At 57.0% G+C, this 282011-nt stretch overlaps 1 protein-coding gene and 1 long non-coding RNA gene across 12 annotated transcripts in view; one reads left to right on the top strand and one right to left on the bottom strand.

Annotated features, from left to right (window-relative positions):
* Positions 1-7790: 7790 nt before the first annotated feature.
* On the bottom strand, positions 7791-242049 carry ZMIZ1 (zinc finger MIZ-type containing 1). Of its 10 annotated transcripts, none has more exons than XM_078434460.2 (25): positions 241665-242045; positions 194889-195012; positions 156246-156322; positions 118008-118116; positions 111417-111530; positions 103321-103426; positions 43629-43773; positions 33290-33404; positions 32073-32290; positions 31191-31389; positions 29985-30275; positions 27059-27241; positions 25557-25634; positions 24708-24882; positions 23659-23800; positions 22225-22435; positions 21314-21419; positions 20218-20378; positions 19130-19197; positions 18752-18820; positions 17988-18232; positions 16689-16855; positions 13197-13454; positions 11797-11961; positions 7791-11646 (listed from the first exon to the last, which is right to left on the bottom strand). In XM_078434460.2, exons 4-25 carry the CDS (start codon positions 118065-118067, stop codon positions 11539-11541), a joined length of 3384 nt encoding a protein of 1127 aa, XP_078290586.2. In that variant the 5' UTR covers positions 118068-118116; positions 156246-156322; positions 194889-195012; positions 241665-242045; the 3' UTR covers positions 7791-11538. The 10 variants fall into 10 exon arrangements, with proteins under 10 accessions (XP_078290586.2, XP_078290585.2, XP_078290590.2 ...); XM_078434459.2 differs by having other exon boundaries at positions 156246-156325; XM_078434464.2 differs by having other exon boundaries at positions 29985-30257; positions 156246-156325; positions 241665-242044.
* Positions 242050-280581: 38532 nt separating this feature from the next.
* Positions 280582-282011, top strand: part of LOC132685257 (uncharacterized) — a 5445-nt gene continuing 4015 nt past the window's right edge. For both annotated transcript variants that reach the window (XR_009613021.3, XR_013550481.2), the window contains exon 1: positions 280582-282011. This exon is cut by the window's right edge. This is a non-coding gene — a long non-coding RNA (uncharacterized LOC132685257).

The following is a 282011-nucleotide window of genomic DNA, read 5'->3' on the forward strand; positions in this document are numbered from 1 at the left end:
CACATTGTGCCTCAGCAGCAACTTTCACTATTTCTTTCTTACAGTAGAGAAATAATTCTCTGTATCCATGTGTAGGCAGAGCAATGGCATCCAAAGATGTCCATGCTCTAATGCCTGCAATCTGTGAATATGTCACAGTACACGGCAAAGGGCAATTAAAGTTACAGATGTAATTAAGGTTGCTTATCACCTGACCTTGAGAAGGCAGAATGATCCCGGCTGGTTCTTAAATGTGGAATATGGGGCAGAAGAGTCAGTGTCAGAGGGACGAGAAGTGACAAAGACTTCACTGGCCGTGGAAGGAAGGGGCCATGAGCCAGGGAACATGGGCGGCCTCTGAAAACTGGAAAAGGCAAGAAAATGGATTCTTCCCTAGGGTCTCCCTAAGGAAGCCCTAGAGGCTTTTACCCTCGTGAGAACCTTCTGGGACTTCTGGCCTTCAGGAATGGAATATAATACATTGGTGTTGTTTTAAGTCACTAAGTTTGGGGTGACTGTGTACAGAAACATTAGAAGACTACTACGCCATGTCTCATATCAAAATGAACATTAAGCCAGGAGGGTGCTGTCTTGGGGGAACAAGGGGAGAGAGCATATGTCTTAATGAAAGTGAGGAATATTTCCGTGTATTTGTACTTTACACCTGACCTTTCCCTGTCTGGTGCTATAGACATTAGGGTTTGGAACATCCTCTCCCAGTAAGTTACTTGTCTGTTCCTCACTTCTCTCTTCTATGAAATGGCGTGGCCTTGTGGTTGTGCTGCAGTGAAAAAACAGAATTAAACAACGCAATTAGTATAGTACCGGACAGGTAGCAAATGTTCAGTAAATGGCTGTACGATTAGCAGTAGCTAGTCATGTAAGGGTGGATGTACGAGGCAGAAAAGGTTAGTTTTTTGCTGCAGTAGGAAATGAACACTCGGGGCACCCAGGTGACTCAGTCAGTTAAGCGTCTGACTCTTGATTTTGGCTCAGGTCTTGATCTCACTGTTCATGAGATAGAGCCCCGGGTCGGGGTCTGCACTGACAGTGAGGAACCTGCTTGGGATTCTCTCTCCCTCCCTCTCTCTCTCTCTCTCTCCCTCTCTGCCCCTCCACGAGTGCGTTCTTTCTCTCAAAATAAATACATAATCTTATGAAAAAAAGAAATTAAAAAAAAAATTAAAAAAAAGGAAAGTAACACTTAAATGTCACTAGCTTAATAAAGATTTTTTTTTTTCTTTTTAACTCAAGCTACATTGCCACCATAGATCAGTGGGATGCTTGGCTCCCTCCAGAAACCATTCAGGGACTCAGGCTCATAGAGGCTCTGCCATCCTGCAAGCGTACTCTTTATAACACGTAGCCTCCTTGTCACATGGCAGCGACAGGCGTATTAGGGATCCTCTCAATGGTAACTAAATGCTGTGGCCTAGAGGCGACCCACACTATGTAGGCTCATAACCCATCTCCCAGAATTGTTCACATGGGCCCCGCCTATAAGGAATGGGGATGTGTAATCATTCCAGGTGCCTAGAAGCTTAGGGGAACCAAATTTGAGTGAGTGACAGAAGTCTGTATCACAATGGATCTGAAGAGAACAACACTGGGGGCAAAGAGACAGGGGAGAGAGTGGCGAATTGTCCAGATGGGAACTGACAGTGGTCTTGAATGACAGTAACAGCATTAGGGATGGAAATAAGACGTCGGACTGGATAGATATTTAAGAAGGCAAGTCATTAGTGCTTTAAAACTTAGGAAGATACATGAATATAATATCTGAATGAGAAAATAAAAAAGAAAGAAATTGGAAATGTATAAATCAGTGGATGCAGGTGTCAGTTTTCATACATTAAAAAAAAAAACCACCATCATGTTTTTTCTTCTAAAACTGAGTCACAAATTTTGCCTAGTGTAATCTTACCCAAATTTAGAAGTGGTCTTGATAGTCTCTTTAATAATAATAGACACAGTGGGGTCCTGCGAATGAGGTTTTAGTAACCTGCTATCACTTTGAAATTATTTAAACTTGTCACTAGATTATGAGAAATGATAAAATACGGCAAATCTCAGTTGAAAAGCAGATAGGTAACATGTATATTTTTAAGATATTATTGATGCGTTTGCTTCCACTGAAGACAGGAAAGTAAAATGATAATAGATTCTGCTTGGGGTATAAATGAAATATTTAAGTTTAAAATAATGTAAGTATTATGATACCTATTTGTCAGGTTTTCAATATTTTTCGACTACTTCAACGTTGTTGGAAAAATGAACTATTAAAAATTAATAAAAGCATGCACGAACTGGAAAAAAGCTTGGTTATTAAGGTCATAGGAGAGGTTGAGATGCACACAGAGAAATTGCAGACTAAGACAACTAAGACAAGGGGGCAAGACCAATATTTAGAGAATGCGAGAACAAAGAGCTGTTGCCTTGAATGGGGCTCTCCGGAAGCAGAGCCTGAGACCCGGATTCTTGTGAAGTTGATGGATTGTGGGCTGGCTCTTCTGAAACCACCTGTAAGAGGGGGGTGGGGCAGGGAGAGGACCCTCTTGGCTTGATCCCAGAGCGAGGGCTTCAGAGCATGAGCGCATCACAGAATAGTCTCTCCTGAAGGAAGGGAGCTGGCATTCATTTCATACTCTGCGTTGGTCATTGTGGGCTGCCAGCTGCCCCCAAGAGGGTGCAACTTCCCAGATGACACAGCTCCTGTCTCCTCAGGGCCATTCTCTAGAGAAAGGGTCAATACTCCCGCAGCTGGGGGAGGGGTGCCTGGGCCCAGCAGAGGGGATCTGGGTGGAGCATTGGTGTTCGTACAGTCCTCCCCTTGCCCCGCTCAGATCCGCTTGCTTCTCACATTGAGTTTAATCTGTCTGCCTGTTGGCAGACACGGGGTGGTCATTGCTTTGCCATGTGCAGTGTGACCTGGAGAGTAGCAGCCCATTCTCCCAGGATGCCACCCCTTTGGTACCTCAGCTGCATCTTGAAGAGGCCATTCTACCATCCATGAGATCGGCATGGTGCACCCTGTGGTAGGGCCAGTGGAACCTATCAGAATGTATCCACGGGCACACCGCCTTTCTGTAAGTAGGCTCTCTCGGTCTGTAGTGATGTTGTATGGGAGCCCATGTCCGTGAGCTTTCAGACAGTGGTGGCGACCTAAGGCTCCATAAGAAAGAGAGGCAGACCCATTCTCAGACTAGGCATCGATCCTGGACAGAGTGGACCACTGCCTTTCTAGGGTGGAAGAGGTCCTAGGTGATAAACTTGCCACCGAGGGGCTAGCTGGTCTCCTCATGGGGTGTTCACGTCTCAGAGGGTCGGCACGGTCTCTGTTGATGACAGGTTGGAATTCAGCCAGGGCAGCAGCTGGATCAGCCTTCAAGAGAGGACACCCAAGCTGGTGGGCTCACGTGTAACTTGATCTCTGTCTCCACGACACTCTGGTCCTGAGCCCAGATTGTGCCAGCCTAGATGGGGGGAGAGTGGTTAGAACAGAGACTGGCTGACGTCCGCTGGCCCAGTTGTCTCGCCTCCATGGTTGTCTGCTGTTACCTGCGGCGGATGCTCTCTGGTGCACGTAAAAATGTGTTACGTGGATCCTCATGCTTCTTGCCCGCTTCCATAGACCTAACCTCCTGCCTCCTTCCCCGAGCTCCCTGTCCCTGGTAGTCCAATCTTGCTCTTTCCACACCCTTAACCAACTGGTTAAGCCACTTGCCACTGCCCAGGAGTATGTATCTGCCCCCCTTTTCAGGTCGCTTCTCTCTCCATGCAAAATAGATGGCCAGGTGTCCTGCCCAGGTCCCTGCCTAGTGGAAGGATTCCCTTCCGCCTCGGTCTTTCCATCTCGAGTGGGGCTCCACTTGTGGCTGTCACCCACACCCCAAGTTGTCTCATCTGTGAACCAAGTTCAGCAATTTTCCTTCTCTGCCAGCTGGTTATAATAGGCCCTCCAAGTGGCAATAGACATTTGGCACGGTTGGTACGACTGTCCCCGTCCCAAGTCTTGAGGTCTCACTCCTCCCCTGTGAGGGGCCTGATTTTGGCATAGGACGCCTGGCCAAAGCACGGAGTGCTTTCTGAACTTCTCGGACCCCTATGGTGAAGTCCTCACCTGATTTGCACTCCAGCTGCAGGAGATACGTGCTTCGATGCTTCCTTCCTTCAGTGCTTTCCTCGGACTCTCACACTTTGTTTTAAATGGCCGAGTAAGACATCTGAGAATGCAATTTCCTTTCTTGAGTGAGTCGATGGCACTTAACAATGGCCGCTCCATTCCATGGGCTTAATGCTTACTCTTTCCTCTTAACTCCCAAATGCCAGATTGCCCCAGATGGTGCAGCCCCCTTACCAGTTTTCTGCAGGTGGAAGTCATAGCGAATCATGGCTGTCCCATGCCCGTGCTATCCCCAGGGATGGGGCACCGTTGCCGTCCGGTCAGTGACTATCCCTAGCATCCTGTCCTCAGAGGCTGGCTCCCAGGCCCGCTCCCAGCACCCGCTGCCTTAGGTCTGGTTGCCTAGGAGCAGAGCCCGAGACAGGCCTTCAGATTCTTGTGATTCATTGAGGGATGTCTCTCGGGAGAAACCTACAAGGGAGGTCGTGAGGCAGAAGAGGGAAGGGGACAGAGTCAAGCAAGCATATGACTTCAGGTAAAGTCTGGCCTGATCCACAAAGAAGACTCTGGAACACGAACCACACCGCAGCAAAGAGGCTGTGCTGTTAGCACTCAGTCTTTGCTGCGGGCTTCCTGGCAGGGGTGTGTGTGGGAGTGGGGGAGTGGGTAACCTCCCAGGCAAGGAGGTCCCGTCTGCTGAGGGCAATTCCCTGGTGAAGAGAAGTTGTGAACTGTAGGCAGTCAATGCCCTTAGCTGTGGAGGGATGGGTGCCAGATACAGAGCTGGAAGGAGCTCCACAGCACCTAGTTACTACAGGAACCCATGAAGACGACAGAAAAGGCATGGTCAGAAGCACTCAAGGAGAACTGAAGACCCACCGTGGGGTGTTGTCATGGGATCCAAGAGAAGAGTCTCAAAGGAGGATGGCAACTATCAAATGTAGTCGTGAGGGCCGATCTCCAAGAGCAGCAGGGGCTCTAGCAACCAAGAGGTCACAGGTGAGCTTGCTAGAGAAGTTTCAGGGAACTTCCGAGATGTGTGCCGTAGGGCGTCGAGGATGACGAGTGAGCAAGGAAAGACGGTGAGCGTGGGCAGTTTCCTCGGCCCAGGAGTCCGCATGAGAAGGAATGGGGAGAGGTGGCCAGCAAACGGTGGGATGCGGGCTGTTAGACCTCACAACCCTAGGGCCCAAAGCTCCACACTCGGGGAAGATACAGGAAGGTACAGGTACAGAAGGTACAGGGGCCAACTGATGAAGTCCCACCCAGAAGAGAAGGAGGTAGGGGTGTCAGGGGCTGGGGGAGGGGCTGGCCCTGACTGGAGAAAGGACGCCACATCCTCTGGGCCTGGACAGAAGAAGATAAGCCCGGGGGAGGGTGGAGGTAGGGTTGTGGGTGGGGGAGCAGGTGGGGGTTCTGGGTGATAGTTGGGTAATTTGCTTAGAGTGGGATGGGCGTGGTTGAGCAGGTGGCTGGAGCACAGGACGGGACAAGGGACGTGGGTGGACGGGGGCGGGGGAGGAGACCATGTTCTGAGGTCTCGGTGAGACTAGAGACACTGCTTTGTCCTGGCATCGACCTGTGGGACTGAGTGACTTTCCCCAACAGCACCCTATGGCCTTATTCGGAGGGACAGTCATCGGATTCAGGGTGGGGCTTTGAGGGGTGGGTTTCAAAGAACAGAAACCCAAGATGACGCAGGAGCTGGAGGATGTGATGCGTGGCCCCACACCCGGGGGCTGCGACCTGCACGCAGCCCTGAGCCAGGCCCTCCTCGGGCTTTTCCCGTGGACTTCTTATTCTGGGCCAGTCCCCGGGGAATCTAGTGGGGCGGGGCGGGCCTCCACGCAGCCTGGCCAGGCCCCCCCCCAGGCCTGTGTTTAGCTGCACTACCGGTTTCAGGCTCTGCAGCTGGAATGCCTGGACGGTTTGCTTTTTATGTAAAGTTAGAGGAGCATACCGCCCTGCCTCTCCCTCCCCACCCCCTGCCCACTTCCTGCCTTCAAGGCCATGGCATTCAAACTTTTTGTTTTCAACCACAGCCCACAAGTAAGAATTAATTTCACATCATGATTCAGCGCGCACACACACACACACACACACACACAAACTGCAACGCATGTTTCATGATCAATCTCCACCCTTGCTCTGTAACCCTACAAAGTGCTCTTGGTGTTCTACTTAGTCCTCATCTAAATGCTGGTCACAGCCCAACTGGGATTTCATGGGTCCCTCCACTTGTGGGGAAGCACTGCCCTAGAGTCGACAGGAGGCTGGGGTGGGCCCTTCTCACTCATGCTACCCACTGGGGTGTCTGCTCTCAGAGAAAATGCTCCCGGCCCTTGTGATGCTGGCAGAAGGCAGTCAGTGCTCACGGCTTAGCAGTGACCAGGATTCCATTTTGTTTTTTTAAGTTTACTTATTTATTTTGAGAGAGAGAGAGAGAATGCAAGCAGGGGAGGGGCAGAGAGAGAGGGACAGAGAGAATCCCAAGCAGGCTCTGCACTGTCAGCACAGAGCCCGATGCAGGGCTCGAACTCACGAATCGTGAGATCATGACCCAGGTGGACACTAAGTTGGACACTTAACCGACTGAGCCACCCTGGCGCCCCAACAGGATTCCATTTTTAAAATTGTTTTAAGGTTCATTCATTTTTCAGAGACAGAGCGTGAGCAGGGGAGGGGCAGAGAGAGACGGAGACAGAATCTGAAGCAGGCTCCAGGCTCTGAGCTGTCAGCACAGAGCCCGACGCGGGGCTTGGACTCACAGATGGTGAGATCGTGACCTGAGCTGAAGTCGGCGCCACCCAGGATTCCATTTTTAATGTAAGTTTTTCCTTCCCCCCTCCCCTTCCATCTCCCACTGAAAAGAGAAACTGGCCACCCTGGAGAAGCCCCAGAAGCACCCATATCCCCCCCCTGCATATCCCCCCCCCCCACACACACACTTAAGGGACCTGCACACTCTCCTGACACACATTCCCACACACACTCCAGGGGATATATTTTGGGGTGCCTGCTAGCCCCTACTTCTTTCTTTGAGGATAGTTAGGACAGTGGCCCAGGTAGGTAGTTCTAGAACCCCATGTAAAGCGCAGTCACAGGGAAGAGAAAACCCAAGGTCCCCTTACAGGGTCGGGGGCAGTGGTGCTGGGGAGTAGGGTGGCCAGAGGGAGACGGTGAGACAGCCAACGAGGAGCGTGGCTGAGTCAGTGGTCCAGCTCTTCATTCTGGCTGCTTTTGCACAGCACCCTCTGGAGCTTGGCACGAATAGGTTCCCGGTCTGTAAAGCCGGAAAATCCGCAAGGGGCTTGCTCTCAGAGCCCCGGCCAGCATCGCACACGTTTCCTGAGTCCCCAGCAGCCCGTACAGGGCCTGGCCCTGCTCAGGGTCCCCTCCCCACCTGGTTGTCCCACTGTCAGGAGCGGGGCCTGCCGCAGATCAGGGTCCTGCCGGAAGAAGGTTCTGGGCTCTGAACATGCTCACCTGGCCACTCCAGTGTCTCCTCCAGGGACACCGAGGTAGGGGCTCCTCCAGATCAACACCAAACCACCTGCCTGCTTGCCTGCTTGCCGTTTCTGTTTTGTTTTGGTTTTGCCAGGTGATCAGGCAGGGGTGGTGGTTTAGAAGCAGAAACAAACACCCAAACCGCTCCTTAAAGTTCACAAAATAGCTAATTCGCCAAACCTTCGTTTTTTGTCAATTTATTTAGAAAACAATTAACATGGGCAAATGAGATACCTCAGTGTTACAACAGAGTATAGAAATGTCTAGCAATAGTCAAATAATTTGATCTTTAAATACAAAATAACCACATGAACACCTAATATACAGGTTTCATCTGAATACATATTTATTAGATAAATATTAGAGGTTGTCACATCATCTAACTACATACAGCTTTGCAAGACTAGAAATCACAATTAGGTTTCTGACCAGTTTAAAGTTTGAAATGGTTGCATTGTACAGAGATGTACAAAGACAATGACAATTTCTGTGGGGGTTACTTCAGGCTGTGCTGTGGGTGTGTTTATGTGTGGACATGTGAATCACCTGCAATCATGATATCAAAAATTATACAAAGTATGAATTTGGTTACAATTTTCGTCTGAAATCCCCATTTCTTTTCATTATTTCCATAGCACCCTAAAAATACACAGGTGGCAGGACCAGTACACCGGAAGCTAAATAGTACATGGAGGTAAAATAAAAAACAAAACAGAACAAAAATTCCTTTCCACACAGGGGCAGAGTATATTACATAAGACAAAGGTGGAGAGAGACCTCACAAACGCTAACAGGATCTAGTTTTTCACGTTAAGATGGAGTTTCAAGCCTTTTTTTTTTGTTTGTTTGTTTTGTTTTGTTTTGTTCCGTAAAATAAAAACAATACACATTCCAAGGGAAATGAATGCATCTGTTAACGTGTCTCTATTTCTCATTTACATATGTACACACGTCCCTTGAGTCGCTGCTGCTGACGTCATCCTGTCTAGATGGTCAGGTCGAGGGAGCAGACGTGTAGCTCTCTGGGGTGGGGGTGTGGGGGGGGGGTGGTGGTTAGGGCTTTCATTAGGGAGAAAGGATTAGAAGTGTCTTCAAAAATAAAATGGCTACAGGGAACATGATACACGGGTAAAGCTTCGAACCAAGGAGATGGGGTGATTGCCTGTACTGGGGCCTTCCCGCCTGCCCGCTGGCGCCCTGTCCGTCTTGTGGAGTGGCAGCAGAAACGTGTCTATGGCCTGGGTGGATGCTTGTCACAGAGAAGTGGCTTGCTGAGGCCTCGTTTTTGCTGAGGTTACTTATGGCTCCAAGTAGTCGTCCAAAAGGATGAGGGAAGCATCCCCACCCCGGAGTTCAGAAGCGCCCTTGCTTGGGGAGGCTGTCGTCACCCGAATCTGTCACCAACCGGGGGTCTCTCCAGCCCCGGGCACCTTTCTGCCTCCCTCACCCCCCTGGCCTGGCTCCAAAATCACTCCGGGAGAGGACGTTCCCAGAGCATGGGCTTCAGGCACCACGGTTCGGGAAAGCTCTTTGTCCAACTTGCTGGTGGAGGTTCGCTTGGGATGGGCCCCAGGAAACCTGCCTCAGGTGCCGAGCCCTGGCTTCCTCAGAGATGGTTGAGGGAGGTGCCCAGAGCCCGGGCTGTGGGGAGCAGATCGACCCTCTGTACTAGAAAGCTGTGGGTAGGTTGGTGAGCGGAGTAGGAACACCCGATAAGAACCAGAATGGACCCCAGGCCTTTCTGGGGAAAAGTAGCACAGCAGGAAGCAGGAACTTCTAAGGAAGGCATTTGGAAGTCTGTCTGGGGCAGAACATTCCCAGATGGCCGAACACAGGAGCGTGGCCACCTGCCAGGGCTATCGGCCACTGGGCAAGGATGGCCACGTGCTACCTGGCATCGTCTTGTCCCCACCAGCTGACTGGGGATGGCTCTGAACAGTGGGCGACCTGCTCGAACTCACGGCACAGCCACCCACGTACTTTGTCCCTTCATCTGTACAAATAGGCCCTGGTTGCTTTTTTGTTTTTGTTTGTTGTTTTTTAAAAAAAAGGACTCGGTCTTGTTGTTGAGTCAAGGTATTTTAAAAACACCAGCAAAGGCTATAACCAGGTCATGAAAATGTTGAATATTATCAAAGACAATACTAAAATATTCACAAAGATATTTACAAAAGCAATTCTCAAAATAATTGATTTGCATACTGAACACCACGCTGTTTGAAAAAACCTCGACAACGGGACAAAGGAAAAGGGGGCGGGGACAATGGCAGCTTTCCTACAGAAAACCTTGTGCCGGCTGTCTGGTACAGTGACTGGAAGTCAACAGCTGGGGCCACCGTTCCGGTCAAATCCAGAGGAGTGCTGGGGACCACCCGCCACAGGGGGAGACGGAGCTCGAGAACACGGACAGTGGACGGGAAGCAGGAGACCCCAGGCAGCAGCAGGGAGGGGCGCAACGAATTCACAGACGTGACCCAAGTGACGGCCCAGCAGCATCACAGGCCATGCGGCTTAGGGGGACAGAGGACCCCCAGACGAAACGGACGCCCCACAAGCTACCCGGGAGACTCCGAGAGCAGTAAGCCGGATGGAGCGAGGCAGTGGAGGGAAAGACCAGAGGCTGCTTCTGCTCCGGTGAGCAGGAGTGTGGGCAGCTTTGCAGGGCAGGGGGACACAGAGGGAAGGAGAGGCCGGCAGCCAAGTGCGGCACAGAGACACCACGTGACGCTGGCGGGCACATCCCGGCACGTGTGGTGACGGACTGGGGTGCAGCTGGGGCAGCCTTGAGCACAGGGACAGCCGGGACGGGGGGGCCGGAGAGGTGCCTGCGCCATGCCCGCACAGGCGCCTGAGCCTCCCCCGCCCCTCCACCGGCCCACCCGGCTGTCGGGGCGGACACAGCAGAAGTGGGACAGAGGGAAGCAGGTGTCCCCCGTAACAGTCTGGGAGACGTGGGTGGGGGCAGGAGGGAGGAAACAGGACGCGTGGAGAGAAATGGGTTGCTTGCCGTCCAAGTCTACCGTCCCCTTTCTCAGATGACTCCGTAGCTTAATTAATCATCATTGAAAAACAGGGAGTGGCTCGGAGCAAAGTTGTAAGTTGCCGTTCCTATCAGACTCCGGCTGGCGGCATCCCCCTGCCCCCCAACTAAGGGCACAGTAATTTTGGCTGGGGACTCTCTCCCTCTGCTCCCCGAGGCCGGGCCCCGGACTGAGTCCAGAGGTCATGGGGCCAGCTGCACTGTCCTGGCTCTGAGGAGGCCCTGACCCCCTTTCCCACCGGTCCCCAAGCAGGAATGGCACACCCTCTCTCGAACACAGAATCTTGTCCTTTTTTCTCTGCTTTCTGAGAGAGAGTGTTTACAGGGTATCTTGGCTTAGAGGTCAGGGGTCAAAGCGACGACCTTGGCCCCTGAGAGAGTTCTCTTTCCCAGAGGTTTGTGCTTTTCTGTGGTGGTGGTGGTGGTGGTGGTGGTGGGTGGGCCATTCTCACTGCCGCCAACCGTCACTGCTCCTCCAAGGCTCGGGGCCTGCCTGGGTCTCGGGGCGCCTTCTCTCAGGCTCAGTCACTTGAAGGAGGCTCTGGGCCAGGAAGCAGGGAGGCAGGGTTACAGTTTAGAAACCGGAAGAACCTCGGGGGGCACTGGAGGGTCGTTTGGAATCAGCACACACAGAGGGACCAGGAAGGCTTTGTCAGCGTGTGCCCTCTCGCCGGGCCGGTTCCCCACCTCGAGGCTCATCTTCAGGGCCTGCTCTGGGCACGGGCACCAGACCCACACAGCCTTCACAGTGCACCCTCCCGCCCCTCCGCTCTGAGAAGGCCGCAGCAGGGGCGGTCTGAGGGCATGGGCTCCCAGTGGTAAAGTGTGTGTGGGACAGACGGGGAAGGAGGCAGAGTGGGGGGGGATGGCCCCAGTGGAGGGGTGGGCTTCAGTTGTTCTCAAAGAGAGACAGGAGGTCATCGTTACTATTGCTCGGCAGGTCGGGGGGATCCAGGTACGAGAGGAGCTCATCGGGATTTGTGAGTTCTGGAAGGAGCTGGAAAAGAAGTACAGAAGCCCAGATGAGGTGTCAGCTGAGGGGCTGGGCTGGCCCAGGGTGAGGACTGCAGGGGTGCCCCCAAGGACTGCCGGGGTGCGTGCTTCTCTACCTGCTTCCCGGGGTCCTGGCGGGACAGGGGACACTAACCGTGCTGGCTGGCCTCAAACGCGCCCAGGCCACTGTGCTAGCCTGGGGCACACCCGCGCTTATTTCCAGTGTGGGGGAGACAGGCCCTCGGCCCGCCGGCCGGGAAGGCTCGTGGCAGGTCAGGGGGCTTTCTCTTGATTCCGGGCTTCCTCTGGCCCCAAGACCCTGCCAAGAGGAAGCCTGGGTCACGAAGGCCTCCCAGTAGAAACCACATGACTTTGCACGTAAGGCCGGTGGTCCCTGTAGCTCTCGGCACCCTGGACCTCCCCCCAGGAGCTCACTGCTCCCTGGTGAGCCTATGACCAGAGGGCGGCACGGAACCATCCTTCCCTGCGGCCCCTGGGCTGTGGCTGCAGACTCTCCCTACCCTCTACTGTGAGGTCCTCGGACTCCTTTTGTCACACCGGGGAACCTCATGAACCTAAGAGCACCCTCACTGGACGGGTCTGGGGAGGAGAGCTGGGGGAGAACCCTAGATGGCCGCACAGCCGAGTAAACCCCATTCACCATAAAGACTGCCGCTGCCTGCCGGGGCCGAGGGCGACCACAGTGGGGCTGAGGCGTGGAGAGGGCAGAGCAGGCCTCCTCTCTGGGAATCTAGAGCCTAGGGGCGTGGGATGGGAGGGGCAAGTGCCACATGTCCCTTCCCGGCCCACCCTAGCCGGCTACCCGGCCCCCATCACTCGAGGGCTCCTCCCACCCCGCTTTCCAGACCGGTCGGGCCTCAAGGTGGGAGACCCCTGAATCTCAGCCACCCACTTCTGCCCCAGTAGTCCTGGCACGACCCGAGGCTGGTCCTACTGTCACCCCTCACCGGGGCCTCTCTGAGTGAGCGATGGAGCAAAGCGGCAACACAGGGCGTGGACAACACACGGACAGGAAACTGGACACAGACACATACCAGCGAGACAGACAGAGGGACCCTGTCACTCCAGCCCTTCCCCTGCCTCAGGCCAGAGAGTGTGGCGAACACTGAGATGGCAAGCTTGATGTGGGGGTGGGGGCGGGGAGGGGGTCAGAAGGAAGAAGGGCAGGGGGCCTTCCTGTGCTTCCTCCAGGACCGTGGCCCAGAGGGACTCTGTGAGGGCCTGTGGGGGAAGGTGGGGTGGGGCAGGGAGGGGCTGCAGGACTGTGGCCGAGGGGACCGAAGGGCAGGTGCCGGCAAGGTGGGGAAGGGGGCGGGGGAGGGATGCTGGGACCCTTGGTGAGGCTTCCCCACTGTGGGGTTTCCTGGTTCTGGAGCCAGGGGAGGCAGGCTGGCTAGGCCCACCCACCACCCACCCACCCCCTCATAGCTGCACCTCCTCCACCCTGGGCCTTGAGCCCTCGACACCCACCCCTGCTCTCGGGCAGGTCCCAGCGCCAGGCCTAGCCCCAGGCCGGTGGTGACCCCAACTTACATCCAGCGAAGGCTCCGGCATGTCGGATGCTCCCTGTGCTCCGGCCTGACCCTCTAAGGCTGAGGAGGGGTTAAAGGTCAGGTCGCTGTGTGGATGGTTGCTGGGAGCGGCCTGTGGCGGTTGCCGGGGAGGCTGGGAAGGAGGAGGAGGAGCCCCACTGTGATGTAATGGAGGCCCTGACTGGCTGCTGGGGTGTGGGACGTGCAAACCTTGTTGTATGGAGGGATGGGGCTGGTCAGAACTGCCAGCGTGTGGCATCTGTGGAGGAGGAGAGAGCAGGAGAAAAGAAATGTGAGGTGACGAGGTACAGCAACGAGATGCCTGGAGAAATGAAAACCAAACAAAACCAGGAAAATAACAAACCCCCAAAACAAAGCTACCCCCTTACAAAGCTCAATGCTTTTTGTTGTTGTTGTCGTTTTGCAGAGAAACAAACAAAAAAAGTCCTCCCCCGAGGCTGCCAGTCAGGGAGGCTGTGGAGAGGGAGGCGGGGCCAGGGCCTCTGAGGCCATGTGGGGGCCGGGAGGGAGGTGGCCCGGAGCTCTGGGACAAGCAGACACTGAGAGCATGGTCCAGGCCCCCCGCAAGCCCCTCTGCCTCTGTAGCCCGGACACCATCACCACAATGAACAGGAAGGGCAGAATGGAGAAGCAAATGGGCATGTTTCCAAGGAGTGGGGAGGCGGGGAGGGTGACGCTGGCAGCGTGGTACGGCACACCCCTTCCCCCCACCCCTGCCCGCTGCCCCGGGGCAGCGGAGAGCAGACACGGACAGACAGCATGGGCAGGCGTGCAGCTCAGGAAGGGGCCTGCGTCCCCCAACGGGCCCTGGCCGGGGGGGAGGGGGGGCGATGCTGGACACAGAGGCACCTTCCAAGGGCCCGAGGTGGCAGCGGCTGGCCCCTTGGGACCAGCCCCGCCTGCTGCCCAGGGTAGGGCAGAAGAGAGCCCCGAGTCAAAGGGGCAGAGCAGGGCTTCTCCCCATTGCCGGACCCTTCCTGTTGGCCACCCACCTAGGCAGCTGTAGGCCGCGTCCCCGGGTGCCGAGGAAGGCAGGCACCTCTGTGCCTCGCTGGGTGCTAGGGCTCACAGAGGGGGTGCCCCGGTGAGGCAGGAAGTGCTTCTCTAACAGATCCACTAGAGGCCCGTGCCCTCCTGTGTGCACGTGGACTGAAACACCAGGGCTGTGGCCGGGCAGGGGGCCTTATGGTGTATGACATCGAAACTTCCCTGCTGGTCTGGGTGCTATCCCAAGCAGCCTCCCTTCAGAGCTCAGATCTTGGAGCACAAGTCCACACTCTCAGCCCACGGCCAGTGCCCCAACAAGTCCCCCAACCGCACTCACACGATGCTAGCCAAGGGGAGCCTGACCCGCCAGGCTGCCGGTGAGCAAATGTCTCCTTGGTCTTTTTGTACCTTCCTACCCACCCCATCTTCCAGGCCATGCACACATTTCGTTTTTCCTTCGTGGGTTTCGAAACAGCAGCCTGATCTCCAGACCCTAGTACCTCTTCCTGTTTCTCCTAAAGCTGCTCCCAGGCCTTGCTGGGAGCCTCTGCTCAGTCCAGCCAGCCCCAGGCAGCACAGGGCCCCCTCTGTCCCGGGACTGACTGTACGACTGTGGGACGGTGTGGGGGGGATGCACACGAGGTGGGAAGGACCAGGAGAGGCTGGAAGGATGGCCACCATGACTGTCAGTAAGAGGCCAGCTTGTGACTCCCACCCATGCCCGTGGGTGCCCCACAGTGCCCATTCTGGGGGGCAGGGAGTGGCTCCACACTCCTGGAGCAGCCCAGCCCAGCCCAGCCCAGGCAGACAGTCTCTAGATCTGCTGACAACGGCTGTCCCCCTCAGGCCCAGAGGGACGCTCTGAGACCTGCTGATACACCTGTCACCTCTCTTGCAAGGAAGAGTCCTTCAGTGACCCAGCACCTGACGGGAGCCTCTCTGCCAGTGTCCACGCACGTGGGCATCCAGCTGGTGCTCAGCCAGGGCCAGGCTGCCCTGGCGCGGGGCAGTTTATCCGTGACTGTACTATCCCTCTTCGCAGCTTTACTTCTGGGTCGCCGTCTAGCGAAAGCCCAGAAATAGGGAGGGACGGTGCATATCTAGGGAGCACCCCTGGGCGGCGTGGGTGGTGGTGGGGGGGCAGGCTGTGAAGTCAACTCACAGGCTTAGGGCCCTCTGAAAAGACCCCAGGTGGCAGGGCTCAGAAAGTAAGCAACATCCTGCTGCCATTGTCCAGTGCTGGGACCTCTGTGTGTGACAGGTGAGGGTGTGTGGGGTGTGATCTGGGTGACTCCTGGGCATGGACTGCTGAGGAAACGGGAGGAGCTGGGAGAGAGGCTCCCAGAAGTCAGAAGCGCCATGAGGCAGAAAGGAACTTGCGAAAATGTGGCTGAAGCCCTGTGACAGCAGCTATGTCTGACTTGGCATTCTGGAGTTCCGTAGGAAAGATGCTGCAGTGTCCCTCTCCCAGAAGCCTTCCGGTTAACAGCCACTCTTGCTGAGAATCGGGTGGCTCGGGACGGGACAGCTTCTGGCAGAGCCAACCCCGTGTGGATCACGGTGCGATCCCAAGGCCCTTCCTCCCAGGCCACATGGGGGAAGATGGGAGGCCTGCAGCCCCGCCTTCCGGTGCAGGCCCGTCCAACCCCACTGCCGGGCCCTCTGTGACTGTCCCTCCTCCTGAGGGGAGAGACCAGGGACAGACAGAACGACTGAGGCCTGACTTCAGCCCTCAGGCCCCAGTTTCCCCAAACACCCCAACCGTGCTGTCTCCATCCGAGCGCTGCCAGAACCTTCGCTCCGTGGGCACAAGGCCTGTGTCTGTCTTGCTCACACTGGGTACAAAACCTGGCCTGGAGCAAAGGCTCAGGAAATGTGTGCTAAGTCAAACAGAGCCACGCAGTACTCACTGGAAGAGGACCTGGGGGTGGCCAGGCCTCTTACCACTGTTGGGTGTGTTAATATGTGACACGGGACCGGGCGTGAATATTCCGAGGCTGAGCAGACGGTGGCGATATGCAGAAGACTCAGACCCCTGGGGAGCAGGTGCCTAGGTGTGAGACAAAATTCTAGACAGCTGGGGCTATGGTAGGTCAGCATCTGAGTGTGCGTGTCAGGGAGAGAGGCTGGTGGCGGTGGTGTGTGTGGGGGTGTGGGGGTGTGGTGGGCACGTGTGGGAGGTGGGCGTGTGTACGTGCAGTGTGTGTGCAGACAGGAGCCTGCAGCTTCCCCCATCTGAGAATCCAACGTCCTAGGTGAAACCAACGTCCTTGGCCAAGTCCAAGGACACCGACTCAGCCTCGGTCAGGCCTCTCACTTCCTTCTGAGCCCCCAGACCCAATTGGCAGTCTTCCCCTTTGCCTGGGAGGGAGCTAGGCAAACATCAGAAAGGTCCTTGGGGGAGCCCTCTGCTCCCAGCCGCCCCACGCGGAGGACGGGGGTGAAGGGGGAGGTAGGGAGGTCAGGACGATGAAGAGGTACTCACAGTTTCCTGCATGGGGTGACTGAGGGGTTTCTCGAGGGCGGCCATGTTGTTGGGCATGTCCGGGGGGTGGGAGAGCTGGGGCGGCCCGTGCATGAAGTCGTTCATGGACGTCCCGCCAGGGTTTCCGTGGGGGAAGTCAAAGTTGCCATGGCCCTGGTAGTTGTTGCCTGGGGAGAAAACAAGATGGCACCGGGGCAGTGTCACCCAGAGGGAAGGCAGCCACGGGGCGGGGGGAGTGGGGGGACACGGAGTATGTAAGTTAAGATGTGACTCCTGTCCTGGCTCCTGTGGCCTTAGACGGAGCAGCAATATAGCCTCCTCTGGTGGGCCTCGGCACCCCAGGACCTGAGCTGTTTTATAGTTATGAGGAGGAACAGAGTGTGAGCAGGAGGTAGGCCAGGTTCCTGAGGGCAGGGGAAGATGAGGCCCCAGCCTGAGCCTTCCTCAGGATCTGCTGCACTAGACCCCAAGACCTGTTTCCTCACTGTCCCCCACGTGGCTGCACCCCTTCAGTGGGAAGACCGCAGCCCAGAGTGGGAGATCAAGATTTCAAGTCCACAAAGAGAGTTGCACCAGCCTCGAGGTGACACCATTAGAAGCCAGCTGTCTGGCCTCCCTGGCCCTTGCTCCCTCCCCAACATGGCCACGGAGAAGGATCAGAGGACCAGCACACTGGAAGGCTGTGGGATCCTGCTATGTGGGTTAACCTCTCCGGGCCTCTAATCATCCAGGAGCCTGGATCCTGCAGGGAGCTGCCATTGCCAGTGTTTAAGGGGGCTGGGTACTTTCTAGGAACCCAGGGCAGTACAGCATAGCTTGGTCTGGACAGCAGGGAGAGTGAGAGGGCAGGGATGGTGAATTTGGTGGCCAGAGACCCCTGGAACTCTGTGCCTGGAAGGATGGGAGCATTTCAGGGACCGGGACAATACAGATCTCACAGAGAAACACGGAAGGGCTGGGGGAAGGGCCAAGAACTCCAAGTGGGAGTGTTCTGTTAGTGCCCCAGGCAAAGCAGGTTCCAAAGAAGGCAAGGAGCTGTCCCCTGCAGCTCCAGGAGGCAGAGCCCACTTCTCAGCAGGGTGCTGACCCACAGGGCGGGACGGAACCAGCTGGCGAAGGAGAGAGGATGGTGTTGAATGGGCCACCATACCCCCAAGTCCAGTGACATGGGTTGTGTTTTGGGGTGTATGTTGCCTCTACCTCTTCACACCACAATCCCCCCTGCACTTGTCACGTGAGCCCAGAGACCTTGTACCCCTGCTGGGACTCCTCTCTCCCACCTCATCCAACGGCACCCACCTTGGTTGCTGTAATCGTTGGAGTTGGCGCCCCCCGGTGGAGGCGGGAGTGGGTAGGGGGATGGGCCAGGGCCCAGGGCTGCGATCATTTCCATGACGTTGGGCATGATCATCTGGCTGGGACTCATGGTCTTGAACCGCTTGGAGGGGATGCCATCTGGGTCATCTTTAATGTGCAGGTCTGACTTGATGGGGACTGGCCGCCAGCTGCACGTGGGGTCGATGGTGACCTCTTCAAACTCGGAGCTGGTGGGGAGCAAGGGGGCAGAGCTGAGGTCACGCGGTACCAGGCCTGGGATACAAGGGCTTCTAGCCCAGGCAGACACTGAACTGTCCCTGCCTAGGCCCCTGTCCCCATCCTTGCCACGCTCTGCCATATGACAGGGGTGTGAGGGAGTTTTACATCTGTTTGAGGGATGGGGAGGGTGAGGTGAGGAAAAGCAAGTGGCTGGACACAGGACAGCCGGCCCCAAGGCCTCCCGCCCAGGAAGTGGCTGTCCGGGGCACTGTCTTGTTCTGGCTGAGCTTAGTCCTTTCTAGAAAGTTCATTCGCCCCCAGATAGAAAAGTTCCTGAGGCAGAGTCACCAGAGGTGACTGGAACACCAGGTAGAGTTCCAGAGGTGAGAGCTTGGGTTGGCGAATGGTCTGCAGCTGGGGACAGGGTGGGGTATCAGGAATGTCCCCGTCTCGCCTCCTCCAATCCAGGCGGGCATTCCCCCGCCCCCTCCACGTGCCCCGAGCTGGGGGGGGGGGGGCCCACTTACTGTTGGATGGCGTTCAGGATGCCCCACATGTACTGATCCACCTCCAGGCCCTCAAGCAGAGCCGTTTTACTAGAAAAAAAGAGAAGGGGGCTTGGCCTTTGCTCTTGGAGCCTAGAGACTAGCGCGTAGTGCACCCCTCCCCGCCGCGTCAAAGACTCTGCTTCTGCCACGGGTTACTACTGGAGGCAGTGACAGGAGAGCACGGCCTTGTGACAACTTGACACAAGAAGACGGCACGCGGCCCCTGTGCGCCGAGCTCCTCTGCCGTGTCTGGGTTCTCGGTTTGGCTCCTAGGGCAGGAGGAGGTGGCTAGACCCCAGACGGCAGGCCCAGATGGAGGCCAGTGAGGAAGGTCCCGCTGGGGTAGGTGTTACTTACTTGCACACAGGACACCGCCAGGTCCCTCTCTCACAATTCAGCTGCAGGTACGACTCCAGGTCAAAGCACTGCAGAGGCCGGGAGGCAGACAGACAGACAGACAGATGAGAGGACGCGTGGGTGCGAGTGCCACCGCCTCTGGGACCCTTGTGAAGATCTCCCAGCAGGGAGGGAGCGGGGGGCGGGGAGACAGGGGCTGGGTTGTGGGGGCCGGCGATCATGAGGCCTTTCCCCTGCTCACATGGCTAGCCGGCCATGTTGAGTCCCTGCATGGCTCACTTCTCACACCACCTTTGTGCCCGATGGCCCCTCGCCTGTGTCCTCTCAGAAGGCTTCCTGGATCACCCAAGAGTGTGTCTCCACAGACCCTGACCCATGACGGCCTGGCCTCCCTGTCAGCCCAGCCCCGGCTCCGAGAACACATCCAGTCGAGTTCATCAGTACGTGTTGGTGCCCACAACGTTCTCCCCGAGGGAAGCTCCTGCCCCACCACGAAGCCCTCCAGACCTGCTGTGTGGAGGGAGGGGCCGAGGCTTCACCTGGCTTGGCCCCCCAGCCTCTGCAGGAATGGCCGCTCCGCCTCTTCTGGGACTTCTTCCTGAGCAGCCCCCACCCAGGGAATCCCACCCATCCAGGCTGCCCACATTTGCACAGTGCTCTATTAGAGCAACCCAGGCCACGACAGTCACTCATTCTACGGCCACTTTCTGAACACCTGCTTGGGGCCAGGCCCCAGGACACAGCAGCGATCAGGCAGAGGTGTCCCTGCCCTGGGGCTCCAGGCCAGCTGTGGCCGTATGTGCAGGACTTGCAGCTGGCTTCTGACATCTGTCAGGACTGGGACTGTCCAAATCGGTTCTGGGGCCCCCTGGGAACCTAGCCCTGAGCATGCAGAGAAGATGCTCGCTCAAAGGATGGACGGAGGCCGGAGGGAGTGAATACAACCGGCTGCTGATGGCCGCCGAGTCCTCTGGGGACCAGAAGCAGGCCCTGCTGCCCGCCCTCCCGCCCCCGCCTGCCCCTCACCATCCCAGCCAGACGCCAGCCATCCTGCTCCCGCTCGAGCTGCACCTGCCAGGACCACTCACCTGGACGTGCTTGCAGTCGTGACCTCGAGCAGGCAGCTGGATGCGCCGGAATGTGATGGGGCACTTCAGAGACACCTTGATGGCTGTCTGCTCCACGCCATCCTCTCCGTTGAGGGTCGTGTTGCCTGACGAGGCAGCCACGCTGCTGAAATTCCGCTTGACTGTGGGGCAGGAGGCACAGGTGGCTGAGGAGGACGGGGCCACCCTGCACACATCACACTCCCTCGTGTGGCTAAAACACACCCTGCTTCTCCACCGCCCCCCGGACACTGGGAGGTCCTGGGAAAAACTAGCGCACCCAGGCCTGGTCGCAGGGGAGCTCGGCCCGCCGGGTGCCCTGGGCCACCCAGCTCTCTGGGACGGCAGCCCCCACGTGCGACGTGCGGAACACATGTGTCCCCGGAGCAGCCGCGTCAGCTCCCCAGTCTCTGCCGAACAGACCCCGCCTTCACCAGCACGGGGGACTTTCTACGGCACTTACAGAAACACGGTCTGGCCCTTCCCACTGATTTTCTGGGTCAGTGGAGAGCCCTTCAGGCGCTCCCATGCTCACTTCTACAAGGGTGGAGATGGGAACGGACAAGCGCCGGGCGGGAACGGAGGGCTCAGGAGGTGATGTGGAGAAGCAAGTCGAGCGGAGAGGCAGCGGTGCACCGCCCTGCATACTGCCCCCGAGTCATCACCTGGGTGCCTCCTCCAAAGGAGGGGACTCTGAGCCAAGTCCCTGTCTCTAGTTTACACATGAGCTGTTGGGGTGGGGAGGCCGGTCCAGAATCCACCCCTGGGTGAAGATCCCCTTTGTCCAGTTCCTAGAAGTGATCTTCTAGGTGATCACCTCCTCCAGGAAGCTTGCCTGGCCTGTCTACACCACGGTGTGTGGTTTTAATTTGCCTCACATCCTGTGCTGCGAGCCAGCTCTTCCTTGCGAGGCAGGCCTCACAGCCCATGCTCATCTGATCACCCCCACGGCTCCAGAAGGAGGGACATGAGCTGGGGGGGCGGTGGGGATTGGTGCCAAGGAACGCTCGGGCCCCGGGGTGTGTGCATGGAGCCAAAGGCCGGTCCCGGTTCTCATTCCCTGCGCCCCCGCACTCACTTTTCGTGATACAGTGCTCCGCGGGCAGGAGGCGTTTCTTGAGGAGGCCTTGCAGCACGGAGCGCACGGAGGGCCGGTGGACCAGCTGCAGCACGAAGAGGTGGGACTGCCGAGGAAAAGCGTAATCAGTTCCCACCCCAAGGCCCCAAGGCCCCCACGGCCAGCCCCACTTGTGCCCAGAGGCCCCTGGAGGCCAAGCACAGGAAAGGGCCCATGATCCACAGTGATGCCACTCTAGAAGAGGGTCTCCTGAGGCCTGGGATGTGTCCTGGGACTTGTGAGCCTGGGGACCCAGGCAACGGTCACCACTTGGGGGACCGTTACCTGGGCTCTAGGCTGACTCAGATGTTGAAAACCTCCTGGCATGAGTTATGGGACACCAGGCATGAGGACTGGAGTGGGCCTCACTTCCTAACCTTGCCTGGCACGGCTCCATGTCATGTGTTCTCCACCTTTCCTGCCAGAGGGGGTCACCCCTGTCTTCACTCCTCCAGGAAGCCTTCCAGGACTGCACACCCCCACAAGCCCCTACAGGTTCCTCATTCTGACAGCATTCCCCATCCTGTGACTTCTCAGGATCAGTCATTTTCCTTCCCTTATGTCCCCCACAGAGGCCAGCAGAGCAGGACAGGCAGGCAATCTATTTCCCCACAGGTCCCTGGGCAAGCCCTGTGTGCCAGGCCCAGATCTCTGGGAGGACAGGAGTGTGGCTCCGATGTGGATCCAGAGCAGGTCACGGATCGGGGGGACGCACACAGTTATTCCACGGCCCCGGGGCAACGTCTGTGAAGACGTGTTTCCGCAAGACCACTGCCGTGGCTGCGGGGATGAGGACAGAGACCCGCAGTCAAGGCTGCTGCAGGCCAGAGGGGGACTCAGCCCCCCCACGCCAGTCCCACCCGCACACTCACGCAGCAGCAGGCCGTGACGGTGATCTGGATGGTGTTGCGGCCCGGCTGGCACACGTGCTTGAGGTGCAGGGGCTTGTGGGAGGTCTTGTTGTCCCCGCGTTCGATGGTGAGGGGCGTGGCGTTCACGCTGACCTGCACCGAGGCCGGCCAGTTGGTGTTCATCTGCCGGTCCTCGTGGTGGTAGCACTTGAACTGCAGCTCCAGGTCGGACCTGAGGGGGTGCGGTGAGGCTCAGCTGGCTCTGCCCGGGGCCTCGGTGACGCCTGGCCACCTCGCCACAGCCCGAGTCCCTCAGGGCCACGCGTCCTCCGCTGGCACCACCGCCTTCGCCTCCCCGGGCTCTCCTCTCCCACCTTGGATGATCCCCCTGCCCACATCCCCAGTCCAAACCCACCGCCACAGCCCAGAGTCCCCTGCACTGTTCACTCCAGCCACACCCCACAGCTCTGCTGGTCTCCTCCTGACCGCTCCCCGCAGCCCCTCTATCCTGTGCCCCAAGGATGGAGACAGAGGAAAGAAACGGACAGACAGTAATGTGACAAGACCAGCTAGGGGACCGATTATGTCCAAACCAGACTCTAGTTGGGAGCAGCACCCAGGTCAGCCGGCTCAGTGTGGTCAAGGCACCGAGTGAGCTGTGCGTGTGCACGTATGTGCCCAGGGCAGACCCGTCTCGTGCCTTTTAGGTGCTCACTGGGCAACTAAAGGTTGCAAGTGTGAGTCCTGCGTGAGGAGGAAGGGCCGAGGGTGGAGACACCAGTGGGTCCCGGCATTCAAGAGAACTGGGTCTGAGTCCCAGCTCTGCCGCTTGCTGTGAGAAGCCCTGCAAGCTAATCAGCTTCTCTGGTCTCACTGCCAACGGCACAAGCATCGCCCACTGGCAAGATCAAGGTAGTGACGTCATGTGTGGAAGGCACAGAACACAGGGTCTGGCCTGGCCAGCCACCTCCAGACCTTGTACTCGAGTGTGTCTGGACGTGTGAGCAGCTGCGTGGCTCGGCGGCAGCCCCTTGCAACCTGTCGGACTTGCTGGTCCCGCCCAAGCCAGCCCCATCCCTCTGTGTCCCCGCTCTAGTCACAGCAAACCACGTTCAAGTTCCTCTTGCCAACTCAGGGCCTCTGCGTTGAATACTGCCTTATTGGCCTTTGGGTCTGAGCTAGCCACCTTTTCCTCTGGGAGGTCGTCCCCGATCAGTCTCTCAGGACCAGGGTGAGTGACAGCTGCTTCCCTGCTCTTAGGCCACCATACCTGCCAAGGCCTGTGACATCCTCCAAACCTTGCAGAGAGCAGGGCCCAATCAATGATGCTGAACGGGTGAAGTTGGCAGGCAGAAGCTGCCGTGATCTGTTCACGGCAATGCCTGGGCTAGGGAGGTCACCACCGGGGGCTTCCTCCCCCTCGCTTGAGCCTGTGCCCCCCGCCATGACACTCACCTCCACATCAGCGTCTGGTGGACTGTGGGCCGCAGGTGAAAGACGTGGTTGCTGACAGCCAGGTTGTGCTCCAGGCGGAAGGGCTCCAGCACCACGCCGTCCCGCACGGGGAACGTGAGCCGCAGCTCGTCATTGTGGTTGGCTGGGTGGGGAAGGAGCTGGATGAGCCCCGTGCCTGTGGCCACACGGGCACACAGAAGCACGGGCTCCAGGGCTGTGGGTGGAGCTCGCTCGCCCACACAACACGCACCCTTAACTGCACGCTCACGGGGCCACACAGGCGTGTGTGTAAACAGGGCCACAGAAGCTGGGCTCTTTGCCCGCGTGCACACCAGGGAGCCTGTTGTTTCTGTCAGTCCACCCGACCCTATCCTGACCACCCCTGAGTCCCGTGTCCCACTCACCCTGGCTCTACTTCCCCTCTTATGCCCATCTACTCCCCACTCTGGAAGCACCAGGCTTCTCCGCCCAGCCCCTCTCCACAGCTGGGAGCCGCTTTTCCTTCCAGACTCCAGCTACTCAGGAAGGTGATGAGGAGGACTGTTGGCAGCACAGCCCTTCCCCAAATTTTTTGTAGCATCCTGGGCAACTGGCACCCCAGGAGCCCCTCACCCTTCTGGTCCCAGTCCTTATGCATCCCTGGCCCACCTGCCTGGACCTGTGGATTCCGTCTGGGCATTACTGTGTCCTAGAGCTGACGACCCGTGAATGCACCCTGATCCATGGGCCCGGGGACGGCATGGCCCCTTAGACACACAGGTGCACGGGGCTTAGAGCTAGGATGAAAACTGGAACATACCCTATTGACATTCCCCTTCTGGGTGGGGCTTATCTGCTTTCAAGCCCTCCTGCCCTTGCCACACACCCAGCCCCCACAGGCAGTCCAACTTCCAAGCCCCCTGGCTCCTGGCCCACTGCAGGGCCCTGGATGAAGCTGGCCAGACAGAGGAAAGAGGTGGGGCTGGCCAGACAGAGGGAGGAGGTGGGGCTGGCCAGACAGAGGGAGGAGGTGGGGCTGGCCAGACAGAGGGAGGAGGTGGGGCACTCACCTGGGGGTGGTGGCAGAGCGCTCATATTTGGCTTGATGTCAGGTGGGAAGGGTGGTTTAACGTCTTGGCTGGGGGACAGGTACGGGGGGATGCTGCTCCCGGGGGTCATGGGGGGCGTGGGGTTCCCTGGAACAGGTGAGTGGGGGTAATTTGCCACAGGAACTGGCCTAGGAGGCTGGGGGGAAAGAGAAACCACACATAGGTTATGGGGTCACAGGGATAGGAGGGACTATGTCTGTGGACATACACCCCACCCACCCCACAGTCCTGGGACTATGGTTCCTGGTCCCTCAAGGGAAGGGAGCCCTCCCCCACCCCTCGGGACATACGTCTATCCTGGTCAGCACTAAGGCCTCTGTCTCAATTGGAAGACAGGTGGGCCTAGGAAGGGCCTTCCCACCCTTCACTTGGGTCACGGCACTGCAGTGCTAGGCAGGTGCAGGGTCCCCTGCCCACTTGACAAACAGGGACACAGACTCAGGGTAGGGGGGACTAGTCTAATGCAATCTCAGGAGGAGAGGAGAGCTGGGGTGAAGCCCAGGTCTCTGGTTGCCTACATAATGACTCTAGGCCATACCCTCCAACCCCCCCAGCTCAGGGGGTCCCCAGATGGAGTTGGGCCTGTAGCATCCTGGGCAACTGGCACCCCAGGAGCCCCTCACCCTTCTGGTCCCAGTCCTTATGCATCCCTGGCCCACCTGCCTGGACCTGTGGATTCCGTCTGGGCATTACTGTGTCCCAGAGCTGACGACCCGTGAATGCACCCTGATCCATGGGCCCGGGGATGGCATGGCCCCTTAGACACACAGGTGCACGGGGCTTAGAGCTAGGATGAAAACTGGAACATACCCTATTGACATTCCCCTGGCTGTAGTTACTGTAGCTGCTTCCCGAGAAGGTGTTGTTTTGTCCATTAAATTGCTCTGGCTGTTAAAACAAGATAAACAATGTGATGAATGTGGAAGGCAGAAAAGCTACCAGAAGCCTGCTTTCTTTCCTGATGTGAAAATTGGCCAGCGGTACCATACAGGGGATGCTGGTGAGGCCCATCCAGTGCTGCGGTGCAGAGCGGGACAGGGGTGGAGCAGGTCACCCGCGGGGACAGCATTTCCTCTCTCTTTCCATAGCTAGTGATACAGCATGAGTTTACAAAAAAACCAGAAACACCTAGTGTGTTAAAGCTGGAGCAGTGAAGGTGGTCATGTAAGTCAGCATGAATTCTCGCCAAATATACGTAAAAGTGTTTCTAGAGCAGGCTTCACTCCTGAAATGTACTTTACAACAATCCCGAAGAAGGAAAAAGCGAGGGACATTTGGGTGGCTCAGTCGGTTAAGCGTCCGGCTCTTGATTTTGGCTCACGTCATGACCTCACAGTTGAGTTCAAGCCCCCGTTTGGGCTCTAAGCTGATAGCACGGGGCCTGCTTGGGGTTCTCTGGCTCCTTCTCTCTGTGCCCTGCTTCTGTTCCCTCCCTCTTTCTCAAAATAAATAAACATTAAAAAAAAAAAAAAAGAGGCAGGAAAAAGCTATGTACCTGAAAACATCTGTGATAGTGTTACTTCCAAAGTGAAAAATCAGAAACAACCAAATATCCAATAAAAAGTGAACAATAAAATAGGGTGTGGTTATGTATCCGTAGAATGTTAAACATCCTTAAAAGAATAAAAACCATGGAGGGGCGCCTGGGTGGCTCAGTCGGTTAAGCGGCCGACTTCGGCTCAGGTCACGATCTCGCGGTCCGTGAGTTCGAGCCCCGCATCGGGCTCTGGGCTGATGGCTCAGAGCCTGGAGCCTGCTTCCGGTTCTGTGTCTCCCTCTCTCTCTGCCCCTCCCCCGTTCATGCTCTGTCTCTCTCTGTCTCAAAAATAAATAAAACGTTAAAAAAAAAATTTAAAAAAAAAAAAAAAGAATAAAAACCATGGAGACTTTGTAGCAATAAGTGACACGCTTGTGATTTCACATCAAGTGAAAGAAACAGATTCAAAATTACAGCCTTAGTAACAGTCTCAGAACAGGCTGATGCCCATGTGCGTGTAGCGAAACAAGGTTTAGAACTAATATTAATATATCTAGGTGGACGCTTTTTCCTTTAAAAAAATGCATTTTTTAAATTATTATCTCGTGTGCTGTAAATAGTGAAAGGAGAGGAGAAAACCCTTGTCTGAGCCCGTGGGAACAGGAAAGGACATTTTGGTCGCTGCACGCATGGCTCTGAGGACAAGATGACACATCCTGGAAGTCTCTGCCTGCCCCCTGGTGCCTCAGGGGAACACAGAGCCAAGAGGACACGGGTGGGGGTGGGGATGGGAGGTGGGGAGGGAGGAAGGGGCCTGTGGGGTGGTAGAACTCACCTTGTAATACTGCCCCATGTTGACCGTGGGGGGTGGGTACTGCCCCGTGCTCGGCTGGCTGGGCATCCTTTGCCCGGGGTAGTTGGGAGAGGTGAGCGGCCGTGGGGGATTGGGGGTAGGGTACTGGCCTGGCTGGGTGGGGAACTGGCTGTTTGGTCCATATTGCTGGTTTCCATAGTTGGGCTGTGGCGGCAAAGGAGAGGAGAAGGTGTGTCAGTGTCGTGGGGCCAAGCTACTCACCAGACGGCCACCTCACCTCTGTCCTTGCTGTTTTCCTCTGGCAAACTGCCCCCTCCCCCACCCGGAGAGAGGAGGCTGAACCAGATGATGTCTGAGGCCCTTGCTGCTCTGAGACACTAGGTTCTGGCTGTGCGGCTGGAGGCCCTCTCACCGTGAAGATGTCTTCTCCAAGTACCCTGCTCTCCGAACCGAGGGCACTTTCAGAGCCTCTCATTCCTGCCATCGTGAGGGGGCCCTATTCCAAAGCCCCCTTTGTGCCTCTCCTAGTACTTGGTACGTGACGGGGGAAGGCAGACAACAGGATGTGCTTCCAGAGAGGGGACTCCCTCGACCCCTGCAATCTGAGGCTGAATCTGGGAGGCACCATCCCCAGAGCCCACACTCCATTCCAAGAGAACGCACAGCCACTCCATTCTGGGCCATGTTGCAGGGGTGGGAAGAAGCCGCCTTGTGGAGGTTCCAGACAACCCTTCTCAAGACAGGCAACTGAGAGAGAAGACAGCTCCAGGGAGGGGCAGGACCACTGTCCTCGGAGATCTACAACGTGACACATGACACACCGATGTCCACCTCGTAGCTGCCTTCCCCCTCTGTAAGATTAAGTGACCCTCAGGGGCCACCTGCCGCCCAGACACTCCAGGCCATCACGTCTTGTGGAGTCGCTGGTTCCCTCTCCCTTGTCTGTTGAAACTCCTGGTTTAGTAACTGTCTCTCTATGGAGGCCCAGTGGACCCTCCATAAATCCTCGCTCAACAAATGAAAGCAGGATCTGAAGGTAAGCGGTGGAGGAGGGAGGTGTCCACGCCAGTGTCAGAGAATCTGCCACTCATACTGCTGTGATACGGTGGCCGCTCTGTGTGACAGTGGGGTTCCTGTCATGTCACCGGAGGAGGAACGCGGGTGGGGGCTGGGGCCTTCCCACCAGACTGCAGAGGAGGAGTCCTGTGTGGCACGGGGCAGTCTGGCACCTGCCCCTGGCCCAACGTGCCAACAGCTCAAAGGTTCTAGAAGCACACCGCTGCGAGGGAAGGCCTGCCTTCCCAGGCAGCGTCAGGCCACGTGACCACCCGGCGTCACAGCCCGGAGCCAGGTGTTTTGTAGCCGGGGAGCATCAGCATTCTACGAAGAGGATGATTTAGTAAACATAAATGAAGGCCTCTGGCGGGCCCTGGGCAGCGCAGCACAGAGGCAGGTACAGACGGATGTCAGAGCAACGACTAGGAATTCCTTTCCCAATCTCCCTTCCTGCCATCACCTCCTTGGGGGCCCGCAGCCCTGAGTCTGGGTCTGCACATGCATCTCTAGCCCGGCCAGCAGGGAGGCTGGGAGTGTGAGCACAGAAGGGGCGAGAGAGGGCCCAGAGCTCATGTGGGGGGCTGTATGTGGGAGACAGAGGCCCGCGGCTTGAGCCCCCAGCACAAGGACAGCCAGGGCCTTGACAGCCACGGTCCTTCTCTGGCTGGTACCTCCCTGCACCCGTGCCCACCCAGGAGTGTCTGGGTGTTTGAGGAGGTCCCTGACCTCTCCCTTAACTGGATTCAGGACGCCTCCAACAATGGCCAAGCCCGAGCTAGGGTGAATACTGAGGGAATCACAGAGACCTTCGAGGAACTTAAGGTTGGACTCTAAACCCACTTGCAAGCCCAAGCTGAAGGCCACAGTTCTGAGACAGGCAGGGGGAAGCGGGTCTGAGAATAGGCAGCAAACAGACAGCTGCCGGGAAATTGCTCAGCAGGGAGCCTCGCCTAGGTAAGGAATCGAGGCAGGCTCCCTGAGGAGCGTGGGCGTTGGGCTAGGATTCTAGGGGCCCTGTGTCTTTTGCTACTGAACTAAATCCTTACCCAGATAGGCCACTTGCTGCCAACTTGTTTTCCCGTTGCTCACTGAAGGCCCTATGACACCCCCTCCAGGAAGTCCTCCTTCTCTGACCTCAAGCTGAATTCCATACACCCCACCGTGCATCACTGCCTTATGGGTTCTCGCTTAGACCTTCTCTTTCCTGCTGAGGTCTCGGTTCCCAGAGGACAGGTGTGGGTTTTACTTCCCTAAATCTTCACCGCCCCCTTGGCTGAGCTGGCTGGGCAGCCAATTAGGCAACGTTCCTCCCGAAAGAGCAGCTGACAGTTGATGGAGAAGAGCCCTAAGAAGCACGCTGCCTGCCTTCCAATCACTTCTCTGACGTGCACAGACATTAGATATGTACAGGGTTTTGTCTCCTCTCTTGCTCTTGGAAGTGAGAAGCCCTCATGCGGATGTGAGGAATGTGGACTCGAGGAGGTTTCGCTCCTTACTCAAGTCACCCAGTAGCCAGTCGGCAGCTACAGCTGTCCGTGCCCGCCCGGGGCCAAGCGCCCTGGGTACAGCCCCTCATTCAAATCTTCCAAGCAGCCCCAGGAGGTGGGCTGGACCGTCACCATCTTTTATAGGTGAAAAACCAAGACTCAAGAAGGGACACGGCTTGATCAAGGACTTCCAGCTGGGAAATGGCAGAGCTGGTCTTAAAGCCTGGAGCCCGATTCCTCAGTCCTTAGGCTTGGCCTTTTGGTCCAGGTTTTGTCCAGGTCAGTTCGTACCCTTTCCAAAGTACTGCCCACAGTCCCTGTGTTTTCAAGCCCCAGGTTTCCCCCCTCCCCCTCCCCGCCCCCAGCTCCCACTGTGAACGCCACCTGCTTGCTGTCACACTCACCTCTCCCGGGTATGGCCTCTTTATGCTTTGAATAGGCAGGGACTGGGGCCGGGGCCCCGGGTAGGTCTGCTGGGGCATCCGCTGCCCATGGGTGCCAAAGGGGCTGATGCCGGGCGGCCGGGGCTGGTTCATCCCCATGGGAGGGCCGCTCATCCCCGAGGGTGTCATGCCAGCCGCCATGCTTGCGGGGTTCATGCTGCCCCCCATGGAGGCAGGCCCCCGCGGCCCGGGCTGGTTCATGAATTGGCTGTTATACGCCTGGGTGGGACCCATCTGGAAAGAGGAACAGACCTTCAACGGGAGAAGAAGAAAAAAAAAAAGAATAAAATGCCACATGCATTGAAAGTGCAGGGAGGGAAGGGTGGGGGAGGTGGGAGGCTCTGGGTTGGGGGGCACTTTCCTGTGTGGCTGCAGCTGGTGACCAGGCCCCAAGGGAATCTCTGGCCCCCTGGGCTCACCGCTGCCCTCTGCAGGCCACACGGGAAAGATGCAGCCCAAGGGTGTTATGGGGTGGGGGCGCAGTCACTCCAGAGAGCAGGCAGCATTTCCAGGGAGGCAGGCAGGGAACGGGAAGAAGGTGCAGAGGTGGGGAGGGGCGTGGAAGGATGGGGGGGGGGGATGAGGATGGAGGCAGGAGCCCCTTTCCTGGAAGCCCTGGCCTCGCCCTTGGCCAATGGAGACACACCCTCCATCGGCAGTCTGAGGCAGTCCCAGCTGTGCCCATCCTACGGTCCCCACCTCCTGTCCCCTGTCCTGCACTCCTGCGGGGAACCCCCTCGCCTCACATGCCATCCGTCCTGAAGGTCAGGGGAGCAGAACTGGGACCAGGGCTCAACCCCCAGATGGGATGACAAGGAGTATATGGTCTTCAGAGGCCACCACGGGGACAGACTGGTGACAAGACATTTTAGACATGGAGTCCACTCTTGGGCGAGCAGCAGCCCAGAGGGCACTGAGGAACCTCCTTCCCCATTCTCAGACACGCACGAGCCACAAACCCACGCGGAACAAACACAAACCCCCCCACCCCCGCCACACCCACGTCCTGACACACACCTTTCCACGTGCCTCCAAGAAAGCCCAAACACACCCCGACCCCATCAGCTTTCCCAGCACCCAGGGCACTGACACCCCAGGCCTGACTCCCCGGGGCTGCCTGCCTTGCTGAGTGGGCCGAGGCTCGACTGGGACTGGCGGGGCCCTTACCGGTCCGTACTGGTTTATATCCTTGTTCTGCGTCTCCTGCAAGGCTGCCACAGTGGCCGTGGCCGTGGCCGTGGCCGTGGCCGCCGCCGCCGCCACTGCAGCTGCTGCGGCAGCAGCCGCCGGCTGAGTGAAGTCAGCGGGCGGCCTGGTGTGCGGAGGGATGCCCATGCCTGCGGGGGCGTTAGGACCCCCGGGGTAGCTGCAAGCGAGAAGAAGGGAAGACTTAGATACCTTCTGAATCTACAGATGAACCGCGGTAAGCCCTGGGCTGGGAGGGAGAAGACGGGTCATTCCCAGCCCTCCCGCCCCCAGCTCAGAGACAGGGGAGGTGTTTAGACTCAGAACCCAAAGGGGCGCGGGGCCTCCTGTGGGCTGGCAGCCCTTCGTGTCACTTGGTGACCAGCAAGCCGCCGTGTTGGGTGCTGGGCGGCACGGACTCTCGCGGCCGCTAGAGGGCCGCGGAGAGGGGTGAAGCCCGAGAGGTGGTCTTGAGGAGGAATGGGCTGCCTCTGCCTGCCCCCCACATCCCTGCAGCATCTTCCTGGGGTTCTGTGCCCCTTCCTCCCTTCCTCTTGACCCTGGTGATTCTTGACCTCGTGCATCTCTGCCTCCACAACCGGCAGGGCGGTGACCTGCCTGACCTGCGTGGAGCAGCTCTCCCCCCGCTGCTGGGGCCGCCCTCTCCGTGGGTCCCAGCATATACAGACACCAGGCACAAGGGTCACTCTGAGGCCCGAGCACACGGTCCCATCACCACGGGCCTGACGGCAGCTGCTGTAGTGTCTGACTCACAGATCGGCCTCAAAGTGGGGAATGATGTGCCAGGAAGCACGGTGCTGGCATTTAAACTGGAATCTTCCTCCTGGGTGGAAGGCTGCTCACCTGGCCCCGAAGCCCCCGCTGCCGGGGTAGTTGGGCCGGCCGTACATGCTCTGCTGGATGTAGGGCTGAGCGGGCCCGGCCTTGGCCGAGAACTGTTGCTGCTGCCCAGCAAACTGGGGGGAGTTGAGGCCGGGGTTGCTGGTGGTCATGCCCGATGCCATAGGGTTGCCGCCTGGATTCATGGGGTTGTTGGCATTGGCCATAGGGTTCCCGAGGACCTGTGGGCAGAGAGCGGTTGTCACTCAAGCGGCACCCCAGGTGGCATGGGGAGGAAGAAGGAGACATGGGGAGGGGGCGGTTGCGATGGTGAAAGAGGGAGAACAGAGAGAAAGGAGGAGAAAAGTGGAGGCATGAATTGTTCCCAGAGCATATGAATGCTTCGAAGGGGTAATGCAGCCCGGAAGCGGGCAGCACAGAAGAGGAGAGCCTCAGCCTGTGATCGAGTGAGGCAGGGCTGGTCCTGCCCCTGGTGCCAGGTGGAAGGCACTGGACTTCTCAGCCCTCCCCCTGCCAAGGGTCCTGGATGCCCGGAGGGTCGGGCCACACAGAGGCCCTGGGATGCTGCTCCGTGAGGGCGAAGAGAAGCCCATCTGCCAGCTCCGGAGGGTGGCGGGATGCTGGCCGAGGGGCCCCTGTGCCCCGAGACTGCAGGGAGGCCCAGTGGTGCCCTCCCAGGTGGCAAACAGCCCAGAGCCTTCCGCATGGCCATGGCAGAGGCTGGGCAGGCGGGAGAGGAAGGAGTGGAGGAAAGAGGAAGGGGCGAGAGCAGGAGGCAGGTTTGGCCAGGCGTGTGGGGAGGGGTTTGTCACAAGCTGAAAGCTCACCGTTTTGCTAAAATCTAACCCAGGTTACCCAGTGTCAAAGACCCCAGACACTGGGGCCCTGAGGCCAGTAACAGCCAGGAAGTTCTCCCATTTATCCAACCAAAGTAAACGTGGGCTGGGGAAGAACTGGCTCTCCGTCAGAGGAGACTCATTCCCCAGGAAGGGCCCCAGACCGGGGACGGTGTGTAGGGGCCAGCTGCCACCTTCCTGAGGCAGGTGTGGAGGGTAGAGGCGTGCCCACAGCTGAGTGTGCCCTGAGAGCCGGTCTTTCCAGCTGGGCAGAGCCCGGGAGAGTCAGGAGGGCTGGCACGGGACGGGGACCCAAAGGCCCCGGGGCTCAGGGGATGGTCCTGCCTGGGAGGGGCCGGGGCTGGGGGCAGGAAAGGCTCTTACCTGGCTCTGGGATGTGTTGGTCACTCCCCAAACCGTGGTGACCACGGAGAGGGAGCCGGGAGGCTGGTTGGTGTTCTGCTGCCAAGGGACAGAGTCATAGGGGAACGACCCATCACTGCAGAGGGAGACAGAGGGGGGTTCTCAGGGGCCGCGTACACAGGAGGGCCCCGCCACTCCACCATGCTCCGCAGCTCCCAGCCCAGCCCAGGTGACCCCCGTCTCAGCCAGCTCTAGACCCCCAGCCCTGACAGGCTGTCCGACGCCGAACAGGTGACATCGCATGGTGACAGACTGTGCCAAGCGACCACCTCTCCCCGCATCGCTGGGGACACCCCCATGGCTGTCTGTCTCACCTTAGGCCACCGAAGTCCACAGGCCGCGCTGCGAGGAAGAAGAGAGAGCCGCAGGCCCAACCTGAGCTCCTCCTCCAACCACGCTCTGACATGAAGTGGTCCCTCCAGAAAGCTCTGGTTCCCCCACACCCGCTTCCCCTTGGAACTTCCCGGTCCCTTCTCAGAAAAGGCCGGAAGGGCCCCAGTCTTGAATTTCACCTCTTCCCCCTTCCTCCTGACCCTTCAGAGCAGGTTGGCCACACAGCCCTGCGGATCTGGACTTTGGCAGGAGTTTCCTTGCGTCAGTCTCCTTCCCGACTCTGCATCACAGGTACAGGCCTGCCTGCCATGCTCCCTCCCCTGCTCCCAACCCCAGTCTCTCCTGCACATCCCTGCCAAGCTAATCTCCCTCCAACCCCCAAGACGCTCTGCGTGATCAAAGACCTTCCTTGGCTCTCAGTGTTTACAAGGCAAAGTCCAAATTCACACACTTCAGAGCGATTTACCCTGTCGGCTCATCAGCATGCCCTGCCTCCCAGCTTGGCTCCCAGCTCTCCTGGAGCAGCCGTCCCCACGTCTCCCCAGTCTCGTCGCTAGGCCCAGATGTACCCACTGTGTTTGGTGACATCTCCTGGGAAGCCCCTAAACACCAGAAGCAAGGACTTAACCTTAGGCCCAACACCCCATCCTATACACAGTAAGTGCTCATTAATGGCCTCCTGTTAGTTGCTGCAAAGAGTGACTCCAGGGAGAGGGAGAGGGCTGTTGGGGTTACAGCATCGAGAACACGCCCGAGGCCCAGCCTTTATGAGTGCTGAGCCAGGGCTGTCTCTCCTCTGGAGCCTGTTCCGCTTGGACTCTGGCACCTCTCACGAGGAGAACATCCCGGACACGGCCCCAGAAGGAGCAGAGAAACAGAGCACCCACATCTGCTTTAGTGGCCCCGCACAGCACCCCGACGGGCAGCAGTGAGGCCTGCCAGGCAGCACTGCTGGGTACCAGGATGGGGGAAGGAGGCCTGGAGGAGGGTGGCGTGGTAGAAAGTGCCTCGTGCCTCTGCTGGGCTCGTGCCTTCATCACAGGAAGTCGGCAGGAGGCAAAAGCTCTCACTCACTCCTGGAGAGCTTCTACCCCAGCTTAGCAGGCCCTGGGGGTGCTGGGAGCCAGCCCAGAGGTCAGGACTTATAGGAAGGAGACATAGTCCTGCATGACAAGCAGCCAGAGAGGAGCTGGGGGTCTGAGTTTCACGCCTGTTTCTTGCCAGGCCGAACCCTCGGCAGTCAACACAGTCAAGGCACGCGGGGCCCTGCAGGGGCGGTCGGACTGGAGGGCAGGACCAGGGCACTGTCTGCCCAGGCTTGCTCTTCCCCGGCCTCACACCCTCTTGCCCGGCCAGCCCCTGGCTTCCTTCCTATCTCTGCTCAGAAGTCACCTCACTGGAGTGGCCTGCCCCGACCTCCTGGTCTCAGAGAAATCCTACCGCTCCCTTTGCCTCCTATCCTGGCTTTTTTTTTTTTTTTTTGGGGGGGGGGGTACCCTGGATATAAGTCCTGTCCCTCCCTGGCTCAGGGGACAAGTTCCTCCTGCCAAATGGGCCTAAGAATGGTACTCCCCCACTTTCCAGAGTTTTTAAGCTGTAGGTCATGAAACCCGAGCGGGTCAAGACATCAAACCAGCATGAGGGGAAAAAAAGAGGGAATAAAACAGAAAGTAGTTAAGCATGAACACGTGGTGAGAATACATATTATTCCCTGAACTTAACATCTTGATTTTATATACACGTATGAGCAGGTCCTGGGTCACAGCCGTTAATACGTGCATTTACTCTGGGTCTCAGTCAAGGAAGATTGAGCAACACAGGCCTCGGTCGTGTCAGTCTGATGTGGCTCAGAGAGACGAACGCAGACAAAAGGGCTTTCTAAACTAGAAAGGGACACAGGCTGGAGCATTACTCGTGATTTCCAGGGGCAAACAGCAGGCCAAGAACCTGAAGGGGAGGAAATGTCCTCGGGAACCAGCTCTCCTGCCTGCTCCCTGCTCCTGCTGGGAGCATCGTGTCTGCATCATGTTTGATGATGGGGGGTGAGGCCGGGATGCACAGGCCAAAGGTGACAGACACCTCAAACTCTGCATCTGGGATGGCCGATGGGGACCTGGGTGCCCAGAGAGCTGGGGGGGGGGGGGGGGCGCAGCAGCAGCACAGGCAAGTAAGCAACGAGCCTGCTCGTCAGCACAGTTGGGCTAGACCCACCTCTCTGGCACAAGTCACAGAGGGCTGGGGTACCATCTGGTCGCGGGCCTGGCACACCACAGTCTCGAAGGGAGGCCCTGCAGGCGACAGTTTTAAACAACGGAGAGGAGACCCCTAGACACCAGCTGTCCTGTGAGGCTCATTCTAGGTGTGCAGGATTAAACACGGGACTCCCATCAGCTTAACAGAACACAAGGGTGAGTCTGTCTTCTCTCCCCAGTCCGCCTGCCCCACAAGCTCCCATCAACCCTCCAGGCTGATGGCCCATTCTGCCCGAGGTTCATGTCCTTTTAGCACGCACTCGGCAGGCTCGGGAAGAAAAGTCCTCCGGGAGCCCCTGTAGCCCGGCAGGGCCCCGCCTGAAGCCTGGGCGGGGAGCCGGCAGCTGCTGTCTCACCGCCTCGGGTGGGGAGGCCCCGGCTCACCAGGATACTGCACAGGCCCACAAACAGGCTCCCAACTGCCCTGCAGCTCCGTGGGTGGGCCTTGTGGGCGGAAACCAGCTCCTTCCTGTTTCGTCCCCTCCACCCCAAAGCCGGTGAGAAGCGACTGGAACCATCGTTCCCAAACTGGGCATCCCACCGCCCGGCTGCAAGGTTCACCCCAGAGCCCAGGCACATACCAGGAGCGCACGCGTGTGGATGGGGACACGTATGTGTGCGTGCACATGAGCCCCGCTGACATGCTGCTGTGCACACGCGGGGGAAGAGACAGGCACACGCATGGAGGGGCGGTCTCGGGGACTTGCTCGCCCCCACTCGCACCTGCTGCAGAAGCAGAAGTGGCAGCCGCACCAACACGGCTGTGACTCATCTCCTGGGGAGACGGCTCCTGCTGTCGCAGTGAAGGCTCTCGCCCCCACAGGCCCATGGCAGTCAGCCCTGCCGACGCCTCTGCCCGGACTCAGACACCACCGCCAGGGGGGCTGCCCGGCTCCGGCTCCCTGTGCCCAAGGAGCAAGGACAAGCCAGGTTCCTGGGCCCTTCCAGTGTGGGAGGGGGCCCAGGGTGATGAAGAAGAGGCCTAGAAGGCCTGTGTAGGGCTGTGTAGTTCTGAGACTCTTCCTTCCTCCGGCAAATACTATTTAACCTGCAGATAAGTTCAGCCCAGGTCGGGAACCACTCTCTCCTCTTACCCATACCTGGTTGCAATTCAAAGGGAGGCCAGGGCCCCTGGAGCTGAGAGAATCCCACTCTTAGGAATCCTGCCTCCTTCTGTGCGCCCTTAATCCAGCACGGCCTGGTTTCATGCCACAGCTCCCCCCAGCTGCAGTCTAGCCCAGCCAAAACTGCCCTAAGAATCCAATCCACCCAGAGAGACAGCAGTCCCAGAAGCCACTTGGAATCTCAGCAGGGCTCTGCCTGCCAAAAGCTCCCTAATACGGGGACAGGCGCTTTCCCATCTCTGTGCCTCTTCCCGGTCTGGGATGCTGTATCCTCACCCTGAAAAAAATGCCACTCGTCCTTCCCAGGCTCCTCTTCCAAAAGCTACCTCCTTCAGGAAGCCCTTGCCGCATCCACTGGCCTGAGCTCTACTTGTTCCTCGCATTCCTAGGGCCCGACTGGGGGCCCAAATGAGAGCCCTCCTGCCTTTTTCCTTCTGCCCCAGGAGTCCTGAGTTAGGCTACCTGTGCCTGGCATGATGTCTTCAAACCTATAGGGCTCAGAAAGCCTTTGCTAACCAGAGAGAAAGCCCACCTCTCCACACTCTCCTCAGAGGGATGCCTGAGAAGGGAAAACGGCGCCCATTCCTTAATTCCGATTGCTGACCACTCACAGTGCGTTTGTGACCCCACGGGCACCGGCACCCAGGAAGTGAGAGGTCCTGCCCTCTGGGGAGAGGGACAGAGGGAAGCTAATGAAGCAGCTCCTTACTCTCTTTATGCCTCAGTGTCCTTGTCTGTAAAATGGGGATACTAGTACTTCTCTCAGAAGGCTGTCACGAGGATTACATGAGCTCACACGTCTAAGGCACAATGGCCACATCTGGCATAACGCAGGCACCTAAAAACTGCTGGCTGTTGCTGTCGTTGTTATGATTTATCGTGTGGCTTCTAGAAGCAAGGAACTGTGTGAAGGGACTTTCACCCGAGAACACATTCCCTTTAACGTGGGCTCGACAGATGCATCTCTTAGGAGCTGAGGCTCACAGGGTCCCAGAGTTTGTCCAGGGCAAGACTGCCAGATGGGTCTGACCACGCCCCACTGTCTCGGGGAGCTAAGGATCGGGGAAGATGGCTCCTCCCTGCTGGAAGATGGGGATAATGTGAGGGCAGCACACGCTATGAGGGACATCTCGCAGTCCCTGAGAATTCCAAGGGGCACAGCTTCCTGAGGATTCTCAGGGAAGCTGCCCAGCATGAAGGGACAGAGGGCCTGTAAAGTTTGGTCTGAGAGACAGGCTGCAGAGAAAACCCAAACAGTGACCCAGGAAAAAACACTCTATCCATCAAATCATTAGCTTTGGCCCGCACCAAGTATCCTGGCAGATATTCAGGGACTCCAACCAAACATTTCTGAGGCTAATACGCAAATGGCAGAGGGAGGCCCTGTGGTACAGAGGCTAAGTTTCTGGGCTCTAAACCTAGACTCTTTATAGGGTCAAACCTGGGTTCTGCTACCGACAATTTGCATCAACTTGAACTTAAGGCAGCTCACCTTCCTCATCTGTAAAATGGGATGAACGCTCTCCTAAGATGAAACATACGAATACAAGTTCGGCACAGTGCCTGGCACAGAGTCCCTGCTAAATTGTACATACGCTCTCCTCTCTGTTTCTCCAGCCTGACTGCATGTAGGTAGGCACCCATGCTTACTTGCTCATACAATGATGGTGCTTAGAAGTTCTGCAGAAATGCTATCGATGAGAGGGAGTGTTATCATCATTCCTGTTCGTTTTCTGAGCCTCTGAGGCTTTGCTTCAGTGTCCCTCTGCCTTCCTGTTTCTAGTGAACTCCTACCTATACTTCAAAGCCCAGCCTGGATACTCCCTTTTGTGATTCTCTTAAGCAGAAGCAAGGACGTTTTCCTCTATTCCCTCAGCTCTTTTTGTCACATGAAAAAGCTTTTCACGCTGCAGTTATAGTAGACGATTTACATGTCTGTTTGGCAGCTCCATGGGCACTGACTGATGTTTGCTAAATGTGAGAAAATGAGTAAAGCCCAGCAAGAGGGAGTGATGATTCCTGGCTCCCGGGTACCTCCTGTGGCAGTGTCTACACAGACATTCATGGAGGGAAGAGGAGGGGAGGGCTGAGTTATTTCTTCCCTTGCATTTCTAACAGCCACTTTATTTGGGAGAAATAACGAATTCCTATTAAGGGTATTGTCAGACCCTAATTAATTTCCCTGATCTGGCTATATTGGTCCCGTCTCCATGCAAGGCTGTAGAGTTACCATTAATGAAACACCAAGCCAGTGAGGAGCTGAAGCTCCCACCCTCTTTAATTTAGGGGGACCATTAACACTGCTCTCTATCATCACAACGACTTGGGCCGCTTCCTTTCCTCCCTGTGGTGAAACATAGAGGGAAATGCGTCGCTAACTGCATATTACAGGGTTTTAAATTTTATCAATAGGAAGGGGGAAAGGAAAAGATCCTGTATCTTAGCAATCTGGAACCGATGGAGCAGGATTTATGGGTCCTTCAATCCCCCTTTCATTTCTTTCTTTCTTTCTTTCTTTCTTTCTTTCTTTCTTTCTTTCTTTCTTTCTTTTTCTTTTTTCCTTCTTTTCTTTCTTTCTTTCTTTCCTTGCTTTTCTTTCTTCCTTTCTTTCTTTCTTTCTTTCTTTCTTTCTTTCTTTCTTTCTTTCTCTTCCTTTCTTTCCTTGCTTGCTTTTCTTGCTTTCTTGCTTTCTTCCTCGCTTTCTCTGTCTTTTTTTAATTTTCTGGGGGCAAGAAGGGCCTGTTACCCTCTGAGCTTTGGGTACGGCTACACAAAAGCAGCTAACAATGAAGGCGGTGAAGGTAGTGTGATGTGACCAAGGAAAGGAGAACACCAGGGGTCAGCTCTGAATGATTCCTTCTTCGTCAGCTGACAAGAGTGAGAGCGCCAGAGTCTGCCGGCACCGAGCGGAGGGCTGGGGGAATAATGACTGGCCTGTGGGACATCTTGTGTGCCAGGCCCGGCGGCAAGCACATTCCAAGTCCTGCACTGCTGTTATTCTAGTGCTACAGATGAGGAAACTGAGGCACAGAGAGGTTACAGAGCTGCCCAAAGTTCCCCAGCTGGAAGATGCCAGGGCAGCAGCTCGCCTCCCGCAGGCTGGCTCAGGGCCTGTGCCCCAACCTGCCGCACCGAGGGGAGCACCGGGGCCGCACCCAGGCACCTCTCTTCTGGGGGTGCCGCAAACCCCTCTCCTGGAAGAAGGGCAGCACCCCTTGATTCCGGAGTGTTCCCCAGCTCTAGCGGGCTCTGGCTGTAATTAAACGAAGAGTGTAAACAAGATGTATTAGGCTTTTAATTACTTCTGCAGCACTGATTTGCATATGGACAATGTGCTAATCACAAATGGCTTTTTTAACCACTCATGAGCAAGAAGAAGGCAGAAACGTCTGCCGGCAACAAGTCTGGGCCGCTGCGGGGACTGTGAAGGGGTCTAGCTGCAGGACCGTGGGCCCGAGGCCCCATGCCGCCCTGGGCTGGCCTCTCCCGGCCCTCCTTCTCCCGCCCGAAGCTCTGCACATCCCTGTAAAGTGGAGAGCACACACCTACCTACAGCTCGCTCATCAAGACCAGACTCTAAGACGGCCCATTGACTGCTCCACAGACCACAAAGCCCTCCCCAAACGTGCGGGCACCCGACACTCCTCCTGACACCGTCACCCTCAGCAACTGCCACGGGGCTGCCGTCGGCTGGCCCTTTCTGATGCCTGGGGCCTGCGTGGCAACGAGTGCCACCATGTGCCTATCGGCTCGAGGGGTCACGGGCCCCAACTCCCAGCCTGGTGCTATGGCACCAACCTCCATGTAACCTTTCCTCTGAATGTCCACGACGGGGCGCCTGGCTGGCTCAGTCGGTCAAGCGTCCGACTTCGGCTCAGGTCATGATCTCACGGTTTGTGGGTCTGAGTTCTACGTCAGGCTCTGCGCTGACAGCTCGGAGCCTGCAGTCTGCTTTGGGTTCTGTGTCTCCTTCTCTCTCTGCCCCTCTCCCACGTCAAAAATAAACAAACATTAGAACAAAAATGTAAATGGCTGTGACCATGCGACAGTCACACAGTTCCCCAGAGAGAGCCTGGGGCTTCAGGCTTCCAAGGCTCCCTCACCCTTTTATTTACTTGTCCTCAGAGCCTACAGACAAGGACCCCTGAGTTTTCAAACAGCCACACATCTCAAACACCAAATCCTGGACATCACAGGGTCCTCAAGCTCACCTGGGTTAGGGTCTCCTTAATTATAAGGCAAGAGGGGCTTCTGTCTCCACGTCACTCAATACACTTGTGGAGGAGGATGGTCAGAAAAGTTTCCTTTCTGTGAAAATACTTGACTTTCTCTTCAACTTTCTTTCCTTCTGGTTTTGGAAATTACATGAGAACTTAAAAGGTGATGCCCCTCATGGGAATTTCCTGGGAAATTCATGAAGCTACGAGTAGAGACCAACCAGTCTCAGAAAGAAGTGTTATGTTAAGGAGGCCACATTCCACGGAAGCAGCTGGTCATCCATCACTTCTCCGTGAAACCTTCCAGGGCACAGGGCTCTCCCATCTCTGAGAGGCTGCTGTTTTGCATTCTCCATCATTCTGTGAGCACATACAGGGAGCTGAACCAGTGGTACAGGTGGCAGGGCACTGGGTAACCAGCCAGTGGCTCTTCGGCCCACTGAGGGAAAGCCAGTTCAAACTCCTAGAAGGCACCTGGCCAGCTCTCAGATCAAACCCTTGAAGACCAAGGCCCATGTCGTCTGGGCAGCCTCTTGACAGCCATTTTCCTCCTTTGGAACCCCAAGGCCAGGCCGACCTGTCACCGAACCCTAACCCTGCCTGGATCTGGCAGTTCCCAAGTCGCCTCACTGGTCTTACTTCCCCAACTAGCGAGATGCAGCCCCTGGAGCACAGACATCCCTCATCTGGTGAACTCCAGGACGGGACATTCTCATGCTGGCAGCTCAGCTCAGCAACAGCCTGGCAAAGGCCTGGCCGGGGTCCAGATCCATGGCGCCCCGTGGCCTGAACGGTCATGGCCAAGCAGGTCTGAGGCAGGCCTCTAAGCGGGGCTGCAGGGCCCTGGCCCAATTGGAGGGGGACAGGCTGGAAGGACAGGACGTGTGAGGCAACAAGAGGCAGGATGAGTCTGGCGGGGCAGAGTGGGAACAGACTAAAAGAAGGGTAAATGTGAGCTGGGTAGTTTAGGCTGCATTCAGCCCCACCTAGTGCACAGTGGCTGGCAGCTGCTCAGATGGACAAGACCTGTGGCTTTTTGCTGAGCCAGGGTGAGGGGAGGAAGGCGGCCAGAGGTGGGTTTTGTCTCTCTAGAGCAGTGCTTCTTAGCCACAGGTGATACCCTTGGCCCCAAGACTGTGTGAAGGTACTTAAGCACCGTGGGGGCGGGAGAGGCGGCAGTAGAAGAACCGAGTGGGCAGGGACCGAGATGTTAAATGCCCTGCAAAGTCCCGCACCATGAAAAAATGCCCTGGCCCAAATGCCAACAGGGTACCACCCACCAGGAAACACGCACAGAAGGGGGGCTGTCCTGAGTCTGAGTGGTCACAGGTCGGGCTGAGGGTGCGGTGAGGCAGTGGTGACGGGCTTGCCGTCCTATAAAGTGCTTCTGGCAGAGGTAGGGAACCACGTGTTGGGGCCGTCCTGTCTGGGCAGGGTGCTGGACCTAAGGAGCTCCCCTGGGGCTCTGAGAATCAACAGTCTCCAATTCAATTTGTGGAGTGTGGCCAGTGCCTGCGTCTGTGGCAGCGCCTCAACGGCGTGAGCCAGGTCTCCTGCGGGGTGCTCTGGGTCGGGGGTGCCTCGGTCGGGCTGGGTCACGAACGGGAGCCTAGCTCTGACTGCAAATGCACCTCACCCCGAAACGCGCTCGTTGGCGGGACCCGCAGAGGAAAAGCAGACAGCGTGGCGGGTCTGTTGCTCGGCCGGCAGAGCACTGGGCGAGGGCGTGCCCAGCTCAGCAAGGCACCTGCGGAACACTTAGCCACAGGACTTGCTGGGCCCGAGCCCACAAGCCTTCTGAGGCCGGTGCAGGGCAGACCGGCCAGTTCCTCAGTGCCTGATGGCCTCCACCACGCCGTTCCCACCTGTGTCCCTGGGCTTCTGGTGGCCCCACCCCTGCGCTAACAGCCCAGCCTCACTCAGCTCCTGCATGGTCGGCCTGGGCTCGCTCTGTCCCCATCCATCTGCCGGTGGGACCATCAGCTCTGTGACGTTCTCGAGCCCCTTCTGGGCCCCGGGTGTCTCCGGGTTTGCCCAACATCTCGCTCAGGAAAAGGGGGAAGACCCTGGGCTCAGGATGGTTACCTTTCAGCCCAGAGTCTAGAACCTCAAGAAGAGACGGCCCTCCACTGAAGGGACAAAGCAGTCAGGCTGGGTAAGACCAGCGCTTGCAGCCTCCGTTGTCACGCTGGAGAAACGGCGCTCACCCACACGGATTTAAAGAACAGCGGCATTTGAGAAAACAGGGAATGTCCTCACGGCTGCTCAGAGGCCCCCACCCCAGTCCTGCCACCTGAGGGGCTCTTCCAAGGGCACGTCGGGGCCTGAGGGCTGGCTGCCCAGCGCCCACCCCTGGAGGCACGTGCCCACTCACCTGTGCGACAGAGTGGGTTTCATGGAGCTCATGGAGTTGAGGGGAGGCTGCATGGGGAGTTTCCCGGGGGCGTCGCTCTGGCGGCTCTTCTGATGTCGGAGAAGCAGCAGGCGGCCGAGCTCCTCACACCAGGAGGACAGCAGGGCTACGAGGAAGGACAGGATGGTCAGCGGGCCCCGCGGCCACCTCCTCCTGCCACGCCCACACCCCCGTCGCGGGCCCACACTGGGTGCTCCCACCTTCGTGTGACACGGGGAGAGCCACTAAGCCTCCTCACCTGTACAGCGGGACTAACACCCCGAAGGAAGGGCTAAAAGGCTCCTGATGCTGGAGGAGGGCAGCAGAGGGGGGCGCATTTCAACGACTACCTCTTTGAGAAGGACAAGCCCAGAGGCGGCAAAGAGGAGAGACCGGACATGACGGAGGAGACGTCAGGGGTCACACCCCCGAAGCAAGGGAGGGAGCCACGCACAGACCCTGTGTGGGGCGAGCTTAGGAAGGGCCTGCCGGCCTACCCCCAGACTTCTCAGCGAAGCCTCTGGACAAGCAGCCCGACATGGCTTCTCCCCCTCCCCAGAGGTAGGGCAGGCGGGGAAAACTTCACAAGGAATCCAGAGCCTTCCTGGAGCCTAGTGAGGATCCCAGCAGTGCCTGCAGGGTCCTCCCCGGAAGAACTCCCCACAGAAGTGCCCATCCTTCCAGTCAGCCCAGCGGCTGGCCCCTGTGTGCTGGGCACCCATGCTTTGGAGAATGAAGGATTTCCAGGGCAGAGGGCGGCCCACGGGTGGGGGCTAAGCTAGAGCGTGTGAGGGGGCAGCAAGGGCAGAAGCACAGGAGGACCCTCCACGCCCAGGCTTAGAGACATTAAACACCGAGAGAAAAGCAGCTGAAGTTAACGGGGTGCTGGGGGATCATCTTCCACCGGCCTGAGGTAACCACCAGGGGCCAAAAGCAGCTTAGGCTCAGTCTGTCTGGCCAGGCCTTCCAAAGAGCATGAGGGAGTCCGGAAGGCCGGGCTGTCACCACCTTGCCGTGTGAACCCACGGAGCTCGGAGACCCTCTCTGGGCCTCCATTTGCTTGCAGAGGAAGAGGGATAACAACTCCTGCCCTGCCTTCCTCCCAGGGCTGTGGTGAGGGGTCCCCTCCTGCCATGAGTACTTCAGCCGGACTGGTCTGTCTGATGGCTACGGAAGTAGCCCCGCCAGGCAGCCGGGGGCCTTTGGAACCAGGACGGCTCAGCTCAGCCACTTGGCTGGGTGCAGAGCCCGCTCCCTCATTTCCAGGCTCTCCCATCTAGATGCTGTACAACATGCTTCCGCGCCCTTCTGTTCAAACCTGCCCTGCATGATCCAGAATGCCAGCTGTTATCCCCATTCTACAGATGAGCAGACTGAGCTCAGGCAGGTGAAGGCCCTCGCTCACAGTAACCACGCCTAGACGGGCAGAGGCACAGATGGTGTGTCCCCTGCCCCACACCCCCGTGGGGAAGCCCAAGCCTGAACCAAAATGTGGGGGAGCGGATGAAACCCTTCAGGAGGCAGACACCAAGTGGCTGTGGTCTCCAGCCCTGCCAGTTCAGTGAGGAACCCCTCAGGCCACGTGCAAATCATGCCCGTTGCCACGTTCAGCTGGCACTGGGGGAAAAAAAAAAACAAAACCTTGAGGCACAAAGCCCTGCCTGGAGGGGTTGCACAGGGCTGTCGCCTCAAACTGCCCAGACCCCGGGGAGAGTGCCCCATTAGCCCAAAAACCCGAAAGGCAGGGCCAGGGACCCCCTGAAGTCATGTCACACTCTGCCCCTTCTCATGGCCCGCGTAAGCTTGATCAGTAGTGGGGGGCTAGGGGTTCTTTCCCGCTCCTCCCCAGGCGGGCAGGGGCCAGGGGCCAGCCACTAGGACCAGCCGGAGAACCCTGCACATGCCGTCCTGCTGAGGCTGCCCGGGAGCAAGGTCCACCGGTTACCAGGGACCTGCTGGGGGCTCAAGGACAAGAGAAGGGCAGCGGTTCTTGCAGGGAACAGGGCGGGGCGGTGACGGGCCCTCCCGGCTTGCTGGGTTTGTCTGCTCTGCTGGTGCAGGGCCCGAAGACATCCGGTCAAGGAGGAAAGTGTGGGCTGAAAAGCAGCCTGTGCCCTCGGCCAGGAGAGCACCTGTTTCTGCCTCCAGGAGGGGCTGCTGGGGGGGGGCGGGGGGCAGCTAGGTCTTAAGAGATATGTCCTGGCCCTCTTTGTGAGGCTCATCTTGCCACCACCTGCACAGGGAGGCCCCTACCCTGGCGTGTGTCTGCCCAGAACCAGGGCAAAGCGCCCCTAAAGCGGGCATTCAGCACACATCTGCCGCAGCTGGAGGGGGAGGCAGCCTATTCAGAGAGGTTGGAACAAACAGAAATGAATTTCCAGATTGCTCCATTCTTCTCCTAAGCCCCTAGTTACTGCTTCTTGTGTGTGTGTGTGGTGGGGGGGAGGGGGCGGGCACTGGGCATCTGGAAACTCATTTGCACGCCAAGCACGAGGCCTGCAGGATCGCAGCGACGGAGGGACTGCTCGGCTGCCAGCACAAAGGATGGCCACAGATGGTGCTGCCCGCTGCCCGTGGCCGCGCCTCCCAGCCCTCACCCTTCCCGGGGGGCACCACGCCACGCAGGAGCTCTCCTGCAATGTCACGGCCCCCCCCCCCCTCCCCGCTTGCTCAAGGACAGCCCTTGTCTCGTGGAGTGGTTTTCCGTTACGGGAATAAAAGGGAGCCGGTGGCATAGCAGAGCCTGGCTGTGAAGAGTCTGGAACGCTGTGAGCAGATGTGACATGTGCATTAGGCAGTCACGGTATCACACAGATGCCAGGACAGCCACGTTCCTACAATCAGGAGGCAAAGGGCAGGGAGCGAGGGAGGCAGCACCCTTCACCCCCTCGGCCTGAGCAGCCGGTGAGCACAGAGGCCACACTGGCAGACACATGGTGGCGGCTGCACGGGCACAGTGTGTGCTCTCTCATGGTGCAAGCCAACGCAAGCTGTTCTGGGGCAAATGCCGGTTCACGACGACGTGTGGGAATGTGCAGCCAAAGAGGGAGTCTGGGCACCGTCAGAGACCCTGGAGGACTGACGGACAGAGGCAGGTAGGGGATCACACAGGGACAGAGAGACAGCCCAGCAGGGTGGGGTGTGTCTGGATGTGCACTGCCTGTGTGCGTGCATCTGGGCCGAGCTGAGTGCGTGTGCTCTGACGGGCCAGCCCCGCCTGCATGTCTCTCTGGCCCTGTGTCTCTCCTCTGGGCACTCTCTGCGGTGGGAAAGGAAAAGGGACCACTGAGCACAGGCTCTGGGACTCGGGAGGGATGCCAGGCATGAAGAGTCCCCGCATGGGGTGGGAGGGACCGGAAGGTGTGGTGCAGAGTGCATGAGGGTGCCCGCAATGGGAAGAGTTTCGGGAGGGGATACCAGCCTTCCACATCTCAGGGGCCCCTCCTACTGTGTAGACAGCCACCGCGGCCAGCCCTCTGGCCGGTCCTGGGAGGACCACTCACCCGGACAGTCTGGGTTCCACCCCTTAGAGCTACATGACCTTGGGCAAATCATACGAGCTCTCTGGGCCTCAGTTTCCTTACCTGTTAAGTAGGCATTGATGGCAATGCTCACTCCTTGGAGGGCTGTTGTGACATGTAAATGACACTAACCCCTACAAAGTGCTGAAAACAGTGTCTGGTGTAATAAGCATGGAGGCCCAGAAGGCACCGTGTGTGGTCTCTGGAGAGCAGGTGAGGGTCTGCAGATGTTCCCTGTTCCCACTGGCAGGAAAGCACCTTGCGAATGGGAGGAGGCCATCCCAGCCCCCTCCAGGAGGTGTCAAAGCAGCCCCAATGGGCACCAGTGCCCCTGCTGCCCCAAGAGAGGGCAGGGACAATGGTAGGCAGGCCACGGGAAGTGGGGGCTAGGTGCCCTGGCCCTGTAGTCCCACAGGTGACAGTACTTGGCTCATGTCCTGCCACCGTGAGATTTCACACAGGCTGCTTCGTGGCTCGGAGACCCAGTTTCCCGATCTGTGAAATGGGCTTAACGGGGGCTGCCTGCCTCAGAGAATGGATGTGAGCTATGATTAGTGTTGCCAACCAACTATAAGGCTGTCCGAGCAGAAGCCAGAAAGGGAGGGAGGGTGGAGAAGGGAACAAAGGAACCCTGTAACCCACAGTAGTCCCAGAAGAGCAGCCCCTGCATCCCACACCCACCACATAGCCCTGGGGGAGCTGGTGAGGCACTGACTTTGGAACCAGTCCACAAAACCTGATCCCAGCTCAGTCTTTACCACCCACGTGACACCTTGAGCAAGTTGCCTAATCTTCCTGTGCCTCAGTTTTCCCATCTCTAAAATGGGGTGGTGGTATTCTACTCCCCACCTCATAGGGTAGTTGTAAGGATGAGCTGAGTTACCATCAGGCCCTAGTAGGTACTATCCACGTGTTTGCGACGATGACAATGCGCATCACTGACCCATTGGTAGATGAGTGACCAACAGGATGGGGGCCTCGGTGTCTCCGGCCACTTGGGGCCATACAACAGAGTCAAATGAACCGAAGAGGAATGCGGTTCCAGAAGTGCACAGGGGCTGGGGTGGCTGCAGGGCATCTGTAAGTCCCAGGCCCTGGAGCAGATGATGCCTAGCTGGCTGCAGGCTCTGTGGAGTGGCCCCTTCCTCCTGCCTCCCTCCTGAGCCGCTGAGGTGGGTGCCAAGGGGCAAAGTGAGGACAATATCATGTGCCCTGCTTCGCCGGAGACACAGGATGCAAAAATCAAGTCCTCCCTTAGAGGCGGCTCTGCCTTTGCTTCAGCCACTGGAAAGGTGCCTTTAGCCCTGAAAGGGAGGAATTTGGGCTTCCCTGGGATCCACCACGGGACCCCTAGCCCAACAGCAGCCATCTGAGGGGTTCCTTGGGGTCCAGAGCAACCCAACACCCAGACTCGGACACCTCACCTGGCCCTATCTTAGGCCCTAGTCTTCAGCAGCCAAGTTCCTGATGGCCACACCATAGGGGAAGCAGCAGCCCTGAGGGTCAGTGGACAGGAGAGGGGACTCCAGCCAGGGGATGACGTGACAGCTGAGTTCTCGGTCCCACTGCCTGCACTCAACTCTCTGCAACTTACCCAGGGAGCCACAGGGACACCAGATTCCCACTCCAGACCTGCCATGGACCTAAACTAGGCCCATCTGCCACAGCATGTGTCTTACAGTCGATGTCATATTGTGCTGTGATTAGTGGTAGGACTTCCTTCCTAGTGGGACATAAATATTGGTGTGCATGACAATGGGAGGCACCTTCTATTACTGGGATGCAGTAGATGTGTCTAGGGACCCCTGTGCCAGAAGATGCTATGGCTAAAGCAGCATGCACTCTTCTGAAAGAGAAATGGAAATGAACTCCAGGTCTGAGCATCAGGAGGACACAGGATGCACATCTAGGAGGGTAGGGTGGGAAAATGGCCGACATTTGCGCCCCAAGATCTTCCTGGCTATGCCCTCTGCAGCCACCACAGGATGCTTGAGGGACAAGCAAAAGGAAACCAGATACAAAAGTGAGGGCAGGTCGGGAGTGGCGCCCAGGGCATGTTAGTCCTGGCTTGTCTCAGATGTGTCCTCCTTGGGGGCAGTGACAGGACCTGCATGTCTCTGTACCTGCAGCTGCTGGCAGAGGGACATGCAGGAGGGGCTGGCCAGATGGACTAGTGGGATGGGCTGGTCTCACCAGAGAGATGGCGGGGTGGGGGTGGGAAGAGGCTGTGTGGCAGGATTTGGGAATTGCCTGGGTTCCAGGTGTGGGGAGGGGGGTGTGGGTGAAGCTGCATTCTCCAGACAAGCCCAGCAGCCAGCAGACAATGAGCCGGTGCGTGTGGAGGAGAGGCAGAGGCTGGGGTCGGGGAGTTAGAGCATCAAAGGGGTGATCGAGCTCACCCGGGCACAGGAGAAGGGCTGCCTGCCCCTTGCCAGGCTGCTCTCCAGCTTGAAAAGCAGCCAGGCACCAGAGGCAGCCAAGTGGCCACAGGAAACAAGGCATTTGTTCTTTATGGAGGCGAGCAGGGGACGTTCAGACAGTGAGAGGCCTGGGCTGCTCATTCTGGGGAAGGTCTGCAGACTGGGAAGGGATGGGAGCAGCCATGGGTGGGGAGGGGGGCGTCAGGGGGAAGGTATAGAGACCTGGATGTAAGGGCCAAGCCAGACAATTATCAAATGCACTGCAGCCTGGGGAAGCTACATGCAAAATGAAACAAAGGCATATTAAGTATCAAAGAGCATCTTAGCGACTAAAAGGCTGCTGGAGAACAGAGGAACTCTGGGTGTATATGAGTGAGTGTGTGTGTGTGTGTGTGTGTGTGTGTGTGTGTGTGTATGTTTGAGAGAGAGAGAGGAACAGAGAGAGAGACAGAAGGGGGGAGGGAGGAGGAAAGGGAAGAAGGGAGAAAGGAGGGGCTTCTGAGACCCAGGCTTGGGGCAGGACTCAGAGGTGCCCAGGAGGCTGTGGCCACCCCCTGGGGAAGGGGGTGAGGAAGATTCTTGCAGGGCGAGGCACAAAGATCCCTTGGGAGAATGCCAGTGGAGTTCACTGCTCAACGAGGAATATTAAGGACCCACACTCTCAAATGTTTCCATGCCATCAGCTCACTGCCATCAGGACCGTGCCATCGGGACCCTCTGAAGTGGCAGCAGGAGCGGGAAAGTCTGGCCTGGGCAGCTGGAGGGCCCTGCCTGGTGAGTTGGGAGCAAGTATGGGCCTCCACGCTGGGCTCCTCCCAGCTCCCCACCCCGCATCTGAGGTCGTGTTCCCCGATCCACCCAAATTCCCCGGGAGCACCTCAAGCCACCTCAGGGAGACATCCCCGCCTCTGCCCCCCACAGAGACCAGTGCAGCCTGATCATCTCTGCAGTGTGTCCCCTTTGCTTCTTGCCTCTTGCAATCACCTTCTGCAGGCCTTGTCCCTTCGCCCCTGAATTACGACAAGCCCGGCCCATCATTTATCTCCGTCTCCAAACCTGCCTCCTGCCAACCCACACTATGCAAGGCGGCCAGAGGAATTTTTCCACAAATGTATTCTGATCACCTCTCTCCAGTCTGTGTCCCCGGAGGCTGTACGCTGCTTGGTAGGGATGGGAGATGTTCAATGGATGCGGAAATGAGTCAGAGAGAGCCGGGCTATCCGGGGGAAGGTGTGCTTTTGTGTTGTCACAGCAACCCACGGGCCATGAGGGGGGCCAAGGGGTTCGCTTCTGCAACCCTGGCACCCAGCACGGCCCTTGGCACAGGCCATGCACCAACACAACCGATGCACTGAAGAGAATCGCAGCTGATAACCCAATACAGGTAAGGCGGGAGGGACGGACAGACTGCACTTGCTGCATCCGAGAGCCAGACAATCGGGGTCAACCTGTGACCGGTGCCCTGTGGCTTTTAAACCTGTCAGCAGCTCCCCATTCCCCAGGGGCTGGGACCTGGCCTCAGGAACATCAGCCCCGAAAGGAATCTTATCCGGACGAGTCTAGAGATTGGCGCTGTCATCAAATAACACCTGTAACTGAGTCAATTGAGACCTGTTTTGTGACACGCACACCCACTGGCGGGCCACGCCAAAATGGAGTAGGAAAGGTAAGCAGATTACAGAAACCACCTCAGTTCCTATACCTTGGGAGGCTGGCTGCCGCCCTGGGTTCTCTCTGCTCTTGGGTTGACACTGCTGTTCATGTGGACAGTGGCCGCCTCACAGGGGATCCCAGAGCACCTCGCCCAGGGCTCCCTGGCCATGCTCTTTCCCCCTCCAGCCTCCAGACCCAGGCCACGCCTTCCCAGCTTCTGACCTTCCTTTCATCCCCCACCCATGGGGCCTTGGGACCACTGCCCAGGGAAGCTTGGGAGTAAGAGACCACGGGGACTTCTGCCTGTGTCCGGAGACCAGGATCCCACTCTCCAGAGCCGAGCAGGGAAAAGGAGTAGTGAGGGGCCAGGAGGGGAGGAGGTCAGGCGGGGACTGGTCTCTCCCTGTCATCTATAAAGTGGGAAGACAAGAAGAGGAACCTCTGTTCACAGGCCTGGTGTGAGGAGTCCCAGGATGAAGGAAGGGCCCAAGCTCTAAACCCCACGTAAGAAATGGCAAGTCTTGTGCCAGAGTCTTTGCTGTAAAACGCTGCCTACCTCCTGCCTCCAGAAGGCAGAGTGGTGGAGAACACACGCTGGAGCCAGTCAGCTCGGGTTCAAATCCCAGCTCAGCCACTTGGCAGCTGTGTGACCTGGGGTGAGTTACTTAACCTCTCTGTGCTTTGGTCTTCCCTTTAGTAAAATGGGGATAGTAAATATTACCTACCCCCTAGGGTAGGGTAATAATAATCGGGAGGATTAAACCAGCTAATGTACATCACATGTTAGTACAGTGCCTGGCATATACAAAGGACTATAGGCAAATGAACCGTTTGTGTTGTTACTGAGCGCGTGGCTCCTTTAAGGATAGAGAGGCTGCTCTGTCTCCCCATCTACATGCTGTTGTTCAAATAAAACACAATTTCTTTCACTCATCTGTAAGAGCGTCACAAAAATGCTTATATACCACGGGCCCTAGCTTGTAGCACCTCTTTCATGCTGGGTGTTCCCTGGGCAGGCAGCGCTGTCCCCTAGTTCCCAGCTATGCCCGTTTTCCCTGCCCGACTCTCTGAAGCGGGCAAGACGATAGGCCCCCCACATATCTGAGCCCAGAAGCTGCTCACTTCCAACCCTGCTCTCGGGCCATGCGGTGCAGGTGGCCAGTTTGGGCAGATTCCTTCCCCGAGAGTGCCTGGGAGTGGGGACTGACTTTGCAGCCCCCCTCTCTAACCGGGCTGACAGAGCAGCTGACAAAGGGTCTCTCCTCTGGCCCCACACGAGGGGTGGTTAGCTGGGAGGCCCGGGCAGACCCTCGGCCCCTCCTCAGTCCACATGCCTCTGTGTATCTAGCAGGAGTGGGATGAGCGACAGGAGCCAAGGGCAGGATTCCTGCTCTGACCCATGACCCCCAAGCTGTCCGTGGAATTGTTCTTCTGCCTGTCCTCCTCTGTGGGCCCACTTCTGTCGGGTCCCCTGGAGATGGAAAAAGGGCCCCTCCCTGCCAGTTCTCCAAGGTCATCTCCTCCCAGAAAACAGCACAGGATGCACATGACCACAGACAGGCAGAGCCGGGGTCAGTGGCTGCTTGGGCTCAGGAGACCCAGCGTCAGCCCTAATGTGGCCACTGACCCAGTGGGCCGGCCTGGGGTCTATGTGCATGCCTCTGAAATGGGGTGACGTCGCCCCAGCATGGACAAGGAGGGTCTGATGGGATCACGAGCGTGCAGAGACAGCCCTTTGCTCGCCTGCCCGGCGCCCCCTGCTTCACTGAGCCTCACAAACCCCCAGCGGGGGCGGCCAAGGATGAGGCGGTCCGTATTTTAGGAAGCAGAAACGGAGGCCCAAGAGCAGGTGATTCAAACACAATAGTGACCCGGGGGTTGGTCCAGGATGGCTTCTCTTTCATCTCCCTGCGTCTGTGGTGTCACAGATCTGAGAACAGGCACGTCCCCAGGAGGCAGCTCTGTGCCTCCTGCCCACCTCTCATCCCGTGAGTTGGCGCCATCCCAGCTTCTTGTCCCACAGTCTGCACCAACTTCCTGTGTGACCTCTGGCAACTTCCTCCTGTCTCAGGGCCATATGTGAGAGGGGGGTAGGTGCTGTGCTCTCTGAGGTCTGTGGCCCCACGAATCAGCCCTGGTCTCATAAGGGGGTCACATCTCTCAGGGCTGAGGGCAGCCTCCACCCTTCTTAATCCTGCAGGTGCTGTGGGATTGTGGGATGAGCTACCTGTCCTCATGTCTGGCCTGGATGCTTCCCTCCCCGGGTTATAGAAGGAAAGGGCTCCAGAGATCTCACCTTGCCCAGGTACCCCATTTAATAAATCCAGGAGCCCAGAGCAGGGAGTGGGAGTGCTGAGGTCTGAGAGCAGGACCCGGGGGTAATGGGGGTTGGGGAGGGGGTAGGACTTCCCTCTGGTTACAAAAAACATCGTTCCTGGGGGGTTGTGGCCTGGACTTTGGCTGGCCCTGACAGCTGACCCCTGGACCATAAAACAAGAGGTACTTTCCTTGTGAGAAAATCTTACTCTCCTGCAAAAACAGCTGTATCATTGTACCACCACCACCGGCAGGAGCACGCTGTCCTCAGTTTCAACTGCTGGTTTTTCTAGATCAATCCCACACTCTGCTCCCTGCTCTGTCACCTGCCATCACTGTGGGGGTAGGAAAGTCAAGACAAGGAGGAATCATCTGCTGGCCCTCTGGCCGCCAGTGGCCCTGCCCCTCTCCTTGTCTGCCTGCCCTTTGTATCTGCGCACACACTCAGGCCCCACACGTGGGGAGGACAGACCAGGCTGGCGGTGTGGCTGGCCCCGGATGAGCACGGAGGCTCCTGGCCTGCCTTGCCCGGCCCTACCTGCATCGTTGTGCTCAGCATCCTGCCATCTCAGGTCCTTGCGTGGCCAGAGAGGGCCTCTGGGCTGTGTCCTTCCTCCCAGAAGGCTCTACACATGCTCCCACCCCTCTCCCCTTGGGTTGTCTAGGTTGGCAGGAGCTAGGAGGCTCAAGGCATGTGAACTCACCCTGGGAACTGAACTCCAGGGGACCTCAGAGCCTGAGCTGTAGGGATGATTCCCAACCCAAACCGGTTTGGCTGTCCTTCATCCTGCTGGGCAGGTCCTCAGACCCCAGAGGAGATGTCAGACAGGTTGAGCCTGTCCGTGGGCTTTAGGAAAATCCCAGCCTGGAAAATTCCCTGCCTACTTCACTCCACCACCTAGAGCCTTCCAGGATAACTGGTTCAGTTGAAAAGACAACCGAAACAAGCTCAAGGGGCCATTTTCATCAGAAAGAGAATGCCCCCTTTTCCTTAGTGGTGCCCCTCGGTCCTGCCAGCCTGTGGGATGGGCCTGGGCAGAGGCCATGGGCCGAACTGCTGCTGTCGCTAAGACCAGCTGGCAGGGAGCCATCACTGTGTCCTGTGCCCCTGCGAGGGGCGTGTGAGCTGGCTGTGGACCCTCATAAGCTACCTGGTCGTGGAGTGGCCACAGCCCCCATCATAGAGATAAAGGGCAGGCACAGAGAAGCTGGGGAACCTGGCTCAGGGCACACCTGAGCATGTGACAGGCTAGGACCAAGGCAGGAGTTTCTCCTCTTACCCCAGGGACATCTGCTGCTAATAGGGTAAGGGTAGGGGTCTAGACCACCTCAGCTGAAAGTTATACAGCATTAATAGCAAAGCAGGCATGCTGGGGAGGGGATGACCCCAGACACCCCACAACAGACTGAAGCCAGGTGGCCTCTGTGCATCTGTCCCCCCCCATTCTGGGGGGACATGGGTTCCAAAAGGACAGGTCCTTTGGCTACTCAAGGATTGACCAGAATATCCACTGGGAGGAGGGTCCTGAGAGTCAAGAAGTCTCCCTAGCTCCATTTTGCTCCAAGGTGCCACCCAAGCAAGATGGAGGAGAGCTCTCCCCATACTGTTGGCCCTGGCATGGCACGCCCACTGGGTCTGCAAGACCAGACCTGGGCCACATGGGCACACAGTGTGCCCCCAGGAGCCATGGAAGCTGTATGCCCCTCATTCCAGCAGGTGCCACCCGGAGAGCCAGTTTCTGTCCTGTATGTATAGTTTCTCCCGGGGCCTGAACACTCACTCTCAGGTAATGGGGGGGCGGGGGCAGTGACAGGAATCTGGTTCTTCCCTGGGTAGCTGACTTTGCTGAGGCTTCCTAGTTCAGTACTTGGCAGTGGGTCTATGTCCTCCTTCCTCCCACCCCTAGCATAAGGAGAGGTCGGAGTGGAGCCAGGCCCTTCCCAGGCTCGACCAGAAGCCAAGTCTAACCATCATGCTTGTTCATCTTCAAGGAAGGCAAGGGGACTGTGAGTCTGGGGGGTGGGGGTGAGAGGCCTGGCTGTGCACTCCCATCATTAGCTCTGGCCCCGGTGGCCAAACCCAGGCTCTTGGCCCTCATGGGAGCTGGAGCCGACAGCAAACCCCAAGATCCTCAAATGGAGGTTCCCTTTCACCTAGCCTAGGCTCACGAAGCCAGAGTAGACCATCCTGGGGTCTCGAGACCAGGCCTTGAGAAAGGTGCTGATCCCAGGGCGCCTTTGTTTCTATAAAGGAACCACCTGGAAAGCATCCCGGCCCCAGAGTGACTGAAGGTGTGTGTGCCACGGGGACAAGGACAAGAGAGAGACTTGGGGTGGGTGGCGCTTGGCCTGGTGATCCAGGTACTTGACTACTGAGAACTGACTTTAGGTCACTCACTGCTCTTTGAGAAAGAGCAAGTTGAGAAAAGACCCGCTGGCCAGAGCCCCAGCTCTTTTGCCTCCAAGTATTTGGACCACCCCCAATCCTTCTCCGCCTCCCCTGGCTCAGGGACCTCCTTAACCTGCAACGGTCTCAGGTTCACAGTACAAGAGAGGCAGACGATGCTTCCTTCCTCCCCAGCCTGGGCTCGCGAAGGGAAGACTAAACGATACAAAGGCTTGAGCGGCACAAGTGGCTTAAGGGTGGGGACAGAATTCCTGCTCTGGCGGCAGGCACTCTGCAAATCAGGCCCGTGTTTTAGCTCGGGGGCAGGTGACCTGGCCCCACGCTGTGGGAGAGGACAGCCTTCCAGTGCGTTCTCTACCCAAAACCGTGTTGCAGGGTTCTTTTCTCTTATCCATGCACCCAGCAAGAGTAGCCCACCGCCCGCACATTTCATGTTTCTGCCTTGGCTTTCTAGTGGATCGCTTCTTTCCTGAGAAGCCCTGAGTGTGGATATTTGACGGGACCCCGGTAGCCACCCGTGGCTGGCTGTTGCCACGTCTCCAGGTGCCTAGCCGGGGGTTGGCAGTGGGTAACCTGGCTGCCTGAAACACCAGAACGGTCCCACTGTGCTTCCCTAAACTTCCCGGTTTAGTTTCGGGGCTTCCGGACTAGCAGTTTAGCACTGCTTCCCGGTGCAGTTTGGCGACTATCTCGTATTGTCGACTTGTTTTAGTTATGGATAGGTGGACACCACTCGAAGAAAAGATGACTTAGAGACTGAATTTATAGAACACGGGGGAGGGGCGGTGGGCAGGAAATGGGAGAGGAGTTTTCTCTTTGCAGAAGCTCCTTTATGAGATGAAATGATTCTCTGCGAGGTTTCTTTAAATATCCAGCTGCCTTGTTGCAATGAAAATAATCATTTATAAGAATTCCATTGACATACAGTACTTCCTGGCTGCACCTGTTTCTTAGAGAGTAACACATCTGGGTGATGTCTGCGTGAATCGGTGTCCTGGATGGTGAGGTCCCGGGGCAGGACCGAACCACCTGGGTCTCCAGGCCAGGGGGGTTCCAATTTTGCCTGTGCATCAGAATCATCTGGAAGGCTTGTTGAAACACAGAGTGCTGGCCACCAGTGGGGTGTCTGATTCAGCGGGGGTGGGAAGGAACCCGAGAATTTGCATCTCTAGCCAGTTCCGAGGCGATGTTGATGCTGCTGGTCTGAGAACCCCGCTTTGGAGAACCACTGCTCTGGACCAAGGGGAGAGCTCAATTGCCATTTGTTGCGTGATTGGAGAAAGGAGGAAAAATTCCTCCCTTTCCCTCTTTGGGTTCAGAAGGCACACAGGCTCTCAGGTCAAGGGGAACTGTGTGCTTGGCACATGATCTCTAACATTGTCGGCTGACTTCCCTGATTGTTACGTTCAAGGCCCTGGCGGTCTGACCCTGGCCTCTCTTCCTGGCCCCGGGTATAGGAGAAAGAACACTGGGTAGGGAGTCCAAAGTGGGTGAGTCCAGGTTTTATCTACTAGCTGTGGGCTGTGTGGTCTTGGGCAAGGTCCTGGCCGGTGTGTACACCTCTTTCTTCACCTGCAGGTAAAACAATCTCACCTACACGCTCTGAAGGTGTTAATAGGGCAACCTTGACAGTGGCTCCTGTGGATGGAGAACTGGACTCAGGCCAGGCCCTGTTCTGAGCCCTTTGCACACACTGTCTCACGCAAGCCTGCACTCTGTGAGGTAACTACTATCGTCTCCCCAGAACTTGCTAGTGTGTTAGCTGTCTGGTCCTGAGCCCTCTCTGCCCTGGTACCTGCCTCCCGGAGTGGCTGGGAGCACTGAGTGAGGTCCTGCGGGGCTCAGCATGGCTGTAGCTCTCAGCATGGCTGTAGCTCTGGAGGCAGCCCCAGGTAAGGCAGGCAGCAGGGGCGGGGGGGAGGGGGGGGGGTCGTGCAGACAGCAGCCTGGGCCACCTTCATTCAGGCCTGGCTCCCTGTTTCTCTTCCAGAGCAGCTGGGGGAGGGAGCCGTCATTTGTTTAGGCCTCTGCAGTGTTTAATCACCATGCAGCTCTGCCTCCCTCCTCCCCACCCCAGCACTTGCTCTCTCCCTGCAGGAAACGGCTCTCTGCCTTCTGCCTCCGATGGAAGCCATGAAAAATGAACACAGCACCCAGAGAGAAGGAAACACCGGGGCAGGGAGGGGCGTCGGAGCCAGATGACCGGCTGGTCCTAGCCCAGCAGGCACCTTCTAGTTGGGCCAGTTGGATCCTGAGGAGGCTTCTCAAGGGTCTGCTGGTCACATAACTGACCACCGAGCAGGGCCTCAGGGTCTGGACGGCCATCAGCCTGGGCGTCCGGAGCAAACCCAGCTGCCCCTGAGGGAGCTGCAGTGCAGGGCCTTCCTGGGATCTCAAACCCCTGGAGGATCTGAGGACCAGGCTGATCTCCCTGCCTCTGTCCTGAAGACAGCCAGGCCATGCCGGGACATGCCCTCGTGAAGGTCAACTGCGAGCCAGGCAGAAACTCGACACATCCCTTCTCTCCGTTCATTTTCCTGACAGTCCTGTGATGTCAGGATCACTACCCCCGTTTTCCAGGAGGAAACTGGCACGCAGAGAGGTTAAGGAATCTGTCCAAGGACAATCAGCCAGAACAACCGGCAGAACGGGACTGTCCATTTTTAATTAACACGATTACTTTCTACGTACACAACAGACAAATCCATTCTCCTTGTGAAGCTAACAGTTCCGACAGAGATGCGAAGAGGGATTGGGGTCCACATATGCTAGCCTCCAAACGCCTGATTCTTCCATGACATCTGACGGTTCCACCTGTTACACTTCACCACCCCCCCTTCTTAACTTCCCAAACGTTACTTTGAAGAAGTAATGTGTGCCCGTGATTAAAAACATACAGAAGCAGGAAAAGGGCATGAACCGAAACCAGCCTCCTCTCTTCCCCAGTCTTGTTGCCCAGCTCGTCTCAATCAGGGTGAATCATGCCAGAAGCTTTAGGTTTTATTTCCAGAGCTATTTTGTCATTTACATACGTCATGGCCTTTGCTACGTCCAGCTGGAAGGTTCTCACCCCGGATATCCACACGGTTCATCCCCTCACCCAGTTGTCCTCACTCGGTGAGGGCTCTCCTGACCCTTTCCAGTTTATAGATTGTAATATCTCTCCTGCCACCAGATTCCCTCTGTTTCCCTCCCCTGAGCGATCCTTCTCCACAGCTATTACTTTTTATCCTGATGCCCCACTCCCTGAACCAGAGCAAAAGCTCGTCCTAGGCAGGGGTTTCTTTCTTTTTTCTTTTCCTTCCTTCCTTCCTTCCTTCCTTCCTTCCTTCCTTCCTTCCTCCCTCCCTTCCTTCTTTTAACGTTTTATTTGAGAGACAGAGAGAGAAAGACAGAGTGCGAGTGGGGGAGGGGCAGAGAGAGAAGGAGACACAGAATCCGAAGCAGGCTCCAGGCTCTGAGCTGTCAACACAGAGCCTGACGCCGGCCTCAAACTCACAAACTGTGAGATCGTGACCTGAGCTGCACAAGGACACTTACCCGACGGAGCCACCAGGCGCCCCCCTAAGCAGGGGTTTCTATGTACTACGTTCACTGCCACATTCTCAGTGCCTAGAACAATGCCCAGCACACGGGTAGCAACATGAATGGAAGAGCTGGGTGTGGACACAGCACTAGTGGGCAGACCCCGCCCTGATACAAAGGGTGGCATGATCTATGTGCTATTCTCAGCCTTCTTAAGAACACATGTTGCAGCTCAAAGAGACCGTCACTCCCGGAAGACAGGATGGAGCCTTTTCTATCTCTTGTCTCTCCAAAGATCCAGCCTGGTCTGGGGCACACAGGAGATGCTCAGAGCACAGAACGACCAGAGTGGAAACCTGACCTTTACTTCACATGACCCCCCCCCCCCGCCCCGAAAAAGGCAAAACAACACATGGTCTAGAAGATGATATAGGAGAATAGCTCCATGACCTTGGGAATGAGGAAGATTCTCAAAGAAGACTGCAAGCCATAAGGGAAAGTTGATAAATTATCCAACATGAGAGCAAAGAACTTCTGCTATACCAAAATATCCCATTAAGAGAATGAAAAAGCTCGGGGTGGTGGGAGAGTCTAGAAGATATAGGAGACACACAGTGCATTGTGAGGCCCAGGTTCAAGGGCTCTGGGGAGTAGGGCTCCCCAAGACTGTCTGCGGCGACCCAGGGAGCTTCTCAGAAGAGGCGGAAGGTGACCCCCATCTCCCTCCTCCCCCAGCTCTGGCCTCTTCCTCCTTCTTTCTGAAAAACCAGAGACTTAAGACAGACAGAAGAACCCCAGCCCCCCTTCTCTGCCCCATGCAGAGATAACCAAGCAAGAAAAAACAAATTAAAGAGCCCAGGAGCCTGGCGGGGCCTTGGGAAGTTTGGTTTGACAGGGCAACAGCATTTAACAGAGCTCAGATCATCCATCACTGGGGCCCAGTCATTTAGATACTGGGCATTTGATTAAACTAATATGGGCGGCTGGGGCAAGGCATGGCTGGGCGCTTCCTACCCTCGCCTACAAATTAGACCGTCACACACAATCCGATTACCTTGACTGCCACATTTATCTCTGGAGAGGGGCCATCCATCACTCCTCAGCAGCTGGCTCTGTGCCTCCTGCAGGAGGGGAGGTAAGTGCGCCCCCAAGTTTCAGCAGGCGGTGCCCCCTCCGTTGTTCATTCCACCACCCACTCAGCAGACACTGTCCCAAATGCCCACCCTGGGGCTGGCCTCAGGCTGGGCATGGGGTATAAGCAGACACAGTCCTTGCCAATAAGGAGCTCACGGAGGGCTCATGACAGGGCACGTCTCTGAGCTGGCACAAGGAGGGCCCAGCTTTGCCCCCAGTTCCCTCTCCTCCATCCGGGACTCCGGGTGTGTCGTGCCACTGATCTGGTCCTCAGCTTTGCACCTGTGAAGTGGGGTGACCACACAGTGCAGCACCGTCCGGAAGAACTTCCGCGGTGACGGACGTGTCCTGTATCCGTAATGCCCACACTGCAGCCGCAGGCCCCGTGCGACGACCGAGCGCTGGAAACGTGGCCACGGTGAGGAGTGAGTGTGCCCAACTGTATTTAACTCTTTCTACTGCATGAAACGTAAACAGCCACACGGGGCTCTGGCTCTGGTGCCAGACATCGCGAATACAATGGTACCAGACAGCCTTAAAATGGCCAGTGCAAAGCTCTGCACGGGACGAGTGCTCCCCGAAGGCCAGGCCCCTTCCTTCTTGAAGGGAGGACGCGATTCGGAGGCCGAGGATCACAGCAGCTGTTACCTGAAGACCCTGAACTGATAACAGGGTCGCCTCTGTCATTTCCTAGTCCAGCGGGGTGGGTACGCTCCCACTTGAAAGAAAAAGCAGATTTACAGACCATAAAGTGGCCAGGGCAGGACTCACGTCCAGGTCTTTATGGCCTCGAACCCCTGTTTTCCCAAGGGACGCTGGAACTTAGGAGTCCAGTCTTTAGACATCCGGCTGGCTGCAGACATCTCATAAAACCGGAGTCTGGAAAGGGGCAGGCTACCCAGGCGGCGCACGGGAGGGAGCAGAGGCTCGGGGTGGGGCCTGCGAGGGCAGGTCAGCGGGGCAGGCAGGGGGTAGCAGCCTCTCCCCCAACCACCACCAGTCTGCGGATGCCATCGGTCTCTTCTCAGTGCCAGAGCTGAGGAGGTGGGTGCCGGGCGGGGAGGCGCCCCAGAGTCACTCGGCCAAGCCCACGGTGGCCCCGAGGCCCCGCCTAGCATGGAGCAGAGCTGAGGCAGCCAACAGAATTCGTGGTTCTAAATATACCACATCTAGATGGGGCCCCGTCCTGAGGCTTTTGCAGAGTGACCAGGGCAACCAGGCATGGAGCCTCGGTGGCACCGGGACCAGGAAGCAAGAAAGATCAGGGACATCAGGCTTCCTCCCGCTTTACAGGATGCCAGTCAGCACAGGCCGGAAGGCTGGCAGCGGTGCGGGAACCAGCTTCTGGCACCAGGCACCTAAGGGCCCTGGGTGAGTTGCGTCCCCTTCCAGGGCTGCAGTGGGGGCGAGAGGCGCTAACAAGCAGGTGCAGCACCCCACAAGTGCTCTCTCACTGGGACCTGTTCCAGTGACTGGTACCACCTGATGTCTCAGGGCAAGTCAGAGGCCAGCTGAGCCCCTCAGCCTGTGTACGGGGCTGGGAAGGCTGGAGAGACAGCACCTAGGACGGAGCACTCCAATAGGGGCCCGAAGACCTCCATCCCTCACTGACTGGCTGCGTGACCTGGCAGAGGCTGCATCACCCTCGGGGGCTCCTTTCTTTATCAAAAACAAGAATAAAATCCCAAGCCCACGCAACCCCCTCTGTGAGGATCAGAAGGAACATGCAAACGCATTTGTAACCTGGAAATGGACAAATCTGATAGAATCTAAGTGTGCCAGGCGGGGGAGGGGGGAGGGCTTTCCCAATAATTTCAGAACAGTCTGACCCTAGAGAGAAATCGCTTCCCCGGGAGAAGACAGGCCCCCTGCAGAAACAGCCAGAGCTTTGGAGCAGTCTTCAGACACTCAAGAGATGTCCAGCTGGCAGTGAACTTCTCATAGAACCAGAGGCTGGAAAGGGACAGGCACCGGTCAGTGGAGGCCCACCTTGTGAGCCTCTCCTCAAATTTGCTGCGGTGGTGGCCAGCAGGCTCTTCCAGGAGCAGGCTGGCCTGGGCAGCTGGGTAGGATGCAGGGGACACACTGTAGCTGTAGGAGGGAACAGGTTGCCCTGGATGGAATGTAGGAGGTTCCTGGTGGGAGATGCCCATCGGACTGGGAGATGAGAAGGGAAGGCTGTGAGGTGGGAGCCAGACCAGAAGAGTCCAGAGAGATGGGGTGGCCTGGAAGAACCATATAGGAGATGGGAGTGGGGAGCAGGCCATAGCAGGGGAGCTGAGGAGGCCTCTTGGAACACCCCCTCCCCCCAGAGTCACCCTTCTCCGCTGTCCCAGTTGTTGGTACACTTAGCCACTCACACATTAGTATAAATGAATTTGTAACAAACTGTGCCAAGACGGGCAAGGAGCAGTAATTGCAGGAGAAAGAATGAGGTGGGGGAAGGTGGCAGGCAGCCCTCCCTAGTAAGCCACCTGCTCAAAGGCAAGGGAGACACCCCCAAGAGTTCCCCAATGGGGACCTTCTGCTGCCAGGACCACCAGTCCTCCCCTCACCCCTCTCCACAATGCCAAAATGCCAACACTCTTTTGTTGCCACTTAAACCAATTTGGGGGTAATTCTGCAGGCAATTGTCTTCCGATTTACAATGCGGCTCAGTGATTGCATCGAGGCTGATGGTTCAGGCTGTAATTGTATGGTAATCACTTCTGTTTATGATCGATGCGGAAATCACTATTGTTTTCCAGCAGGCTTGTTAAATCAAAAAAGTGCAGGGGTGGGAAGGGAGGGTTTATTTCTGTGAGTTGGAGCCCCGGGAAAATGAAATTAAGCAGAGCAACCCAGCGTTGGGGCGGCGGGGGGAGGTAGCTCTGACGGCAAAGGAACCCTCATCAGCTCAGAACTGAGACAGAGACAGGCGGGGACACAGAGATGCAGAGACAGCGAGAGATGTGGAAGATGCAGGTGGAGAGACACAGGGAGGAAGCAGGAAAGCCCAGGGAATGACCAGGCTTGGGATAGACATGGTCGGATACTCAGATACACAGATGCCCACAGACTCCACTGCTCATACACGCAGAGACACCAAGACAGAGGTACTAAAAAATCCCTGTGCTACACACGCCCAACACTTCACCAGACTTGCTCTCGCCCAGTCCCGGAGAGGTGGGACAGCCCAGGGGCCAGCTGGCTGGCCTCACACTACCTGCCCCTCAGGGTTGGGGCACCCTGCCTGCCCCATCTGGGATCTGCCTGCCTTCCCCTAGCCCCTGCCCCAAGGCCACCTACCTGCTGCCTGGAAACAGGGTGGCAGATGGCACCTGGGGGGCTCAGGTGGCAGGAGCAGGGCAGTGTTGTGAGCTGAGCCACTGCTGCAGGGAACAGGGGGAGCTGCCCACCTGGTGGGCAGAAATCCGAACCTCCCAGAGGCTGTAGGGAACAGGCCCGGGCCAGGGGAGAGGCAACGCCCCCCAGGGCGGCCACGGGCACTCCATGGCACCACAGGACTGAGCCAGCCCAGGCTGGAGGCCAAGACCCACGGGGAGCGAGCAGGCACCAGCTGCAGCAGCTCAGACAAACCTGTAGGTTGCAGGCCGCGCTTGGCTACAAGGCGTGTGTTTTTTTCAACCACATGCCCTTCTTCCCCAGCCAAAGTGCACGGAGACCATGGGGCAACGTACTGAAAAGCACGTCCACGGTGAAAATATCAGGTGTTTGCTTCCCCGTCAGCTCTCCTCGCACCGCCTGCCCCCTTGTACCTGTCTAACCGTCCTCCGCACCGTTCACCTCGCCAGGGAAGCCCTTCCCCACCCGAGTGGATCCTCCTCTCCTGGGCCCCATGGCACCCAGCTTCGGCGTGGGCTTGAAGGCCACCCTGACCTACCGGTGTGGCTTTCCTTAAACCCCGGGCGGCCGCCTCTGCTGTCATGTCCCGCATGTCGCCCTTACAGCCAGTCAAGGCTGTGGATGGCAAGTAGGAGGATCAGCTCTCCTCGAATGGAGGAGAGGGCCATGTCCTGTCCCTTGCAGGCCCTCCTCGGCCTGCGTTCGGACTCTGAACTTGCCCCGGCCTGGCCCTCAAACGGGCCACCCCCAGCCGGGCTGGGCCCTGAACCGGGGCGCCCTGGCTGCCTAATTAGGGGCTCCGTAGGGTATGCCAGGCGGCCGCTGGAAAACCTTAGAAGTGGAACGATCACTCCCTAATTGGACTTCCAGGATTCTGCCTAAGAAAACAGACTGCTTCTCCCCCAGGGACTTTGCCGCTGAAGTATATACAAACAAGGGATAGTTGTTCAACATTAAAAACAAAGTTGGCTAAAACGAGAATTGAAACTACAGTCGAGTTGTCTAGATGGAGAGGGATCCCCCAAGGGTGGGGAGTATCTGTGTGCGTGGCCGTGTGCATGTGTGCGCGGGCCCGCGTGTCCACCAGGCAGGCTCCACGTCCGGCAGGTGGCCCTCTTTTGGGGTCATTGTCTCATCCTTTCTCTGCTCAGGCTACCGTAACCAAGGTTCCCATCCTATGGTCTGGACCCCACACCCCCTTAGGCGCTGTCACTGGTGGGCACTGAGGTAAAAGACCAGAGAGCCTCAACTCTAGCCTGACCCTGCCTGACTCCTACCCTCAGTCTCCCTATCTGCCCAGGGTTGGTAATGACAGTAGCTCCCCTCCCAGGGGAGAGAAGGTACCACCTGGGTAGAAGCACATTTTTAGACTCTGACAAGCTCTGGAAACATCTGATATCTGTACTCCCTGCTCCAACTTGTAACCTCAAATCTGGGGGCATGGGGGCAGCCAATGACCCCTGGCTTCTGTTTATTTAGCACCCTAAAGTCAGGTCCTTGGGTGGGAAGTTTAAGGTAAGGCCACCAATCCAGGGTGTTTTCTCTCCCCACACCAACCCCTTAAAGGGGAGCTAACAGAACTGGCAACAGGATGCTGAGGCTCGCAGAAGGCTGGGACCAGCTCGAGTGGGAGCCGCTCCCTGCGTAGGTGTCTGTGGTCAGGGGACAGGGCTGTGAGGTCACAGAGACCCAGACTGCCCTGGGTCGGTCAACCCTAGTGCTAAGGAGGACAGGAATTAATGGCCCCATTTTTCAGATGGGGAAAGTGGGGGCCCTGAGAGGCAAGTGACTTCTCGTGAGGGGTGGAACACAGCAGTCTATGACTCTACAGAGCTCTGATATCCCAACAATCTGCAAGTCTCTTTCTCTCTCTCTCTCTCTCTCTCTCTCTCTCTCTCTCTCTCCAAGTAGCTCTGACAGCATTCACAGAATTCCTCTGCCATCCCCAAAACAGGCAGAGAGGAAGCTGTGGCTAGTCAGGGCTCATTTCCCCGGGAAGCCATGGAACACCCTTTCCTGAGGGCTGGGAGGGTCCAGAGTCCTCTTCCTGAGGACGACACAGGCCTTCTGGGGTCAGCTCCAGCAAGCCTTCCCAGGCCCTCCCCTAGTCCCTGGAGTGATGCACAGAGAAGGCCACTGGGCTATATGCCCTTGGGCCATCTCTCAGGGGGAAGAATATCCCTAGAAACATCCAGGCCTCGGGGTGAGCCCCTCTCTCAGAGCTCCAAGTCTGTCTTCCAGTTTGAGAGGGACAGGGGCATGCCTGCACTGGGGAAGGGACAGCACAGGGCCAGACACATTGACTGCCTTTATCTTGGGACACCTTCTACTTGTGGGCCCCAGTGTAGTCGAGAACCATCCTCCTATCCTAGCATAACGATAACAACGGATATTTATGAAGCGTGTCCTTGTGCCAGGCACATGGACCCGGTGGGTGCTCCCAGCAATCTCAAGGTCGCTGCTATCGTCATCCCCGTTTCTAGATGCGGAGGCTGAGGGGTCACAGAGCCTCAGTACTTGCCTGAGGTCACACAACTGGTAAGACGAGGGGCTGGCCACACACGGCCCGGCCCTGCCTCTCCCTTGCACCGCCCTGCATGGCGAGAGGGCTGATGTGGACACCTGTGTGCCCCACAGGGACGAGAACATGTCACACACACCACCCGGCTCCTACAGCACAGACATGCTCCCAACACCCCTGTGCTCGCAAATCTATGCAAACCCACAAAAGCACTGCTGTAATACATTCATCCAACAACCATTCAACTTATAAATGTCCCCCGCATGTCCACAACCACGTTCAACTGCATGGGTACGAGGTACCTGCACACAAATGCAAAACCCACAGAGGTTTTCAAACATTCTATCATATACTTCTGTTCTCCAGCACGCCCCCCCCCCCCGCCCCCCAATGAGGCTCACCCTCGTCTCATGCCCAGGCACACATACGGCCCTGCACACCAGTGCCTCCCGGCTCTGACATTTTCATTAGGTCATTAAGGGACTTTTGTTGTTGTTGTTGTTGTTCTTTCCACATTCCCCACCCAGAGCCAACCCTTCATTTATTTATTCATTCATTCAAAACATATTAGTGTGTACTTTTTTGCCCGTTTGGATGTGGATCATAAAAACTCGAATGAGCTCCAGCCATGAACTTGAAGAAATCCAATATTCCCGCACAAACGCGGGGCCATGCTGAGTGCTGTAATTATCGCGCAGTGAACTGGGAGAGGGTCACAGGCGAGCATATTAGTAAGCATACAGGCACGGAGGGCATGCATCCAGTGCCCTCAGCAGCCTGCATGCACTCTATAGCTCCTGTTACAACAGGCCTGTGAGGGGAGGGTGCCCCCATTTTAGGGAGGAGGCAGCTCAAGTGGCAGAGAAATGTCAAGCTCAGATCACCCGGGTGGAGGCCAATAAGGCTGCAGGTAACAGGTATCTAAGACCAGGGAGGTGTCCTGGGAAGCCAGCCCAGGCCAGGACTGGCCAGAGGCTGGGTTCCTTCTGGGCAGGGGCCCAAGAGCACTGCGGGGGGCACCCCACGCTCCTGGGAGAACGGAGGGAGCAATCAGGAAGCCACAACCTGGGAAGAAATCTCCATGGAAGAGACTGTAACCTGAGGACAAAGAGCTTATCCAGGTCAGCAAACGCCTGTCTTGGAGAAGGTACAACTCCATGCAAAGCTGACAGGATTATCAGCCCCTGACAGGCCTGATGCTGGGGAGGCTTAATTCTGGGGGGGCGGGGGCGGGCACGGGCTGTGGGAGCCTGGCTCGCAGTGAGGCAGTGCAGGGTAAGGAGGGTGACCTGACCGCGCAGTGATGCTCCCTGCTCCCCGGCAGGGGCAGGCCCACCCCACCAGGGCTGCCCACTACTCAGAGTGCCTTCAGGCAGGGGCACAGGGAGGGTGGAGGATCCCTCCTTGTTTCAAGGGTCAAAGTGGCCCGGACAGAAGAAGTTGGAGCCTGTGCTCACAAAGAGAAGCAAATGCTTGGCCCCTGCCCCTTCTCCTAGCCCAATGCGGACCTCTGGGCACCCCCCTCCCTGGTGCCACCATATGGTGGGGAGGGGTCACAGAAGTGGAGACCCAGGGGTAAAGGCCACCCTGGGTCCAGTGAGGTTGGGGGGAGGGTGTTCTCTGCTTCGAGGGCCACTGCCCTGAGCCCCTAGGACGGTTCCTGCTTAGGCTCCCTCCAGGGCACCTCCAGGAGGTGCCCGAGAAAGGTGCTCGGAAAGGCCCGAGAGCTTTCAGGGGCCTGTTGCTGGCAAGTGAAAAGCACACACACCACAGGGTTACACAAGCTGTCCCAAAGCCCTGCAGAGAAGCCACAAGCTTCTCTCAGCAAATGCTGAGGGAGTCCTGAGCTCCTGGCCAAGAGCTCTGGGAGGCCCCAGTGGGGAGCCAGTGCGCGGGGGGTTGGCTCCAGGATTTCTTGGGCTCACGGGGGAGGTGGGCAACTGCATGTTCACCAGTTCGGGGCTTGTGCTGCAGGAAAAGGGCCCCCACGCAGGCGCATGGGTGGGTGGAGGTCGGGGGAGCGTTCTGAGAGGCTTGGGCTGTGGTGGAGGGTTACGAGGCAGCGAAGCAGGAGGATGTGTCCCTAGAGAAACGGGCCTTGCACAAATGCAAGGACACCCATGACTGGGCAGCAAGGATAGCTAATGTTCACTCAGGCCTGACTGGGTCCTAGCACTGTGTTTAAAGCTGTAGCTGGAATATACTCTTTGATCCTCCTACAATCCTAGGAGATGGGTACTATTCCATTTCCCAGATGAGAAAACTGAGGCTCAGAGAGGATTAGAGCATGTCCCTTCTAGTCCCAGTGTGTGGAAGGGACAGAAGAGGGGGTGGGGGAGATGCTGGTAGGCAAGGCGCAGGAGGGGGGACCTCTGAGAACTTGAGGGCTTCCAGCCCACAATAGGTAAAGCCATAGGAGGGCCATACCCCTTGCACCTGACCACACCCCCCCAACACCCCACGACCACCCCCATGCTGTGGAACCTTCTCTATGAACGCCTAGCCCTCACCTCCTCCACCTCTCCCCATGGAGACAACCCCCAGGAAGCCCCTGGTTCCCCCCCTCCACCCCGGTTGTCCCTGCACCCACACACCATCTGTCCCCTGAATTTGTTGCTGCCTCACTCACTTCCCAAGGCTGGGCCTGAGTGCTGTTCTGCTGCCCAGAGCCCCACACCAAGTACAAAAGTTCCTGGGACCTCCTCCCAGCTTCCTTTCACTGAGTGTCTTTCCTGAAGCCCTCTGAAACCCTGGAAGCCAGGCCTGGACCCACAAGCCTTACCTTCTCCAGGGCCGCTGTGACCCCAAGAGCGACATCAACATGGCATAGCTCATGGGACCCTCTGCCCAGAAAACACACCCCACACAACTTGGGGCTCACAGACCCCAGCAAACGGTCCGTGGACCTCAAAAGGGAGAGGTTTTTGCGCACGTCATCCAGAAGGCTTTAGGAGTCCAAGGCAGGGGTTTACAGCGCCTTCCCCAAGAGGGAAATGAAAAGTGGGTGCGGGTGCTGGCCCATGCACACTTCCTGCGGAGCTAGGACACATGGGGACCTTCTGAAGGCTGCCAGCAGGGGACAGCGCCACAGCTTTCCATGGGGACAGACAAGTGGCAGGCACACTCACACACTCCCGACCCCCCCACCCCACCGGCCTTCTCAAGATCTCCTGCTACAGTGGTCACGCAGGAGCGGGGACCAGCCAATTGCAGAGCAAGGTCTCTCTGGTCATTACACACAGTGGAAGGGGCATCTCACGGACAAGGACACTGAGGCCTGAGGAGGAGCTGGGACAAGAACCCAGCCTCTCAGACTCAGGAACTCAGGAGAAACCAAAAGCCCAGCTGGCTTAGGAGCTAAACGTACAGCGTGAGGGAATGAAGTCAACCCAACAGTAATGAAAACTGCTACTTACTGAGCAATTATTATGTGCCATACATCGAGCTAAATGCCTTCCACCCCATCCCATCTACTCCCCAGTGCAACCCTGCCAGGCAGAGGCAAGTACGGGCAGCCTTATTTGCTGACCAGGAAATAGGCTTAGAGGAGTTAAGCGACTTGCCCAAAGCCACCCAGCAAATGACAGATGTGGGTTTCATAATTACTCCCCGACACTGTCTTTGGAAGGATGCCTCATTTTAACACCCCCAGTGGGGACGGGGCAAGGGAGGTCCTTTGGGACCCCATGGTTCATAGAAAAGACGGGGGTGGGGGTGGGGGTGGGGTGGGGAAGTCCAGGGTCCTGGGCAAGGGGAGGCAGGGTAGGAGCAGTCACTGGGGCTGCTGACAGGGAGGCAGGCCTCGGCGGGACCCCGCCTCCCCACAGCACCGTGATGGCAGAGCTACAAGCCCCTGTGAGACTCCCAGGTGCAGCTCTGTCCAACAGAGATGTGACGATGGAAAAGTCCCACTACTACCCTGTCCGACACGGGGGCCACTAACCCCACGGGGCTACTGAGAACCCAAAATGCGTCTAGTGTGACTGAGGAACTGAAAATCCATTTCCACTTAATTTTTGCTAAAATGCATCTAAATAGCCACATATAACACAGCACAGCAAGTCCAGTGGTCTTCCTACAGGTGGGTTCCCCAAAAAGGACAAGGGCTCTGGCAGCTCACGCGGTCAACTTGGGAACAGCCAGAGCTGGGCCAGGAACTCAGGCCTCTCCATCTCTTCCTGGGTGACTGCCTTTGCTGTGACCCAGTTACGCCCTGGGCTGCTCATTTAAGAGACATTTATCAAGCACCCAGCCCTGACAGAAGTCATGGATGTCCTGTCCTGCAACAACTCACAACCTAGTGGGGCGGACACCTGGGTGGGCAAGTGACCCCATAAAACAGGCTGGTGTAAGGTTATGGGTCCGGGACATCCAAAGGGTGAAAAGGGCTGCCAGGGGACAGGGTCCCATGTCTACAGGTAGGCTGGGGGTGGGAGACCAGGGAAGGCCTCCTGGGTGGGTGACACTTGAGCTGGGCCTAGAAGCCACGGGATGGAGAGGAGATAGAAAGAAGGCCTCCACGGGCTTCCCGCCCCCCTGCCTCCCCCCGCCAAGTTTTCAGAGTCCACCTTCCCACACGTAGGAGCTGAACCAGACCCTGTTATGTCTTCTGTGCACACTGTGAATCTGCCAACCAGATTACACTCTTGGGAGGTGGAGAGGGTGTCTATAAATCTCTAGCTGCCTCAGGCTCTGACCGAGGAGACCACGGACATGATATGAGATCAAATTCGGCAAGCCCAGAGGCTATCCCCTGTCACCCGTCTCCTCTAGTCCCAGGGAACTGCCCACATTGATTTAAAACCTCTGGGGCCTGGCTGTAACCCCCAGGGGACTGGAGACACAAACACATCTCCCCTTTTTCCAGGACAGAGCTGAGGGCGCTGAGGGGAGGTCTGGACAAGTTCCCCCAAGTTCCCGGAGCTCCTCAGAAGAAGAGCTGACTGCCCTCGCCCCCCACCATGGGCAACCACAAAACAGGAACCCTGCAACAAGGAGACTTTCCATTGCGTCAGCAGAGGCAGGGATATTCCTGCAGCAGAACTGTGACCTCGCACCGAGGCCTCTCGCTGCTCCCCACTTCCCCGCGTGGATTCCTGCCTGCGGCTCAGCAGCATCCCTGCTCCTGGAAGCCCTGGGAGTCCCAGGGGCATGTGTGGATCCAAAACCTTCCCATTGCCCCCAGGATAAAATCTGTGCTCCCCACGGAGCTTCAGCAACAGCTCCACTTCCCATGCTCACCTCTGGTGCTTCGTCTGGAGGGACACCCTCCCTTCCCCGAGGGTGCCACACCCCTCCTGGTTTCCAAACCTTTGCGTGGTCGTTCTACCCTCCTGCCTAAGATTCCCTGCCCTTTGCGCCCGAGACCCAAATTCTCCCGTTTCCAAAATCAAGTCCTGCCTGGGGGGAGTTTCTGGCTACTCCAGCCCCAAAGTCACCATTTCCCCCTCTTCCTTCCACAGCTCTTACGGTACGAGTCACGGGCCTCTGTTCATTCAACTCTCCTTGCCTTGCCGCACCTTAATATCTCCCCCAGCACGCACACCAGCCCCCTCTAGCACGAGCCTCCCAGAGTGGAGTTTACCTTTTAGAGATGAGACAGCGAGCACTGTTCTCGGTACAGAGATGAGAACAGAGGCTCCCAGAAGGGAAGTGACTGGCCAAAGGTCGCACCCCAATTTGGTACCAGATCACAGATATTGTCATTTGAGGACTGGGCCCTGGAAGCCACGTTTCCATGAACAGTATCACAATTATCTGGAGGAACTTTACAAAACCAAAGCCAAATCACAGAGGCTGGGCCCTACCTCGGAACTACGGACTCTCCCAAGAGGGAGCTGTGGCCTCCAGGAATGTGGGCATCCTGGCGAAAGCCCCTGTTCATTCACCAAACGCGCACGGAGCACCCACTACTGCCGGGAGTGGGGCACTCACAAGGCCAGGCCCTACCCACAGGTGGATGGGGCCAGTAGGAGGACCTGGCAGGGGTCACGGGGGCTCAGAGAAGGCCCTAGAGCTGGCTCCAAGCAGAGGTCAGTGCCAAGGCCTGGGCTACTGACAGGGAAGAAAAGGGCCCACTTTCTCATCTGCTTGGGGACTGTCTGGCAACCCAGCCTAATTCTCTGGGCAGTGGGGTGAGGGCCTGGCCCTGTCAGTCTGTTTTGAAGAACACATAGCACGTCAGACTCTGGGGAGCAAGAGTGCTGTGGGCATTCCCAGGGCGGCCCACCCTGACCCCAGGGAAAGGCACAGGGGCCTTGAACACCACCCTCCGTCATTCAAGGGGACTGGGAACCTGGGCGTGTGGCCAAAGGTCCCCTCATCTCTTAAAGGCCCCCTGGATGGGCCTTGAAGACCCCCTTCCGGGTGTGTGGAGGTCCCTGGCGGAGAGCCACCCCCCTTTTCAGACCTTGTCCTTCCGTCAGCTCAGGGCCATTTAAGAGCTGGAGGCTGCAGTAAGGCTTGATGCTGGGGTGAGGTGGGGACCTCAGGACATAGGGCCTAAGCCAGAGACAAAATGACCTCATCTCAGGGCTGGAACAGGAAACCGAAGCAAGGCACAATTAAATCTTATAGAAACCTCAAGTTCAAAAATGACAGACTGGGATTTGCAGTGGACCATGAGAGAAGAGGGCATTAACTCCATTCAGGCTCACCTGCCGCGTAACCTTGGGAGCAGGGAGTCCCTGCACCGGCCTGGGCAGTGGGCTGACTGTCCTTCCCTGCCTGTGGTTAGCGGCCGGGGAGCTCCCTGAGAAGCCAGCTGGGCGTGCTTGGAGGGCAGGGGCTTGTTTTTCCCTGAGCAGGCTCCCCTGTGAGGCTGCTGCCTCCCTGCCAGGCCCTGGGAGAGTTTCCTCCTGCAGCTGAGGCTTCTGGGGGGAAGTGAGGCCAAGTGCGCCAAACGAATGCCCCATGGCACGAGGGGCAGCAGGCCCTGGCAGGGTGGGAGCAAAGGGTATCTTGGGCCAGCCATATGTCCCCAGCCGATTCTTCCCCTTGGGCTGGGGTCCGCACACGTCTCTCTCTGGGGTGGTGCTAACGAACCTGGCCACGGGCCCACTGCCGGGGTCCTTCCCTGCGGAGAAGAGCCAGCCTCTCCCTGGGGACCAAAGCTGCATCGATCAAGGTAAACACCTCCCTCACCCAGAGTCTCTCTCTCCCTCTCCCAGCTCTGCCAGCACAGAACTCTCTGTTCCTGGGGACCCGAGGCTGAGCTGGCTCTCCCGCCCGATCGATGGATGACTTCACAAAGACTGACGCCTACCAGGCACCACGACGGTCCTCAGGGAGGTCTAACGCTGCTCTTGGGACCGCTGCCCACCCTTGCCCCCTGGCTGACCTCTGCTGGGTGGCAGAGCACTCGTAGGGGAGGGGCACATGCCACTGGCTGGGTGACCTTGGGCCAGACTGAACCTCAGCTTTCTCCCGCACGAAATGGGAGTACCTGGCTAGCCCATGCTCCCCTCACAGGGAAGCGGTCAGGAAATAAAGTGCTAAGAAGACAGAAGGTGGCTTTATTGAACAAACTCGCACCTGCGGGCCCTGGATCAGGCCCTCACCTCTGCTTTACGTCTCCATCCCTTTAGGCCGGTGCGGCCAATGGCACTTTCTGCCATGGTGGAAATGTTCCACAATCTGCCCAGCCACGTGTGGCTGTTGAGCACTTGAAATGCGGCTGTTACAAAGGAGAAAGCTGAACTTTTGCTTTTAATTCACTGAAATTTGTAAACAGCCCCCCCCCCCCCCCCCCGCCCCGGGGCTGGTGGCTATCAGTTCCAGATACACTCTGCCATCCTCACTCCCTGGGATGTGACCCAGAAAGAGCCACCAGGAAACTCCCAGGCAGGACTGTGGCTGAGTGTCTGCAGGGGCACCTCTCTCAGTCTGACTGGCTGACACCAGAATGGGGACTCATTTGAGAGTTCCCAGGGACTGGAGCAGGGCCTCGTTGCTCTGTGTTCAACCAACACTAACTTACATCCAGAAGTGCTCTTTAACTGCTTTGTCCCCTCCCCACCCTAGCAGAGAACACAGCAGCCCATTCGCTTTCTGCTCACGCACTCAGCCATCACCGAGGGTCTCCCACCTGCCGGGCGCTGTGGTGGGCGCTGGGTTACACTGTGACAAGGACCACTATGACCCCTGCCTTTAAGGGGCTCACGGTCAAGGCCTCCTTCCAGGGGGAGCTAAGACTGGCTTCCTCGGTCCCCTGCCGGGTGGTCTCAGGGCTTCACACATGTTCTCCCATCTGAAGCTGGGTCTCCTAAGTTTCTGAGTGCACAGGCTGTGGTGAGAACCGAGAGGCAAGAGAGCGAGGTGGAGGGGTTGGGAGGCTGTGCAGGGGAGAGGAGACAGCGTTGTGAAGCAAGTCAAACTCAGTGCAGGCTGCTGCTTCCGGTTCAGACCCAGATTCTCACCAAAGCATCGCTGTTTGGTGGTTTCTCACTAAGGAAGTTCAGGGTAAAAATAGCTCAGGAGGGGACTTGAATCCCGCTAGTTGGGGGGGGGGGGTAGTCACTGCTCAGCTAATACACAAAAAAGGGGAACAGGCTTATGAGTAGCCACGTGGACCCCCAGGCTCACAGCCCCACCCCCTAGCCTCTGCCATGTGACAGAACCTTTTGCTCTGTAGTGGATGGGAAAGGAGCATCCTGCCCCAGAACTGGGACCCTATACACCATCAGGGCCATCCTGGAATTCAGGGGGGCACCACCTTGCCCACTCTCACTCCCCAGCAGGATTTCTGGCCCAGATTGCACCCACTCTCAAGGATGGGCCATTAACTCATTGCCAGCTGCCTCTCAAAATCTTCCTGCTGGAGGAGCCACCAGCCATGCCCAGTGCCCACCTGGCAGTCTGGCCTGACGGTCAAGGGCAGGGTACCTGGACCCCCCCACCCTGAGAATGACAGTTACCTGAACCCCATCTGAGGAGGTGCCGCCTCCCTCCACTGGTACAAAGGATTAGGGCAAGTAAAGTCACAGCTCTGAACTCTCCCAGTCTCCCCGGAGCTGGCTTTCAGCTGGACCCGGGAACTGGGACCTATCTAGTTAGTGGCTTGGGCACCAAGGCTAGAAAGACCCCAACAACAAAACCATGTGCTCAGGACCAGGAAACAACCAGTTAGCCCCAGCAGTCTTCTGAGAACCCCTCTCTCCAAGGCCTTAAACAAGATCCTCACAGCCTGGTGTCAGGCAGCCCCAGAAAGGCGCCTTCCTGCCGGCCAGTGCAAATCCTCTCCTCCAGCAGGCTTCCCAGCAAACACTTGTCAGAAGTCCCCGTTCCGCACCCATCAGCTCTCCGAAGGGCGCCCTGCCGCAATGGTGGCATCACCAGCGCCTGTGGGGGTCTCTGGGCTCTTTCAACATTAGGGCTGCAAAGCTGACAAAGGAGCAGCTTGAAGTTAAAGACCCTCGGCCACTGCCTCCCCGGAAGGCTTCCTGGCCCATCCTCATTTTTGTAAAAGGAACCGATTGAGGACGGAGCCTTGTAAGATGTCTGCTAGAGAGCCAACACTTCACCTTCGAGAAGAGTACGGGGGAGCACCCCGGCCCCGGGCCCCGAGAAAAAACGGGGGCCCCTTCTGTGGGCGCACAAAACGGGCCCGGTGCACGCCTGTGCCACTCTCGCGGCCAAGCCTCGGGCTGACACCATGCAGCACACGGCGCTACCCACAATGCACCGGCCCTCCTCTGTCACACACAGGCAGGCACACTCACCCCCGCGCCCGGAGGGAGCCCGGCCCGGCCCGCGGGCGCCCCGGCGCCGACCCCTCCAGCCCCGCACTCACCTAGAAGTTGCGTCGGCCGCGGTCCCACCCTGGCGCCCGCGGGGGGCTGGGGCCCGGCCGTGAGCGGCCGAGGCGAGCGTCTCCGGGCAGGGTTCAGCCGGCGCCGAACAAAGGCTGCGCGCAGGCAGCGGGCGCCGCCTGCATCCCCGCTCCGCGCCCGGGCGGCGGCGGCGGCGGCGCGGGGGCCCGGGCGGCTCCGGCGCCCGCTCGCTCCGCGCTGCCCGCTCCGAGGGCGCTCCGGCTCCCGCGCTCCCGCTTGCTGCTGCCCGCCACCGCCGCCGCCGTCCGGCTACCGCACCGCACACATCAATTATTCATCGCCCGTCTCCAGCTTCCCGGGCGAAGCCAATCACAGGCGGAGGCTCCGCTAATGGGGCCGCCGCCGCCGAGGAGGCAGCCAGCCGCGCGCCCGGGCGCAAGCGACAGCCCTCCGGGGACGGGGATGGGCCGGGGGCGCGCGGGGGGCGGGGGCGCACGGGGCGCGCCAGCGAAACTTCCCACGGCCCGCGCCCTGCGCTGCGCGCCGGGACCCCGCCGGCGCGACCACCCACCCTGCGTGCGCCCGCGTGGGGCTGGGGGCTCCAGGGAGGCCGGGCGCGCCGCGGCGGGGGGAGGGGAGGGAGGAGGAGGAGCGCGCGAGGAAGATGAAAGGCTAGCAGACCTGCCTCGGCGTCTCCAGGGAGCCCCGGCTCGCGCGCGCCCTCCCCGCCCCAAGAGCCTCGCCGTCCGCACCCCCGCCCCCCAGCCCGCCGCCCGCACTCACTCGCGCGCGCAGACCGTCGGCCCAGCCACTTTGCTGCGAGGGAGCGCGAGCGAGTATGAATCGGAGGCAGCTCACATTTCAAACTTGCACGCAGGGGTGGTGCTGGTGCACGCCGCCGCCGAGCGAACGCACGACCCGACGAGCGGCGCTCCAGCCTCCGGGCGGGGGCGGCGACCAGGGTCCCCTCCCCCCACCCCCTGCCGCCTGGGCAATTAATTGGAAGCAACACTTGTGAGAGTGGGTTTCCCGGAGCGCTGTCGCCCGAGGGGGCCGCCGAGAAGGCGCTGGCGGTGGTTGACTTGGGGGTGTCTCCCGCCCCCCACGGCCTCCCTGCGACTCCTCCCGAGTGGTCATGCTAATGAGGGTCCCGGGGGGGGGCGGGGGGCTGTGGGGGCGGAGGAGGGAGCTGGCCTGGAGGCGGTCTTGGCCGGGGTGGGGGTGGGGGAAGGGGAGGGGCGGGGCGGGACTGGGTCAACCGGATTGCGACCTCGGTTTGAAGGATTTTCGGAACCGGTTAGGGGGCGGAGAAAGCAGGCGACCTGGCATCCAACCTGGCACAGAGGCCCCTGCTACCTTCGGGATTCCCCGAGCGCGGAGCCGGGGGCAGGGTGAGCTGGCTCACATAACGCTCGACCTCCCCGACTTAGGGGAGTTCCTGTGCCCTGGGCCAGCGGCTGTAGGGAAGCCGGGGGCGGCTGCGGTGCGCGGCTGGGCCCTGCCCCGCCCCGGGAGCTACTGCCTTCCTGACACTGCATCCTGTGGTGGCCGAGGCCTCTTCCTTCCAGCCTGTCTTTCGCAAGGGCTCCTGGCGCTGAGCTGAGCTTGCTCCCTCTCCACCCCTCCGCCCCGAGACACCGCTGGAAGCCCACCCCCTCTCTTGCCCAAAGGGCTCTACGCCCCTCCCTCTTCGCATTACCGTCACCCCCTTGGGAGAAACGTGTTATAGCCCCCTCCCCCAGCCCTACCCACCAGCCAGTGTATCTTGGTGATCTAGCTAACTCAAACGACAAGGAAGGTAAGTGGGGTCCCACCATTCATCCTAAAGGAAGGTAGCCAGAACTGTCTTGAAAATCTCCTCTATGTTGTCTGCTGTTCACTGCTCTCTGAGACATGACTGGGAACTGACCAGGTCCACTAGCCTTTGTTGCTTCTGGAGACTTCATTCTCAGATACGCCCCTCCTTTTTCAGGCTGAGCCTCTGGCTGGCCCCTAAACCTTACTGTCTGTCCTCCTGCTCGCCCTGGAAGTGGCTGAGACAAATCACTTATCTAGAAATTATGTTCTTGCTCCTTGTTTGACATAAATCGTTAGCAGGCTCTAATCCCACCCACTGCCACTTGAAATATCACTTTCGGGGATGGCATTTGGAAATGCAGTTGTCATGGGCTTTCCCTCCGAGGAGCTGGTTAAATGGATTAATTCATACTTCATAACTTGCTGCCTTTTGGACAAGAACTGGCTTCCTGCAAAAGAGATTAATTGGCATCCCCTTCCTGCAGGGCCAACCCCAGGAGTAGCCAGGGAAAGAGGGTCTCCTCCACTCAGCACAGATTCTAGGCTCTGCTCAATCTCACCTCCTCTAAGGAGTCTTCCTTATTCTGGGTTAGAATGGTTTCTTTGGGGGACAATCATTCAGTGAGACATTCATTGGGGCCCTGCCCACGTAAGCAGCCCCATAGGGGTTTGGGATCCCAAGAGGGAAGAGCCCTGTGGCCCTATAAAGACTCTCCTATCTTTCTCACTTTGGCTGGCCCAGTCCCCACTGCAGATCCCCTAGAAAATGTTCTCCAAAGCCCAATGCCCAGCCACTGACACCCAGAAACAGATGGGGCCTGACAACTTGACCTACTTTTCAGAAGAAAACACTGAGATGGATAACCCCCCAAACCAGGTTTCTAACATTAATCTGGTTTTAACATAATGTCAGATTATCCAGAATTCAAATAGCCAAAACCTCAGATAACCAGAATACACTTCTCCTGGATCCTCCCCTTCCAGAAATTCTGTGCAATGATAGTTTACAGTACTAGTCTGATTTTTAGTGCCTTCTGAGCTACCAAAGACCTAAATGTTTGGAACTTCCAGGTTCATTCTTGAAATGCCTTGTGTGAGTTGGTACCATGGAGCCAGCCCCCAGGCGCTGAGTTCAGAAAAACCACTTCCTGTAGGTTGAGCCATAATCTGGACTGGACCTGAAGTTTACACCAGAGGGACACAGACCTGGCATCACTGCCTGGAAAACCATCAAGACACCCCACCGACCCACCTCCCCAGCCTCCCAGTCCTGCAAGGTTGGAGTGGGAGAAAAGTATTAACATGCCTATTTAAATTCCACATGCCTGGGACCCACCATTTTTTACTTTCCCCAGGTAAGACAAAAAAAAAAAAAAAAAAAAAAAAAGTAAATACTGTTCACCAGCAGATTTACGTAATTAGAAAAACAAATTGTTTTTAAGCATCCATTCATCAGCCGGCCCACAAGTCCCCCCCGGCCGCAGCTAGGGTTTTCACATGCTAATTTCAAGGCTTGCGCGGCCCTATTCAAGCCCCCCAGGGCCCACTAGGTTAGCGAGCTCTTGTGAATACTACAAGCCCCAAGTCTACAGAAATACGGGTACTCGAACCAGTTCCTGCCCCAGAAGGGCTTCTCCTCACTTCTCGTTCCAACTCCATTTCTCCAACTTCCAAAGATTTGCTGGAAAGCCTGGAGCCCCAAGTGGCCTGCTCCGCCCTCCGGGCGCAAGCCTCGATAAGGATCTGCAGGAAAGGGCTGCAGACAAAGCCACCCTCCACCTCTGCCGGCAGTCTCTCGGCCAGCTCTCCGAGTGACCTCGGAGAGGGGGGGACAGCCCGGGAGGGGGGGGGGGATGACTTGGGAGGCAGAAGAAAGGAGGAAGAAAGGGAGAGCTGTGGCCCCGGCACTCGGGCTCCTTGATGAATGCCTGCGAGCGCTCGGAAAGCCTGATGTGGGGATCAATAGCGGGTGGCTTTTCTTGCGGGTGTTTGAACTCCTCCTGCCATGGGCCCCGGCGAGGAAGAGCCGCCAATAAATCACATCGCTGCAGCCAGGAAGGCAGCAGCGGCTCGTTCCGGAGGGCGCGGGCGGGAGGATTCTTCACCCAGCCGGGGGAACCTCTCATGTGGAACCCACTTCTGCGGGTCCATGGGGGGAGGGGACCACAGTTGAGCCTGGGGGTGCAGGACAAGCCTCGTCCAGGGCTCCCCTGCTAACCTGCAGAGGGCTGGGCCTCCTGGATCCCATCCCAGCCCAGGCCAGTGAGCGGAAAAGAGCAAAGCCACCTAGGATGTAGATCACCCAGGGGTCGAAAGTGGCTCCGCCCAGGGCTTCCAGGCTCAAGGCTGGGTCACCACCGTGCCAGGCTTTGTTTGGGAGACCTGGGGACAGACAAAAGCCAAGCTTGCTCTGACTGGGGCTGAGGAGAGGCATAACAATGAACCCAAGGGGTGGCTCTTCTGGGCCTTCAGTTCTGAAGAGCTGGGTCTTCCACAAGCAGGGCTTGCTGATTCAGCAGGTCTCAGCAAGGATCCCAATGACTCACAAATGTCACCCAGGCAGGCTGGAGCACTCGGAAGGAGAATGAAAGAGACAGGGAGGCCCTGGGCGGATCTCCACGTGAGTGTGACAGGCATGAGCATTGGTCCTGGGAGCTTCCTGGCTTATCCATTTTCATACAACTGGGTCCCTCCCAGGACCCACGAAGGAAGTGCAGGGTCCAGAGTACATTCAATAAAGGAATGCACTGGGTGCGGGGCGGGGGGAGGGGTCACCGGTCGTGGGAGTATCTGTCTCACTGCCAGCGTGGCGGGTCCAGGAAGGCTCAAGCTACTGCAGTGAGGGCAGGGGTCAACTCAGGGGCTTTGTCTCCGGAGACCTTCTCCTGGGGCTTCTCCTGCCCATCTCCGAGGGGGCCAGGACAGGAACTCCTATGGCTTTTGATAATGCTGTTCCCTCCGTCCCTTTTCCCTTCTCCCTTCGCCCTAGGCAATCCCCTCTATTCTATGTGTACACTCTTGAAGAGGAAAGGCAGTGATGAGGTCCAGGAGCACCCAGCCAATGGAGGTGTCTCTGTCAGGCCTCAGAACCCTACCCACGCATGGGGGCAGCAGGAGGGTGCACTCCTACTTGGGAAACAGAGCTGGGACCCCCAGGCTGGATCCAGGCCTCTCCTGTTTCCTAATCATACAGGACTCACAGTGACTGAGGGGCTGCTCTTTGCCAGGCACGCTTCCAGACACTTTCCAAGTATCAACATGTGATCCTTACCCTCTCTGGCGACCTGTGATTATCATTCCCAGTCTACAGGGAATAACATCGAGGCACAGAGAGGTTTGGACAACTTGCCAGAAGGATTTAAACTACTTGGCAATCTGATTGTGAGGTCTGCACTGGACCATCATGCTATATTGCTAAGATGGGACTCAAAGGTCCAGAGGAGAGGGACCACCGAGGTCATGCAGCGAGCTGAAGTGATGATAGCTATGTCCCCCGACCCTTGTTTTACATTGTTTCCAGCATACCACATTACATACACCGAAATATTTTGTGTTTCTTTTTCCTATTTACCTTCTGTGCGATTGAAAGCATCCACCTGACATTTTCGTTGCCCTGGCTCCACCTGAGGGGGACTGGGGACATGGTGGGGAACGAGAGCTCCCTGGCTCAGAACGTCCTATCACAGCACCCCGCGCCCCTTCCTGGATTTCTCCCCCAGCAGGGCCCTCGTCCCATACTCAGACTGCATTCCCAGAAGTCTGCATTTGGCTTCTGCCCAAATCTTATCATCATTTCATTCAGAAAACAAAGCTACCCCCCTGCCCCACACCTCCACTCAGCACCTCTGAGAAGCCCTATGATTGCAAGGTTATTGGGGACCCAGGAAAGCCCCCTGTCAGGCTGAAGGAGGGAGGAGGTGGGTGGGAACCCAGGAGCCAGGCACAAAATGGGTACTCTGGTGGCTTCAGTCTTCAAGAGCTGTCTGCCCTTTAACTGTTCAGCTGGGAAGGTGCACTCCCCCCTGCCTGAGGCTGGCCTGCAGGTGCCACTGGGACAGAGAGGCTGGCAGGCGGGGCAGGCAGCTGGGAGGGAACTGGCCATGTCCCTGCTAGCTGAGGAGCTGTTGGAGGGAGGGGATGTGCCTGGATTTGGAGGCTGAGGCTCAGGAAAAAAGGGCTGACGAGCTGGTGGCCCTGGACAAGTCACCTAGGCTTCCTCGGCCTGTACCTCCTCTTTTGTACAACGGAAGTGAAACCACCTAACTCCAGGTCCTCAGGGGCCCAAAGGAGATAAGGGTGATCATTCTGGAGAGGCGGAGAGGCTGTGCTGGGATGGTGTGGGTTGAACTGTGTCCCTGTGTCCCCCACAAAGAGTGTGAAGTCCTGTTCTCCAGTACCTGTGTATATGACCTTATTTGGAAACAGGCCTTTGCAGATGACCAAGTTAAGATGAGGTCACTGGGGTGGGCCGTACTCCCATATGACTGACGTCCGCTTAAAAAGCAGAAATCTGGGCACGGAGACAGACATGCACGGGGGAAGTAGGCCTAGTGACAATGGCGTCATGGTGCCACGAGCTGGGAGAGAGAGGCCTGGAACAGATCCTTCCCTAGTGTCTTCCGAGGAGCGTGGCCCTGCCGACCCGACACCTTGGTCTCACATCCCAGGCTTCTGGCCCCCAGTACTCATGCGACAGTGCAGTTCTGTAGCTCAAGCCGCCTAATTGGTGGCGGTACGTCAGTGATGGCATTCCTAGCGAAACAATACCCCTGGTGAGATGCTGTTAAAGCTGGAGTCACAGCGCATCCCTCCTCTCCTCAAATCCCTTCCTGCAGTGGCTCTGGCTCAGTCAGCATAATGTCCCAAAGCCATTATTATTACCCACAAGACCCCGCGTGACCCGGTCCCCATCACCTCGCTGACCTCATTTCCTTTTAGTCTGCCTTTGGTTTACTCTGCCCCAGCCAGCCTCACTGCCATTCTGGCCGCAAGTGGCCCAGATGCACTCTCAGAGGTGCGCCAGCCGTGGTCTTCTCTAGGTAGCCGGGTTCTCGTCCCTCCCACCTCCCACAGGCCTCCTGCACTCCGGTGACCCCTTCTCGGGGAGCCTTCCTCAGCCACGCTGCCCCAAACGGCAGCCTCACCCCACACTTCCTCCCACTCTTTCCTGACTTAGCTCTCTCCTCAGCATTTATGACTGCTTATTTCTCTTGTGAACGCTGTCTCCTGACTAGAAGGCGAGCTCCATGTCAACAGTGACTTTTGTCTGTTTTGTACCTGTTGCGTTGACAGGCTCTAAAGGATGCCAGGCAGATGCGGGATCTCTGCTGTATGAATGAAACAAGAACCCAATGCCTGAATGAATTAGTGACTCAAGGAATGAATGAGTGAACAGGAGGGTCTGTGGTGCCCCGTTCCCCCGGCCTGCCTGGCCCAGAGATGAGGCCCCCGACCCACTGTCTGAGAGAGCACGGGCCAGCGGAGGCAGCCTGTTCAGACAGGAAGCTCAGGCCAGCTAAACAAAGGGGCTGCCGGAGGTGGTGGGGAGCTCGCCACCCAGGCCTCTAATGAATCTCCTTCCATTGATTTCTGGAGTCGCCTTTGAAGGCAAGGGACGGCCAAGGCAGCTCGAATGTCCGTGCCTCAGCAATCCTGGGGTTTTATTGCCTCTCCCAGGACACAGCTTTGACAGGGGGCTTCCGGAAGGCCCCCGGGTTGGACTGACACAAGCTCCCTGCAGTTGCAAAGGCAATTTCCCTTCCTGCTGGAGCTGTCTGTCTGTCTGCCTGTGCAGCATACCTCCCTGTCTGGGCCCGGGGCAGCTGAATTCCACTTCCGACACACCCCAGACAAAGGCTCAAGCAGGCCCCGGGAGGATGCCCTCCATTTTTCTCTGAGCAGAAATGAGGCTCAGACAGAGAAAGAGTTAAGGCAACGCACACATTCTGGCCCAAGGCTGGGGGGCGGGGGGGCCGGTGGAGCCGAATGCAGGCTGCCCCAGCAACTGTTGACGCCACTATGCACCCCCCCCCCCCCCCACCACTCCAGCCTGCATGGCCTGTTACCACCGACCCTTTTCCCTACAGACCCCTACAGAGTCTCTTCTTGACCACTGGGGATCATGAACTCATGCAGCATTGGAGTGAAGAGCCCCCTAGCTTCACTTCAAATGGGGAAACCGAAGCTCAGAGAGGGGCCTGGCCTTCCTCCAATCACACAGCAAGTCGGTGGGAGAGCCAGGACCAGCCTACGACTTCTGGCTTATTCCAGAGCCCCAAGCCGTGTCTCCCAATGCTGTGTTCCCACCAAGTGTAGCGTTAAGAACTTGTTCTCCAAACGTGGAGTGCTACACGGATACGAGGGCCTGCTGTCCTAAAGGGCTCCTGTCCATCAGCTGCCTCTTTTTATGAGCCGACGGGATTCGGATATGGAGGGTCTGCCCCACTCTGTCCTCCCTCTCCTCACAGAGAGGCTGGAGGCCAGACTCTGGACCTCTCGGCTCCTTTTCTCATCCACAGTGGGTCACACACATCAGGAAGGTGGGTGGAGGCATTCAATTTGGGCTCAAACGATGGATAGTCGGGGCTGCCTGGGGGGGTTGGTGACCACCCTGTCACCTGAGGTGTGTGAGCTAAGGATGCGGAAATGCAGAGGGGAGCTCAGACTGGTAGGCTATGACTTCTGTGGCCTTTTCTGCCTTGGGGTGCTCTCATAGGTAAGAGGAGAGAAGCATGCCCAAGCACCTCAGTGTGTTTGGGGCAGCAACAGAGCAGCCCTATGAACCTTCCAGGCCCATTAGAGTTCACCAGGGAACCCTTCATCTCCTGGTGGGCTCCTTCCCTCCTCCTGACAGTCCTGAGTGTGAGGACCCTCTCAGTGGCGCCTACCCCTTCTAGCCTCTTGCTGCCAGCCCGCAGCAGCCCAGGGAATCTGGTGGCTTTCTTCGCTCCCCAGTGTGGTCCCAGGTGTCCCCCTGCTCTGGCGGCCAGGGTGGGGGAGCAGTTGGACGTGAGCAGACAGGCCACATAGGAATGTCTGTCTGAGGAAAATCCAAAGTGGCCGCCAAGGCAGGGCAATGAGTGGGAGGCCTGATGTTGAAATCGGGATCTGTAGAGCTGAGCTTGGCAGGTGAGAACAGCACACCCCTCCACCGGAGGCCAAGTCCCCAACCGAAAGATGCTGCCTGGGAAAGAGGCTGGGGCATTGCTGTGTGACCAAGAGCAGGTCACGACCGCTTCCCCATCGAGTGTGGACATCTAGTGCAGATTAGGGGCACCGGACTCCCTAAATCTGAACGGAAGGCCCCTAAAAGAACTACCACAATTGAGCTGACCTCCACGGACCACCTATAAAGGACAAGATGGCTACGGCACACATAATCCTCTCATGGCAAGCCAGTCCCAAGGTGGTGAGCCCACTAAGCCCATTCTTATAAATCTATGTGCTCTGGACCTGTAAACATATCCTTTTTGGTAGACTATGAGCTCCACGAGAGCAGGGGTTTTGTCTATTTTGGTCACTGCTGTATCCCTGGTGGCTCTGTACCTGGCACATAGTAGGTGTTCAACAAGTATCTGTTGAATGACAGCTATTCACCAAGGTGTTACCCTATGTTGGCAGGATTTCAGCTATACTTTCGTTATAATTTCCCGTATGCCGTAAGTGTTTGTAAAGGGTGTGTATTATTTTTGGGATTAGGAAAAGAACCCCATAAACCACTTTCTTTTTAGAATTAAATGAATCAATCTAAAGTTAAGACTTTTCACCCCAAAAGCTGCTGTGCACAGTCTTGAGAACCAGTAACTCCAGAATCAAGGATAACACAACTTCACGTCACCAGTGGAGCTTCCGAGGCCCGGCTGTGGGTGGCCAGGGGCTGGCCGTGGGCAAAAGGCATTGCCGGAGTCACCATCTGTCCCTTTCTCTCTACACATGGCACCATGCCACCCCAGCAGTCTCTTTTCTGGACACCCAGAATAGCATCCACATTGCTTTCTCTGCCTCTGGCCCCTTGGTCCCTCCTCTACCTGCTAAGGTATAATAAAAGGCAAATCTGACCACGTCGCTACCTTACCTAAAACCTTCCCTGGCTCTCCAGCGTTGCCAGGGTCAGGTTCAAGGTTCAAGTTAGAGCTTCCTAGACTGATATTCAAAGCCCTGGAAGTCTCATGCACGGTCTCTGGGAAGGCCCTTTTGTTACCCTCAACCTGGGTTGCTCTTGTCGAGATGCCTGCAGCAAGTCTCTTATAGGCATTTATAAACCCTGGCTTGCCCAGCTTTACTGGAGGTAGGCAGGCTCACTGCAAAAACCCACATGCCAAACAAAGTGTTGCGCAATGACTGGGTGCCAGCCTGTAGCTGGGCGGGGAAACTGCCACAAATCCGGGAGTGACAGAGAAGCTGAACCCTACCCTCCCACCAATCTGGGAGCCGGTCCAGGGGGATGAGGAGCCTGGATCCCTGATGAATCTGAAAGGCGGGGAAAGCCACGGGCCAGCAGCCTGAGTTGGGGTGCTCAAGGCGGGAAAAGAAGTCAGCGCAGGGATCTCAGCCTTGGGGATGCTACGGTTTGAGGCCAAACAGCACTGCCTCTCCCCTGACTCAGTTTCCCCATTTGGGATGTAGGCAGTGTTCTGGGATACATGGCAGGAAGGTACAGTCCTGGGAACCAAGCCAGTGTTTCCACTGCTCCCCCTCAGCAAGGGGAGCCCACGCCTCCCTCGGGCCCCAGACAGACCTGGGAGTGTGGTGTGTAATTGAATTTGGCCTAATTACCTAATTGCGCTGAGGAACAACCAGTACTGACAGAGGCCTCGGGTGTCGGGGGGTAGTTGGAAACCAGGAGCCAAGTGGCAGCCTCCGGATTCCTTAGGCATTCAGGGAAGCCGTGTTAGACACCAGCACCTTCATTTTCCTTAATCTCTCAGTTGCTCGGAACCTTGGGAGGCAGGTGGCATTGTTCCCATTCGACAGGTGAGAAACTGAGGCTCAGAAGCATCTTGTGCAGGGAACACCAAATCCGAAAAAGTAGAGAGGGGATGTGAACCCACATTCCTTCGGAACCCGAGGCCTTCACAAATGCTGTTCCCTCTGTCTGAAACGCCCTTCTCTGCCCTCCTCTCTGGGACGATCTTCGAAGTCCTTATTGCTAGGGTCATTTCCTCAAGAAAGCCTCTAAGCTGTTCTCTGTAGAACTGATCACAGTGACATCATCACTGGGGGGTGTTTATTCCAAGTCTGTCCTCTCTACCAAGCCTTGAGTTCCTAGAGGGCAGGGACCACATCCGCCTCACTCGCACGGTGTCCAGGCATCCAGCACGGGGCCTGGGATGCTGCGGTGCTCAATAAATATTTGCTGAATGAATGGCTGAAAAATCTCTAAATTCCAGGTCTTTTCCAGACATAGTGTGTCGGTTTCCTGCCATCACTGGCCTGGGCCTTTGGAATGGTGGGGGGTGGCGGGGGGGTAGGGTCTCAGCTGCAAAATGTATCGCACCTGGGGCTGTGCCAGGTGTCCCTGAGTCACAGGGAGCTTCACTGATTCCTGCTGGGCAGACACACCCTCCGGGATGGAAGGACAGGACACTCGGTGAGGCCTTGTAGTGAAGGGACAGGCCTAGGGCCACCCAGCTTGCAAACAGAGCCAGAACTGGAAGCCAGGCCTGCTCGAGTGTGGGACCTGGCCTCAACGCCCCTCACCGTGGTCCTCAAATGACAGAGAGAATGAACAAGGCTAACCTACGGAGGACAAGTGCTCAGATCCAAAGGAAAGCAGTTGGATTTCAGGTTTCGTGAAACAAGGCAAGAGACAAGTTATTAGACTTTTCCACAAAGGCATCTCCCACTGGGCTCATTCGCAAGGCAGCCCTGCTCCAGAGACGCGCCAGGCCTCCATTCATCCGGGACCCTGCGCTTGTCAAGCGTCCTTCCTCCTCCTCCTGGAAGGCATCTGCCCCGGAACCCGAGGGTGCAGGTCTGGAGTGGGACTGCCTGAGTCCAAACTCTAGCCCCATCACTTGCTGGCTACATGGCCTTGAGCAAGTCATTAGCAACTCTGAGTCTCAGTTTCCTCCCGATATTTTTGTGGAGGCGAAAGAATGTGTGTGCAGTGTTGTGTTCCGTGTCTGGAACATGTAAGGACTCAGTACAAGTGAACTCTTTGGTTGGTTAGGAGGAGAAAATGATAGCATTAGAGGTTTGGCATGGGATTATCGATAATGGTAGTATTAGCAGTGATAGGAGCTGTTGTGGGAATAATAGTAACGAAACACAGACACTTAACTACACCTATTCCTTATTACTGCATACCTCCTGTTCTCCAAAAGGGCACTGTCTGCCTGCTTCTCCTTCCCTGTCCAACTTACAGTGTCCTCCTCCCTGACCCAGCTTTCCTCCTCTCATGGCTGAGTTTTGGGTGGGAAGGGTGCTATCCTATCCACCCACCTGTTTCGTCTGTTACTGGGAGATGGCAAACGGATACAGGGTTTTCACTACACGCAGGCACAGCTTCCCCCGCATCGTCCCCTCTAATCCTCAACACCTCAACACAAACGACTCTAGCAGGGAGGTATATGGTTAGCTCCGTGTCCTGACGCCACAGCTGAGGCTCAGAGAGGTCATGCCAGTTACCTAAAGTGACCCAGCTTGAAAGCAAGGAGAGCAGGATGTAAGCCCAGGGTGGCCTACCTCCATGTTGGATACTTAACCACACGGGTGATTTCTATGCCACACGGTGGCCCGTCTTCTCACCCCCAGCCCCACTCAGGAGCTCCTCAGAAGCACCCTTCCCTGCTGACATGGCCTGAGCCCTCTTTCTGTACTCAGGGAAGGTGATCCAGTCCCACAAACTCTGCAGACTGATTCTTTCCCCTCCCACGAGTCATGGGTCCATCTGTCCCAGTCCTGGTCCCCAACGATTTAAGTCCCATGCCTCCACTGGCCACCCGAGAGCCAGCCGTCAGTCACAGCCAGACTGGCCAGCACTGCGTCTTCAATAAGGGGTGGCTCCATATTAAAAACCTCAGGAGATTTCTCACAGGACTGGAGAAGGCTGCGGTTCTGGGCTTGTGTCTCACACGGCCTCAGGCGGCCCCCCATGCAGCAGCTGCCCCACTGGGGGCGCTGGGTTCTCTGGTCCCCAGACCCACCCTGTATCGTGCATCTGGATGCCAATGCTTTTTGTACGACTCCTGGCTGTGTGGACATGTGAGTGTGATATGGAGCCGAGGCAGCCTTTTCCGCACAAGGAGGAGGCCTAGGACCAGACCCTGAAGCCCAGCCTTGGCCAAACAAAGGGCACAAGTGCCTCAGGGGAAACAGACCCGATCTGTGGGGTCACCTGCCCACTCCCTGACCTTTACAGGGGGCAGTACCTTTCTCCTCCTCTTTCTTTTTCTTATGAGGGAGAAGAACCAGACAGGGGAGGCCTGTCCCCAGGGGCTGGGCACAAGAGGATCTTCCCCTGGAGACTGACAAGGGGCCAAGGGGCTGGTGCTTCCACAGCCGCTGGGCCGGCGGCCAACTGCAGGGGCATCTGGCCGCACTTCCCAGACGCTCGGCTTCCCCATGGACCCCAACAGCAGGCCAGTTCCCATCTGTCCCTGGGGGAGGGGGGGACGGGTTCCATTTTCTCCCTTCCAAGCCCTTTCGCATGCACACACGCAGCCCCTTGCCTCCTTGCCTCCCGGCCTCCCAGCAGACGCTTAATTGGGAGGAAGTGAGTCTAAACATCTGGGGCACACATCTGAGAGTGGGGAGCCTGGTGGAAATGGGAATACAGGCAATTATGTCACTTCCTTGGCGGAGGGTACGTAGGAGGGGGGGCAACCCTACACAGCAGCGGACGTTTCTGGGGGCGCAGCACAGGGCTGGGCTGGGGCAGGACCTGGGGGGTGCACTTGTGGGTGGTGAGCCTGGGGCCTACAAGCAAACGTTGCTGGTGACTCCTGGGCAGGGCTGAGCTGCAGCCCTCGGGCCCAGTGGAGCTGCGGTCCCAAAGGGGAAAGGGGAGACAAAGGAAATGAAGGAGAGAGGGAGAGGGAGGGACAGGGAGGAAAGGAGAGGGGAGAAAGACAGGGAGAGTGGGAGAAAGGAGGGAGGGAGGGAAGTGGAAGGGAGGTGGGGGAGACAAAGGGAGAGGGAGAGAGGGGAAGAGGGGGAGAAAGGACAGAGGCAGAGGACTGTTTTGCTCAGCTTAGAGGGAGGCCTCAGGCATCCGGGAAATGGAGCCTCCCCAAAGGGTGCTCCGAGGAGGCAGGGAGCCCCAGTTCTGATCTCTTCCCAGCCACTGCCCATCCGTGTGACCCTGGGCATGAATTTCACAGTCTGAGCCTCAGTTTCCCCAACTGGAAAAGAGGACAGAATGCCTCCTCACGGGCTGTTTTAAGAGCCAAGGTGCTCAGCTATGTGAAGCGATGGCAGAGCACAGTCTATCTCTGAACCGTCCGATCCCATCTGGGTTGGGAGCTGCCTGCCTGCCTGCCGGAAGTGGCTGGCCCCAGTGGGTTCCACATCACCCCATTTCAGCTTCACCCTCTGCTGATGCGGGTCTATTGACCTTGTCTTTTTCCTGAGCACGGAGGGTCTGTAAACTCCTCGAGGGTACAATTTCCAGGGTTACTCAAGTGCTAATCACACAGTCTGCATATAATAGGGGCCCATGCCCTTTGTTGAAGGGGTGAATTTCGTTTTATCGTTTGCACTGAGTTTCTGTTGTCATAATTATGTGCCTGTTTGAAAGGCAGACTCCTAATTTCACTCCTCCCTCCCAATAACTTCTGTTTCCTGCCAGAAGACAATAGTAGTCTTCATCCCAAACAGGTGAGACTGGGTCCTTTGGAATTCCCTACAGGAGTCCAGCCCCAGGCAGTGTTTCCCACCTGGCCAGCCTCAACAAGCCAGAAAATGTACCCAGGAATATAAAGAAGCAACTGTTAACAGCTCTTCAAGGAAAGTCATTGGCCAGAGTTTCCAAGCTCTGAGGTGCGTTCCTCTCTGGATGCAGGAAGAGCGAGGGCGGCAGGTCTGGCCAAGGTGCCCATGCTTCCTTCCAGCCACTGCCCCGCCACTACCTTGTCCCCCGTGAGGTGGGAATTACCACCTTGCAGAGTCTCCCACTGCAAGACACAAACACCTGGTTGCCTGGGCAGCACCTTGCCAGGGTGATGTGATCCAGATGGTCCCCCGAGAGGCAGCTGGGTTGCCATGGAAACAGAACTGCTGCCGCTCCAGCCAGGAGACCCGGATTCTAGATCTGCTGGACCCCAGGCTTGGAGAAGTGAAGCGATTTGCATAAAGTCACATAGCAAGCAGGGTTCGGAGCCTGTGCTGCAATGCGAGACTTAATCTGAATGATTATGTACAGAGCCCTTCTGAGATGCCGGCTTCTGTTAAGTAGTTTGTGCTGAACATTTCATGAGAGGCTAGGAGATGTGGCCACGGCAGGGGGGGTCACATGTGGCATGGGAGTGATGGAGCTGGGCTGAGCCTCGGTCAGCCTGATCCTGATGCCTAAGCTTAAACCCCTGCCCCATGCCGCCCCTACTCTGGTGTCCAGATCTCGGTTCTGCACGTCCTGAGACCTGTCCTATCCCAGCAGCTAGCTGGCCCCGACTTGAGGGTGGCTGAAAATGCGGAGGCAAGGAGAACTAGGGGCTTACAAGGCCAAGACTCACAGTTTTTAAGGTCTGGCCTCTCCCGAGCCCTAGCTTTGCTGTGCACGCTTACCTGGCCAGCTGATGAGGGGCAGGAGGGCAGGGTCTGTTGGCCAAGAACTTCCTCCCTGAGTTTGCTTGCCAGATACGCCCTGGGGACCAGCCAAGGGGTCACTCACAAAGAACCCGATCCCTAGACAAAAGGCGAGACCAGGGAAGGGCAGAGGGGCAAGTACTTGGAGTTGCGGCAGGGCCCTGGTCCACCCTTCCTCCCTTTCTCTTGCTTCTTTCCTTCGTCTCTTCAGTCTCAACGAATCAAACATCCATCCACTCAGAGCCATCTATCTAATCGTCCCTCGCTTTGTTAGAAAAGATTTAGGTGACTTTGGGCAAGTGGATACATCTCTTTGTGCCTCAGGTTTCCAGTCTACAAAATGGGTTGGTTCCTTGTGAGGATCAGTGCGGATATTCATAACATACCCAGCACGGTGGCTGACACGAAGCAGACACTCAACAACCAGTACTCCAAAGGTTGCTTTCTCTCTTGAGAGAATTTTGGGAGGGGCTGCTGGGAAAAAAGAGGCTCTCAAACTTCCCCAGCCCAAGGTACAGACCAAGCTCTGCTGGTAGTGCCTGGCCTCCCTCAGCCAGCCCTCTACGCTCCACTCCTGCAGGCAGCCTGCCTTCCCCTCTGGGGCTCAGCCTCCTCTCCCTGGGGGGGGGGGAAGGAAGACATGCTCTTGACCCCACGTGAACCTCTCCTGGAGCCTCAGGAAGGAACTGTCACCCTACTCACCTCTCACCCCTTCAGAGGTGGGTATGGTTTGCATTTACCTCGGCCCTCTCTACACACACAGGTTCTGTATCTCCAGACACAGCGTCAGGCACAGGCTTTTGCGTTTACCTCCAGGTAGAAGAGGCCTCCTAAGACCATCTGAATGCCACCATGTTGGAATAAAATTGCTAACGTGCATACAGCACTCACGGTATACCAGGTCCTGTTCTGAGCACCGTACGGATGGTCGCTCACTTAATGCCTACGACGGAGGCATTATTATCATCAACTGAGACAACCATGGCATGGAGCAGCCAAGTGACTTCTTCCCAGGTCACAGAGCTGGTGAATGGGAAGGCTGGGTGGGACTCACATCCAGGCAGGTTGCTCTGGAGTCCATGCTTTTAGTCACTACTCCTCCCTGGGAATGGTTTTTGGGAACAATGTTTGAAATCGGGGCTGACCAGGACATTTCGATTAAAACAGCTGACAGGTACCGAATGCTGACTGTGTGCTGGGGACTCGGAGTGTTGAATAAGCTCAAAGATAGGAGGGTGCTCAACCTACCGACAAGGACAGGTCATCGTCATATACTTAATACCTCTCCCTGCAAGCAATTCAGGTGATCTTGACACGTTCTTGTGAGTCATTAACATGATCTCATTTCAACCTGTTCATAGAGAGTACGGGGCAGCCTGTGGCTTCAGGATCAGATATTCTTGTTTGAGCCACAATTCTGGCTCTTTCGAGCCAAAGGGCCTTGATCACATTACGCAATCTCCCCCCCAGCCCCGGTTTCCTCGTCTGTAAAATGGGTAGACGTGGGTCTGGGATCATCATGCGGGGTAAGTGGGTTCGCGGCTGCTACACACAGTGAGTGTTCCAGTACCAGGAAGATGCTGACCATGTGCTGGCCATCATCGTGACTGAAAGGGGCTGTAAATCAGATTTTTTTGGCCAATCCAGATGCCCTGCCCTGTAAATCTAAAAAGGCAAGGCAGACAGTCCCGGCACCGGCACCATTGTTAATTCCCACCTGTCTGTCTGTCTAACAGAAGGTATTTATAAGGCTGTGGCTGGCAAAGCTTGCTTCAGAAGTCCCACTACCACCATCACCACCTCGCCTGCTTTCTGCCAAGCTCCCGCTCCATTTCACTCTCACGCCCGCGGATCCCTTGAAATCCCTCCTCTGTTAGTGGGAATGCTAAGCTCCATCTTAAAACTAAAGCTCTGGCTTCCTTAATCCTCTTACCTGGCTCTTTCCTCTGCAGAATTAATTGCTGCCGATGGCTTTATTAACTTCTCGGGCAGCCATGGCATCCTCGGGGCACCCTGGGGCAGTGGGGGTTGTTTTGGCAGGATCCCTGTCCCGAACGTGCCTTTGGGCTGGGGCGGCATGTGGCTGCGGGGTGACAGCCTTGGTGCCTGGAGGGTGGTAACTGTGTTCCTGCATCTCCCAAGAGGCTGTGCCCACCCCTCGGGGGGCACACGCAGAGAAGCAGGGATGCGCTGGCCAGAGCACTGGTCCCACTTCTCCTGCTGAGGCCACCTCCCCCCCGCCCACCTCCTCAGAGCTGCAGTCCCCTCCTCTTTAAATGGAGATAAGCCCACCCTGAGGATCTCACGGGGCTGGACAAGGGAGGCTGTGTAAAGGGCTGTGTTTGTGTGTAGGATTACTGTCATTTCTCACCCACAGAATGGGAGCATTCATTGATTTCAAATCTCGAGAGCAGAGACTTTGTGTGGTGCATTTATATATGTTTGTAGCCCCCGTGCTTGGCACAGAGTGGGACTGGACAAGATGATCATCATTCCCTGCCCTGAAGATTCCAGTTTAGTATTTTTTCTTTCGAGACGTGTTCTCATGCCCACGACTCCATCATTCATCCTGTAGTCACGAAGGTAGAGAAAAGAAGAGAACTCTTTGGACTATGGAGGAAACGGACTTGGGAGGGGCCCAGAGGTGGGGGGGGGCGTGCCCAGGCCCCCTGTGGCCTCGGGCAGCAGGACTATCCTCTTCGACAGGAGCACCCTCAGTGTGGACTAGGACATGTGGCCTCTGCGATGCCTTAGGTGGCCACGGGACCCAATGAGAAAACCACCTACCACGTCAGATCTCTTCCCACTTTTGGGGTGTTGCTATTACAAGGAAGGGACTCCCAATTTCCTAAACCCCCACCTGTCTTTTTAACTGGCAGAGAGCTGGCCCAGGCTGTAGCCATGGACAGGACACCTGCGGCTCCACCCGGACAAGGGGCAGGGGCTCTATCGTCCTGACTTTGACAGTTTCTAAATGTGGCGAGGAGGAAGGCCAGTCTGCCAGTCAGGGCGGCATAGGGGATGTAAAGTTTCCTCTTGCCATCTTCAACTCGAAGTCAAAATAAGTGAGCAACCATACGAAGGATGCGATTGTCTTAGGAACAGGACTGGAATATGGCAGGGATGTGGCGGACGGGATGCAAACGATGGAAAGGGGGAAAGTGCCCTGCTCCGGCCCTGTGGGTGCCTCGTCACACACCCTCTGCTTACTGTGTGCCCCGACTCTGCCGGGCGTCATCGCCACGGCGAGGGCTGGAGGGTGTCCCCTGACCCCGACCCCACACAGCCCTCCACCAATAATGGCTGCCGGAGGCAGAGTAAATACTTCCTCGTCCTTGCCTCTCAGGCTGAGGGGCGCATTCTCCTGTCTCCCAGAGCTCCCTGGCAGGTGGTCACAGCAGGAACCGTGCTTCACGACACCTTGTCACTGAACGCCTTCCCCTCCCTCTCTTTCCCTGCTTCTCCACCGGTGTTTTCTGGGATTCTCTTTTGAGCCAGAATGTTCGATTTGCAGTTTGCATCAGGGAGAACCCAAACTCAGACACACATCATTTGGTTGAGGAACCTCCGGCAGCCTTGCCTTCTCCTTGGAGGAGCCTCATCCTTCCCTCCCTTCCCCTCCCAGACCCCTGCCCCAGTCATGTGGCCTGAGGGTGTGCAGTCCCAGCTGGGGCTCTGGACTGGGGCCGTGAGGGTCCAGGTAGAAGCAGCCCCCTCCTGAGAGGGCTCCGTACGCTGCCTGTCAGGGTCCTGGCCCCCAACCCCCCACTCCGCCCCCTCCGCCTCCCCGCCCTGCATGAGTTGATGCCCTCAGCCTTCTGCCCCCCTCTCATGCTGGACAGGCCTGTTAAGCAGATCAGCACCAGCTGGGCCTCAGGCAGCTGTGTCCTTGCACACCCAGGCTCGGTCGGGGAGCCAGCAATGAGCTAATCCCGCAGAAGAGAGGGAGACAGGAAGAATAGCCTCCCGACAGACAAGCAGAGGCCTGCCCCCCGGGGCTCCTGGGGAACCAGAGAGGGCTGTGCTGGGAAAACTGCTGAGCCAGCCTGGAGACAAGGGCACTCTCATCTCGCTCCATCCCTGCCAACGCCAGCCAAACGCCAAAGGAACCAACAATGCCCATCGCTGCTTCTGCTTCCAAACAGAAATCTGTGCTCCCCGCAGAAAATGTGGGAAATCAAGTGTCACCCGCCCCTCCCCACCCCTCCAGACAGATCCATTATTTATAAGTTGACATTTTGGTATCTTCTTTTCTGTTTTCTGTTTCACGTGCACCTGGCTGAGGTCACACTGAACTTACCATTTTGTGTTACCCTTCTAAAAATTAATGTTCTATCCACAAGCATTTCCACATAGTAATTCTTGGGAGACCTGGTTTTTAATGACCGTGGAGTGGCCATCGAAATACCCAGATCTCTTTTCCAGGGCATTGGAGCTGTTTCCAAATCTGTCCTCTCCCATTCTTCCATGGCACTGCCCCGCTCCTCACTGTTCACTCGGGACACCCCAGGGACCATCGTGCTACCCCTCCCCCCCATTCCTTAGCCTGGGAACGCTGTGTCCACAAACTCTGTCACGTGGACTCCTCCCCACTGTTCTCTTTCTCCAAGAGCAGAGTGAGGCCACCCGATCCCAGGCCCCAGCCCTCAGGGAGCTGGGGGAGGGGAGGAGAGCCAGGGGCCACTGGCCCAGGACGACCTACCCCACCTGCTCCCTCAGGGTCACTCGGAAGGGGGACAGCTCCCTGTGCTCCAGATCTGACCATCTGGAGGTCCGATCCCTGCTTCCAGCACCACAAGTCATGCGGCCTGGGTCTGTTTCTCCCCTGTCAGAGCCTTCGTTTCCTCCTCTATAAAGTGGACACGCTGATAAGGGCCCCAGTGGCCTCTCCTACGGCAGTGAATCAGCAGGAGGTGAGCGAGCCTTGTGAACAGGTTTCATCCATTAAACAGGGCTGACCATGAGTCGGTTCCCAGGGGCCTGGTGATGAAATCCAGAGCCCTTTCCTGAGCGGGACCTGCCCTGGAGTGCAGGAGGAAGGAAGCCAAAGCCCTCCCCCACACCCCAGCTCTGCTGAGCTCAGATGTGGGGGTGGGGCTGGTGTCCAGGAGGAAGTCTGTCCCCAGCCTTGACAAGGCGCCCAGCCTGGCAGCCTGGCATTTCAAGGGCAAGGGCCCGCCTGCCCTGCTGTTTCTGGGGAAGCCGGCAAGCGTTAACAAATCCCCTGCAATTTGCACCCACCAATCCCGCCTGCTCACTGGGCGGCCGCAAGCCATTTTTCACACAGAGCTGCGCACAGCTTTGTCTTAGAGAGACAGATCTGGCAGGGTGTCCCTGAATGAGGCCATTTGTCCTCCCTGGTGACGGTGATGGGAAGGTGGCTGCGTGCTCTGGGGTGGGCAGAGGCAGAGGGGGGTGGAGACAGGTCCTGGGGGAGGTGTGAAGGTAGAGACAGAAGCAGAGCCTCTAAGAGAGACCAGGAATGTCCCCACCCCCAGGAGGTCTGAGAGCCCCCATTCAGCCAGGTGGGAGCAAGAAGGATTGTTTTCAAAGACAGAGGGAAATAGTTTACGAGCCTCCTTCTCCTGCTTAAGAGTCCTGGATACAAGTGGTGAAATGACCTGGCTGGCCTCTGATGCCTGTCCCATCCCAACCCTGTGATGGGGGTACGGCGTGCCATGGCTGGGGCCCCCCGGTCGGGGTCTGTGTCTGAGTCCCAGGGCTGCTATACAAGTCGCTACAGAAGGTCTCTTGGGATTGAGAGCTCCAGAGAAGGACCGAGTCCCTCCTGCATGGACCACAGATTCTTCACCTTTCAGGCTGGCTGGGGGCCCGGGGCATGTCTCAGTCCCCTTCCCATGAATGTCTCCTCTGGGGACTGTCAGCACATCAGAGAAGTGGGACCAAGTGGGTGTTTGTCGACACCCCCTCTGCTTGGGTCTCCACGCCAGGACCCGGGCTCAGGCTGCTGTGTTGGGGTGTGAGGGTGTGCTTAGAACAGAGGTCAGAAACACATATGTCCACAGGGCCTGGTGGGTTTCCAAATTCGGGAGATGCTTTGGGCATAAGACAATGGGGGAAACACAGAACCCATCTGGGGGGTCAGCCACCACCCAGACTGTCGTGGGTTGTGGGCCCAAGGTTCCCATTCAAAGGAAGACAGGCATTTGACTTGATGGTACAATCTCCCCAAGAGCAAATGTTGGCAACTAATAAGCATTTTTAAAAACCACCAAACATCGGAGCTCAGAAGTCTGCGGGCCACATCCAGCCCACAGGCGGGTGATTGGCAACCGCCCTCTGCTGTCCCTAAGGAAGGCTGGCCTCTTCCTTGGAGTTGTCAGGGGCGGCCTCTTCCGGCCCTCTCCTGAGTTCTCGGGTCTTTTCTCCAAAGCCTTTTGGTCACCTCTCCCAGGACGCCCATACCTGCTGTTCTCTGTGGGTTTCCCCTCTGCCAGCAGCCCAGAGCCTCTCATCTCCCAGACAAGAGCCCAGAGCCATCACCCACCCTCTGCGGGCGACAGGAGGGGCGTGAGGCCAGGCAGAGGGCACCGCAGGCAGGGGCAGGTCCCCCTCCATTCTCTGGGCCCTGGCTTCCCCCCCCGCCCCTTCCCTTGGGTTCTGGGGTCAGCTGAGGGGACACAGAGTCACTGAGGCCGGGGACAGCGGCCGAGGCACGCAGAGGGCTCTCGGGGACCTTGAGACATGGCGACCGCCTGCTGCTCGGTGCCGACACAGCCAGCAGGCGTGGGCCCGCTCGGTGCCGCCCGAGGAGGCTGACATTTCCGCGCCGCCTGCCAAGTTGCTGAGGGCTGGCACGCGGCGGCGGGTGGGGGCAGGGGGGGCCGCTGCGGCCTCTCGGGGGGCCGAGGGGAGGCACGAGGCAGGTGACCTTCCGCACGGAGGCAGAGGAGGGGCGGGGAGCCCCCCCCCACCCCGAGGAGGGGCGGGGAGCCCCCCCCCGGGGAGCCCCCCCCCCCCCCCCCCCCCCCGCTCCACGACCTTCCCCCACGAGGAGGCTCTGGGCCGTCGTGCCCGCGTGCGCGTGCTCCGGCGTGCGAGCGCACAGGCTAAAGGCTGCACCAGAACAAAGAGCTGGGGGCTGGGTATCTGAGGGGCCCACGTGGAGACGCCTGACTTGGCGGTTTGCTGCAGTGTCTGCTCTGCGCTCACGCTCCGTCTCTGTCTCTCCCACACACACACACACACACACACACACACACACACATGCGCGCACACGCACACGCACCCGCCGTGCGGCGCTGCCCCCGGGCCCCAGCTCCTGCTCCCGAGCCCGGCAACGCCGGCGCGCACAGCCCAGCCCAGCCCAGCCCAGCCCAGCGCACCGCCATCCCTCCTGACAAAGCAGCGCTCCTCGCGGCATGATCTCATCCCCACCAGCCCTCGGCCGGCCCCAGCTTGGCCTCCTGACAAGAGAGACAGACACGGAGATGGGGCGGGAGGGGGGCGGGAGGGGGGAGAGGGGAGGCGCACACAGACAGGCACCCAGCCCCCCTGACTCACACACACGCGCGCACACACAGGCATGTGCCCCCACAGACCCCCCCCCCCCCGCATTCACCACCACACGTACACGCTCACCACCCCACACAGGCACACAGACACATATCCCCGACACACACACACACACACACACACACACACACTCACTACCACAGACACATACATACACAGACATGCACAGACATACACACATCACATAGGGAGAAAGTCTGAGGGGCACCAGGAAAGGGAGGCAGAGACAGATACAGGACGGCAGAGACCCTCAGAAAGAAAGGGGAGGGAGGGACTAGGAGGGTGAAAACCGCGAGAGCAGGTCAGACACAATGGGAGCTTGGACAGAGTCAGGGAGGAGGGCCAGAGGTAGCGTGGGCTGGCTGTCGGAGCTCTATGGACAGAGCATGTTCTAGAACTGCGGCTGCCGGCTGGAAGAGGCCTGGGCGCGCCCGGCTGTGGCCAGTGTGGCCACCGCACCCACACCTGAGGCCCCAGAGACCCTCAGCGCTGCACCCAGAGGTGGGATTACAACAGGTCACACGCAGCCCCCGGAACCTCAGGGAAATGGAGCAGTGAGAAACAACCTTGCTGGGGCAGAAAAAAGCCTTGGAGAGGTAGGGAGCCATGTCAGGGGGAAAAAGGCAGACAGGAGCAGAGGAGGAGGACTGGAAAGTAATATTTATTTGGCACAGGGGTGCCAGGTGTCGGCGGGGCCCTCGCTTAATCCTCATAGGCATCCTGACAGACAAGGCCACAGCTCTGGGAGGTGGGCAACACGGTGAAGACGGGGGCCAGTGTCGGAGCCGCCCCTGGAACTCGGGGTCACTGCTCAGCTCCCCATGGCTTCCGTCCCTCCCATGGTCCTGCCCCTGCCCCTGGCCGACCCTGCATTCTACCGATGAGACCACAGCTTGAAGCCTTCGCCCTCACACTGGTGGCCTGCTTTCCCAGAGGAAGGGCCAAGCAGGGGCATGGCTGGGAACCCGAGTCCTGAGGGCCACATTTCTCGAGGAGGTGGGGGTGAGCTGTGAGAGTGGTTAGTCATGGCTGTCGGTGCCGACAGGGGTTTGCCTCCCAAGAAGGGAATTCGAGTGGTAGCAAAGCTACAGGGACTGCCGGGCCTCCGTGTTCTCAGTTGCAGAATGGGTATGTGCTGAGGCCTCGCCTCACGGGCCTACGGTATATCATACGACTTAGCAGACACAGGGCCTGGGAAAAGGCTCAATACACTGTGAAGAGCTGTGCACAGCCGGGAGTGCAAACAGAGGGCAGAACAAAGCCCTTGTTTCAGGAGAAGCGAGGCTGGAAGATACCACTTAGCAAGGGCAGGGCCACGCTAGAGAGACGTGAACAAAGGAAAGGCCTCTCCCAGATGGAGTAGCCTCCCAGATCCTGCCCAGGAGCACAGGGGCCTCCAAAGTCTAGGTCCAGAGTCAGCTGTGGCGGAGTGGGCAGAGACTGGGCCTGGAGTCAGGAGGCCGCGGGTTGAAGTCCCAGCTCTATCACTGACGAGCTGTGGGACAACAGGTAAGTCACAAACCTCTCTGAGCCCCATTTCCTCATCCATAAATACAAAGCTGAGCATTGCAGCAAAGTATAAGAGAGCACCCAGCACGTACCAGCAGGGCCATGAGAGACCCCCCGAGGGAAGGGCTGCACGGGGACCTGGGCCTCTCCTCCCCAAGGAGGGAGCAGCTGGGGCTTCTGGGAAAGCCCGCTCTCTTGTTTTCCTCCTACCCCTCTGTCCATGCTATCCTTGACTTGGTTTTGCCACTTACACACCCTCTGGGTTTATCCCCTTCTCTCTACTCCACAGGAAGTGGAACCTTCCTGGTCCAGCCACCATCATCCTGATGTCCCCAGCAATCTGCCAACCGGCTCCCTGCATCTACACTGTCCCCCTCCCCTGTGCAATCTGTTCTTCCTTGGTAGCCGGAGCCATCTTTGCAAAAGGAGAATTTAGCCATGTTCTCATCACTCTTAGTACAAAAACCACAACCCTTCAAGACAGGCCCCGTGTGTCTACCTGCTGCTGACTCCTGCCTCTGGGCTCTGGAACCACTGCCCTTGTTTTAGTTCTGCCAAAAAGCCGTGCTTCCTTCTACCTCAGGACCTTTCCTCAGGCTGTCCCCTTTACCTGGGAAGAAGCTCTTCCTCTTTTTCTTTACCTATTCAACACTTCTCAATCTTCAGGTCCCAGGGAAGCCTCCCCCCACCCCCGAGTGGTCTCATAGCATCCCTGACTTTTCCTTGATGGAATTTAGCTCAGCTGGAATTTACATACATGCCTATGCACACCCACCCACATACACCTATGGTTATATGATGTTTTTTCTTTTCTCATAGGCAACGGGTCAGGAAAACCAGAGCCAACCACCTGATTTCATAAATGAGGTTTTATTGGAACTAGCCATACCCACTTGTTTAAATATTGTCTACACTTGCTTTTGTATAGCCCGCAAGGCCGGAGCTCCTTACTGTCCGGCTCTTTACGGAAGTCTGCTGATCTCTGCTCTAAACTGTAAGTTTCCCGAGGTGGGACCATGTCTGTTGCGTTCCTCGTCGGAACCCATACCTGGCCAGGTGCCCGCACAGAGCAGGAGCTTCATAGAGATATGGATATAAATGTTTCTTGGATAAGGAGCAATTTTTACGTTGTCAAAATTGTATTGACTTGAGTTATTATTAAAACTGCAGAGTCCATCAGGAATAGACGTCACTTATGAGATTCCAAGACCATTTTCTGGCAAGCAGTTCAATACAACAGCGATATCCCAGCACAGGCTGGCACGTCAAGGATCTTAGAGTAGCGACTGGCTAACCATAATTTCACACACCCTGTAAAAGACCTATCGTCCGTGTGCACGGTCTGCAAACATACATGGGGAGGAGCACGAACCCGCATCCGAGAGAGGATAGGTTGAGCAGACTTACGAAAATACATCGTGAGAAGTCTTTTAAACGTTTTCGTTAAGGCTGTTTCTATATATACTCCAAAGAACTGATTGACGAATTCAGAGAAAACGTCTGTTTTATTGTCATACAAAGGAAATAATGGATTTTTTTTTTTCTTTTCCAATGAATTGCTCCAACATAAAAAAGGTTAACAACATCTAGACGCTGTTTGTCGATGCACACGTGTTTCTAGAACTTACGACGACCCCTGCAGGGTAAGTCTCATTATCATTCCTGCCTTCCCCAGGAGATAAACTGAGGCTCGGAGGCCACACACTCAGCAAGTGACAGGGCTGGGTTGTCCCAGTTCTGTCGGGTGTTAAAGCTTACACAGCACCCCCAACCTTACGCAAGATGCTGCGGATGGTGGGAGGTATAAAACTGTATCTTTGGTGTGGTTAAAGCCCTCGCACAGAATGCTGCTAGCACCTTCTGTGGCCTCTGTTTAATATAGGGGCAGAAGGTCCCAAGCAATGACAAAGTTGCAGTGGCTAATACTATGCGGAGCAGGCTTTAGAACCCTGTATGCACTGACTCACTTTCATTTTGTGTTTTAAGTACAAATGTTCTGAATGAATACGGTGGAGTGTCAGGGTTAAGAATGCTGACTCGAGTATAGGTGTAGGCCTAAGCCCCAGCTCTGCCACTTTCCAGCTGTGTGACCTGAGGAACCTCTCCAGCTTCTCTGAGCCTCAGTTTACTGCTCTGTAAAATGGGGATGATCCCAGTGCTTATGCCAAGGGGTCATCGTGGTGATGAAATGAGATGGTGCATGTCTCCCTTTGGCCTGTTGGGGTGTGGTGTGCCTTGGGACCCTCGCGGGCCCCGACGCACCCCCACAGGTAAGCATACTGCCTGAGAGGAGGGGCGGAGCCTCAGCCATGGGCTGCCCAGCCTGGTGGACAAGCTGCTGGTCCCTGGAGGCTCACGCCACATCTGGACGAACCAAGGCACCCGCTGACAGGGGTGGCGTGCAGCCCTGAGTTAGAATCTGGTTATACTCCCACCGCCCAGTGACGTCCGTGGAACCCCCAGCGGTCACCTACCCGCAGACTTCGGAGTGAACTTGTCTCGATTCGCAGCGCACACTGCCAGCAGTCTGTAACCGAGGTCCAGGTCGAACCCTTGCTGTGCTGCCACCCGACTGACCACCTGCGAGCAAGAGGGAGAGGAAGGGCAGAGTGAGTCCCTGCCGGCGCCCGGCTTCCGAGCCCAGAGTGGCACGTGTGTCCGTTTAACAGGTGAGGCAGGTGAGGTGCGCGGGCTAAGGCAGGTCCCCAAGATCAGGCAGAGCTGGGACTCAGATTGTGCCTTGCTCACTCAGCAAACACTGATGAGCACCTCCTCCGTGCCAGGCCCAGGGATCCTGGCCCCTGCCCTCAGGGGTTTCCGGTCGGCTGGTGGGCCTGACCCCAAAGCCCAGGCCCTACAGCTTTCAAGGACTCGATTCGGCCACATTCCAGAAGGCGGCTGGGGGTACTGTACCACCGTGTTTTGGGTGGCTGCAGGCCGGGCCTCTCTTCCCCCACGGCAGTTCCCCAAACTCCCTTCTGAGTCCAGGCCCTCGGGAAGTCTCCTGGCACCTCTTCCCATCCCCTCCCTGAGCGCCTGCACCACCCCCCCCCCCCCCCCCACCATCATGGATGCTCACTGCCCTCACTACTCTAGGCATGGCCCTCACCCAGCAGCTTTGGTTCAGCCCGAGTCAAGATCTGTGCTCGAGGATAAGCACTGGACACGCTGCTCACGGAGCTTCAGCTTCGACAGACCGCTAAGGCTTTTCCAGATGCACACGCCTATGCTCCCCAGTGCTCCGCTCTGGGCCAGGTGACCTGCAGCCTCTCAGACCCCAGCCCAGAGGCTGCAGGACCCTCATGCTCAGCCTGGGGTCTGTACCCGGCGCCATGCACCTGCTCAGCACACGGGAGGCTCCCATAAGCATGTTGATGGAAGCTTGCTAACGGCTGTGTATTTGAAGCCCGGAGGTCCCTTCTTTCTCCTTGAGAACCTCCAAAGTACGGGTCGGAAGGGGGACAGGTGAGGGGCTAGGAGGGCTGACAGTCCCCGGGGGCAGTGTGGGATGGGGTGCTCCTGGGGGACCCACGGACGGCTCTGCAGGCTCACACCTGTCAGGCTTCGCGCCTTCCCCACCCGTTCCCAGGTGTCCTGCCATTGCCAGACCGGCTCCCTCTTGCCCGCCTTCCTCATTAACAGCAGCAAAATTAGGTTTACTTATTAAGAAGGAAGGACCTTGGAAGATGGGAGTCGGTGCAGGCTAAGCAGCTGGGGCGGTTATGGCTGAGTGGGAAAGGAGTGCTCCCAGATGTGGGAGCTTGTTCTTTTGAGAAAGAGAAGACTCCGGCAGCGACAGCAAGCCGTTAGAGACCACCTGCCCCGGAGGCAGGTGCTCAGAGGGCCTCCGGCTGCCATGGGTTTTGGCCCAGCCTCTGTAACCACTGGGATAGCTCTTCATTATCTGTTTTATATTTAAGGGTTCGTTACAAGGGGTCTAGGGCTAAAAAGGTTGGGAAAACAGCTAATCTAGGCCAACCCTCTCATTTAAAAACTATGGATACTTGGGGCGCCTGGGTGGCGCAGTCGGTTAAGCGTCCGACTTCAGCCAGGTCACGATCTCGCGGTCCGTGAGTTCGAGCCCCGCGTCAGGCTCTGGGCTGATGGCTCGGACCCTGGAGCCTGTTTCCGATTCTGTGTCTCCCTCTCTCTCTGCCCCTCCCCCGTTCATGCTCTGTCTCTCTCTGTCCCAAAAATAAATAAAAAACGTTGAAAAAAAAATTAAAAAAAAAAAAACAAAAAAAAAAAACTATGGATACTTAAGGCCTGGACAGACTGCCCATGGTGAACCAGGGAGGAGCCAGCGGACTCCCCCTTCCCAGGATACCCACAGCCTCTTGGAATGGGGCCCTGTCTCCCTGCACCCCCCCACCTCCTGGGAAGTCCCAGGGCAAGGAGGCAAAAGGACTTCTCAGGTTTGAATGTTTGCTCAGCTTCTCTGCTGCAAACAGAAGTCCCTGACACAGAAGCCTTCTGTTCCCCCGGGCCTCTTTTCCACAGGCTCTATTTGCCCCTGACTGTGGTTCTTGCCGCACCTCCTGTCCCTACACACACCCCATGATCCAGAGGCTCTGGGCCACCTCTGGGCAGGGCATCCTCACTGTTAGGCTCACCGTCCACTCAGCAAAACCAAGGCCACTTATTCTCTGTGGCCTGTTGAACATTTCAGGTCTGGAGACAGGCACTCTCTACAGTGGGTCGGGAAGGGTCACTTCAGCTTAGATGTTGACTATGGTGCCCTTTTCTTTGGTGGAACCTTGGAGTGGATGTGAGTGAGCAGTTTGTTTGGACGAGTGCATCAGTGAGGCTGCTGTTTGTGGGAAATGTTGACAAGGGCAAATAGTGTAATGAGCATATGGTCTCCCCGGTAAGAGGGGCCAAGTAAAAGCTTTGTACGCAGCAAAGTGCCAAATTCTGACGATAGCTCCAGGAGGAGGAATTCTTATCTCTGTTTCACAGATGAGGAAACTGAGTGTGAAGAACAGCCAAAGGTTTCATATCTTGTCCACGATAGAGCCAGGATGCAATCCCAGGCAGTCAGCCTGTGGAGCCTGGGCTCTTTCCACGAGAGGCCCTCTTTTTCAGCCCCAAAAGGGTTAAGGCCATAACTGCAGGGAGAACCCTCAGCCCTTGTGTTGAGGGCAGGAAGGCAAAGGCAAAGGTCCCTCTGTTTGGCCAATACTGGCTAATCCTGTTGCTCTGGTTTAAACAACAACAAAAACCAACCAAAAAACCAAAAAACAAACTAGCTAAATTGAGCAAGAGAGGCCTGGTGCTGGTATAAGGGCTGTTCTGCAGGCCTGGGAAGGTCAGCTTGTCGCCAAATCCCCTGAGCCCCAGCGTTCAGCAGGGTCACTGGCAACAGCCTCCTTTCACCAAGGCCCAGAGAGGGTAGGGCCTTGCTGAAGGGCAGCACAGCACAGGCGTGGCTAAGCTGGACCCTGAGGCCCTAGAGTGTCTTATGTGCACCCCCTGGCTTCCTCTGGCCCAGCCTGCAGACCCCAGGAAAGTCCTGTGAGGCGGGTCTGACTGACGGGGCAGGGCGGGGGTGGACTTGGCTGTGTATCCTGTTGTGTTTCACCTCAGCGGCGGGGGTGGGGTGGGGGGGGTTGGGGGTGGGGGCATGGAATCCTTCCCGAAGGTGGGCCAGGGGAAGACCCCTCCTCCACAAAGGCCTCTGCAGAGGTGCTGCTGCCCTCTGCTGGCTGCCCAGGCCCAGCCAGCTCCGGGAGGCCTGAGACGGAGACCCGGGGTCCCAGAGGGACCTAGGGGTCAGGGAGTCCAGCCCCTCGTGCCACAGAGAGGGAGACTGAAGCCCAGAGATGACAGAGGGCGTGTGCTCGAGGTCCCGCAGCCAGTTACGTTAGTCCCATAAAGAGAGAGTGTTGCCTTGAAAAGTGGTGAGCCTCTTGGCTCCGAAGCAGGACAAGCTGTCTGGGGGATGCTAGGGAAAGGACTTCTGTTCCTGGCGTGGGGCTGGATTCTGACGCCCTCTGAGGGAGTCGGGGGGGAACTGGAGGCACGCCAGGCCTGCACTCCAATTCTGCTCCACCGTATCCTGTGCAGCCTAAGGCAGGTTACTTAACCTCTCTGAGCCTCAGGTTTCTCCTTGGTAAAAGTGCAAGGACGTCCTCTATAGTCAAGGTTGTGTGCTGGGGGGCTCTGACAGTTCTGTGTGTCCCAGTTCTGTCTCATGGTCATAACACAAGCCCCTCAGGGCACAGCCCTCATTTCCCTCTCTGCCCCCCTTCCCCATCTCAGTGCAGGGGTCGGCAGGTGTCTGTGGCTGATGCCGCTGCTGCTCTGGAGTCAGGCACGAGATGGGGCTCTGGTTCCGCCACCTGCTAGCTGTCCTACCTCACCCAAGTGACTCAGCTCTCTGGGCCTCAGTCGGCTCCCCTGTGCAGTGCCCTCCTTGAGAGGATGGGAGCCAGGACTAGGCACACAGCTCAATGAATGCTATTTACGGACATACCCCGACGGCTTCAGCAGCGAGTTCTCTGAGGCTAAGGGGAGGCTGCCACTGGAGAGATGGGGAGGGCACTGCTCTCAGCTAGCTGGCGCCTGTTTCCCTCATGCCACCTCCTCTCCTTCCGGTCTCCCCTCTCCTGTTCTCTGGCCTCCTTCTTTCTGTTCCTAGAGCATATCAAGTGTGTTCATATCAAGTGTGTTCTACCTTCGGGGAGGAAGGATGACTGAGTCCAGAGAGGCCTGATGTTAAGGGAAGGGCCAGGAAGGGAGCCCCTGGCACGGTTAGGATAAACGTGGTCTGAAGCGGTGACCACGGCTCACACCCCTTGCCCCTTGGGAGGGGCCACAGGGCTCCTGCACTTCTGCATCCTGGGGTCAGAGGGCCTGAAGGGGAAGGTGGGGCAAGGGGGCTGCTGGCTGCTTTCGCCCCAGGGCCCAGCCCCAGTATGACAAAGATGCGCCCGTTTACTGACTGAGGCAAAGTGGTTTTTAATTTCTGTCCTCCAAGTAAGCCGGATCCAGAGGAATTTGTTCCCAGGGGTCACCCAGGGGATCGTGGCAACCTGGAGTGCCCGGCCTGCCACTGGATGGGGAGGGGTGCGTGCGGGGGAGCTCAGCAGCTTTGCCCTGTTTAGGCCCCCTGGGATCTCTGACCTCCCCCATCCTGTCCCTCCCGCACGACATGGCTGGGGCTGAGGATGTGCAGGGGAACGGGAGGACCAGCAGCGGGGCCCTGGGGGGGCAGTAGAACCAGCCTGGGACGGTAGGACGCTGTCCCCTCGCCGCCTGAGTTGCCTTGTTTGTAAAACAGAAGCGGTGATCCTTCCCCTGCTTGCCATACAGGGTCTTCATAAGGACCGAGGAGCCAGGAAAACGCCTTGGGTACTGAGATTGTCTTCTGTGACTCCCCATTCCCCACACTTCCCTGCTGCTGGTTCTGTTGAGCTCCAAGGGACAGTCAAACTCCCGTCTCTGCAACTGAGGCAGGTGAACCAAAGGCCCCTTTCTGGCTAGGCAGCAGGCCAGAGAGGTGGGGGTCAAAGCCCACACTGAACAAGTGCGTGCCTTAGGCTGTCGTGTGATGAGGGGAGGCCCAGGAGAGCTGGTGCTGTGCCTCTGTCCACACAGCTGCCCCTGCCCAGGAAGCCACAGCCTCCCCACTGGCTAGTCAGAGCCTACGGGCTCCTCCCTGGGCTCCCTCCTCCGGGAAGACCTCCAGAATCCTTCCAGCCTATCCTCCAAGGACGCTCCCCTTAGTGCTTCTGTCCTCACCCAAATCATATCACATCACTAACCTGCTTAAGATCCTTCAAGGCCCTCCATCACCCTTCAAATAATATCCAAGCTCTTCTCCCTCAGCTGCAGGCCCTGTCTTGGCTTGTTGCTGCTTCCCTTTTTGACCTTTTCTTGTATCCTTCTCCCTCTTCTGTGCTCCAGCCATCTGAGACTTCCTTCTGTTCCTTGAACAAATCAAGCCTCAGGGCCTTTGCACTAGCAGTGCCCTCTGCCCGGAGCACCCTCCCCTCTCATGGATGACTCCTTCTTGCCATTCAGGTCTCGGCTGGGGGTCACCTCCTCAGGAGACTTTTCCCAGCCAGCACTCTACCCCTCTCCCAGGGCACTGATGTATGTCCTTATTTACTCTTTTATGAGTTCAGTGCCTCCCTTCCTCACTGGAACATACGCTGCTTGAGAGAGGTCCGCTGTGCTTGTGCACTCCTCCAGTGCCCGGCATAAGGCCTCAGTGAATGTCTGTTCAGTGAATAAATGGCAGAGCTGGGGCGGGGCCAGCTACTGGTCACCTCACACCCCATGCCATTGTCTGATTCAGCTCTGAATCCCTATATCCCAGGCAGGGCCAGGCTCGGGGTGGGGTGCTGGGGGATTGTGGCAGCCAGTCTGGCCACACCTTGTGCACGGTCCCCCACCTCCTGCTTGACTTATGGCTGCTGGCAGCTGGGATGGGAATGAGGGGGCCTCTAGTAACATCTGTCCCTGCCTGTGGGGCTTAGCCTGAACCAGGATCCCCGCAAAGAGGATTAAGGGAGCTGGTAGAGGGAGGGGAGCCCAGCGGGCTGGAGGATGAGGAGGGCTGGGCGGCGCCTGATTTGGCCTCGTGGTCCCAAGGAAACCAGACAGCATCGGCCTCGGACAAATGGAGGAGCCCTGAGGAGCTGCCCCCCACCCCGGCTGGCATCCCCACTGGCCAGGAGCATTCCCTCTAGAGGGGTCTCGCCTTGAATCCCACACCCACTTCTAGCTGGCTGTGTGACCTTGGGAAGCCATCACAGCAAGCCTCAGTTTCCTCCTCTATAAAACGGGGACAATGGCAGGGCCGGCTTCATGGAATGTAAGGATTCAGTGAGAAGGTCTATGCAGCGGACCACGCTCAGTGGCAGGCACAGAAGGGCACAGAAGGTCATCATTTTATAATGATGACCCATGAGAATGTCACTCTTCCTTTTGCTCCAGGCCAGGGCCATGCTGGGCCTTTTGCCTCCCTCCCATCTGGAGCTTTTCAGGGAACATGGTGCCCCTGAACTTCACCAAAGATTCCTACCTGTCCAGGCATCTGCCTTGGCTCCTCCTCTCCAAGCCTTGGGGTAGCTGGGCTCTCCAGAAATCTGTTTACCCATGTTCCCTTCAAAGCTGACTCAGGGCTGGGGCACCTGGGTGGCTCAGTCGGTTGAGCGTCCGACTTCGGCTCAGGTCATGATCTCACGGCTTGTGAGTTCAAGCCCCGCATCGGGCTCTGTGCTGACGGCTCGGAGCCTGGAGCCTGCTTCGGATTCTGTGTCTCCCTCTCTCTCTGCCCCTCCCCTGCTCATGCTCTGTCTCTCTCTCTCTCTCTCAAAAATAAATAAACATTCAAAAAAATTAAAAAAAAAAAAAGCTGACTCAGGGCCTTTTGAGAAGCTGCCCTCACTGGTCCCCAAGGCTCCCTCGAGCTTATGGATGCACGTCATGTGGCTGGGGTCATTCACAAGCAGCAAGCTCCTTCCCCATGGCTGTCAGCCGGTGAGCTCCGAGACTTGGAAAATCATGCCACAAGTTCTGGGCCTGGCATCTGCTCAGCCTGCAACCCAGGCCCTTATCAAGCTGAGTGAATTTCGGCTCTCTGGGTTCTGTGGTCTCTCTGGGCCTTTGCACATGCTGTCCAAGATACCCGCAGGGGTATCTGCAGCTCCTTGCCCCAGTTTTCCACAAGCCGCCCCACCTCCCAGGCAGTTCACGCTTCCCTTCTCTGGGCCGCTTCACCTCGTACACAATTCTCTCGACCATCTCTTTCCACACCGGTCTCCCTGCTAAAGAGGGAATCGTGCTTGGCAAAGTCTTACTCTGTGGTTTCGCAGGGCTTCGCAGAGGGGATCATATGTGATAAACGAGGGCTCAATCGATGTTTATTTGGACAGATGGATGGATGTAGTAGGAGCTCATTAAATGCTTAAATGAATGGGTAGAAGAATGGATGACTACAAAAAGAGCTCGATAGACGTTTGCCCAAATGGACGAATGAACCACCGGATAAAAGAATGACTCAGGGCGCCTGGGTGGTTCATTCGGTTAAGAGTCTGACTCTTGGTTTCAGCTCAGGTCATGATCTCATGGTTTGTGAGTTCGAGCCCTGCATCAGGCTCTGTGTTGATAGTGTGGAGCCCGCTTGGGAGTCTCTCTCTCTCTCTCTCTCTCTCTCTCTGCCCCTCCTCCTGTGTGTGCACACTCTCTCTCTCCCTCTCTCAAAACAAACTTTTTTTTTTTCTTTTTAAAGAATGGCTAGAAATTCTGCTTTGCTGAGGGTGGAACATTTACCCTCACCAGACCTGGAGCTTCCCCACCTCCTCCAACCCAGCGAGGCGCTGTGCTTTCCCATCAGGTGTGGGGAGCCCGTATCACTCTGACAGCCGCGTCTCCCCATCAGACTGGTTTCCCGGAGGCTGTATGTTGGGGGGTGGTGCACACAGACGGGCTGTGCCCTCCAGCACTGCTGTCTTTCTATCTCTCATCCTCTGTTATCTGCGGCCTCTCCGACAGCTGGACAGGCACACGGGTCCCCAGGCATCCGCCCTGGGTGCAGGTGGGGGAGGGGGTGCAGACTCACCGTCAAACAGCCCATCAGGCTCTGCTCGAAGGGGCGCTGGAAGGCTCGCGGGTCCCCACACCAGTCCAGCAGCTCTGTGGCGGCATTGTGGAAGTTAGCAGGGTTCTGTAAGTGCTGTGGGAGAGGGAAGGAGGCAGCATGAAGCTCCAGGAACAAGGCCGGCAGGGCAACGTGCAGGTCTGGGGTGGTGAACACCCTGGGTCCCACTGGGGAGGAGACTCGAAGAAAGGGGCGGGCCAGGAATAAGGAACCTTCTCAAACTCCCTCTCTCTCGCTTTCCCTTTGCATCCACCCCACCTCATCCCTGGCAGGATGGGGGTTAGTAGCCCCATTGCAAAGATGGGAAAACCAAGGTCTGGAGAAAGATGATAGTATTAAAGTGTTTCCTGGATGCTGGCAGTAGGGGCGGGTGAGCTCTGCAGGGTTCAGGAGGGTAGCCCGTGACCCCCAAGTTGGGGACTGGCTCTCCCTAAGCCAGGGCAGTCTTGCGCTGGAGATTCCTTCTTGGTGAAGCCCACTCCTGCTAACCATCACCACCCAGGTCTGGACGCCCACCAGCTCTGGCTTCAGAGCAAGTGCGGCCATGGCCCACCAAGGGCAGGGGTCAGGTGGATCAGAAAGAGACGCCCAGGCCAAACTCAGCCAGGGAGTCAACTATAAGCACACTGCGCCCAGGCTATTCTCACACCGGGGTCTGGTGTGTGTGACTTAGCTCCCCAAAGCCAGATTTCCCCGGGCCCAGTCTGGCTAGGCTCGGAAGCTGCTGGCATTGTCGGGAGGGGTCCCTGCCCGAACTCAAGCCCCTCCCGGTCAGCGGGTCTGAGTCAACAGAGACTGAATTTTGACACCAAGGCCTCTAGATTCTGCTTGGGACCCAGGCCACCGGGCCGACTGGGTGGGTGGTGGGTGCTTCACTCTCTAACCCCCGCCCAGGTCTCCCCAGGCCCCGGGGGGCTGGGCCTTAGCCCAGCGGGTGGGTGACTCGCCCAGGGTCACACAGCAGGCTAGGTGCAGAGCTGGGATCCCAGCGATGGGTGTCACAGACTGTGGGTCCTCCAGAGGGACACCTAGGGCGTATCCACAAGGGTCGGAGGTGAGGCCAGCTGCAAAAGGGTTGGTGGGAACTTCTGAGGCCCCTGTTGCCTTGGTGCTGGGAGAGACAGGGAACAGTGGCTTCCCCTGCGGTTGCGGGGGAGGGGGGGCACTCTATTCCCTCCTGCAGCTCAAGTCTGCCCTGGAGCCGAAGCAGGGAGGGGTCTCAGCAGTGGCCAGATCCCAGAATTGGGAAGGAATGGAAAGTGCGGGGCGCCGGGGCTCCCTCTGCCTTCACCTCCCGCTTGCTGCTGACCCAGGGCAGTCCCTCACCTTCCCCAACCTCCCTCCGTTGGCCCTTCTGTAAAAGGGGGATGACAGATCACGGCTTAGCGGCGGGAAACTTTTGTTTCTTTCGCTTAGGGTTTTGTGACTATCGTTACAACATGGTCTGTGCAAGAAAAATTTTAAAATGGACGGAAGAGAGTGAAATGACTTAGAACAAGGTGCCTCTAGGGGAGAAAAGGGAGAGAGAGCAGCGAAGGAGAGAGAGAGAGAGGGCAGGCAAACAGCAGCAGGCCCTCCGTCACGGGGCCGGGGAGGGCTGGACAAGATGAGACTCGTGCGGCCCCTGGCGAGGCGCCTGGCGTGTGGGGTGCTCCCACGCGGGGCTGCCCTTGGCCCTGACTCTGCCTCCCGGAGTCTCCCTGGGAAGCACAGCTGTTCCGTGCAGCTCTCAGCCCTGGCTCACACGGGCTCCTTCTGCAGAGGCAGAGCTGGGAGGAACCTCCACATGGAGAAAAGGGCCCTTGGAGAGGGCAGGGGTGGGTCCTCACCTCCGCCTCCTGTGCTCTCTCTTTAAACCGTGCCCCCTCCGAGGCCACGGGTGGCCTGGCCGTCTGGGCTCCGAGTGGAAAGCCATGCAAATCGGCTAATTCCCTGCCCAGCAGCCTCTCTCTGCTAACCGAGTTATTCCGTTTATTTATGTGATGTCACACCCAATTAGCAGGGTCAGCAGTCACCACATGCTGCTCTCAGAGCTGCCTGCCCATAGCACCCTCACCCTGCAGGGCTCTTGGGCTCACAAGTGGCCTCTGAGGCCAGTCCCAGGGGCCCAGTTTTGTTCTGGCCCCTGAGCACGCAGCCGTCCGTATCTTGGCCAGCCCACCTCCAAGCTTCTCCACCTTTGTGCCGGCCAGCTCATGTGGCCTTCAGCTTGGGCTCTGGGTGGTCACTGGTGGGACCGACACACTGGGCACAGGGCATCCCGTTCAGTGACTGTTGCTCTGTGGCTCTGTGGCCTTGGCCCAAGACCCATCCCCTCTCTGCGCTTTTGTTTCCTGTTTCGTCTATGAGGTCACTGGACTGCACAGGAACGGGTGACCTGGGTCAGACTTATTTATCTCAGTCACTGAGCCCCAGACCCCTCATCGGTAAAATGGGGTCACACATTGGTAAAAAGCTGTCACACAGCTTACAGGACTGCTACAAAGTTTAGGAGTGATTCAAATAATGACCTCCCTATTACCAAGTAGGTGCCAGGTAAAGGCTGCTATTGTTCTGAACTTGGTACAGTTTCTTCTCTCCTATGAGCATCTTGAGAGGAGAAATAGGGCCCTGTTCACCTGTGGAACTCTCAAGACTGGCACGAGGCCAGGCCCACGCAGAAATGGTTGGTGAGCAGTTAACTGTCCAAAGGATGGTCCATCTGTGTTGTCGGTCGGCGACCTGGCCACTTCAGAACAGGTCCCTAGCACCATGTGGAGTGGCCAGCCTTTGATGGTCAGTGGATGACAGCACAGATGTGAATCAATGGCAGAGGCCTCCCTGGCTGTGGCTGTTACTGGGTTCTAATAGCTCACCTCCCACCAGAAAGTCCGCCTGTCTCCACAATTCCTCAGAAGATCTGGGCTATATCCACTGGCCACTGAGTCTGCTGGGGCAGGAGCAGGGGACAACAAAGCCTAGACCAAGTTGGATTGACTACCCAGACCATGTGATGAATGCATCTTCTTATTAGTTCATCTGTGAATCAAACAACCTGCCCATCCATCCAAAAATGAATCACTCCATCCATCCATCCATCCATCCATCCATCCATCCATCCATCCCCTTGCCCCCTTACCCATTCAACCATTCACTACTATATTCATTTCCCATCTATCATTCATTCACCTACCTATCTATCCATCCAGAATTTCTCCAACCTCCTGTCTATCCATTCATTCATCCATTTATCCATCCATCATCTATATCCACCTGCCTAACTGCCCATCCCTATGTCCATCCATCCACCCACCCACTCATTCCCTTAGCTCTCCTCTCCATCCATCAGTTCACCCCTCCCCTGCTTCCCCTCAACTTTCGTGGGCCCTGCCCCAGCCTGGGCACCGTGCTAGGCTCTGCTGACTGTGATGAGTGCGACACGTCCTCTGCCCCCAAGGAACTCAGCCTGGAGGGAGGCCTGACACATGCCCCACAGGGCCTCTAGCTCAAGGGAGAAAGCAGGGTTGGTGGGGTGGCTGGTGCCCGGGAAGCAGTGGGGCTCAGAGCTGGAGGGTGTAGACGATCAGAAGGGCCCACGCGATGGGGGAGGCTGCTGTGCAAGAATTTGCTGATTGGTGTGGCTTTGCACGTGCAGCCCAGATGTGCCTGTGACCTCTGAGTGGGGCACACTGTGGAGAGGGCACTGGTTCTTCCCGTCCCGGGGGCTGAGAGGGGGGGAAAGGCAGCCGAGCCAGCGGCCCGGAGGAAAGAGGGGCAGCAGGCTGCTTGGGGGATGGTGAGTGTGAGCAACGCTAGAACCAGGGTGGGGTGGGGGTGGGGGGTTGCTGTGCTGTAGAAGTGAGGCAGGGCAGGGAGTCCGAGGCTGCAAAGCCCCCTCTGGGAGCCACAGACCCACCCGCCAGAGCCAGGCACAGCCAACACATCTGTCATCCTCAGAGCACGCAGACCTGCTTGCTTTTCTCTTCTGATTAGGCTAGAGGACGTCTGAGAATCAACAGTCTTCAGCCAGACACGCCGCCCTCTGGGGCAGCTGTGGAGCAGACAGACGTTAAGTGCTGAGCTGTGTCTGACCGGAGGTGTGGAGGGGGCTGTGGGAGGGTAGGGAGCTCTGGATGGCCCAGGGAGGCCTCTGGACGGCCCGCTCGCCCTCGCAAACGTGTCGGGATCTGGCCCCAGCGCACAGCTCTGCGTGCCCCGTGTGTGCACATGCGCAGGTCGGGCAGGCTGGGGGAGGGCAGCCGAGGAGATCCCTGGCCTTCCAGCTGCCCGGGCATACACTGGCTGGGCATCCATCACGATGCATCATTCTGCAGACCAAGCAGGGTGGAGTGGCAGCTTAAGCAGGGTTAGGTGGCTAGCAAGTGGCGGAGTGGGGGCTCGGCCTCGCTGGCTGGTAAATCTGAGCCCCGTGTGCCATGCTTCAAAGGGGTAAAGGGCACCCTGATCTCTGGGGACGCAGAGCCAGGCACGGGAGAAAGGTCAGGGTGTGAGCAGGTGTCAGAAGGAACACCGTGCCTGGCGCTAGGAGGGGCTCATGCACCTGACTGTACTGTTGGGGGTGGAGGCCACTGATGGCCCATCCCTCAGGGCTGGGAGAAGTGGGGCCACAGGCTGAGCCGGGAGACAGCCCTGCAGAGCCTCCAGGAGGAGGTAAGAGCAGGGCTGGAGGGAGGGCACCGTCTGGCTTCTATTCTGTGACTGTGAGCAGAGGCGTAATTGGCGTTTGGGGGAGCTGTTTGGGCTGAGTTCAATCTGTAACCAGTCTTCTTCAATTTCCTCTCCTCAGACCCTGCCCGGGCTTCCGAGAGAGAGCTGCGCTCGATGCTTACGAGAAGACACACGCTTTCGTTCCCAAGGACCAGCCTCAGCTCCACCGGGCCCTGGCGCTCAGGGAGGGCAGGCTGGAGGGGGGGTGGGGCCGCGAGCTCTGCCCTCATCCCCCCCCCCCCCCCCCCGGGGTCCTGAGGCCAGTGGCCCATGCTGGTGACCTGAGTGTGCTGCTAAGCCACCTAAGCCAGAGGGCTCACCCCAGCGCTTGCTTCCCTGCCCCTGAGACGCTGAGGACAACAGCCCCTGCCACCATGCGACAGCCCGGACCCATGTGACGGGTGGGGAAACTGAGGCTCAGAGGAACAAAGCGACAGGTCTGAGATCAGGGACTGTGGGCACATGGAGGAGTGAGGATTTGGGCCCAGGTCTCTTTGATGTCAAAGCGCTTTCTGGAGGAAAGTAACACTTAAGAGTCTGCACAGGCACTCAGGGCCGCAAGGAGGCTGCGCCCGGAGGGCAGTGCGCCGCTCCCGGCCAACACTGGGGGGCGCCCACCAACCCTGGTTCAGCCAGACTTCTTAAAGTGGGGGGGAGGTGGGGGGGCTCTGAGCCCACCTGGAATGTGCCCCGACTATGAACAATCCGGAGAGGAGGCTGGCAGGCAGAGCACCCCCTCAGCGCAGTGTGATCGTCAACAGGACGGGGAGCTGGCTGCCCTCAGGGATGAGGCCCACCTCACACAAGTGAAGCTGGGCTGTGTGACTTCAGCTGACTCCCCTCTCTTCTCTGTGCCTCAGTTACCTTTCCTGTAAGATGATCAAATTCCCCAGAACCTTCTCTTTTTCTGTTTCTTTATAGGAAACCACTGGAGCAGAAGGGCACTTCCCTGCATCTTCACAGCGGCCCAGGTGGCACAGCAGAGCCCAGAAAAGCATGGCACTGGCCCCAAATCACACAGCTAGGAAGGGGAGGGGAAGGGAGGGGGAGGGGAGATGGAAGGGGAAAAGAAGGGAGGGGTGGGGAGGGAAGGGAAGGGGAAAGGAAGGGAGAAGAGGAGAGGGGAGGGAAAGGAAGGGGAGGGAAGGGGAAGGAAGGGGAGGGGAAGGGAGGAGAGAGGAGGTGAGGGGAAGGGAAGGGAGGGGAGGGGAAGGGAGGAGAGAGGAGGGGAGGGGAAGGGAAGGGAGGGGAGGGGAGGAGAGAGAAGGGAAGGGGAGGGAAAGGGAAGGAAGGGGAGGGGAGGGGAGGGGAAGAGAGAGAAGCAAAGGGGAAGGGGAGGGGAGGGGAGGGGAAGAGAGAGAAGCAAAGGGGAAGGGAAGGGAGGGGAGGGGAGGAAAGGGAAGGGGAGGGGAGGGGAGGGGGGAGGGAATGGGAGAAGGGGGAGGAGGGGGGAAGGGAAGGAGAGGGAGAGAGGGGAGGGAAAGGAGAGGAGGGAGGAGGGGAGGGGAGGAGGGGAGGGAGGGGAGGAGAGTGAAGGGAGGCGAAGGGGAGAAAGGGGAGGGGAGGGAGGGGAGGGAAGGGACAGGACAGGGCGGAGCCGGCAGGTGAGCCCTGCTGTGCAATGCAGGAGTTAGGCTGATCTCTGCCAGGAATGTTCTCACGAGGGGGTCAGGGAGACCCAGGCAGTGAGCCCTTGCCTGCCGTCACCTCCACCCAGCGCCCAAGAGGCCCGGCTACGTAGGGCAGGCCAGCACCTCTCCTGCTCTGCTGCCTTGGCGGCCCGGCCCTCGCCAGCTGGGCCAGGCTGGGCAGGGGAGGAGGAGTGGGCCCAGGCCGCACACCCACCTGCTTGATGCACTGTAGTCGGTCATTGGTCTGTTGGATGTGCCTGTCCATAGAATTCATTCTGGCCGTTTCACTGGGTTCTACCCGAGAGCCATGAACGTTGTCCAGCCTGTGAAGACAGAGGAGAGCGGGTGTCACTGGGGTCGTGCCGGGCCCGACGGCCTCACGGCCGCTCCCCAGCCTCAACGCGGACGTGCCGGCCCAGTGGCTCCTGGCAGGTTCCAGGGCCCTTTCTGAGCTGCGGCGGCCTCTGTCCCAGCCGGTCCTGCAATGGAGGGAGGAACTTCGGCCACAGCTGCCCAGCCCCCGGGGAAGCCCACCTGGGCTGGGAGCAGGAGTTGCCCCTGGGTGATCTCTGGGGATGACTCACGTGAGCACTGTGCAGGCACGGCCACGTGGGACACGATGTGAACTGCACATTTGGCACACACGTTACCACACGCGCGTGCGTGTTAGGGGGCGGTGGGGACGGCGACCCCACCTTCCGATTCCCAGTTCAGGGCTCAGCCTACGTGACGTGGCTCTGTGTGCGCGTGCACACGCGCAGGGGTCTTCCCACGTGACCCTCACTGCGTGTGTGGCGTAAGTGCAGCATCCTGTCGTGGCACCAGGATCCCCCCCCCCCCCCAACCCCCCATGCTTCAGAGTTCTCCACAGTACGGACCACAATTCCATTTCCCCCTTTGCCTTCCTGGGAAAGGAGAAGGGCGGGACTTAGCGCCACCCCTCCTTTCAAGACGAGGAAACTGAGGCTCAGAGGGGGAAGCGAGTCACCCATGGTGGCACAGGGAGCCAGTGTCAAAGCCCATACCAGGAACTAGGGCTCCGACTATCAGCTCACGGCTCAGTGGGCAGGGTACATGAATGTCATGGTCACCGGGCTCACTCCCTGAATGGCTGTGGGCCTTGGGAACTTTAACAGGAGTGTGACTTCCTTCCGGGTGGGGAAGCTGAGTAAATGAAGGCAACCCTGTCACCTTCAGAAAGGCCCTGGGGTCCTCAGGCCACTGGGGGGGGGGGGGACAATGGCAAAGGCAGAGATGGAGAGAGAGAGACAGAGACAGACAAAGAAAGAAAGAGAGAGAGAAAGAGAAAGAAAGAAAGAGAAAGAAAGAAAGAAAGAAAAGAAAGAAAAGAAAAGGAAAGAAAGAAAGAAAGAAAGAAAGAAAGAAAGAAAGAAAGAGAAAAAACTGGAGAGAGAGGAGATAGTCTACCCACTGTTCAGGGGTCCAGGTCCCTGGGGCAAAGCAGAAGTCGGCCCATGGCTTCTGGGTTTGCTTTCGGTAACCCAGTGGGCATTTCAGGCTGCAGACACATGGTTCAGACACAGAGTGCTGAACAGAGGCCCATGGCCCTTGGTTTCTTCTGCTATCCTGTGACACTGCCCTCCCAGAAGGCCCCTCATCTCCTGCTGTGTCACCAAAGGTCCCATTTACCAGGCACTTCGGGTATGCTGGGCCCCTGCATTCTCTCCTTTACTCTTTGTGCCCACTCTGTAAGACTAAAATTATCCTCCTTTTACAGATGAGGAAACTGAGGTCTGAGATCTGCCAAGTCCCCATGGTTAGTAGGAGACTGGACTGTGTCTGTCTGTGCCTGTCTGCTTCCATGTCCTGGCTCTCTGCCCCCAGCACGAGCACCCTGGGCTTGAGTGAACTACCAGCATGGCGTGTCCAGGCCCAGTCTTGGGAAGAAAGGCCTGGTTGTTTTCCAAGGAGCTCTTTGCTACACAGTTCCTTCAAAGCACTTCTCACCGTTCCATTTGTACTTGAAAAGGCAACTCATTTGCGTGGTTCCAAAATCAAAGCCCACGAGGGTATCCAGCGAAGTGCTGACCCTGTCCCCAGCCCCCAGATGGCCTTCCTGGGAGGACCAGTGTCACCAGTCTCCTGAGGGTCTCATCTTAGAGAAGCAAAGAACTATGGGTACTGTCCCCTGCCACCCCTTAAGAAACACATAAAACGATAACGTTCTATACACACTACTTGGACCTTGCTTTTTCCCTCTTGATAACATTTCAAAGTTTATTCCACATCAAGACATAAAGAGCCTTTTCATTTTTTAATGGCTGCACCGTATTCCAAGGTACTAATGAATCCAACGAAATTCTGAAATTTATCCAACTAAATTCTGAATGTCCACCCCTGCCAGGCACTGCTCTAAGGCCTGAGGCCCCAAACGAGGCCCTTCCGCTCAGAAGGCTCACGCTGCAGACCGAGTGATGAGGCCCGAAGCCGTCTCCAGATTCATTATTGCCAACAGTGTTGCAGGGTCACCTTTTGTATTGGTCACATCGCCCACGTGTGAATTAATCTAGAGAACATACTCTTAGGAGTGGGGTGTGTGGGTCCTTTGGGCATTTGTACTTCTGATACATGCTTTCTGGGTTCACTCTGCCTTGGAACTCTCCCACAAAAAGGTAAAAGTGGGGGTATAGCGCCCAACATTTATTTTTTCTACCCTCGCCCACCAATATCCTTCCATCCACCCCACCTATCACACATTTATAGTCCCAGATAGCCAACTTCTCTATACATCGTTGTCCGTCTAAATGCCCGTCCGCCCATCTGTCTACCCATCCACTTACCCACGCATCCATCCCAACACCTTCAGTCTACACGTACCCATCCAGGCACGCTTCCAACTCACCCAGTATATGCTTTTCAATATCTGTCTGTCCTGTGCCGGGTCTTCTTGCTAGATCTCTCGGCCACGGAGAGATTAAGATAATTCTTTTATGTTCATGGCACTCTTGGTCAAGTCAGCCGTCACTCTGTCTTACCCACTAGGCGACTATTTGTTGAGCTCCTTCTAAGTGAGGAAACTGAGGCTCAGAAGTTTAAGGAGTCGCAGCCAGCTCCAGCATCCTGGCTTTCCCATTACAACCTAAACTTTGGTGCAACGAGTAGGGAGGGGCTGGGGGTCCCCCCTGGAGACTGCTGCGGTGTGGCAGGTGTGTGTCATGGGAGAAGTGTTGCTCTCCTTGCTACTCCTGTCGGTTCCCCAGGCAGGGGCTGAGTTTCTCCTTCTGAGTTGACTCCTACAGAGCCCCAGCCAGCGCTCACTCCCAGAGGGCTCCTGGGGCCAGGGACGAGTCATGGTGCCCAGTCGGCCAGCAGGGGGCGCTGTTGGTGAAGCTAAGTGCCCAGAGGGCTAGAAACCTGCACTGTGGGGCTCTCTCTTTAGGGCCCTCTTCCTCCGCAGTGAGCACCCAAGTGCCCCCAAATGGGCGGGCGGTTTCGAGCAGACTTCTCTGGCTTTCTAGGTCTTGGATTCCCCTTTTGTAGAGCAGGATGGTGAGTGGGGATTAGGTGGCCTCACAAGACTCTGTCTCTAGGTAGACTTTTCCCAGGATGCACACAGTATTTTATGTAGGGTCAGGGACCTAGTGGGGCCTTGCTAATGATTATTGAATGACCGATATGTTGTTCCTGGAAACTGAGGGGCACTCAGCCCACCCAGGGAAGCCCTAAGCAGGCATCAGGAGCCCAGACCCACCTAGGCAGCCACCTTGGGGCCCAGAGGCTTTTCTCCTTGCTGAGTGCCCCCCGGTCCTGGCCTGGAACACTGGTGAGACTCAGGGTGGGTGGCAGGCAGCAGGAGAGATAGCAAAGATCATGGGGACAACTGCATGTCCTATGTGTCTTAATCTATAGAACAGAATGTCCAGCTGATGAAGGAGACGCTCACAGGTGAGGTGACATTGGAGATCAATGGACAATTGGGGTTATTGGCCCCAGGAATGGATGGGGCCGGCAGCTCCAGCCCCCACAGAAAAAGGATGAAGGCGTGGAAGGCTAAGAGTCTTGGGTGTGGAGAGGCGAAGGAGTTATGACAGGCAGCTCACTGAGGAGCAGTCTGGAATCCTCCATTTGTCCTGGACCTGCCATGTTTAGGCACCAGGCCTGACCCTGTGCATTGGTAATTTACTTAATCCTAAAAGGCTAAGAGAGGGGAAGCAACATGACCAGGGTCACACAGCCAGGAAGGCGTTGGGCTGAGAGTCAAACACTTTCTATCCGTTAATACGGTTTTTTCCCACTCCTCCAAGACTGGAGTCAGAGCCTCCTGGAAGTCCCCACTCAAGCTGTGTCTGGGCCCAAAGAGATGTCCCCTTTTTCTACCCAATCTGTCCAAACTCATCCACTTGCTAGCCGCCCCCTCCCCCCCCCCCCCCCCCCAGCAACGAGTTGCCTACAAACAGGCAGCGCGGGGGCAGTGGCCATGTGCTCACTGGCCAGCAGAGGTCGCCCTCCGCCGTGGGAGTGTTGCTCCGCTGGGCTGCAGCCTCCCTCCTCAGAGCTTGGGCTCTTTTAAGCCTTTACAAGTAGCTACAAATCCTCCGTGGCTGCAGCTCCAGTGCCCTCGGTGGCCGGGCTCCCTCCCAACTAGAGATCCCTGGCGTGTACTGGCCCTGGGTGCATCCACAGCCCCAGCCCGTCCCCGGCCTCCTGCCTATCTCTGAACGGGCAGTGGGCTCAAGCAGTCAAGCCCCCCAACCCGCTCTGGCCCCAAGCCCTCTCCCTCCTGGTCTGAACAGCCACGTGCCTGTAGGAGTTGCAAAACGAGTCAGCTTGGGGAGGGGTCTCAGTGGGAGGGGGGACCCTGCTCTGCCTCCTTCCTCCAGGCCTCCGTTTTCCCAACTGTAAAACAAAGGGTAGCCAGCCTTTAAGAGCCCCTTCCACTTGAACATTTTAGGATTTGTGTGTCAGAAGCTCCAGCTAGTTGGGAAACTCTATCTCAACAAGTGTAGAATGTTCGACGTTAACAACTACGTAAGCCCGTCCCAGGGCAGCCCCAGAAATCCCGGGAGGGAGAGCCGCTGTTTCCGGGGACGTTGCCCCCTCGGCCACCCACTCTTCCTTGCACCCTGTGCTCAGCCTGGCTTAACACGGCGGATATGTTCTCTGCCGGTGACACGTGAGCCGGTGTGGTCTTCTGATTCCCAGGTAAGTCTTGGAGGGCCAGGCTTCTATGCCACTCCTCACCACCTAGCACAGCGCTGGCCCCGTTGCCCCTCGGTTGGTGCCTAGCACAGAGGGCTGCTTGGAAGTAGGGGGCCGAGAGATGCAGGAGGCCCTCGTGTGGCAGGACAGGGGTGGGGTGGGGGCGGTAGAGGGGGCGCAGAGGGAGACAAGGGCAGAGTGGGACTGGAGCCCATCTGGCTGGCTCCCTGAAAACATCATGGCCCTTGGGGCCCCATGGCCCTTGGCCCTTTTGTCCCTGGAAACAGGGAGTGGGGTGCTCTTCGCTGCCCCGTGGAAATGTGGGGTGCTGAGGCCCTGGAGGCAGCTCCGGAGGGTAGTGGGCCAACATCAGCTCCGCTGACATCGGGATGTTTTATTTTTCACTTTTGCGGCCAAACAAGTCAACTGGTACCCTTGACTCACAGGCACCCAGGGGAGGCGCATTTGCAGATGTGTGTGCGCGCTCGCATACATATGCACCCTTTTTGCACGCTCAGGTGTAGGTGCGCGCGCGCACGCACGCACGCACGCACACACACACACACACACACACTCAAGTGCTAGCGCAGATGCACTTGAGCACACACATCTCCTGACAGCTTGCACAGGCAAGTGGCGGGGTCCCCAGGGGAGCTGTGTGAGCAGTGGTGTGCAGAAATGATTCAATCACCATGCACATCTGCAGCTCAGATCCCCTGGGGCGAGCGGTGCTGGCAGCAGGGACGGGGGTTGGGGCGGGGGGGAGCTGTACCTACAGCCTGCAGAGCAGAGGCTGCGTTCCCAGACATCGCCAAGGCCAGCGAGTTTGGGACAGCCTGGAGGGAGAGCCTGGGGCGGGGGGCGGGGCTAGGGGACCCATCCCAGCCAGCTCCTTCGCCAGCTCTCAAGACTCCAAGAGGAGCAGGTGTCACGGATCCTGGCTTCAGCAGGGACTTGCCAACCTCGCACATGCGTGTCAGTCTAGGTCCTCCTTGGTGGGCCACCATCTCCCACTACTTCAGCCACGTCCTGTGTCCTCCCCCTGTACCCTCGACTGTGCTCTGAAGATCACACCTCCACGTCTTTGCCTCTGTCCCTCAGCCCAGAATTCCTGGTCCCCTTCATCTATCAAATCACCGTCTTTGTTTTCTACCAGTATAGCTACTCACTTCCATTCGTATGCCCCCGGTGTACCTGTCACGCACCATCTTGGTGGTACCAGACCAGACCAGTGGAATGTCTTTGTATTCGTCTGCCCCATCAGCTGGGATGTTTTCCGGTTACAGATTCCCAGACCCTAGCCCGGGGCCTGGTACCCAGCAGGTGCTCAGCAATGCTCATTAGACGGATGGATGGCCATTGCTGGCATATACATGACCCAGAGTAGCACGAGCTGAAAACCCAAAGACCCAGCCCTCATCAGAGGGATTCTGCACCAGGAGAGGCTCCATGAACCCGGGCCACGCTTCCCGAAGAGTGGCGGACCCTGGTGGAACAAGGAGGATCTCCAGTGGTCTGCCATTTTTGCAGGGACGTGTTTGGACTAGGACGATGATCACTGCTGAGTCTGTGGGTATTATTATTTCGGATAAGGTTACATTGGGAAGCAACGGCAACGTGCGTGGATTAAAGAAACATTTTAAACATAGCATACGTGGGATGAAAGTGACTCGGGTTAGGGAAGCACTAATGTAATCTGACACTTCGAGGCGTTGAAGGAGTAGAAGCTCAGAGAGGTGCAGGAACTGCCTGTGGTCACACAGCGGGTGTCTCCTCCACTCCTTGCAGCATGCACTAGGCACACTGCTTGCTGGTAGGGGAAGAGAGGAGTGGTGAAGCAGAGGCAGTCAGAGGAGACTGACTTTGTGCCCCAGCCCAGGGAAGTCGGGGAAGGGCAGAGGGACAGGAGATGGGAAAGGGAGAGGGAGGGAAGAGGCAGCCCCAGGCAGCTGACCGGGACCAGCTGCTTCCCATTCTTGGCCAGGCAGCTGGAGCAGGCCCCTGCACAGGGTGAGACCCCCCGGGTAGGGGGGGGGGCCCTGAGAGCCAGACCTTCCTGGCTGTGAGGTTGTGGGAGGCCCTGTTATCTCCTCGAGCCTGGCTTCTCAGCTGTCCAACAGAAAGGCGCAGCCCTCTCCGCCCCGCTGGGCTGAGGAGCTGAGAAAGGGGACAGTGTTCTGGAAAGGGAAGTTCTCATTTGGACCACAGCTCCTCCAAATCCAGTCGGTCCCTCCTCAGCTCAGGGAGTGCCCCCTTGCCAAGGCTTGACAAAGCTCCGGCCTCCTGGCCACACAGGCCAGGTGCTTTGGCTTGGCACTCGAGGCTCCTGGAAGGGTGGACCCACTTCTCTCCATGACCCAATCTCCTAGCACCGCACCCCGTCCCCCCGTGTCTACAGGAACACCCGTGGTCAGTGGTGGTTAATGGGACAACATGATGTACCCTCGGCGTGCCAGAGTAGGGGCTTCCTGAGGGACAGCCTGTTCTGGAACCCAAAGGTTAATCCAGAGGGAGGGATAACTCACTTGCCCTGACCAAAGTGCCAGTCCCCTGTCCCAACCCGCACCGTGCTGGGAATCCCAGCTGCATTTGGGTGTGCCTCATCCCTCCGGAGCATGTGATGACGCCCAAACCCTCCTGCCACCCCCCTGCCCCCCATCACACTCCAAATCCATGACCTCATAGTGAACTTTTGACAGCTTCTCTACCCAACAGGCAAAGGAGGACCAGATTCAATCCTGGACAAGGTCACTGGGTTTTCTCTCATCCCCAAGGCCACGCTGCCTCTGCTTTTCGTTTCCTAAAACAAAGAGCCTCTAAACAAGTATTGAATCTGTATGTGCCATTCAATTCTCTTCCTGCCCTACCGTATGCCTCGGAATTCCACACCCGCTGTGGTGTTCCGATTGTCCGCACTGTCCTACAGATGAAGGAACCGAGGCTCAGAGAGGTCCAATGGCTTGCCCCAGGTCATGCTACTGAGAAGTGCCAGGACTCGAACCCTGGTCTGAATACAAACCCCGTGTTGTTTTACCGCATCATGCTCTCCAGGGGAACGTGGCGGGCCTTCCTCAACTAGACACTTCCTTCCCTGGCCCCGACTGCCAGGGCAGACAGGTGACTGTCTGCCGTGGAGAGCCGAGGACAGTGCAGAGACAGAGTCATGCACGTTGCTGCCTGGTGCCAGGCCCGGACCGCAGACTTTCCCCGGGACAGTGGTGCTCATGCAGCGGCCTTGACCTGGCTCTGTCTTGAGGCTCTTGCCTGCAAATGCAAAGGCTCAGGTGCCATCGGGTAGAGAAGAGAGGCATGGCAACGGTTCTCTGAGGGCCCCTGGAGGACAGGGGGCGGGATGAAGCTGGAGATGGTGCCAGGACCCCCTGATCACCAGCTGGAGCCTTCTAGAAGGTTGTGAATACCATGCAGATGTTCTTATAGCTCTGGCTCTAGAAGACACAGAGGTGTTCTCCACTGCCCTCTCTCCCCCCAGCTCCTCAAGGCTCCAAATCTACCTCCCTGGCATATTCTGCCTGAGCTCCAGACAGGGGCACGGCCAAGGCAGAGCCAGATAGAACCAGATGAGCCACTTAGGACCACTTAGGACCGTGAGTTCAAGCCCCGCATTGGGCTCTGGGCTGACTGCGCAGAGCCTGCTTGGGGTTCTCCGTCTCTGTCTGCCCCTCCTCTGCTCATTCTCTCTCTCTCTCTCTCTCTCTCAAAAATAAACAAACAGAAAAACAAACAAAACGGTCCTCATGTCTTAGATCTAGAAGGGATCTGGGCATCTGCTCAGGCCTATCCTAATATTTACAGATGAGGAAACTGAGGCCCAGGGCAGGGGTAGGGGAGGCGGTGGAGCAAAGCCTTGAAGGCCCAGTCTGGGTCAGAGGTGGGGTCAGGGCTCCTACCCAGGCCTCAGGAGCCCTAGATGCCCTGAACTCGACTCTCTCTGCCCCCCACCACGTCTAGACACTCCCTGCAGAGAGCCGGGGCCAGGCCTGTGGATGCAGAAGGCTCAAACAGGGGCCTGCCCGGGAAGCAGGGGCTCCGCTCCCGCTGGCCAGCACCTGTGGTTTCCGTGCAGAGATTTTCAGCATCCCGGCTGGGCTGAGGCCGGCGCACCTGACCCCACAAGTGCCCCCTTTCTCCCAAAGGCCCATGGAGCAGGGGGTGAGTCGGCCGGGTGTGGTGCCCGTCGCCTCATCTGTACTCAGGGCGTTTCTGCTCGGAGGCCGCTCAGGGACTGCGCCACCCGCATCCCAGGCGGGGGAGCAGGGGCCTCGTCCCCTGACCCCTCCAGGCACAAAGCGGGCATCCCCCAGGCAACCCGCAAACTTGTTTCCTGGCTGTCTGCTAAGAGACAAAAGTCCCCCTAGGTGGTCCGAAGCCGCATGCTGACCGGCGCTCTGACCGTGCAAAGGCACTCCACGGAGTACTCAGCGCGGGCGTCAGAACCTCACCTGGCCCTGTTGTATCTCATCTTACACGGGCAGCACAGCTTGGCGGTCAAGGTGACCGGGCGGCCTGGGTTCAAATTCTGGCTCTGCCACTCGCTGGCTTCTGTGACCTGGGGCAAAATACTGCCCTCCGGGTGCCTCAGGCTCCCCCTCGGTACAACGAGAGCAGTGAGAACAGTGCCCGTTTTCATAGGCTGCTGTGTTCACCGAGCTAGTGAACGGGAAGCACTCAGCACAGCCTGAGCCCATGAGCGCTGGGTCTGTACCAGGCCCAGGTAGGCTTTATCGTCTCCATCACAGGCAGGAGGAAACCGGAGCCAGAGAGGAGCCGGGACTTGCTGGGGGTGGGGGTGGGGGGGACACAGACCACAACCCTAGACACTAAAGATCTTCAACCTTTTTTTTTTAAAACTTGTTTTCAAAACTTACTCAAAATATCTGGTTTTCAATCTAGCTGCAGCAAACTTTTAGGCAGAAATTCAGTTTCTGAGGCACCCGGGTGGCTCAGTCAGTTGAGCGGCTGACTTTGGCCCTGGGTCATGATCTCGCAGTTCGTGTGGGTTTGAGCCCCCATCAGGCTCAGTGCTGACAGCTCGGAGCCTGGAGCCTGCTTTGGATTCTGGGTCTCCCTCTCTCTCTGCCACCACCACCCCCCCCCCCCGCCCCCCACTTACGCTCTGTGTCCCTCTCTCAAAAATAAATAAATATTAGAAAAAAAAAAGAAATTCAGTTTCTGCAACAACAGAAGGGGCTGTGCTGTGGATGGGGGGAGGGGGGGCGGGGCTTGCTCTCACACAGGCAACCCTGAGAACCATGCCCTGGGCTGGAGGCTGGGTGTCTGAGGACGTGGGTGGCTGAGGCATCCCCTTGCCCACTGATCAGAACGTCAGGTCGAAGAGCTGAAGGGATCTGTCCTAGTGGCAAAGGCCAGTGGTGGAAAGTTCCAGAAGGAAGGCGGATCAGGTTAGTACTTGACAGCACATGCGCTGGGCTCTGTTCCTCCTGGGCAGCAGTCTGGATGCCCACGTGAAGTCTGTCCAGCTAGTCAGCGTTAGGTGATGGAGGCAGGGAGAGCAGGGGGGAAACTGCCAGTTCTGGCAAAAAGAGGGCGGTGCCCTGCCCACCCTGGAGGAGGTGGCCTGGGGTCTGTTTCTCAGAAATAGGGCCCTTGAGATCCTCCCTAAACAAAGGATGCTCTGGTCTCATTAGCTGGAGAAAAGCTGTGTATTCTACCCTCCCCGGCAGATCACGAAAGCACTCTTGTACATGGGGGGCTCGCAGAACTTGACTTCTCCCAAAGTTACCAAATTGCAAACCACTTTTTTTCACTAAACCCATTTTAAAATCCCATAGAACTAGTTTCCTGGGAACTGGCCTTGAGAAATTCCGACCTAAGGGGAGTGGCTGTAGGGTGGAGGCCCGGACAGCAGGGAGAGAACCCGGAGGAGGAGGACACAGGGGAGGCTGGGTGGGCTGGCAGGCTGAGGAAGGGGAACCAGAAACTCAAGCGTCTGTGGGAAGAGAGGCCACAGGCATCGGTGTCAAGATATGAAGCCCTTCTTCCCTGAAGCCTAGGGCCCTGGATTCTGAATCCAGTATCACGGCCAGTTTCCAGAAGCCACTCGTTATCACGATACACTCAACCAGCTCCCGCTCAGCTCCCAGCCCCCAGCAAGGCTGGCCCAGGTCAGGAGATTGGCACAGGCCGGGGCAAAGGCCAGAGTTGGAAGGTCACATGAGCTGCCTGAGGCAGAGGCCGGTTCCTTCTCCGCCCCACCCAAGCCAAGACCTGCAAAGGTAGGGCACAGGCCGAGGTGGCCCAGAAGGCCAGAGTTCAGAGAACTCCCTGAGGCTGTGGGGGAGGGGAGCCCGCTGGGAAACCTCTGTTCATAGCTGTGAATAATAATGAGAACAAAACAGGTGTCATTAAGTATCTACAGTGTGTCAGGTAGCACGTTTGGCGTTTTATGCGAATTATCTTTATAATAATATAACCAAAGATAGGAGTGATCAGCACCACCTATAGATGGGAAAACTAAGATAGGAAATGAGGAAGGAGCTCACCCAAGATTACAAAATGGCAGAGCTGGGATTCCAACCCACATCTGTCAAGCTTCAAAGCCCAGCCATCCATCCCCTAAGCCAGGCTCCCTCTGCACCATCCTGGGGCTTTGCAGATGGCCCAGCCCCAGGTGCCCTGCAAGAGGCCTTGAGTTCAGCCATCCCCCAGGGTGCTGCTCTGTGCTAGCCTGCACTGGCTGTGCCCAGCCCAGAGTGGGACATGTGCACAAGAGGTGTCCATCCTCAGTGGGCTCCTGGCCTGGGGCAGGGGGCGGGGGGGGCGGGTCCCAACCGTATGCCAGCATACCTGCAGTGCTGTGGACACACAGTTGGCCTCTCTGGGCCTGTTTTCTCAGCCCTCGACGGATGGGGCTGATTGAGATGTCACATACTTCTCCAAGCACCCCTAAACCTCAGAGGGTGGCCGAGGGCACTCGGCATTGAGGGAGCACTCACCATGCCCCTGGCCCTTTCGCAGGTTAGCTCACTTAGTCCTCACACTGACCCAAGGAGTTGGGCATCATTGCTCAGATTTTACAGATAAGCAAACTGAGGTCCAGAGAGGTTATACAACTTACTTAAGGTCACACAGCAGGGCAGTGGGGTTGCTGGGATGGGAACCTGGGTCTGACTCGCTTCAAAGGCCTCCCCAGCCTGATGCAGGGCTAGAACAGATACAGGGGAGGGGTTCCAGCCAGGCCGACGCCTATGTCACCCTGTGACCATAAGCACTCAGCCCTTGGACTGTCTTGGTGAAATAGAGGCTGGGTGAGGTGGTTCCTAAGGCATTTTCTTGCTTTTTTTTCTATGTTTATTTAATTTTGAGATTGAGAGACAGAGAGAGAGACAGAGAGAGAGACAGAGAGAGACAGAGCATGAGGAGGGGAGGGGCAGCAGGAGAGGGAGACACAGAATCCAAAGCAGGCTCCCGGCTCTGAGCTGTCAGCACAGCTCGAACGCGGGGCTCAAACTCACAAACATGAGATCATGACCTGGGTGGATCATGACCTGATGCTTATCTGACTGAGCCACCCAGGCACCCAGGCACTTTCTTGCTTTAATGCTCTGGCAGGAGGCTGGGGGGAGAAAGGATTTTTAAAAAAAAGTGAGATGGCATCCCTATATTCTAGAAACCCAGAATCCAGGTGAAGGCAGACGAGCTTCCCCAACCCACCTGCTGTCAGCACCCACCATGGAGGCCCAACTACGGAAGGCTCAGGGCTGGGCTGGGGGCATCCCCACAAGCTTTCTGGAGGAGGAAGGGTGGAGCCAGGTCCCAAGGACCAGGGGGCTTGGCTCCCCGCAGGGCCAGCATGACTGGCAGAGGGCTAAGCCGTGGGGGTTGCTAGGATGGGGCAAGGAAGGCCTGTCTTTATTTTGGAAATACAACCGCATCCCAGTCCCCCCCCCTTTTTTATTACATTTATTTATTTTTGAGACAGAGAGAGACAGAGCATGAACGGGGGAGGGTCAGAGAGAGAGGGAGACACAGAATCCGAAGCAGGCTCCAGGCTCTGAGCTGTCAGCACAGAGCCCGACGCGGGTCTCGAACCCACGGACCGTGATATCATGATCTGAGCCCAAGTTGGACACTTAACCAACTGAGCCACCCAGGCGCCCCAGGCTCAGTCCCTTTTGGACCAGGCCTGGCCAGTCAGTCGGGAAGCGTGGCCTCAGGGTCTTTCTTAAGGTAGAAGGTACTGAAATGAAGTAGGACGCTCACAATTCATCTGCTTTTTAATTAACTCGCCCTGCTGCCTTAAGTGATTCCCTGCTTACGCTCATTCTTTTGAAAATTCCAAAGTGCTATTTCTGACCTGTGATTTACTATTGCCGTACGTCTCTATAAGCAGTGTTTTAGCTTAAGTGGCAGTTGCATATTAATTACAAAGTTAATTATGTGCTGTGTAATCATGCTGTAATTCATTAGTTTACTCTACACTCTTAGAGCCTCATGCTAATAGCAAGATCTGACAGAGGGTTTCAGGAGTCACCAAGAAAGACCTGTTGAAAATCCAGCACGGGACCGCAGGGGACTGGAGACGGCCTCAGTGTCTCCTCGGGCCCCACTTGCCTGAGCTGGGGCTGGGTCTGTGGCCCCTTGACGCTGTTCTCGCGGAGGGCATCACCTGCACCCTCACTGCCCAGGGCTCCAAAGGCACATGGCCCGGAGCACAAGCTGCCTCACAAACCGTCCTCTGCTGAGGATGGTGGAAAAGCCAGCGGGCTCCTGTTTGTTCCCCGCCTCGGAAACGCAAGGACAGGAACAGAATTTGCTTAAAATTACTTATGGAACAGAGAGTCACTTCCAGGTGGAAAATTAATGGCTCAGATCATCAAAACAAAGTGGCCCTGATAGCACTGACACTGAGGCAGACCTGGGAGGGGCCTTGGGAGGAGGTCCCAGGCAGTTGTTGGGGGGGAGGTGCGGGGCGGGGGGAGACCCAGGCCCAAGAGGGGCAAGGGGGGTATCTGGGATTTGGACCAAGGTCCCTTTACATCTGTTCCCTTCAAGAGCATTCAGGGCTCTTGAAAGTGAACGCTGGCCACATTTCTCTTTCCCTCTTTTCCTGTTTTGCTTTGTCTCGTAATAAAATGATGCGTGGGGTCACTGGGGCCTGGCTGTGAGCCCTGACTCCACTCCTTAGACAATCTCAGGACCCTCTGAGACCCAGGTGCCTCGCCTGTGCAGCCGGGTGAGAGCTCCCCGCCTCCAGGCACACAGTGGCAAGACGGATGGGAAGGAAATGTGGGCACCTCAGACCCTGCCCCTACCTGACCGCTTCAGGTCTTCCTAGGGGATTCTTGTCTAATGTTTTCAGTTTTTCATCTTTGAGAGAGAGCGGGGGGGGGGGGGGGGGGGGATCTGAAGCGGGCTCTGCACTGCCAGCAGAGAACCCAATGCGGGGCTCGAACTCACGAACTGTGAGACCATGACCTGAGCTGAAGTCAGCCTCTCAACCAACTGAGCCACCCAGGTGCCCCTGGGGGTTCTTTTCAAAGAACCATCTCTGCCTGGGCCCCGAGTTGTCAGCCACTGAGGAATCACCCTTGACCCTCCAATGGCATTTAAAAGTCAATGTGAGGAAAGCCAGGCCCATTCCAATCCCCCACCCCCACCCCTCCCCTGCAAATCTGCAGATCAAATTTCAAGCCGCGAGGGGACACGAAGGCTGTGACCTACCCCGGACATAGCGATCTGGTGGCTGAGACCCTCTGCTTTCCAAATATAAACCTGCTTGTTTTATTTCTGCTGACAGCTGAACGAAAAAAAAATGTGGAAGTCCTTCCCCTTCTGGCTCCAGTCAACAAGAGGAGAGAAGGACTGAGAGCCCCAGCTGGCATGGGAGGAAGATAAATAAGAAAAAACAAAACATGTCCTTGTGCTACAGTGGAATGTTTAAAAAAGAGGTGAAAAGCACAAGGTCAGGGGCAGATTTCATTTTCTATAATTTCAGAGGCTCAGGGAGGAGGCGGCATGCTGCCGACTCAACAGTTTCGGGGGAATCGGTTTTGGAGGGAACTCGTTTTGGGGAGGGGGGAGAGGGGGTGTCTTAACAGCCAAAGCACTGTGGTTTCCTTTCCAGGGAACACATTGGTTTCCCTGGCAACAGAGAAGTCCAGCCTCCAAAGTTCTGCCGGGAGACCAAGGCTTGGCCTGGGATGCTCCCAGCAATTATCCACGGCCGAGGCCTCAGCATCCTGCCTGCCTGGGCCGTGAGCTGGGTGGGAGAGGTGCAAAAATGTCGGCGCTGCAAAAATGTGGGCACCAGTCCCCGTCTCTCCCCCCACCGCCCCCCCCCCCCCCCCACCACAGTCGTGCAAGGAGCCACTCATCCTCAGATCACCACTTTCCAGGGCTTTACGACGGAGCAGGTAAAAAGTGCCAGAAACAACTTGGAAATGAGCCTGAGTCTGAGGGCACCCAAGGACCCTGAGGGCGCAGTGAAGGCTCTAGGGTGGGCGGCCGATGGCCCAGCAAGGCCCAGCCTCCCGTTCAGCACACTTTGCAGCAGGGGGTGGCTGGCACCGGGGAACTGTATCAGAAGAGAGCAGGTCCAAACTTCTGAGCTCGTCTCCCTCCTCCATCTTGGGTCGCTAGAGTGGCTCCACACGCACTTCGTGGATTTTAGGGCCCATCTTCCCAGGGAGGCATATTTAAACATCTGGCCTGGGAAGACGCCCGTCTGTGGGCTGGGTGTGGGAGGGAGCTGGGGGCAGGCGGGAGAAAGGAAAGGAGGCAGAGAGAGGCCCTGCCATGGCATCACAGAGCACTTATCTGGCCGCCCAGCGCTGGGCTAAGAGCACCACACACATCATTTCATTTAATTCGTCCTCTACTTGCCCGGTGAGGCAGGCACAGTCATTCCTCACTGGAGGGAACTCAGGGGTCAAGTGACCTGTCCAAGGCCACCCAGTGAGAGGCAGGCTTGTGAGCCACACCTGCCAATCCCGGTGCCAGGCAGCAAAGGAGAGTGACTCTGGCTGGAGATTTACTCCACTGGTGGCGGAAGGGACACAGAAGTTCCGAAACTCACCCCTCTACTCCCCTCCCCAGAGCCTCCCTCTGCCTCTAAACGTTCCCCAGGAAGACAGGCCTAGGAGCAGAGCCACCTGCTCCGAACCAGTGGTAGATGTTCCCCGAGGGCCCGATAGTGTGTCCTTTATAAGTTCCATCTCCCTTATGCCCAGACAGCCCCACGAAGTAGGTAGTAATAACCCCTTTTATAGATGAGGGACTGGGTACTCAGTAGCATGCTGAACTTCACAGTTAGCAAGAAGCAGAGCTGGGATTCAAGCCCTAGTCTGACGCCAAAACACAGATATCCCTCTCTCTTTATTCTTATTTTTAAGTAGGCTTCATGCTCAGTGCGGGGCTCGACATGGGGCTTGACGCGGGGCTCGAACTCACGACCAGAGGATCAAGACGTGAGCTGAGATCGATAGTCAGACACTTAACTGAGCCACCCGGGCACCCCTACAGATATCTCTCAACTAATGATGAGGAGGAAGAAAAGCCAAGCCTTCCAGAACCCGTACCACATGCTTGTGATGTTTAAATCATTCTACACATGTTAACTTATTTTATTCCTCAGCCATCCCTTGAAGTACGTGCTATAATTGGCTCCATTTCATTGATGTGCAAACTGAGGCCTGAAGCTCTGTAAGCGACATGGCTAGAAAGGCATAAGGCCAAGGTTTGGCCCCAGCCAGGCAGACTCGCGCTTATACTAATAACTCATATAATGTGCGGCTTCTCCAACCACTGGGACATCCTGTCTCCCAGCCTTGACCCCCTTATTCTGGTTGGTTCTGGGAGCCTATAAGGCCGGGCAGCAGTCAGAGACCTGGGTTTTTCCCTTCCTAGAGCTCAGCTCCCTGGAGAGTGCCTTCTCCCACCCCGGGGAACGGCAGGCGGGACCCGGACCGCATTTCCGCCCGTGTGTGTGAGTGCGCGTGTGTGTGGCCTCAGGCCCACGCTGCAGCCAGGGTGTGCACGCAGCTGATTTATAACCCTCAGAGAAAACAGAATTGCAAATCTCACCCACAAATCTTCCCTATCGAGGTACTTGTGACAGGCAGACATGCCGTGAATTCCCAAGAACAGGCAGGGCTCCCCCCAGCCTTGGCTCACTCATGAAATGGGTCCAGAAGAGCTGGCTGGCTCAGCCCAGGGAGTGGCCGCTGACCTGGTGGCCCAGTCCTGCTCATCAGAAATGCTGGCCCGTAGGAAGCCCCAGGAGGCACAGGTTAGCTATCCCACCCCCCACCCCCACCCCCGGAGGCCCCATCACATGTCACACCGCAGTCACTGGTCAGACGGTGAGAAGCAGGGCCCATTAGCACCTGCAGAACCAAGAAGGGGGACCCGAGCAGACATCTATCGAACGTGGATTGCTCCCCTCATTGTTCTATGCGATGTGCTTTAGGTTTGTCTCATCCGAAGCAAGGCTCAGGGAGGTTATGTGACTTCGGCTCAGGCCCCAACACAGGCAGCCTGATTCCAGAGCCTGTGCTGGGAATGACCCCATCGTCTTCCCTCAACTCTTCAAAGCCCATTGGAGGTCCCTGGGCCCTGTTCCTGGCACACAGGCACTCCGTTTCCCTCCAGAGTGGATAACGGGGGGCCCAGGTTGGGTCCGGTTGGGGTCACCCCACTGGCGTGTGAACCGCCAGGAGATGCTTCCAGTCTGTACACCCTGAACCGGGGCTGCCATACTCCAGGCCTGGCTCACACTATCCCTCCAAGCCCAGCTCGAAGGGGCGCTGTTGATGGCTGAGCAGCAGAGGGACACGTGCTCTCTTCCTCCAGTCTTGCCCTGCAGAGCCTTCCCGGCAGCCGGCATGGTGGCTGCGGCACACAGCACTGGACCACGGGACCCGCTACTTGGGGCCTCGTGGAGGCCTGTGACGGCCCAGTCAGTTCTGCTGCCCATGGGCGTGAGGACGGGTGGGGGCAGGGCATGGGGGAGCTGCCACCCGGTGGGAGGTGGGCAGCTGAAGGCGAGGCAGACCTACTCCGGACTCTGCTCTAGTCTCCTGTGTGACCCAGGCTAGTCCACTGCCCCCCTTTTTTTTTTCCTTTAATGTTTATTTATTTATTTTGAGAGAGAAAGACACACAGAGAAAGAGAGAGAGAGCATGAGTTGGGGAGGGGCAGCGAGAGAGGGAGGGAGAGGATTCCAAGGAGGCTCCGTCCTGCCAATGTACAGCCCAACGTGGGGCTCGATTTCACCAACTGTGAGATCATGACCTGAGCTGAAATCAAGAGTCAGACGCTTAACTGACTGAGCCACTCAGGCGCCACCGCCCCCCCCCCCCCCCCGCAACCTTTCTGAGCTGTGTCTTTTCTATCTGGAAAATGGGTTCGGTTTGCCTGCATGATAGTTGTGGGAGGATTAAATTAAATGAGTATGAGAGAGCCCGTGACTCTTGAGAGGCCAGGCACACACGGACATCCACACTGCACACACGTGCACACATAGAGCTGGGGTGACCCTGGTTACAGGAATCCCCGTCCCAGCCCAAAGAGCACTCCGCACCAGGCCACCCTTTCTGTGAGGTGTCTCTTGGGGTTGGCATTGGGGTGAGGGTCCCGGCTCCTCCTCCTCCAGTTCAGACTCCCTCAGTCCCAAACCTATAATCCCTGGCAGGGAAAATGACAGCTTTGCCCAGCGGCTGCCCTCAGCCGAGGGCGGGGAGCTGGGCGGTAGCCGTGGTGGTGGCTGGGAGGTGGGCCCGGGACACACAGCCCCGGAGTCAGGGGAGGTCAATGGAGGGGACAAATGTCATGGGGACTATGGGCTTTGGGGCAGGGGGACGTGGATGAGAGGGAAGAGGGGGAAGGGGTAGGCACAAGGCCCCAGGGTTGGCCGGAGGCTGGCCCTCTGTAGGACATGACGCAGGGAGGGTCAGCAAGGGGTCATGAGCCTGGGAGCCTGGGAGCACAGGGAGTGGGGACTTTGCACAGAGGCTCAAGGCACAGGGCCTGGGACCCTGAGGCAGGCTGGCTAGGTGCCTGGAGGCAGCAAGTCAAGCATGGCCCATGGTTTAGGTTTGGGGTTTGGGAAGCTGCAAACACTCTGATTCCTGGGCTCTGCGCTGGCCTCCCTGGGATGGATGGGGAACCAGCATTTTGGAATGAGCCCCTGGAATCTGCCTGCAGCTGAGAACCCCTGGGTTTCCTCTGCCCCTGGGAGGCGCTGGGGCTTCCCCTGCCTGTGCTGCCTTCCCCTCGGCACCGCCCTCCATTTGGCAGGAAGGCAAGGCTAGAGCGGTGCCATGGACACCCCAACCACATCTGCCGGGCTAGGCTCCTCACCACCTGTCTCCTGGGAGGCACGCGGCCCATTTGTGGGAGGGGCCCCAGGACTGTCTCCGTTTACTAAGGCCTGGTCAGCAAGGCTGGGGTCAGCCCCGGAGCACCCCTCCTGGGCCCCTCCCCACTGAGAACAGCTGTCAAGGAGCTAAAATGTTGGTGCTCTCTGCCTCCCCTCTAAGAAGTGGCAGGGAACCTGTCCCCAGCCCCTGGAGCTGCTGGGCTCGTGATCTAGGGCCATGCGGACCCCTGAGCCATGTCCATGGGGAACAGACGTCCAGCCCAGGCCATGCTGCCCTGACTGTCAGTGGCCTTGGACAAGTCACATGCTCTCTCTCAGCAGGAGGAGGTTAGACTTGGCGATGTGCAGGCTGCAAAGGAAGGGCATTCAGGTGGACAGAACAGCCCGCACAGAAGCTGGACGGAGCGCAGTTGGAAACGTGCCCAGGTGGACTGGGCCAGAAGATTGGGGGTGAGGCTCGGTCTAAATTTAGGGTTAGGAGCAAGGGTGAAACGGGAATTGGAGTCAGTGTGGGGTTTCTCTGACCAGTGTTGCCTGAAGGCAAGGTCCCTCGTGGGCACTCAGTACTCCCGGGTAGGGGCCCTCGGCAGCTGTCCCGGCATCTCTGGATCGTGAGGAGGGACAGGCAGAGGCAATCTTCTCTAAGAGAGGCAGCAGTGTTTGCTCGAGAATAATCCAGAGGACCAGCTTGGGCTCCCGCACCACCAGGTGGCCCAGAGGAGAAAGGGGGTACATTCAGTCTCCCTTGGACCAGCCTGAACACAGCCTGGGCCTACCTAGGGGTGCTGTTCTCAGACTCAAGGCCTGGGGTGACAGGCCATGAGGCAGGTGGGACGTAGGCCCCGGGGAGGGATAAGCCTGGCTTATCAGGGTCAGGGCCATGGGGACAGCCCAGCTCAGGCCTGGAGGCACGGATACCTTCCTGGGGCCTCCACAGGCATAGACTATGCTGGCTCAGGACTCCCTGCTGTCATCCCCACAACCACCATCACACCGATTTTCCTGGTGGATATCTGAAGATCCAACCTCTTTGGAGAGGGTTATGCTTGAGGACAGGGTCACCGGCACGACACCGGTCACACAGGAGTCCTGGGGTGTGCAGAGTCTGGCACCCTCAGGCATGGAGCCCCAGGACTGGTCCCAGCTGGGGAGGGGGCTTACAGCTTTCATCTGGCTCCCGACCTCCCACCTTTTCCCTCGCTCTCGACCTCTAGGATGATGAGAGGCACGAGCCCACCTTCACCCTCAGCAATCCTCCAGGGAGGGGACAGATGGACAGCCAGTAGTACGGGTGGACCAGAGGCCACTCAGCAGAGGATGGGGCCTGCCTGCTTCTCTGGGTCCCAGGGTGGCGATCTAAAGGCAGGGGCCCAGCGCAGGGTCGGGCGGCACGAGGAGCAATTGTTCCTACCGCCTGCCCACCTGGTGCACCTGCTCACCTGCTGCCCGGTCCCCACTTGCCATGGCCTTGCCAGCCCCTTCCCTGCCCCCTCTCGGCCCGAGATGGCTGTCGCCATGGCAACCCTGCTCATTCAGTCCGGGATAATGAAGCCAATGTGTTTTTCATTTCCATGAGCGGGAGTGTGGAGCAGAGCGGGGGAGGGGGCTCTCCCCTCTCAGCCCCTCCTCTGAGGGAAGGCAGCCTGGAGAGAGAGTGTGTGCGTGCGGCCCGACCAGCAGAGGCACAGACACCCGTGGGAAGGGGGTGGGACCTGGAACCCCAAGCTCTCAGGCCACCACAGCAGCCGTGTGGCTGGACAAGGCCAGCTAGAATGGCAGCCTTCTCTGGCAACACCTAGACCAGGAGAAGTGGCTTGGAGACAGGCAAGGCAGGGCTCCATCTCTAGCTGTGTGACCTTGGGCTAGTGACTTCACCTCTCTGGTCTCCCTTCAGTAGAAGGAAGTTCACCAAGCATTTATTGGGTCTCTTACGAGTGTCTGGCCTTCTGCTTTCCCCGGAGAACCTGAAAAGCCCCAGGCAGAGCCCTGGTCGTCCAGGAGTCCACAGGTGAGCAGGAGGAGTTTGGATCAGGCATGTTTCTCAACTGTGAAAACAAGGCCAGCAACTCTTATCTGTTGCCACCTATCTCTGAGTTACTATTCAAAGGGGAGGTTTATGTGAAGTTATGCATGTGAATGTGCCTGGTGCACACAGTAGATGTTTTATGTGTCTTCAAACTGGGTCCCGGTCCCGCAGCACAGATAGCAGATGTGGAAGAGATTCTCCTATGTGAGTCAGTGCCTGAGGCTGCCCTAACGCCTCTCCTTCCTACAGACTTGCCCATTCAGTTGGAAGTAAAACCGAGGCCTGAGCAGGGCTGGGCTGGGCACAGGGGCAGTGGCTTTGACTAGCCTGCACCATCAGTGGCAGGGCTCATCTGTAGCCCAGACGGGAGACAGAGCAGGACTGTCTGGGACACCCATGGCCCCCAGTCGTACCCGCTCCTCCAGCCCCTTTCCAAGGGCAGGAAGCCAAAAGCACTCACGCGGAAAACTCTGGCCTGTCTTCCCCCCCCCCCCCCCAATAATTCAATCACCTTGGAGGCCAGTGGCCCTCTCTCCTGGCTGGGCTGACAGATTGGAGGGGGAGGGAGGGGAAGCATGCAGAGGGAGGGGTGGGGGGTACCAGGGAAGCCGATGTGGAAAAATCAGAGCAAATCTTGAAAAATGAAGAAATAAACCTGCCAGGAGGGAGACAGCCTCCATCCGTCCTCCATAAAGCTGTCTAAGGGCCACCAAGGACGTTGGGGGGTGGAAGGGGCCGGAGATAGCTCCTGCTGGGACCCCTGCCGCCCCTGCCCAGCCGGGCTCCAGCCCATGGCTGGTGAGGGGTTGGGGAGGAGGGGGGCCTGGGGAGCTTGAGGGTTAGGAGGGGCAGGAGTGTGGGAGGCACAACGGTGGGGAGAAAAGGCCTGGGAACAGGGGCCTTTTGTCAAATTGATGAGCCAATACCTGCACATAGTAGGGACTCAGCGTTGGACTGAATAAAGGAAAGAATCTGTCTGCAGGCAGCTGGCGAGCAGGGCCTCTGTAGCAGGCTGACTAGCCACGAATGGGGACTTGGCTGAAGCCCATTCGCCCATTTCACAGATGGGAAGGGAGGTCAGACAGGCCCGAGGTCACATGCCGAATCAGAGCCGCTTGGGTTCTCCACCCCGAGGTCCATGCCAGGGTGCCTTCAGCATAAACTCCAGGGTTGGGGGCCTCTCTCCACTGTGTCCCCACCGATGCCACATCACACCCAGGCCGGGGACCAAACACACCTGTGAAGGAGGATATGGCCCTGGCCCTGTTCCAGGTCCTTCCACGGAACCATTAAGAATCACATTTTCTAGAGGCGCCTGGGTGGCTCAGTCTTAAGCGTCTGATTCTTGGTTTTGGCTCAGGTCATGCATGATCTCACAGATTCGTGGGTTCGGGCCCCATGTCGGGCTCCGTGCTGACAAAGCAGAGCCTGCTCGGGATTCTCTCTCTCTCCCTCTCTTGCTGCCCCTCCCCCATGCTGTCTCTGTCTCTCTCAAAATAAATAAAATAAAATAAAATAAAATAAAATAAAATAAAATAAAATAAATTTAAAGAAAAACCAAGTCATTTTCTAGGAACACTGAATGACCCCGAAACCTGCTCATGACATAAGTTGAGTCCAAAAGAGAAGGAACAAAAAAAAGTCATAAAGTCACCAGAAAGAAATACACCAGAATGTTGGTCAGCATGACCAGCGGTTGGGACGGTCACGGACAGTTTTTATTTTTCTTCTTTCAACTTTTATGGGACTTTCAGGCTTTCTACAAGAAGCGTGCATTACTTTTACAGTAAGGAAGAAAGGGACATTCTTAGGCTCTAAGGATGCCTTGGACAAAGTCAAAGGAACTCTGGCTGCAGGGGGGAGCAGCTCTGCACAGGCTCACACGCTCGTCCGCCATGACGAGCCTCCCGCCATGGCCTGCAGGCCTGCTGAAGTCACCGCAGGCACGAAGGAGGGGACCACAGCCACCCTCACTTCGCTGCGTGACCGGGCGAGTCCTGTCCCTCTCTGTGCTCTTGTGTCTCCTTCCCTCGTCTTTCTTACCTCACAGGACGGGTACTGAGGGCTAATGCTTGAACTCAACTTGGAAGCCCTCATGATTAGGGGGACAGGGCTTCTCTGAGTTGGAGGGACGCTGTCTGGGGCAGAAGGGGCAGCTGAGGTGCCTCCAAAGACTGGGCAGGTCGGCGCAGGGCGGAGGAACAGCAGAGCAGCGCCAGGAGGCGAGGGGCCAGCTCTCGTCCCCTGTTTACAGTGGAAACACAGACTTGAAAAGGTTTCACTTTTCCACTGTTTTTGTGGCGGTGCTGTGGGGAGCAGGGCTTCCTGAGAGCGAGGCCAGCTTTCTAAGGCCACACCGAGTCCAGCCCCGCGCTGGCCTCTGACAGGAAACATCATGTTTTCAATTTACGGGTCCCTGCCAGGCGCTCCACCAGCCGGCTGTGTGGGGAGAGAACTTCCAGGCCTGGCTGCAGTTGGGAACCCCTGGCAGGCCCGGTGGAGCCCCCGGACCCCAAAGGAGACCCCGTGGGATCCCCAAGTAGCCTTACTTCGGAACAACTCTGGCTTCAGGTGCCTGGCAGCTGATGGGGGTTTGTTAGCAGGTGATGTGCCCGGTGATCCCACCGCACAAGGCGCAATCCCTGGCCTCCTGGCTCCCATGTCGGCGAGCCCTACTCCCTTGATAGACAGATGGGGAAACTGAGGCCCACAGAGAGAAGAGGCTTCCCAATGGTGAAGCAAGAATGACCTCTAACCAGATTGGAAGATTCCCAACCAGACTGGAAGATTCCCAACTGCCGGGGGGAAGATTCTCCCCCTGGCAAAGGGAGACTGTCCCCTGTGACAGTATTGACCGATGATTGCCACCACACGCCTACAAGCGGGCACCGTGATCACATTTGAGCTCAGAACAAGCCTGTGATCTGTCTGACCTTCGTATCTTGCAGATGAGGAAACCGAGGCACAGTGGGGTTTAGGAACCTCTCTAGGATCACGTCGTGGGCAACCACGGAGCTGGGGGCTTCGTGCCGTGCTGCAAAATTCCCTTCTCCACCCCATCCCAGGGCTGCTCTCGGCTCTGTTCCTTGCTGTTTGAAGCTGCCCTAGCCCAGGCTGGCTACAAGCCTCCCACCACACAGGTCCTGTGGGTCCCTCCCCTCTCCAGGTGCTTCTGGAAATTCCTGGTAAACTGCGAAATGCCTGTAGCAGGGGTGTGCATTCAGCCAGTGGGCACTGAATGCCTTGGTCTACACTGACGGGGAGGAGGCTGCGTCCTGGCACCCAGGAGGCCCTCCACGCTGACAGCCAGCCGCCCTGTGCCACGAATGGGCGAGGGGACTGTCAGGAAGACCTCGGAGCTCAATACATCTCTGCTCTTTCTCACCCTGCTAGAATGTCACTTCCCTGAGGGCAGGGGCCTGGTCTCCTGCTCACTGATGTCTCCCAAACACTCAGAAGAGCGCTGGTACACAGGCGGTGTTAAATAAATATCTGCTGAATGACTGACGGAGGACGGTGGTTGGGCAAGAGGCTCTGCTCACACGGTGGGTTTGGAGAGACCTGGCGGCTCGTCTCATCAGCCACATATTTATGATGTTTCCAGGGGAGGAGGAGACGCGTCCCGCCCGAACCCAGCGGCCCCAACCCAATGCTCCATGGCGGCTCCCACCCTGGCCCCTCTGCCCAGCGCCCTCCCCGCGCCCCGCTGCTCTCTCTCTCTGGGCAAATTCCAACACCAGACAAAGGGCACATTTTCAGGGATCATAATCCCTTGCTTGTTTGTGTTTTTCACCAACTGTCCCCTCCCTTCTTCTTCCTATCCAGGGCATTCCTGTTCCCAAACGGGAGCCACCTTCCAGGCGAGTGATGGCCAGGCTTGCACTGGCTCCCAGGAGTCCCGTGAGCTGGGCCAGGGAGGCCCACTATAGACATGGACACAGAACCTTCTCAGCAAGGACAACATCAAGGCTGCCAAGGGGGCGGGTGCTCGGGGCTCCAGCTCCAGGCTGCCCTCCTGCTGGCCGGCCTGCGGGGAGCTGAGCTGTGCCTTCAGGCGTGGGGAGGAACCTGCGCCCCGCCCACAGAGGGGCGGAGACCGTGTGTGCACGAGTCTGGGGAGGGGGGCAACACACAGGCAGGTACACGCCCAGAGAGGGAAAATAAGAGACTGAGAAAAAAGACAGCAAGAGACGCAGCGAGAAAGAGGGCACAAGTCAGGGAAGCACCGAGAGAGTCAGGAAAAGGCCCCGAGACAGCAAACAGGTGTGGATGGGACGCCCCCTGGAGTTGTGCAGCTGCCCTGGGCAGGACAAACACAAGAGAGCCAAGGAAGGAGAGAGACAAAGATGGGTACAGGGAAGAGCCACAGAGGGTGCACGGATGAGCGTGACCGGGAGGCCCGCAGGGGGAGGACAGGGAGACAAGCCAGAGGTACGGAGGGGGCCCTGCGGTAGACACACAGAGCTTGCCACAGACGCACCAGCTCCAAAGCCCTGGCAGACTTTTCTGGGTGCTCTCCTTCCCTGTCCAGGTGCTGCAAGGTCGGCGTCTAGGAACGGAGAAAGACAGGCTGCGGGGCCCCGAGGCACCACCCCCCCCCCCATGCCTTGCTAGGAATGCCCTTGCTCTGTGCCCTCCAAGGCTCAGCGAGGTGTTGCAGGCGACGCACGCTGACCCTTCTCCCTTCCAGCCTTGCCCCCCACTCGTGGTCAGGGGGAGAGCTGGGGCGGAAGGTCAGACGGAGTGGGAGGTGGCAAGCCCCGCCGGAGGGCAGGAGCACAAACAAGGAAGCCCCGGGCCCCTCCGAACCAGCCCCTTCCTGTCTCTGGGTCTCGGTTTCCTCTTGCTAGAGGAGGTGGGATCTGTTGGCCCCTGAGCTCCCCCCAGCCCCTACCACCCTGTGTCTCTGGAATCTCACATTTAGCCGGGCACTGTGTGTACCTCTCTCCACCCCATCCCCGTTTCTGAATGAACTCGTTGACCTCTCCCATTCCCGGCCCCCACCAGGCTTGCATTTGAAAGGCCAGACGTGCAGAAGGACGTCTTCGCAGCTACAGCCGGGCTCCCCGCCATGAGCACCTCTTTCCCGCCAGCATCCAGGGGAGCAGAGCCACTACCTGCCCGCGTGCTATCTCTGGGCTCCCACAAGCTGCATTTCAATGATAGTTCAGTGAGAAGTGACGCGCCGTGTCCTTCTGTGTCGGTGTCCTTGCTGGCTCCTCGCTGCCCCCTGAAGAGCGTGTGAGCCACTGGACCTCATTACAAACCGCTGCTCCCACTCCCCTCCCTGCAGCCAACAACTGCGTGCTGGCTGTGCCCTATGTCTTCTCACACTGTTCCATCTACTTTGTCCTGGCCTTTCCCTGCAACTCCCAGCGGGAGCTGTGTGTCTCTGGCCCCCCCAAAGCTGAGCTGCCCTGGTTGCAAGGCTCCGAGTTGATGCTTGGGAAGGGCTCTGGGCCCTGATCTGGGGAGGCCTAACCCATGGCGATGCTGGCTGCTTCAGCAAGCCCAGCTGAACCTGGGGAACACACCCTCCACCTGCCTGGTCCTTCTGGGCCACAGGAAGGAAGCCTTTTTCTTCTCATTTTATGACCAAGAGGAAGAGCCTCTGGGAGGTCAGGTGATGGGGCCTTACACAGCTTGGGACCTGAAAGTTCAAGATACCTGGTTTGTCGGAGACAAAACCCATCTATCTCCAGGAAGCCACCTCTGATCTTCCTGGTTGGCAGGGGCTCTCCCCTGGCAACGCCCAGAGCAGGTCCTCGGTGCCCTGAGTCTGGTTGGGCTCAGGCTTGAAAGTCACATGGAGCTGGGTTCAAGTTCTGACCCCATCTCCCAAGGGCTGTGTGACCATATGACTGTATGACTTAACTTCTCTGCCCAACAGTTTACTCACTTGCAAAATAGGCTTTAGGAAAATTAAATTAGATAATGTATATAAATTATACGGTGCAGGTGCTGATTAACACAACTATCATTAGGACTACCCAAAACCACACACACACACACACACACATACACACACACACACACACACACACAGAGCGATATCACAGTGATTAACAGCAAGGATTCGGTCTTAAATCCTGGCTGCATGACCCTGGGCAAGTCACTTCTCTCTCCGTTTGCTGAACAAGGTCTATTCTTAAAATTCTTCCTTATTACTATCCAGGAGACCCCTCTCCAAACCCCTAAAAAAGCAGCAGGTTGTCCTTGGAGCCTGAGGGATCTGCTGGCAACCGGGACACACAGGCTGTCCCCTGAACCTTCGCAATCTTCTATACTCACAGCCACCAAGCTCTTGCCACCCCCCAGAAGCTCCGCAACCCTCTCTGACAGAGCCAAGAATGTCCAGCGTGGCCCAGCCCCAGGGGGAGGCGGCCCAGTGTCTCTGGTCAGTGGGTTCTTCGTGCAGAAGGGGCAGATTTAGAAAAGTCCTACTGCACTGAGATTAAGTGCCTGTTGAATCTCCCATCTGACTCATGGCCTCCTCCCCTCCTCCTGGGCTGGCCCCACAGTCATTACCATTTAAACACCTAAATTATCAAAAGGCTCACAGGTAATTTACTTGCATTACAAAAGCCCGATTCAGGGGAAGGGCCCATTCTCTAACCACTGGGTGTTCACCTTCCCACAAAGCTGGGAAGGGACCAGAAGGACCTGTGTACAGAGCGATCATGGACGATTTCAAATGATTTCTCAGAGTCTGTGTCTTCCTTCTTTGGGTCAAAACAGATGTTCCACATGTTGGCAGTGAGGGCTGGGTGGGATGAGCCCCACGGGAGAGTCACAGTCAAACATCACGAGTTCCTATCCTGGCTTTGCCGCCTGGAGACTTCGGCTATCTTCCTAACCACCTCCTGCCTCAGTTTCCTCACCCATCACATGGAGATGATGCTGGTCCCACCTCAAAGGGTGTCAGACCAAGGGAGATGCCGCACTCCCTGCTGGCATCGTTATTATTTCTTTTATTATTTTTTTTAATGTTTATTATTTATTCTTGAGAGAGTTAGAGAGACAGAGCATGAGCGGGGGAGGGACAAAGAGAGAGGGAGACACAGAATCCGAAGCAGGCTCCAGGCTCTGGGCTGTCAGCACAGAGCCCGATGCGGGGCTCGAACTCGTGAACACTGAGACATGACCTGAGCCAAGGTTGGACGCTTAACCCACTGAGCCACCCAGACACCCCGGCATCGTTATTATTATCGCTCTCGTTATTAGTACTAAGGGCCCTGGAGCTCTGCTGTCCTCTGCCTTTCAGTGACACACGTGTGATGGGTAGTCATTTTCTCCCTGTCCCAGAGGCTGTAGGGCGGCTGGGTCTGTCTTGGGGGTGTCCTGAAGGCGTGTACAAGCATGCCCCTCGAGGCCCCCACTGCAGCTGGGCCCTGAGCAACTTGGCCCACCGAGTCCTCACTCTGTCAGGAGCCACAATGTGCCCCTGGGCACCTCCTAGGTAAGCAGGCATCTCCTACCCCGGGTTCTGAAGAATTACTCTGGGGCTGCTCTGGGCTCTGCCCCCCCTGCCTCCTGGTCTCTGTTGCGACCTGGGTTCTCACTTGTCAGACGGCCAAGTGCGTGCCATGTACCCTTCGCCCAATCAGCATTTGCCGAGTGCCCGCCCTGTACTGCTCATTCCCACCACAATTACAGGCAGCCACCCCTGTACGGCTCATTCGCTCAGCAGATACATGGCCTACGAAGTGCCAGGCCGAAGCCCATGGCTGCTTCAATAGCATAGCCCCAGCCTTGCTCTGTCCAGCGGCCTCCCTGCTGTTCCTTGCCACAGGTGTGTTCCCACCGGTGCTCTGGGACACAAATGCCATCACCCCAGCCACCTCCTCCCCCAACCCCCCCACCCCCACCCCCAAGCACAAGCTCACAGTATACTGCACTCACCTGCCCAAGCAGGCGCTTATCCGGGGTCCTGGTCTGGGCGATACCCTGACCTAAGCCTATGCTTTTCCTGCCTCACCTTCAGCCCCACTGGAAATCCTCAGAATCCTTTGAGTGTCAGTCTGCTCCAGCCAGCCTCCTCCCGGAAGCCTTCCATATCCCATACTTCTCAAGAGCTCCTTCTCCTTGATCTGAACACCTTCCTGGTCCCAGAGCACTGGGTATGACTAATTCTCTTCCCTGCAAGCGAACTTTGGCCTAGGCTGTGCCAACCTAAGGGCTGGCCTAGGGTCTTCTGTTGCCTTATCTCCCCAAGAACTGAGCACAGATCCAGGCAAATAGTAGGTGCTTACTAAATACTGCTGCCTTACTGCTTACAGAGGGAGAGTGTGGGGAGGAGGAACCGGCTTATGCAAAGGGCTTGAGGTGGGTCTGGTACCAGGCGCCGGGTATGAACCGAGGGCCCGGCTGGGCTCCTGGCCCAGGGAGGAGATTGAGCCGCCCACCCCGGCCCACACCCAAGGCTGGCTATGTAAGCTGGATGCCAGTGGTCACAGGAGCCCTGCTCCCTTGTCTGAGTGACAGCCCAGCCCAGACTCTGCGCCCCAGGTCCTGACATCATCCCAGTTGTGGGGGGGGGGGGGCGGGGGGACGGGTGAACGCCTAGATGGTGAATAATTCCTCCTCTGTCACCTGCCAGGCCCTAGCCGCCTCAAACAAGGTCTCATTAGGACAGGACCGGTGTTTTCACCTCTGCTTATTAACTCCCTTGAGCACCAGCGAGTGGAAAATGGGAGGGAGCCAGGGAGTGAGAGCCTTTTCATTCTGGCTCATGTTGCCCTCAGCGTGGATATTCCTGGAAACTTTCCATGGGGGCTGTCCTGGCTGGGGTGGGGGACTGGGAGCTAAGCAGGGGCTGTTGATTCAGGCTGACAGTGCAGATCAAAGAAGGGCCCAGTGTTTCGGGAGCAGGCAGCCCCTTGGTCCCTGTCCTGAGATGGCCCCATTTCATCCCAGGAGCAGCAGAGGGCTGGTTTAGGGCTCAGGCCTTGTGGTGGGTGGGGGAGAATATCCATCCCAGAAAGACGGCCCAAGGGGAGGTGTGGTGGGTGGCAGGCACGGCCCAGAGACCAGACTGCAAGCCAAGAAGCCTGGGTTCCAGCACTGCTCCCCATTTCTCCCCGGGTGACCTAGCAACTCATTTTCCTCCTGGGGCCTCAGTTTCCCCGTTGATAAAGAGGGGGCTCCACAAGGCCACCCCCTAGTTCTGACACTCCAGGCCTCTGTGTGTGTCCACTAGTAAAGCTCTGAGGCCCCTCGGAGGAGCCAGATAACCCCACTTCATCCTGCCTCCCTCTGCTGGCTCTGAGTTAGCGGTCTATCTCAGCGTGCAGAAGACATTTCCAATCTGAGTGGATTCGGCAGATGCCTGCTGATCTGAAAGCCTCCTGGAAGGCCCAGGGGAACTACCACTAAATGACACATCACGTCCAGGGAACAGCTTCTCTGTCCCTGGGGCTCTGGGGCTGGCCAGCGGCTGATGACCCGAATGTTCTGTGGCCAGAGGGAATGGGGCTGAAACCCAGAGGTCTGCCTCAGGGGTCCTGGCAGAGAGGACCCCAGGGAATGTCCTTCTTATTATCATGGGGTTGGAAGAATAGGAAGAGCCCTTACAGATCGCCGAAACCCCTGGTGAATTCAGGAGAAAACTCAGCCACAGAGAGTGACAGGTTTGCCCAAGTTCAATCAGGAAGGCCATGACACTGTCCAGGGCCCAACCTCTAGGCCAGCTCCCCTTTACAGGCATCCATGTGTCCCAGACTGGCATGATCATAGGTGTTAAATGGGGCATTGGTTAAAAATTCAGAACCCTAGGCCCAACTCCAGACCTACAGAATCGGACTCCAAGAGAGACACCTGAGAATCTGCATTTGAACAAGTGCCCCTGGTGATCTGTGTGTGTTGGCACTTTGGGGAAGTACTGTGTCTCCATGTGGAATCGTCATCCTGAAAGTTTCCACTGGAGAGCTCCAGAGAGGACCCAGGAGGCCGGTATCCTGGGGAGGGAGGTATCTGGCTGCCAGACTCGATGCCAACCTCAAGCAGATGTTCCAGTGCTGAGGGGTGGGGGCAGCTCCCTGAGGGCATCCGTCTTCCATTACCAGAGAAGGCTGGTGCCACACAGGGCTGCTGGCACCCCTGGCAGGCAGGCAGGCCTCTCCCCACTTGTAGATTTTCTCATCTATGATCTAACAGAGGGTATCAGAGATGAAGCAACTTGTCCAGACTCACCCAGCTGACAGGTGGCAAGGCAAGGTCTTGAACCCAGAACCACCTGTTCCTGAAACCCATGCTTTAACCCCGTGTCATAAAGCATCCCTCACCACACTGAAGTGTACATGCATGAGCAAACCCTTATGGGAGGTGGTGAGCTCCCCAGCAGCGGAGGTATGCAAGCCGCAGCTGAAGGAGCCCCTGGCAGGCATGGGATGACCTGGACCAGCCCTCCTGGAGCTGCGACGGGACAGGCGAAGCTGGCCAGGGGATGTGGGTGTTTTTGTTGTGTTTCTTCCACACACAGAGAAAAATGTTTTGGGTTATTTACAAGTGTTAGTTCATCAAAGTTCTGGCTCAGTGCTTGGCCACCCTGGAGCTGCTGGGCGGAGGATGGTCGGGAGCCTTGGCTGAGAGGGCATCTGCCGGGAGCAGAGACGGTGGGGGTGCAGGGGGCTGGCTCCCCAGGCCAGGGTGACCCAGGGCGGTTGGGAGTCGGGTGGAGGTGGGGCTGAGAGACCTCACCAGGGGCCACCCAGTGAGACCTGTCACACACTAGGCTGTCCCACCGGCCAACCAGAGCGTGGGCCAGATGGGGGCAGCACGGGAGCATCCCACCGGGGTTATGAAGCAGAGATGCTCCCACAGGCTCTTAAAGAGGCCCCCAAAGAGCCTCGGGGAAGCAGCGGAGGGTCCCAAACAGCTGTGAGGCAAGATGTGCTGCTTCCCAAACCGGAACGGAAGAAGGGTGAGAAGCACTTAACAGGAAAGACAGATGTGAGGAAAAAGCTTTCACACGATCGCATTAACCGGAGTGGTGGGCATGGGACCGGTGCTCCCCAGTCAGCTCTCTGGGAGTTATGTGGTCCCTATAACCCCAGGGGCTCTGGAAGGTTCTCAGGGCAGTCTGCCCAGGAGCCTCAGTAGATGGACACCTGAGGGACCACACTGAGGTCACCGTCTCCTCCCCACGCCTGCACTGGCCACAGCCCAGGACCGAGACACCTGACAAATGGACCTGCTGGCTGGGGAGCTGGGGGCTGAAAGGACAAGCATGCACCACGAGGCACACACAGACTCAGAATCCTTCTTAACACAGCCCACCCGGCGCATTAAGAACGGGCACACCCGGGGCGCCTGGGTGGCTCAGTTGGTTAAGCGTCGACTTCGGCTCAGGTCATGATCTCGCGGTCCGTGAGTTCGAGCCCCGCATTGGGCTCTGTGCTGACGGCTCAGAGCCTGGAGCCTGTTTCGGATTCTGTGTCTCCCTCTCTCTCCGACCCTCCCCCGTTCATGCTCTGTCTCTCTCTGTCTCAAAAATAAATAAATGTTAAAAAAAAAAAATTTAAGAACTGGCACACCAGATAAAATCTTGCCGTCCCCAAAGAAAACTAAGGGCACACAGGTGAGTGCCTGCAGGCTCCCTGCCTGTTCAGCATAGGCGTACTAGGAGCCATGCCTGGTGGATGGGGGACAAGGTTCAGTATGCCCCGAGCCTTCTTTGAGGGGTTTCCAGCCCCACAGGGGAGACAGCAGGTGGCTGGCATGGAGGAGCAGAGACAAGGAAAAGCCATGGGTGCAGGGGGCTGAAGGATGGGCTAGATGTGTCTCATGGGGCTAGCTCAGCACGCATAAGCTCTGCAGCCCTCGGCAGGTGGGAGGAGGTAGCCCTTGGGAGGGGGGTCCTCCTTGGGCTGTGGCCCCAGCCCTGCCTGTGGTGGGGGACCCGGGGCAGGGGGAGGATGAGCTCAGCCCCTGAACCTTCCAAGACTTCCTGCCACAATCCCTAGGCAGAGGCAAACAAGAGACCAGCTGTCAACAGAGCAGGCAGCAACGTGCAGCCGGTGGGGACTGCAGGTCCCAAAGGGGGAAACTGGCTCCAGAGGGCACAGGACTCTGGAGGGGCTTTTCTGCTGCTGGTGTGCCCCTGGGAGGTCCCTCCAGGCCAGCGGGGGCGGGGCCGGGATCTGCAGGGACAACTCCCTCCTCCCCCTCCCGCTTTCGGAGCTTTGCCTGCCCCAGGCATCTCCCCACCATGTGGGAATCCTCCACGGACACGCACTTGGGCGCCTCTGCAGTTCAGACTGCGACCTGGATGGCGCGGCAGGAGGACAGGGGCCATCCTCTCTTCCTGGGAGGAGCTGGGTGCTCAGACCCCCTGAACCCCAGTGCTCTAGGCTGTATGCTGTGCGTGCAGTGATAAGGCGCAGCACTGATCCCCGTGTGGCTCACCCTGTGTTGGTCCCCTTGGTCTAGGGCTGTTTGGGGATTCGGTGGGGAAGCACCAGGACCCCAGAACCCACGGTGAGGGAAATGGAACCCTCACAACATGTCCCCTCTCTTTCAGGGTGTGGTTGCCTAGGTACTAGCCACGGTCCTGTCCACCTCAATTTACCTTTATGACCAGTGCCCCATGCCCCGTGCCCCAGTTCCTTACTTGGAACTGCAGAAAGGTAGCAGAGCCTTGCCTACAGGGAAAGCACGCACTCACCCTGCCAACTCTTATCTGCAAGACTGCCTTTCCCAGCCTCAGTTTCCCCACCTGCGAATGAGGGAACCCCACGGGACCGCTGAACACCGGTGTCTGCAGGCGGTGTAGGCGTTAAATACACCTCCTGAGTCAAAGACTCAGGAGGAAAAAAGAGCACAGAGGAGCCAATAGGTTATCCTTCCAATACACACTCAAGACAAAAGAGAAGATAAGGGGGCAGGCAGTCTAGAAGCACAGGAGCATAAAGAGGGTTCGGAGTGGAGAGAGTTCAGGGAGGAAAGGAGCAGGGCCTCTGGGAAGCGGAGGGCGTGGGGCCCAGGGGGTGTGGAGGCCACGTCTGACCCTGTAGAGGAAGCACGGCTTGAGGAAGGCTCCAAAAGTTTCCAGCCACACAGCAACGCGGGTGGAGGGCTTTCAAGGCAGAAGGAAGGGCAGGAGCAAAGGTGCCATGGCGGGGACGTGTCGTAGAGGTGAGGAGGGGGCAGCACAGGGAAGCAGCAGCCCAGGGCACTGGTGGACAGCTAGCGTGTGACGCGGCCCTGCAAGGAGGCTGGGGCCGGCGGTGGTGGCTTCGAGTGCCAGGCTGAGTCTGCCGGTGCACGGCGGCTGGCGCTCCCAGGGAGTCTGACGGCCAGGGATGGGGGCCGAGGGAGCTTCCAGAAGGTGTCCAGGTGAATGGAGGTGTCCAGCCACCAGAACACAGCAGCCTACCTCACAGACCGCTGAGACCCTCAGGCCCGTGGTTCTCTGGGAGGCCACCCTCTGGTTCCTTCTCCCCTCGGGAGAGGACAACTTATTTATTCATGAGCACACACTGGCTCCCGCCAGGCAGCCAGCTCTCGGACACCTCACTTCTAATTACAGCAGGAGTTTTATTAGCGCTGGAGGGCAATGCCAGGCTCCAACCGCCCCTGTGAGTGGACACACGCCCCCTCTCGCTTCCCTGCTTTAGCCTGCAGCCAGAGGCCCAGGTGCCCAGGACAGCACAGGGCAGCCGGGAGTTTGGGCTCCATCCCGAGTGGTCGGCACGGGGGGTCCCTGGAGACGGGATGGCGTCTGCTCCAGCTCAAGGCCACACGGAGCGCACAGCCTCCGAAGCCGGGAGTGCGGGGCACTGCCTTGGATACCTTCAAAGAGCAGGGTGGGCATGGGGGGAGCCGTGTGCCGCCAGAGCTGCAAGAACAAGGCTCAGGGCGGCAGGTTGGGAGCCCGGGAGGTCTCAGTTCTGCTGAGTCCTGGCAATGACAGAGGCGATGACACAGAGCAGACGCAGAGCAGATGTCTGCGGGGATGCCTGGCTAGGAGTGTCTCTGAGGGTAAGGAGAGCGGAAGTGAGAAGGTCCTGGGGCTCAGAGAGAAATTCCAGAGGGGGCTCAAGGGGGAGCACTGGACGTGGCACAGGGAGAAAGTGGGTGAGCTAAGGGGGCAGAGTGGGGGTGCCTTTGTGAGGAGACAGGGGGAGCCGGGCAGGAGAGAAGCACGGGCACACAGAGAACCAGAGACAGACAGACACGCACGCACCTCCTTCCTTCTGGAGGGAACAGGCACCAAAGTGCAAAGCACAGGTGTCCTCCATGGACAACCCTTCTTAGCGGCCTCTTCCAGCCTTCCCCAGGGGACCTCTGGGCAGGGGCTCCCCTCTCTGCTCGTCCAGCCTCCCACGTCCACCCTGGAGCACCTCATGTTCTCTCTCAAACTCAGGGATGCTCTGCACGCCCTCCCACCCAGTCTGCTGCCTGACTGCCCTGTGCGGCCCCAGCTTGCATACTTTTGGCGACGAGGAGCTCACTACCCACTCAGAGGGCAACTGAAAAAAATCTCCAGATGGCTCAGACTCTTGGAAAGCTGAACTTGAGGATGCCAGGGAGACGGTGTGGCTGCCATGGAGGGGCCCGAGCTCTGCTGGGCCAGTCTGCTGGGCAAGGCTGTCCTTTAACATTAGCTTGCAGAGTGAAAGAGCTGGCCCCTCACTCCAGCTGTCGCTCCAAATTATAATAGGACCAGGCACCAGGATGTGGCAGTGAACAAACATCATCACAGTATCCGTTTCTAGTCTGGCACCTGCCCTTCACCCATTTTACAGGTGGCAAAGCTGAGTCCGGGGAGAGGCAGTGACTTGCTCAACGAGGCCCAGGGAGCTGACGGTGAAGGGCAGAGCCTCGCACAGGCTACTGCAGGCACTGACCATCTGTCAGCCCCAGGAAGAAAAGGAGGAGAGGCGTGTCCGCCACCCCACCCCCAGCCGTTTCTAGGACACTGAGGTATTGATTACCACCCTTGCCTTGGAGTGGTTTTCTTTTCTTTTCTTTTTCCATCAAGGCTTTCTAGTCTGCCTTTTTTTTTTTTTTTTTTAAATAAACTCCAAGCCGCTCCTATGATTAATTACCAGCTGCCTAATGCTCCGCCACTAGCAATTTCTGGAAAGGGAATGAATTACCTTGAAACACATCCGAAAAGAGAACCCACCGTGAAGGAGAATTCAGAGGTTACCTCACAATTAGCAGTGGGTCCCCCTAGCCTTATCGAGTTGCCGGCAGGCCCTCTGGGGAGGGGCGGTCGCCAGCCTTCAGGGGCCACCCTCTGGTTCCTGAGGGTAGCGGGGCTTGGAGGGCCAGGCCAAAGCACAAGGCGGAGAAGGAGGCGGTTTCCTGAGCACCCACCTCAGGCGGGCCTGTGGCTCCGCCCCTGGTCTCTAAGGCATCATGGGCCGCTTCATTCCACAGTTCAAATCCCCATGCTGCTACTTACAGCTCTATGGGTTTCTTAACCACTTTGAGCCTCTGGAGAAAGGACGAGGCACTAAACACACCTCCTCACGGGATTACTGCGGGGAGAAATATGTATTTAAGGAGCATGGTGCCTGGTACACAGTAGACTCTCACTAAGCTCTAACATTTAAAAATATTTCAGGCTTCCGAGCGTCGCCGTAACGGCCTTCCCAGCAGGGCTGGTATAATTATCCCTGTTTTCTGATGAGAACCCTGGCCCCCACTCTCACGAAAGTGAAAGTCTTGCCCAAGGTCACGAGCCGATGGCAGGGAGCCGGGACCTCCTGCAGCCCTGCCCCTTGGTTCCAGAGCCTGACTGAAGCGTGCAGCATCCCAGGGCTTGCCTGGCCCTGTGTCTGGGCACCTACGAGCACGGGGGCCTCAGGAGGGGAGTTGAGGGCAGCAGGGACATGATCAGGCAAGGCCTCATGCCAGAGCAAAGACTCTGCCTCCCCCCGCTGGGCCCCAGAGCCTTGGGACAAAGGGCCCTGGCCCAAGTCAGCACTTTTGTGAAGGCCTCTCATCTCTGGGTTGGGAACCACAGAGTAAAGAGGGATTACACAGGTCACCCTCTGGCACGGGGCCAAGTGCGATCAACCCTAAAATGCCTCTCTGTGATGAGACACGATGGTGTCCAGGCCAGAGGCAGGGCCGGGAGGCTCAGCCTCAGAACCTTCTGGTTCCTGCTGCTCTTGGGAGCTCCCTGGGAGCCCCTACCCCCTCATTATGTTGGATGACCAGTCCGTGTCCATCCTGGCATTGCTGGGCGCTCAGGGAGGAGGGGATGCGGGAGCTGCGGTGTATGGAAAGAAGGAAGGGTCCCAGGATCCTTGACAGTGACTCTGACGTGTCCTCCTGAGCGCCTCTGGTGCCAGGTGTGTCCACGCACCTGTGCGGGCAGGTGCTGGGAACCCATCCCATTTTTACAGACAGGTAAATCAAGGCACAGAGAAACCGCACAAGGCCACGGTGGACAGGTGGCAGAGCCAGGATTTGAACGCAGTCACTCTTGACTCCAGAGCCCAGAGATTCGTGCGTGCACCTCAGCGTGTTTGCGGGAGACAAGGAGGTGGCCAGACACACCACCCATTTCAGCAAATAGGCCTTTCTGCTCACCCAGGCCTCTTCCTGCGTGGCAGCCATGTTGCTTGGCATACGGGGCCCACGCGTCCCGGGCTGAGTGGTACAGACACAGGTGCTGCGCCAAGGCTGGGGACCCCAAACCTGCCCCTCTCCCTGGGTGCTCTCCCCCAGCCCTTTCCCGGCAGGCACTCTGGAGAAAGGCCAGGTCCCAGAGGCCTCTGGGGCCGACGAGGTCTAAGCAGGGGGCGAAGCAGCACCCAGTCCCGCCCACCAGGGCCAAGGCCCAGTCAAAGGCTGGGTATGCCAGGGCTAACACCTAGTCACTACTCAGGACGTGTCTGCCCCTTCTCCAAGCACCTGGGCCAAGCCTTCCCCCCCCGCCGCACACCTACCTCAGTGACCCGCGAACCACCAGCGTCCCACGTCTGGTCAGCAGTGCTCAGCCCCCGCACCTCACTGCAGCTCCATCCTGCTGCAAGGGGAAGGGGTGGTCAGAGGGGCCCCTCGCGGCAGCCCTGGAACCGATCAGGCTGCCACTCCCCCCCACCCCCACCCCCCCACCCCCACCTACCGGGCAAAACCAAGTCATCCCCATTTGACAGATGGAGAGTCAGAGGGGCTGAGCGGAAGAGGGGCATAATCATGGAGTGCCCTGACACCAACAATCCCCTGACACCCCCATCTGCCCGTTACCAGCTATGTGGATATGCCCCTGGCCTCCCTGGGTTTTGGTTTCCTCACCTGTCAAATGGGATCACAAGCTCTCTCGGGCCTTCTAGGAGCATCTAAGGACATACAGGGACAGAAGCACTCAGTGTTGTTCATTCATTTGCTCAAGAAACACTGAACAAACATCCTGAGCTGTGAATGGGACGGGGGTTCCTGTCCCTGTGGGGGTTCCAACAGGTAAACGCTGCATAATTAGAAGGGGCATCTGCCAGAAAGAATGAGTACAGGGGCTACACAACATGGAGTCAAGGTACAGGGGAGCCTCCCTGGGGAAGTAAAGTCAAAGGATGAGCCAGAAGAGAGGCAGGCCAAGATGCATGGAACAGCATTCCAGGCAGAGGGACCAGCATATGCGAAGACTCAAAGACAGGGAAGAAAGCCTGCTTCAGTGAAGGACTTGAGAGCGGGCGGGTGGTAGGTGTGATGAGGGAAGGAGAGGTGGGGTGAGTGGGGGTCAAGGGGCATGGCCAATCACTGAGAGTCACGGGAGGGTCTGAACAGCCGAGGGACATAACCCTAGTTCCAGTTTGAAAAGATTCCCATGGCTGCTGGGGGAGAAGGGCTTGGGAGGGACCCTGGGAGGCAGGGAGACCGGCATGTAGGCTGTTCTGGGGGTCTAGACCAGAGAGAGTGGTGCTCATAGCAGAGGGAACAGCAGGCAGAGAGGCAGGGGTGCACTGGGTATGTGGAGATGTCAGAGGGAGGGAGAAGGCATGGACACCCCGGTCCCCTGTCCCCCACTGTTGATTATCCTCACAGTTGGGGGGGGAGGTTCCGACCCGCCCACCTCCTCAGGGGCCACCCGTGCTTTTTTACTCTGTTCCACCTCCCTACAGATCCTGGAGGACCAGACCCAAGGGCCTGGCAGGTGGACTTCTCTGGAGTCCCGGCCGCAGGGTGCCAGCCACAGAACCCCAAGTTTGGGTCCCAGCTTTGAAGGTGCCTCCCCGGGGGGCTCCAGGCAACTGCCATGCTCCGTAGGCCTGCACATCCTCCTCTAAGAAATGGGAAACCGGACTGCGGGCTGAATGCCTCTCGGGACGAGCCCCATGGCTAACAGAGGGAGAGGGAGTGTGCAGGCCACATTAGTTGTGGGCTCTCACACATGCCAGGGGGCCGCTGGAGGCCTCAGACCTGGCCCACCCCACTGGGCAGTGGGAGAGAAGTGGGTGCTGTGGCTGGTTCAAGTCTGTGTTTCGCCCTCTTACCAAGTGTGGGGCTTAGCGCAAATTTGTTAATTAAACCCTTCCGTGCCTCAGTTTTCTCATCTGTGGGATGGGAACACAGGGAGTAGCACACATGAGGGCCGGAGGGGCAGGTATGTCAGCTGAGCCATAAATGACCTTGCAGGGGCTGGTGCTGGGCTCTATGGAGCATTAGGCCCCAAAGCCCCAAGCCCCCAAAGCCAGGGCTGACATCCCCGCCCCAGCAGGGAAAGACAACGTCTCTGCGTCCTGACCCTTTGGCTCTGGCAGCCCCCAAACTTCTTGCCGTGGGAACAAAAACAGCACGTGTATTCAGAGGCTCTGACTCTCCCATTTTTCAGAGGAGGAAACTGAGGCCTGAAGAGAGGCAGCGCCCACCCCCATCCCAGGGACATGCAACAAGTCAGTGGCTGGGGCAGAACCGGAATCAGCCTCCTGCCTCCCCACCACCCACAGCTCAGGCCTTTCCCAGAGGCGAGCTGGCCCGCAGACCCGCTGACAAAGAGAAAATAATTATTTTGGCAGCTGAGATAGAAGCCAGAGCCGGAAAGTCCTCACTCACACAGTAAGCAACGTCCAGGCCCCAAGGAACGACACCCGCCCATCCTGCCGCTTCGGGGTGCTCCAGCTCACGGTGCCTCCGCGCGGGCCCCGTGGCCCTCAGCCACCCAGGCTCTTTGTTGGGCCCGTGCAGAGGGGCAAACAGACCAGAGAGGGGAAGAGATATATCCAAGGTCACACAGCGAGCACACAGAGATGGGCTGGGGGCTATCAACTTCCCTGTGAGCTTCGGAGGGGCAGGGAGTGGGGAGACAGCCTGGCCAAGGCAGCCTCTGACTATGAAGGCCAGAAGGGCAGAAAGGGGCTTGCAGACTGCAGCTCAAACCATGCTTTCATTCTCATTGTGTGTCTGGAGCTCCCAGGGGCAGGGCAGGACAGGGCAGGGTGGGAGCCCATTTTGCAGAGCAGGAAACCGAGCTCTGAGGGAGGACAGAGTGGCCAGAGGTATCACAGCTGGAGAGTGGCAAGGCTGGGCCTGGGACACGGCAAAGGTCACTCTGGGGTGGGGAGTGTCCCAGGACCCAGATACCTTCCACACACACCCACCTTCCCGACCTTTCTTCCTGCAGGGATGCCCTGGGAGGACCCGGGCCTGAGGGGAGGTACAGGACTAGCTGCTTGGGGCTGAGGCTGGCCCAGAGTAGACGCAGGGCCAATCCGGGATTGCTGGAGGGCCAAGGTGCCTGTGCCACAGGCCATCCAGGATATGGGGCACCCTGGAGACTCTGTGCCTGTGGTTCCAGGCCTGTGGCTAAGTGACTGGTTGTTCCCTACAACTGCCGAAGGTTCGGAACCCACGTTCTGGGCTGGAGCCCTGGTCTTGTCCTCAGTGGTGAGGTCGGGAACAAGGGTGGGCAGAGCTGGATTGGAATCCCTGGTTTGCCCTTTAATGCTGGGTGACCTTGAGCAGGTCACTTGGCCTCTCTGAGCCCTCATCTCCTTTCTAAACAGAGACTGGTGACCCCTCTAGCTGTTCACCCATCAGCGAGGCTTCGAGCTGACCTTGTAGAGCCCAGTATCGGCCAGAGCATTCACTTACCCACAGGCCACTGGGGGAGGGGGTCAGACTGCCCAGTGTGGTCTGTAGGCAGGTGGCCGTACCGATGGCATCCCTGAGCCGGAGTTCAGGGTTCCGGTCACGTGCTGCTAATCACGTGAACACATGTGCTCCTTGGGCCCTGGTGGCTGTGACAGCTTAACGCGAAATGGGCGTGTCAATACAGGTGCCACGTAGGAAGGAACAGGTCAGGGGATGGTGGCTGTTAAAAGTTTGAAGGAGGGGGAAATTACTCAAGGTCATAAGTGGCCAAGTTGGGACCAAAACGTGGTCACATGGGACGCACCCAAACTGGGTCTAACCTCCTGCTCCACCGGCTGAACCGACCTAAACCGGCTCCCGTGGCACTGACCTTCCTCACCTGGGCTGTTTTTATCCCCATTTCACAGATGGGACAAACAGTTGCTGGTCCTGCGGGCCAGGGGCCCTGTCTTTGGCCCTGCGCAGGGCGGGTGGCCTCAGACCCAGTTCCCAGGCTCACTGGGGAGACACGGGATCCCCCACCTCAGAGATCCACCCGGGAAAACATCCCCTTACATGACCCTGGGAACAGGCCCCTCGTCCTACCCTGGCGGCCAGTACCGGCTCTGGGAGCAAGGCAAATATTTACCGCGATGGTTATCCAAACCAGGCTGGCGCCCCACCTCCCACATTCCTGGAATACATGTTCCCTGACCTCATCACGCGGGGGGCGGTGGGGGGAGTGGGGCAGTTGGGGGAGAAGAATCCAGACCATGGGGGAGAGCCAGACGAAGAGGGTCCTGGGCCCAGGTAGAAGTTGAAGGCTGCTGGCCAGGAGGAAAGAAGGCAGCTTTGAATTGTGCTTCTGACTAAACACCCAGTAGGAGAGGCCCCAGGCTGATCTTGCAGGGCAGGGCACTGACCTACCCGCAGGCCCCTGGGGGAGGGGCTGGACTACCCCAGTAGGTGTGGGGGGGGGGCAGGGGGTTACATCCATGCGACCTCTGAGATGCCTCACCCCTGCTGCCAATCACCACCCCCAAACACACGCGCGAGGACACACACACGCATGCCTGTTGTGCCTCTGGAGTGAGAAACTCAGCTTGCCATAAACACGCAGAAAATTCTTCCATCTCTCAGGGCTTCCTCAGCGGCCCCATAAGCCCTCACTGCCCCCATTCCATCCATCCTCAGTACAGTCCTGTCACCAGGGAGCCATAAAGCCCAAGAAGTGCCCAGCAGAGACCAGAGCGTTAGAACAGGTACTGTCTCACCCCAGTCATACTTTCAACAGCTCTGCCCATCGAAACCCCTTCCTTCGGTGCCCAACGACCACCTCCACCATGCTGCCCTCCCTGAGAGTCCCCCAAATGATCTTTCCCATTCCTGAACCTCCAGACGCTTTGATGCTGTTTCCTTCCTCCTCCTTGCACAATTAAAACCGGGTGCCTGATCATCTCTTTGGCTGTGAAACCCTTGTCCACTCACTCTAGGTACAGCAGGGTTGAGCCCAGAGGCTCAGGTGGCCCAGTGCCCAGGGTGGGACTGAAATCCTGAGTCTTTTCGCCAAAGAGAAGTAGCCGCAGCTGGCCTCAAGGAACAGATAAGAAAGCAGACCTAGTAAGTGGTTGTCTGGGGTGGGGAGGCGGGGGAGGCGGGGGTGCAGAACTCCTGGGCAGGGCTGTCCGAGAATCATGAACTAACCTTGGTTCAATAATCCTGTCTGTCTTCACTTCGTCTGAGAGTATTTGGAGCTGTTCTGACAACCTGCCCACACCCAGGCCCAGGGAAGCCCAGCCCATGCCCCTGGGCTTTACGCCTCCCTCTCTCCAGTGTGGAATCTTGGCAAGTGAGGGGGGGGGGGGGGGGTTGGTGGTGCAGACCAGTGTCATGGGCTGACCTCCGGGACTCAGGAATGAAGCGTAGGCCTGGCCGGTCTGCTGCGGGGCCCTGATGGATGTCTCCAGGTGGGGACAGCCCCGGTGACAGGAGATGCCCAGCGCAAAACCTGGGGCCGCGCCCTGGCACCGTGGGGGACCCAAAGAGTGGGAGTTGGAGAAGGGTAGGGGCTCCCAGAACTGCCCTCTCCACCCTCATAACATCTGAAATTGGTTTCCCCTTTGTGAAAATGGAGAAATGACTTCTGGAGGTTGTTCCTTCATTCCATCCATCCATCCATCCATCCATCCATCCATCCATCCATCTCCTTCTTTCAACAACTACTGACAGAGGAGGAAGAGAAGGAGCAGGGTTGGAGTGCGGGGAGGGAAGGCAAGGTCAAAGGCCAACAAGTGCCAGCCTGTATGCTTCCCAAGGGTGTCTGCACACTATCTAACACGAGGTGGGTGAAAACACCGAAAGTTGGATAATTCTAGGACAGAAGTGCTGGTAGGTGTGCCCACCTTGGCCTGGCAGCAAAACAGGGGGTCTGGGGCATCACCCTTTTGGGCAGAGTCTCTCACGCAGGAGGGCAAAGGCCCAGGCAAAGACAAAAGGCACAGGCTCCTCCTAAGGCTGACTCAGGAGCAGGGCCAGTGGGTCTGTTCCCCAGAGATGGGCTTCCCGAAGACCACCTACTCCCAGTCCCTTTCCATAAAAATGGAAAAAGCATGCCAAAGCTGTGCACGCTCCTGGGGTAAGCTCTGCAGCTGAGGCTCTTTCTATGCCTACCCTCTCATCAGCCCCTTGGGGGTGGGCATAGCCTCTCCCTTGCCAGGGGCTAGGGTCTTGCCCGGAGGAGCACCCACTTGGGCTTGGCCAAACCAGGGCCCTTGGCACCCACCCATCCCACTGCTGATGATCTAAATTGAATTTTCTGCCAACGGGGCCCCTCTTAGGGACTCAGTGTCCTGCCTCTCTCTGCCACCTGGTCCTGCACTGTCCGTCTGAGGACACTGGATGGAGCTCTAGAGCGATACCCCTGCTCTCTACCCCTGGCATGTCCCCAATCCCGATTCCTCTGCAGCATTAACAGGGCCTGACGGAGGCTCTCAGAAGAGTCCTTGGAAGTCCTCAGTTTAAGCTTGCCACCTTACCCAGGAGGGCACATAAGTCCAAAGAGGAACAGGGATGGGCCCAAGACCAAGACAAGAACCCAGGTCAGTTCTGGTGTTGACAAGAAGGTAAGGTCACCTGTCCCCCAGGTCTCAGTCTCCTTATCTGGGCAAACACCTTGCTGGAGGACTAACTGAGCTGACATTTCATCCGTGATCCATACAGGGCTGGGCAGCTCAACGGGCAGCCTGGACTCCAAGCCCTGTGCTCCCCCCACTGAGGAGGTAGGTGGAATGATCGAGAAGCTGAGGGGCACGGGGGCTTCCAGTGGCACAGGCACCCCACCTAGCACCGAGTGTTCCCAGTGACCCCCCTCCTGGGCCCAGGCTAGCCCCCAGCGGTCTCACTCCTCACACAGGCATCCCTCTGGGATTCTGACCACATGGGGGCCAGGCCAGTTTGAGGAGGTGGCCGAGGCCCAGATTTACAAATGCCAGACAAAGGAAAGCACTGGTCTTGCGAGCAGGAGGTAGTGGGTCTGAGCTCGGGCACCAATGTCACCCAGGCCTAAATGAAATCCTGGTTTCGCTGTTTGCAGGCCACACGTCCTTAGCCAAGTCCCTGTACCTACCCCTGCCTCTGTTTACTCAACGTTGGGCGGGAGAAGGTTTAATTGGGGTGAGTGCGTGGCTCACCTCCTTGGAGGAGCCAGGCCACAGGAGCTCTTGCTGTTTGTAGGAATGCCAGTCCCCCCCTCCCCCCGTCAAGGGCAGTCCAGCAGTGGGCTGCAGGGTTGCTGCCGGGAAGGCTGGGGAGGGAGGGGGTTGTAGGGGGCGTTCATCATCATGCCGCACTCTGCGGCCTATCCCAAGATGCTCACCGATGCAGCTGCCTTGGAGAAGCCTGCCTGTCTCCACCCGGCCCTGCTTACAGGGAGGTAGGTTCCAGTCGGCCCTTTGCCTTTTTACCCTCCTTGACCTGGGCCAGTGCCTTCCCATCCCATGATGTCTCCATCTTCCATCTGTAAAGCGAGAGGAACAGCCCCAGAGCCTCTCCCTGTCACAGCACACCCAGAGCGTGTCCCAGGGTCCCCGCCAGGAGGCACGAGGACCTCCGTAGCTGCTTCCCGGCGGAAGTGTCAGGATTAGCCTAGGATGACCTCCTTCTCCCTGGAGTCCGGGGTCTCCCTACATTCCTTCAGAAAGAGGGGCTCCTTCGGCCCAGCAACTTCAAGGGATTTGGGGGGAGCCACCTCTCACGTGCCCATCAATCCCTGGGGCTGCCAGAACCTGACCTCTGGGACTGAACCCCTGAACAGACTAGAAAGAGAGGCTGAGGCCAGCCCCCTGATGGGTGTCTTCTTCCCGTGGCCCCCAGAACCTCTGGAATGTCTGTGGGACGAATGAATGAGCGGTGATGGGAGGTGCCATGTGAAAACAACTTTAGGTCAGAGAACACGGTACCTGCCACGTCCGGACCAGGCCTGGCCCCAAGGGATGCTGCGCGCTGGTTAGCCCGTTGGGTCTGAGAACCCCTGGCCAGCTGCCTGCCCCCCCCCCCCCCATCCTTCAATCTGGGAAAGTGTGGCTCAGGGGAGGGGACGTGCTAAAGATCACCCCGAGTGTCAGGGGTGTCTGGGACCTGGAGTCCAGGTGGCCTGACTTGTCTGCCTTGGCTCTGGGCTCTTGGAAACAGAGCACGGTCAGCCCCACAGAGCTGCCCACAGGCGCAGCTGTGACTGGGAGCGAGGAGGCAGACAGGCACAGGGAGGCCAGAACAGCACGCAGCCAGATGACACAGAGACCCAACAATTCCTGACTCATGGCCACCCATCCCGTGACTCCACCCACCGCCAGTGTCCCCACCCTGGCTCACACCCCACGGCCCACTGCGGTCTTGAGTCCCCACCAGAAAGCCACAGAGGGAGGAAGGAGCAGTGGGGCCCCACCCAGGCCTGGGTGGGAAGCCCAGACCAGTCCAAGGAGGGGGGGACACGGATTGCGGGACACGCAGAGGAGGAGACATTAGCGCTGAGCCTTGCCCCTCCCTGCGGTGCCCTGCACACTTCCAGCCCGAGACGGTAGTGCCTTGTGGACCACGGACCCAGTCGAAAGGAGGAAAACTGGCCCTGCTGAGCCACCCACTTGGGCCAAGCTTCTTAGCCACATGACTCCTTTTGAACCAGAGCCCTACTCCTGGGTGAACACAGCAGGCTCCCCTGCTGCCAGTTCCTCTCCCCGACAATGCGCTTCGCCCCTGTCCAAGAGCCTCCCATGGCTCCCCACCATCTACGAGGCTCAGTTCTAACTCTTCAGCTCTATGTTCAAGGCCGCAGCCTGACTCCGAGCTGTAACCTTTCCCTAAATACGTCTGGGTCTCCCACCTCTGCACCCTGCCCACGTCAACCCTACTGCCAGGCACGTCCCTCGTGCCAGTGGCCTGAGGCACCGGGGAAGAGACGAACACCCACCGAGGGGCTGCAGAGGTCAGACACGGTGCTCGGACACTGCCCATTTGGCAGGTGGAGACGCTGAGGCTCAGAGAGGCAATGTGCCCAAGGCCACTGTCAGCACCCTGCAGGGAGGGGCTGGGCTGCATGGACCTATAGTCCTCCTGGTTACTCACAGGCTCTCAGCTGGTCCACAAGCTCTGGGTGTGGCCCGGACTCTGCTAGCCCATCCGATGTGATGGCAACTCGGGTCTGCTCGCGTGGCATCCCGCCCCTCCCTTTACGCCCCTTTGGGAGCGGCTGTTACCCCAGGTTGTACCCCCTGCTGATACTGAGCTGGGAGTAGGCGCCTGGCTCGGGGAAGGGGCCACGGGTCAGAGAAGCAGGGCGGCTCAGTGGCCGAGGACACAGACTCTGGGGCCAGCTGCCTGGCTCAAAGGCCAGCATAACCACCTCGGCAGGCTGATTCGCTTCTCTGTGCCTCAGTTTTCTCCCCTGGAAATGGGGATGAGAGGAGCCGTGTCTTCACAGAGAGGGTGAAATGCGTTCTCGTACACAGGGTATTCCCGCAGCACCTCCACAGAGGACCGCGGAAGCATTCAGAGCTGGTGCTATCACGATCTCATTCCTCCTTGTGCCTTAGGCTCCACATCACAAGTGAAAGAGAACCGAAGGTCTCAGAGCACCTACCAGGAGGGAGGGGGAGGACAGGAGACTGGGCACCACCCCCTCCCTGGCTCCTGGCCCCTAGCCTGCTAACCAAAGCAGGCCTGCCGGCCTGAGCACAGCAGAGTACTGCAGAGACCCCAGCATGCGCCCTCATGCGGCTCCTGGGAGGAGAGAGAAAGGCAGGTTCCTTCCGGGGTGCAGAGGCCCAGCCTTGCCCCTGTGTTGAGGTCCCAGACGTGGAACGACCCAGAGAGGGGCCACACCAGCATCATCACCCTCACCCACCATGGGGACATCAGCTGCCGCCCATGTCTCTCTCCCTGCTTGGGGCTCATCATAGACAAAGTGCCCTGGCTGGACCGGAGACAGCTGTTTGGGATGCATGAAGGAGGCTCTGGGGCACGTGATTCCAAACCTGGCTGTCTTTATAGGGTAGAAATTCACCTACCCCCAAATCCTTTAGCTCATGAGATGCTCTTAGCTGGGCAGAACTCCTTCCTCTCCCTTTTCTTTCCACGGACGAGGCCCGAGTGGTCAAGTGACTTGGCCAAGGGCACGGGCAAGCTGGTGGTGGATCCTAGACCCCAAACCCTGGTCTCTGGGCTCCCGGGCCTGGCCCTACTATGAGGTTTCTCTTCCCAGTCCCCTAAAGGTGACTGACTGTCTGGGAGAAGATAAGTCATCGGCATGTGTGGGGTGAGGCATGGGCGTGGGCCCAAAGCGTCCATCAGCGGGAGGCTCTAGGAGGGGGTCAGGGCAGGTCAGAGGCAGGACAGCCGGAGCGCCCGAAGTCCGGCTTCCTTTCTCAAGAGGGTATGATTCCTGGCGCAGCCCCCACGGGAAACAGTAGAAGCGCCACCCAAGGGAAACATGGGGTGGGACAAAGGGGGTGCCGGGCAGGGTTTCCTGTCGGGTGGGTGACCTGTGTGGCCGTGGCCCTGGGGCCAGGCCAGGGTTGGGCTCTGCTTCATCCCTGGCTCAGGCCCAGACCACCCTGAGTCCCATCCTCCAGGCCTTCCCTGGCTTCCTGTCCCACTGGCCCCACCCAGGCCCGGAGAGAGGCGGGGCCCTGTGGAGGCCTCCTCAGAAGGCTTGAGTTTTCTGGGGCGAGAGTGGGCAGGCTGCCTGGCCTGTTTGGTGGCCTTTGGCCTCTGACCTCTAGACCTCCGGCTACTTGTTTCCTAGCAAAAGGACTTAACAAAAGGCAGCGGGTTTTCTTCCCAGCAGCTCACAGCTCCAGGCACAGCTGAGCGGGGGCTGTGGGGTTCAGCCCCCCCCCCCCCCCCGGGGGACTGGAGTGACTGTCTTCTCCCACTCTGGGCAGAGGGACAGTGTCACTTCTGAGGAGCCATGAGGAAGGGACGAGGACAAGGGAGAAAGCTGAAGAAGGATGGATTTGAGGCCTCAACGCAGAGCTTCCTAGAGGGCAAAGATGAGGGACAGGATAGCACCAGCTGCAGAAGGTGTGACCCCCTCGCTAGGCAGAGCAGCCCCCACACATGTGGGGGAACAGCATGTGGTCAAACCACAGCACAGCCCCCGGAGTAAGACCCCTTCATCCCACTCCCCACTCTGCACGCCTGAGTCCTTATAAGTGTCAGCAGTCTGGGTGGGATGGAAGCTTGGCCCAGGGGCTGTGGGGTCACCCATGGCCTCTGGGAGAACCCGACCCAGTCCCTGTGTCTCAGGAGCTGGAAACTCACCTGTCTACAGGTGGGGGTCGTGGTGGGAATATGCAGGCTGGTGGTCTGGCCCAGTGAGGGGGAAGAGGTTTGAACAAAGGCCTTCAGCCCCCAACCCTGTTCCTCCTGGGGTCCTAGGGCACAGGCTTTGGGAACCCCAGCATCCCAGGTCTCTCTCGAGGCTGCTGGGCAAACAGGTGCCTCAGAAAGCAAACAGGCCAGAATGTCCAGAAGACTCTTCTGGCCAGCTGCAGACCCACAGCCTCTCATGGCTCAGCATGGATGGGAGGTGGTCTGGGCCTGACTGGGGCTGGGTCTTGCCTGAGATCGCCCCGGGGACAGGAGCAGAGCTGGGAGCCAGGTCTCTTGCGTGCACCACGGGCAGCCTAAGAACCTCCCTGGGGGCCATGCTGGGATGGGTCTGATCCCTGGGGCAGGGGCTAACTTTGGCCATGCCCTGGCTGCCCAGTGTAGCCATGTTCCAATCAAACAGACCCTGAGGGGGCCCAGCTCGATGCTCTGCCTGGAGGGAGTGAAGCTCAGAAAGTACTCTGTCAAGGACGCCGGAAGTCTAAGGCCCACGGGCCTAAGGTGAGCAGGGTAGAAGACAGAAGCCAGACTCCAGCCTGGGGGTAGTAAGGCCACACATTCCCAGGAAGAGTTACTAAGACAGCCATGGGCAATTTTAGGTTTCCTGACTTTGGAGGCATGCAAGCTGAGGCCGGGGACACACAGCCCTAGGTGGCATTCTGGAACTCTTGCCCTAGTAACCTTATAGCCACCCTTGCCCAGGATCCACATTCAGTTGTGGGTGGCAGGAGGGTTGGCTTGTGTCACCAGCTCAGCCACTGGCCACCCCACTTCTCTCCCTTTTTTGAACAGGAGTGCACCAGCTATAACAGAGGGGTCTGGAGCTCATGGGCCCGTGAGCCCCTTCTGGGTTGAACACCCCCAAATCCGATCACAACAGAAGCAAGGTCTGACAATGCTCTCTGTGCCCCTCATCCTGGGCACCTGGGGGGGCTCCGTCAGCCCATCTGGGGAAAGTATGCCTAAGCTTGCCCAGAACCCAGGTAACCTGTGGGGTCAGCTGCACCTGAGGGGGATCCAGTGGCTGCCTCTTTCCTGGTCATCAGCTTAGCCTGGACCCTTGGTCTGCCCTGGGACGTTGCTTGATGCCTGCGCGGTAGTGACCATCCACGGGGCCAGGGATGCGTCTTTTACGGAACACAGGCCTGGCACAGACTTGGCCGCCAGAAAGTGTTTGTCAAAAGAAGGAGAACGAGAAGAAGCAGGGAGGAAGGAGGCAAACAGATACATGAACCCAGGTGGGCTCTCAGATGCATGGCTCCCACAGGCCACCACAGCCCCCCTCCTCCTCTAGGTCCCAGGGGACTGTGTCCTCTAAAGCTAAGGCATGCCGTTCTGGCTGGGCAAATCTGGAGGAAGGCCAAGGGAGGCCATGCTCAGGGGGATCCTGGGGCTGCTGTTTCTCCTGGGGCTCTCTGGCCAGGTGGCCTCCGAGAAGGCTGCAAGGTACCCGGGGTTTAGGGCCTCTGTACTCTGCCTACATCTGCTCTGGCTCCCCCTTCTCTGGAGGCAGGGGACTCTCACCCCAGCTGCTCAGTCTGTGAGGCCCTAGGTACTGTCTCTGAACCTTGCCTGCTGTGCCCTGCCTGGTGCTGGGGCCCCACCTTCTTGGAATGGCAGTGGCATGGGACACGGCTGCTTCATGACAGGTACGTCAGGTCTTTGCAATAAAAGGCGATCCTGCCCATCCAACGGGAGGAAAATATCTCACAGGTGTGGGGGTTCCACAGAAGTTCCAGAAGATCTGTGTTCTGACAAGCTTACTCCTGGCCTGGCCCAGCTCAGGTCCTGGCACATAGTAGGTGCTTAATACCTGTGTTGAACTCATCGGTGGCCTGCTGGGTGCATGTGGGAAGGCCTGAGTCAGGCCTGCTGAGGGGCCAGCACTCAGCAACTCGCTCCAGGGGATATGACAGATGGTGGGTATATACGCACAAGCCCCTCTGCGTAGCCTGGGGCTCGGCCCTTTTGAGCTCTTTCTGGTCAGAGGACGTTTCAGGGCTGGGAGGGTTTCCTGTAGTCAGCAAGCCTAATGCTTTTTCTTGACAGATGGAGGTAGGAGAGGCCCAAGGAGGGCAGGAGATCAGAAGCAGGCCATTCCCCCCCACACCAAACCCAGAGGCTGTCCTCTGTCCCCAGTGATCCTTATGTCCACCAGCCACGCCAGTGTGGCCCCCTCCCCTGGCTCCATATCTCAGCCCCCTGGCTACAGCCCGCCTGAACTGCTTACTTAGACAAACAGGGGAAGCAGCCACGTGACTGGCTAAGGTTTCCTGAACCAGTGATGGACACACACACACACACACACACACACACACAACCACTCGCAGTGGGTCAGGTGGTCATGTGGCCCAGCAGGGCAGGGACTGGGTCAGCTCAGGTTCCCATGTCTCTGAAGGACAAGTGACTGGGCCTGCCTTTCTTCACCCAGAAGAATGCCTTCTCCAAACACTTGCTTTCTGCTTCCTGGACACGCCAGGAACATGCTGGATGGGAAGAGAGCGGAGTTGGGGGAGGAGAGGGAGGAGCCTGCGTCCAGCCTGCTGGCCTCCGTGTGGTGTTTTCCTTCCGCCCTCCCCACCCAGAGGGCAGCTGCCTGCTGGGAAACTGTGGCCGCTCCGCCAGGGAGAATCCCAAAGCCCAGCATTTGGATGTGGGGCAGGAGGGGAGCCGAGGCTCAGGGAGGAGTCTCCCCGGGAGTCAGCGACAGACCTATCAAGGCCTTGTACTTTCCCATCAGGGGTTCTGAAGCAGGACCGCATGGCGCAGCCCTGGGGACATCCAGGGAAGAGAAAGGGTGCGAGAAGGGGGTGTCTACTCCAAGTTAGCGGGAACAGCTCTGCCTCTGGTCTGTTCGGGAAAAGCCTGTAGGCCAGGGTCTTGAGGGCTCTTCTGGCTCCGGGGGTTCTGTGCCTCGGATGCTTCCCGGGAATGGCAGCCCTGTCCCCACAGCCCCGAGACTGGCCCGCCCAGGGAGAAGGGGGTCACATCTCTTGACAGGCAGAGCTGAGACAGGCTCCAGGATGCCACCAGCCCCCGGCCCCGGCCTCAGACCTGACCCCCAGCACTCCATCCGCACAGAAACCGCCACAGAGGCTACAAAGAGACAAGGGGTGTGGCTGGGAATTCTCAAATAGAAGTCACTTCTGGCCAGGCCACCTGGCTAAGTCCTGCCTTCCTTCTTCCTAAGTCCTTCACCGAATTCTCACAGTGACCCCACTAGGTAGGTAATGCTGTCACCCCATGTGACAGATGAGGGCTCAGCAACCTGAAGGTCACATGGTTAGTAAGGCGTGGGCCCAGAGAGCCCGCCTGCAGCGTCCGTGTTCTTATCACAACCCAGGGTTCCCGGGGCCGGGCCCCCAGCGCTGGGCTGGCCCGTCCTCTACAAAGCCCTTGACAAGGTTTCTGAGGGCCAGGCCTGGGTTCCCCAGGGATGCACACCCAGGGATGTCACCCCTGTCTGTCCCAGGCAGCTTCTGTGGGGTCCTGAGGGTGCAGGGACGAGCGGGAAGACCGGGTGTGAAGGGGAGAGCGTGGGCAAAGACGAGGCCAGAGAGAGCTGGCAGGGGTGGGGGAGGGTGGAGAGAGGCAGGAGAGACACAGAAATAGAGGAAGAGCAAAAGAGGAATGGTTGGAGAAACAGGGTCGGGGGCCAGGAGAACCGACAGTGGGAAAGGGGGCAGGCAGGGGGGAGGCAGAGAGGAGGAGGGGAGAGGGAAGACACAGCCAGAAAGAGCGAGGGGTAGAAGGGAAGGGAGGAGGGAGGGGAAGGAGAGGATGGGGGGTAACAGCCCAGGTGCGAGGGGGCAGGGGAAGATGGCAGGGAGGAGAAGCAGAAAGCCGGAAAGGGAGCCCGGGGTCAGGGAGGGAGAGGGCCCTGGAAAACGGAGAGACAGAGAAAGCGCCCCCGCCCACCGAACATTAAATACCTAACAGGAGATGACAAATCAAATGGGAATTACTGCGGTAAAAACATAATTAGAAACTTGATTGAAGTTAAACAGAATTTACATAACACTGCAAATTAACTTTACACGGAAACTATTCACTGGGAAGGCAATGAAAAGGCATTTCATTAGTAATCTATATTTAAACAATAGGCACAATAGAGCCTTCTGATGAGGAACTTGGTGCCTTCAACTAGAGAGAGTGCCAGAGGCTGCGGGAGGACAGAAGGCTGTGGGCGCTCCAAGGGGAAGTGGGCCCAGTCCAGGGCCGCATCCCTACACCTGCTAGTGGGGGCCGGGGCTGAGTGGACGCAGGGGGTCAGAGAAGATTCTGCTATGGGTTCTGCCCTTGGCTTGCTGTGTGGTCTCGGACAAGTAACTTACCTTCTCTGGGCTTCTGTTTCCTCATCTGAAAAAAAATGAGGAATTTGGAGAGGAGGCTTACAGGAAGGTGCCTTGCAAGTCTGGGTATTCTAGGAGAGCCCGGGAGATGATGGAGGACAGAGGTTAAGAGTCTGGGCTTGGGATTCAGATGGACTCGGTTCAGAGCTCTGCCCTGCAACTTATTAGCCGTGGCATCATGAAAGCGTCTTCCTCTCTGGTCCTGGTTTACCCATCTGTTCAATGGAGATAAGTCCACTCCCACCCGGACATCACCCAGGCAGTGGAAGGATTTAGGGAGAGACTGGGTGGGGACAGGCTTAAAGAAAAATGAGTCTAAAGGCGCAGGATTACTCGTCCCATCCGCTCAGCACACTAATTCGATTACCTGCAGCCTACTGCCACAGAGCCGTGTATCATCAGAGCGGCTTCCCATAGGTCCCCCTGTCCCCGGTGCAGAGTCAGAGGGGCATCTCCTCAAGGAACTCGGGAGGGCGCCCCCAAGTCCCTGCCTGGTCTCATCCTATTCTGAGCAGGGAGAAGTCTCCTGGGCCTCGGCCACCTCCCAGTCATACGAGGCCGGATGCCCAGGCAGGTGGGCTGGACCGTGCCCCTGGAACCACCCCCGGCCCCCGGCTGGCCACATGCTCACTCTCCCTCCCATCACACTTCTAGGGCCCCACTGAGCAACTGTCCTGCCTCCAGGCAGCGGCTCCTCTCTGCAGCCTTCCCTGACAGCACGTGGGCATTCCCTCCGCTGTGAGCTGAGAGCTGAGCATAAGGTGCCACGGACTCACAAAGGTGGATGCCTCCCCCCGCCACCCAAACTCACGCACAATCGCCCACCAAAGGCAGAGAGCTCCTCTGCCCTAACTGGTGAGCGTGAGCGAGCAGCTCTGACACACACACTCATAGTCCAGGAAGTTTCTACGGTTTCTTTTAAGATAAAGGATCCAGCAGTGCTTAGAGATTCAATAGGAAGCTGCTGGGTGCCCTTCCCCTGCAGGCAGCTCAGAGCAGCCGCCTTGAGCCCTGTGTTTTCAGACAAGTGCTCCAGGCAAGGGGGAGGTCTCCTGAGCCCAAGAGCCTCACAGAGGAGGTGGGAGGTCAGGACAGGTAGAAGCTTCTTAAAAGAAAAGTGCAGAGTGTGCAGACATCAGGGCAAGGGACTCAGCTGAGACCAGAGAGTGCCGGCCCAGGTGACAGGGAGGATCCCCGGAGGGACATGGGCTCACCCTCAGCCTGGGCGCTCACGGGCCCCTGGTTTCTCCTCCCTCCCTTCCACCCCTCTCCAAATAGGGCTCATTGAGTGAGGCATCTGAGCTGTTCCCTGGGCCTGGAACAGCCCAGCCTGTGTCCTTCCCCAGCGTTGCCAGCAAAACTCCCCTCTTCCATCAAGAGCCTGCTCTCTCGGTTCTCCCACATACCTGGCTGCACCTTCTCTGCCCCCTTACTGCCTCCATCGTCTCTTCCCTCCCTCCAAGGGCTGCATGCCCATGACTCAGACTCAGGCCTCCGATCTGCTCTCTTTCCACTCAGTCCCGAGGTGACCTCATGAGCCTCATGGCTCGCAACCTCTTTTGTGCACATCGGCTCCCACATTTCTAGCTCCAGTCAGGACCTCTCTGCCTCCCAGACTCATATATCCAACTGCCTACTCAAGCTTTCCACTTGGGTGTCTCAAAGGCATCTCCACGTTCACTCCTCGGCTTCCTTCAGCCCTCCCCCACCATCATTCCTGGCTGAGAAAATGACCTCTCTGTTCTACCAGTGGCTCCTGTCCTGAACCCAAGAGCCTTCCTTGACTGTCCCTGTCTTCTCTCATCCAGCACCTCTAGTCCACAGGCAAGCCTGTCTGCAAGGTCTCTGGAGTACATTTGGACTCCCATGGCCCCCCATCCCTTCCCCTGCCACCCCTAGACCAAGCTGTCACCCTCTCTATGTGGGTCCCAGCCATGTCCCTGCTCCACTCTTGTCTGCCTGCATGAGTGGGTCCCCCAGGATCTCTCTGATTTCCCAGCCCCTCATTCACTGCAGCCACATGGCTTCCCTCCTACTGCCTTGAACATGCCAAGCACCCGTTTCCCTCCCTCCTTCCATTTATGTCTCTGTCCATGACCATCCTTTGTCCAAGGATGTCCACTTTACCCCACCCGGCAGACTGTTCCTCTACTCTGCTAACTTTCCTTCTTAGAACTCAGCATCACCTGACGTATCATAAATCACGTTTTAGGTATTTACTGTCCCTGCCTCTTCATGAGAATGTAAGCATCATGAGGAAAGGAAGTTTTGTTCATTTTATTCCCTGCTGTGTCTCCAGAACATCAAGCAGGTCCCTGCACAGAGACTTTCTCAAGGAACATTTGGGGCGTGAATAAATGAGCAATGTCACTTCCTCCAGGAAGCCTTCCCTGAATGCCTGCCTGCAGAACCAGCCCATGGCCTCTCCTCTTCCCTTCCCCATGCAATCAAGGATACTACACAAGCCCTGAGCGCTGAACTTATGGAACTGGGCCCGGCTCTGGGATCACGTGTCTGCCCCCACTGCCGACTGCACCGTCTCAGGGCAGGGCTGGAGCTGATACACCTTCAAAACCCAGCCCTTAGTTCAGGCCTGGCTTGGTATAAGAGTCGTGAGTGTTTGATGCGCGAGCTAATGACTAAATGGATGGCCGGAAGGATAAGTGGACGAGCTGAGGAGTAGACGGACGGATGGATGAGTGACTGGTAAGGATGGGTGGTGAGAGCATGGACGGATGGAGGGGTGGGTCCCACCAGGTCACACAATAGAACTGCTGGTTGCTTGGGCTCAACAGCCAGACTTCTACAGGGTGAATGGACCAGGCCAGAGCAGGGTAGCAGAAGTCAAGGTGCAGAAACTGATCATGGCAGACAGGGTAAAGCTGAGCCACTTTGCTGGTGACCAGACCTTGCTGTGTGACCCCCGGAAGGACCATTCACTTCCCTGTGCCTTGGTCTTTGCAGTCTAAAAATACCGATAACCATTCCTGCCCAGAGCTGCCAGGGAAATCACTCTGAAGTTTCAAATACTGCCACAAAGGAGTCCACAGCCACATTTCCAATGACTCACATGTCTGGCTGGTTCTGCCTTAGAAAACCCTCTCTTCTCGAGCCCCGTCTGGCCCTGCTGACCTGTGGCCTTACTGCTCAATCCACCAGGCCTAGGACTCCTGGCCATGCCCATGGAGTTCAAAGTGAACCAGGTTGCTAAGACAGATTAATGCCAAATAACAATCCGGACCAACTGATTCATTCACAGAGTCCTCAAGAATTGGAATAAATGGTGACCCATTTCAGAGATGGACACACTGAAGCCCAGAAGCATTTTGTGCCGGACACACACAAGGAGTTACAGAGAAGCCCGGGTCAGGGGCTGGGAGGAAAGGCTGACAACCCTCAGCTCGGGGACCACCCCCCCACCCCAACATCGCTACCACGCCCCTGGCCAGGTTTCAGGGGAAGGCGGCAGGGGTCTGTCGTTACCTTTCTAGGTCTGGCAGCTAAGTGAAGGACAGCGGCTCTCTTCCCCACACCCCTCACAGCATTGGTCTGACACCCTCAGGCTCTTGCTACTTGTCCTGGGTACAGAGAGACGGGACACGTGTGAATAGCCAGGGACATGGACAGTAGTCCACTCCCTCCCACGTCGGTGCCCCACAACCAGGCTAATCTCAGTGGCCTCTCAGGCCACTTACACACATCCCGGGATGCCTGATGTATCGGGGGCCCTGTTTCCCCCACCCTGCGGTGCTCGGGCGAGCCGGCCAACTCCACCTAGCGGGAGCCTTTACAACTAAAAAACATATCTAGGTTTTGTTTCTTCTGGGGCTTGGCGGCTTTCGTGTTGTTGTCTTTTTCTTCCTGGTGAGAAAAGCAGAAAGCCATGGCCTTCCTGTGCGGCCCCCAGGCAGGGTGACAGGGAGAAGCTGTTGGGGTATTTTTAGCCAGCCACAGGCCCCCACAGTGTCTCCTCTCTGCTGTGCCTGGCTCCGGGGAATTATCTCACACGGCCGGCCGGCAGCCACTTCTAAAGCCACTCTCTGACCCCTGCCTGAATTCCTTCCTCATTATGAACTGCTCACCAGATCTGTGACCGGCACTTGGAGCCATTTTCTGTGCACGTACCTCTTCAGAAAACCAGCCCCGTCCCTGACCTTCGTGATTCTTGGTCCCAGCTGAGTCCTAGCTGTGCAATGATTTAATTAGTATATATATATTTTTTGACTTAGTATTTACCTTCAAGTCCCTTTCTTTTTTTTAGCTTCAATAAATCTGGCCTTGTCCACGAAATAAGTGGTTTGATATGCTAGTTGTATATTGCCAATATACCTTAATGAATATAAAACCAATGAAAGAAAAACGGAGGTCTTTCTGGGACTATCTCATTCCGGGATCTTGTCACAGGTTACCAGAGTTCTATGGGCCAAGCTTTGGCAAACTCACTGTTGTTTATCAACCCTCTCTTTGTACAGAAGGAGAAAGAGTCATGGGGAGGGACGGTTGGCTAACAGGGCCCCGGAATCTGCTAGCATATAATGCCAAGGGAGGTGGGGGTCAAAGTCATGATGGGCTAGGAACTTAATACTGTCCTTTCTTCCCAGCGCTGGGCAAGACCATTTCTTTCGCCAAACGTGAACTCTGCTGTGAGAATCTAGCCAGGTGAGCACTAAGGTCTTGTGAAGAATTTGGTCCTGGGATGGGGTGTCCCCATGGAGGGCTGCAGACCACGCTGAGGACCAGGGTCCAAGATGTCTTCTCCCAACATTCTCTGAGGCCTCTGGTTCACATCTGCCCCTTCCATCAGGCTCCCTCAGGCCAGAGTGGGTCAGCAGGGGCTAGAGGCATAACCGCCTCTCCAGTTAGATTTGAAAGCACAGAATGTCCCCCTGAGCTCCTGTGGCTCCAGGGTGGCCTTTCTGGGCCTGAATGTCCCCAGGTGTGCCTCGAGGGGTAGAGCCGGGTGACCCCAGAGGCCCTGGCTTCTAGTTCTTGGACCTCACTGAGCCCCCTCCGTCCTTTCCCACTCTGCCCGAAGGTTGGAGACCCTGACTGGGCCCCCAGCCCTGTGCCCTGGTGCCTGCCCCTCCCGCTGAGAACAGGATGTGGGTGTCAGGAGGTGAAGGAGAGTGTGGGGTCGGGGTGGGGAGTGGCCTCGGGACTGACTTCCTGAAGCCTGATCGGTTTACCACAGTCAGTTGGGCCCAGGACCGCACAGCTGTGAGTTATAAATGTCCCTGTCAGAGCCCAGGCCGAGAGGCCCTGCTGCTGGTGGAGGGGCCAGGGTCCACAGTACCCACGTCTCCAGGGGCCTCCCCAAGTGAGGGCCCATCCTCCAGGAGGCCCTCCATAAGTGTCCAGCCTTCACGACCCCTGGGCTCTCTCTACGGTTCTTGATGTGACAGGGTCTCATACCACCTCCCCCTGCCCACTCTTTGCCCTTCCAGGTGTGAATCTTGTGGTTCCAGCTACCTCGAGAGCTCTCAGGGGGCAGGGACCAGGCTGGGCCCCCACCTGGCACTGAACCTGGGACTTGGCATACAGCCAGCCACCCTGGTGACAGCCTCAGGGGCAACTGTTCCAACTCAGCAACCTGCTTCCCACGACCCCAACCGCCCCTTGTGCCTGCCCACTGGGGCCCACATGGGGCAGAAGAGGGAAGAGGGGGGAGGAGAGAGGACAGGGCTCCAGCCTGCAGCACAGGGGCACTCAGGCACAGGGCTCTGTGCCCAGCACATCCGGGGTCTCCTGCAGACCTTTGTCGAGGGTCGCATTCTCCCTGCTTGCTCTCCTTAGGGCTCCCTCGAGCCCTGTGTGTGGGGTGTGGGGTGTGGATCGCAATCTGGGGTACTCAGGGGAGAGCCTACAGGCTGAGAAGTTAGCCCCCTTCAGCCCAGAGGCCTGGGTCATCTTCCTGCTGGGGTCACAAGGTGAGCAGCACAGGGCTGGGCCTCAGAAATACAATAAAGGAAATGGAAATAAGCGGCAGGGGCGGGGCGGGGGGGGGGGGGGGAGCGCGTCCAGGCTTGCAGGGCCTGGAGCTTATACTATTTTAGGGTTCTCTTCAGAAATGTGTATAGAATTACAAATACATATTTATTTATTAAAAAAATTAACATTTATTTATTGTTGAGAGACAGAGCACAAGCAGGGGAGGGGCAGAGAGAGAGAGAGAGAGACAGAATCTGAAGCAGGTTCCAGGCTCCGAGCCGTCAGCACACAGCCTGATACGGGGCTCGAACCCACGAACCTCGAGATCATGACCTGAGCCGATGTCAGACACTTAACCGACTGAGCCACCCAGGCGCCCCTACAAATACATATTGAAAACGAGAAAAGAAACAACAACAAATTCCTAGAACCTAAGGAGTCCAGGCCCCTCTAAACCATTTACGGGAGATGCTCACACAGACATGTTCCTGACAGCAAATTCGCCGCCCTGCCCCACCTGGAACACTCCACGGCTGCCTGCAAAACCCCCACCGTCCCCAGGGCAGTGCTGGGTGGGGCCTGGAGACTAGAGCTTGACGACTTCCCTCGGTGAGTCTGCCTCTGATCAATAACAGTGATGCAACTGACAATGATAACGATACCTAACATTAATGGACCTTTATCGGGTACCATTCGAAGTACTTCATGTGAATTAACCCATTTAATCTCCCCACAACCTGCAAAGTTCATACTATACCTATTTTCACACATGAGGACACAGCCACAGCAAGGTTAAGAGACCAGCCCAGGGTCACACAGATAGGATGTGAACCCAGATAGCCTGGCCTTGGTACAGTTACCAGCCCTCAACCGCTGCTCACTGGTACTGCTCTGGAGGGCCCGGGAGAGTTTTCTCTGACTCACAGCCTCCGACAGCAGCGGCGGCCAAGGGAAGACATTTGAGTTAAGCCCCCTCTGATTAAACCATTTCATTCATTCTGCACAAATCCTTACATACCAGCACCAAGAGCTTGGCGGTAAACAGGCCCCCCCCTGCCACTTCCTTACTCTGCTGCCGTCCTCTCTATGGGCAAAAGTGGGCACCCCATTTGACTTCGAGGGGCTAGGGAGGTGTCCTAGAGATGGGCTGGGCCCACCCAAAGAGACCCTCAGCCTGGGGGTGAGGAGTGGGGTTCGCTGAAGGTCACACAGCATGCTGTCCAACTCCCTCATTTTACAGACATGGTGAGAACTGTGGCTTCCCCAGGGTCACCCAGTGAGTGGTGACCCCATGTGAGGTCCAAGGCTGGTTTCTGTAGGGGTGGGGCGGGTCGCCAGCCTGGGGAACGGTCAAGACCTGGCGCTGGTGGGCCAGGCTGAGAGGGAGGACGCACCCTGCCTTTTAGCCTCCTCGGAACAGTGCCTTTGTTTTCTCTCTTTGTTTTCCATCTGCCCGCACCCCCTAGCCTTCCAGGCTTCCCCCGATTGTGTGCCGGGCGATAAAAGGGCAGATGAGCTGGAGATCTCTGGTGGCAGTCACCTCACATAGACACCGTGGCGACGGCGGGTGGCCAAGGGAGGCCCTGGGCGGGTAACTGGGCTCACCACCAGCTGCGCGGAGTGATTTTCTGAGGGGCGCTTTGCACATGGCCCTCAGAGTCCTTTCAGCAGCCCTACGAGGAAAAGACAACCATCTCCCATTGTACAGAGGGACCCAGGACTGGGTCCCTGGCCTCCGAGATTTCCAGTGGGCCATGCTGACCTTGGTCCTGACCTCTCCGGCCACCGTTAGACTGCTTCTGAGGACAAATGATTCCTTTGAGGTGGACTGATTCCTACAGACTGCAGGGCTAGGAGAGAAGGGCATGATCCAGGGACACTGTTGGCCTGGGCGTGAGACGGGGCAGTGGGGGCCCACAGGCCAGGGACTGGCCAACCCTGACCTCAGGTCCCTGCTGCTGACCCCGGCCTCGCCCGCCTGGCCTCTGGACCTGGTGTTCTCACACCCTCCCTGAGCATGTCCCCAGCTTCAGTTACTAGATACTTCAAGCCACATCTGTGTTTCCTCTAAATTATTTACGTTTTGTTATTTAAATCACTTTCTTTTTACTTACTCTCATTCAAAGCAATACAGTCTGTGAAATCACGGGTTTGCTATATTCTATATTTTTTCTAATTCCCATGAAAATAAACACATAATCTTAAGATCTGAAATTCAGACACTCGCAGAGGTCCAGGTAGCCCACAGAGCTCAAGGCCCGATACCATGAGCGGAGGCAGGTCCCGGGGAAGCTGGCCTGGACTTGGGAGGCAAGCCTCTGTAGGTGTGCTCAGGGGCCTGTGGGAGCAGAGCCCAGGGCTGGGCGGGGAAGTGGGAGAAGGTGTATGTTTCCAGAAGGGTACACAGAAGGTCTGGTTTGGTCATCAGCTCAGACCAGACGATATCTTTCCTCTACTGGGGCTGGAGTTTGGTGCACATAGTTCTGGGCTGCAGACAAAGCCATCTCCCTGCAAATTCCTCCCGACATTAGCACGATACAGCGGGATGAGCGCTGGAAGGGGAGCCTAAACACCTGTGTCAGGAGTCTGTCTCTGTTACTGTTTTCCTGCGGGATGCTAGACCTCTCTGGGCCTCAGTTTCTTCATCTGCACAGAAACAGTGAATGAGCCAAAGGCTCCTCTCAGCCTCTCTGAACCCTGGTGACGTGTGATGCTCCTGGTGGCCTCTGGGCCTCAGCCAGACCTTCTAACCACCTACGGAGACCTCCCTTGACCTATCCGTCCCATCCCTGACCAGGGGCTTCAAGTGGCTTCTGGGGTGCCAAGGGGGGACAGGGCCATCCTGTGTGACAGCTACAAAATTAGATAATCAGCTAATCACCAGCAAATTAGCATCCCATCTTTACATAGAACAAATATAGTATTTACGTAAAAGTTGTTAGGAGTTTCTCTCTTTTTAATTAGCAGAAATAAATGCAAAATAAATGGTAATTAGGCAGCTGATGGATTTGGTAGTACAATTATGCCTGCAGCCGTGCCCCCGTCCTTAAACGTTGCGCACTCCGAGGCATCAGAGGGGCCTATTTATATCGTTTATTTATAAAACAAAGTTAGCAGGAACGGAGGGAAAAGGCCTGGGCATGGCTGGGGAAGGGGGTCTTGGCTGCAAGGGCAGGGTCCTGGGAGGAGAGGAGTTTCAACACCTAAGGAGTGGAGGGGTGCTTGGCGCTCAGTGTTGGGCTGTGGAAGCGTACCACCAAGGCCCCCACGTGTCTATTTCAGGCCCTGCATGTGTCCCTGGGAATGGCCTCCTTGACAGGAAGTAGGCTGGAGCTGTGTGGACGGGCTGGGAACAGCTGTTCTGTGCACTCCTGTCTCTTTTCTAACCCTGGTCCCTACTTCTTTCTTCTTTTCTGGCCCTAGTCCTTCACTGAGCATTCTCCATACTGCATCTGGAGGCATATTCTTCTAAAATATTCTCCTTTTCCTCCAGGAACTCAGCAGCACCAGGTGCAGAATAAAGTACCCAAACACGGGGATTACATTCCAGACCAGGGGAGTCTCCAGTGGGAGTACAGAGGCAGGAGTCCTGAGTGGAGGCAGCCCAGAGGAAGAGATGGGAGCTGGGTTTTGAGGGTTGCATAGGAGTTTTCCGAGAAGGTGGGAAGCAGCAAAAGGATCTGCACATGCAAAGACCAGGAGGTGGGACATAGCATCCCATGACCATAGGAAAGAGCATTATCAGGGGTGTGGAGGATAAGCAGGGCCTCATGGCAGTGGGTCTTGGATGCCAGGCTAAGGGTTTGGACTTGATCCTAGGAGCCATGGAAAGGTCTGAATGGAGAGAGCAAGGTAGCCCCTTCCCACTCATGGTTCATTTCTTACCTTCCCTCCCCCACCCCCAGAGCCAGGGAGAGGGGGAGAGCCACAGGCCATTAGAGGCAGCTGGTTCAGCTCAGCTGAGGGAGCACAGAGCAGGAAGCTAACCTGATTACAGGGGACAGGAGGTTTGTCTGCGGGGGTTGGGGTGGGGGTGTAAGTGCTCTGACAGTGAAGGGAAGGGAGGCACACCGGGCCACTCTTGGGTCTCCTGAGTGAGGGGCCTATCTGTCCTAGGACAGTTAGGGGCCCCCTGCCCTGCCCCCTAACCCTGACTTCTGGGGTGGCCTCATCAAGCCCAGGGGGAGGGGAGACAGCACTGCCAGAGGCCCCACCTCCTCCCAGACCCAAATCCTAGCTCTGTGGCCTTGCACTGTGACCTTGAGGAGCCACTCTCAACTCCAGGCCACACATTCTTGTCTCCCAAACAAAGGCCTGTACTAGAATGGGGGACGGGCAGTGACAAATTCAGCCCACAGTCCCATCCCATACAGTTTCATGGGCACGGAGTTATTAAAACCTCTGTGCTTTTAGGGATTTAGGCGAGGCAGGCATTCTCCTTTGCCGCAGTCCCTGCTGCTCCCTCCTGCCTTACCCCGGCCCAGTGCACAGGCTTGTGTGGCATGCCGTGGAGTACCGATGTGAGACCCTTGCATGATGACCACGTAGGCCCTTCCGGCTGACAACCTGGGCTCCACAGACAGAAAGCCCAGGAACAGGTGAAGGGACAGCAGAAAGGCTGGTAGTCAGAGGAACTTCCTGTCATTGCTGGTGCAGGAGGGAGACGGGAGCGTTCAGGGCCTGGGGCTCCTCTGGCCGCAGAAGGCAGCAGCCCTTCCCCTGCTCTAGTGACTGCCCTTGACTCAGGCTGCCCATCTCTAAACTAGAGTAGTAATACCTGTCCGCCCGAACCTGGGGCCATTAAAAAGCTCAAACAAGCCCGTGACGGTGACCTGCAAGGCAGAGCCCTGTGCGGTGACTTTGAACAGCAGGATTTCCGAAGGACTTCATCAAGGGGACCCTCACACTCCCCCAGCCCAGCCAGCCCTCCAGCCCCTTTAATAAAAAGCAGCGCCATCAAGGTCTGGAGATGGTGCCTGAGCTGCTGTCTGCCGTCACTCGTCACTCGGGACAGAGCTCTGAACTTGTAGGGAAAGACAAAGATCACACCGCACCCCTTCTCTGCTCCGTAAGCCTCGCTCCTGCCTTCGGCCAAGATCAATAAAAATCTGCAGTGTGATTGTTTTACCAGCACAAGGGGCCGGCTCCCTGGCAGCGCTGGGGGTGTCCTTTCATTGCACAACCTCGACATTCGGGGTGGGGTGGGGTCGTGATGGGGCGGCGGCGTGGGTGTGGGGGAGCGGAGGGGGCTGCACACAGCTGCTCTAAGTGCCTCTCCAAAGACCAGCCCGGGTGCTATCCATCAACTGTTTTTCAGGGCTGTGAGGGATCAATGGTATTTGTGCCGCACACTCACCATTAGGACAGGAAAACTCTGCAGTGGAATTGATTTGTTTAAATATAATAACACAATTTCACAGAAAACCGTGGGGGTGGGGAAAGGACCCAGGCAGATAAGACAGTTCAGAGGACGGTACGAGGCACGGGCTTCGAAACCCCTTCTAACACGGTGGTCAAACCGTGGCGCCGCCCCAGTCCCCTCCCCGCCTCCCCTGAGTGCACCGAGGACGCTAGGGTGGGCAGGCATCTCACCTAGTGTCACCCCCGGCTCAGAAGTGCCCCTCGGCAGTTTGCAGATGAGCACAGGGGCCGGCTGCTCCTTGCTGTGTTGTTCTTAGAGGTGACTTTGGCTTGGTGAACATCGGTTCAACCCGGGAAACAACTATTAGGCACCTGCTGTGCTCTAGGCACCTGTGAGGGGCCGCGAGGGAAACCGATAATAAATCCTGGCCCCTGCTCTGAAGGCATCTTGTGGACACAGGGTGGATAAGGCAGGTGTGCAGGTGACAGCACGAAGCCAGGGAGGTCTGGGTTTCCTGGGGTCATAGGGGATGTAAGGGAGCAGTGCTGGGACAGGATGAAGGGCAAAGAGGGGGCGGTGAGGGGGCAGAAGCGGAAGGTCCATCCAAATCACCAGGAGGAGCCCATTTGGAGGGCAGGCTCCCCATCTCCTGAATAGGGTAGCTGCCTGCTCTGATGGTAAGGAAGAGAGATGACTTTATTGATCCGTTAAATGTTCCAGGGCCCTGCAAATACTCAACACCTGTCATTACACTGACTCTCACCATCCCGAGAAGGAGGGACTATTACTACCCATATCCCACAATTAGTACCACTCAGGCTCAGAGAGGTTAAGTGACTGCCAAGGTCGCACAGCTAGTAGGTGATAGAGCTGGGGTTGGGTCCCAGAGCCTGCACGCTAACCACTGTGCCTCCTGCCCTCATTGGGGCTTAGCCCCTGTGCGAGCTGGGGAGACAGGTGGCTCCTGCCCTCCGGAAGCTAGGGCACGAGTTGCACTGGATGGCTTAAGGGGGAGTCGGAGGAAAGGCGTGGAGTGGGCAACGACTCGGGCCAGCGTCCTGGTCACAGGCTGTTGCTGCAGGCTTGGCCCTCAGGGTGCTGCTACCTCACAGATGACCTCTTCCAACCTCCCCCAGAGGACAGAGTCCTGGGGACGAAAGTGGTGGGCCAGGCCCTGGAAAGACATGTCTGCAGGGAGAGTCACCCGAGCAGGGAGAGAGGGCTGGGAGAGGCCCTTGTCAGAGGGTGGGGAGGGTACAGGCACACGGAAGTCCTCAGCGAAGGCAGCTCTGGGCAGGCTCACTGAACCCAAGGAGGGCCTTAATGTCAGCCTTGGAACTTGGGCTTTATTCCTGGTGACAGTGGGAAGCCAGGGAGGGCAGCAGAGGGCCGGGAAGGGCTGAGTAGTTGAGAGGCAAGAAGATGGTCAGACCCAAATGCCAGCAGAAGGTGGGGATGGTGAGGAGGACGCAAGTCCAGAGATGGGTCAGGGGTCGGAATGATCGTTGGATGTGGGGGTGAGGGAGAGGGAGGTGTCAGGAATGACCCAGGCGTCTCCCCTAGCCCTCTGGGGGCCCAGCTGCTCAGCCGTGCTGAGCCAGTGGCTGCCTGAGTCAATAGGAATTGACCAGACCCCAAGGAGCACTGGGCCCCGCCCCCTAGAAAGCCCTGACATGGGGGAGGGCAGTGCCGGCCAGCAGGCTGCCACCACCTCAGCTCTGTCCCCCTGCTGACCTTTCTCCTTTGTCAGCAGTGCCCTCCATCAATTCACGGGAAGGAGGGCCAGTGCGATCTCGCCAGGCTGCCTGGGCCAGGGCTGGGGGTGGGGGCTCACTCCACCTTCCTTCTTTTAAGGAAGAGGTCTCCAGAGCATCTCTAGAAAGCCAGGAGCAGAGGTGCCAAAGCCCTTAGTGCAAATGGGCAGAGTGAACACTGGTCGGGGTGGGGGTGGGGGCACAGCCACAGTCCTCCTGCTGGCAGATGGGAGAGAGGGAGAGGAGGAAGCTGGATGGGGGTGGGGGTGGGGAACTGCAGCCAAGCTGTGGGGGATGGGCAAAGAGGACAGTCTAGAAGTGGAATCTGTGAGGTGGGGGAAGGGGCCCAGCGGGAGCAGGACCTCCAGAGCCCAGAGTGCACCAGCCAGCCCCAGAACCAAGGAGGGAGTCCAGAGGGGCGGGCAGGGCTTAGGATTTAGATGGGGCTCGCATGGTCAGCTGTCCTGGTGTGCCAGCAATGGAGAGGTGTGTGGGATACGGAACTCCTGGTACTAAAACCGGGGTGGTCCCAGGCCAACCCTAACTGTTGGTCACCCTAGCAGGGCTGAACCTAAGTTCGGGTTTTTAGTTCTACCACTTTCAGATTGTACGTGACCTCTCTGTGCCTCGGTTTCCTCATCTGGAACACGATGCTTATAAGAGCACCTTGTGCACGGCTGCCATGAAGATGAAGTTAAATAACGTACGTAAAGTACTTAGCACCTGACACAGCACCCGAAACTAACCATTCAACAAATGGCAGGTGGCCACGGTTATTACCACCGACGGCTCCTGCTATCTTACTACCATGAGGACTGGCTAATGCACCCTGAGTGCTCTCCCCGAGCCAGACCCCACTGTATATCTGTGCCAGTTTAATCTCACAGCGCTTACGGGGCAGGGGCCATTACTACCCCCATTTTCACATGCAGAACTCACGGATGAGCTCAGCCACTGGCCTGGGTGCCCACGGCTAGCAAATACAGAGCTCAGAGAACCACTTCTGTTTCCACGGGGCTGACCCCACAGCCAGGGACCTGTAGGCCAGTGTCAACACAATTCTGGTTACACTGACCCAGGGCAAGAAGTAGACAAACACACGGGCGGGGCAGGCCTAGCAGGCTGCTCTGGGGCCGCGTAGGAACAGGCAAGGGACCCCTGCTCCCAGGGAGACTGAGTCCCTGATCCTCAGTCTGGATCAAGACTGTCCCCTCCGGTCCGAACACATCAACCAAATTTATTAGGTTACTAGGGCCTGCTGATACCATAGCAAGAGGAAGGGAAGAGAAAGGAAAGCCCCCAGAGGTACTCAGGCCTCCTAGTGGCCCTGCGGGCCCAGCCGTCTTCATCTGCCACTCTGCAAATTACCTCATTTCATTCTGACAACGACACGACCAGATCACTGATGATGCCCACTTCACAGATGAGAACACAGAGGCTTAGAAACTTGCGAAGGTTGCACAGCTGGATTTAAACATGTCCAGCTCCAAAGCCTGGGCTCCTCTTGGCTGATCATGTAACAGGACGAACAGGCAGCAGGAAGGCAGGCGGCCACGACTTGTATGTCCGTGTTAGGACTTGAGGTGGGCACCAGATAACTCTGAGGATGAGGGGCACAGCCTCCCCTCCCCTTAGAGTTCAGGCAACCCTGGAGAAACTCTGGCAGCTCTAGAAAGGGGCCCAAACACGTAGGGGTAGGGTGGCCAGCCTGGCAGGGTACTACTGCACCCGGGGAAAAAGGGGGTGGGTGCAGGGGTTCGGGGAGGGGCCCATTGCTTCAATACCTGGGGGTCAGGTAGGCCTTGCAGAGACCTCTCAGTCTTTCGGAGCCGAGTGAGCAATGCCATTCCTGCCACGAACCCTAGGAAGTCCTCAGCGCCAGGAACCGCGTGCTCACAAAGCAATTAGCTTCCAGCACCCAGGAAAAAGATCGCTGAGGTGGGCAGGCAGGCGCTGGCTGGGCAGGGGCCCCGGGAAGCTGGGCCTAGTTATTTTTAGCATCTTGATTCAAGAGGAAGGAGGCCCTCCTCCCCACCAGGTAAATGTCACTACACTGGCAGACCCAGCCAATTAAAGTAGCTGGAGGCAAGGAAGAGAGACAGTCCCCTGTGTGTTTTCGGCTCCTGGGCCCCTGGGCCCCCAGGGTGGGTCTCCCTTCCTCCACATCCTCTAGGCCCTGGCACATCTGCCTTCTGGCATGAACGGAAAACACTGGCTTGTCCCCAAAGGAGCTTTACTAGGGGCCTAGGACCCTGGGTTTGAGCTCTGGCTTGACGGCATGACCCTGGCCAAGTCTCCTACCTTCTCTTCCAGAACTGCAGTTTCTACAAAACGGGCCCCCACAAAGCCCACCATTTCATTATTTACGAGGGTGAGAGGAGCCGGGGTCATGAAGAGACTTTGCATGAAGGCGGCTTGCCCTTCCTGCTGTGGGTGGTTGCTGTATTCTTGCAGAAGACAGTTCTGGGCTTCCCAAGCGGGAACCCAGGCCAGGCCCGGGCTGACGGGGCTTGAGCTGGCCGCTGTGCAAACTGCTGGGGAGATTTGCTCAGTCTTGGGTATTAGGAATCGAAGAGCCTGTGGCTACCACCCTGCTCATAGGGAGAGGGTGAGAAAGGCCGCTGTGGGTCAGTGGAGGGACAGCAAACACAACCTGGGCTGAGCCCAGGGCTCCAGGGAGGGCCTGAACTCAGAAGGGCACCAGCACACAGAGCCCGCGACGCATCACAGGCCTGGCACGGGCGTGCAGGGCTCAAACGATCACCTCCTTATGTCCGGCTCTGAGCTGGCCCATGCCCTTGTGGATGGCCACCCCTTCCCCCCTTCTCTGAGAGAAGAAAAGCAGTAGTTGGTGACAGGAAGGACAGGGGAGGCCCACCCTCCAAACTCTCAGCTCCAGAGTCTGCTCTGGGAGCCAGATCCTTAGCCCATAGGAGGGTCTGCCCCAGAGGGCCCGATCTCCCCTCCTCCCAGGCTGGGGGAGACTCCTGGCAAGCCCCTGGAGTCTGAGGTCAGCTCTCCCCAGCCAAAGAGAAGGCCTGGGTCCAGCACCAGTGCCCTTGCCCAGTTGCCCGCCAACTCCCAGGGAGCCTAGGATCCTGGCACCTGCCCACAGCCTCCCCAAAGGCAGGCCCTTCCACTGAGACACTGCCCTGCTGTGTCTGGAAGTCCAGGGAGATCTGAGGGAAACTGAGGAATGGAAGTACGGCAGGAATCTGTTCAGGGATTTAGTAAGTTAGAAGCAAAGTGCAAGCTTCCTCCTCCTTCTGCCATCTGGCCTCTAGGGGGCATGTCCAACTCACTTCCTCACTGCCCAGTCTGTGCCCTCCATCCAGCCCGCTGATCTGCCCCTCACCCCTACTCTGAGTGCCTGCCTCAGGGCCTTGGCTCAGCTGGTCCCTTTGCTTGGAATGCTTTCAGTTCATAGTCACGTTCATTCTTCAGGGTCCGGCTGGAGCTCCACCTCCTCCAGGAAGGCCTCTTTTTTTTTTTTTTTTTTAATGTTCATTTATTTATTTTGAGAGAGAGAGAAAGTGTGCATGGGGGAGGGGCAGAGAAAGAGAGAGAGAGAGAGACAGAGAGAGAGAGAGAGAGAGAGAGAGAGAGAGAGAATCCCAAGCAGGCCCCATGTTATCAGCACGGAGCCCGATGAGGGGCTCAATCTCAGGAACCATGAGAACAGGACGTAAGCTGAAATCAAGAGTCAGACACCACCCAGGAGCCCCAGGAAGCCCTCTTTGACCCTAGACTCCCTTGGAGCCCAGATGTTTTTCCTAGATACCTGCAAATCCAGTGTCCTAGACTGTAGGCCTCTGGGCACCCTGCTGTGGCTCAGCAAAGGGCGGACAAGAGACAGGAGTGGTCCCTAGTTCCCTGAATCTATTTTCCTTTCTCACCCCCATGTAGATTGTCGGCTTTCAAATAGGGCCCTGACTCCAGAGCATTCTCTCTGCCCTGGCATCTGGGCCTGCAATCTCCAGCCCTCACTTCTTGCTAAACAGATAAGAAAGGCCTAATGGTTAGAAGCCTTGGCAGGAGGTCATGATTATAGGAGGTGGAATACAAAAGAGGCTTAACAGAGCCAGCGCCCCATGCAAGTTCTCAGTGCCGGCTCTGGATGAACCTCCACAGACCCCTAGAACTTCCCAGGCCCCAATCTCTGTGCCCTCAGCCCCTCAGGGGTTGGTCCTGCCTTTCCAGAAACACTGCGCCCCATGGCCAGGTCACTACCACCACTGCAGGTTGTGGGCCCTGCCAGGGTCTACACCTGCTATGTTTCCAAAGCAGGGATGGTATACCTCCAACACAGATGCCACCCTGGCTGCCCCGCCCAGTGTCCGCTCCCTCCCTGCAAGGTCACTGAGGCTGGGGGCCTTGGACACGGCATGGTTGCGCTTGTCCTCATCCTAAGTGTGTGGCTTATGGACCAGAGGGAGACCAACTCCAGAGCTCCGACAGAGCCAGGTGAGCAAACATCAGTGGGAGGGAGAAGCGCCATGGTGAGTAACACCCAAGGAATCCTTCTTGGCATAATTTGCCAAATCCCAGCCCGTCCTTGGAGAGTCCTGTTGGTGGCCGAGGTCAGGGGTCCCTGTGGCGCATGTGTAGCTCTGTGAACCTACAGGGGTGATCACACCCAACTGGAGAGGCTCACACCGGACTCTGGGAGAGCCAGAAGGAGCCCTAGACCTTCCCTCCCACCCTCAGGAAAGATGCCTCTTGCCTGGCCTGCTGGCCTCTTGCACCTGCCACGGTGATGCTGTACGGTCCTGGGCTGGTCTCAGGCCTCTCTGTCTCTACCACATCACTTAGGGTTCGCTCTGCACAGGGAGGGGTGCAGGTGGTGCCAACAGAGGGTGGCACCTGGGCAGCTTCCTATTCCAGCATTTTCCTCCTGGTAAAGAGCTCCAGCCCCTGGCCCAGGAGAGGCCCAGAGGTGCCTGGGGTGCTGAAGATGGCCTGGAGAAGCTGGGGGTCCAGCTAGCTGGAGTAAACAAGCCCCTAACCCTGTTCCTCCCTGCTGTCACCGTCTCTGGGTGGAGCTGGGAGCCCCACTTAGTGGGCCAAAGCCTGCCCTCCCTTCCTGTCCTTCACAGAGGAGCTGCTGCTCAACAGCCCTTTTAGCTCCCCACTCTCTGCAGGATCAAGGTCAAACTCTGGCCCAGCCTTTGAGGCCCTCAGGGGCTGCCTCAGCATCTGCCTCCAGCTGTGGCTGAATGAATTTTCCTCTCCAACTGGACATCCCACTGGGTGAGTCCTGCCAAGTTGTGCGGAGACCCCAGGAAGACCTTAGTCTTCCACTCCTCTGTGTAAGGATCCAGCCTCCTCCTCCAGGCAGTCCCCTGGCCTGCCTCCTCTAGTGTCAGGGAAGAGCTGCTCCTCCCGTTTCCTACTGCCTTCACCCATCAAGGGCCCCCTCCAAGAGTGCTCTGCACTGGAGACTCTGTGACATCCAAGCCCAAGGCTGTGCTTACCCAGCTTCTCAAACGCAGATTCACTTTTGGATGCCAACGCCTAGCACGATACGGGAGCCTGGTAAATGTTCAGCACACTCTGGCTGACAGAATGAACAGATCACTCAGAAACATGCAAGTACCTATCCGAGACAGTTTGATATAGTGGGGAAAATACAAATAAAATGTCAAATGAGACTGGGCGGAATCCCAGCTCTGTACCAATAGCTCTGTGACCCTGGGTATGCCTCTTAACCTCTCTGTGCTCTGAGTTTCCTTATCTGTACAACAGGATAACCTCAGCTTCACTGGGTTGCTGAGTCCCTTGAGATCATTGCAGTGCGTGACCCCTGAGCTGTCCCAGGCCTCTGGTTTGACTTCCCAATAAATAACTGCTCAGAGAAGGGCAGCAGCTGCTTCAAGGTCACACAGAAGGTGTGTGAGCAGGGCTGAGGCTTGACCAAAGTCCTGCCCAGAGAGCCTGCCAGGGCAGTAGCCCCGCTCTGCTGACCCAGAGAGTGTCCCACCTGCGGCAGGAATGATCAGGGGGCTGTAAACTATTTCCAGCTCCAGGCTGGGGTCAGGGTTGCAGAGGCTGGCGGGGTGGAGGGGCCTGGGCTGCAGGCAACGAATTCCAGGCAAGGAGAGTGGGGTGTGCATTCTCAGCTGGCACTGAAGACTGACAGGCATGCCACATGGGGACCCTGGAATGCCAGCTCTGCATGGCCCTGGCCAGGCCCGCTGTGAGCTGGGCTTGGCATTCAAGGTCTCTGCAGCCAGCCCCGAACCCGTCTTGCACCACGTAACCCTGGAAGTCTGCTGACTGACAGCTGATGGGTATGCATGGTGGCAGCATGAAGCCACAAACCAGGGGCTGAAGGGGCTGGCCAGGGAGTGTGGCCGTCACCCCAGGTCCCTGCCCACAGAGGTGTGATCGACAACTGTTTGCGATTACCTCACATGAAACTCAAATCCAGCCCAACCCCCATCCTGCTGTCTCCCTACGTCCTTTCTTAAATGACACCGACCATGTCACCACCCTCCTCCATGTGTCCACAGCACTCGCGTCAGCTCTGTCACCGTCCTCCAGCTGCTCGCCCACCATCAAGCCGTATGCTGTGGAGCGCTAGCCATGTTCTAGGCACCGTCGCAAGGATTCACATGGCTTAGTTCCCTGGATTCCTCACAACGCAGTGAGGTAAGTCCTATTCTTATCCCTACGTTAACACCGAGGAAACGAGCACAGAGAGGTTAAGCCACTAATCTGGCATCACAGAGGAGCGGCAGAGCTAGGCCCAAAGCTGAGGCCCAGAGTTCATACCCTTGATCGTGTCAGTGCCCTCTGCCTTCATCTACCACGGGTGTTCAGAGCACCTTTTACAGAGTGCTGGCCACGTGGGACCAGCTGTCATGCCCCCGGCCAGAAACCCTCTCTCTGTGTCCACCCTTTGTAGGCTGTATGGCCCAGACCAGCCGGGACCCTCTCACCTCTCTGCCTGATGTGGGACTCGCTCGAGCTCCGGAGCCACATATATCTGGCTCCAGTCTGCCTGGCTGTGGGGACTGGGCCAAGTCACCCGCAGGGAGGAAGAGGGGTGGGGCTTTGTCTACTCTAGCTGGCCAGACCTCCAGCTCCACCAGAGGCTGGAGCTCTTGACCAGGGGGAAAAGCCAGTCTTCCAAAATACCGAAAGAGCCCAGCGACCTCCCTCTGTCGCCACTGTCTGCGCCTCTGCCTGTTGTGGACCTGACCTGGGTCCAGGCACTAGCCTCTGTTCCCCGTTTAGCAAACGGGAACAGGACCTCTACAGGGCTTGCTCAGTGGCCTGACGGAGTGTGCAAGGGCTTTGCACACGATAAAGAAGTCTACAGTGCACGAGGTCACGGTGACTCCTGGAGGGATCCCAGGGCAAAGGTTGGGAGATAGAGGCCGGGCTCAGAGAAGGCTCCGTGGCTTCTGACCTACAGGAGTGAGTTTGCCAAGCAGAGACGGGTGTGCAAAAGACGACCAGGCAGAAGATTTGCAAATAAAACACAGAGCAGCCGTCCCACCGCCCCCTGCCATGGTGGGTTTGGCAAAGCACAGAAGAACTAGGCTGCCAGAGGTCAGGGAATCCTTGAACAGCACTGCCTGTCAGAGGGGCTGTAATCCCACCCTAACCGAAGCCACCGTCACGGGCTGCGGGGGACGACGTGGATGCCAGCACTGCTCTGAAGAGCTCGACATCTCCCCCCTTGGCAGACGAGGCTCCCACAGGTGACAGGGGACACGCCCGAGGTCTCTACTGGTGGAGCCAGCATCCAAACTCAGTTCTTGGCACTTAATCCCATGACCACTACCCCTATTACGGGCAGGGCTGGCTTCACGGGCAACTGCACAGGGCCCCACGCTTAGAAGGACTCACTCTTGGTTTCACGTGCTGCCGCCATCGTCTTGAAATCCGTAATCATTTTGAACAATGAGCCCCTCGTTTTTGTTTCCCACTAGCCGGTCCCGATTCTAGTAAATTCTGATGGACGCTTACTGGGGGAGGAGGGAAGGGCCAGTGAATGAACTTTTACTTCTCTGGGACATTGCAAGAGCCAGGCTCTACGCTTGGTCCGCCCTGTCCCTCCACGGCAACCCGGCAAGTCCTTCCCAGATTTCCTCCCCACACAGGGGCTAACCTCCCGCACCAGGCAGAACCCGCAACTCCCAGCGCCCTGGGAGCTTTGACAGGTGAGAAGCTACCGATCCCTGAATAGCTACTTCTCCTTGGAACACATCCCTCCTTGTGTGTGCACGTGAAGGCATCCCTGCGCGTGTGTGGGCATGTGTGTGCCGTGAGAGCTTGTGCCTTTCTGCTGGGGAGTCAATGCGGTTTGTGAACGTGTGCCTGCGAGCACGTATGTGCATGCAAGTCTATCTGTGTGCGCGCGTGTATGTTTGGAGCATGCGTGAGTGATGTCTGTGTACACATGCATGCGAGGGAGTGCTCCTCTTACCTTGCTGCGTGCATCTGTGCGCGTGACCATTCATGTACGGGTGTGCACGCACAGCTGTATCCCCTGAGCATGCATGGACAGGTTTGTAAGCATGTGTGCACCTGTGTGCACGAGTGTGTGTGCACTTGCATTCATGGTTATGGGTATGACTGTGGGTGGGGAGAATCTTCTGGGACTTCTGTGTGTATCAATATTTCTTCATGAGAACATGAAGCCCGCGTGTAACTATAACGCCATTCAAATCATCCTCCTCCTCGTGAAAATCTTGGCTCTCTCAGAGATACCTGGCCCACCACCTCCAAGAAGCCTTCCTGGATGCCAGACTCCCCATGCTCACTCTATCATTAACCCCCATCCCACATCCTGGCAGCTTTCCCACCCTCATGCCCCACCCCCCCACCCCACCCCCACCCTGGCCAACTGCAATCCTGACAACTTCCCTGCCTTGGGGTGTTATATTTTCACTCCTTGTCTGTGCCCGTTGCTCTGGCCCTACTTGAGGCATCTGACCTCTTGCTGTGGCTTGGGAGAGTCCCACTAGTCCCCCTGCTTCCAGCAGGGTCTTTCCAATGGCCTCTCCAACGCAGCCACCTTCATTAGGTACCTACCTGACTCAGAACCCTCCATGGCTCCCCACTGCCCTGGGGATCTATTTCTCCAGCCTGGCATTTGTCGCCCTTTATAATTTTCCCATCCCCTTGCCAACCTCATCTCCCATCCTGCCAGGCTCTCCTACCTATCCCCTGTTCCTGTCTCCCCACAACGCTCGTCACTGTTGAGTTACCTCCCCCAGAATGCCCCCCTCTAACCTCTGAACATTGTCTGCTCCACTGGTACGGGGCTCACACGACATCTGCTGTGATCTCCCTGCTTCTCCGCCGGAGCGCAGAATGAGATGAGCCCCTTTCCCCTGTATCCTGGGGCCTGACATCATGCCTGGCATATATTAAGTGCTTAATACAAGCTAGGGAAACTGAATTAGGGAAGCCAAGAGAGGGAGAACCCTACCCAGCCAACATGCCCCTCCTCTAGAAGGGGCCACAGGTGTCACTTTGGTGACCCCAGAGGCCAGGCCTGGTCCATGTCACATCACATCCACAAATGAGTCACGACCCCAGACATCTGTAGTCACACTTACCTTGTAAAAGTCCCCTCCCTTTGCCTCGAGTGGGTTAGGACTTAGCACTTCTGAAGACCCCGGGATTGCTTCAGCTCCTGCCCCCCAAGAAGAGGCTAGCAGAGGTGGGCAAGGCCAGGGACAGAATGGTCCAAGGATTAGGGGCCATATAGAGCCAAAGGTGAACCCCACGGGAGGCTCAGCCAGACATGGGACCTTGGGCAAGTTACTTCCCAACCCACAAGCCTCAGTTTTCTTGTCTATATAATGGAGAGGATACCAGGCACCCGCCTCACAGGTTGGTGTGCAGATGAAAGGAATTAATAGCTACACGGCACTTAGCATGGTGCCTGGCACACAGTGAAATGCTCAGCATGTCGGCAGACCCAGCATTATTATTCTCACGTATAGATGAGAGGGCCGAGGCCGCCAGCAGCGGAAGCACGGGACTGCTTAAGGCTACGTGGGACTTGGAGAAAGAATACATCCAAATCTCAAAGTCCCAGCCCAGGGCGCAACCCCCCTCCGCCGTCTGGCTCCGTCTGAGAGGAGGAGGCCAGGGAAGAAGCGAAAACTAGGAGGTGAGCCCCATCCCCTCGTGCCTCAGTGGTGACAGCCCAGTCGCCCGCTCCCCAGGACCCACGCCGGCTGGTGTGAGCCGCAGCAGGGGCCAGCCCGGCCCGCTCACCTGCGAAGGCTTCTGCGGATGGCCAGGACTCGAGGCTGCTCAGAGCGTCAGGGGAAGGAGGCCGAGGAGGGAAGACGGCTGTGGCTCCCGCGGTCCGACGTGGCCGGGCACAGCGCTGCAAGTCCTGCGGGACAGACCGGGGGGGCACAGTGAGCTTCAAGCTAACCTTCCCGGCAGCTCCCACCCGCTCCACTGACCGGCAGGCTCTGCCCGCCTGGGCTCCTCCGGCTGACCTGGCGCACCGAAGAGGAGCCGTTCCAGAAGCTGGGCGCTGCCCGCCCCCTCCCCGGCAAGGGCCTGTCTCCCGGACTTCGTGCTAGAGGCCTGGCCCCAGCCCTGGCATGGGGGGCTGCCCCTCTGCGACCCCACGCCACAGCACCAGCACCCCGGTACACACAGACCACTGTGCTGCAGCCGGCCGGGACCCCGGGACCACGGGACCCCAGGACCCCGGGACCCCGGCCTTGGGATAAGTTTGGTGCTCCGCTCAGAGCCCTTTCTTCCACTCCTCTGTCTTCCAAAGCCCTGCTGGCCTTGGAGACTCTGCTCAAGTGAAGTGAGCCCTTTCCTTACAAATTCTGTGTAATTTTCTGAGCCCTTTCCACAGAGCCCTCCCTGACCTGCCCCTTCTTTCTTTGTTCATCACCCAGGGGCTTGGGGTCTGGCTGACCGGGTCTTCTCCGGCTTTCTGGAGGCCTGTTTCCTCCCTGGGCAGAGCTCCCGGACATCAGGAATGAGATCTAGTTTATCCTCTGAGGCTCGCAAGGCCAGCGACCGCTGGAGGGATGGACGGACAGACGAGTGAGTGACAGACAGACAGTGCGATGAAGGTGTTTGGTGAACAAGAGGAACAAAACTGGCCAACCGACATGTGTCTTGAAATCAGGAAGCCCGCTGAGCTCTCCAAGGGCCTCCTGATGCCCTCCCCCCTGTTAGATTCTAGAATACAAGGCTCAGGTTGGTAAGAGGCAAGAGACTTGGTGATGGTGATACCCTTCTCTGCTGATTCACGAATGTGGAAACCAAGGCCTTGATGGGGAAAGGGTTTCCTCCCAGGGTCCCACAGCAAGAGAGAGCCAAAGCCAGAAGCAGGCCCCAGTCTCTCTGGGGACTCCCTTGCCCACTGCCCAGAGCTGTCACGGATGGAGACCGCCATGGCAATCCCCTCCAGCTGCAGGCACCCAGCCTCCCTGAGTGTTGGGGGACCAGGCAGGTCATCTGATCGGATGGCCCTACGTCCCCCAGCCTGGAGGCCTATGGCTCAAGGTGGGCCCGGAGGGGACATTATAGAAAGCCTCAGGCTCAGTGATCTTCAACCAGGGGGAGACTTTTCCAAAAGCCCCACTGAGAGCTCACTCCCCTCCACAAAGCCTTTGCAGGCTTCCCAAACACTCCTGATGGAACATGCACTGGTGACCAGCTTGGAAAATAGTTTGGAGGTATCTCCCACCCTGTGGCTTATCAGCAACCCAGCAACTCCATTTCTTCATCTTTTTTTTTTTTAAGTTTATTTATTTATTTTGAGAGAGACAGACACAGGGCGAGTAGGGGAGGGGCAGAGAGGGAGGAAGACAGAAAATCCCACGCAGGCTCTGCACTGTCCGCGCGGAGCCCGGCGTGGGGCTCAAGCCCACGAAACCGTGAGCCGAAACCCATGACATGAGCCGAAACTGAGAGTCGGACACTTAACCCACCGAGCCGCCCAGGCACCCCTCCATTTCTACATACACGTGTGCATGTGGGCACCCGAAGACGTGTACGAGGATGTTCGGAGCAGTGCGATTCATCATGGCCAAAAAACCCCCAAAGCTTTCCAAATGGCCATCAACCACAGAAGAGATAAACTGGCGCATCCATACAATGGAATGAACACCACACAGCAATGAGAACAAATGATCTGCAACCGTGTCCGATAATACAGAGAAATCTTACAAACGTAACAACCAAAAGAAGCCAGACACACTAGAGAACACCCTTAAGGGGTGCATTTATAGAAAGGTCAAGAGCAGGCAAATCTACTCTGTGCTTGTGGTGGACTAAATATGGCAGCACATTCTTTTCCAGAGCAACTCCTAGCAAGAGGGGAGAGTCTATTCTCTACCCCCTGAATGTGGACTGGACTTGAGACTGGTTTTGGCCAATAGGATTCAGTGAAAGGAACATTTTAGGACTTACGGAGGCCAGGCTTTAAGGGGCGTGCAGTTTATGGCCTTGGCCCTGTCGGAGGCCGGTCTCCTGTACGGAGGCCGCCCAGCCAGCAGCCAGCGCCTATGGCCAGATGTGACTGAGCTCATCACCAACCTTCCATTCCAGTCCAGCCGGCCCTTCAGGTGACTGGAGTCACGCGAGCCCAAGGGACTCCTCAGAGGGACTGCCCAGGCAAACCACAGAATTATGAGACATAATCGATGGTGGTCGTTTATTTTAAGCCACTATGTTTTGGGGTGGTTTGTTGGGCAGCAATAGGGAACAGATAGCATGCTGTTGGAAATCAGGAGTCATTACCCTGGAGGGGAAGCAGTGAGTGGGAGGAGGCACACGGGATTTTAGGGGGTCTGGAATGTTCTGTTTCTCGATTTGTGTGGTGGTTGCATGACCGTGTTCGTTTCGTACGATTGGTCAAGGTACACTTAGGATGTGCACACTCGTCTGCATGGATGAAGCTGAAAAACACACAAACCTTGTGGAGTCCTCCACCTGGGCAGACCAGATCCAGCCCAGCCCTGGTCCTCCCACCTCACCAGCCCAGCCCCTGCCCTACTCATCTGATGTTTCCCCCCACACACTCACCGCGCCACCTCATACCTCTGCACCCGGGATGCCTTTCCTCCTCCCTCCACGATTCAAGCCTGAGGGCAGGTGGCACCTTCTCCTGGAAGCCTTCCCTGACTGCCCCAGGCTTTGCCCAGCTATCCAGATTCACACAGCTCTCTCTCTGGGGCTGAGTCTTCCTGAGCACGGAGAAGTCTTTGGCTCTGTCTCCCCAGCTCTCAGAGCTCTGCAACCAGGAGCCCTGTCAGGGTTAGGTGACGAGACCTCCCCCCACCCCAGAGTGACGTCGTGAAGACCAGAGCAGATTTCAGGGGGTGACGGGGCCCTGGGGGAGTGCTGATCGCAAGATGGGTTGTATGCCCGCATCTCCCGGGACCCAGGCTTCTCCCACATAGATTGAGGGTGGGGCTGAATTTGGGGGTACAGAGAGGGTCTACAGAATGGAGGAGAGCTCGGGGGGGGTTGCCCCATTTTGCAGTCGACGGTAACACCTGTGAAATGCGTACCGCTCGTTCCCTCTTAATTGTCGAGTAAAATAAAAGAGCAAGGCTGGCGTGCAGTCGGGCGTTCATCTCTGCGGAAACAATGCAAACGGCCAGGCAAAGCAGAGGAAGTGCTGAAACGCCAGACAGATGGGGCATCGGCTCTACTCGAAACCCTTGGAGGTATTGACCTGTCTCTCTCAGCGCCTGGTGAGGAGGAACCCCCACTCGGCCCCGGCTCCCGGCCCTTGGGTGACTGGGGTCTCAGATGACCCCCAGCACCAGGGCCTCGATCCTCGATGCCCCTCTCTGGGCCCCCCGCGCCATCTCTGCAGCTCTCTGTTCTTCATGGACATGTGACCTTGGGGGAGTCCTCAGTTCCCTCACTGGCATCCAGAGGTCTGGCTGAGTCGACGATCTCTGATGAGTCACATCTTTGTCTCCACAGCAGGACTGGCCCCTGACAGGCCAAGACGATTGGGAGGCCCAGGTCTCTTTCTGCCTCCCTCTGGGCCCCCACTGTGCCAGTGACGGTGTCTGCCCAGCCCTCCCCACCCCCACGCCCGGGCTACCCTGGACGTTTTCTCTGATACCCAGAGTGCTTTGCTACAACAGGAAGCTCCTTGCCCAGCAGAGAGGCGTAGATAAGCCAGGGGATGGCCTGAATGGGAGAGGGCAGGACACCAGGGCCTAGGAGAGGGAATCTGTCCTGCGGCAGAGGTTAACTACACACACACACACACACACACACACACACACACACACACACACACACGGACAGCTAAGTGGGCCCAGCCTAATAGCAGAAGGGATTCTGGACTGGAGCACACTTTCCACAGGTGGGTGTGCGATCTCACAGAGTGGTGAGTGCACTGTCCCCAGAGGGGTGCCAACAGAGGGAGTGGCCACGTGGTGCTGTGGGTGCTGTAAGCGTCGGAACTAGAGCTGGACTCTCTCTTTCCCAAACTCCTCTGATGATAAGGATCACCTGGGCTGCTTGGTAAACCCACAGCTTCCCAGGCCTCTCTCCCTGGAGAATGGACGTCTGTGGCTCTGGAATGGAGCCCAGAAATTTAAATTTTTAACAAGTCCTCCCAGGTGATCCTTTGCATCTGGAAAGTTTAGGGGAGCACTGGCAGATGACCTTCCTGGTCCCCTTGGGCCCCGAGATTAGTGACTCTGAGCTCCCCACTCCAGTGCCACCCCCACCCCATCTGGAAGCCACGGCTGGCAGCAGCCGAACTGCATCATTAAAATAAAAATGATTTAAAAGCTTTAGAAGGGGGCAAAGATGTCAGGGGGAGGGGGGATTCTGAGCCCACAGTGGTCCTAGCTGAAACTCCTTTCTAGCCCCCCCTGGGCCCCCCAGAGTCATCCAGAAAAGCTCAGCATTGGGGTGAGGGGGGGCAGCGAGCTGACAGCTGTTCAGCTGCTGCTTGGTGAGACCCGGAAAAGCAATTATCTTGCTCTTAGCAGAGAGGCGCTGGCTTTTACCCGCCCCCTCCCTCCTCCCTCCCTCCCACCTTCACACACACACACACACACACACACACACACACACACAGACACACACACACACACACGCACACGCACACCCAGGCCACCGATGCCGCTGGTGGCTCTGAACCCGCCTCCCCCCACCCCCAGGCTCCAGATTCCTCTGACTCGCTCAACCTCCATCCTCAGAGCCCGTTTCCAACACTTAAATCATTTAGCCCGCTAAACCGGAGACGGCAAAATGGGTGCTATTTCTTAAAAACATACAGAGAGCGTATTAAATTATTGATAGCCATTAAACAGGGGGAAAAAATTAAACAGCTCTCAGCTCTTATCAATCATTCATGCAGTTTCCACTGGGGTGTTTTCTGGAGAGTGATCACACGGCCAACCCAGGGAGTCGGCTCCTGCCAGCAAGGAAGGCGCTGGGCTGCATGGAGGCGGGGAGGGGTCCGCAGCAGCCCCCAGCAATTATGGGGGCCCAGGCTGCGTGGAGGGGGGGGCGGGGCGGGCCTGGCACAGGGAGGTCAGCCTCTCTGCTGGCAAACTCCTTCTTCCTCTCTCTACTGCATCATTAACAAAGGGACACTCCAACACAGCCTTTGGGAACCCCTTCATTAAATCCAGCCCGCTTTTCCTGAGTGCCTACTATATGACAGGCACCACGGAGCAGCAGTAAGCTCAACGCACCCACACCGGTAAATGTGGGGGCCCTCTGCAGGGAAAGGGGGGGTCACACTACATCGTGCTAGGGGCCGTGATGGAGGTCCAGCAGGTGGCTCACGGGAACAGGGGACAGCTTCGGCTGGAGGGGGGGGGGGGTGGCGATTTTCAGGGGAAGGCTTGGCCAAAGAAGTAATTCTTGGGTAAATTCTCGTCCAGAGGACGAGTCTGGGAGGGGCATTCCAGGAAAGCACGAGCAAAGGCACTGTAGCCTAGCTGGGCCTGTGTCTGAGCACTGATCCTGTCAACAGCTCTGCATGTCTCAGTGGCAGTTACCGGCCATGTGGGGTTAGGGGCTTGGCTGTCACTGCAGCCTCTCCTCCAGGCACTGTTCAAACCCAGGCCAGGCCCCCCATAGCGTGGACAGGCAGGAGGTTAGGGTTCACCCCAGCTACCCAGGGCAACAGGGCAACGGCACCTCCACCCCCGTACGCAGATCCATTTCCTGCTTCTGACTCAGGACACCTAAGCCAGTGTGACGCAGGCCATGGAGGCCACAGAGCCGGGACACTGCTGGTCTCCCGGCCACAGACGGGTCTGGCAGAGCTACTACCCTTTGGAGATGAGCTCCCTGCAGCCGCTGAGCTGTGCCAAGGACCCAGGCACCAGGGCTCGGGGAGCCGGCAGATAACCCGATACTGCCCCGCCTCTCCTCTTGGGAACCATCTACAACCGGGGGCCATTTGAGGCTCTGAGGCCAGGCTGGGCTACTGGCGGCCTCGGGGAACAAAGAGACAAGGCCCCTGCTGGCCCGGCACACCAGGAGAGCCGCATTCTTGAATGCCTGACAGAAGCTCTCACTTCTCAGGAGCCGGGAAGAGGTCCTGCCAAGTGTTGATAGCACCCTCGCCAGAGAAAGCTGCTGTCACAGGGAAACATTCTGGGGAGAGCGCTGTTTACCACCAACGCCTGGGACTGTCAAGAAATAATCAGAAGAAATTAAACTTGCGAAGTTGAAGATAGAAAGGAAGCCTCCTCCCCAAGCCCCCGGACGTTTCAACCTGCAGGATCAGGCTGCTCTCTTTTGCCTGATTTGGAGAAACACCCTTAAATCAGCAGGGGGTGGGTGGGTGGCTGGGACATGTGTGCAGCCAGCCGGGACTAGGAGAGGGGGACGGCACTGACCCTCCCGTCTCTGGGCCTCCGTTTGCTCATCTGCGAAGCAACAGATACGCATTCGGACTCAGTAGGACCACGTGGTCATACAGCACAGGGGTAACCTCCAGGCTCTCTGTCCAGTCTGCGAGGAACACACAGTCCCTCAAAGTCACGTCAACACCCCCGCCTTGCTCACCTGAAGACTTGGGGTGGCGGGGCCGGGTGGGTCTAAAAAAGTCATCGGCCATCTCCCTGTCTCTACGTTGACCCTCTCAGCAACCCCACCCCCCCGGATCACTACCCGTAACCCCTTCCCTCTCTCTAGCCCACCTCCCCCCAGGTGCAGGGACCTATGCAGGGCTTGGGCCTGACCTGGCACAGACCAGGGTGCCAAGAAAGGTTTGCCGACCGGCAGAATCAAGACACGAACGGGTAAATGACCCCCCAAACCCAAATCAAACGCACCTCTCCCTGCTCAGGTCCTGACTTCTCATTGCCAGGTCCTCCCAAGTCCTCGAAGCCCTTTACCTGTGAGTTGAGTCCTTGCTTCTAGACATCTTTCACACTCTCCACACTCCAGCCACACCACAACTACTCAACCTCCCTGAACAACTTCCCTTGGACTTTCATGCCCCAGGGCCTTTGCATGTATTATAGCTTTCTCCACGTAGCCAAGTCCTGCTCTGGGTCAAGCTCTATTTCCTCCCCCTGGTAACCGTTGCAACCCCTTTCCACATTACACTAAACTGGATTCCGTTCACACCTCTCTGAGCCAGACGGGGGGGGGGGGGCACTGTGAACACTTGGCACATGGGGTTAGAGAGGGGCCTCTAACTTTACTGCATACAAACCAACCACTCCAGCCCTTGGCCTACCACCCATAATCAGTTATTCCTAATGGCTAACCTGCATCACTCCTGCTTTAATTTTAAAAGCCATTCCCTGGATAGTGGGTGAGATGTCCTCAGCCAAGTGTAAATGAGACTGTATTCTTGGAGCTCCCAGAGCCGATGGAAGGGGCAGGCTTGGGAATTTCCAGGCAATGGCCAGCAGAAATTGGCCACAAATGAATCATTAACTCTCGAGTCGAGAGCTCCGAGTGCCTGGTGCCAAAGTCTCGGGCTCTGGCCTTGTGTGGGCCACTTGGCCTCGCCTGGCTCAGGCCTGAGGGGGGCCCCGCCCCTCGCTGGCCATCTGCTTCACCCCACAGCCACTGGTCACTGAGAGCCGAGGCCATCTGGGCCAGAGCAGTCCAGATGTCTTATGGGAGAGGGCATGCCTTTCCCTAGGAATGACTCCAACTTCCCACACACTTCTCTCTTTCTGGAACGCCACCCCTTCCAGAGAGCTAAATCCCCCCTGTCCTTCAAGGTCTGGCCCCAGCCTGGCCTGCCTCCCCTCTTCCCTGCCCATCTGGACCCATCTTGGCCCCCACAATCTCTGAGCCTTTACAGCCCTGGCCTGGCCACCAGGGGCTCATTTCTACAGCAGAGCCCTTGCCAGGATGGGGACTCTGCACCTCTTCTGGACCCCAGAAGCTGGCATGGGGCAGGGCACAGATCAGGGAGCCCATGCGGGCTAGGGGTTGCACGTGGGCTCAGTCTGCAGCCAGCGGAAGAAAGCGCCTGGGTTGCTGGAGGGATCTGTGGTCCCACCTACCTCAAGCGAGGCATCGAGTCCTCCTCTGAGCCTCCTTTTCAGGGCCTCGGGCCAGCAGAGGTGTGGTCGAAACAAGAGTAGAGGCATCGGCTGGCCTCCCACTGGGGAGGCAGGTGGCTGTGCTGGGGGGTGGGGGGGTGGCCCCTGACTCCCAGGAGGCAGGAGAGGTCAGCACCGACCACCTCCTTCCCCAGGGCACCACCCTGCAGGCCAGGGTGTGATTCTGCTTCACCTCCTCTAAGCTGCCCTGTTCTCCAAGGGCCTGGACTCTTGGGTGAGAACTGACGGACGCGAAGTCTGGAAACATAGATGCTATTGTCATGTGATGTCAACAGGTCACTCACTATGCGTTCACCCGTGTTTCCAAACTCAGCGTCCACGTACGTGGCAATCGGGCTGGCAAAAACACTAACAAACACCGCGGACTCGAGCGGCTGTTGTGTGTCAAGCTTCACGGGCCATCCCAGCCCCCCACAATGCACATTTCTCCCGGATGCTCCCAGCACACTACGGGACCCACCATTACTACGCCTGCTTCAAAGAGGAGGAACGCAGGGTTCCCGGAGATTCAGACGAAGGTGAAGTGCGTGCCGACGTCCCACGGCTACCGCGTGGCAGCTGGGGAGTCACACGGAGGCGCGTGGCCCAGGCTCCCGCATACTACCCGCCCCTGCGTGCCCAGAGCCCCTCATCTTGCGTGCTCAGAGCCGGAACAAGTGTCACGGGCACCCCTACTCCTCGGGGCCCACTTCTTACCTGATCCTCCCCAAAGCCCCATGAGATGGCCAGGGAGGGTCACTATTACCACTTCACAGACTGGGAAACTGAGGCTTGAGGGGGGGAGGGCTTGGACTTGGCCGGCAGCTTTATACTCCCCTAACCCTCTCGCTGACCCCACGAAGTGGCTGCTGCTGAAGCCGCTTTCCAGATGGGGAGGATGCAGAGGACGGGCTAGGCAACGCTGGCTCGCTCCCATGCACTGGCGACAGAGGCTGGGTGTGTGTCCTGATCTGCCTGACTCCCGACTGGGCTTCTCCCGTGACACGGGGCTGTTCCCAAGGCCTGGCACAGTGTAAGTGTAAGCCTGTGAACACGGTGGGGAGAGGAGATTCAGGTGCACCACATGGGGGCCCAGGGCCTGGTGCTGTGTGCCGCCCCTCCCCATCCCCGGCTTCCCCCTGTGGGAATGGAGAATGGGCCGGAGGGCCTCTGAGCGTGTGCCCACCTCCCCACTTCCCCACGGGACTCTGGACCAGGGCGCTCTCCGCATTCATTTACCACGGCAGAGTCTCAGGACAGGGCATCTCAGCCGGTCACGCCGGTCGCCGTGTGTGCATGCACGTGTGGGTGTGTGAGTGTGGATGGCATCGATCTGAGGGCGACAGGACGAGTGTGCAAGGGGAGCAGGTGGGCAGGCGGCCATCCGCAGGACCGTGTGAGAAGCCCCGCGCCGCCACTGTGCTCACGGAGGCAGGCCCGTCCAGAACAGGCCTGTAAATCAGGAAGCCGCCTGCCGCAAGCATTATATCACTGTCTCTGGGACACAGCACGTAGAGGGGGAAGCAGCCAGCATCAGGCCCAGGCCCACCGTCTGGGTAGGGGGTGGAAGGGGGAGCTGGTGTTCGGCTCCCCATCCACACCCCCGGATCAGATCTCTCTCCTGCTAGCCCACTAGGCCCTGCCTCTCTCTGCTTCTACCCCCCCCCCCCCCCCCGTTCTACCTTTCTTCCTCTGCTCTCAGCTGGAGGGACTCCTAACCTCATCACCTAGGCTGAGGGCTGCTCTCCCAGCCGCCTAGGCGTGCCGGGGGTGGGGGCGGTGGACAGTCCACGTCTGAGCAGGAACACTGGGCTGCTGGCAGCAGTCGGGGGGATCTGGACCTGGGACTCACTCCCAGCTGCCCTCCCGTGAGTCACTTCCTTCTCCTGGCCTCACATTCCCTGTCTGTAAAGTAGAGGCTGGAACGGGCCCTCGTGGGGCTGCTCGTCCTAAGGATCTGACGCCCAGGGAAAAGATCCTCCGTGGAGGCTGATTAATTATGACTATTAATAATACAACCATCTGTATCTCGTGGCAGAGCGAGGATGATTAAAACGGCCCCATGCCCCAGCGGCAGAATAAATGGGTCTCCGGGTGGGCTGGGATGTTCACACCAGGCGTCCAAGCAGATCCACGGTGGCTGTGTGTTGGAGAGGGGTTGTTTATACTCCACTGCACAGACAGACGCAGAGAGGAGACAGACAGGCAGGCAGACAGACAGACAGACGGCAGGGAGCTGGCTCATCAGCTGATGAGAAAGAGACAGTTACCTTGTGCCAAGGTTCTTGGGCAGGATTTTCTCCGCCCAGCACTGGAACAAACCAACCTTGGCCTTCCCACTTCTCCTGAACACTCACCACACCCCCAGAGTAGAGCCCAGAGGCCTCAGCTGCAGAAGTGAACAAGGGGGTGGGATGCGGATACCCTCTGTCCAAAGAAATCCCAGACGCCGTGATCTGCCAGGGCCAGGCCAGACCCCTGACCAGTGCTCGAGGACCAGACCCGGGGGCCACCCATTTCATGCCTCTGTGCCCTGTACGCTCAGGTCCCCCACCTGGCAGGCCCTCCCTGCCCTCCACAAGCCCTCCCCTAATAGCCTCCCTCTGACGGCAAGCCTTTCTCAACACCCCGTCATTCACTGGGACTGAGGCACACTGTCCCTCCTCCCACCACCCCATGGGGCCCAGCGCACCCCAGCATGCTCGATCATCCATCTAAAATGCTCTCTTGCTATACATATCACCAGACCATGAGATGCTCTTGTCGACTCACGTCTACGATTCCTCAGTGCCCAGCATGGAAAGGGAGCCCCCTCACTGCCCGATGGAGCAAACACCACCAGCTGGCCCTTGAGAGACCTCACCCTGAGCCAGGCACTGGTAAGCTGTTAATGGTCACAACAGCCCTGTGTTGTATTTATGCCCATTTTATAGACAGGGAAACTGAGGTACAGAGAGGTCAAGGAACTTGCCAAAGGTCACGTGGCCAAGAAGTGGTTGAAATGCAAAGCAGGCCATTTGGCTCCAGAACTCTTACCTACTAGGCTACAAAGGCTCCAAATGAACAAAGGAAGGAAGGAAGGAAGGAAGGAAGGAAGGAAGGAAGGAAGGAAGGAAGGAAAGAAGGAAGGAAAAAAGGCAGGGAGGGAGGAAGGAAGGAAGCTAGTTTGAACATCAGGATGCATAAAGTCTTTTGAGCTTTCTTTGTGTGTGGAAGACAAAATGGCCAGGAGAGGAGTGTCATGGGTCAGGCCAGGTCTCTGCATTAACTAGCTGTGTGACCTCAAGCAAGTCACTTGCCAACTCTGGGCCTCGATTTTGTCATCTGTAAAATGGGGGCATCCTACTGACCAGATATGGTAGAGTGAGCACACTGCAGACGACAAAGCATGATCATGATGCCTGTCTACACGGCAGCCAGCATTTCCAAGCCAGGAGCCTGCACACCTGCTCTGGTGGGGACCCCAAGAACAACGGATGAGGGATATGAAGTCTTGGCAGCTTTGTGGGTCTGTCAACACACTTCCTGGGCACCCGTCCCCTACGCAGCCCTGGGCTAGCCATGGAGGGGGGGGGGCCTGAGCAGCACATGGGCTCCACCAGCACAGGGCTGGGCGCTGACCCTCCTGGCCAACGGTGTGGTTCGGGGACGCCCCCTGCCTAACGGGCTGCGCAAGGAGCACCTGCTTTGTTCCAACAGGCGCTTCCGGCTCCATTGCCGGCTGACCACTATGTCCGGTGCTGGCGACGCACGGCGGACGGGGGCCAGCCGCAGGCTTGGAGGAGCTCCCGGGTGACAGGAAGGCAGGTATGTCACCGAGCTCCCTTCCCACACCATAGCAGCCACTAGCAATCAATCCCCATACTCTCAGAGTCCAACCCGACCTCAGCGTGGCTTTTCTAAACAGCACTCCACGCTGTCCCTCCCAGGTGGAGAGGAAAACAAAACCTGCGGGATCTGACCTCCCCGTAGGTGCAACAACTACTACCGGCTGCCAGCAGGGCCCGCCCCCTGGGGGAGGGGCTCCCGCCGCTCCTCCGTCAGGAAGGGTCCTGTGGTCAGAAGACAGCTTCCCAGAATCGCGAAGGTGAAGGAGCTGGAGAAGGCCCCAGGTTTCCCAGCCGTCGACCCACCCGGATTTTGTCAATCCCCCCTGCCGTCTAGACGGCTGTTGGTTCAATGCCATTCTGGGGATCAACTCGGTTTTTGTTAAACTACATTTGTTTAAAACAGAACAAAACAAAACAAAACTTTATAACATAACCTTCCATACAAAATCAGGAGGGGCCGGGGAGGGGGTGGCGCGGAAGGTTTTTCTCAGTCGTGACTGATGTAGCGCATGAACCCCTGACAGTCACCTTTGTGCACCTCTAAGGAGCACAAACGCACTTCGGTGATGCTCGCCTGCTCTGAGAGGAGGCAGGTAACGTGTGTCTCTGTTACACAGATGAGGAAGTGAGAGGCTCAGAGAGGTGAGCCCGCTGGCCCGAGGTCACACAGCAGTGAGTAGCAGAGCGAGGGCTCTGACGCAGACCCTGTGACTGAGCGCAAGGTTCTTTCCTCCCTGCCGCCACTATCCGCTCCGTGCCACTGGGAGTCACTTAGGCGGAGGGAGTCACTCTGACCCGCGGCTGGCGTGGTAGCGGTTTTTACACCTGAGGTTAACAACTGTGATTGAAGAGGTTATTTGTCTTAATTTTCAGGAATCAGTTTCTCAGGGAGGAGATAACTAACACATCGGGCTTGGGAAGCTAGTCTTTTTAGAAAATATTTATAGCGTTTCGAGACAGTTTGGTGGCAAATGGATACAGCATCTGCTATTTTCCGCACGTTCACCACAGCTCCAAAACCCAGAGCCATCAAAACACACACACACACACACACAACAACAACAACAACAACAACAACAACAAGCACATCGGTGTTGATAGGAAATCAAAGCCCATCCCTTCTTTGAGAAATAAAACACAAAACAAAACTGTTGTGATTTCAGAGCCCATTACTACCTCTGGTTGGAGCCCCAAGGTGCCTCTGCTGGCAATACCTAAGGCTAATGCTCAGAAAGCCAAGGCCAGTGGGCCAGTCCCCAAGGCCACAGTGAGGTTCACTGCCTCCAGAGTTAGGTTTGGCAGGACTCCCAGGCCCAGGATTGTGGCTGTCAGAGGAAGCCCCAGCAGCAAAAGAGCCCTCCCCTGAAATTTGGATTCCGGCTATAAACTGAAGACAGACAGGGAGAAGGCAACCTCCAAAACCAAAGACATTTTATGAGCAGCAGCCGAGCCTCTAAAGTCACTCTCCTCACGTTACCTCAGTAGTTATTCATCCCTCCGAGGTCAGCGACGTCTATCACCCCATTTTGCAGATGGCAAAACTGAGGCTTTAAAACTCCTAGTGATTTTCGTGAGGACACAACTGCTTGTGTGGTAAGCTGGTCCCTCTGGCCTTCTGCAGGCAGCCCAGCGTGTCCGACGAACCTCCTGGGACCATCCTTCAAGTGGCTTCTGTGCTATCCTCATTGGCTCCCCAGGTCCCTGCAAGGCATCTCCGCAGCCCAGTCTTTACCTGCACCACGACCCTCAATACCAATCCTCTGTACTCAAAATGCAGCATTTCAAGCTGCAAGATCCTGAGAACCTTTCACTCCATCCTGGTGTCTCAGGTGGGAATTCCGAGGCCCAGAGAAGGGAGGGAACACATTCGGGGTCACACAGCTGGCTGATGACAAAAAGGAGGTCAACCAGGTTTGCTGTTAAAAATCCAATATGTGTTGGGGTGCCTGGCTGGCTCAGTCAGTAGAACATGTGACTCTTAACCTCGGGGCTATGAGTTCAAGCCCCAAGTTGGGTATAGAGCTTACTTAAAAAAAAGAAAAATCCCAAACGTGTTGCTAACTCCCACAGTCCTTGGCATCCTGGTTCAGACACACGAGGAGTCACTGCTACTTCACAATAAGTCAACCCAGCTGAGAACAAGGCTTGGTAGGGACACCCGGGGCCTGGGTCCAGCCAACGGCAAAGGGTGCTCCAGTGTCCCCCAGCAGGGCGTCTTCCGGTCCATCCAGCCCAGCCTTTTGGGCACAGCCTTCAAGCCCCTCTGCCCCAAGGATGCAGGCACTGCCCCCTCCCCGCCCCACACCCACTTCGAAGTCAGGGAACCGGAAGGCCCTCGTCCATCATGCACCGGGACAAGACCCCAGGCCAGGCCCCGAGGGAGCGAACGCCCACACAGCCTGGCTGGAGGCTGGCAGAGAGCCCCCGGGAGGAGAGCCATGACAGACTGGGGCCCGGCCTTTCCCATGCGGCTGCTCCCAGGGCAGCCCTCTGCACTTGAACGTTGACAGGTATTGCAAATGCCACGCATCCACAACAGCTTCCATCCCCCACATCTCTTCCTCCTCTACCCTCTGCTGGCCCCCTCTGGATCAACCGCCCTCTCCCCAGCACCCCCTTCCCCCCACCACGACCACCCAGGCATCAAATCCAGACGCTCCTTAATTCGGACGCTCCCCCTCAGCCAAGCCACCTGCCACTTCCACGGTTCCCTCCCTGGGCTCCAACCTGCCCACCTCTCGCCAGCTCCTTTGCCTGAACCAGGGCAACAGCCCCTCTCTGGCCTCCCACTCTCACTGCCCTCCTGCTCCTCTTTGCACCCATGGAGCAAATCTTTTCCTGTTTATAGCCCTCTCCCAGCCATCCCCAAGGCCCACACACCCTGTGCGTCTGGCCCCGGTCCACCTCAGCAAGTATACTGCCCGCTCCTGTGGCACTGCTGCCTTCCAGCCCCCCGCTGGTTTTCCTGCCCCACGGCCTTTGCACATGCTGCTCCCTCTCGCCACCTCCTCCCCTCAGGACAGTCCGTTCTGCGTTATTTCAGTTTCTCAGGGGGTCCTTCCTGATAGCCCTGGTCTAAAACACACGCCCCTCCTCCACCCCAGCCACTCCACAACTAACTCCGTATTAGTCCCGCATCGTGCGGATCACGGGCTGATTACTGTTGACGCGTGTCCTTATTTGTTGTCTCTTGTCCTCACCCGGAGGACATTAGTCTAGGAGGGTCAGCACCTTGCCAGGCTGGCTCCCTGCTTTATAGTCAGTGGCCAGAATAGCGCCTGGCACAAAACTGATGCCCAGTGAGTGTTTTTTCAAGGAGCAAGTGAGTGAGCATCCATGATCTCGTCAGCTCCCCCGCCCCACCCCACAGCCAGGTTGGGAATTAACTCACCTCACTGATGAGGGCACAAATGAGACACCAAGACGTGCCCCGCATGCCCGGAAGCACCCAGTGGTGAAAGCGGTAGCATGTTCACTCGGGACCGGGCCTCCTGATGCCCAGACCAAGGAAGGTACAAAGATCAGACAATAAGAGCCCGTGGAAAAAAGCATGAAATCGTGTGGCTCCAATATTTCTCTTGCAACTTGAAATGTCGCCTCTCTGAAAACCACATCCTGCCCCTTGTGAGCTGGGCTTGGCCTCAGCTCCCGGCCGTGGGCAGCCTCGCTGAGATCCCCCACCCAGCTCCTTCTCTTAGCGCGTCCCGGAATCCACTGGCCCAGCCCTGAGGCTGCTGGCGGGAGAGGGGGGCAAAGGAGCCCTTGTCTCCCTGGTGGGGCAGGAGGAGGGGGGCTGAGCCAAATGCAGGTCACGCTGTGGTGCCCACAGCCCTCCCAGGGCTAAAAATAACTATGTTTACACACTTCCAGAGCTGGGATGCCTGCCTCCCTGTCAGGAGGGGTTCAAGACTTCCCCAAATCCACGTTACCCACTGCACATCTTCCACTTGGGGCGGGCAGTACCTCCCCGGGCGAGCTGACGGCCCTTCAGGAGGGAGGTAACTGCTCCTCTTCCCGGGGGGTTAGAGTGGTGGCTAAAGCAGGAGGTACAGAGAAGGCGGCCAGAGCCTTAGCCTTGTGGGTGCCTGGCCAGTTCACGTCAGAGCTTCGGAGGGCCACGGCGCCACGCGAACCGGCTGGCCGTCCAGCTCGCTGGGTGACCCGGAGCAGGCCATCTTCACCTGGCCACCCTCCTCCTCCCTCCCTGCCCTGGTTCACCCAGATGGACTTTAACACCGAGGGGTAGGCGCCAGTCGCCTGCCCAGAGGCGGCCCCTCCCTCTGGACAAACAGGGCTTTCTCTACCTCACGGCTCCTATAAATGTGGCCGTGCCAAGGAGAAACACGCAGGCTGTCAGAGGACTGGCACACCGACTGGTCATCCTCCTTGGGCAGGCGGGGACGGGCAAACACCGACCTCCCCTCTACCCCCGAATACCCACCAGGCTGAGGACTTCAGGCCTCTCAGGATCTAGCAGCCCCTGGCCTTTCTTCTCTGACTTGGGAGGCCTGGCTGACTTGTTGCCCCTAGACGGGAACAAAGTCCATGCCTTCTGGCCTGACTGGAAGGGTTGTGCCCCTCTGATAAATCCCGCCGGTATTCTGAGCCTTTGCAGGCTCTGTTCCCTCTGCCTCTGATGCCCTTCCCCCACTTCTTGGCCTGAGAATCTCCCGGACACTCCAGAGGGCTGATTCAGTTGCCTCCTTCTCCAGCGGAGCGAGCTTGGCACCGTGCCATCACTGTGCCCCCCTCCATTATATAGTCAATAGCTCCCCCAGGGCAAGGGCCTGCCCTGCGCCACACGGAGCCGCGCAGGAAGGGCACTCTGTAACTGCTGAATTAACTCTCAAGGTATGAGCTCAGTCCTGTCTCCTCTCTCCAGCCAAGTCCACTCCTGCGATACCTCCACGTATATCTTCAAGATTCTGCAATCAGCTATCAGCTATCAGCTGTCATCCTATGGTCTCCGGACCCCTCGGAGTCCCAGGCTCTGTGCTGCCCATCAGCCCTGCAGTGCTCCACCAGCCTATGAAATGTGAGTATGTAGACATGCTGGGGTGAGGCCGGCATCTGCACCGTTACACAAGTGCCCCGGGGTTCTGAGTGCACAGGCCCTGATGGCCAAGGGCACCCCCACGCCGGCACTTGGAGTTCATTCCCTCGGATGCCGCTACCACACCCCTGCTCCCGTGTCCAGGCCCCTGCCAGTGCTGGGTCTCGTGCCTTCTCTCCCGGATGCTGGCAGGGCTCTCAGGGGACCTGTGAGAACATCGTCCACGCTGCCACCACTGTGATTGTTCTATAAATCAGATCTGGCTCTGTCACTCCTCTCCTCCGAATCTTTTCTTGTTGACCCTGCATTAAAGATAAACTCTAAGGCGTGGATGGCATTTAAGGTCCTCTGAGGACGTCATCAGGCCCCCACTGAGCTCCTTGGCTCCCACCCGCCCAGGTCTGATGCCCCCCGCTACCCCTTTTCTGCTGAGCATTGACTGTGACTCATCTTTTGGGGTACAGCTCAGAGGTTCACTTCCTGTGGGAAGCCCTCCTTGAATGTCCCTCCCTCGCAGCCTGACCCAAGCTGTTCTACTCGGCTGGGCTATGATCACAGCCACTAGGTCCCACTGCTGTAGGAATGCTGGCCTGTCTTGTCCCCCAGTGAGGCTCTGAGCTTCCGGGGACAGGCTGGAACCCGTCACCCAGAGCCTGTCCATCGTAGGCCCTCAAAAGCAGACGCATTCCGAGCATCACAGGGCATGGCCCACCACATCCCCAATCAAGGAGGCCCATTTTGGGGATCAGCAAAGTGATGTTCAGGTCATGCCTGCAGTAGCGGTGGGACCCATGCAGGGTAGGAAAGGCCCACATGCCTACGCCTATGCCTCTGGGACTAGGCCCTCTAGGCAGTGCAGAGACAGCCACCTGCTCCTTGTTCTAACGCATCTGCAGCGACTGTACCTTGCAGCTTCTCAGTGCCTCGCCCAGCCCCCACTCCCACGGGGGCCTGAGCCTTCTCTGGGCGGAAGGGGACACTTCCTCCAAGCCCAAGCCACAGGGTGGGCAGGCAGGGGGGAGGGGTGTATGGAGTCAGAGTCTTCCCAGGCAAGTCACCTGCAAAATGCGGGACCAGCCACCTTCCCCGACCTAGCATTCGCACCAGGAGGGTCTGTACGGGTCAGGGAGGCTCCGTGAGGCAGAGAGGGAGCCTGGGACAGAGCTGGGCCCAGATGCCACCTCTCCTTGCTCGAAGTGCAGTGCAAGCCCCCTGCCTTTTCCACACCCCAGTCTAACAAGATTGCTTCCTCTTTCCTGAGGCCCCAGGGGGCCTTGCAACCTGGCCTTCCTTTCAAAGCAAACACAGATGCAAAACAACTGAGTAAATCCTAGAGTTTCTGCAAAGCCACGAGAGGGAGGGACACATTAAAGGGAGACTGGGGAGGGACCCCTGTCCAGTAGGGCAAGGGCCCCGGTGCTCAGGGGACCCCTCCAGGAGTGCTGGCTTCCCAGTCCTCTGAAAGGCGCCGGTCCCATGGCACCCGACCCACCGTGCCCAACCCCAGCCTCAGCAGCGGCTGGGCTCAAATGCCCGCTCTGCTTCCTACCAGCTGTGTGTGGACGTCCTACCTCACCTCTCCGCAGCTCCTCTGTGTGGCTCTGAGGTTACTGGAGCCGGCCGAGACAGCCGTGCAAAAGGAATGCTGATGCTGGTCAGGTGCCCGCAACGCACCGGGGTCCTGTTCTAAGATCTGCACGGGCATCGATTCACTGATGCTCACGGGATCCCTCCGGGGTAGGTGGCTCTGCTACTACACCCCCATTTTGCAGACGGAGAGACTGAGGCACGCAGTGGTTGAGTCACTTTCCTGAGGTTGCCCAGCTGGTAAGCACAGGGGCTGGGACACAGTCCCAGCCGTCTGGCTGCCAAGTGTATGCACTGACTACCACGTGATGCTGCCTGCAAGGAGTTCCTACCTTCTCTCCCCGACCCCGGGGCCTTGCCTCGTCTAGCTCCTTGCTCCCCCATAAACTCCAGGGCACACGGTGCTTTTGGCCCTGTGAGTGCCCCCTCTCAAACAGGCCTTCCTCGACTGTCTACGGGGCAGGCACGGCCACAGCCATTCAGGCACTTACTCCTTCCACTTTCCCTCGGACCTTTGACCCTTAGGTAGAAATGACCACTTGACCATTCCCCCCTCCCCAAGCCCAAGGCTTCCATCAAAGCTCCTGAAGGGGTGCCTGGGGGGCTCCGTCAGTTAAAGCATCCGATTTCAGCTCAGCTCATGATCTCGAGGTTCGTGAGTTCGAGCCCTGACTCGGGCTCTGCACTGACGGTGGTGTGGAGCCTGCTTGGAATTCTCTCTCTCTCTGCCCCTCCCCCAGTTGCACTCGTTCTCTTAGAATAAACAAACTTTAAAAAAACAAACAAACAAACAACGCTCCTGGAGACCCCCAATGCAGGATCCCAATAAATGCTCGTGGGGTGGCTGAGTGACACATGTGCAGGTCCAAAGGCCTCTGGTTTTGCCCATTTCACGGGCTCACGTCGCCTGAGAAGCTCTTGGTAACGAGGCCCCATAGAGGGTCCCCTGGACGTCGAGGCCCCTCCTTCAGCTCTTCTCACGCTACTAGGGGGAGGGCAGTTAACATCCAGGCAGCCCGCAGAGAGGTGCCATGAAGACCACATATGTAGTGAGCACAAAAGCCCAAAGTGACAGAAATTGATAAAAACTTCACCGCACCGCTGACACCCCATATATCAAAGGCCCCAAATCTCATTCTCTGCTTGCCTCCAATTTCTATCAGAGCTTGCCAGCTGCACATTTATTGAGAAGTTTGTGATCTGACAGGCACTGTATTACCAACATTAATGATGCATCAGTCTCTAGAATTACTGGGGAAACAGTCCAATTGATTTTATTATTATCTCGAGTTCTTCACACTCCATTCCAGGCAGCTTTGCTACCAGAGTTTTTAAGCAGGGACCAAAGGAAACAAAGGTTTCGAGGCCAGCGGCCGACCTCTCGAGGCCACGGCCCAGAGAACCTGGGCCTGTTCCAGGACCACCGGGGACAGCCCTCCCGCCCTCTGCCTTCTCCTCCCTCCATGGCCGTAGGACGGGCGCTGAAATACCAGGTCGTGAAGAGTGGCATATGTGGTGTCCCCCAAAAAGAGTCAAGCCGGGGGACAGACCGAGAGCTCGGAGCAGGCCTCTCATTCATGCTGCAGAGATGGAGGTGGCTAGCAGGGGGCAGAAATCACCACCGATGTCCTGTCATCTGCCCCTTGGCTGGGGCAGGAAGCTGGCCCCGTATGGAACCCACAAGCAGATACGGGCCGGAGCTCACACCAGGGCCTGGCAGGTCTGCTGGCTATCTGGGGGCAAGTGGGAGACCCAAGATGAGGTGGACCATGTGGGTGGGACCCACCTTGTCCCAGGCCACTCGGCCCCAGCCACATGAGACTCCCGTCAAGTTTCTAGAACACACGAAGCACTTTTCAGTCTCAGGGCCTGCCTTTGCACAGGGTGTCCCCTCTGCCTCAGGTTCTCTCCACCCCCGGGGCCACATCATCTCATGTCTCTTCTCAGAAAGGCCTTCCTGCCTGAAGGGCCTAAAGGGCCCCCACGCCCACCCCTTGGTATTCTCTAAGCAGCAACCCACTGTTTCTTTCTCAGGGCTTATCATAAATTATAAAGGGGGCATCGGTTGGCCTGTTTCCTCCTTGGGCCCCCCGAAGACAGGATCTTCTCTGTCCGGTCACCATCACAGCCCCAGAGCCTGGCAGGGCAGGACCCCCGGCAGGCCCCCTTACCCATGTGGGGAATGAGTGTCTCAGTCTGAGGGTGGTCAGGGGCAGAGGGCCTAGTTTCTAGCAGTCTCTGAAGGAGGATTTTGAATCAAGAAGTTCTAGAGAAAATGGCTGGTTGTTTCAGGGTTGATGTTCCTCGTCCTACCCCTGAGCTCCACGCTAGAGGTTCTCTGAAACACTCTCCTTGGGCAAACATTTGTCCGTCAGGACTCCTCTCCAGCCCCTCCTCTCCCAGCCCGTCCTCACCCTCAGCTTCTTCCAGGAACCCTCAGAGGCAGGGCAAGTGGGGAACTGAGGGCTTAAGGTCAGGCCAGGAACTGGATTCCAACCCTGGCCTTACCACGTGAGCAGAGCATGTAACTAACTGCACCAAATGCTATGCAATCGTCTCCCTACAAAATGGGGGTGGGAAGTCTGTGGCCCCACCTGTCCCACAGGGACCTCAGGAGACGTCAGTTTCAGTAGCAGGAGTGGACATCTTTCCTAAGTGGCCATGCATAGAACCCACCTCTGGCATCTTTAGTGTTACCGTCTGCCGGGGTTCAAACTGACCATGAGGATTGAGGTACGAGGGTCCCCGGGGGCCACAAGACACGGATCCCCTAAAGGCTCAGAACAGTGAAGACTGGGAAGCAGTGAGGGAAAAGACCCACTGCACCCTGTGAAATAACTGGGCATCCCTATGGGGGTGCAGGGATCCAGGGGATGTCTCTGGGTGAATGGGGGCCAAGGGCCCTTGCTCACGCGGTGGCATTTGTTGGGAACATTCTAAGCCCAAGGCAACAGACAGGTGCAATCCGAAGCCAGGGGAAGCAGCAGGTCTGCTCTCAGAGCAGTCAGATAAGAAAGACTGATAATCTTTATCTGGGCAGAGAGGTGAGCTGGAGGCTGGAAAGGCTGAATGACCAGGCAAGAACTGGTTAAGTTCGTCTGAGCACGGTTGCCTTGAACGAGGGTTACTGTGGAGGTTCTGCAAGTTCGAGAGGTGAACAGATAGGGGTAGTCTTGTAACTACTGGGATTATGGTCATTCGGGGTACATAGTATTATCTGGAATTAAATCAGAATATTTGAAGAGACAGTATTCTGATTCGAAAATAGATGTTTTTTCCTGAAATAAATATTCCAGATATAATTTATTTATGAGCGTTCACCATGTGCCTGGCTCTACGCTAAGTACTAACCATACATTAGTACACTTCCTCTTAACAACCTCCATTACCCCCGCTTTGTACCCACGAAGACGGAGTGCTGACCGGGAAGCTGAATGCCCAAGTTCCCATGCGGGCAGCTTGTAGGATATGAATCTGGTGATCCTGGGAGCTGGAGTTCCTGGACTCTGCGGGGCGGAAGCAGCCCCCTCCGGCCCGAGGATCCTCGGTCCCTGACCTGCACCCACCCCGTCACCTTCCGAAGCAAGTGAGGCCCAGGGAGGCCTTGGACTTGCCCCAAATCACCTAGTTACCCCATGGCAGGGCGGGGACAACTAGGAGCACCGACAGTAGTCAACCTTACCTCACTCAATTCTCAAAATAACCCGGGAAGTAAGTCCTACTCATTTCATGGCCAAGGAATGGAAGTCTCCAGAAAGCAAAAGCACTGCTAAGTGGCAGAACGAGGGTTTGCAGCCAGCTCTGGAGGCTGTCCAGCAACCACGATACCACCACCCAGACTCACAGAACCGGGCCCTGGCACCTCCCTCTGAGCTTCGGGGAGAGCGGAGATGCTCACTGCCTTCTGGGCCACGCGTCCTGGCCAGCGGGCGGTGCACCTGGCACTCGATGTAGCAGCCGCGGTAAACAGCCCCGGCCACGGCCGAACTCACCCGGCCTGCCTGTGCCCAGGGAAGCCAGGCCGGAGGACGGCTTCCCTGGCATCCTCTTACTCAGTCGGGCCCTTTCTGTCCAAAGGGCAGCTGTGACGTGCAGAACGGGTCTGTGTTGTCAGTGTACGGCTGGGGACATACAATGCCTTGGGTCGACCGTTGATTTATAAATCTGCCCAGCGCTCACCGTGGCCTTTACACTCAGCTCTTTCCCAAAATGCAAATTGGCTTCTTCCTGTAAGTCAAACCAGCTTGCCTGAGCTGATAAAAATCATCCCAAACGGGTTCTTTCATCTCCCCCATACAGAAAGGCCTCCGTGCCCACACCTCCTAGAAAGAGGAAGATGGCTTCACGCGGCTTCATGGGGCCCAGGGATGGGCCCCAAAGAGGCATCCAGGGCATGCGAAGGGGTCGGAAGAGCAGTGGGAGAGAAGGTTCGAGACCCTGACACATTGCAGCTTTGTGGCCTTAACCTCTCCACGCACCACTCCATTTGTGCAAGTGTGTTAAATGGGGATAAAAATAGTCCCTTCCTCACTGGGTTCTTTGGCAGATTAAATGAGATAATACACATACACCGCCTGGCATGGTGCTGAGACCCTAATAAGTCTCTCGAATGTGGTGGTGGTGGTGATGGCGGAGAAGAAGAATGAAATAATCGTCACTATTATTACCATCTGAAGCTTGGACCGGCCACCCAGTCACTCTGGGTGGGTGGCTTCAAGGTGGTCCCTTTTACTGTCTGGGCCTCCGTGTTCCCCCATGTAAAGTGAGTCCTCAGGAGCCTTTCTCCTACTGACTGGTCCCTCAACTCCTCGATTGCCTGCATCATATGCAAACAGCTTTGGGGGTGCTGTTTCTGGTACCCTGTCTCTTTACCCTCTCAAGCGTTCTTCTTTCAGAAAAACAAAATCTGTTCTAAAAAAAAAAAAAAAATTAACCCATCTTCTAGAAAAGCGAGCTACCTGACCGCCCCTCTGCCAGCTGGTGTTGGGATTTCTAAACAGCCACGAGCATCGCTTAAAGGCACATGCCTTGTACGAGGCTTGCTGGGGAATAACCAGGATCTGATAAGAGCTTGCTACCACTAGACTATTAAGAAGGCCTCCAGGGAGTGGGCAGGGAGTGCAAGAAAACTCAAAACGGACCTAGAAGTCACCAGAGACCAGGAGGCACGCACCAGAGCCTCTCAGTGGAAGTTCTGAGGCTTACAAGGAGGCGTCACGATGCTGTCGTGACAACCGGGCTCGCCAGGCAGTGTGGAGCCCCACCCACAGAAGGACGCCCCAGCCTCGGTTTCCTGGCAGGGAACCCCAGCGACCGTGTACGTGGCACACGTTTACCACAACGCTCAGCACCCAGGGGGGCAGGGATTACCACGATGGGCCCAACTACGGAGGAGAAAGCGGAGGCCTGCGGCGGGGGGGAAGTGACTGGTCCAAAGACACCCAGCTTGTTGGTAATGAAGCCTAGATGCACAGCCTGCCCCCAGGTCACTGCTGCCACCGATTTTCCAGAATGGGATGAAGCCTGACGGGTGATGTCAGCTCACTAAGACCTTTTGCTCACTGTGCCTCTTGTACTCCTCACAGCTGCCAGGAAGAAAGGCTGGACGGGGGTTGTTAAATCTCCCCATTTGGCAGGTTGAGGACGGAGGCAGGACCACGTCGCCCAGTAAGGGAGCAGTCGGGACGAACCGGTGCTGGACCTTCAGACCCCCCTGATTTTACTACCTCTTCCTCACGGCTGGAGGGGCCCAGCTGGAGAAGCAGCCAGTCCCCCAGGCCCTCCCCCCCAGCACCGGTTGTTGGGTCCTGAACTACACCTGAGGGACTCTGCTCACCTGTGATCAGCAGGGCTTCAGGTTTTCTTTTGCTCCGATCTGGGCAGACCCCTGCCTTCCGATTCTTCTCCTACAACGCTGCTCTGTCCCTGCCCTTCCCTGCTCAAAGCTTCCCCGCCCCTACCTCTAGGATGAACCTCCCCTCCTAACCCTACCTTCCCTCTGGGGTCCCAGCCGTCCCTGGAGACTCAGCCTCAGTTACTCCCCTGAAGATACGGGGCACTGTCTGAGCTCCCCCAGACCCCTGGCGTGGATACCTCCCTTCCTTTGTTCACACCTTTCTGCCTCCCAGAAGTGTCCTTCCTCCCCCTCCTTCTTCCCTTATTCTAGCTAAAGCCTCTCCATCTTCAAAACCACCCTTAAATGCCACCTCCTCTGGGGGGCCCTCCCTGACCACTCGAACCCATTCTCATGTCTCACTTGTTCCAAGTTCTCCTTGGAACTTCTCAGCCCATCTCTCTGGTACTTCGGTATGCATCATTCCTATTCTGCCACATAGCCAAGGCTTGGTTTCCACTTTAGACTGTGCAGCTCTTTAAAGTCAAGGTCTCCGGATTTTTACTGGGCCATCCTTTCAAAGGATGGCAAGGCGCAAGTCTGTGCTCCACGCCCCCCTTCCCAGTGCCATGGGATACAAGGGACAGGGCTCTGGCCTTCTAGAAAGAGCTCAAGTCTAGAGACAGGAAAATAAGCAGGGTCTGCATGGTGGGGGCTGACCCAGCACGGTGGGGGCTGCGGCGGGGCAATTAGGAGGCTGCACGAGGGTTCCTGTTCTCCCTCGGGAGTCCTTGCCATGCCAAGCAAGAGACCTGCCCTAACGGGATGCTCCAGCAGCCATCCTGCCGGACTGAGATGCCAAGCGAGTGATTAATCTGTCAAGTTTCAAGACAAAGGAGGTGTGGGAGGGGCATGGGGGAAGCAGGTTGGGTGAATGTTGGCCTCTAAGGAAGGGGCCTCTACCAGCCACAGGCAGGAGGGAACACAGGAACCCGAGTAATAAGAAGGAATCCCCTGGCCTGGAGGGAAGGATAATCTGTCCTGCTGGAAGAGGCAGTGAGCACCAGGGCTGAGCCCAACCCGGCAGGGCTCATGGGGCAGCATGGCCCCAGCACATACATCCCTGTCCCTCTCACGGGAGGCACCCCGCAAGCCTCAGCTCCCAAAATGCGTGTCAGCCTTGCAAGGGGGTGCCTTTCTGTTTTCTCTTTTTTCTCAGCAGGCCTCTCCGATGGGTGGGCGATAGGAAATGCACCAGCACACGCTGCTGGCTCTTGGCCTAGCAGGCCCTGGCCACTGTCTACGACTTCGTGAACATCTCAGCGGACGGTTTCATTCTTCTTGCATCCCGAAGCCTTCCTGGGAGAAGGGCATGGGACTCCAGAGAAATAAACAAATGGGATCCTGCGTGCCAGTGTGTGTGTGTGGGGGGGACTTGAAGGATACCTCCAGCTCCCTGCCTGCCCCCTCCCCCAGCTTGTGTTCCTGGCCCTGCACCCTGACAGCAGGCAGAAGGCCCTCCTCGGGCCCCAGCACATGTGGGCAGCCCATCCCGTCTCTGCCTCCCTTCAACCTCTTCCAAGCTGGAGCCCCCTGTAGGTGTTGAACCATTTTACCATAGCCACAGAAGAGAGGAGGGGGCCAGGCTCCTGTGGGCGATGAGGGAATACCCTCTGAGAGCAGTGCCCCCATTACTGTCAGCAGCTACCCCCCCTTACCGCTTCAAGGGGCATCGGAAACAATCGAGCATCCGGGGCCCTGGGCCTGGGCGCCCCTGCCCCTCCTGAGCTTACTTTCCGGTCAGTAAAACGGGGCGGCTAAACTCGAAGAAAGGTGTGCTGTCCCCCAGGCTCTCCCTGTCATGCCAAGAGAGTACGCCCGAAGGAACAGTAGCGGGGCCAGAGCCCAGAGCAGCGAGGGACATTCGGAAGGCAGGATGGGGAAGAGGTGGGTTGTCGATGGCTGCAGAAGCCTTAAAAGCTGGTAAAAGGCTTAATCCTGCATAATGATTTACAAAGTGACAAGTAAAATAGATTTACCGTGACAGCTTGAAAGGAGAACCACAGAAATAAAATTACACTCGGGCTCATCCTGTCTCTCTGCAACCTGCCCCTCCCTCCCCAAACCCTGGAACTCATGTGCACACGCATGGACACGTGTGTGGGGGTAAAAAGGGAGCAGGTAGCCTGGGGAGGAGGAAGGTGGGAGAGGGACAGAGGAGGAGGCAGGTCTGGCCCCTGTCCGGGAAAGGGCCAGCTGGCTCCGTGTTCCAGGTGGAGCCTGCAAGAGGTGACATTAGCAGCCCTCCAAAGCCAGTGGTGTTGGGGGGAGGGTATCATCATTTACAGGTGGCGACACGCTGGCTGACAAGTCCTGCAGAGGATCCTGCCTCCAGGGAGCATGCAGCTGACAACCCCAAGTGCCCGAAGGACCCAGCACCGCCCCCCCCAATCCCCGCACACCCCCCCCCCCCCCATGGCTACCTGGCTTCTGTCCGATTCAACATCGCAGTCCTTGAGGGTTCCTAGGCCCTAGGTTTCAGGGCCCAGGAAGAGGGGTCTGCTGCTTCCCCTAGAAGGAGGCGGGGACTACAACAGCATGGGGCCAAAACTAGCCAAGAGGAAATCAGAGAAGACAAGAAATAACCTCGGCCAAGTTCATCTCAGAGAAAGAGAGTAAGCAATGCGCCCGCCCACAGCGCTGGGTTCCTGGGGGGTAGGGGGGCTGCATTTCTCTTTCTCTGTCAATGGTCCTCCATCTGTGTTTACACAAGTGCCAAGGGTATATTTCCTCCGCTGAAGCAGGATCTGGCCTCAGCTACGGGGGGGGATGGTGGGTGGGGATCCAATGTGCTGATGTTCTAGCCATGGACCACGTAGGTGCTCTCCTCGGAGGCAATGAACTCTGCCGGCTGCTCAGGGCTTTGCGGCTACCTGTCCACCTCCCCCATGAGGCACTGGCCCAGGCACCTGCCAGGCTCTCCAGTCAGAGGCAGGGGCTGGCAACCGTGCCCGTAAGGTTTCTCATCTGCACCAACAGGCATGGATTGAAAAAGAAAAATTGAAAAGAGGCCATAAGCAGGGGGAAAGAGACCAGATTTCCCCTCAGTAGCTGTGGGGCCTAAAGCAGCTAGACTCCTCTGAGCTCCAGATTCCTCCTCGTTAAAATGGGGCTAACACCCCCCACTTCTGAGGACTGTTGTGACAATCTCAAGACTCCCAAAGAACCGTGCCTGGTGCACATGGGGGTTCCCAAGGACATGAGCTTTGCCTCAGGTGAGTGTGGGATGAAATGCATCTGTAGGGGGACAGCCAAATAGAAGCTCTGATCACAGTCCTGGCATAGCAAATTCACCTGCTTGTGGCCCACCCACCCTCCTTGGGTCCCAGGAAGCTGCCCGTATCGAGGTAGAGACTCAAAAATGGGAGGGACGATAGTCAGGTCGGCTTGAGGCACCCAAACCTCCTGCAGCCTCCCCTCTGCTTCTGACAAAGACCGGAGGGGCCGAGTCCCAGGCAAGGTCTGTGGAGACTCTCAAGTGTCCTTCTCTGTCACCCTCAGGCTGACACCTGGCAACTCCCAGCTCGGCGAAATGCCGTGCTGTGCCTCTAACAGATATAGCACGGGGCTGTGCCTAGGCAGGCCTGAACACCCATGTTTACCCAACAGAAGGGTGGCCCTCCCTCCGGCCCTCCCCCAGCAGCACGGTAGGCTGGAGCCCATTTACCCGCAGACTCGCCTGGTGCGTGGGCAGTGCATGTGAGGCTCCAGCCCCCCGCCCTGCCCAGGGGGTCTTGCCCAAGAGGCCCTGCGGCCCGGCCAGGCGGCTGCTGCTGAGTTTTTCCTCCCAGGAAGCTGAGCTGAGTAGGGCAGCAACGTGGGCACAGCCAACTCCCAGGCAGCCTTAGACCCTGGCAGTTTGGCACAAGACAATCAGGACCAGGAGACATTTCTGGGAGCCTGGCCCAGCCTGGTTACTCCTCTGGCTCTAACTGGAGATGGGGAGGGAAAGAGAAGGGGCCGAGGGTCAGACCATGTAAATGGGGCAGCTGTGACTCCAGGGCTGAAATTATTCAATTCTTTCTCAACCAAGGTGTGCAAGTCACTTGAAAGGCACCTTCCTAGAGTGCAAATAGATACGTGTGTGTGTGTGTGTGTGTGTGTGTGTGTGTGTGTATACGTGTGTGTGTGTGTGTGTATATACGTGTATATATATATGTGTGTGTGTGTGTGTGTGTGTGTATACGTATATATATATATATGTATGTGTGTGTGTGTGTGTATGTGTGTATATATATATATACACATTCCGCACCCCCCCCAAACCCACAAAACCTACCAATTCTGTGTAAAGGGTAGCCATCTTCTATTCATTCACTTATTCAGCAAGCATTCTGGAATGTTTGCAAGAGCCAAGTGTGGTGCTGGGTGTCAGGGAGCCACAGCACGCCTCCGGCTGGGGTACCCTGACAGTAGCTACAGTCCTGCCGGGTTAGGGCTGCAACAGCGGTCAGAAAACAGTGCTAGAGGAACTAGGGCAAAGGTGAGGGACCGGTCCACTCGATCTGGCAGGTGTACAAGGGCTAGCCAAGGCCCGAGCAGGGCTTTGCAGGATGCCTAGGAGTTCCCAAGGCAGACAGGGCAGAGTACAGAATGTGCAACACACACACAAGTGAAAGTTCAGCTGGGGCCAGAGACTGTAGGGCCCTGAGTGCCAGGCTGCGGGTGGTAGGGAGCCATGAAGGAGTTTCAGGTAGCGTGGAGAAGGTAACAAGATCATAGGGACCATTTATTAAGGTCACACTTGTGGCCAAGTAGAGAAAAGAGGAGGCTGGAGGTAGATACCTGAGGGAGGAGCCTGCTCCATGGGGGTGGGGAGGACGGACAGCTTTAGAAACACCTGGAAGGTGGAGTCTAGAGGCTTCAGTTCCCTGGCGACATACTCCCACAGGCCAGGCTCTGGGCAGGGCGTGGAAACCCAGTGTTACAGGTTGCAGTCCTGGGAGGAGTCAAGGGTGAGCCCAAGTTTCAGTAGGGGCAATAGGCCAATGGCAGTCCAACTCTTAATCCTCACAGGGCTTTATGAGAATTAGAACAAGGCTCCTCTTCCTCAAAAGATTTTACCACCATCCACCAGAAATTTATCTAGTAAATGTACAATGGAGGGGGGGCTACAATACATGTGTCCCTAAGTTGTGCAGTATGCAACGTGCACTACTGCACATGGTGGGTCCGGCAGATGCAATGCCACCGAGCAACCACTGGGAAGATGGGGTGTCAGAGGCCCGGGGACCAGGCAGATAAAATGGATAAAACCTAATATGCAAAAGAAAAAACAGAACAAAGCAAAGAACAACCAAAGCGGAATGTTTACTAACCCTCCCTGCCTCTTTGGCATGAGAAATCTCAAGAAAACGAGAGGCAGAATTATTTACTCTACAGAGTCCCAAAAAGAAAAAGTAGCTGTTCAAACAAGGCAAATAGAGGAAATGTAAAAACACAAGTCAGAAAGCACCAGTTTTGAAAGATGGGGATTCACCAAAAGTATATAAAACCAGTCCTGGCCTTAGAGCTTAGTAGAAAATGATTTTTTAAAAAAAGATCCTTTCTACTGAGCAAAACTCCCAACAAGTGAACATAGCAGAGTGAGACCCCTGTGCTAAGAAAATTGGAACTATCTGGCTAGATGAGGCTTTCCATTCTATCATCCACCTAGCCGCTATGGAACACTTTCTCTGCCCCAGGCCCTCTGGGGATATAGGACTAAGACCCAGCCAGTGCCCTCACAGAGGGGACAGTCCAGTGGGGGAGTATACAGAGGGCTGGCGGAGTACAGAGGGAAACATCTGAGGCCCCCGGGGGGAGGCAAGGATAAGACAGAGGCTTGCCGGGAAGGAGGGGCCGGGTGACTCAGTGCACCACCATCCACACAGTGAAGTCCAAAGCCATGTGGCCAGATGGCAATTCCTCTGTTTAAAAAAAGTGAGAACTTTTTGAGCAGAGGTGAGATAAACAATATTCAATCTTGGGGGGCTGATGTAGGGAGCCTTGCTTATTTTTGGAGGGAAAAATGCTCAAACAGGCTTCTGAAAGGTGTCTTGGCTAGAAGGAGCTTCAATCCACAGATGGAGAAACCGAGGGCAGAGAGAAGCAGGCCTTGACCATGGGTGAGATGGGAAATGGGTCTTCAGGCCCTGAGCAGGGCCCCTTCTAGGGCCCAGGACTGCCCTGGGGGTGTTACTCAGCCCAACAGCAGACGGCACCGGGAACGCCGGTAGACAGGGAAGCACATTCTGACGGCTACATGGTTCCTGACCACTGGGAACTGCCCAGAGATGGGGCAGCGGTCGCAGGGGTGGGGTGGGGTGGGGTGGGGTGGGTACTTCTCATATGTAGCGCCAGATTCTCATCCTGAAAAGGCTCAGGCTTTCACTTCCCGAAAAAGATGTTCAAAGGGGCGTCCCTCTGGCTGAGGCCTGTGCCTGCCTCCAGCTGGCAATCCTATCCAGTGTTTTTATTAGGCACAAACTGCCTTCCTCAGTCTCCCCTCCTGGCAGCCCCTGGGAGGTGAGCACTCGCCACCCATTTTACGGATGAGCAAGCAGGTCCAGAGAGCCCAGAGGCCCTCTCATCCCAGGTCACTCCCTTTCTGGGCCTGATGGGGAAGGCTGAACCACTCCGAAGTGCCAGGCAGGTGTTGGGGCTGGGGCGGGGATGCTACCAGGGTGAGCAAGGGAGAGAGAGGAGACATGGCAAGAAGGCACTGCCCACCCACTCCACCCCGCCACTGTGGGCAGCTTCTGGGGCCACTCCAGCCCTCTGCTCACACTAGAATGCGGAGGGCACAGCTTTCAGCCGAAGCAAGGCCCACCTGTCGCACACTGGCTCTGGCCACTTTCAAGGTGAGGGAAGGAGACCAGGGGCCTGCGCAGGTTCAGACCGGAGTGAGCTGGCCTGGCCTCTCCCCTACCACCCACCTTCCTGCTCCCCCTGCTGCCACCCTGGAAACAAGACTTCCCTCTTTGTGCCTCTGCAGGTCACAAGAGTCCCAGGTTTAGTTATCAAAGGCCACCTGGCTGCTGAAACTCTGGGATTCTGGAAGTGTCTGACTCAGGCAGGTAACTTTTTAGAGGAGAGAGGTGAACCAAATGGGGAGACTGAGGCCCAAAGAGGGGCCCCAAAGGGCCCGCCTGTAGTTACGTGGCAGGACTGAAGGCACAGGGATATGGAACGTTAGAAATGGCCTTCGAGATCCAAGCAACCCCCATGCTCCCATGCTATTGATGGGTAAACTGAGGCCCAGGGACGGGAAAGGACCCGCCTGAGGTGACTCTGAGTCCATAAGAACCCTAGAATGGTCATCCTGGGTTGATCCCATGGGACCAAAACACAGCTGCCCTCTGTGACCCCAACCTCAAAAGTCAGGGAAGTTGCAACACTTCCTTGTCTCCATAGCAACTAGCTTCTGCTCCAGGAATACACTGAAATGTTTTTGTTCCCTCCTCGGTGCCGGCCCCGGGCCAGGCTGTGAGGACACAGAGCGGAAAGAGGGGGTGTGAAGGGAAGCACAGCCCCAGCCCCAATGGCGGTTGGTCGCAGGCAATCGAGTGCAGCAGGGAGAGGAACAGGAGAAATTTCAGTGGAGGAAGAAATCCCCGGGGTCCGAGAGTGTCGGGGAAGGGAGTTCAGAGGTGCGGCTTTTGAGCTGGGCTCTTAAGGATACGTAGGAGTTCTTCACATAGAATTTTTGGGGGTGGAGGAACTGACACAGGCCCTAGCCGCAGCACTTGAGGGTGACGTCGTGTTACAAAGTGGCAGTGCACAGAGCAGAGGACACAAAAGTGTAGCAGATGAGTGGAAAAGAATGGAGAGCCGATGATGAATGGTGAAATTACAGTGCCGACTAGGGTGCACGGAACACCTCGCCACGCCTCTACTGTTCCTCCTGTTAAATGGACTCCTTATGGAGGAGTAGTTTATGGTCCAGGAGAGGTGACAGCATAAAAGGAAAAGTACTTAGTGGCACAGGACTTGGAGCCCTCAGCCAGCTGTCCAGCCTCAGCCACTCAGTCCGCTTTGTGGAGGAGGGGCAGGCATTGCCAATGGGCCTCTGGGCATGACCTTGGTCAACCTTCCAAATACATCCAGGACCTGACCTTGTCTCACTACCTCCACTGACCGCTCTGGTCTAAGCCACCAGCATCCACACCTGGGTCACTGTAAAAGTCGCCCAGCTGGTCTCCTCATTTCCACCCTTGTCCCCTATAGTTTATTCTTGGTTCACTAGCCAGAGGGATCCTCTTAGAGAGCATATCAGATAGTCTCGGTCCTTTAATTAAAATCCTCCAGTGGCTTCCGAATTACTGAGCATGAAGTCAGAAGCCCTTCCCATGTTCCGAAAGGCCTCCTGTGATGACTCCCTGACCACTTCGTTAACTTCCTCTCCTATCTTCCACCTTCTCCCGCACCATATGCCCGCACTGGCCTCCCTGCCTTTCTTAGATCATGCCAAACACACTCCGGCCACCGGGCCTTTGCACATGTTTCTCCTGCTGTCTGGCATGCCCTTCTCCCAAATGTCCATGGGTTCACTCTCTTGCCTCCCTGAGGCATCTGCTCAAATGTGACCTCTTCAGAGAAGCCTTCCGTGATCACTCTATCTAAAGAAGCCCAATCCCCCACCCATTTCCTCACATCACCTTCTCCTGATTTGTTCTTCGTCAAAATATTTCTTATAGCTCAGAATGACAGCATACATGAAGTTGTTGACTCACTGACTGTCTCACCTATAACAATGTAAGCAAGGCCTCTGTCAAGTTCACCACTGTATCCCCAGGGCCTGGAACAGTGCCTGGCATATAGTAGGTGTTCAACAAACTTGATGAATGAATAAGTAATCTTTCTTGGGGGGCTGGGCAAGGGGAGGCACAGAAGGATCCCAGGCTCTGCTCTCCCAGGGGCAGAACACTGGGGGCTCCAGAGGAGCCAGGAAACCTTACTCTCAGGCTGGCAGGAACCCACCAGCAGGAACCATGTGCTGCCTCCCCACCCCCCCTCCCAGGTGCACTGGCTCCCCAGATCTGGCAGGGAGGCAGGGCCTGGCCCAAGGGCCTGGAAGCACCCTGCAGGAAAAGCAGCAGTTACTATTACCAGTGTCCCTATTCCAGATCCTCTTGGCCTGGGCAGCCTCAGGACTCAGCCTCGGGGAGGCAGGAGATGGAAGGAGGCCAGGCTGGCTGGGGGCAGGGAAGGAGTTAGTATCTTGCTGATTTTGCAGCTAGCTTCCTTCCTTCTCTGAGCCTCACCTCCCTAATCTGAGAAACGGGAATGAGAAGGGGATGAGATAAGTGGGTTGCCCAGGTCCCTCCTGTTCCAACAGTCTGGGCATCTTTGGGTTTTCAGAGCCATGGGGGGTTTGCGGGGGGGGGGGGTCACACCAGGTTGAAACTAGAGCCACATATTCAAGCCATGTGTCCCAGGCCAGGGTGACATCTTGCAGCCAGCTGGGTCAGATACCTAGGTGAGGGGTCTCGGGTGGGCTTCTGGAGACTCTATTTCCACCCAAGGTAACAGCCGGCAGGGTGCAAACTAGCCCTGTCTGAGGCAGGAAGTCAAGGCAAGCGCCCTGTTACAGGGCAGCGGCCCCAGGCAGGGGTGCCAGGCTGGGGGAGCCGGTTGTCTCATGGAGGTCCCAGGGAACACCTGCTTGCCCCCAGGGCCAGCGGTTCTGGTGGGCACGGCCAAAGGCATAAGGCCCAGGAGCTTTGTGAGACGAAGACGGTAAGTCCCTGGCAAGCCAGATGCCACAGCCATGGAGGGATCTCCCCCTGGGTGTCTCTAGCCAGGGGTTTCTGTCAAGTGACAGGGACAGGGGGCAGGCACTGGCTGATGGGCAGGATGCCTGGAGTTTTGCTTTAGCTCTGCCACAAACTTGCCCTGTGACCTTGGGGAGGCCTCTGTCCCCTCTGGGGTCAGACTCAGCAGCTAAATGAGAGGGTTGGCCTGGATGACCTCCGGGGCCTTTCTGTGCTGACGTTATCGTCCCCACACACGGTAACAAAACATCACGCTCCCTGATGCTGTGACACGGTACAGCATGCGAAACGCCGGCCCTCCCCTCTGACTCTTGGGACAGCCCCAGGGGAGACCGTCGGTAGGAGGCCGTGCCGGGAGTTCTGACTCCAAATCCAGGGCCCTCTGCCACGCCAGGTCTCTGGGGCGTCAGGACACTTAGGCAGAAGGGAGCAGAGCTGGGCAGACCGGGACTCAGTAAGAAGGCAGGTGGGGGCAGAAAGGGGAGCCTTTCTCATAGCCACCACCCCTCCTCCAGCTACTCTCCCAGGCTCCGTGGGAGGCGAGCGTGCCAGGAGAGACTACAAGATAGACATGCTTCTGGAATCATGTGGCCTGCCTGACCCTGCTTGAAGAGCTGCTGCCAGGCCACCTTCTCTCCCTCAGACCCCAAGGAGCCACTGCTGGGGCCTCCCCAGCCTATTTCCATGTCTCATGACCTGCATCAGACCATTTCCAGGTCAGGCCTGAGGTCTCCAAGCAGCCCAGGCTCTTAAACAGCGACACGGATAATGAGGAGGCCCAGGGAATAGAAGGCTACCTCTTCCAGGAAGCCCACTCTGCCCACTCCAGCCTTGGACTCAGCCTAGAGAGGCGAGATCTCTGACGTAGCATATGGGAGGGAGTTCACAAGAACTGAATTCACCCTATTCTGTGTGGTCCAGAGATGAGCACTGGGTCCTGGGAGGAGGCGTCCTTCCACATAAGATGGAGCTTCCTAGGTGAAGGGAGCCGCTGAGAGTCAAGGAGCAGCCTGCCCCTGGAGGTGTGCAAGCCCACACCCGAAGGTGCTCTGTGGGGATGCTGCGGGGGTGGCATCCGTGGGACAGGTTATCAGACGAGGTGGCTGCCAAGCTCCCTGAAGTCTTGAGGATGCGAGGCCCCAAGAATACCAGGTACAGTAGTGTCTGGAGCCCTTGTCAGGGGAGGTGAAGGAGGCACTGGCCCGGCTGCCTTTGGGGAGCCGGCTAGGAGGGCAGCCAGCCACCAGGCAGACAGCTTCGAGAATCCTGGGGCCCTCAAGGATTCGAAACCCCGAAGCGGCTCCGCTCCTTCTGCCTAAAGGGAACGCCCTGCAGCTGAAGGACACATGTCAAACTGATGCCGTCAGCCCAGGCTGAGGTGAAAGGATCAGAAAGCTGTCCTCCTGCAGAAGATAAATCAATGCTGAACTCACAGCTTCGAGGAAGCTTCTTTCTCAGCCATGGCCCCATCACCCAACACCAGGCAAGAAATCACACCTGAGATGTCCTCTATTTTTCCAGGATGGGATGCACGAAGGGGTCCCGGAGCTCAGGAGGGCTGAGCAATTCAGGTAGGGAGGTAGAAGGCCAAGGAGTTCCCCAACGTGCTCACCGCCAGCCACAGAGGCCACCCTCCAGGGTCCCAGAAAGTCAGGGACACGAGGGCTGTGAGCCAGGGAGGCAGAGTGACTCATCTGTGGTCACGCGGTGGGCTTGCCTGCATGGGAGCCCAACTCAGCCTCAAGCCCTCCCCGGGGCCGCGGGCTGCCTCTCCCCACCAACAGCGGTGAGAATTCATACCAGCAAGGTGCCCTGAAAATATAGAGTGCTTCTCCATACGTAAATACCAATGAGCCCCACGGCCCTTGAAGAGAAAACATTAACCCAAGACAGCGGGATAAGTAGGCAGTGCAGACAGCTGGGGTGAACCTGGCCTCCTGAGCCAGAGGAAGTATGCCGTAAACCGGTCTTGCCCAGCCTTCCTAGAAGAGGCGGTGGCAGGGGCAGTGGGCACTTTCACCCTTCACCCAGTCCCTAGCTTTCTGGGGACAACGAATCCCCAAATCCTGGTACACCTCACAGAGGCACTCACAGAGGGCAAGACCAAATGGTGTCATCAGTGAGGTCAGCCAGCAAAGGAGGCCGTCCCCTGGGGCCACCCCAGCCCCTGTACCGGGTCTTGTGTCCTGTTGGCGACCTTGGGCGGGTCCCCTGCCCTCCCTTGGTCTTGGTTTCCTCACCCGTACAATGTCAAGCTGGATTGGGAGCCGGTGTCAGAAGCCCAGATGCCCCCACAGCTAGGGTGGTTGACACCAAGGAGTTGGAATGGAAGGGTCTACGGACAGCAGGTGGGGAAAGACAATGCAGCGGTCCTGTTCCACTCAGGGCCCAGGGTTATTTTAGACCCTTGGATGAAGGCCTTGTTTGTTACACGGCTCTCGGGCGTCCGAACTGACTTAAGGACCTGAATAAAGCCGTGGACCATCGCTCCAGAAAAATACACGCACTTGCAAAAAATACGTGCACCTTGCAGAGGTGCGCACACGGGTTCAGGGGTGCCTGGCCCCCGCGGGTGGAGTTCAAGGCTCTTCCTGCCCTAACAGCCGGTGTGTCTCTGAGGCCCATCTCTAGGGACATGGCAGAGGTCCCACGCCTCTGCCAAGCTGGCCTTGCTTTTGGGACTGCCCAGCCATAGATTTGTGGTCTGGTAACAATAAAAGAAAAGGAGGCCAGTGAAAGTGACAGAGGGCTGCAGGCTTAAGGGGCAGAACTCAGGTGGACGGGCCAAGAAAGCAGGCTGGGGATGGGGGCTGGATCCCGTCCACGTGGAAGCTGCCCTCGACTCCCCCACTTCCCCACTGTGCACGGCCCCTCTGGGAAGGCAGTTCTGCAGCAGGGAAACCAACCAGGGGACCGAGCCATTGACACCAGAGTGGGAGGTGACCGTGCAGCCTGGCATTTCCCAAGACTGGCACTGGTAGCTTCGACACCTATTGTGCATAAAAAAGGGAGGCGGGAAGAGGGTCCTACAGTTTGGGAACCTGCTGAATGAGGCCAAAAGGGGGGACAGGGTCCCAGGAGAGGGAGGCTGTGCCCTGCTGTCCTTCCTTTTATGGATTGGGGGTCCTGAGAGCCCACACGGGGGAATGCTGATGTGGTCCCAGCTCATGATTTTCAGGTGGGGAAACTGAGGCCCAGAGGGGTCTGCTACTGGCTGAGGTCCCACAGTCAGTTACCATGATTGACAAGGCCCAGTCTCTCCTGCTCTCCTCTTCACACGGCAAGAAACCTGGAGGGAGGTGGCATCACCACTAGCCTCCACTTGCAGGGGAGGAGAGAGAGGTTTTCGGGTCGGAACCCAGATGTAAGTCTCCATCTTAGTAAGTCTCCACACCCTGGCCCCGGCGAGGGGACCAGGCCTTCCTGCTACGTTGAATTAAAATGTACTCAATTAAATGCCAGCAATGACCTGCCAGCCCTTCCTGCTACACAGGGGAGACTGCGGATGGTGGCAGGAGGCTGAGGGTCAGGAAGTCTGGGACCCAGGTCCAGCTGTGATTGGTCCTGAGGTACCGGGTGGCATTGAGCCATCCATCTGACTGGAGTCTCCTCGTCTGTAAGTTGGAGGCCACACGACACTCATAGTTATGCCAGGCGTGGTGGGAGCCATGGTTATGACAATGACTGAGGCTACTGTTTCTTTGTTTTTTTTTTTAATTTTTAAGAAATGTTTATTTTTGAGAGAGAGAAAGAGACAGCGTGTGAGCAGGGGAGGGGCAGAGAGAGAGGGAGACACAGAACACGAAGCAGGCTCCAGGCTCTGAGCTGTCAGCACAGCTGATGCGGGGCTCAAACTCTGGGACAGCGAGATCATGACCTGAGCCGAAGTCGGATGCTTAACAGACTGAGTCACGCAGGCGCCCCGAGGCTACTGTTTCTTGAGCACTTACTATGTGTCAGGTGCACTCCATCTTCTCAGCCTATGGGGAAGGCAGTATGTTACTTTTATACTATTGAGAAGCCTGTTTTGCCGACATGAAGACCAAAGTTGGAAAAGTTAAACATAACCTGCCCACAGTCATGGGTGCCATAAAGGGTGGAGCTGAAAAACGAATGCAGGCGGTCTGAGGAGAGCCGAAAACAAATTAGTTGCTCAAGAAATACTGGCTATTACGATGTTTCTGGTAGACTTTGGGAAGTTTTTTTGTTTGTTTCATGTTTATTTTTGAGAAAGAGAGAGAAAGAGACAGAGAGTGAACAGGGGAGGGGCAGAGAGAGAGAGAGAGAGAGAGAGAGAGAGAGAGAGGGGCACAAAATCGGAAGCAGGCTCTAGGCTCTGAGCTGTCAGCACAGAGCCCAACGCAGGGTTCGAACTCACGAGCCGCGAGATCATGACCTGAGTGGAAGTCGGATGCTTAACTGACTGAGCCACCTGGGCACCCCTGGGAAATTTTTATAAAGATGTAAACAACAGCAGGAGCACCAAAACATGACGGCAATAGAAAATGCCACCCCTCCCTACCCAGACGACTCAGCCTCCCTGATGTAGGGGAGCCAGCTTGCTGTGTGACCTGAGGCCAGTCCCTTCACTTCTCTGGGCTTTGGGTCTCCTCACCTGCCAAATAAGAAGGTTGGACGGAGACCCTCGAAAAGCCCTCCCCACTTGAAAACGCCAAGGAAGGGTTTCAGGACCCTTCCCAGAGGTCTCTCTGCCCTATCTGTCCCTCAGCCAGAGGGCTGGCTGGTCACAGCTATGTGCCAGCTTTCCCGGCCTTTGGCCAAGGTCCACCCGGGAGCAGGATGGGGGTTTAGGTAAGTGCCTGTGGACAGGGTGAGGTCGGGGCACGTGGCATTTCCTCCCCTGTCCTGAGCCTGCCGGCTCTTCCTCATGTGCTCTCACCAGGGCCCGATGCAGGTGACTCCCAGGGTGGAGGGAGAGGGCTCCTTCCCTGCTTCCCCATCTGCAGAGGAAGTGTTAGCAGGAACAAGGCAGCAGGCCATTAGCCCTCAAAGGACAAAAGTCGGCACTAGGAGAGCTGGGGGGGTGGGGGTGGGGGACAGACGGAGGGAGCCACTCATCTTCTTGGACTAAATAGGCTTGGGCAGAGGAGAAACTTTGCATCCTCCCTAGAGGCTTTCTATTTTATTTCCCTCAAATCTCCGCTACAACCAGCCTACGGTTACCTTTTAAGAAACACGCTGCCGGGTTGGAATGCTAATGCCCATCCCCTTCCAGCTGTGTAGGATCTGGGAGTCCCGTGGAAAAGCCCCTTCCTTATTCCTTACCCCAAGAGCTCTCAGAAACGGACCCTGTCCTCCCCAGGCTCATCTGGGCCCTTCCCAATGAAAGACGGAACAGCATTTATTGATGAGCTCCGAAGCATGGCTCACGGGGCTGTGCCGGGCCAACAGTAGATGCTCAAATGTTTAATGAGCTAATGGGCTGGACAGACAGGGTTCCAGGCCTGGCTGTGTCACTAATTCACTGCTGCCCTTGGATACGGCCAATTCTTTCTTTCCACAGTTGAGTTTCCTGGGCTAGAAAAGGAATGGTCAGACTAGGCGACCCATATGGCCCCTCAGGTCTCTACTACGTGCTCAGGGGTGCAAAACACGGAGCCAGGGAGCTTCCAGAACGGCAGGAGGGTTTCAAATACCTCTCCCTGCTGCTTCAGAGCAAAGTGGAGGACAGGATGGGACTGCTGGGTGGGAACCTCCCGGGTAGGGGTTCTGAAGGCATCATAGCCACCCCCACCCCCAACTCCCCCCAAGCACCAACCTCTGTGGGTGGACGAATGAAGTTGTGGGTAATGCAAATGGGGGAAGGGCAGGAGAAAGGATAGGGAGTGGGTGCAGTTTCCATTTAAACCAGACACACACACACACACAAAAATTTTTTTTTTTTGCAAGAGCCTTTGAAAGTACAAAGAGATTGTACTCTAACACCACTCCCCCCACCCGTCAGAAGAGCTTTGCCATTTTCTGGCAAAGCAATAATCTGCATTGAATTGGATCCTCCAAGAGATCAAGAATCTGGGATAGGGGAGGAAGAGAAAGCCCCCATGTCTGAGAGCCCTAGGAGAGGCAGGCCTGAGGCCTCAGCAGCAACTCTGGCCATCAGAGGTAGCAGCATATATGTATGTAGGCACGGAGACCCATGCGTGCGTGTGTGCGTGTGTGTTGGGGGGTAATGGTCAGACTAGGTGACCCATATGGCCCCCCCAACTGGGGGGCGGGTAATGCCAACTGGGGAGCAGGCTTTGGGACAAGTGAAACCCCCCCTAGCCCCTATCTTTGGGATCGACTTCTCTGGAGGGTTCATGAGCCGTGTACAATTCCACACCTGTCCTGAAGTCTCCAGGGACAAAGATCACAAAGCCAGACCACAAGACCCAGGCACTCTGCCACTACCAGCCATTGAGGCCCCTGGCTGGTCCCTGCCCCTCTGCAGAATTCTGTTTCCCCATCTATAGAGTGAAGGGTTGGAGCCAGATGATCCTTCAGGGCCATGCCTGCTCGGATACTCCGTGGTGTTGAGATTCTGCAGAAAAGCATAACTAACACCTACCATCACCCAGGCCCCCACCCTGGAGAACTGGAAAAGGAGTCCCCAGTCCCCAGCTGCCTGTCTAAGGCTGGGGCTAGGGCAGAGGGGAGTCCCCACACCGTCTGTCCTCAACAGCCTGCCACGGCTGAAACCTTCAAGTGGTTACAATTACAGCCAGGCTAACAGGATTAGGGGAGCATTGAAATCTAAGAAATCTAATTAGCTCAGACACCCCGGCCTCCCCAGCATGATCCTGCAGTAACCCCAGCAGCTGGGCCTGACAGGCGGGACCCAGGGCCCTCCCAGGCTACAGTCATTACCTGTACAGGTGTGCCAGGCTGGGCCAGGCTTCCTGGGGAGGCGCCAGCTCAGCTTGCCTGGCTGCTCCCTGCTCTGCACCCCACCAGCGGCAGCCTCGTCCTGGTGCGGCAGGCACATGAGCCCCAGAGAACCAGGCACGGGGGCGTGGGCAGCAGGCGGGCCGTGTCAGGGGGTAGAAGGAACCCAAGAGCCCCCACAGGGCGGCCACCCCACACAGCCTGGGGACTGACTCAGCCAGAGGAGGGGCAGGCTGAGTCAACGTCTGTATCTATAGAAACCATCACAGCCCAGGGAAGAGCCTTGGGCCGCCCAGGGACCTGGGGCCTGGGAACATCTCTGCTTCCTGCTCTAGGGCCAGGGATGGGGTTGAAGCCCCATGCACAGACACGTGGGCCCCAGCAGAAGTGGCAGCGTTTGGGGTTCAGAGCAAGCTCCGGCTGCTAAGACACGATGCCAAAGGAAAGGAGCCCAGCCGCTGGGGGCACGGGCTGCGTCCGCCAAAAGGGGGGGGCGGTAGGGGTGGGGGTGGACACAGGTAGGCCCATCCGTGACCCTGCCTATATATGGCTTCTCCTCCTTAACTTCAGCTCCCTAGGCCCCATTCTGCGGCGGTCACACTGACTTCTGCGCCCGTGTCCCTGCCTGGTGGGTGGGCTAGGAAGGTGGCAGCCGTGCAGGCATCTCTGAGGCCCGGGGCTGAGTCCCAGCTTAGCTACAGGTCGCTTTACCTCTCCGCAACTCGGTTTTCGTCTCTGTTAAGTGACGGTAATTCCAAATAGAAGCTAGCTTCCACTGTTGTTGTTGGAGTTCAGTAAATTTGGAGAGTGCTTCTAAATCCACCAAGTGCCATACACAAAGGCGAGGGGCTGTGGTTATTGCTGTCATGCGCCCTGTGGCAGGCAGCCAGCTGGTAGCGGTTAATTATTTATTTGGACTGATCTTCCTGGCCTTACTGGCTACAAGCTCCTAAGGAGCAGGAACCGTCTTACACATTTCTGGGCCCCCCACAGGTCACAATCCTCACACTGTGGGACCCTGAAGACATGTCTGTGGCACCAGCCTGGGCCCCTGCCCCGACCCCAATCCCCAGTGCCATCAGTATGGTCCTGAATCTGTGATCTTCCAGGAAGGAATGAGTCTGTGGTCTGGAGGACCCCCAGCACCTCAAGCCCAAAGTGAAGGTCAGGAGGGGTTGCTTTCCAGAAAGCGTGCCATGTAGCAGAGCACATTAACATAGCTGTCCACTGAAGGCAGCAGCTGTCCAGAGGTGGTAAGTGCCCTGTCACAGGGGGCATGCATGCAAGCCGAGACTGGATAATAAGCTTCCAGGGAAGTAGGCCTGGGGAAGCGGCTTCTAGAAAATGCTTCCAACACCTCCAATGCGACACCTTTGTGTCCCATTCTGCACCCAGAGCCTGCCAGGACTTCAGAAGACACATGCCAAGGGCTCTAATGCTCACATCTGTCTCATCCTCATAGCAACCCAGGGGGATCAGAGCGCTCCTGCCTTTGTACCCATTTTACAGATTAGAAGACTGAGTGCCAGCAGTGAAGCTACTGGCCCAAAGCAGCCAGCCTCTGGACACCTCTTCCCCCCATCTCCTCAGGCACTGGGAAGACCGCACCAAGGGTCTTCTAGGGTCTCTCTCCAGAGCCTGTGCCTGGGACTGGCTTTCTCAGCCTCTCTTCATCCTCCCTGAGGACAAGACCCAACCTCAGAATCACCCCTAGAGTTTACAGCCCAGGCAGGCTCTGCCTCCCCCCACAGTCAGGGGCTCCAGGGACAAAGAACTTCCCTCTCAGAGGGCGTGGACAGAGGCCACCGTGTCCTGCTGAGAGGTCAGAGCAAGCCACCAGGCAAGGCTGCAGCAGGGTCCAGGGTAATTACTGCAGCCCGGCCTTTGTTGTCCACACAAAACCCAAGGAACCTCATAAAGATGAGGCGGTGATAGGAGCCCGGCAAAAGCCCTCGGGAGCAAAGTTATGAATGAAAACGTAGGGGACCCAGTCACAACCCGGCAGGCCCTGCTTCCTGGTTCCGTGACAGAGTGCCCAGAGAAACTTCCGGAAATTAACTTGTTGATGCCCGAATTTCTTACAGCAATGCCTCACCCCGAGGCGAGGGTCACGGCTGCGTGTTGGACACTGGCCAAGGCCTGAGAATTCAGTATCCGTGGCTTCACACATGGGTACTCTTGTGACACAACTCCGAGGACACAGTAGGCCTCAGAGTGCCTTCCTTCCTTATCTACCCCCCATCTCTGTCAATCAGGGAAAAAGTAAATGTGCAGCTCTGCTCGGTGGGAGCCTTCCCTCTGCAACTTTTTCCAGGATGAGTCACTGGTGGACACCTGTCCTATGTGAGGGCACATCTCTGGGGGCCAGGTATGGAGATAATGTGTAACTGTTGCTAGGGGAGAGTGTGTGTGTGTGTGTGTGTGTGTGTGTGTGTGTGTGTGTGAGGAACTGTGGTCCTGTGGCCAAACCCCACAGTCTCTGGACCTTTCTTCACTTTGTTCCTGGCTGTGAAAGGAACAAGGATCCTCCTCCCTTTTTTCCTTGGGAGGAAAAAGGGACATATTGTCCCCACAAAGAAGCCAGGAATCCTTCTCTGCAAAGACGGGGCTAGTTATCAAAGCTTCCCAGAAGTCCAGCAATTTCTTACCCCCGACTCTTCTCTGTGAGCCATACCCTGAGTGCCTCCAAACCCCAACCCCAAACACGTTTAAAAAACTCCTGAAAACTCCCTGCTTCTGCACCACCCCCCCCCAGCCCCCGCCCCAGCTACAGTGCCTGCCACCAATTCTCGAAAGTCTAAAGTTTTGAGATTTACATGTGAACACAGCATTTCATAACCTCATGACTTGGGACAAGGAGATGCTTCTGTCCTTTTGGGAGAAAGAAACAAAACCCAACCGAAATCATAAAACTTAGAGGAAAACACCACCTCCCTCCAGATGCATTCCCTTGGCCCCAAAGTCACACGTGCTCTGTGGCAGATAGGGCTTTCAATGTGTCTTTTGTTTGATGCTGGTGTTTCAACATCCTCAACTTGACGACAGAAAGGTCAGTGCAAGGCATGGGGCATTCACAAACCACACCACAAGGGCCAGGCAGAGGGGAAGCAAGGGGCCAGGAATTCGTACTCCCACCCCGCTCCCCCCCCCCCACACTCCCACCCTGGATCCCCTCAAAAAGCAGCCAGGACAGAGAAAGCTAGGGGCTGGCCCCCTGTTCTAAACTTCCCTGATAGCTTACAAACAACTTTTAAACTCACGGGACCGTACCAACGCCAGGGAAGTCAAGTCCGAATTCAACGCCAGCCAAGCTGCTCATTCTCCAACCACAGCGCCTGCCTCTTTATCTCTACCTTCAAAAAAACAATAATAAGCAAACGCAGGCACCTCTGGGAACAGCCTCTGGCCTCCTGCCCTGCCCTGTGTAACCAGCCTGTCCTCACACCCACGAGAGAGGAGGAGACAGCCCTAGTTAACCCTCTGGTCTACCAGGCCCTGTTCCCAGGTTGCAGCAGGAAGACAAACTGTTGCTCAAGAAAAGCCTCCAGAAAACCCTTGGCACCCGGAGGCAGATCCCTGCAGCTTCTGCCCAGCGCCAAGCCAGGGGCTTCCACAGGCGGCTTCTCACTGCCCTCTTAAATCTGCGGGGTTGGGCTCCACTCTCCCATGCCCTGGGCTGTCCACCCAGGGGGCTCCAAACGGCCATGGCAGAGCAGGGAGGAGGAAAAGGCTGGCCGAGCAGTGCCCTCACCCTGCCAGCCCAGCCGCCAGCTTCTTGGAGGACCTCTGAGAGAACATTTGTTTGGGCTGCCAAGTTAAATCTCCCTCCCTCATGTCAAGGCATTGGAAAAGCAGTCAGGGGAGAGGAGAAGGGGGAGAGCTGGGAAGGAGCAGCGGGAGGGAGGGAGGCAGGCAGGCAGGCAGGCAGCTCTCAGAGCCCCAGTTACTCAGGCGCTGCCCAAGGAAGCTTGCGGCTCCCAGGCAGGAGGGGGGGACACCCAAGCAGGGGCCGGGCCACCAGCCCTCCAGGATCAGGCACCGGGTGCTAGTCGCTCTGTGCCCCAGCCTCCGGAGAGGCCCTCGCTCTGTGCCCGGCTAGAGGGGCGAGGTGGGAAGGGAAGGCAGAGGAGGAAAAAGTTTGTGGCAGGTAAAGGGGTAAGCGCTGAGCAGCCCCGCCGTCGGGTTGTCCCCCAGGGAGGGATGGGGTGGGGGGGGGGGGCCGGGACCGCTGCCCCGGCGCGCTCCCGCCAGCCCGCTCTCCTGCCCGGGTTGTTTACATTCCTGGAGTGTCTTTTAAAACCGGGGCTGAGGCCGACTCCCGGCCTTCTCCGGCGGCTCCGGGGCAGTCTCCCGTGAAAATCTGCTGGCGCACAATGGCCGGGAAGGCGGCCGCCCCTCGCCCGCGCCCCCGCTGCTCCGGGGCGGGGAGCCTGCCCTCCGCACCGCGCCCTCTCCCCGCCCGCCTGGCTTCCTGGACAGATGTCCCCGGCGAGGGGGCGACGCGCGCCCGCTGCCCGCGCCCCAGACGCTGAGGCCGCGCTCCCCACTGTTTTCTCCCCAGCCCAGACGCCAGGAATGTGAAACAAGCTTCCAGAGCCCGCCCCCCACCCCAGCTCCAGCCCCGGCCCGGCCCCCCAACCTCCGCCCCGGCCGGCCTCCCACTCCCCCGGGGCCGCTGCCGCCGCCGGAGACGGAGAGGAAGAAAGAACACGGAGAAATTACTTTCGTATTTGCAGCGCGCGCGCACATACACGCACATCTTTCCTTTGGGTTCCCCTCCTGGCTGGGGCAGCCCCGTCCAGGCCGTGGCCTTAGCGCCCCTCCGGCTTCTAAAGACCTACGGGAAGCCCCTACACACACACACCCCTTGGCGTTCCCCGCCGGTACCGTGCGCCGCGTCTCCCCGGGCAATTCACACACAAACAACTTAACCGCGCCTCCACCTCCCATTTACAAAAGTGTGTGTTTTCCCTGGAAATTCAGATGCACAACTTAACATCACCACCCCTTGCCACCCCGAAATCCAGCGCCGTCTCCGGCGGCTCTCGTACACACGGGCGCACAACTTCGCGTCTCCCCAAACGAGACGTGCGAGACCGAGGTGGTCCTATCCCGGTCCTTCCCTCCCTGACCGAATCCCGGTCCTGCCTGGGTGTACAGAACGAGGGCTGGAGGCGCACCGACAGGAGGCGGGCACAGGGTCCGCGCGCGCACAACCTTACTCACGCCCCGCACACCAGAGGAGCCCCGGCCCCCGCGCGCAGCCCAAGCCGGCTCCGCGCAGCCGGGCGTTCGCCGGTCGCCTGGGCCTCGGCCCCGGGCCGCCAAGGGGAGCGCGGCGGAGCCTGGCCGCCGGCCGCTCGCCCGGCTTGCCTGGTCCCGGCGGACCCTTAAAGGGAAAAACCCCCAACACCCAGCGCCCCACGCTCGCACCCCAAGAGTCCACCGGGAGCGGGAGGAAGGCCCGGGGCCAGCGGGCGCCCTGTTCTGGCCCCAAACTTACCGGGCGCTGCGAGCGCCGCTGCCGCCGCTGGAGGACGCGCCGCTGCCGCCGCGGCCGCTGCCGGGCAGGCCCGGCTCCGGCCGGGAAGAGCGCTGCGAGGGCGCCGAGAACGGCTCCGCTTCGGCTCCTGCTCCGCGCCGACGGAGGCTGGGGTCACCGCGCTGCGCCGGCGCTGCTCGCTCGCTCGGCCGCCGGGTCGCTGCTCGCCCGCCCGCCGCCCGGTCGCCTGCTCTCCCGGGCGCCCGCCGCCGCTCGCTTTTTTAATGTCCACAGACAGTGAAAAGGAACTCGGCGTTAGGGGGTGAGTAAGTGAATCAACTCGCCCGGAGCCGAGCAAGTTGAAGTGTCAGATTACATTGGCTATTCTATTTCCAAAGGGCCCCGCGCCGCCGGCCGCTGGCAAAAGCAGGCGCGGAACTACGGACGGAACGGAGCGCCGCGCCGCGCCGCCGCCGCCGCCGCCGCCGCCAGCGCTCGACTCCGCTCGGCTCGCGCTCTCTGCGCTCTCGCCGCTCACTCTCCTTCTTTCCTTTTCGCCTCTTTCTCTCCCTCGCCTTTCCTGTCCCTTCTTTTTGCTCTTTCTTCCCCGCTGCTCGGTCCCGGCCCTCTCCAAGCTTTCACCTTCTGTGGGTCGGAAGGGCTTCGCACGTCCTACCCCCCACCCCACCCCCCACCACCCGGTCACTCACCTTCCTCCTCTCTCCCCCTTCCTCCACTTCTCCCTGCCCGCCCCCCACCTCCCCGCTCCTGCAAGTTTAGAGTAGGAGAGAAATGCTGAAGCTAGTACGGGACCACATTGAGGAGAGGGCAAAAGTCACCGGCACACCGGAGTGCCCCCCCTTCGCTCGCAAGCCCCGAGCTAGAGTGCACTTGGGGCCGCGAACGCTGTCAGGTACCCGATTTGGGGGCGAGCGAGTAACCAGCAAGATCGCCAAAGCCTTCCCCCTGGAGGAGGCTTTGGTGTTGTTCCCAAAGCCGGGGGACTGGCTGGTGGGGCTAGCAGAGGAAATCCCCACCACACGCCACCACCGAGGGCGATGTTGTGCGGGAGGCTGGAGCGCTGTGTCCCCGACGGCTGGGAAGGACCAGTGCACACGGGCTGCCCCCGTCACCCTGAGGTGTCCAGAGACCCGTGGATTCCTCGAGGCCCGTCGGGGGCGCCCCTCGGCCCAAAGCACTTGGGCAGGGTGGGGGCGGCGGGACCCAGGTCCAGTCCCCAGCCAGTCCCCGGCTGGGCGCTGCCCCAGGAGCCGCAGAGAGCGATGGCACTCACAAGGCGCAGTTGAGTGCACCCACTCGAGGGGTTCCCCTTGCGGACTCACCCCCGAGAGCATTTAAGTGCGCACCCACTTTGGCTCTGGTCCATTGCCACTCACACGGAAACTCCTACGCAAACAGCACACACATCCGCGCCTACACTCAGCTTTACAAACACGCTTCCACATGCGCGCACACACAAACACGCACTCACGTACACTTTCCCTCACAAATGTACTCGTATACACGGCCATACCAAGCACATTTACACAGACACACAACCGCAAACACACATACAGCGCTGTGCAACCCCCAATACACTAATAAACAGGAAACATTCCCCTGGGCATTAAATCCTCACGTTCACGTACATATACAAACACATACCCTACGCCCCCTCCCTTTCACACCCAGAAGCCGCCCCCCGCTCGTGATTTGCTGCACCCTCAGTCCCAAATCATAATCGGCGCCCGCACAGCACGGGTTGGACACACACACGCGCGCACGCAAGCCTCTCCTCCCTGCACAGGCGGGGGAGGCTTCGGCCCCGCGCCGGTTTCGGATTCCAGGTGTGGCTTGTACTCCGCGCTCCGTGTTTTGCAGTCCGCCGCGGTGTCGGAGGCGAGGCGAGGAAGGGAGCTGGAATAACAAAGGCAAGTTGGGGAGAGCGCAAGGGGGCGCAGCCCCGGCCGGGCCGCGGGGGGAGCCCTGCAAGGCCTGGGTTTTGCAGGCTGCGAGGGTCTCGGGCGCCAGGAGCCGGAGGTGGGGAGGGAGTGGGGGGGGCGAGTGGGGGTCGAGGGGCGGGGCCGCGGCGTGACGTCAGAGAACAATGACACCGCCGGGGGCGGGCACCCGGAGGCAGCCCGGGCGGGGGTCTCCCCGGAGGACAGAGACTAGCGGAAGACGTCCTGGACCCGCTAGGGCCATTGCCTGATTGACGAGGCCCGCTTGGGAGCGCGGACGTGCGACGCAGACTCAAAGATCGTCCAGGCCTCCTGGGCAGTGATCAGCGCCGACCCTGGGCCAGTGCAAGGAGCGGGCCAGAGTACCCTCCCCCCACCCTATTTAAAAACATCCTTCAGTGGGCATCTCTGACCTCGGCTTGAACTCCTTAAGGACCAGCTAGATCACTCCTTCTACCACCGAGGGAAAGGAGGCAAAATGCATTCACCAGCCCTGAATTCATTCTCAAGGCTTAGCTACTCTGACAGCCAGGGAACTCAGCTTGGATTCCTGAGGGCTCAGAGGATGGAAGCTCAGGTCCACAGGGGCATGGGAGGGGATGCTGGGAACTTGCTTGATTTTCCCAGGGGAAATTCTGCCTCCGTATGCCATTAGGTGCAAGGGAGGGCACTCCTTTCCGGGCCTCAGTCTTTCGACCTGCCACATGGACTATTATGCTGCTGTTCCCTGCTCAGGTGGCAGCTGAGCACCCTTGGGGAAGGTGGGTATGGTATGAAAGCCTTCCAGACCTCTCAGGACACCAGGGAAGCATGGTCCCAGAACATTCCTGTGGGAGTACATTCCTGAGCCCCTCCCCCTCAGCCTCTGGGTGGCCCAGGTTCAGGACATGGGGGTAGCCTTAGAAACCCCTGGAGGCCTGACCCAGGGCTGGAAGGTGTAATTCAGCTTGCCGAGTGGTGGCTGGAGCCACAGCTGCTCCCCCTGGGAAAGCTAAAGCATTGCAGCAGGCAGAAAGCTACCCGCCCCCACCCCAGCTCCAAAACCTCGGGATAGAGTTTCTGGGTTTTGGGGCCTGGAGGGCAGGAATCCAGCCTCAGCCAAGAACTAGACCGGTTCAAGATGGGTCAGGATGCTGTCCTCCCGACATTTCTGTCCAGATTCCTCAGTGAGCGACCTGGGCTCACCACCTCCAGGAAATGGAGAATGGAGGCAACCTTGCGGGGGGACCACTCATGTTCAAAAGCTCCTGTCCAGAAGACCCCCCCCCCCCCCCCCCGCCATCTCCTTTACATCTGAAAACTAGCACGCTACTGCAGAGAGCAGCCCAGCACACAAAGCAGGCTCAACGCTTTGTAGCATGGAGCTAAGGGTAATTTCAGCTCTTCCTGGCTGGGCAGGCATGACACTTGACGGCAGTAAGTCTGAGAAATCTCCCCTGGGCCCTGGGTCTGCCTCGGCCTCCTGGGGATCCTGGGCCCCAGTCTTTGGGACTCAGGCCCTTGCTGTCTCTATTCATCTTTCAGGGAGATAACAAGGCAGGTTGGATCCTTGTTGGGTCTGGCAAGAAGCTGTGACTTATTTAGTGCCTACTGTGTTGCTGGGTTCTGTGGTGAGGGCCTCTTAGCATTGGCTTACTGAATCTCACACTTCCTTGAATTCGAGGCTATTCCCATTCTCCCCTTCAGAGAAAATTGCCCTGTAACTTGCCCACGGTCATTCAGGATTCAAACTCAGGCTCTTGTTAACAAAGTTTCCTGCTGACCTCTCGGCCCAGCTCTGTATCCTCATCCATAGACTCTCTGTGTGGTCGTGGGCAAGTTGCTAGCCCTCTCTGGGCTTCTGTAAACCAAGGATAAGGTCTCATGGCGATGGTCAGGCCTCTTCGGAGACGATGTGCCTCCACCTTCCTGGCCCTGGCTTCTGTGGGCCTAGAGATCTGGGGGTGAAGCAGAGAGGAAAGTGCTTTCTCTTCCCAGCCACTGAGAACTGGAAGACAGATCCCACTCTGCCAATGCAGGGCCCAGAAATTATGTGGCTTCAGAGGCAGCTTAGTGCCCATCAGGAGGGTGTGGGCTGCATGAGGCCAGCCTGTGGGCACCAATGCAGGGTCCTGCCCACACCCATCTTCAGAGTAGACTTAGGTTTTGTTAATTGCCTTACCTTCCGGGAACCATCAGCAGGAAAGAAGGCCGTTGCTTAGGCCTGGGCCTAGGGAGTGGGGAGCCAGGAGGTCCAGGGGGCCATGAGGAAGGCAGTGGTAAGAGGCTTTAGGTCCTGGGGAGAGCAGAGGACCTGTATAGGGTACAGTGAGTATGGCCTCCTGGGCCAGGGGCCCTCGCTGGGCTGGGGGAGTGAAGGACTGACACACAGGGGGCTAACTTCCTACCTCTTCAGGAATGCCTTCTCTGTCTCCACAGTTCACCCTTCACTCCCCAAAAGGGAGCCCAGGGACCAAAAGGGCAAGAGAAGTGTCACATTTGTTGAGTCCTTACTGTTTGCCAGGCATTTTGGAAATATTGCCTCATCCTATTCTCTCCACAAGCCAGAAGGCATAATTTCCCACCGAGGACAGAGGCTCAGAGAGGTTAAGTGACCTGCTTAAGGTCTCACAGTTATCCAGTGAATGGGACTGGACCTCAGGGTTGAGAATGGGGACTTGCCTCCATTCATCACCGGGCAATGGTGCAGACAAGGTGACCTTCTGAGTACTCCGGGGTGGAGTAAGGACTCCTACTCACCTGCCAGGGAATGACTGGGTCCCCTCCCATGGTAGTGGGGTAACGGGGAATAGAGTTAGTCTTCACACCTTGGTGGATCCGGGAGGCATTTTGTCCCTGCCCAGCTGTGAGGCAGCTATGTTTCTAGAGGCGGGTGGTTGGGTGCAGCAGAGAGTGGATGTGCCCTTCAGCACATCAGATCCCCCTGGGCTGCCTCCTCCCAGTCTTCCAGTCCGATGGCCCACTCCCCTCCTTACCTGGAGGCAGCAGCTGCCCAGCATCCTGGCCGTGGCTCTCCCAGGCCCTTCCACCAGGAATGCTGTCTTCTCAGTTCCCGCCATGGGGCAGAGGTCCATGGTTCCAGACCCAGCTCAGCCAGCAACGCCTTCTTCTGATGGGAGGCCCTGGGGAGTCAACTGAGAGCCTGCTTTGGAAGCTGGGCCACCTTCACTCCCAGCCCACCACTGCCCGGCTTGTGTATCTTGAGCACATCACAGACTCTGTGCTTCTGTTTCCATAGCTATCAAGTAAGGGAGTATGGGACACAGGGGATGTCCCATGGCCCTTCTCCCTCTGATTGAGCCTTTGACTCTTGGACAAAGCTACAGTACACTTTAGGGTTTGAGGGGGGCCCTGCTCGGGGGAGTGCTCTCAGAGGGTCTCCTCCGGCCAGATAGGGAAAGGAAAACACACACACACACAGAGGGAATGGTCCAGTCTAGGACTGTAAATAGGTATAACGACATTGACACTTTGCTTCACAAGGTACATCTTAATCTTCTAAGCCTCACAATGGCCCCTTTTCCAGGGACTAAACCGAGCCCGGAAAGGAGGTGGTGGCTTGCCCGTGGCTACACAGCTGGGAAGTGTCAGAGCTGGGACAAGAACCAGGTGTCCTGATCCAGTGCTCTCTTCTCTCCTCTGGTGCTGCCAGAGAGCCATCTGGGAGCTCGGAGGTCCAGCACTGCCAGGGGTCTGGAACGAGCGACCAGAGGAGGATCAAGCTTCCTACCGCTATCCCGAGGGATGCTCCTGCACCCTGAGGGAAGGGTCCCTCCTCTCTGGCACTGGAGGGGGTGGGAGAAGATCTCAGACCTCAACATCTCCCCTCCTCTCCTGGATAGCAGTCTTGGAGCCTCAAGGCCCATGCCCCCTTGCCCCGACCCATGCGTGTAGCCATGCTGGGTGGCTTCCAGACTCGCCAGCATTCTATACGTACTCTTACCTCCTCGCGTTCTTCCTGCTCCTAGGACACACCGCTATCAACCTTCAAGGCCACATCTACAGCCACATGCTCAGAGGCCTGCCCTGATAACTCTAGCAGATGTGCTGTCTACCTGGCCTCAGTCCCCATGCCTCCAGCATCATCATTATCATCAGTGATTACTTAGTAAGCTCTTACTGTGTGCCAGGCACTGAGTATCTCATGCACACGAACTCCTTCCGTCTTCCTGTGAGCTGATTTTTATTAGTGGTAGTAGCTTCTCCATTCTACACATTAGGAAACTGAGGCACAGGGAGTTGTATTTGCCCAGCACGACGCCTCGCTAGGCAGGGAAATTATTTTGATGTGCACCCATCCCCTCCCTACCCCCGTCCAACCCCTGGCTGAAGCTTCAGGCCATAGCATGGCTCACTGCTCCATCCCCTCACCCAGCATAGTGTCTGAGTGACTGACAGGCGGTCAAGTGCAGTGGGAGAGGCAAGGGGCACATAAGGATGAACCAGACCCAGCGCTCCAGGAGTTCACAGGCTATCAGGAAGGACTGCCCACGTCAAATACCACTCTGAAAGTCTGGAGGAAGGAGAAGAGTTGGCGTTGAGCAGGGTCTGGAAGGCAGCCTCTGCTGGGGTAATAGACCAGAGTGGGGCATGGACCTACCCAAGGTCACACAGCAAGTGTGAGGCAGCAGCAGGGTGGGGCCACGGGCTCCCAGTATGATGTGCCTTCGTGCACCTCATAGACAGCTGTGGGGTCCCTGAGTCTGTGCTGTTTTTCAAGGACACATGGTCCCAGACGCCTCCATGATGCTGAGCTGTTCAGTGAGTGGCTCCAGTCCTTCTCTCCCCTCTATTAATTTTTTTTTTTTTTTTTTTTTTAAAGAAGAAGAAAGAAAGAAATCCAGGCATTGTTCCTGACTGCAGCTGGTGCCAACTAGAATCCCGCCGAACAGAGTGGAGCCGAGAGCCCGGCCGCCAGGGGCCTGGCTGCTGACACAGGGCCTTTCTATTTTGCTTTCCCCTGGGGGCCCAGGCTGACGTTTCGTCCCCTCCATGGGCACCCTCTCCACCTGCCTCCCTGGCCCCAGCTCTGAGTCTCCCGCTGCCCTCACCCTCTTTGCGAAAATCCGATGCCTCTTGGGAGGGCTGTGGGGCACTGCCACCCCCTGTTTTCCTTCCTCATCCATCCCCAACCCCGAGTGAGCTGGGCCCCCCCTCCTCGCTCCCCTACTCTACCAAGGGGGCGGGGGCGGCTTCGGACGCCTGTCTAGGAGAGTGGCAGAAATCCTTTCTCTATGGAATCATTTGGAACACTGGTTTGATTTCAGAATATGCCGGGATTTTCCACCCCACCCCCACCTGACTTGGCAAGTGGCAGTCCAAGCTCACTCGTTAAGGCAATTTGCAGCACTGAGGGTTTGGGGGTTGGGAGGGGGTGGGATGAGGTGCGGTGGCAATAAACCGCTCTGCAGACAGAAAAATGCCTTTTAAAGTTACTGGTTTGACTGTTGCCTCTGCTCCAGGAGACTTGGTCGTAGGAGGAAGAGGTTCCCCCAACTCTCCCTGGCTGTCTTCACGTCAGCCTCCCCTCCCTGCCCCTTTAGAAACTTGAGTTCCGTTTTGCAACACCCCCCACTCCTGCTCCCCAAAGAGCTGGTCTGATCCAGATTACCGAAGCATCAGCCCAAAGAGAGCAGCAGCCTGGCCACTCTCCAGGGTCCACTGGGAGCCCTTGGGCTTGGCCTGGCCATCAAAGCCAGCTTCCTGACCATTCCCTTTCCTCCTATGGGTACAACACTTTAGAGTTTGTAAAGAGCGCTTTATGTATTACCTGAGTGCCGCAGCAACCTCAAGAGGCAGGCAGAGACTGCACAAGCCACTTTGCAGAGAAAAAAAAAACGAGGGTTCAGGAGGCCCAGTGGTTTGGCCAAAGTCCTACAAGAAGGGGCAGAATCAGTATGTGAACCCCAGTCTTGCATGTCGCTAAGCATGAGTAGTAATGGTCTCAGAGGACGGCATATTCCCAGTTCTCCAAATGCTGCCACAGGAAGGGATCTCAGACACACTGGTTCATTCAACGAACATTTATTGAATACCTACGGCATGCCAGGCACAAAACTAGGCCCCGGGGATCCCACAGTGAACAAAACAGATGCGGTCTATGCTGTCACAGAGCTTATATTCTGTTGGAGGAGAGACCCCAAACAAACTGTGCAGTAAAGATGTCCCCGTCCCCACCAGCCCAGCGTGTAGGCTGTGGAAGGAGCCCCGGCGACACGCTTCTGGTCCCGGTGTTGCCCCTCGCTCCCTGCGTGATGTCAGACAAGGCTTCCTACCTATGAAATCGACATGTGGCACTTCACACATTTCCTCTGGTTCCTGCCCTACTCCCAGCCTCTGAGTCAATTGGTTAATGATTTCCTAGCATGAATAATTACTCGGATTAATTTTTTCTCAAACCTGACTTTTCATAGGCTCTCGGGGCCAGCGAGGGGCTTCTGAGGTCATCTAAGCCAGAGCCCCTCGGTGCCATTCGTCTCAGGAGGTGACAATCTCTGCTTGCATCCTTCTGGGGATGGGGAGCTCGCTCCCGTGCGTGGCAGACAACTGCTCAGTGGTGTGCTGGGTGAGTGTTTAACATCTGGCTCTCCGTAATGGGGAACACCTGATGAATGGCATTTGCCGACTTCCATGGTGTAAATACTTACACCGTGGCCAGTTTTCAAGATGCAGACTTCACATCAAGCAGCTCGCAGAGTGCCTGAAAATTTAGCGATTGGCTCCGACGCATCGCTGCCCTGCCCCACAGAGAAGCCCGGTCCAGCTTTACGTGTTGGAAAGTTCTTCCTGGTGTGGAGCAAAGCATCTAGTTATCAGGAACTCTAGCCTGAAAGTCCTGAGCTACTTCTCTGGGGTGTCCTAGGACAAGGGGGACCCTTGGCCCCATGAAACCCTTCAGGGAATAGGAGGAATTGACTTCTGTCTCCCTGTGAGAGGGGGAGTTCCTAGGCCAAGTGGGGTCAGGGCATGCTGACCCTCTCTCTCTGCCTTTCCTCCCTCCCTTCCGCGAATACTCATTGGGCCTCTGTGACACACGAGGCCCCACAGTAGGTACTGCGGGAGTGGCCACCCATGTCTTCGTGCACACTGGCCCCTCCAGCCGGAAAGTCTTCCCACTCGGCCTGTCCATCTTGGAGGCCGTGCTCAGATGTCACCCGCTCTCAAAAGCCTGCCCTGCCCTCCGCCCCTTCCCCTCCCGAGGCAGGCAGGCGCCCGCCCTCCCCGAGCCTTTATCGGTCCCTGTTTGGCACTTACCACTTTCTACCTTGGATTACAGCTATTTGTGTACTCGGCTTATCTCGCTGCCAGACTGAGAGGCAGCGGGCTTGCTGAAAGAGCATGGACTTTGGAGCCCTCGCGACCCGGCCCTGAATCCCAACCTGGCCACTTACGGCTGTGAGCCCTAGGGAATCTCGTACTACCTATCGGAGCCTCAGTTTCCTTATCTGCAAAGTGGGGCCGGTGATGACTACTTCCAAGGTGGTTTGACCATTACATGAGATTAGAAATGCAACTCCCCTTTCCTGTTCCTATCTGGGACTCCCATCCTCTGGGGGACGGAGATTGTGTCCAGTGCCTCTTTGTGTCCTGGTTGTCACAGTGTAAATATTAACAACAATGGTAAACATATAGCGGTCACAGTGTGCAGGGTGTTGTTCTAAGAATTTACATGTGCTCCCTCATTTCATTCTCACCACGGCCGTGTGGCATTAGAACTACTCTTCCCAGTGATAGATGAGCAATCCGAAGCACAGAAAGGTTAGGTACCAAGCCCAAGGTCACACAGTGAGTGGAGAGCTGAGAGTTGAATGTAGGAAAGTCAGTTCCGGGGCCTAAGCTGGGGAACACTATGTGAAATGGCCATGGTAGAAGGGCTTGGAGGGGCTTATGGAGCTGTGTGTGTGCGTGTGCGTGTGTGTGTGTGTGTGCGTGCCCACCGTGCACCCCAGCCCATGGACATTCTTGCCCTGTCCTGTGGGGTGAGGGTGGGTGTGGACAGAGAAGCTCCCGGTCTGTCGTCTAGGACCTTTCAGCAGGTAAAGCAGTTAGGGCCAAAGAGAGGAATGTCTCCAGGTCCCTAGAGGCCAGGGATCGAGAGAGGCCACCCATGGACAGGCAATCGGGCAATCAGAGAAGGCTTCATAGAAGAAGTGGCATTTGCAGTGGGCCTTGACAGATGAAGGTTTGGGTGGGTGTGGACAGCAAGGCAGAACACGGGAGCAAAAGCGCAGAGGTGGAAGAGGTGTATTAGGGATTCACTTAGGGGTCAGGCTAGATGTTCTCCTGCATTTGGGTAGATGCGTAGAGTCGATAAGGTGAATACAGGGAAGGGTGTGTTAGTGGTCCAGCCCGTGATGCCGGAAGAATTGAGGGAGCCGTTTCAGGGGCTCTGAAAGCCAGTGTAGACCCTGAAGAGCTGAGAACCAGGTGGGCTGCCCTTGGGGTCAGATTAGCATTTTGCTTCGTTACAAGCTATTCTGAGTCTTCAAAGTCCTAGGTTTCTGAATCCAGCTATGCCTCTTGGGGACGTCTCAGAGCCCATAGTTTCCCCATCTGCGGAATGGGCATGAAGAGTGGACCTTTGGAGCCAGTTGGAGGAGGAAACAGGGCTGGGGGTAGGACCATGCCTGACGCTCCTGGGGTAGGAAGTGGTGGGAGGGACTTGGGGGGGGGGTGGCTGGGAAGCCGGAAGGGGATGGGGGAGGAGCTCCACGTGCCCAGCCAGTGAGTGCCAAGTTGGCTCAGGTTGTGCCTCGTGACTCTTCCAACAGCACAAGCTCCATTTTCCCGGCATCGCCAAAGGCTGCCCAGCTCTGCTGGCTCCGGGCCAATCTCTCTTGTAGGCTTCTGCAAGGACAGTGCCTGGCAGGCTGTGGGCTGACCCCGTTCCTCCGGCCGGCCCGGTTCAGTCCCACTATGCCCCTCCAGGTAGCACCAGTGAATCCTTTAAGAGCGTTCATTGTGTGCCAGGGGCTGTTTTCAATGCCTCCATTATATTAACTAATTTAATCCTCACAGCTGCGCTGTGAGTACACTCACTTCAAACGAGGAAACTGAGGCACGGGACGGTTGAGCCAGGCGGTCCCACTGCGGCTCCGTGGGAGGAGAGGAGATGCCTAAGGAGCGGAGAGAGCCTGGGGAGCCTGGCAGCAGAGACTGCGAGACAGAAGTCTGGACCCCTTCTGGCTGTTTCCCTGTGGGGGGACCCTCACACTTTTCCTTTCTGCTCATTTCAAAGTTCACGAGCAGCTCCTCTGTCCGCACAGGTGCCTGTCCGTAGGTCCACACACTGGACCCCATAGTCACCCAGACTCACACAGACACTCCCGCATGAGTGTCACCATCGTCAAGGCACAGACACAGACGTGTGCAGGCATTGTGCCTACCCGGCTGCACACACACACACACACACACACACACACACACACACGGCATGAATGGCCCTTGGGCCTCAAGGATACACATACACACTCAGGCACCCAGTGGCCACACCGCCTGACAGACACACATGTGAGTGTCCCTCACACGCTCATAGATCTCCCACCACCCCCGCACACACATGCGAGGTATATACACTCCTGTGTCCCCAAAATGACCTGGCGGGATCTGTGAACTCACGCTGCAGCCCCCTGGCCCCCAGGCTCTGCGGGTGGCCCTCTGGCCCAGGCATCTTCATTCTTGTCCTTTCAAGCCCACAGCTCCAGAATGTGTGTGCTGGGCAGGTCCCGCCCAAATCATTGCCCTGCTCTGCCTCCTTCTATAGGAACTGGGCCTCAGGGGTGTGCTAGGGGCTTGGGGGTGGACAGTTACCCTCCCCCCAACCCCAAGGGCTACAGAGGGAGCAGCAGGAAGAGGAGATAAATTAATCCTGGCCTCCCCTCCCCTGGGTTCTCTGTGATGCTAATTCTCTCCGCCTTTGATCCAGCCCAGGCCCCTAACTGGAGCAGGAGCAGGCGTTGGGCCTGTGCTGAGATTAGGGCTGCTCTGAGTGAGGCCCCCAGGCGTAGCCCCCCAGGCAGTGGGTTGGGATTTCTCTCCTAGGGAGGGGTCTTGGGGACCAGAGCTCTGGTTACTGACCCCGGCCTTTACAACACACTCTCCTTTGCGAGAACTTTCTCATCCTTTCTCCTCTCCCAGGGGCCCTGTGCTTCCCATTTTACACGGGAGCAGAAGTGAGGCCCCGGGATGGAAGGACTCCAGAAGCTTCAGACCAGTGAGTGCTGAGTCCAGACCTGGAGCAGAGCTCTCTCCCAGCCTCCCATCTCACCCTGTTTCCACTGAGGGTTTTTGTTTGTTCTGGTGACTTTTTTTTAAAAAACCACTACTTCCTGGGGCGCCTGGGTGGCTCCGTCGGTTGAGCATCTGACTTCGGCTCAGGTCACGATCTCACAGTTTGTGAGTTCGAGCCCCACATTGGGCTCTGTGCTGACAGCTCGGAGCCTAGAGCCTGCTTCAGATTTGTGTGTGTGTGTGTGTGTGTGTGTGTGTCTGCCCCTTCCCCGCTCATGCTCTGTCTCTCTCTCTCTCTTTCAAAAATAAATAAACATTAAAAATAAATAAATAAATAAGATAAAAAAAACCACTACTTCCGGAGGATTCACTACCTGCCAGGGGCTGTGTCTTAAGAAGCCTGTGCCATCGAGCCCTCACAGCAGCTCTGTATGGTCCCCTTTACAGGTAGGAAAGGTCTCCACGTAGCTGTGCTACAGCCGCAGAGCCTGGGTTCAAAGCCGGAGACAGGCTGGCCAGAGTCCCTCACTGTGCAGGGGGGACATTGAGACCCAGAGAGGGGAATGGACATGCCCAAGCCCATACAGGAAGTTGGCTGGGCATTCATCTCCTACCTCCCTAGCTACACCCAGTCCTGTTCTGGAAATGACCGGAATCTTCTATGGACCCAGTGGAGCTGGGACAAGAGTCCAGACTCCATGCTGCCACGGAGTACAGGAGCCCATGGGAGGATGCCCAAGCTCAGGTAATCGCATGGAGGCATCTCAGCCAACCCGGCCTCAGAACAGCCCTGTAAACTTGGGCATGGATACAATTCAAACTTTTATTACATTCTGTTTCACACGTAGAAAAGACTGGAAGGCCGGAAACACATTACAGTGAACACTCATGACCGTCATACCGAAAACTGGAGTGTCAGGGACATGTCCCAGAGGGAACTCCTGCCTGAAGCTGGGTCACGACTCCCTTCCTCTTCTCAACAAATGGTTGTAGCACATGAGTGGGACCCTGGGCTAACCGTGCTTTTGAAACATTGCATTACATGCTGCATTCCCGGGGTGGGGGGGCGCCTTCTTTGAAGGGAAAAGGGGAGCTTTGAGGAGTGCCTTGCATGCCCGTGTGCTCCTCCCCCTCAGGGGCTGCCCTCTGCACCGGTTACCATGCTTGCCGGTCATTTGCAGTGTGGTGCCCTGTTTTGCCCTCCCCGGAGAGTGTTCTGTAAAGGGCATTTCTTCCTGGTGCAGCCGCAGAAGCAGGGCGGGAGCCTCGGGCAGTTTTCGTCCTCCATGCCTCCATGCCTTTGCATGAGCTGTTCCCTTCACCTGGAATGCCTTTCCACCCGGTCTGCTTGCAAAAGCCAGCTCCTAGTTTCAGCTCCAAGGTTTCATTTGTTGGGAGGCCTTCCCTGTGAATCCCGTCTCGTGCCCCCCAGCAAAGTTGGGTGTGCTCTCCTCTACCCTGCGAGAGTCCTCGGCTACCCTTCCGTCAGGCCTTATCCCGGGGCAGATGTTCTAGTAGCTACCAAGGCAGTCTTTGTCCCCAGATTCCAGGTGTCACACCAGGGCAAGTGCCTCCAGAGTGATCAAGATAGAATCAGAGTAAGGGTGATGGCACAAGGACATCCCTACGGAGCTCCATGGGCCGGGACCTCAAGTCCTAGACAGTTTGCTCCACGGCCTGTCTGGATGGGGGGATGGGAGGCAAGTCTGGGAGGAGACTGCCCAGGGCTAGGGGCTGCTGTTTCCCCATCTGCTATGTTGGTGTGTGTGCACAAGACCCGTGTGCGGGTCAGGGGGTGTGCCAGCATGTGGGTGGGGCCACAAGAGCGCCCGTGTCAACATGTGTGCTTACACACGTGTGTGCATGCACATGGTTCCAAGTCCACAGGCCCTGTGGAACGTGCAGGGCACTCCCTTTTCACAAACGTATGGAGGACCTGCTGTGTGTGAGACCAGAGGGGTTGGTCAAGCGGTGTGGGGGACAGCTGCCCCCTGAGGGGACAAGAATGACAGAGGATTCACACACCGTCTTCCTGGCAGGTCCTGCGCTCTCCCGTGCGCTAGCCCTAAAAGCCAGGTGCCACTGCCTCCACTTACCAGTTGAGGCCCCTGAGGTCCACAGTCCGGAGAAGGACAGCAGGGCAGGTGGGAGGCTGAGACCGGAAGCCCCGATGCCAGTGCCCGATTCTCGGTCCTGGGTGCCAGATGCTACAGGGCCCGCCAGAAACCCCTACTTCCAAGGGAAACCTGGCACAGGGACGAGCCACCCAGAACCCTCCCCAGCACCCTCCTTTCCCCCTGTTGGCAACTGCACCTTCGGGTGCCATTCCCTGAGCGTCCTGTGGGAGGGCACCACACCTGTTAGCAGCAGCAGGGATGGGGGGATCTCTGAGCCGAGTCAGATGGGACAGTGTGGGACAGCACCAAACTGGGGACCCGTCACTCGTTGCCCCCACATTCACACACACGTACGCATGTATGCACACATACACAAATGTGCACACACGAACACACATGTGGGCACACGCACACATGCATACCCAGAGAGGCAACGGAAGTTGCCTGGTGCCAGCCTTCTGCCTCGTGGTTCCAGTTTGCTCTTTTAACTCAGGCTGCCCTAAGAGGGGCCCTGTGGCTGCCAGCTGCCCTCCATCTGAGAATCGGGACCCTGGCGGCCGAGAGAGATGATTATAAGGGTGATTAGGTGCTCCTTTTTTGGAGTGTCATTGGCCTGGTGACACGGGATAGCCATTGTGAAGGGGGGGGTGGGCAGAGAAAGGGATCGTCACTGGCTTTCCTTCCCCAGCACCTGAATGCAACCCAGAGGTCCTGAGTGAATGCCTCTTTCCCCTGATAAGGGTGGCACTGTGGCTTGGCAATCAGAATCTTTGGCTCTGGACTCCGATGACCCTGGGCAGAGCCAGGATTCCTCCCTTCTGGCTGTGGGATTGTGGGCAGGTCGCTTCACTCTGTTGAAGCTCAGTCCTGAACTTGTACCGAGATGAACACACTCCCTTCACAGTGTTTGGATGGTGGGCCAGGCCAGGGCCCAGGGAGCGGCAGCTGGGGTGGTCAATGCTTGTTCCTGAAAGTGCCACGCAAGGCAAAGCTGTGCTGTGTCCGGACCACTTGGGCCTGCCTCACAGCCCTGGGTAAACCGAGCTCCAGTCCAGGCACTGCTTCACCAGCTGGGTGACCTTGAGTGTGCCCCCCTCCAGCCTCAGCATCCCCAGCCCCTAAAGACATACCAATCTGAGGGGCAGATGGGGCTAGAATGACCGCTCAGGTGGGAAGGGCCTTGCACATCACAAAGCGTGTGTCCCTTTTGAGGATGCAGGTGTGGGGCGCAGGTACCCATGGCCCCTCCATGGGACCCGGTCCTTCTGCACCCAGAGCCAGCATCCTGGCCTCGAGCCGGGCTGAGAGCTGCATGTGCCCCGCAGAGGGAAGAGCCATGTTGGTTGGGGGGACCTCTCCGAGCCCTGCGCCCGCCCTCTGCAGGCCTCTGGAGCTTCCAGGTTGGGGAGCTCTCGCTCGGGCAGTCCGAGGCCCCTTTGAAGCTGGGAAGTTTGTACTGAAGGGGCAAAGGCAGTGCGGATTCAAAGCATCTCTCTTGGCCCTTAATTACCCTTCTTCACCCATAGGTGGAATTTCCACTCAAAGAGCGAAAGAAAGGCACCCGCGCTGCCGCTGGGGACCGGGCTTCCCTGCTGCCTTTGTGTGGCAGCCGCCAACGCAGCGGTGGCACACAGCTCGGGTTTCTGATTTTAATGATTTCCTGAATTCATTCTGTTTCCTACCTCGGGGAAAGGAGGAGAGGTGATCCTCTTGAAAATTCACATAATTGCTTTTATTTGATTTTTATTAAAATGCATTCAGGAATAATGTGATTGCCCCCTTTATTACGTTGTTCATCAATCTGGCATGGGGAATCAGCTTGGAGAGACAGCGGGTACAGGAGCCTGGTGTGCGGCAGGGAGCAGGCACAGCCCCGGGGGCTCCAGGGCTCGCCCTGCACTGGCCAAGTTGTGCTGGGGGAGCCGCAGTCCTCCGCGGCTGCCGTCCAGGGAGGTGAGCTGATGACCCCGCTGAGCCCGCTGCACGGCTCGCGGCAGGAACCAAAAGTGGAGCGCCGTAGTCCTCCCCAGCCCAACCCCTCCTCCCTGGCGCTGTCTCTTCCCACCTCTGCGTCCCTAGAGCCTGAGAGGGGTGGTGGCTTGAAGTCTGAGCATCGCTTGCCCCCATCCTCCTCCCCTGCACGCCCCCACCCCCACCGACCCCGGCTCTTTTCGGAGCCTCTGTGCTGGGTTTGCCGTCTGCTGGCACGGGGCCCTTAGTCCAGCTTCCCGTGGCCCACCCGGTCGTGCCACTCCCCTGCTTGGAAACCTTGGTGGCTGGCGAAGACCCCTTTCTTGCCAGGGCTATTGGCTTCGGGCCCTTTGCATACAGTGGAAAGAACCCAGGCCTCTTGTCAGACCTGGTTGCCTTTCTTGCTCTGCGTTATGCAGCGGGATGCTGGGCAAGACATTCCTATCCAAGTGTCAGCTTAGTGCTTAAGGCAACATCTTCTGGACAGAAGCCCTAAGAATGGAGGATGGGGGACAAGTACAGGGAGTGTATAACTCCTACGGCACATGTGTGGCGGTGGGGGGGCGGGGAAGAATCACGTGACTTGACCTAGCAAGAGGGAGTAGCAAATGCGTGGGGAGAGAGTGGTCTCTGAGCCCACAGACCAGCTGGAGTGGCCACTGTGACACTGACAGCATCTCCCTCCAGTCTTCTCGCCTTCATCCCCTGTGGCCTCTCTCCTCCTTCCGGTGGGTGGTTCTGGATGAGACTGGACTGGAGCTTTCAGCCCAGCAGCTGGTAATAGCGGGGCCTACCCCTCTTCCTGCCCTCGCTTGCCTTAGAGCCCTCCGTTAGCAGATGAGGCGACAGAGGCCCAGAGAGGGTCAGTGAATGGTTGAGGTTGGCCCAGCTAGGAAGTGTGAGGTCTCTTGGGCATGAGAAACTAGGAAGGGTTGGCAACCCAGGCCACCCCGGAAGCTGTTGGTGAGATGCTTTGAGGGGAAGGTGTCTGGCAGGTGTCAGTGCCCCGTGCCCTGGAACGTGGGAGGGGACCAGGGCTGTCCACTCAGCCTCCGGTTGGTCTCTCCGGGGTGGTCTGCCTCCGCTGGGGCAGGCTGTGTGGGGAGTCAGGGAAGTGTGGGGGGAACGTGTAGACATCCACTTGGGGAGCCCCCTGGGGGCTTTTGATTTCTGTGAAAAGCCCATCTTCACTTAAAAAAACAAAACAAAACAAAACAGACAGACCTTTGTTGTCTATTGCGGTTTTCTTTTTTACATGTTTGTTTAGATGCAAATCGCTTGGCAGTGGATGTGGCCAGGGGAATTCAGACAGCAAAGGCAGTAGATTTAGAGATGCCACTGTGGGGCCCTTGAGGGCCAGTCTGGCTCCTCCGTCTATCTGAGGGCTCAGTACAGGGCCTGGTGCACTGCTTTCTCCACGGACTGGCCTCCCGGTCCGTGCTGAAGCCGTTACCCCCACCGGCCTGCCCTCCCTGGTTAGCCTCTCTGCTTGCCAGGCGCCTCCTGTGAGGCCCGTGCCAAATCAAGTCTCCCGGTATCTGCACCCCTCTGGGTTCCTGAGGCCCACTCACTCTGCCTGCCTAGCCCAGGGGCTGCCTGGCCTCCCTGGGACAGGTGCACACCCGGTCTCTCTAGTCAGGCCATGAGTCTGCCCAGGAGGGCAGGCCCCTTCTCAGTCATGGAAAGCACTGTGCAGGAAGCTGGGAATGACCTCTAGAGTCTCAGCAGGGGAAACCCCAGTCTTGAGGGGTAGAGGGTGACCAATGGTTTCCTGAGGACTGAGGCGTTTCCTGGGCTGCAGACTTTCAGTGCTAAACTCGACAGTCTTGGTCACCCCAGATAAAGCCACTCGCTCCGGGCCACACAGCAAGTGCGTGCTTTGGAGCCTCTCAATTCCCAGGGCCAGCCCCACGTCCTGATGCTATTGCCAGAGACAGTCAGTGCCTCTATTTGGGTGAGGGGGACACAGGCCCACTGGGCCAGAGACTGGCCCAAGGCCATGGGTGAGTCAGCTGCAGAGCTAGACAAAGGGGCCTTCCAACCTTGGAGCCTCTGGCTGGTTCCCATGCCCAGGCCCACGACTTCTCTCAGAGCAACTTGGGGTGGGAGCCAGAGCCCAGAGCAGGGCAGACACCCCAGGAAACCCAGGAAACAGCCAACAGCAGGGGCGTGCAGGGCTCGTTGAGCCTTGGAACCCTGTGGTCTGCGTGCCTGGCCGCAATGGGGGCCGCCGCAGAACCCTGCCCCCAGCTCAGCAAATTGCAGGGGTTGAGCAGGGCCGTGCCCCCGGTGCCTCCCCCGCTGCTGGGGCCGGGCCCGGTGAGCAGAACTCCCTTATCAGATCTCTGTTTCTCCCCTCCTGGTGCCGCCTCTGCCTGGCCTCCGCCCCCACCCTGAGCCCTTTCCTCTGTAGCGGAGCTCCTTCCCCGCCACCAGCATCAAGCACAGAGCAGCGCCCCGAGGTTGGTTTCTGTTGCTTTAAAAAAGTTTCCATTTGGTGTGAGGGGGTGAGGGGTTGTTTGCCGGGCGTGCAAAGCCCCACTGTGGGCTGCAGCTGGGGGGAGCGGTGGCGGTAGATTTGGGGCCTGCAAAGGCTGCGCCCACGACCCTGAGCCTCTGGATCCCGTGCAAAAGGCAAGGGGTGTGGAAGAAACACCTGGTGTGTGTGCAGCTCCAGCCTGGGCAGCGCCCACTCTCTGCTCACTCCCACGGGAACCTGCGAGGTCAGCGAGGTGAGGGATTTACTATCCGTTTCCCACAGCAGGCCGCTGGGGCCCGGGGCCTCCGGACTCGTGGTCTGGGCTCTGCCCACAGCCTCGTGCTGCCTTCAGAGCCCGCCATTCAACCTTCTCCTTCCTTACCTGCCATTTTCCCCACCCGCAGGGGGGCCAGACTCTCCTCAGCCAAGGGGCACAGCTTTGTGGAACTCCTGCTCTAGGCTTGCAGTCCCTCTGGGGAGAGCAAATGAACTCTATCCAAGTCACCACGGCTGGATTCGAATTTCGAGTCCCCTTGCCGTGTGACCTCTGGCAAGTCACTTTGCCTCTCTGAGCACCAGATGGCTTTGCTATCAAACGAGAAGGTTGGAGGAATCCCGGAGAGAGCCTGATGGATTCGGAAGTCTGCCATGCAGCGGGCTGGGGTCTCTCTGTCTGTTTAACAAGGGCCTCACAAAGTTTCAGTTGTCAGTTTGGGGAGCTGGCTGGGGTGATAGGGAGCTATACTGAAGGTGGGGGAGCAAGGGAGTGCCATGATTAAGACCATGTTCCAGAAGGATCACGTAGGCAGCAGAGTAGAGGAATATTACAAGGGGGAAGTAGGAGCTGGGAGGCTGTCGAAGGGGCGCTTTGGTTCTGTTTTCAGAAAAAGAAGGTTACCCCCCTCTCCCCTCTAAGAATCACGGAGACCAGACCATCCCACCTGGCTAGGCACCAGACTGTGGCCCAGGACTGGTTCCCTGCCCTTGGCCTTCTCCCATGTTCAGCTGTCATGCCCCGTGGGAGGAGGAGCAGGGGTCTTGAACCCCAGTCCCCCCACAACATCCAGGTGTGAAATGGGCTTCCTCCTCTTCCCAGTGGCCCCTGTGTCCCTGAGAAGTGCTGGTAACCCAGGCCCGTTTGAGGGCCGTGGTTTCTGTTTCTCACCAACCTCCGTCCCTGGGATTTCCTACCTCTTGCTTCAAGCCTCCTGACACCACCCCAGCCCTTGAGACAACTCTCTCCAACCCCTCACCTTACGGGTGAAGAACTCCCCCCAGAGCAGGGCGGTAGCTGGTGCAGCCAGTCTGTTCTTTCCCTGCTGCACCTCTACCTTCTCCCAGAACAGGGCAGGGAAGCTCAGAATGCAGGGGACTCAGTGGGGTGGGGGTGGGGGGGGGCGTTCCCTTTTGTGGAAGAAACGCCTTGTATGTAAAGCGAATAATTCCCCCCACCCGCACCTCTCTGTGTCACAGGCTTTCTTAAAGATGAGCCACCCTCGGCCACCTGTGCTGGGTTTCCCTGGGGATAAGCCACAGCTGAGAGTAGCAGAGGAGGCCAGGACGCTTGAGGTAACTTTACTGTTCCCCTCCTCCTGAAATTTGTTGGATGGGGGGTGTCTTGGCCTGCTCAGGCCACCGTCACAGACTACCACCATCGAGGTGGCTTCAACATTTCTCTCTCATCACCCCGGAGGCTGTGAGGCCAAGATCAAGGGACCTGCAGACGCGGTGTCTGGTGAGGGCCTGCTTCCTGGTTCACTGTTGGCTGCTTTCTGTCTGAGTCCTCACCAGGGGGAAGGAGCTGTCTGGGGGTCTCCTTTGTAAGCCACCAATCCCACCATGCTCCTCCCTTGGGGCCTCCTCCCCTCCTAACACCATCACCTCAGGGGTTAGGATTCCACATAGGAACCTGGGGGGACACAAACATTCGGACCGGAGCAATCTCGCTCTCCCGAAGGTTCTTGAATGGCGGGAGCATAGTGGGTCTCACAATGGCCATTTCCCAGACAGGCAGACCGAGGCCCAAACACCTAGGCTTCCTTGTTCATATCCAGAGGCTGATGTTCTGGACTTTGGTCAAGAGCAAACGTTCTCCTCTGCCAGCTTCCGAGGCAGCCCTCGGCTGCCACCCCTGCTGCCCTTAATTCCTGGCCAGCATGGAGTCTCTTGCACAGGGGGAGGGACGCGATTCCTCACCAGCCCTGTGCTGGTCCTGCAATGCTGGGTGCCTTTACTGCCCACATGCCCACCCCTGTCATGAAAATACTTCTCCAATTAGTTCTAATGTTAGCTCTCGTTAGGACCCACATCACCTACAAGGCTGGCCACAAGACACCCCGGGAACGCACCTGCCTCACCCTCTCTCCTGGTGGCAGAGGCCTCCAGGGCCTCCGGGGCCTCGGGGGCAGGGAAGCGGTGCTCGCTGGATGCCCCGGGGACCCTGCTTTGCTGTGTGACATTCTCCATGGCTCTTAGCCTCTCTGGGCCTCTCCAACAGCACCTGCAGTGCCTGTCTCGTGGGATTGTAGGGATCAAAGGATAAAGGTACCGGGGATGGGAAGCCCTTTGGGTGGGCCAGCACGAGGCAGGCAGCTTCTGTATGGCTTTGTTTGGCTTTCACCACAGCCCCAGTTGCCAGACCTAGAATGGGCCTCGTGGCCCCACCTACTGTGCACCTGCCGGATGAGGGGGTTCTGTACAGGAGGATATTCAGATATTACACTGGCTATTCCCCAGCCGACCTGGCTTTTGCAGTCCTTTACCTGGACGTTTTGGGACGGTAGCAGAAACTGCTCCAAGTCTAGTACTCAATCTAGTCATCTCAGACGGGATGCTGTAAGGTGACACTGGGGGCCTTCTGCACAGGCCTCGGCACTCCTGGGACACCATTCATGCAGCCCGTCTAGCCTCATGCCCGGCAAGACACCATAGGACGTCAGGCGCCCCTAGTCTCGGAGCATGAGGGTCTCCCCAGTGCCCAGACAGACTGGGGACCAAGGCTCTGCCCTATTCCTGGGCGTTGTGCGGCCTCTCCCTTCCTGAGGCTGAGGGTGACAGCCTGATGATGATGGAGGTAGGATGGTTAGCATTTAGTTTCTTGAAAGACGGATCTAGAAGGTTTATTTCCTGCAGCCATAAATTTCAGTAGCATCATGGTACTCTTAGCCCCATTGGACAGATGAGGAAACTGAGGCTCATAGAGTTTGTGATTGTCCAAGGGCATCTTTTTTGGAATGGGTGGGCCAGGGACCTGAATCTCTGCAGCTTTTTGCCTTTTTATGCCTCCTCGACTGTAAGACAGCCCCACCTGGTGGGGGGGGTGCTGATGGGACCATCATCCCCACTTGGGTAAGTGCCACAACTGGGAAGTAAGTGAGGACTCCAGTTCTGTACTGGGAGACACCAAGCTCCCCTTTGCCTTGTCCACACTGCCCGTGGCCCATCCACCATCCCTCCTTCTGCCTCGGCCCTCTGGGCCCCCTGCTCAGTGTGGAGTTCTCCTCACCAGAGTGCAATAGCCCTGCTCAGGGGCTGAGACTGTTCTGGACCTCCTGAAGCCATGTCTTGATCCCAGAGGGGCAGCAGGCCGGGCCCCAGCCCTGCCTGCACCTGCCGTGGGCTCGTCCCCACAGGTCTTGGGCCTGAGGAGTGACGTCTTTTGGCTCAGCCTGAGACTCTGTGTGTGGGGTCAAGGGTGGTGTCAGGAGTCCCTGAGTCAAGTCTGGGTTCTGCCAGTGACTGTGTGGCCTTGAACAGTCACTTGCCCTCTCTGGGCCTCAGTTTCCCCATTCTGCAGGAATGGGTCCTGCAGAATGGGTTATTAGGGTCCTAGATAGAAGGTTGGCAGGTGTGGAGAGATGAGAAAGGTTATATAGCTCTTCCATTTATGAGCTGTGTGTTCTCAGCCCCGAGCCCTTCAGTTTCCCTCTGGGTAAAGTGGGAATAATGTTCCTTCTGACTTTTAAGAAAAATAACATTTCCTGAATACTTCTAGGGCTTGACCCCATGTTAGAGGCCCCTTGAAGCGTTTTCTCCCATGGAGCCCTCATCACAGTGCTATGAGTCTTGAGTCTGAGCTGGGAGTGAAATGGAATGTCTTATTTTTAGTCTTTTATACATGTCTCTCTGTGGCCCCTCCTGGCCTGGGGATCTAGGGAGGCAGTCATGGACAGCATCATGGAGGACAGGGCACGTGGTCGGAGCCTGGAAGGATTGGGGGACACCCCTTGTCTGTGGGCAGGAGGGGTCGGTGCTCTGGCTTCTGGGAGCATGTGCGCCATCTTGGGTTCCCTGGGGCCCCCGTGGGTAGGAGTTTGAGCTCTGCTTCGGCAGGCCACAGAAGTCAGCCCCAGCTCCTGGTGCCCTGAGCCTCCCTCTGGCTCCTTTGTGCTTGGGAAGGGAGGCCTAGGAGGCCTCTTGTGCTGTTGTGGGAAGAAATAGGAATATCAGTCGGCCTCCTTGCTAGACACGCTCTCACATGGGCCAGGAGACCGGGTTCTTGTCCTGGCTGATGTGCTGTGTGACCTTGGCCAACCGGCCCAGCATCTCTGGGCTTGCAGTTTCCTTTACTCAAATGCAATGCTCCTATAAAGAGTACAACATTTTTTAAAGCACTTACAATATGCCAGGCGCTGAGCCAAGTACTTGACTACTTCTATTAGCTCATTTAATTCTCAAATGCTTTGTGACGGAAGCTCCGTATCATGCCTACCTTCTGGGAAATGGAGGCCCAGAGGGGCTGAATGACCATCTCCAGTCCCCGCAGCCAGTGACAGGTGAAGACAGGGCTTGCAGCCTGGTGGTCTGCCTGGAGTCCTGGAGCCCTGGAGCGGTGCAGCGTGCATGCAAACGTGCAGACGCAGCAGCCACTGTGATCGCTAACTGCGAGGAGACGTAATTAGTGTCTCCACTTTACAAAGAAGGAAATGGAGGCAAGTTGAGGAACTTGGTCAAGATCGGCCAGCTATTCAGTTATGAGCCAGGGCTGGAATCTGGGCAGTCTGACTTCCAAGTCTGTAAGAGACTAACGTAAGTAAATCTCTAGGCACATAGGCGATGGTATACAGTAGGTGCTCAATAAATAATCGCTGACTTGAACTGAGAGAAAAAAAACCACGAAAGGGTCAGGTCTTTGGGTTTTATGGTCTTGGCCTTGCCCTGTCCATGGATGGCCTTTGCTAAGGCAGGAAGAAAAGGCAGCCCCAGGGAGGGACCCATGAGAACGGGAACGGGCTGGCATTCAAACTCTTCAGAGGATCCCTTGCCCTTGCAGGTTCCAGGCTCTACCCTTTCCTCATCCCCAAAGTACATTCCATTTCTCCTTCCCACCATTCCTTTGTTATAAAAAAGTCAATTTTATTGAGGAATAATTTACAAAACACACACATTTTAACTGTACAGTTCAGTGAGTTTTGACGGACGTAGACAACGGCATAAACATTGCCCCGCTCCAGGTAAAGCACCTTTCCAACACCCCTCAAAATATCTTCCCGCTTCTTCCGCAGCGAGTCCCTCTCCCTGCCTCCCCCACAGGGAACCGGTGATGTGATTTCTATCGCTATAGATTAGTTGTGTGTGTTCTAGAACTTCTTATAAATGGAACCCAACAGTCTGTGTTCTTTTGTGTACATCTACCCATGCCGTACCTCGTCATTAGTTTGGTCTTTTTATTGCTGAGTGGTATTCCAAGGAGTGGACATCCTGTGGTTCGTTTAGCCATTCACCAGCTGATACATATCTGGGCTGCTTCCAGTTGTAGAATTTTATGACCATAGCTGCCGTGAGCGTGCAAGTACAAATCTGGGTGAACACGTTTCCATTTCTCTTTGGTCAGTGTTTAGCCACGGAACCGCTGGGTTGTATGGTATGTTTTACTTTGTTTTTGAAGGATAATTTGGCAGGATAAAGAAATGTAAGTTGCTGATTTTTTTTTTTTTTCACACTTTGGGCATCTTTTTGTGCACATGCATCTTCTTTGGTAAAGCGTCTATTTGGATCTTTTGCCTGGTTTTACTGGGTTGTCTGTTTTATTCGTGAGCTGTAAGAACCCCTCCTATAAATTCTGGATACAAGGATTTTTTGTTTTTTGTTTTTTGTTTTTTTTTTCTGTCAGATGTATGTATTACAAATATTTTCCCATAGTCAATGGCTTGCCTTTTCACTTTCTTACTGGTATTTTTTGGAGGGCAAAGTTCTTCTTGGCTGATTTATGCTGGCATGTTAGTGCTTTTTATGACTTGTTGAAGGCTTCTTTGCTTGCTAACAGGGTTACAAAGATTTTCTCATAAGTTTTCTTCTGGATATTTATAATTTTAGCTTTTTATGTTTAGATGTATGGTCCAAGTGGAGTTTATTTTTGCAAGTGGTATGAGGTGGAGTTGAAGTCCGTATGGATACCCATTTTTTTTTAAGTTTATTTATTTATTTTGAGAGAGACAGAGAGAGCACGAGTGGGGGAGGGAGGGAGGGAGAGAGAGAGTGAGAGAGAGAGGGAGAGAGACGGAGAGAGAATTCCAAGCAGGTTTCGGGCACGGTCAGCATGGAGAGCCCGGTGTGCGGCTCAAACTCATGAAACCGTGAGATCACGATCTGAGCCCAAATCAAGAGTTGGTCTCTTAGCTGACTAAGCCAAGTAGGCACCCCACCCATTTGTTTTTATATGCCATATTTGTTACTGTTTCCTGTTGTTTCCCTGTTCTTTGTTCCTGTTTTCGCCTTCCACCCTTTTCCCACCTTTGGTAGTTTTAATCAGCATTTTATATGATTTTGTTTTCTCTCCTCTCTTAGCCTATCAATTATACCTTCTTTTAAAATCCCTTTTTTTTAGCGGTTGCCCTAGCGTTTGCAATATACACTTATAATGGATCTGACTCCATTTCCAAATAATGCTACACTGCCTTCACAGTAGTGAAAGTACCTTGTAATTAGCAAAGTAGGTTTGCTTAATTCATCCCTCTGGTTCCTTGTATCATTGCTGTCATTAATTTCACCTACTCATAAACTGTAATCATCAATTACATTGTTGCTATTATGTTGGTCAACTTGTCATCTGTTAGGTCAAATTAAGAATAAGAAAAATTAAAGTTTCTGTTTTACCTTCACTTATTTCTTCTCTAATGCTTTTCCTTTCTGTATATAGATCTGGGTTTCTGACCTGTATAATTTACCTTTTCGCTGAAGAACTTCTTTTAATATTTCTTGCAAGGCAGGTCTTTTGGCAACAAATTACCTGAATTTTTGTTTATCTGAGAAAGTCTGTCTCCCTTGTTTTTGAAGGACAATTTGGCAGGATAAAGAAATGTAAGTTGATTTTTTTTTTTTTTTTTTTTACTCTTTCAATAGTTTAATATTTCACTCTATTCTCTTCTTGCTTGAATGGCTTCCAAGAAGTCTGATATAATTCCTATTCTTGCTCCTTTGTAGATAAGGGTGGGTCCCCCTCCCCAGTTTCAGCTTTTTTTAAGATTCTTTCTTTTTAAATGTTTATTTGTTTGTTTAGAGGGGGGCAAGTCAGAGAGAGAGGAGAGGGAGAAAAACTCGGGGCTTGGTCCCACAAACCATGAGGTCATGATCTGAGCCAAAATCAAGAATCAGGCGTTTAACTGACTGAGCCACCCAAGCACCCCACAAGATTTTTTTCTTTATTTTTGATTTTGTGCAGCTCTAGGAATCAATTTTTTGTCCTTTATATCTTATTTGGTGTTCTTTGAACTTTCTGGAATGTGTGGTTTGGTGTATGACATTAATTTTTGGAAAATTTTCATCATTATCACTTCAAATATTTCTTTTTTCCTTTCCTTCCTTCCTTCCTCCCTCCCTTGCTTCCTCCCTCCCTTGCTAACTTCCTTCCTTCCTTCTTTCCTCCCTTCCTTCCTTCCTTCCTTCCTTCCTTCCTTCCTTCCTTCCTTCCTTCTCCTTCCTTCCTTCTAGTACTCCCGCTACAGATATATTACTCTTTTTGTAGATGTCCTACAGTTCTTGAATATTTTGTTCTTGTTTTTTTTCCAGTATTTTTTTCTTTGCTTTTCAGTTTTGGAGGTTTCTATTGAGATATTGTCAAGATTAGAGATTTTGTCCTCAGTGGTGTCCAGTCTATCAGTGAGCCCATCAGAGATACTCTTCATTTCTGTTACAGTGTTTTTTTATTTCTACCATTTCTTTTTTATTATTTCTTGGAGTTTTCATCTCTTGGCTTATATTATCTGTTGATTATTTCATGTTCTTACTTTTTACTCTAGAACCCTTATTATATTAATCATGGTCCTTATTATATTAATCAACCTGGTGTGAAAATTCTAATATTCCTGACATGTGTCAGTCTGGTTCTGATGCTTGCTCTGTCTCTTCAAACTTGACTTTTTTTCTTTTCTTTCTTTCTTTTTCTTTTTCTTCTTTCTTTCTTTCTTTCTTTCTCTTTCTTTCTTTCTTTCTTTCTTTCTCTTTTTTCTTTCTTTCTTTCTTTCTTTCTTTCTTTCTTTCTTTCTTTGCCTTTTAATATGCCTTGTAATTATTTTTGTTGAAAACCAAACTTGATGTACTAAATACATTGGAACCTGGTACTGGTTCCCACAGAGTTTTCTGCTCCACAAACTTGTGAGTCTTTGTATCTTGCTGTCTATCTCTCTAATCTTTGAGACAATGATTTGCTCCATGAACTCAATTCTGATGGATGTAAGATGAGTAGTTGGTGTTTAGCTTATCTTTTTTCTTGTTAGGGGGATGGCAGTGATGACTTTCAAGCTCCTTATATGTTGGGCTGGAAACTGGATGTCTGCTATCCATTTGTTTTAACACTTTTGTTTGTTTGTTTGTTTGTTTATTTATTACAAATATAAACCTTTGGCCACTAAATAGCCTTGTCACCTCTGTAAAAAACAAATCAATCGATTACAGGCATGTGGGCCCATTTTGAAATTGTATTCTGTTCCATTGATCTATTTGTTTTTCCTTTTACCAATACTATTACTCTATTGACCACTGCACCTGCATTGGAAGTCTTAATATCATAGCTTGATATTCAAAATTTGTTCTTTTTCAAAATTGTTTTGTTAGTACAGGTAATTTTCATTTTTGTGTACATCTTAGAATCAGCCTGTCAATTTAAAATTTTTTTGGGGCGCCTGGGTGGCTCAGTCGGTTAAGCGTCCGACTTCGGCTCAGGTCATGATCTCACAGTTCATGAGTTCGAGCCCTGCGTCAGGCTCTGTGCTGACAGCTCAGAGCCTGGAGCCTGCTTCACATTCTGTGTCTCCCTCTTTCTCTGCCCCTTCCCTGCTCATGCTGTGTCTCTCTCTGTCTCAAAAATAAATAGACATTAAAAAAAATTAAAATTTTTTTAAAAGTCTGCTCTAATTTTCATTGGTTTATCCTTTCCTTGTGATATTTTTGCCTGGTGTTGATATCAGAGTAACGTTGGCCTTGTGAAAAAGTTGGGAAGTGTTTCATTCTCCTTATATTTTGAAAGCATTTATGCTGGATTTGTATTATTTCATATTTAAATGTTTGATAAAAATTTCTATGAAGCCACAGGGGCCTAGAGTTTCCTCGGTGGGAAGGTTTTATGAATTAAGTTTCCATGATAGGTATGAAACTATTTATTTTCTTCTTCTCACTCTGCCAATTTTGGTGATTTGTGTTTTTCAAGGAATTTGATCCCTTCATTTAAGTTGCCAAAGTTATTATCTTAAAGTTTCTCAATATATTCTCTTACCTTTTAAACATCTGTAAGATCTGTAGTGATGAACCCACTTTGATTCCTGATGTTGATCATTTATGTTTTATTTCTTTTTTCTTAATCAGTCTAGCTATTGATTTTTATTGGTCTTTCCAAAAGCATAAGATTTGGTTTCACTGAGTTTCTTCAGTATGTCTATTATCTAGTTAATTGAATTTTGCTGTGTATTATTTCCTTCCTCTACTTACTTTGGTTTTAATTTAGTTTTCTGTTTTAAAACTTCCTTGGGTGATCAATGGTGTGTTGGAGGTCCCTAAGACCACCCCCAGGTTCAGTGATTTTCTAGGAGGAATTTCAGGACTCAGCATATAAGTGATATTCATTGCTAAGATTTATTACAACAAGTTACAAGGTAAAACTGCAAAGGGAAAGACACGTGATGTGATGTGTGAAGGAAACCAGGCATGAGCTTCCAAGAGTCTGCTCACAGTGGTTACTCAGGAAGCAACAATGAGTTGTGACGACACATGTGAAAAGTTGTCTACCAGGGAAGCCCATTAGAGACTCAGTGCCCAGGGTTTTTATTGGTGGTTCTTCATGTAGGCACTTTTTGCCTGGCACATACCAACATTCCAGAGTGCCAGAAAGGAAGAGGTGTTCAGCATAAACCATATTGTTATCAGTTATCAATTGCTTCCTGTGAAATTTTCACTTCATAGATTGCATTCTTCATCTCCTTAAGTTCTGTTTATTTCTTTTTGTGTGTGTGGTTTCCATTTACCTCTTCATTATATGTATATTTACATATACATGTATACATATATACATTCCTTCCAATGTATTTATATATATATTATATTTATATATTAATATATTATATATATATATCCTTGAATATTTTTATAATAACTACTCTAATGTCTTTGTTTGCTAATTCCATCACTTCTGTTATCCAGGTTTGTTTCTTTTGGATTATTTTTCTTCTAATTGTGGGTTACATTTTCCTGCTTTCTTGAATGTCTAGCAGTTTTTGTTTGGATGCTGGACATTGTGGGGTTTCATCGCAGGGTAGTTGGATTTTGTGGTCTGCCTTACAGAGCCATAAAAATATTGTTTTGACGGGCAGTTAGTTTACTTGTAGATCAAGTTGCTCCTTTGAGGCTCATTTTTAGCTTTGTTGAGTCAATCAGTGAGGCCTCTCTGCTCTGACCGGTTGGAGCCCAAAGTCTCCCGGCTCTGTGTGAGCTCTACTAGTTGTTAAACTCATAGGTCCCTGATAGTAATTTTTTCTCTGATAGTTGGTCTTCGCATGGCCCTATCAGGTCTCACCCTAGACACACACAGCTTATAATTCATTGTAAGACTATGCGGATTTCTAGAGCTTTCTCTGCTTAGCTCCCTCCTCTCTGGTACTCTGCCCACAACTTCCAGCAGCCAAGGCCTTCCTGTGCTCCAATCTCTGACTCATCAGCTCAGTGAGACTGCTGTGCTCCCCTTGGATTCTCTCTCTCTTTGTTCAGTGGTCTGGAACATATCTCCAGTTAGAAAAGAGAGACAATCCTAAAGCTTACCTCTTCTGTTTCCTTTCTTTCAGGAGTCACTGATCTGTGCTTCTATGTGAAAATAGGTGTTTCTTTGTTAAGTTGCCTTTCTTTCTTTCTTTCTTTCTTTCTTTCTTTCTTTCTTTCTTTCTTTCTGGTGGTAGGGCTGGTTGGATTACCAGTTACTCTGTCATGGCTGGAAATGCACATCATTGACTCCCAGCCCAATAACCATGGTGAGTAGAGGTTCACCAGGAAGAGGTGTGGAGAAGGACATCTTCAGAGAAGGGGCTGCACAGGAGACAGTTGTGAGCTTGAGACACGTGTGGGATGGTGTATGTGTTGTGTTTAGGGGGAGGATTATAGGTGAGCAGGGGGACTGGCAGGAATGTATTTGCAAAGGACCTTGAATGGCAGTGTAGGAATGTGTACATTATCCTGGAGGTGTTGAGGAGGTTATGGCTAATTATGGTTATAACTATAATAGCAATAACATGTAACTGATTTATTTTCATGTCATTTCATTTATTTCACGTCACATGCCAGGCAGGTTCTGCTCTCAGATCTTCCCACGGATCATCTCATTTACTCCTCCAGCCAGCTCATGAAACCCTATGTGTTATTAGGAATTGCCGTGTGCCTTTGTGTTTGTCAAGTACTTTACACAACATCTCATTTAATCTTCACAATAACACTAGGTGGTGGGGACTGTACCCGTGCCTGTTGTACAGATCAGGAAACTGATGCTCAGAGAGGGTAAATGACTCGGGGTCACACAGAGAGGAAGTAGCAATTAGGGGCAATTTTCTTTGGGCCATCCAGGTGTCCGTGGCACCCCCACTGGCTTCAGACACTGTGAATGTTAGTGCATATGGCTCCTGGGTGGACAGGGGTTGGCCTGGCAGTCAAATGGTAGTATCTATGATAGTTTAAAATCATGCCCTCAACTTCTTTGAATACCCTTCCCATCACAGGGTGGACTCGATTCCCCACCCCTTCAATATGGGCAAAGCTTTAGCAACTCCCTTCTAATGAATAGAATGCGACAGAGAGGATGCCTGGTAACATTCGAGGCTAGTTTTAAAAAGACAACTCTGCTTCCACTGGACTCGTTCTCTTGTGATACAGGCCTTGGGAGTCCTGATGTGTTTTCTGATTCTATTGTTTTGCCTTTCTGAGTATATCGTAGAAAAGGGATCATCCAGGGTGCGGTCTGGTTTCTTGGCCTCCCATATAGGTCTTGAGGTTCATCCACGTTGCTGTGGGTGTCTGTAGTCCGGTCCTTTTTATTTCTGAGGTGCTTTGTCAACCCGCTGTGGGGCCAACAGCGGTGGCAGCCACTCCAGGGTGGTGGTGGTGGTGGGGGGGTGGCAGACAAGGCTTCCTGGGGAAGTCAGCACCCGTAAGAGGTGATGTTTGCCGGCCCTTGGGGAGGGGAGGGTGGGTCTGCCGAGGAACAGCAGCGTAAGGGCCCTGTGTGAGCACACGGCACTTTAGAGGAAGAGGCCCAGTGGGAATGTGGGGAGTGGTCAGGTTTGGGGCTGAAGAGGTGGGTCCCAGGGCAGATGGGGAGTGCCCGTAAGTCACATCGATGAGTTTGGCTTCCAGCTTGCAAAGTGATATGATTCGGGTCTCTCTACTGCAGAGGGGAGAGCGGACTGGGTGTATATAGGTGCAGGTTGGAAGGCCAGTGGTGGTGGGGTAAGGGTCCCAGGTCAGGGAAGGTGGTGATCTGAGCTGGGGCAATGGGCAGAGTAGATTTTAGACTGGCCTAGAGAGGGACTTGAGAGGATCTGGTGACTCCTTTTATGTGGGGAGGGGGCAGAACGCAACAAAACTACCCCCTGGATTCGGGACCTGGGCACCTGAATAGATGGTACGCCAGTCTCTGGAAGAGGAGCAAGCAAGGAGTGGGCCGTGGTGCAGAGATGATGAACAACTACGGAACTGCTGACGTAAAAGTGTCAACGCGTCTGGCAAGTCCAGCAGGAAGCTGGGTGTTTGGGCCTGTGGAGGGACACGGAGTTGGGGACATTGACACGGGGCGGGGAGGGGCGGGGGAGGAGATGAGTGAAGACTGTGGAAGGTGCAGGGCCCAAGACAGAGACGTGAAGAATGCCAGGATTTAAAGAGGAGGGAAAGAGGCGTACAAGCGAGATGGAAGGAGATGTCCTGGGGAATCAGGTGCAGACCAGCCAGCGTGCTGAGGAGCCTCCGGGGAGGGGGCTGCAAGGGGAGGCGGAGGGCACCAGCAGGCGTGCTTCTCAGGCTCAAGTCAGCCACGCTGCCCGGCCCAAGGACGGCCAGCCCCTGTTGACCTTAGAGATGTCCCCCTTGGAGGAAGGCAAGCAGCAAAGGCCCGAGCACTGGCTGGTGAGGGGTGGGCAGAAGGGGGTTCAGTTTGGATGCACTTCTCTGTCCTGCACTGTGGTCGTGAAGGGGGCAGTGGGTGGAATGCTGAGGGGCGTGGGATCGAGGGAGGATTTTAGATGAGGGAAGCTTGCGGACATTAAGCGCCGACACAAGGCAGACAGCAGAGAGGGGTGTTCTGGTTACCTATTACCGAGCAACAAACCACGGCAAACCCAATGCCCTAAAAAAACAACCAGTTATTACCTCTCACAGCTCTTGGACTGGCCGGGCTCAGCTGGTTCACCGGGGGCCGTGGCCACCGTAGGTTTGAACCCCAAGATGGCTCACTCACGTGGCGGCCGGGAGCTCGGCGGAGGCTGCCAATGGGAACATCTTGCTTCTTCTCCGTGTGGCCTTTCCATCCTGATTGGGCTCCTCACAGCATAACAGCTGGATCCCAAGAAAGAGTACTTCAAGTGCTCCAAACCAGAAGCTGCCCCGTGGGCTGAAATCCAGACTTGGAAGTGACAGGGTTTCACTCCCGCCTCATTCTGTAGGTCAAGCAAGTGACAGTCAGCCCCGACTAAAGGGATAGAGCAAGAGACTTCCTCTCTTGATGAGAAGAGCTGACAAGAATTTGGGCAATCTTTCATGAAATGTAGGAGAAGGTGAGCCTAGAAGAGAAAAATGGAAGAATCCGTTGAGAGAATGGCAGGGCTTGGGGCCCGCAGCACATGTTGGAGGACCGGCGTTAGAGAGAAGAGGGCTTGGAATGGAGTTCTAGAAGGGTACGGCCGCCTTATACTTTATGAAGAAGATCTAAATAGGTCCACCAACCACCAGGTTCTGGGCTGTGTCACCCACTTTGGATTTCCCCCTCCCATCGTGAGATAGGTAGCGGAGCGAGCCTCTCAAGGACGACGCATTGTTGACTGCTGATGTGTGGCCTTCATCACTTCTCTCAACGGGCCTGTGAGGTCAGCGTTGTGTTAGCCACCTTACAGGTGAGGCAACGGAGGCTCAGCGAAGTCTGTCTCTCTGAGTGAATGGGCTGATGGTCTGCACGTAAAAGATACCTTGCTGTCTCCTCTCTGAGGAGTATGTAGATGTCACAACAACTCCTCCGAGGAGGGAACCCGTAATGGACATGGGGTGGTTTGCACCCCAGGAGAGGGGATGAGGGATTGGGGGCGTCAGCTCAGACCCTGGCATGCTGAAAGGGTTTTGGGGAGAGGGGTATGGAGGCTGAGACTCTGAGGTCCAAGCCCCTTGGAACGAGAGGAAAAAGATGAAGGAAGGGGTCTTGGCTGCAGAAACCATGGGCAGGTGACCACCATTTCCGCCACCCTAATCATGCACTTGTGATATTAATAAAAGTAATTTATGTCATGTGACTGCTTTTTAACTAGCTGCTTTCAGGCCTTAAGACCGGGATTATAAAAGGCATGCATTTATAAATTATTAGCCCAGAGCTCATAAGCACATATACTTTGGGGAACACTTTGGTAGCACTTTAAATTAATTTATTGTCATTCATTCCAGCTGTCTGTGATGTAAACCTTCAGCTATAAATTTGTACCATCATCTGACACGCCATTAACTAAGGTGCTGCCCAAGCCAGAGCACATAATAAAACATTCGAATACAATTTCTGTAGGGATGTATGTCTCCCCTCTCCTTCTTCTCCCCTTCCCTTCCCTTCCCTTCCCTTCCCTTCCCTTCCCTTCCCTTCCCTTCCCTTCCCTTCCTTTCCCTTCCCTTCCCTTCCCTCCCCTTCCCTTCCCCTCCCTTCCCCTCCCCTCCCTTCCCCTCTCCTCCTCTATTAATGACAAGCAACTTAGAGAGAAGGCAGGTACCTGGGAGCTGTGTCAGCAAAAGAATCAAGGTGGGTAAGACCTCGTCTGCCCCAGGACCCTCCATGGAGCTCACGGGGTTTCATCCCATTGTACAGATGGGACATCAGAGATCCAGAGAACGTGTGGGTTTGTCCAAGGCCACACAGTCAGCAGAAATCATGGCTTCCCCAGTGCCTTCTTGGTAGGCAGGCTGAGTCTATGCTCCTGAGAAATTTGGCCTGGGCAAGAGTGAGAGCCCTGGAGTTCAGAAGAAAGTTAGGAGCAGGGAGTAAGATTTCCTTGAGAGGAGTTTCTGGTGGGGCAAGTGGAAAAGAATTCCAGGAATGCTGGGCAAACAGAAGGAAAGAACAGAGGAGGATTCATCCCACAATCACTGCCTTTGAACATCAGAAAGGCAGAGAGTGGCTTGTTTGGGTGGCCTAGGGGGACGGAGCTGGCATGTGGGAAATCAGTCCAGGGGAACAATTTGGATCCCATGAGGAGGGGTTTAGTAATGGTGAGAGCTGGCTGAGGTTGGAGAGAGTTCCCTGTCACCAGAGGGGACACAGTGCCACGCAACTGGAAGGGGACATGGGACAGTGTATTAGTCCCCATTACTGTTGTAACACGTGACCACCAAAGTCATGCTCAAAACAACACAAGTCCATTAGCTTATAGTTATGGAGGTCGGAACTCCCAAATGGGTCTCATTGGGCTAAAATCAAGGTGTTGGACGGGCTGCGTTCCCTCTGGAGGCTCTAGGGGAGAATCCAGTCCTTTGCTTTTCCAGCTTCTAGAGGCTGCCTGCTTTCCTTGACTCGGTCTTCAAAGCCGGTAACATCACGCGGGGTCCCTCCCTTGCTGCCACCTCCCTGCTTCTCTCTTCTGCCTCCCCCTTTGGTCACGTGCACCCCCGTGATCCCATGAGGTTCACCTGCATAGTCCAGGAACATCACCCCTCTCCAGCTGAGCCGAATCACAACCTTACCTCACAACCCGCAACCCTCCTTCTCCTTTCTGTGTAACCTAACGCGCTCCTCGCTTCCAGGGACCACGATGGGGGTATTGTTCTGCCCCACCACAGATGGGGAGGAAGCCTTCCGATGTTTCCAGTCTGGAATCAGGGGACATTTTATTGCTTCGCTTAAGCAAGATAAGGTACGAGGAGGAAGAAGAAAGGGAAAAGGAGGAAGAGAAAGTAGAGACAGGGCTTGGGAACAGCCGGAGAAGGGTTCGAAGAGAGAGCAGGAGGATGGATGGAAAATTCAACGTCATCCTACGTCGGCTCACTTTTGCCCCACACTCTCTAGGTCAGGCCAGGCATTAGACTTGAACTCAAATCCCAGTGCTGCCGCAGACCAGCTGTGTCACCGGAAGCCGGTCTGTTACCTGCTGTTGCTGGCTTCAGATTCTCCACTGGTAAAACGAGGTCCCTCTGGCCCTGGCCTCTGAAAGTTTTCCAAATCACCTGTCTGGAGTGAGCCATGCTGAGAGAGGCCACGGTGGTGGGGACGTTCTGGAAGGGCTGCCTGACAGAGTGGACACAGCACCTTCCCCAGTGGGCACCTGGACATTGTTGCTCTTTGAAGGGAGGACTGAGGAGCCCAGTGGTCTCTGGACTCCGGGAGCTCTAGTCCCTGCCCCTGCCCCAACTGCAAGGTCCTTGAGTCCACCCTGCTCCACCCGAGTTAAGGGCAGGCACCCTGTCCCCCATCCCCACTGCCAATTTGGCCCTCTTGCTCTCCTCCCTGAAAGCCCCAGCGATCCTGGAGATCTGGTCTTGGGAGAGTTTTGCAGCAGCCTGGAAGGAGCCTAGCAAGAGGCTGTGCGTTCCCTGTTGACAATGGTGGCACCTTTCTCTTGCAGACTCTAGGGCAGGGTCCGCGTCTTTCTTTTTTTTAATTGAAAAAAAATTTTTTTTTCAACGTTTATTTATTTTTGAGACAGAGAGAGACAGCGCATGAACAGGGGAGGGGCAGAGACAGAGGGAGACACAGAATCTGAAACAGGCTCCAGGCTCCGAGCTGTCAGCACAGAGCCCGACGCGGGGCTCGAACTCAACGGGCCGTGAGATCACGACCTGAGCCAAAGTCAGACGCTTAACCGACCAAGCCACCCAGGCGCCCCAGGGTCTGCGTCTTTCTAAAACCCCATCTGCCCACCTCCCTCATTTCTCTCAAGTCTTCCAAATAAGGTCCTTAATTTGGGTAATGAGAGGACTTATCTGCCAGGGCTTTGGACAAGGTAGAGAAGGTAGCCATTCTCAACTTCATGGCAGCACTGTGTCCGACACGTAACAGAAAGTGGTGGGTGGTGGCATTCCGATCGGTGCTGTCCCCTGGCATGCCGTGTTCATTCCTTCTCAAGTATGCCTTGCCTCCTGACATCTGCCAGGGACCCCCTGGCCCCAAATAACTGCGAGTCTGAGCTCTGGTGGCTTCTTCTTATGTGACCAAGCCTTTGGGGTTGGTGTTACTGTCTCCCTGTCTGCCTAGCTGGCCAGGAGGGGGCCCTCAGAGGCTATAGGGATTGTGATGGCTACAAGGCAGGGCCTGTGTCTGATTGGCCCTTGGGCCCCAGGAGCTACCCTCGGCCTGGTAGTTGGTAGGCGCTAGATCAGGTGTCGGAATGAAGGGCTTCGTGAATGAGTGAGTGCGTGGTTCAGAGTTAGCTCACTCAGCAAGCGTCACTCAGCTTTGCTTCTGCGCCAGGCCCTGGGGCAGGGGGGCTCCTTGACTCAGCCCGTGCCCTCCAGGGCGGCTTTGACTTTCGTGTGCTACGGTGGTGAGTGTGTGGGTCACTGACAGCAGAGTCAGGGGGACGGAGAGGGCTCAGGATGGGGGCGTCTGTGGTTCTTGAATCCTCAGCACCCACTCTGTGCTGATACTCCCGCCCCTGCTTATCTCCAGCCAGACCTTGACGAGCCAAGAACCAGTTCTATTAATCAATTATCTGCTGCCGGCACTGAGAACAGAGCTTCCTGGCCAGATAAAACCCAGGGGAGGGGCAGGGGCCGGGACACGCATGGGGTGCATGAGTGGAGCCCACCGTCTTCTGGATGGGCACCACGGTGGGCACGCACCCCGGTGGTGGGCAAACCCCGACACGCTCATCCTGAAGTGTAAATCTTTGGGCGTGCCATTCTCATGCATACGCACAGCCCCACGACCTCACAAGGCCCCCTACATGCACCTCTCGTGTTCTCGTAGCACGTCCCCCCGCATGGCTTCCCACGCGCATACAGCTACCCGCACCCTACTTAGACACAGACACACCCTCTCCCCACATCTGCCCAGGGAGCCTGCTCCCACACGCCCTGCCTACTTCTCGACCATCACACCCACCTCCACCTACCTTCCACACGCACATGCGTGTGTAACACACATCCTCCACGCATGTGCCCTGCCACGGCCCATGCCAAGGGCTCCCTCCGGGGTCCCCAGGCTGGAGAGTGGCGCCATCATGCACTGGCCTGTATGAGGTTTCTGAGGGCAGGTGGATTATTTTCTGGATTCGGTTGGTTTGGTCCGAAGTTTTGGCCATGCGATCGGGAGACCCGCATTCGAGTCAGAGGTCTAAATTCATTCACTGTGTGGGACTCTGGATGAGTCAGTCCCATTCCTGATCCAGACCTCAGTTTCCTCACCCATGAGATGGCAGAAATGCCAACCCTGATGGGTGTTTGCAGGATCCAATCCAATGCGATTGTGGAAGTGAAGATGTTTTGTGAAAATGTGTTTCCCGCCGTCATGGTTGTGGATTCGCCAGGGTCCCATGGAACTAGGAAGCCCTGTTGATGTGCTTGTCATCGGGAAAACCCAGCCTGATCCTGGTAATCTTGAGGGTTTGCACCCCAGCCCCCACCAACCCCCCAGCCCAGTGGCTCAGCTCCTGCCAGGACCCAGCTCCTCGCCGAGGCCGCTCCCGTCCAGGCCAAAGAACACGGTCTTGCTCTCAGCCACCCACAGCCACCTCCTGACCAGCAGTGTCCGCCACGCCTCCTGGGACCCAAGACCTTTCCCCTCCCGTCCTTGCCAAGCACCAGAGGTGGCAGCGTGAGGGGACATCATGGAACTCGGGCTCCAGAAGAGCCGAGAACTCGCTGCGGCTGGGGACGGTGGGGTGGTGGGGCCGAGGCAGGGGACAGTGGCATGAGGGCGGATGTGGCATGGGAGCATGGAGATGCGTGTGCCTGGGGGTGTCGGGGAATGTGACTGTGGGGGTGTCCGTGTGGGGCGTGGGAGTGTCGGTGGGGGTCAGGGAGCGGGCGTGTGAGTGTGTGGGGGCGGCGATGGAGGTCCGTGTGGCCGTGTGAATGTGGGGTGTGTGTGTGTGTCTGTCTGGGTGGTAGTGTTTGCATTGCGGGTGGCGGGTCTGGGAGGGTGGCCGTGGTGTGGATGTGGGTTTCTTTGTTGGGCATGTGTGAGTGCAGCGTGTGGCGTGAGGTGTGGGGGGAGGCGCTCCGGGCAGGTGGGGGGAGACAGGCAGGCAGGCAGGCAGGCGGCCAGGACTCTTCCCCCCGCTTCTCCCGCACGGTGGCTGGGCTGACAGCCGGGCGGAGAAGAAAACTAGACGTCAGGGAAATCAGTCAGAGACAAATCGATTCCCTTTAGAGGTGAGAAAAAGCAGATGCTGCGGCTGCTGGTGGCCTGTTAGGCTCGGAGCCACATCCCTCCCCAGCCCGAGCCACCCTCCCCCATTCCTCGCGCTGCCAATGCACCCCCCCCACCCCATCTACCGCCTTTGTTTGGGGCCCTGCTGTGGGCCTGCTGCCCGGGCTGCCTTGCCATCCCTTCCCCAGCAGGCCAGGGGCGCTTGATGGAGCCCATGCTGGGCGCAAGTGTGTGTGTGTGTGTGTGTGTGTGTGCAAGTGTGCATGTGTGATGGGGGGGCACGCCTTAGCTGATGACAGAGCCCCCTCAGGGACTGTGGAGATGGTGGGTCACCAACTTGGCCAAGGACACCCAGGAAGCCGGAGGCAGCGCCGGACCAGGGCTCAGACCTCCTGGGTGCCGAACAGGGGCAGTGCTTTCTCCCTCCTCCCCCCAGGGACACTTGCAGCAAAGTGTCCCTTTCTTCCCTCCATGGCCTGTTCAGGAGCTGTCCCTGGGCGGTGCTGGCCCCACATCCTTCCTCCTGGGCGCACATCAGGCTGGGTCCCGGGGGGCATCGCTCCTTCCTGTAGCCTAGAGAGGAAGGTCTGCCCCCCCCCCCCCCCCAGATCCCACTCTAGGCCAGGCTGGCTCAGATCAGCTTCAGACTCGAGTGGGGACCGAAGATCAACCTTTTGGCCTCAGCCCCATGGTAGAGTGTCTGGGGGACCCTGCACCTGGGATCCCTGCCACAGTCACCAGCAGAGCTCCTGCTTTGGGGTGAGGTCTTGACCCCTCCCCACCCCCGCCCCCCCGCCGGGTCTTGCTGACCACTCAGCTGTAGGGTGGTCCCCCATTCCAGGCTCTCCTTTCTGCTGCCCCCTTTCCTTTGGGTTGCAAAACCCCAAGCAAATCAGGGAACAAGGGTGCACAGAAACGGAGACCCTTCTGGACGCAAGACTCTGTTTCCCCATTGTTTTCTGGCTCCCATCATCAGGCTTTGCAGGCACAGGCTCAGCGGAGCTACTGAGCGCTGTTCTGGGCCAGCCAGGGATGCGACAGTGAACAAGACAGCCCGGACCTGCCTTCAGGGAGCCTTGCATCTGGCTGGGAGATGCTCTGTGACTCCACCTGGGACTGAGAAGTATAGGGTGGGAAGACAGGGAGGGAAGGGCCCTCACACCAAATCCAGACTCCTCCCCACTCCGACTTGACTTCCTGTGCCCCACCTTCCTTCCTTCCTTCCTTCCTTCCTTCCTTCCTTCCTTCCTTCCTTCCCAGGACAGTGAAGCTTCAGTTGGCACAGATGCCCTGCTATTTGACGTGAAATCATTGATGCTGGAGCTGATCAGTTGAGCAGAGAGTGGGAGAAATGGCGGTTCTAGCAGCTTGGTTTCTGGGGTGCCACACCAGCAGAGGGTCCCCTTCTGGACCCACCAAGACCCCCACTCTCAGGCTCCCCACTCTCAGGCGTGTCCTGGCCCGTGTCCACTTGCCTGGGCCCTCTGTGGCCACCTCCAGTCACACTCAGGTGTCCGAAACCTCCCCTGAGTGGCCGGTGTTCCCAGCCCTGGCTCTCTCAGCTGTGACTGTGTGTGTCCCAAGACAGGCGCTAAA

The sequence above is a fragment of the Panthera onca genome, chromosome D2 (assembly GCF_046562875.1).
Source record: "Panthera onca isolate mPanOnc1 chromosome D2, mPanOnc1 haplotype 2, whole genome shotgun sequence".
Taxonomy (NCBI): domain Eukaryota; kingdom Metazoa; phylum Chordata; class Mammalia; order Carnivora; family Felidae; genus Panthera; species Panthera onca.

Coding starts and splice junctions, on each gene's coding strand:
- ZMIZ1 (XM_078434463.2), bottom strand. CDS start 118,067: ATGAATTCTATGGACAGGCACATCCAACAGACCAATGACCGACTACAG. Junction 32,291..33,289: donor CCAACACATCCCAGAGCCAG/GTAAGAGCCTTT, acceptor CTCTGCCCACAG/GTCCTCGGGAACCCTATGGC. Junction 22,436..23,658: donor CACCAGACGCTGATGTGGAG/GTGAGTGTCATG, acceptor GCACCCCCTCAG/GTCCGACCTGGAGCTGCAGT.